This window comes from Dasypus novemcinctus, chromosome 3 (genome assembly GCF_030445035.2).
Source record: "Dasypus novemcinctus isolate mDasNov1 chromosome 3, mDasNov1.1.hap2, whole genome shotgun sequence".
NCBI lineage: Eukaryota > Metazoa > Chordata > Mammalia > Cingulata > Dasypodidae > Dasypus > Dasypus novemcinctus.
In genome coordinates, this window is record NC_080675.1 from 40,155,345 (window position 1) to 40,443,702 (window position 288,358).

Here is a 288,358-nt window from a genome sequence, read left to right on the forward strand (position 1 = left end):
AGTACCATTTCCCAGAGAACCTGATGCAGGAATCTGAGGTTCAAGAATCTGAAATTTTAATTGGCACCCTAATCAGGTGGTTTCTAACTACACTCTCTAACCACTCATCTAGGGCTTCTTAACTTTTTTTGTTCCACAGATCCCTTTGCCAGTCAGCCAGTCAGGTGAAAACCATGGACCCCTTACTAAGTCCACACTATCCTAATTCTGTGTATTATTTAATAAATATATCACACCCACACAAGTACATCCCTACAAGAAAAATGTTGTTGTTTTTTTTTAAATTTCAATTCCAGCTCACCGACTACTGGTGAAAAACCCCTGCACTAAGCAGACCTGTCTTGTCTGGTTCATGCATCCCTTCCTATCTCAGCAGTCATTGCATGCTTTCTCTCCTGTTCTCTAGCTGACATTTCTCCCATGTCTCCTTAACTGTTAACAGGTCTTCTAGTTGTCTATTGCTGTGTAACAAATTATCTCAAAATTTAGCAACTTAAAACAGCAGACTTCTCAGTTTCTGTGGGTCAGGAATTTGGGAGGGGTTCTGCCTCAGAGTGTCTTGAATCTTCAGGTAAGCTGTTAATTGGAGCTACTGTCTTATCTGAAGTCCCCTCTGGGGAAATCCACGTCCAAAGCTCGCCTACATGGCTATTGGCTCAAGACTTTAGTTCCTCTCACTTGGTCCTCTATTGTGGGAGACTGACTTGCCTATTTGTTGTTTCCTGTTATTGTAGATGATGTTGCAATTGCTTCCTGTTATTGTAAATATTACCTTATTGTAGATGTTGCAGTTGCTTCCTGTTATTGTAAATGTTGCAGTTGCTTCCTGCTATTGTAAAAGATGTTGCAAGTTGCTTCCTACTATTGTAGAAGATGTTGCAAGTTGCTTCCTGTAGCAAACAGCTGCTCCTTAGCTTTCAAATAAATATGATGTGGAAACTAGGGTTGAGGCTCTCAGTTTCAAAAGTTGAAGTACCCTGGTCCCATCTTTGTTTCCTCTCTTGTGTCTTTCTGTCCTTTTATTTCTTCAGTTCTGCATTGCCTTCCCTTCATGCAAACCCATTGCTGAGCTGGTCTCAGCAGTCCTCTCCATGGGCTGCCTGAGTGTCCATGGACTCTGGCTATTCCCAGAGGGAATGATCTGAGAGAGAGCACACACCCAAGGTGGAAACTTATCTTGGAAATGATGTACCATACCTTCTGCCATGTACTATTAGTCACACAGGCAATAACGTAGTCCACAGCTCAGCCCTATACAATAGGGGACTGAAGTGTACAAGGCTGTGAGCTCCAGGAAGAGGCCTTCACTGGGGGTCATCTTGGAGGCTAGTTACTACATTGTTTCCTCTTCACACAGAAAATAGAAATCGTCAGGGGACTACTACCTCAATTTCTTGCCCCTCCATCTTCAAATTACCTGTATGTTCACCCATCTTCTCCTATTTCTTGTCTGTCTCAAGAAAAGGAGATCTATTTCTTTTCAAGGCTTTGATTCTCAATGTGTCAGATCCCAGACCTTGTTCCCTCAGTTATCTTCCTTTTTTCTATCTACAGCCCTCTGCTCTTCACTACCCCTTAATCCTTAACTTCCAAACATGCATAGTTTCCCTCTTAAAACTTAAGAAAAAACCCTCTGCTTAATCTCTGCCACTTCTCAACCTGCCCTATCTCTCCTTTCTTAGGATAGCACCTTTCTTAAACAAGGATTCTCTACACTCCCAGTTGCCCCTTTCCCAAGCTCTCATTCACCCATAGCCGTACTTCCACCCACCTCCCTACTGCAATGGCTCTCAGAGTTCATCACCGCAAGATCCAGTGGCCTCTTCACAGTCCTCATCCTACTCATAATAATAAGAGCTGCTGTTCCTCTTTCCTTTTCTCTATGCCAGACACAGTGCTCAAGGATTTACGTTTATTACCCTATTCAGCTTTTATCTAACTCTCTGAAGTCTGTAAATATCCCCCTTCTGAAAAAGATGTTGAAACTGAACACCCAAAATCACACACGAGATGAAAGAGAGAGGCCTTTGTGAAATTTCCTTATAGCACTTTTTAGGTCAGCAGAGAAACATTTCTCATCAGTACTAAGTAACTTTAGGTGCATGTTTGGCTCATTGCTACAAAGGTATGAACTAAAATTTGTAAATGGACTCAACATAAGCCATTGCTGGTAAAGACCAAGGCATCTAGGCTGTTTTACAAATGACATCCACAAGCCAAATCACACAGGAGAGGCAGTTGAGTCTGTCAGCTAAGTGTGCAGGAGTGAGAATCAAATATGTGTTCGAGTCTAAGTTCCAATATTTACCATCTGTAAGCTACAGAGACTGAAATAGGGCCTGGCACATAATAGGCACTCCAACAATACTTGTTATTTTCAGCATGTTGCTGGACCTTTCTAATACTCAGTTTCCTTATGTGAAAAATAAGTCAATAATAGAACTTAATCCATAGGTTTGTTAAGAGTATTCAATGGAGTAATGCATGTCATTTTTTTTCTTCTTTTTGTTTATTTTAGTTTGTCTTTTTCCACTTAATTTATTTAGCCTAGTGTCTGGCTGCTTAGTTTCCTATGTAGTTGTAACAAATTACCACAAACCAACTGGTTTAAAACAATAGCAATTTATTATGCTGTAGTTCTGGAGGTCAGAAATCCAAAATCAAGGTGTCAGCAGCTTCATTCTTGCGGCTCTAGAAGAAAATGACTTTTCCAGCTTCTAGAGCAGGTTTTTTTTCTACAGACCCCTTTGCCAATGAGGTGAAAATCATGAACCCCTTACTAAGCCCACACTGTGCTGTGTATTATTTAATAAATATATCACACCCACACTAATACATCCCCACAAGAATGATTTTTTAATTAAATTCAAGCTCATGGACCCGTGGTTATGAACCCCTGTTCTAGAGGCTGCCTGTATCCCTTAGCTAATGGCCCCTTCTTCCGCCATCAAGACCAGTAGCACAGTATCTTCAAATCTCTCTCTCTCTCTCTTTCCATTGTCACATCACCTATTTCTGCCTCTGACTCTCCTGTGTCCCTCTTGTAAGGACCCTTGTAATTAAATTGGATCCACCCAAATAATTCAGGATAATCTTTATATATCAAAATCCTTAAATTAATCACATCTGCAAATTTCCTATAACATGCATGCAAGGTAACATATTCACAGGATCTAGGGATCAGGACATGGACGTCTTTTCAGGGGAAGCATTATCCAGCCTATCACATTGGCACACTCAACACATTTCAGCTACTATAATTAATACACACTCAATTCCTTAAGGCCTAGACCCAGATGTGGCATCACTTCTATTTATGTTCCACTGTAGAGAATTTAGTTCTGTGTCCACGTGTAACTACAAGGGAGATTGGGAAACGTTATCTAACAACACATGAACCTCTCCACTCTCATTATTTGTGTATTTATTGTCATCTTTGTGAAGTGTCAAAATTATTTTTCTTGGATGAAAAATGAAACATTAACCAACCACTTTAGTACTCAATTCTTGGAATGACTTGTATCAGAGAAATGTACCCAAAAGGATAGGTTGCATAGGCATAATGAAGATCTAGGACGCTTATTTTGGGTGAATGTATATGAGTAGAAAAGACATTTCATCAAACTCATACTGACCAAGCTGTGCTGTGAAGTCCTGGAAATTATGTACTCACAAATCCTTTCTAGGTAAAAATAAAGGATGGAAACATTCCAAAACCCAAGCAATTCAAGGGATTTCTGAGAGAGAGAACTCGATAAGAACCACTTCCAATGCATGCCGCCTACTCTTCCTCTGGGCCCCAAGGTGTCAAACTGGGAACTGACCGATGACTGGGCTCTTTCCACCTTTAACCTCAAGAGGGAAGCCTCAAAAGGATTACCTCACTATTCCAATTCATAACAGGACCATCATGGTGGGGATAACCACCCCCCTGCTCCACCCCCCATCAAGAGATTCCTGGATCAGACCGATCATGGAAATTATTTCTTCCCTGAGACAGCAATTGGGGTCAAGGCCCACCAGACCAAATCAATGAAGAATACTTGGTGTCCTATCTGATAAATCAAACGACCTACAGGTGGGGTGAGTTTAGTAGAGAAGAAATGGCTTACTCTTGAACAAAGAGGTGAGAAAGGGAATGGAAAGCTCTACTACATGTTTCTGACCACATTAACAGAAGCAGCCTTCTGTTTTATGAGCCTGGATATTGAGTTTTTAATTCAAATGGTCCCTGGTTTGGGTTAAGGAGAATTGGACTTTGTCTTACAGATACAGTTAGGCCATCCTGTTGAACTCTGTGGGGGTCTGGTTGAATCCATGGTAATGTATCATTAGGAGTCCAGAAACTCAGAACCCATCGGAGAGCCAGTGACCAGGAAAGACCAAGACTCTCCAGAGATAAGACCGCTATAGCTTCTGGGCCTAGGTCTGGGGCAGGAGGCACATGGAAAACTTCCAGGCTCTCTTGACTAGAATGGCTTTCTTCATTGCTCATGGTTTTTGCCACCCCAATCCCTGATGAGGTCTCATATGCTCCCAGCCAAGAACCCATTCCAGAATGGTGGCATATACGTCAGAAGCTATAAATAGTTGAGTGTTGCTCAAAACAGAAGCAAGGAAAAAGAAACAGAAGCAAAGAAAGAAGATGAGGGTGGGCACTGAGATGTTGCAAGATTTTATGCAAGAAGGTATCATGATTGTTTATGTTTATGTTTATGTTTTTTCAGGGGAGGAAGTCTATGAGGGGGTAGTAGCCGAAAACCAGTTAGGATTCTTTATATGATAAGGAGCGGGATCTCTGGTACAACCATCTTAAGAAAAGAGTTTATTTATTTATTCACTAAGATGACTGAGTGGTTTACAGACAGACCCAGCTTTAGACTTGACTTTACAGAGCTCAAGGGGTGTCCCTTCTTGGCTCCACTTCCCCTGAGAATTAACTTCATTCCAAGGCTGATTCCCCTTGTGTTAGCAATATGCCAGAACCTAGCCCCATAGCCTTACACCAACAAGGCCAGAGGAAGAGATAGTATCTCTTGAAGGAGCTTCTACTGAAGCTTTTGAGAGCTTACCATGAAGTCCTAGCAAACATTTCATAGTGGCTTATTGGCTTTCAACTGGGTTATCTGCTCATCACTGAACCTTTCACTGTGGCCAATGGGTGTGATTCGTTGATTGACTTTTGCTGAAAATGGAGAGAACCCATGCTGGAATTGATTGGGGAAGGAGCAATTCCACTCTTTGTATGACCTTTCTTCAGAGGAAATCAGGGTCATTTTAACAAAAGGATGGAGAAGATGACTCTAAGGATCCTCATCTCCTATAATTCACAATTTGGGTAGTCCATTTTCACATTGTACCAGAGTTGGTCTATGTGACCAGTAGAATATAGTAGAAGTTAAAACATTGGGAGTTAGACTTTTAAAAATTTTGTTTTATTTTTAAAGTAATTAGGTTTTAAAAGACTATGGCTGGGGAGCAGATGTAGCTCAATGCCTGTACGAAGTCCTGGGTTCAATCCTTGGTACCTCCTAAAAAAATAAGACTATGGCTTTCACCTTCAATTCTCTTTCTCTCTGTCTTTCCCTCTCTGTCCTTCTCTCATCACTCATTCTGGGTAAAGCTAGTTGACATATCATGAAGACACCCACTCAGGCAACCTATGGAGAGACTGAGTGAAGTCTTCAGCTAACAACCAGTGAGGAAGGAAGATTTACCAACAACTACATGAGTAGGCTTTTCCAGTAGAGGCTTGAAATGACTGCAGCTGACCAACAGCTTGACTGCAACCTACTGAGGGGCCCTGAGCCAGAACCACCCAACTAAGTGCTCTAAGATTCCCGACCCTCAGAAAACATGCAAGATGATACATTTTAAAATATTTTTTATTAGAGATATTGTAGGCTTAAAGAAAAATCATGAGGAAAATAGAAATCCTGTACATCCCTTCATTATTAATACTTTGCATGAGTGTGGTATCTTTGTTACACATTCAAATATATAATTCAGTGGTGTTAATTGCATTCACAGTGTTCTGCTACCATCACCACCATCCATTACCAAAACTTTCAATCATACCAAACAAAAATTCTGTACCAATTAAACATTTATTCCACATTCCTATATCAACCCCATCCCCTGGCAAACTGTATTCTAGTTTCTGACTCAGTGAATTTGCTTATTCTAATTATTTCATATCCACGAGATCAAAGAATATTTGTCCTTTTGTGTTTGGTTTATTTCACTCAGCATGATTATAGCAGTTTGATATAGTTATGAATTCCCAAAATAGAAACTGGATTGTGTTTATAATCTGGTCTACACCTGGGCATGATTGAGTTATGATTAGGGCTTTGATTGGGCCACATCATTAGGGCATTGAGTCCCACCCCTTGGGGGGTGGGGACTCACAGATAAAAAACATTGCAAAGGATAGATTAGGAGGGTTTTTGATGTTGGAGTTTTGATGTTGAAGTTTGATGCTGAGGCCTTCAGTTGGAGCCCTGGGAAGAGAGGAACCCTACGCCTGGAAAGAAGCAAGCCCTGGGAAGAGAGGAACGCAGGAAGCCTGAATCCTCACGGATGTCAGCAGCCATCTAGCTCCAACACGTGGAAATAGACTTCGACTAATACATGCCCTATATCATGTTGAGGAAGTTTCCTACTATTCCTAGGTTTATAAGTGTTTTTATCAAGAAGGGGTGCTGGATTTTGTAAAATGTCTTTTCTGCCTCAATGGAGATGATGACGTGTTTTTTTCCTTTCATTCTATTAATGTGGTGTATTACATTAATGTGATTTTTTATGATGAAACACTTGCATATCTAAGAAGAATCCTACTTGATTGTGGTGTATAACTCTTTTAATATGGAGTTGGATTTGGTTTGCTAATTTTATTGAGGATTTTTGCATCTATATTCATTAGGAATATTGCTCTGTAATTTTCTTTTCTGTGGTATCTTATCTGGCTTTTCTGGAAGGGTGCTTTGGCCTTATAGAATAATGAATTGGAGGTTTCCCTGGGAAGTAGACTTGGTCCAGTGGATAGGGGGTCCGCCTACCACATGGAAGGTCCGCAGTTCAAACCCCGGGCCTCCTTGACCCATGTGGAGCTGCCTCATGCGCAGTGCTAATGCACGCAAGGAGTGCCATGCCACACAGAGGTGTCCCCCGCATAGGGGAGCCCCATGCACAAAAAGTGCACCCAGGAAGGAGAGCTGCCCAGCGCAAAAGAAAGTGCAGCCTGCCCAAGAATGACACCGCACACAAGGAGAGCTGACACAACAAGATGACGCAACAAAAGGAAACACAGATTCCCAATGCCACTGATAAGGATAGAAGCAGTCACTGAAGAACACACAGCGAAAGGACACAGAGAGCAGACAACTGGGGGAAGGAAGGGGAGAGAAATAAATAAATAAATAAAGGAGGGTTCCCTTCTTTTCCATTTCTATGAAGAGTTTGAGCAGGATTGGTATTAATTCTACTTGGAATGTTTGGTAAAATTCCCCTGTGAAAACATCCTGGGCTTTTCTTTGTTAGAAGGTTTTTGATTATTGTTTCAATCTCTTTACTAGCTATTGGTCTATTTCTTCTTGAATTAGTGTAGGTGGTTTGTGTGATTCTAGGAATTTGTCCACTTCATCTAGGTTATCTAATATTTTGGCATATTACCCTTTTATAATCCTTTTTATTTCTGTGGAGTCAGTAGTAATGTTTCATTTTTTGTTTTAGTTATTTGTATCTTCTCTTGTCTTTGTCATTCAAACTTGATTTGTCCATTTTATTGATCTTTTCAAAGAATCAACTTTTGGTTTTGTTGATTCTCTCTATTGTTTTTATTCTCTATTCATTTATCTTTGCTGAAGAGATGATGATGTGCTTTCCCCCCTTCATTCTATTAATATGCCGTTAGATATGGTTTGCTACTATTTTGTTGAGGATTTTTGCATCCATATCCATAAGAGATATTGGTCTGTATTTTCCTTTTCTTGTAGTATCTTTTTTTTAAGTTTTTAAAAATTTCTCTCCCCTTCCCCCCTCCCCAAGTTGTCTGCTCTCTGTGTCCATTTGCTGTGTGTTCTTCTGTGTCTACTTGTATTCTTGTCAGCAGCACCCAGAATCTGTGTCTCTTTTTATTGCATCATCTTGCTGCATCAGCTCTCCATGTGTGCGGGCCATTCCCGGGCAGACTGCACCTTTTTCACACTGAGCGGCTCTCCTTACAGGGCACACTCCTTGTGCATGGGTCTCCCCTACTCAGAGGACACCCCTGCATGGTATGGCACTCCTTGCAAGCATCAGCACTGCGCGTGGGCCAGCTCATCACACAGGTCAGGGTTTGAACCCTGGACCTCCCATTGGTGGACAAGACGCTCTATCCATTGAGCCAAATCCGCTTCCCTCTTGTCATATCTTTATCTGGCTTTGCTACAAGGGTGATGTTTGCCTTGTAGAATGTAAGCATTTACAACTATAAGATTCTCTCTCCACACTGCCTTTACAGCATCTCAGATGTTTCAGTATGTCATTTTTATTTACCCCAAGATATTTCCTAATTTCCCTTATGATTTCTTCTTTGACCAATTGGTTGTTTGAGAGTACATTAATTTCCACATATTTGTGAATTTTCCAGTTCTTCCTGTGTTGTTGTTTTCTAGCTTCATTCTATTGTGGTTGAAGAAGATACATTGTATAATTTCAATATTTTTTAGTTTATTGAGACTTGTTTGGTGACCTAACATGGAGTCCATCATGGTGAATTGTCCATGTTCACTGGAGAATAAAGTGCAAGCTGCTGCTGTTGAGTCAAGTGTTCTATATATGTCATTCACATCTAATTCATTTATAGAATCATTCAAGTCTTTTATTTCCGTATTGATCTTCTTTCTAGATGTTCTGTTCATTATTGAAAGCAATGCATTGAATCTCCAACTATTAATGTCCAGTTGTTGGTTTCTCCTTTTAAATCTTTGCTTCAAATATTTTGGGGCTCTGCCATTCAGTGCATGTATATTTATTTATAACTATTATGTTGTCTTGTTTAATTTACCCTTTTATCACTGTAGAGTGACCATCTTTGTCCCTTGTAACTGTCTTTTACAAGGTCTATCTTATCTGATATTATTATAGCTAGCCCAGCTCTCTTTTAGTTACTCTTTGCATAGTATATATATTTCCACCTATTCACTTTCAGCCTACTCTTGTCTTTTAATAAGCATGTAGTTGGGTCACATTCTGCCAATTTTTGCCTTTTTACTGGAGAATGTAATCCATTTACACTTAAAGTCACTACAGATAATGCAGAACTTTCTTCTGACATTTTGTCACGTGGTCTTTGTACGTTGTATATAATTTTGTCTCTGAATTTGTCTATTTTTTTTAAAGATTTACTAATTTATTTATTTATTTCTCTCCCCTCCTCCCCCCCGGTTGTCTGTTCTGTGTCTATTTGCTGCATCTTCTTTGTCCACTTCTGTTGTTGTCAGCGGCGTGGGAATCTGTGTTTCTTTTTGTTGCATCATCTTGTTGTGTCAGCTCTCCTTGTGTGTGGCACCATTCTTGGGCAGGCTGCACTCTCTTTCATGCTGGACGGCTCTCCTTATGGGGCGCAATCCTTGCACATGGAGCTCCCCTACATGGGGACACCCCTGCGTGGCACCGCACTCCTTGCGTGCATCAGCACTGTGCGTGGGCCAGCTGCACACAGGTCAAGGAGGTCCGGGGTTTGAACCGCGGACCTCCCATGTAGTAAACGGATGCCCTAACCACTGGACCAAGTCTGCCGCCCTCTGAATTTGTCTATTAATGCCTGGTTTCATATATATTTTATTTTATTTTTGTATCTCTGAGTCCCTTCTCATTTCTTTCTGAGTATATTCTCCATATATTTTCTTTGTGGTAACCATAGGCTAAAATTTAACATCCCATATTTATAACAATCACGTTTGATTTGATACCAACTTACTTCAATAGTTAAGTTATACACTGTTCCTATTCCACCCTGTCCTCCCTACCTTTTTGTTGTACTTGTTACTAATTATATCTTTATTCATTGTATGTCCAAAACCATAGATTTCACATCATTTTAATGCATTTGTATTGTAGAACCTGTAACAAGTAAAAAGTGGAGTTACCGACCAAACAATACACTACAGTAATACTGGCATTTGTTATCACTGATATGGTTACATTTCCCAGAAGACTTTATTTCTCTATGCTGCACTGATACATTGTCTAATGTCCTTTTCATTCAGTTTGAAGAACTCCCTTAAGCATTGTTAGTAGGTCAGGTCTGGTGGTGATAAGTTCCCTCAGCTTTTGCTCATCTGAGAATGTCTTAATCTCTCCCTCATTTTTGAAAGAAAATCTTGCCAGATATATAATTCTTGACTAGAAATTGTTTACTTTCAGCATTTTATTTTGCCCCACTGCCTTCTAGTCTCCATGATTTCTGAAGAGAAATTTGCACTTAATCTTAGAGGAATGCCTTTTACCTAACTCACTGCTTTTCTCTTATAGCTTTCAGAACTCTCTCCTTTTCCTTGGCTTTCGATAGTTTGACTACAGTATGGCTGAGTATGGTTTTCTTTGAATTTATTCTGTTTGGAATTTGTTGGGCTTCTTGAATGAGTATATTTGTGTCTTTCACTAAATTTTGGAAGTTGTATGCCATTACTTCTTTGAATACTCCTTCTACCCCTTTCTCTCTTCTTCTGGGACTCCCATAATGCATATATTGGTATCCTTGATGGTGTCCCACAGGTGTCTTAGGCTCTGTTCACATTTTTAAATTCTTTTTTCTTTCTGATCCTCAGCATAAGTCATATCAACTGTTTTGTTTTGGAGTTCACTCTTTCTTCTGCCAGCTCCAATCTACTATTAAAACTCTATAGGGAATTTTTCATTTCAGTTATTGTGGTCTTCAACTGCAGAAGTTCTGTTTAGTTCCTTTTTAAAACGTGTCTCTTTATTGGAATTCTCATATTGCTCATTGTTTTCCCGATATCTTTAAGTTCTTTCTCTATGTTTTCCTTTATCTCCTTGAGCATACTGAGGATCATTTTTATGATATCCTTGTCCATTATGTCCAAAGTCTGTTTATTCTTTTTTTTTCTTGTTTCTGGATTATTATTTTATTCCTCTGAATGGGCTATGATTTCTTATTTCTTGTTTGTCTTGTAATCTTCTGTTGAATATCATACATTTTAATATGCTTAAGTGTTAACTCTGAGATTTAGTCCCTAAACTGTCTATTCCTTAAATTTGTAACTAGTTTGTGATATGACAGAGATTTCCATAAGTGTCAGGGACTAACTAAAGCAAACAAATGAATGAAAAAAAAATCATCTTAAACAGTCTTTGCAAATTGGCTCTGTATTGACTGGTGCTCTCCTTTAGAGATTAGCCTCTTATCAAGAAGATGAGCCTGAGGTGATTGTGAAGTTTAGTGTCAAATCTATCCTTTTTGAGCTTGAGTCTTATCCTGGGCTTGGAATTTCCCTGTTTTCAGGAATTCAAATGACCCCTCTACACCCTGTGAAATAGATTTTCTCCCCATCCTGGGTGCTCTCTTGTATGAATTAAAGCAGGTAATCTTTTGCCCCAGGCTACTTTGACTTAATTGCTTCTTTCACAGGTTTCCACAAGATGCTTTTGCCTCTAGGGCAATTTCTGGGAGAGCAAGCCAGAGACATTTTCCTAGTTTGGCCTTTCAGACTGGTGCCTGATTTATTTGCACTGACTTCAACCATTCCAGTATGCACATAGGGGTTACTCTGCTCCCTCTGGAACAGAGCCAGGGACCAACAGATGGGAGAGTCAGCTGACTCTACAACACACTCAGAAGGGGCCAGCAAAGTCACCAAGAGCCTCCATTTTTCAGGCTGTGTTTTCTTGATTCGACACATTCCAGTTATTGGTACCCTTTAACTTTCTTCCAGAGTTTTGAGGAAGATGGCTTTGCCAGTTTTTCCTAGTTGTTCAAAGATTCTGTGAGGGAATGGCACTTGGAGTGTCTTAGGCTGCCACCTTGGTACTGCTTATTCATGTTTACTGTTTTAAACTGTTATATTTTGGGGTAATTTGTTTCATAGTGATAGATAATTACTAAGATGGTGAGGTAAAAGCAACAGTTGTGCATAAATCAACCATGAGATGATGGGGAAGTGGTAAAAGGAGGGGAAATTTTGGAGAATTATTGAGAAAGCAAATTGCCACATCTTGGTGACTGGTGCAACCTGGTGCTTAAGGGAGAAAAAAGAATCAAATTTGCTTGGGACTCTAGTATGGGTATGTGCCATATGTGCAATAAAGGAAACAAAATGAAGTGGTGACATTCATGAATACACTCAGGCTCCTGAGTAGGAGGTAACAGAGACTTCTTAGGAGATGCCATTATGCAGTAGGCCACATAGGTTTGAACCATAGGAGACAGATATGGGCCAAGGCAGTGTTTAGATCAATTTGAGAGGAATCTCCATATATGTGATACTTAAGATGATGAAAATAGATGAAGTCGTCCAAGTTTCTCTTGAGGCAAAGATGTGGAAGGAGTATTCTGTGAACAGATTAAGAATATATTTCCCTTGGAAGTAGCATTAAAGACCAGTGGAGAAATGTGCTTGATCTGGGCTAGTATCAAGCATTATAGGGATAGATTAACTTGCCTTAGAATTCAGACAGAATGCTGGTACAACCCGTGTGTGCTTACTTTTTAACTTAATGTATTTCATGTGCCAGTGAGGCATACATGCTATGGATTATTCCTTCAAAATCATCTTGCTTTATTGCATTTTACATTTGTCTTTTAATGTGATCAACTTTTGGTTTTTTACTATAAGGCATGTTAAATGCATTTTCAGTTTTTTTAATTAGTAACTCACTTGCCAACCTTGTCACAGCCTAACATCTGGGCCCTGATCACCACAGTTCAAAGGTGTCTCACCTTTCTCCAAATTCCTGTAGCATTACACCTGCTTATAAATCTCCTCTAGCAGTTATGTCAGGCTACCATGCAGTATAATTATTTGTGGGCAGATTACAAATTCTTTGATCTCTGTCTTGGTTTGCCAGGGCTACTTAAACAAAGTACCATAGACTAGATGACTTAAACAGGAACTTATTGTCTCACAATTTTGAGTGCTGGAAGTCCAAAATCAAGGTATCAGCAGGGCCATGCTTTTTCATAAAGGGGAGAATCCATTCCATACCTCTCCCCTGGATTCTGTTGGGTGCCCAGCAATCTACGGTATTCTTTGGTTTATGACTGCATAACTCAATTTCTGCCTCTGTGCTATGGCACACGCTCTCACTCTCTCTTTCTCTCTGTCTCACACATCTTTGTCTTCTCTACTATGTCCAAGTGTCCTCTCCTTAAAAGGATACCATCACATTGGATTAGGGTCCACCTAAATCCAGTCTGACCTCATTTTAACTAATAACATCTTCAAAGATCCTATTTACAAGTAAGTTCACATTCATAGCACCAGGGATTATGCCGTGAATGTGCCTCTTCAGGGGATACAATGCAATCCATAGCAATGTGAGAGTCCCTGTTTTATAAATCTTGGCATTCCTCTCAGCAAGAAGCTTAGTTCCCTCTACATGGTAAGTTGCAGGCAGCCACAAAAACCAGCTTTTATCAGACATCTCTTGGACCTGGATGATCAGTCCCCATTCCCTGTTTTTGGAGAGCAGCATGTCCTGTTTTCATGATGAAACTTTCCCAACAGCTATGTTTCTGCTGCCTGAAGCTACCCTCTGACCATTAGTAATTGGATGATTATCAATGAGATTTTCTCTACTCTGGGAATGTGGGGTTTCGAACTGAGAGACCCAAAGCTAAGACAACTTAATGGCAGCATGCCAGAAGGAAGTTAGCTTTGCCATCTGTGGCTGAAGTACCCAGAGCTGCCTCAGTACTGGCACCTCCTAAAACTGCATTGTTCAGTCCTCCTAGATTTTATGAGATTCCCCCAACATCTTCCAATATTTTCCTCTTTTTGCCTAAGCTAGCTGACTTTTCCTGAGCTGCCATCACAAATACGATGCAATGGGTTCACTTAAATAATAGGAATTTGTTGTCTCATGTTTTCTGAGATTATTTTTGTGAACCCCCAAAAAAGAAAGATTATATTTGTGGACTCTAATCTGTTCTTCTGGGTGTGATATCCTTTGATTATATTGGATTCAGATGAGGGGTTTAAATTGATTAAAGCACCTGTTAAGATAAGGGCTTTGATTTAACCACTATTTAAATTTATGGTGAAAAATTTTAGATGTCAACTTAAAAATGTGGGAAAGGATAACTTTTTAAAGACCTACAGTTGTGGCATATACATACAATGGAGTATTATTCAACTGTAAAAAGAAATGACATTTTGATACATTTGAGAATATGGATGAACATTGGAGACATCATATTCAGTGAAATAAGCCAGGTACAAAAGGACAAATATTGTATGAGCTCACTTTCGTGAAATAATTAGGGTAAGAAAATCAGAGAGTCAGAAACTAGAATACAGTTTATCAAGGGCTGTGGTAGGTATAAAGAATGGGGAATTAATACTTAATTAGTATAGAATTTCTTTTTCGGGGTGATAAAAATTTTTGGTAATGAATGGTGGTGATGGTGAATGGTGGGTGTAATTAACACCATTGAATTATATATTGGAATGGAATTAAAAGGGAAAATTTTAGGTTGAAGATATGTTACTAGGATTAACTTTTTAAAAACCCATAGGACTGTACAACAATGGCAGTGAATGCTAATAAAAAAATATTGTACTAGTACAATTGTAATATTCTTTCATCAATTATAACAAAATTACCACACTAATACAGGTGTTAATAATGGGGGAGGGAAGCAGATGTGGCTCAGGCAGTTGGGTACCTGCCTCCCACATGGAAGGCCCCAAGTTCAGTTCCTGATGCCTCCTAAAAGAAGAAACAAACAGACAATAAACAAAAACAGTGAGCAGAAAACGGGCAAAACAATGAGCAAACAGATGAGGGAGCCATCTGGGGAGAAGAATAAAAGGGGCATATAGGAACTCTGTATTTTCTTCATGATTTTTCTGTGAACCTACAGCTTCTCTAATAAAATATTATATTCAAAATATATATATTTGAGTAAGATGTTTGTGGCATACTCTTTTTTTTTTTAAGATTTATTTTATTTATTTCGCTCCCCTTCCCCCCATTGTCTGCTCTCCGTGTCCATTTGCTGTGTCTTCTGTGTGTTCTTCTGTGTCCACTCGCATTCTTGTCATGCGGCACCAAGAAACTGTCACTTTTTTTTGTTGCGTCATCCTGCTGCGTCAGCTCTCCCTGTGTGCATCACCACTCCTGGGTGGGCTGCGCTTTTTTCACACAGGGTGGCTCTCCTTGTAGGGCATACTCCTTGCGCGTGGGGCACCCCTACGCGGGGGACACCCCTACATGGGACACCCTGCATGGCACGGCACTTCTTGCGCGTGGCAGCACTGCACGAGGGCCAGCTCCACACGAGTCAGGAGGCCCTGGATCGAAACCTGGACCCTCCTTATGGTAGGCGGATGCTCTATCAGTTGAGCCATAACCGCTTCCTGGCATAGTCTCTTTAAGTGAAAAAAAAAAAAAAAACACTTTATAGTACTGCTCACTAGGTGTCCTAATTTTGAGTTAAGTATATGTACATAGGAAGAGGACCTGGAAAGTAAGATGTCAAAATATTAGCAGTAATGTTATTTGAAAGTGGGCTTCTGATGATGTTTTGATTTATCCTGCTATATGTATTGTCTGGGTTTTTTCCAAGAAGTACACATAGAACAATGAAAGCAGTCCAAAGATTCAAAGTAAATACATTTTTATTTTATTAATTCCAGTATCATTGCATTTGACAGCAAGAGGTGCAACTAGGTGTTAATCGTAAGAGAAAGTTCCCAAGCTGGAAGAACCTGTCTGGCTAACACAGATTCTCGGGGAGGACACTGAAAACTGCTCTTTGTTTTCTCAGGTATAAAAGAGGGTGGAGGTAGAAGGATAGAGGTATGCGATTGTATAAAGGAAATGAAATGCTCAAAAGAACTTGGGGTGGCCTTTGACACTGGGGATCGGAATAAGTATGAAAAAGTGGCACTTCGGCTGGGCTGAAAGGATTGCATGGCTCCTGATCAAACAAGGTCCCCTTCCTAAAAAGGTGTTAGATAACTTGCACTTGAAAATAAATCCAGAAGTGAAGGCCCAGTAGAGTTAAAAAAGAAGTCTTAGGTAAGGACAGCAAGATCACTGATAAAAGGAGTTTTGTTCGCTTGGGCAGTGCTGCTTAGTAAAATAAGCCAGATACAAAATGTCATTTTATCCATTCTACCAACCTCTGCCTTTTTAGTCAAGAATATTTTGACACCATGGCTTAAAGTGGGCACATAGCATTTATGAAGTCAATTTGTATTGTTATAAAAGTCCTGGTAGTTTTTTCTTTATTATTATTCTTTCTTAGAATTTTCCCTTCTCTGCTTACATTACCCATCTGTTCTTGCATGTTGTCTACTTTTTCTACTAGATCTTTTAACATATTAATCATAGTTAATTTTAAGTCTGATTCTGAGAATTCCAAAGTTTCTGCCATTTCTGAATCCGGTTGTAATGATCACTGTGTCTCTTGAAACTGCTATGTTGCCTTTTACCATGTTTTGTAATTTTTTGTTGAAAACCAAGCAGGAGGTATCTGGTAAAAGGAACAGCACTCTATCTTATGCTCCTGGGTTTCTGCTCCTGGTAATATGTGACCCTAGGTATACACCTGCTCTCCAGTTTTCAGGGCAGTGGTTTGCCCTATGACCTCAGTTCTCTGATGGCCTAAGAAGAGCTGTTGATTTTCAGTTTGCTCAGCTTTTTCTTGTCATAAGGATAGGAATGATGACTTCCAAGCTCTTTATCTGTTTGGGCTGAAAGCTGGAAGTCTTCTGGTAACTTTTTGTCATTGTTATTTTTTCAACACCAGAAACACAACACTGAGTGTGTGAATGGTGGTTTGTAGAATGTTTTGAAATAGATGACAGGACAGGACACTGCTACACCCTGCTCCTCCAAACAGAACAAGCTCTTTTTTGAAACAAGCCATCAGGGAAGCGGTTGTGGCTTAACTGATAGAGCATCTGCCTACCATATGGAGGGCCCAGGGTTCAATATAGGGCCTCCTGGCCTGTGTGGTGAGCTGGCCCTTGCGTAGCGCTGCCACAGGCAAGGAGTGCCATGCCACACAGGGGTGTCCCCCGCATAGGGGTGCCCCACGCGCAAGGAGTGCATCCCACAAGGAGAGCTGCCCTGTGCAAAAAAGTGCAGCCCACCCAGGAGTGGCACTGCACACACAGAGAGCTGATGCAGCAAAATGATGCAACAAAAAAAGCAACACAGTTTCCTGGAGCCACATAACAAGAATGTAAGTGGACACAGAAGAACACACAGCAAATGGACACAGAGAACAGACAACGGGGGGGGGGGGGGGGGGGGAGGGGAGAGAAATAAACAATAAAATAAATCTTTAAAAAATAAAAAAAATGAAACAAGCCATGAGACACAAGTCACAGATCCTAAATGTTCAGTAGGAGTCAATTAGACAAATTTATCTTGTGGTTATATTGATTAACCTGCAATTCCAGATGTCTGGAGTTGCATTGTAACATCAGGATCATGCAACATTCACCTTTTCAATGAGTAAGAAATATCTTTTTTCGGTCAGCAAATATAATTTCCACTGCTCATTAAGGAAAAAAAGACATAAAATTGATAGAATGTTGTCAACTCTTGAAGCGCAATGGTAATAAGTACATGGAGATTCATTGAGCTATTGTCTAATTTTGTGTCTGAAATTTGCCATGATTTTTTTGTTTCTTTTTTATTTAAAAAAAATTTTTTTTATGCAATGATTTTTTTTAAAGTAGGTTACAGTTTGCTTTTACATTCCATCTTTAGTTTTCCAAAACTACCCTTCAGCACTGGGGAGATTAAAGAGCACTCAAATTCAATTGTGGTGAGAGGCCAGCTTGGAGCAGAAGATCAAGCAGGGCATCTAGAGTGGATCCTAGCTTGAGAAAAAGCTGTTGGAAGATCAGCAGGGCAGGTAGAGGAGGATGCACCGGTGGAGGGCTGTTCTGCCCAGCCTCCTGCAGCCCTCTCTGAGAGGAGTCATGGTCGCCCAATTCCCCCTGCCCTTTGCAAGGCTTTGGGTACCGTGCCCTGTCATTAGCACCTGGACTCCCTAGGAGCAGCTGCCCATTTGAACCCACCAAAGACAGGGTGTGGGGGCCAAGGATGCTAATCCTCTTGCTTCACAGATAAATTGAGGACAAGAGAATGTGAGTGACTGACCCAAAGTCACACAGCTGCCTAGTAAGAGAGTTAGGAGGAGAACCTGAGGTCCATGACTAAAGGCCACCACCTTGCCTGAGGATCAGGACCACATGAACCACCTATGAATTCAGTGAGGCTCAAGTTAATACTTGCTTTATCAGATAGGAAAAAATGAAGGTCCCCAAAGCACCCTCCACCTGTACCAGAATCATCCAGGATGCTTGTGAAAGATGAAGATTCTAACCTCAGCCACTTACTGTCCTTGGGCAAGTTATCTAACCTCTCTGAACCCCAGTTTCCTAGTTGTAAAATGGGGATAGTAAGAGTACCAGTTTCACAGGAATGCGTGGAGTGTGCTCCCATCCACTTTCTCACATAATGGTTACTATTGCCCATCAATTCCCAACTACAAGCCCGTCATTGCCCTGTACTCAGGGAACAGACAATCCTCAAGGAGCTCACAATCTAGCCACTTACACACTTAATCTTCTCTCACCAAGCCAAGACTCCAGCTCTTCATGATTCAATGAGGTCTGTGCTGTTTCATATTATCCCCGAACAAGAAGGTACTTGCATCAAAGAAAGGAGCCTCTGTTGGTTGAAGTGCTCTGCCATCCTGAAGGTAATGAAGCCCTCTTGAGTTTCCTTATCTGTAAAGAGGGCTTTTTTGGTTGTCAGGGGTGCAAGGACAGGGACACATACATTTGTGCTGTGTTCAGAGCCTGGAGAGTTCTCCAAGAAGGCGGCCCTGTATAGCAGTTTGATATGGTTATGAATTCCAAAAATAGATATTGTTTTATGTTTGTAATCTGATCTGTAGCTGGGCATGATTGAGTTATAATTAGGACATTGAGTCCCCACCCATCAAGGGGTGGGGACTCAGAGATAAAAGGCATGGCAAAGAACAGAGTTAGGGTTTTTGCTGTTGAAGTTTTGCTGCTGAAGTTTGATGCCGAAAGCCTTAAACTGAGGCCCTGGGAAGTAAGCTCACAGAGGAAAGAGAAGACAGCCCAGAGAAGAAGCAAGCCCTGGAAAGGAAGGAACCTTGAACCCAGAGAAAAGCAAGTCCCAGGAATGTAGGAACCCAGGAAGCCTGAATCCTCACAGACGTCTGCAGCCATCTTGCTCCAAATAGACTTTGGTGAGGGAAGTAACTTATGCTTTATGGCCTGGTATCTGTAAGCTCCTACCCCGAATAAATACCCTTTATAAAAACCAAACAATTTCTGGTATTTTGCATCAGCACCCCTTTGGCTGACGAATAGCCCCTGGTAGAGACAAGAAGTTCTAGGAACAGAACCCTGTGCTGACCTCACCAGGAAAAAGCCCAAGGAGCCCTGGACCTGGCCAAGGGGGCACCACAGCCAACGAAACTGACCAGGTGGGAAGCCCCAAGGCTCTCAAAGTCCCAGCCTTGCAGCCCCACCCAGCCCATCTGGCCACCTCCAGGGCTACCGTTTGCCCAGACCTGTCTCTGTCCAGAAGGAAGAGTTAAACCTAGATGACATTCCTCTGACATCTTTCCCTGTCTCCTTTTCCAACTTTGATTCTCAAGCTGAATGAAGACGGGGTCCTCCCATCATTTCCTGGCCCCATGTGGAGGAATCACCAGCTCCTTTGCTGGAGGAGGGCCACAGAGGGAGGCCAGAGGCATCTCCCCCCATCCCATCCCAACCCTGGCTCCAGTGACACTGACCCGTTCGCCACTTCTACAGGTGGCTTCAACTGCAGAATGTCATTCAGAGAAAAGTCTCTGTTTCATGCTTATAAACAGGAGCCTCCCTCCTCTACTTTGGCAGGCTTTCTTCAGTTAATGCACTGAAGTTTGAATGAATATAAAGTGATTTTAACAAGTCAATGCAAATCATTTAGCTTACCCCTCACAACATCCCTGTTACTTTTATCCCCAGTAAGCTGAGAACAGTGACTGACCCAGCATGTTTGGCCCAAGGCAGAGTGTTTTCAACACTACCCTCCTCTCACCAGCAAAATTATTTTCAGGAATGAATGAAACAAATAATGAAAATGCCCAGAAAAGAAACACACAGCGAAGTTTTCTTTCATTAAACTTTATAGAGATAATCGTCCCAGTAAAATTTAAAATAAAACATCAAATACATATTACAGTACCAAAAAAGGAAAGAATTAGTGGATTGAATAGATATTTTATAAGTTACACTGTGAATTCCTTTTATAAAATTGGGAAAAACACATGGAGAGACATTTCCAAAAGAGTAAACTACATGCCTCACCATATGATTGGTACATCTAAGGACGGAAGTAAAGGAACCCAAGATGACATTAAAAACCTGAGTAACTTAGTCTTTGTTATTGTTTTTTAATTCCCTATAGATAGCACACCCTCCTATTGCCTGCACCAGGGCAGATGGCTCCCCGCCCCCACAGTGATCCATGAGCCACATATCTGATTGGGGCACCGCTGGGACAAGTCCTAGACTTGTTGCTTCAAGACAGGTGCCTGCTTTGCCTTACACCAGTGAAGGAACCTAGGGTACAGTTTCATGGTCAGAAAATTGCTCCAGTTGACTTTGCCTGGGCAACCTCAACAGCTTCCACTCCTCACCCTTCCCACCTCAATGTCATTTTTGTCTTCTTTGAGAGCCCTAAGAGGAGACTTTTCCTCCTTGTTAAATGTTCTGCCTTTTGAGAAGGCTGGTCCAACTCACTCTCACCAGCTCCCAACATTTCCCCTGGGCCCTACTCCTCCCTCTTTGTTTCTTTCCCTTCCTCCACAGCTCCATGAGGAATTTTCATGCCATCCTTGGATCCCTTGTTATCTCTTTTGTCTGTAAATCTAGAATAATAAATCCTAGACCACAGGGTTGATGTGAGCATGTGAATGACTATAAAGCATTTACAAAGTGTCTGGCACATAGGGGGAGCTCAACACACATCCACGTATCATCCAGGGGAGAGTTATTGGGTACCTATTGTATACCACCAAGCCCTTCCTGGGTCTCGGTGCTCCCTGCCCACCGTCCTTAGGCCCCCTAATCTTAGGCAGGGATGGGGTTGCACTGGTGGGGAGGCATGCCTGTTCCATTCTGGGACCTTTTTTTTAGGAAACTAATAGGGAGCAAGGTTGGTTGAGGCAGCATTGGCAGGTGGCCAAGCTCCTTCCTCAGGGGCTGTTGGACCAGGTATATCCTCCAGACAGACCACCAGTGTAGTAGAGGAGACCAATAATTAAATGGACGGCCTATTTCCAGTTTTATAACCAAATGGTCAATGCAACACATAAGCCTTATAGACTGATTTGCTGAGCATCGAGGATGTGGAATTATAGACACTCCCAAGACTGCTTTTTGGAACAGGCCTCTTCCACTCCTTTCCTAAGAGATAAACCGTTGCTCTCCCTTCTTATTTACCCAGTGCCCAAAAGGCATCATGGGCAGAGCAAGACTCCAGGAAGGTGCACTGCCTTTCAGACCTGTCTGACGGGAAGAGGGTTGGGGATGCCATCTCTTTCTAGCCTGTGGGGAGTGTCGAGCTTGTCCCCCTCTGCCCTCTGTAAAGACCCAGAGCATGGTTCAACTGGAGCCCCACTCTCCTGGAGAGCTACGCACAACCATCCAACCTTTAGCTATGAAAAATTTCCAAGTCCACCAACAAGTTGTAAGAATATTACAGTATTCTGTAACACCTGTGCTCCCTCTACTTAGAGTCAACAATAGTTAACATTTTTGCCACATTGGTTTTATTGATTGTGTGGTGAGTGTTCAACATTTGAAAATAAGCTGCATAATCCTAATACTTCACCCTTACACAGGTACATTAAAATGTATCTTCCATAATTAAGGACGTTCTCTTGCATAACCACAACATTCTCATCACAAAATTAATAATTTCTTAATACAACCTCATATCCAGGTCATATTCAAATTTCCCCAGTTGTCTGCAAAAATGCCTTCTTGAATTGTACCCCCTACCACCACTCCCTGGCCCCTAATCCAGGAGCCGACCATGTTCACACGTTCCCTGCTTCCTTGGAGGAAGAGCAGGGTCCAAGTGCTCCAAGGCAGCCTCACATACCACATGACCAACACCGTGCCTTCCTTATTTGTTTTACCTGCTGTGAATTTCTAAAATGTTTGACATGTTGATGTTCAAACGGATGCCAAAATCACTTACCAAAAGCAAATACAAGGTTTGGGGTGTTCTAAGAATTTACATTCTCTCTTTTGAGATCTGATTCTCCTCTAAGTTTTGCTACTAACTAACAATGTGACTTTGGCAAGTCCTTGGTAACACTCAGTGCATACTGAATAAATGAATTAATGAATGAACTAACGAAAGTATTCGTCTGTTTTCCCCGCTGTGGGTTGATTATCTCTCTGTAATAAAGGAGATTCAGAAGCTCCAGTCCAGATCTCACTATGCACACACACACACAAATTATTGGATGTGAACATCACATCTTTCATCAACCTCCCCCCCCCCCCCCCCGCGCCCCATTCTTCTTATTGTGATCATTTTTCTTGCCCTTGTGGGTATAGAGATGAGATCTGTACTGTGTGCTTAGGGTGCCACCTGGTGGGAAAGTTTCACTGCACACAGTCCCTATTCACGGGAAATCTGATGGGAAATCTGAGGTCGTAGATGTTAGAAAACTCTTCAGATATTCTGAAACAGGTGCTGTCTTTCATTACCAGATCCATTTTCAGTGACTTGACACTACTTTATATACGTATACCTATTTCAGACCTTTACTAGTGTTTTCAAAGAGGCCCATGGGCCTGGGCAACAAACTACGTAAATTGAGCAAATAAGAACAGAGCATGCTATTAATAATAATGAACACATTGAAAATAACCAGTCTGGTGTATGTTTATGATATTATCAGAAAATATCTCTGCATAGAGCAAGGAACAGCTGACAAAAATGCAGGAAAAATAGGTATGTTGACAATTGTAGTTTGAACTATTACTACAATCTAACATGATCAAGTGGAGATCTTGAGGAGCAGAACAATGTACTTAATAAAATTGAGTTATTAGTTACATAATATGCTCTCTACCCCAACTAAACAGAATACACATCCTTTTTTTTTAAGATTTTTTTTCATTTGTTACTCTCTCCCCCTCCCCTCCCTCTCCCCTCCCATGTGGTAGGCGGACGCCCTATTCACTTGGCCAAGTCTGCGCCCCCAGAATACACATTCTTTTTGAGCTATGAAACATTGAAAACAATATATAATAAGCTGTGAAGGAATCCTGTGCAAATTCCAAAAGGTCTTTATCATTGAGACTTTATTCTTTGATGACAAAGAAATAAAATAATAAATTTATAACAAAAGTAAAGTTTCTTTAAAACTACAAAGACAGGCAGAGATCTGTGAACTGTTTAGGAGGATGATGGAAATGAATAACTTCAGATTTTTTAAGAAAAAGTTGACCTCAAAAAGAATGGAAATGCAATCTTGTGGCTTCCAAACTAGCCAAGGGAAAGAGAGATTATAGAAAATTGATAGCATTTTCAATCCAAAAGAAGATAAAAAATAGTAAAAGAGAAGGACAATAAAGCAATAATAAAAAAAGATGGTAGAATTAAGTTCAAAAGTATTAATTATAAGAAAAACATATTGAACAGATATTAAAAGACAGAATTTATCAGATCAGATCAAAGTCCTACAAATCCAATAAAAGGCTACTTACAAGAGACCTACAACAAAACCACAAAAAAAGTTTGAAAATAAAGGGATGAAAAACTGGCTTAGCAACAAAACATAGTCAAATAAAATGCCCCATATGTTGACAAATATCAATAGGAAGTGAAAAGGAGAATCACTTTATAAAGGAACATTCCATCAGATACTATAACAATCATAAATCTCAATGGATTTAATTACATAGCTGAGTAGTTTTAATATATGTCCACAAATTCTTTAACACTCCTGCCTTCAAAAGGTGGAGCCTGGGGGGTGGATATGGTTCAAGCTGTTGAGTGCCAGCTTCCCACATGGGAGGTCCTGGGCTCAGTCCCAGGGTACCTCAAAAAAAAAAAAAGGTGGCCCCGAATCCCCCTTCCCCAAAGTACTGATTTAGTGTTGCGTGGACTTCTGTTGCTGCTGGAGTACAGCCGGCGGATCGCTGCCGGGGGTCGGGCCTACGCCACGGCCTGACCGGGGCGGCAACGGGCGGCTCAAGGCTTGGAGGGGACGCGCGGTCAGATGGAAGAAACCACGGAGACGAGGTCTATGCGCAAGTCTAATTTATTGAGGAAGTACACTTAGTTATATAGGGTTGGGTAGAGGGAGGGGTTGGAGCTAGGGCGGGCTGGCTAGGGGTGGTAATGGATAGGCGGAACTGGGCAGGCGGCTATGAGGTAAACAGTGGCTAAGGGAGAAGGCAGATTATATGTTGGCAACGTGGGCGGGACTGGCGGGAAGGACAGCAACGGCTGGAAGAAGAAGATAACAAAGGCTGGGGGAAGGGGTGGAGGGAGGCAGAAACAATTTAGCAACTTGCTTCTAATGAATATGGCCAAGTGGCATTATGCCACTTCCAAGGCTAAGTCAATAAAAGACATTACCACTTCTGCCCTCTGCCTTGCAGACTCTTGAATCATTTGGTCTGGGGAAAGCCAACGTATCATGTCATGTGAATGCTCAAGCAACCAGAGAGAAGCCCTCACTGGGAGAAACCGATGCCTCCTATCAACCAGATGAGTGAGCTAGATACAGATCCTCCAGCCCAGCTAAATCTTCAAAAAACTGCAGTCCCAGCTGACATCTAAACTAAAACCTCAAGATGGACTCCAAACCGGAACCACCAAGTTATTACCACTAACTATGGTTTATAGCATACATTTGGTATGTTTTTCCATTTCCCCTATTATTAATGCAATGTATTAGTAGTGTACATTTGTTATAGTTCACGAGAGAATGCTCTCATATTTGTCCTGTTAACCACAGTCCATTTCCACCACATGGTTCACTGTGTTATATAGTCCCATGCTTTGTACATTCCATATGTATACTCAGTGGCTCTCTTTCATCACAGAATTGTGTAGTCATCACCTCAGTAAATTTTTGAACTTTTTCCTAGACCAAAAGAAAATATCCCATACCCTCCCTATTATTAACCCTTACCATTGATATAGTACCTTCTTTGACATTGATACAAGAATGTTACACTACTGCTGTTAACTATAGTCCGTAAGTTATTACATTAGTTGTATTTTCCCCATGCATTACCATATTCTTACTACCTTGTAATAGAGATGTATATTTGTTCTAGTTCATAGAAGAACATTCTTGTATTTGTACTATTAACTGCAATAATCATCCACCTCCAGACTCACTATGTTATTCAGTCCCTAACTTATTCTCTAGCTTTCTTTGACTTAATATTTGAATCCTGAGACTACCCCTTTCAGGCACAATCACATTTATGAACCAGCTATGTTAGTTATACTCATTATAATGTGTTACCATCAACACCATCCATTTCCACAGTCTTACAGTCAAGCTAATTAAAAATTCTACATACATTAAACGTAGTACCCCTGCTCAGCCCTCAACCTATCTCCTAGTAACCTGTACCCTAAGTTTTCACTCTGTGTTTTTATTCTTCATATTTTGTTTCAATTAAGTGAGAACATACGATATTTGTACTTTTGTGTCTTGCTTATTTCACTCAGCATAATGTCTTCTAGGTTCATCCATGCTATTATATATGTCCCAATTTCACTATTTCTTACAACAGCATACTATTCCATCATATGTATATACCATATTTTGTTTATCCATTCATCATTTGATGGACACTTGGTTTGTTTCCATCTTTTGGCAATTGCGAATAATGCTGCTGTGAACATCGGTGTGCCAATGCCTGTTCACATCACTGTTTTCAGTTCTTCTGGATGTACTGAAGAGGGATTGCTGGATCATATGGCAGTTGTATATTTAGCTTCCTGAGGAATGCCAAACTATCTTCCACAAAGGCTGCACCATTCTACATTCCCATCAACAGTGAAGGAGTGTTTATATTTCTCCACATCCTCTCCAGCACTTACTGTTTTCTGTTTTTTAATTAATGGCCGTTCTATAACATGTATGATGATATGTCATTGTAATTTTGATTAGCATTTTCCTAATAGCTAGTAATACTGAACATTTTTTCACGTCTTTTTTGCCATTTGTATTTTCTCTTTGGAGAAATGTCTATTTAAATCTTTTGCCCATTTTTAAATTGGATTGCTTGCTATTTTATTGTTGAGTTTTATGATCTCTTTATATAGAATGGAAATCCAACCCTTATCCAATATGTGGTATCCAAATATTTTCTCCCATTGAGTGGGCTGCCTTTTCACCTTCTTGACAAAGTCCTTTGAATCACAAAAGTGTTTAAATTTGAGGAGGTCCCATTTATCCATTTTTCCTTTTGCTGCTTTTGCTTTTGTGTAAGGTTTAAGAATTCACCACCTACCACCAGGTCTTGAAGATGTTTCCCTACATTTTCTTCTGGGAGTTTTATGGTTCTATCTTTTATATTTAGTTCCTTGAACCATTTTTAATTAATTTTTCATATAAGGTATGAGATAGGGGTCCTCTTTCTTTTTTCTTTTTTCTTTTTTTTAGATATATATATACAGTTCTCCAAGCACCATTTGCTGAATAGATGTTCTGCCCCAGCTGGGTGGGCTTGACAGCCTTGTCAAAATCACTTGACCATAGATGTAAGGGTCTGCTTTCTGAACCATCAATTCAGTTCCTATGGTCAAGATGTCTATCTCTATGCTAGTACCATGATGATTTCACCACTGTGGCTAGGTAATACAAAGTGAGAGTCCTCCAACTTTGTTCTTCCTTTTTAAGATGTTTCTGGCTGTTCAGGGCTCCTTGCATTTGCAAATAAACTTGAAAACTGGGTTTTCCATTTCTTTTGAAAAGGTTGTTGCAGTTTTTTATCAGGATTGCATTGACTCTGTATATCAATATGAGTAGAATTGACATCTTAATGATATTTAGTCTTTCCATCTATAAATATGGAATGTCCTTCTATTTATTTAGGTCTTCTTTGATTTCTTTTAGCAGTGCAGTGTAGATTTCTGAATACGAGTGCTTTACATCCTTGGTTAACTTTATTCCTAAATATTTGATTCTTTTAGTCACTATTGTAAATCAAATTTTTTTCTGACTTCCTCCTCAGATTGCTCATTACTAGTTTACAGAAACACTACTGATTTTTTCTTATTAATCTTGTATCCTGCCACTTTGTTGAATTCATTTATTATTAATAGCTCCAGTAGCTTTGTTGTAGTTTTTTGGGACTTTCTAGATATAGGATCATATCATCTGCAAATAGCAAAACTTCTACTTCTTCCTTTCCAATTTAGATGCCTATAATTTCATTTTCTTGCCAGATTTCTCTAGCTAAAACCTCTAGCACTATATTGAACACCAGTGATAACAGTGGGGATCCTTGTCTTGTTTCTAATCACAACAGGAAAGCTTTCTGTCTTTCACCACTGAGTACAATGTTAGTGGTGTTTTTTTTTTCATATATGCCTTTTATCATGCTAAGAAAGTTTCCTTCATTTCCTATCTTTTGGAATATTTTTATCAAGAAAGGATGCTGTATTTTGTCAAATGTCTTTTCTGCATCAATCAAGATGATCATGTGTTTTTTCTTCTTTGATTTGTTAATGTGGTATATTACTCTCATTGATTTTCTTGTGTTGAATCACCCTTGCATGTCTGGTATAAAACCCACTTGATCATGATGAATAATTCTTTTAATGTGTTGTAGGATTCAATTAGCCAGTATTTTGTTGAGGGTTTTTGCATCCATAGTCATAAGGGAAATGGGTCTGTAATTTTCTTTTTTCCATAATATCTTTGTCTGGCTTTGGTATTAGGGTGATATTGGCTTCATAGAATGAATTTGGTAGTGTTCCTTCTTGTTCAAATTTTTGGAAGAGTTTGATTAAGATTGGTACTAACTCTTCTTTGAATGCTTGGTAGAATTCACCCATGAAGCCATCTGGTCCTGGGGTTTTCATTCTGGGGAGTTGTTTAACAACTGTTTCTATCATAATGGTTTGTTGAGTTCTTCTATTTCTTCTAGGGTCAGTACAGGTTGTTCATATGTTCTTAGGAATTTTTCCATTTCCTCTACATTGTCTAGTTTGTTGGCATCCAGTTGTTCACAGTATCCTCTTAGGATCTGTTTTATTTCTATGGGGTCAGTAGTAATGTCACTATTTTTGTTTCTGATTTATTTGCACCTTCTCTTTGTTCTTTGTCAGTCTCTCTAAGGGATTCTTGATTTTGTTAATCTTGAAGAACCAACTGCCCTTGATACTAATGACTATGCTTGTCAGCCTGTGTTCCTGAAATAAGAACAAGGCCTAGGGTGCCTAAGAGTTCCCTCATGAGAACCTCCATGTTGCTTAAATGTGGCCAGTCTCAAAGCCAAACTCAGCATGTAAATGCATTGCCTTCCCCCCAAGCATGGGACATGACTCCCGGGGATGAGCCTCCCTGGCACTGAGGGATTACTACCAAGTACCAGCTGATGATGTAACTAGAAAATGACCTTGAATAAAAGGGTCAACTCGGACCAGCAGAATATCTCAATCTACATATAATACCAGAAGTTAAAAATGCTTTTTGACCTGAATCAAGGGGGAAATGGAAAGGACAAATGAGTTTATATGGCTATGAGTCTCCAAAAAGAGCTGGGAGGTTATCAGAGGGGTTGCCCTTATGCACACCTCAGCAGAGTCCCAGAGACAGATAAAGTAGATACAATCCCAGGTATTGGTTCTTCTGAGGGCTACAGAGACCCACATGTTCTATGGTCATGGCAGATAGAGTTCAGTGCCATGTCAGTTGGCCCTACTTTGGAGTTTGTGTTTCTGTGTGATGGAGCTGGACTCAGATGCGATCTTTGTTCACAAGCCTCTCCTGTTACTTTTACCAGAACTGTAGTTGGTGCTGGGGCTTAATATATACCCAGGGGACCTGAATCTCTGGACTGACCATGTGATAGCCAGGCCCTGAGCCTCAAGAGACTTCAGCTCCTACACTCTGGTTTATTGGACTTACCCCACTCAGCTACCATGGAGTTGAAGAAGGTCAACCACCACACCATGGAGCCAAGAGTGCCTACAACTGAAAGCAGGAGAATTGCATCCAGCATCCATGTGGAATCTAAGTCCCCTCTTGTTACAGATGTGGAGTGGACACAAGGTCCACAGGATGGAGGTATAGAGTATGGATTAGAGTGGACTTACTGATAATCTATTCCTGAACTATTGTGATTAGTAATTGAAGAAAATGTGGCATTGGTGTGGAGAAAGTGGCCATGGTGGCTGCTGGGGGTAGGGAATGGGAGGAAGCGATGAGATGTGGAGGTGTTTTTGGGACTTGGAGTTGTCCTGGGTGATGCTGTAGGGACAGTTACCGGACACTGTATGTCTTCCCATGGCCCACTGGGTGGAACGTGGTAGAGTGTGGACTATGATGTGGACCATTGACCATGAGGTGCAGCAGTGCTCTAAGATGTATTCACCAAATGCAATGAATGTCTCACGATGATGGAGGAGATTGTTGTTATGGGGGGATGTGGGTGGTGGGTATATGGGGACCTCATATTTTTTTTAATGTAATATTAAAAAAATAAAGACAAAAAAAAAAAAAAAAGAACCAACTATTGGTTTTTCTAATTCTCTTTTTTTTCCCTCAATATCATTTATTTCTGTTCTGATCTTTGTTATTTCATTCCTTCTATTTGCTTTGGGAATTGTTTGCTGTTCTTTTTCTAATTCCTCCAGCTGTGTAGTTAGGTCACTGATTTTAGCTCTTCTTCTTTAAGGTAGGAATTGAGGGTTATAAGTTTCCCTCTCAGCACTGCCTTTGCTGCACCCCACAGGTTTTAATACATTGTGTTCTTGTTTCCATTCACCCCAAAATATTTATTGATTTCTCTCACAATTTCTTCTTTGACCCACTGATTAAGAGTGTGTTGTTTAATCTCCATTTATTTGTGAATTTTCCCTTTTTATGCCTCTTGTTAATTTCCAGCTTTACTCCATTATCAGAGAAAGTGCTTTGTAAATTTGCATCTTGTTAAATTAATTGAGATCTGCTTTGTAACTCAACATATGGTCTATCCTGAAGAAAGAACAATGAGTGGTTGAGAAGAATGTATATTCTGCTGTTTGGGGTGCAATGTTCTGTATCTTTCTACTTGGTTTAGTTCATTTATCATATTTTTCAAGCTTTCTGTTTCTTTATTGATCCTCTGTCCAGACGTTCTATCCAATAATGAGAGTGGTGTATTGAAGCCTCCAACTATTATCATAAAGACATCTATTCTCAAGAGGACATAACGGACAAAGGGTATGGGGAAAGGCAGGAAGAGATGAGAGGTGGAGGCGTCTTCGGGACATGGAGCTGCCCTGGATGGTGCTTCAGAGGTAATCACCGGACATTGTAAATCCTCACAGGGCCTACATGATGGAATAGAGGAGAGTATGGGCCATGATGTGAACCAATGTATATGAGGTGCAGAGGTGCCCAAAGATGTACTTACCAAATCCAATGGATGTGTCATGATGATGGGAACGAGTGTTGTTGGGGGGGGGGAGAGGGCGGGTGGGGGGGTGGGGTTGAATGGGACCTCACATATATATTTTTAATGTAATATTATTACAAAGTCAATAAAAAATAAAAAAATTAAAAAAAAAAAAAAAAGGTAAAAAAAATAAAATAAAATAAAAAAAAAAAAAAAAAAAAAAGACATCTATTCTCCCTTCAGTTTTGCCAATATTTGCCTCATGTAATTTGATGCATTCTGGTTAGGTGATTATTATTTCTTCCTGATGAATTGCCCCTTTTACTAATATATAATGTGCTTCTTTGTCTCTAATAACAGCTTTTCTTTTAAAGTATTTCATCCAATATAAGTATAGCTACTTCATTTTTTGTTGTTGTTACAGCCTTTCATTTTCAATCTATTTGGATCCTTGGGTCTAAGTGAGTTTCTTGTAGACAGCATATAGATGGTTCATATTTTCTTATTCATTCCAGCAGTCTGCATCTTTTGATTGGGGAGTTTAATCCACTAACATTCAATATTATTACTCTAAAGGTACTTCTTCACCCATTTTGACCTTTGGGTTTTATCTGCCACAACTTGTTTTCACAACTCTTTTTACACTTTTAGTTACTTTTAATGATATAACCTTCATTTTTAGACTCTCTTCCAAGCTTCTCTCACCTGTCTTTTCTTTCAGGCTGTAGCACTCCATTTATTATTTCCTACAAACCTGGTCTCCTTGTTAAAAACTCTCTCAGTTTCTGTTTACTTGTGAATATTCTAAACTCACCTTTTATTTTTTTGAGGTACTGGGGGAAGGGGATTGAACCCAGTCCCTTGTATGTGGGAAGATGGCACACAGTCACTGAGCCACTCCCCTGAGTTGTTGTTGTTGTTGTTGTTTTTCATTTCTGTGGCAGTTTGATCTTATTTATGAATTACAAAAACAGACATTGATTATGCTTGTGAACTGGTCTGTTCTTCTGGGTGTGATGCCCCTTTGATTTGTTAAATTCAGAGGTTTCACTTTTACTTTATTAAATCAAAATTAGGGCTTTGATTCAATGACATCATTAGGGCATGCAGGGTTGAGTCCCTGTCCCCCTTAGTGGGCTATATAAATGGACACTTAATCAAGAACACAGAAGAGATACACAGAGAAGAACACAGAGGAAGAAAGACAGCCCCATAGACATGGCAGAGGCCCTGGGAAGACAGATGAGCCTGATAGTTTGCAACTGAAGAGAACAGAGCTGCTGAGAAGCCCTGAGAGACTAGCCTTATGCCAGCCTACAGCTGAGATTGGAAGAAACTGGAACCACAGAGCCTTAAGAGGAAGAAGGAAGGCTGAACCCTCACAGACATCACCCACCATCTTGCTTCAACACGTGGCAAATGACTTTGGGTGAGAAAGTGCCTCTTATGGTAACTTGAGTTGGACTCTTTTTTTTTTTTTTATTGATTCTGTAAAAATATTACATTAAAAAAAAAATGAGGTCCCATTCAACCCCACCACCCCCACCCCACCACTCCCACCACCACCACTCCCCCCCCCACCCCCCAGCAACATTCACTCCCATCATCATGACACATCCATTGCATTTGGTAAGTACATCTCTGGGCATCTCTGGCCCTCATGGTCAATGGTCCACATCATGGCCCATATTCTCCCCCATTCCATCCAGTGGGCTCTGGGAGGATTTACAATGTCTGGTGATTGCCCCTGAAGCACCATCCAGGGCAACCCCAAGTCCCAAAGGCGCCTCCACATCTCATCTCTTCCTGCCATTCCCCATACCCATATCAGCCACCATGTCCACTTTTCCCCCTCCAATGCCACCTTTTCTCTGTGGACCTTGGATTGGTTGTGTCCGTTGCACCTCTATGTCAAGAGGAGGCTCAGATTCCACATGGATACTGGATGCAATCCTCCTGCTTTCAGTTGTAGGCACTCTAGGCTCCATGGTGTGGTGGTTATCCTTCAACTCCATCTTAGCTGAGTGAGGTGAGTCCAATAAATCAGATTGTAGGAGCTGGATTCTGTTGAGGCTCAGGGCCTGGCTATTATATTGTCAGTCCAGAGATTCAAATCCCCTAAATATATCTTAAACCCCAACACCAACTACAATTCCAGTAAAGTAGCATGAAAGTCTTATGAAAAGAAATCCCATCTGAGTTCAGTTTCATCATGCAGAAACACCAGCTCCAAAGAAGGGCCATCTGACATGGCAGTGAACCCCATCTGCCATGACCATAGAACCCGTGGGTCTCTTTAGCCCTCCAAGGAACCAATACCTGGGGATTGTATCTACTTTATCTGTCTCTTAGACTCTGCTCAGTTGTGCATAAGGGCAATCCTTCTGACAGCCTCCAGACTCTTTTTTAGAGACTCGTAGCCATATAAACTCATTTCTCCTTTCCTTTTCCCCCTTACATTAGGTCAAACAGCATTTTAAAGTCATGTTATTATATGTAGACAGGGATATTCTGCTGATCCGCATCAAACCTTCAATTCAAGGTCATTTTCCAGTTGCATCATCAGTTGGTAGTTGATAGTGAATTGCTGTGGTCTAGGGCTCTTGTGAAGAGAAATTCAATAATTAGGGAAAAAAAAAAAAAGAAAAAGATAGGATGTAGAATTTTCCAAGTCAACACGTATTCTATATCTAACCTTTAAACCCATCACTATATGCCATTTTGCTAGTAAGGGATCCTGACATTATATTGGGCTTCAATTTTCAGGAAGTTCTGGATCACAGAGTGGTTCAACAATGGTAGCAGAGGAATACTGGTATAGGATACTATTGACAGGTGATATATGGCTGACAGGGAGTTATACAGGGCATATGTCCAGGGTGCATGGTAATGTTTGGATATACTCATAGTGGCAACAATTAAAAACTACAGCTGGGGGGTACTGGGTTCCTGGCCAGGGGTGCTCTGTCGTGGTCCCTAGGGGAGCAGCGGCAGTACCCCAGGTGCAGCGGCAAGGACCGGGAAGGAATGAGGGTCCAACAGTGAGCCCCTGATACTAATGACTATGCTTGTGAGCCTATATGCCTGAAATAAGAACAAGGCCTAGAGCAGCACTGTGCCTGGGAATTTCCTACTGACAGCCTTCATGTTACTCAAATGTGGCCAGTCTCGAAGCCAAACTCAGCATGTAAATGCAATGCCTTCCCCCCAGCGTGGGACATGACACCCGGGGATGAGCTTCCCTGGCACCGAGGGATCACTATCAACTTGAGTTGGACTCTTTAGGGCCTAGTGACTGTAAGCTTCGACCCCAAATAAATACCCTTTATAAAAGCCAACATGAGAAATGGATGTGGTTCAACCAGTTGGGCTCCCATCTACTATATAGGAGGTCCAGGGTTCTATGCCCAGGGCCATCTTGTGAGGGCAAACTGGCCCACACAGTGAGCTGGTCCATGCAGAGTGCTAGCCCATGTGGAAGTGCCAGCCCACGCAGAAATGCTGCCCTATGCAAGAGTGCCACCCTGTGTGGGAATGCTGCCCAGGATGGGAAAGCCACCTCACGGAGGAGTGCCAGCTAATGCTGAAAGCTGGCACAGAAAGATGATGCAAGAAGAGATACAGAGGAGTGAAAATAAGATGTAGCAGAACAGGGAGTTGAGGTGGTGCAAGAGAGTAATCACCCATCTCCCACTCTGGAAGGTCCCAGGATCAATTCCTGGAGCTGCCTAATGAGAATACGACACAGAAGAACACACAGCAAATGGACACAGAGAGCAAACAAGGGGGGAACTGGGAGGGGGGGAGAAATAAATAAATCTTAAAAAAAAAAAAGACAACAGATTTCTAGTACTTTGCATCAATATTTTGGCTGACTTATACAGTTTGTTCTGCTTGTTTTTTCTAGGAGGCACCAGGAACTGAACCCAGGACCTCCCATGTGGGAAGCAGGTGCTCAACCATTTGAGCCACATCTGCTCCCCAATATCTCATCTTGAAATCACCTTCCTAGAAAACTCAAAACATGTTTCCCATTTTTTTTTTCACTATTCCAAATAAATGCCTCAGTGAATAATCTTGTAAATATATTGCTTCATATTTGTAGAGGTATTCTTAGGAATGAGCTTGCTGAGACAAATAGTAAACACATATGTACAGGAATAGCTTGGAGATAAGGCAGCCTCCATTCCAGACACCACAATAAAGCAAATATCACAATAAAGCAAGTCGCATGAATTTTTTGATTCCCAGTGCATTAAAAAAAGGTGTGTTTACACTATCCTGTAGTTTCTTAAGGGTGCAATAACCTTATGTCAGAGCTCTTGTGTGATCAGATGCATTGCCAATGAGCAATAATATTTTGAAAGGAATTTCTTTTTCTGAGTAGATCTCAACTGTGGGCTTAAAATAGTCAGTAAACCATGTTGTAAGCAGATGTGCTGTCATCCATATTTTGTTGTTCCATTTATAAAGCACAGGCTGAGTAGATTTAGCATAATTGTTAAGGGCCCTAGGATTTTTGGAATGGTAAATGAGCTTTGGCTTCAACTTCAAGTCACCAGCTGCATTAGCCCCTAACAAGAGAGGTAGTCTGTCCTTTGAAGCTTTGAATCCAGACATTGACTTCTTCTCTATACCTATGGAAGTCCTATATGGCACTGTCTTCCCATATGGCTGTTCCATCAACATTGAAAATCTGTTGTTTAGTGTTACCACCTTCATCAGTTATCTTAGCCAGAAGCTAGAGCTTCCAGATAACGTGCTCCAGTTTCTACATCAGCACCTGCCCTTTTATGTTATGGGAACAGATTCTTTCCTTAAGTCTTATGAACCAAACTCTGCTAGCTTCAAACTTTTCTTCCGCAGCTTCCTCATGACTCTCAGTCTTCAGAGAATTGAAGAGAGTTAAGACCTTGCTCTGCATATTGGATTTGAACCCAGGACCTCATACTTGGGAAGCAGGTGCTCAAACATTTGAGCAACATCTGCTCCCCTGCATTAGGCTTTGGCTTAAAGGGATGTTGTGGCTGGTTTCCTCTTCTATCCACACCACTCAAACTTTCTCCATACCAGCAATAAGGCTGTTGTGCTTTATCATTCATATGTTCACTGGAGTAGCACTTTGAATTTCCTTCAAGAACTTTTGCTTGGCATTCATAACTTGGCTAACTATTTGACACAAGAGACCTTAGCTTTTGGGCTATCTCAGCTTTTGATATGCCTTCTTCACTAAGCTTAATCATTTCTAGCTTTTGATTTAAAGTGAGAGATGTGGGATTCTTCCTTTCGCTTGAGGCCAATGTAGGATTATTAATTGGCCTAACTTCAATTTTGTTGTATCTCGAGGAATAGGGAGACCCGAGGAGAGGGAGAGAGACAGGGGAATGGCCAGTCAGTGGAGCAGTCAGAACACACACAGCATTGATTAAGTCTACCATCTTATATGGGTGCAGTCTGTGGTGCCTCAAAACAATTAGAATAATAATATCAAAGATCACTGATCACAGATCAATAACACATATAATAATAATGAAAAAAAATATTGTGAGAATTACCAAAATGTGACAGAGACACAAAGTGCACACATGCTGTTGGAAAAAAAATGGCACCAATATACTAGCTCATCACAGGATTATTACAAACATTCAATCAATGGAGGTATGTCTGTAGTTTTGCTAGATATTTCTTAATTCCCTTTGATAGGGTCTGTCTCTTTTGCATCCTCATCAGCAATCTATGAGAGTGTCTATTTCTCCTCAGCCTTTTTTAAAGTTTCTCAAAAACTTTCAGATTTTTGAGAATCAGATAGGTGAGAAATTTTTCTTATGAGTGAAGTAAAGCATCTTTGCACTTGTTTAAGGGCCATTGCATTTCTTTTTCTGTGAATTTATGTACTGCCAACTTTTCTATCAGGTTTTTAATCTTTTTCTTTTCAACTTTTAAGTACTCTTTAAAAATGGATTCACCTTTAAACTCATAATATTGAGAGGGGGAATGGAAATTTTAGGACGCTATGTACAGTAAAACATTTATATACATCTTGAAAGTATGTACACATGTAGTAGAGAATAAAAACATTCTTGGGTATAATATACACCACATTCAAGAGAATTTTTATATCTGGGGAGGGAAAGGAGGCAAGGAATCAAGACAAGGTATACAGGGGTAATGAACTGTATCTATAATGTTTTTTTAAAAACGCTGAAATAAATATAGAAAATTTTAAGCAGGGTGCTGGGTAGGGAGTGATTATATGTTTCTACACAATTTGCATGCTTGAAATCTTTCAAGAGAAGAAGAAGAAAAAAGATGCCCTTCAAATAAAAGAAGATAACCTTTGGGGCATGAACATAGCTCAAGTGGTTGAGCACCTGCTTCTCATGTACAAGATCCTGGGTTCAATCCTTGGACCTCCTAAAAATAATAAGCTTATTTGAGTCCTACATTACTTTTATTATGTCATCATATATCTTGGAGAAATTCTAGTGCCCTCTATAGACCCCCTTTTCATGGGTGTCTGTGTGTGGCACAGCATCTACCTCTGGCAGACATGTCCTTTCTTCGCTTAAAAACCTTCTAGTATGCCCCTGCAGCTGCCATAAGTATGGCCCCCACAAGCCTCTCGCCATGGAGGCACAGTCACAGGGCCAGGGCTGCTGGGCCCTACACACTCTACTTTCCAACCACACAAACTCTCCTGTCGCACGTTTCCCATCATTGCAGCTCCTTCGGAGCTTCTAGCTTCCAGACTGCTGCTCACGCTGCTAGCTCTGCCTAAAAGGCCTATGCCTGGTGCCCACCTCTTTCCTGCTTGGTAAATTCCTGTTTCAGGACCCAGCTCAAATGTTACTTGCTCTGCAACGCTCTAACCATCTATCCCGCACCACCCCCACCCTCCTTTTTCTTCTGTTTTCTCCCTTCTCCATCATTCCTACAGCCTTTCTTTCCTTTCTGCTCTTCTTTCTTTCTTTCCTAGTTCAATGAAATATTGAAAGCCTCTGGGTCTGCCTCACTGCTAGGCGCTGAGGAGTCAAGGGTGAACGAGGAGCTCATAGATCAGCATCTATTTAATTTTTTTTATTATTTATTTTTAATTGTCAGTGACTATTAAAGTGCCAAATGTGAGCCCCTCGAGGCAGCGCAGTATCTGTTTATTCAGTTCCACCTGGCGGGCCCCCAACCCAGGCATGGCCTCCTGCAGGCGCCCAGAGAACACATGTAGCACGACAGCAGTCCACGACTCCATCCTCAGGCTCCTGGGTCACGCTTTCCGCTCCCCAGGAGGCTCCAGTTTCCCCGAACTCCATTGCAAGCCAGACCTTTTCGTGATCTTAGAAACAGGCAATCGCATCCGGCCTAAGCCTCCCTCCTCCCCCGCCCCCGCCCATGTCCCCACCCAACATTAGATGGCGCTAGTCGGCCGAGCCAACGCGACTCCTGGAGCCCCAGAGGCTGCTAGGGGGAATCTTGGTGGGGCTGAGATCCCAAATTCAAGATGAAGATCAGATATCCAACGTCTAAGCTCTTCCAGAAGAAAATGGCTTATGGTCTATCACTCTGCGAGCTACCCTGCACCTCAGCGCCTGCTTCCCGAGGATGCCTTTCGATCTTGCCAGCTGGGAGGCTGGTCGCTGCGGGTGAGAAGCCGTGCACGCCAGGGCCTCCCAAAGCAGGATTTGTGATTGTGTTTCGGGATATGCTGGACCTGGGGCTTTCTGGGTGTGACGATGGTTACCTCACTCAGCATAAGGAATGACTGTGCCAGGGGAAGACAGGTGGGGATCCATCCCTTTACCTGGGACTATTTTCAGCTCGTAACTTAATTACATCTCCACTTGAATGTGTCACGGACCTCTGCAATTACTAATGTCTAGGTCTGAACTCTGGATCAGACTGTCAGTTCCTTCTTCGGTCTTCTCCATCTCAGAAAACTGCATCCCAGAATCCTGAGAGATATTTTTGATGACTTTATTTTCCCCTACATCCAATCCATTGCCAAGTTCTGAAGATTCTACCTCCAAAGTACCCTTGGGATTTGTTCACTTCTCCCCACCTCCCCATCCACCCTCATCCAGGCCACCATAATTGCTCATCTGGACAAGCCCCCTGCTACTCAGTGTGATCGTGGACCAGAAGCCTCAGAATTCCCTGATTAGTGTTTGATTCTCAGCCCCATCCCAGACCTACAGAACTAAAACATTTTAACAAGCTCTCCAGATGGGCCCATGACACGTCTCAAGGCATGGTATGAATTCACCTCTCTACGCCCAACTTGCCCTCCTCCATCCATTTTCCACCCAGGCAGATGACCTTGCAAAGATATATTGGATTCTTCTGCTCCCCTGCTAACATCTTCAATTGCTTCCCAATCCTTTCAGGATGATGCCCAATTTCTCATCAATGTGAATGTTCTTCCCAACGTGAGCAATTCACTAATTTCTTCCAAGTTAACTCAAACCTACCGTCTGCTCTCATCATCCCAGGGCTGCTCCTCTTCCTCTCTCACCAGGATCGCTGAGGTAATCACCTAGATGAGTGTCTTCTCCAATCCATTGTCCCCAACTTCTTTTCTTATATATTGGTCAGAACATTTCACTTGTCTCTTCAAAATCCTTCAATGGCTCCCCAATGCCTATGGAATCACATCCATATCCTTCACATAATATCCAAAATCCAGCTCCAGCCAGCTACCACCTTACTCTTCTAGCTATTTCCTTCTCTAGCTCCCTCCATCCATTCCCTGGATAAGTCACTGTTGTGGGGAAAAGCCTTAGTCAGACCCCTCCTTTTGAGAGCGAAGATGCCTAGAAATAATTTTTATTTTCTCAGGAACACAGGTGAAAATAACATGCTGTGAATATGTTTATTATACTTAAGTAAGGCACAGCAGGGATCTGTGTGTCTTCTAGAAAACAGAATACTTATTTGTAACAAGAGAAAGACCAGACAAATCTGCAAAATCCCTTGGTAGTATTCTTTTTGTGCCTAAATATCCTTTTTGCCCTTTATATAGGATTTAATTTAACCAACTTACTGAACAGGTAATACAGTCACTTGCTTCAAAATTCAAAAGTATGAAAGGCTATATAGGGGAAGATTCTTTCTGCCATGTCACTCTCCCAAGAGCCACAACCCCTCCCAGAGGTACCCAATACTACCAGTTTCTTGACTGTAGATCATCTGTACATAAAAAAGCATGCACATTGACAATTTCCTTTTATCTTTCTATACACAAATGACAATATTCTATGAACCCTGTTTTTCCCCTTTTTTCATTCAACAATGTATCTTACAGATGGAGAACTATTTTATGTTGCTGTTGTTTTTCTATATCCATTTTATGTTTGGATGTATCATAATTTATTTAACTAGCCCCCGTTGATGATAATTTAGGGTGTTCTCACTTTTGCACTACAAACATTGGAAATGAATAGCTTGGGCACATAAAATGTTTCACATGTGAGTACATAGGAAAAGTCTTTTTTTGTTGTTTTGGTTTTTTTTAGATTATTTATTTCTCTCCCCTTCCCAGTCCCCCCACTCCCCCAGCCAGTTGTCTGTTCTGTGTCCATTTGCTGTGTGTTCTTGTGTGTCTGCTTGTATTCCTGTCAGCGGCACCGGCAATCTGCATCTCTTTTTAGTGCGTCATCTAGTTGCGTCAGCTCTGTGTGTGGTGCCACTCCTCGGCAGGCTGCACATTTTTCATGCAGGGCGGCTCTCCTTAGAGGGCATACTCCTTGCGCATGGGGCTCCCCTGCGCGGGGGACAGCCCTGCGTGGCACAGCACTCCTTGGGCGCATCAGCACTGCATGTGGGCCAGCTGATCACATGGGTCAGGAAGCCCTGGGTTTGAACCTTGGACCTCCCGTGTGGTAGGCAGATGCCCTATCCATTGGGCCAAATCTTCTTCCCCATAGGAAAATTCTGGAGATTGGGATTTCCAGGTCAAAGAGTGCATTGTAATATTTTAAGTAAATAATTTTATTTAGAAACAACCACAAATTTACAGAAAGTTTCTTGAACCATTTGAGAGTAGTTGCCAATTATCTCCAACTACTGTTTTATTTCCTACAAGCAAGAATGCTCTCCTACATAAAAATACAACCATCAAAATCAAGAAATCAACACTGAGGGAAGCAGACTTGGCCCAGTGGTTAGGGCGTTCGCCTACCACATGGGAGGTCTGCGTTCAAACCCGGGCCTCCTTGACCCGTGTGGAGCTGGCCCATGCACAGTGCTGATGCGTGCAAGGAGTGCTGTGCCAGGCTGGGGTGTCCCAGTGTAGGGGAGCCCCATGAGCAAGGAGTACGCCCCGTAAGGAGAGCCGCCCAGCGCAAAAGAAAGTACAGCCGGCCCGGTAATGGTGCTGCACACACGGAGAGCTGACAGCAAAATAACACAACAAAAAGAAACACAGATTCCCGTGCTGCTGACAACAACAGAAGCAGACAAAGAAGAACACGCAGCAAATAGACAAAGAGAACAGACAAGTGCAGCGGGAGGGGGAAAGGGGAGAGAAATAAATAAAATAAATCTTAAAAAAAAAAAAGAAATCAACACTGATAAATTATTATGATCTAATTTCAGATTCCATTCCAGTTTTGCCAGTTGCCCCTTTTCTTTTTTTTTAGGAAGTACCAGAGATTGAACCTGGGACCTCATATATGGAAAGCAGGTGCTCAACTGACATTACCCCTGTAATGTCTTTTTTGAAAAATGATCCAAATCCAAGTCACATGTGAATTTAGTTGCTTGTGTCTCTTCAGGTTCCTTCAGTCTGGGCTGTTCCTTAGTCTTCCCTTGACCTTCATGACCTTAACATTTTGAAGATAAAAGGCCAGCTATTTTGCAAAGTATCCCTCAATTTGGGTTTGTCTCATATTTCTTCATGATTAGATTTAAGATGCATTTTGATAAGAACATCATAGAAGTGAAGCTACATTCTTTCACTGATGTTATCATTCTACTAGATAGTGCACAATTTTGGTTTGTTTCACTTGATGAAAGTAGTATCTGTCAGGCTTCTCAATTATGAACTTTATCTATTGGATTCCTGGTCTTCTATTTTGTTCAATGAATTATAATCCATTGTTATCATTGTTTTGCTTCTTAAATTTTCTCTTATTTGGCCAGTGGGAGTGTCTTCAAGTGAGAGTCCTTTGACATGTCTCCAACATTCTTTGGGTATTCTTGCTTTCTGACACACCAAGATATTCCAGGCTCATCTTGTAGTCTTCCTGCCCTGGTTCTGGGAGCAACCATTTCTCCAAGGAGCCCTGGTTCCTTTCAATGGGGAAAAGTATTTAAAAGCCAAGATCTGAAGGCAAGATGTGCTCACTGCTATTGGGGTGTTGCTGCTCCCGGATACTCGGGAAGAGGTAGGAGGTGTCTATGTGCAGATACACCTTACATCTATATTTATTTCTATATCTATGTACATTGTATATCTATGTATATTAAAAGCCATGAGTTCACACCAATACCAATTCCAATTTCAGTCTGACATTGCAGGGTTCAATCTGTTTTGTTAGCTTTTTCTCTTTTCTGAATTTGTAACTCTCTTCTCTGCCCTCCCTAATGACTTTGGGTGAATTATTCAGGAAAATAAGAGGAAGAGCAACTGCATTGTAATTTTGATGGTTATTGCCAAGTTGTCTTCCAATGCACCAATTTACACTTCCTGTAGATACTTTTAAGCTTTTTCTTTTGCCAGTCTAATAAGTGGAAAATGTTATTCCTGATGTTTTAATATTATTCTGATTTTCAATATTATACTATTGTAAGATTATAAGATAGTTTATTTTTTAATGTGTCTAATGAAAACTTGCCAAGGAAATAGTATTGTAGCTGGGTGTAAATACCGTCCCTTAATTTCTGCTCTTCCTTAGCAATTAAAAAGGATGAAACACCTAACGCTGGAATGGCTGGTTGTTGTTGGCAGAAACTTCACTGAACACAGTGGACATCCCTTCTGTTGCTGGCCTCAAAGATCAAGTAAATTGTCCCTGTACTGGAGACTTGAACCAGTCATGTGATTTCTGAGGACACCTCCTGCAGATGGGACAGGAGCTGGCAGGTTGTGGCCAGGAAGACAGCTATGCTGTGCTTTTTGTTGGGAATAGACTTCATCACAGTAAGATTCTCTATACAGTTGTCTATTGGTGTCCTGAAACTTTCCCAAGCCCTTTGCAGTACCCTGCCAAGTTGAGAATCATCTGCTACTTGGGCTCGGAAACAGTTCAAGCTGCTCCAGACAGGCTACTCAGGACATTCCTATGTTGTGAAATTTCCTTTTCTGGGGCAGTGGAGTATTATGGGAAATATGAAATGCCAAACAGCTGCTCACCTCAGGCATGGGATGAGACGGTCTCCAAACCCTGTAATGCTCCTCTACAACCAGGGGTTTGGGGGAAGGACCCAGACCAGCCTTGGGAATGTGTCTTGTCTACCCCCAGGTTCACGGCAAGATGAAAATCCCTGATTAGTAGCTACAATGGAAGTGTGACAAGACCCCCCAGTTCTAGTTCCTGAGGTGAAGTAGGAAGACCTGAGAATGCAGAGCAGCCTGCAGTACCACTCCTCACCTTTCAAAAGTGAGGCCTAGCGAGTAGACAGACCTGTCTGAGTTCTGAGTCTCATGGCTCTGTCTGAATTTTCCAGGGATCCACAACCCATTCTGATACTGAGACAGAGAAGTCTAAATGGGTTGGTGTCCTGGGGTTGGGCATTCCAGAAAGGGAATCTTGGACAGGTATTTTAGTTTGCTAAAAGCTACCAAGAGCAATATACCAGAAATGGCTTGGCTTTTACAACAGGGGGGTTATTGGCTTGCAAGTTTACAGTTCTAAGACTGAGAAAAGTGTCCAAATCAAGGCATTATCAAGTGCGATCTCACCCTGAAGACTGCCTGCAGGTGGTCCTGGACTCCTCTGTCATGTAGGAAGGCATGTGGTGGTATCTACCTGTTATCTGCCTTCTCCTCTGGGTTCCAATGATTTCGGTTGTGGGCTGCTCCACCTGTGCTTCTGTGGGTTCCTCTCTGAGCTCCTATGTCTCTTCTCTCTATTCATCCTGTTTATAAAGGACTCCAGTGAGGGGATTAAGACTCACCCTGGGTCATGTCCTTCTGAGTAACTTAATTAAAAGGTCCCACCTACAATAGGTTTATACCAATAGGAATGGTCTTTCCTGTGGTCCATAAAAGCCCCAAACTACCCCAGCAGGATATTAGGTGGGATGGGGTCAGGTGCTGAGGAAGACATATCCATATCCAGGAAGAAAGGGCCAGAAACCCAGAGAGAACAATGCAGAGTGGAAATGGTTAAACAGTGAGCAGAGTGGGTCTCAGTTTAGAGATAGCACACCTCTAAATTCAAATCATAGCTCTGCTAAGTGGCCTTGGACTTGAACCTTTTGAGCCTTATTTTCTTCACCTATAAAATGGGGTAATGATGTCTGCCTTGCAAGAATGACTGAGTTGATTGAATAAAATATTTTCAAAGCATCTTACCAGACCCTGGAATCTAGTAGCTGCTCAGGTTCCAGGGAAGGGGAGTTTTCAGCAGATGCACAAATGACATCCCAAGCCACCTTCCTCCAGACCATTGTCCCTACCACCAGTGCCACAACTGCACTTTCCCCTGGCATCTCTCATCCTGAAAACAGACCCTTCTGCATAAGGCTGGGGGCTCCCTGTATAACTGAGTGGATAGGGTCGGGGTAGTATCATTTCCCCCACCTTGGACCATTGCTGCAAAGGCAGGCCCACCAGGCCTTGCCAAGGGGTGAGTCTCTTAGTCTCCCTTTGGCCCCTCATCTCATTCCAAGGCCCAAGGGACCAAAGGAGTCTCCTTTCAACTGGGCTTAGTCATTACCAGAGTAGGGTATCTGCCAATTCCAAGGCTAGGAAGAGAGGCTGCCTGTTACCCGGTAGGATGGAGGCCAATGACAGAGAAGGCACAGTCCCAGCAGGGCCCTCCACTCTCCCTATCAGATTGGCAGGTCAGGCATGGCCTGAGGCCCAGAGACCAGAGACAGAGAGCTGTGGCTCAGCCATCTTGCTGGGAGAGACAGGGAACAAAGACAAAATGTTAAAAAAAAAAAAAAAAAAGTGTTGCCCCGGGGTCTTCAACTCTGAGAAGCATTTAGTACACATCTGGGGCTCTCTCCTCCCCTTCTGCCCAGACCCTGATCTGAAGGAACCAGGAGGGGAATGAAGATCTCCTCAGTCTTAGAGAGACAATTTGTTTCTTGGGAGAGAGGTAGAACTTTCCAGTCACAGGACTGCCTGGGGAATTCACCCTCAGGTCTCACCTTTCCTTCCAGCCTCTCTAAGGGCACCATCCAGGACATGGGAGCCATTGCAGAGGCACTGGCAACTGTGGAATGCCCTGGAGCAAGGAGTGGGGACATAGAGGCAAGCTGGGTTGGAGAGGTGGGATGGTCAAGGAGAGTAAGCCAAGCAGAAGAGAGTAGTCTTGCTGGGGTTGATGGGATGGGTACACACACTGGACCTGTCAAGGGGTCTAGAATTTCAATTCAGCTCTGCCACCAACCAGCTATAGGACCGTGGACAAATTGGTGTGAATATCCATGCACAGCAGCTTCCTCATGTGCAGAACTAGGTGTTTGAAACAAATGACCACTAAGGTTGTTCTTCCCTTTTTTCTTTCCTGAAATAAAGTGAGACTTATGGAGACAGTTTTTAAGAGAGAAAATTAAGTAATTCAAGCCAGGCCTTGGTAGAATTAGCTTGGATAAAGTACACTATTGGGTCAGCAGAGGTCTGTCAGGAGACAAGAAAAGTGATCAGGTGAAGCAATCCAAAGCCATATTAGTCTTAGGTATCAGGAAGTCAATTTGTGGGGCCAGATGGTTTCCTCTCACTTCCCCTAATTCTTAACTAGCTATATTTCTGGCTCCATCTTGGTATCTTTATCTGTCTACCCTTCACTTTTTTCATCTGTAAAAAAAGGACAATTCCAGCAACCAGCAAATGCTACTTGCATAATAAGAAAAAGCAAAGCAAGATGCCTTAGCCCCCAACCAAACCATGATTCAAATCACCCTACTGTTCTTGATACCTTTTCAATCATATTTCCTACCCAGGACAACAAAAGGAACCAGATTCTAGGCCGCCTTCAAAGTGAGGCCTGGAATTCTCTCAACAGCAGGACACAAAACAACTCACCAGAAAGCTTCATGATTTGAAGCCATTCACTTCCTGTCTCACTGGTCTGCAGTCCCCCTTTTCTTACCACCACGACTCTGATTTCCTGTCGGAGGGTATCTCCCTTCTTTCCAGCATGCTCGGGATTGACCCACTCCACCCCCTGCCTAAAGAGCAAGCCGTGATTGGCTTAAGCCAATCAATAGATCCCATTTCCTAGACACAGTGATTAGTTCAGCCACAGGCAGGAGACCCCCAGAACTGAGATGAGGATTTGCCTGCTGGTGCTTCTGGGAAATACCTCTTCTTTTTCCTTGGTAGCTACCACTGGCAGAGATATGCTCTGCTTCCCAGAACTAAATAAGAGAAGAAGGCCTGGGATTTCCTGGCACCACAAAGGGGGCACTTGCCTACAAGTGGAATCAACTCATGGGGAGCAGACCCAAGAAACGGAGTCCTGACCCAATTGTTTGGGCCTTGTTTAAGCCACAACACCACTAACCCTGGGCCGTCTAGTTACATGAGCCTATGAACTCCCATTTGTGGATTAAACCAGGTTGAGTTGGGTTTTCTGTTCTGGCAACAAAGACACCTGAGTGTTATGGGGGGTAGTGTTCTTAATATTGAGAGATTAGACTCTGAGACAGAGCTAAGTTTGAATCCCAATTTCCATAATTCCAGAGCTGTGTGACCCTAAGTTTAACTTCACTTTTTCTTCACTTTTTGAGTCTGTTTCTTTATCTTTAAAGAGGGCTAATTATGATGCCCACCCCATGGTGTGCTTGTGAGACCAGAAGAGTCATAGTGTGCCAAGAACCTAGAAGAACGCCTGGTACACAATAAGCATTCAAAAGATGCTGGGTATTGTCCATGTGAGTCAATTTATGTTGCCAATTATATTTTGCTTTTAGCTTCCCTAAATGCATACCTACCACTTCTCCCTGTGTTCCAGTCCTCCCCATCTCTGCTGCCCACTGGATGCCTGCATTCTCCATGGTTTCTTTCCTGTAAGAATGATTCCCTTCTAACTCAGTCCTCATTGCCTTCTTCCCTAAACTCAAATTTTCACTGCAGTTCCTTATCTCTTTCCTAGTGCTTTACGATATTTACTCCTTCCAGGAATATAATCCAAACCATTACTTCTGTGAGCTCAGCTCAAAGACCCTCTTAACAACCCTGAAGCCCTAGTGCCTTCTTCCCCAATTTGAATCTCCCTTTTTTGCTCACTCCCATGCCCCTGCAACCCCAGCCACCCACACACATTCGCTTAAGCCTCCCAGACAAATGTTTCTTTTTTAAAAAATCCAAATCAATCTCAATTAATTTTGCAAAGGAAATTTTCCAGGACAATATCAAATGCTTTCTTAACATCCAAGTTCAAAACATTTTCCCTTCGGCAAGTAGGAGTGCAAACCTGTGAGTGGAAATTTTGTTAGTAAGGAGGAATTATCTAAAGCCCTACTGGTAACATCTTCATTCTCTGCAACTTACAGGTTTTATTATAAACATATTTATTATAAACATATATAAAATATAAATATATTACATAAATATGTAAATAAATATACATATTTAATTTTAGGGGGAATTACTGTTTTGACTTTCCACCTCAAACTTGAATTGCTCCACTATTTTAAGATAACTTTGTTTAAAAGGTAAGCAAATATATCTTAAAAATTCAGCTCCAGGAATAATCAACAAATGGGAGTTAAGATAATACCATTTTGGGAAACGGACTTTGGCCCAGTGGTTAGGGCGTCCGTCTACCATATGGGAGGTCCGCGGTTCAAACCCCGGGCCTCCTTGACCCGTGTGGAGCTGGCCATGCGCAGCGCTGATGCGCACAAGGAGTGCCCTGCCACGCAGGGGTGTCCCCCGCGTAGGGCAGCCCCACGCGCAAGGAGTGCGCCCGTGAGGAAAGCCGCCCAGCGTGAAAAGAAAGGAGCAGCCTGCCCAGGAATGGCGCCATGCACACTTCCCGTGCCGCTGATGACAACAGAAGTGGACAAAGAAACAAGACGCAGCAAATAGACACCAAGAACAGACAACCAGGGGAGGGGGGGAAATTAAATAAATAAATAAATCTTAAAAAAAAAAAAAAAAAAAAGATAATACCATTTTATAACTTTCAGTTAGCATATTTTAAAAATGTTAATTCCCAGTGCTGGTAAGGTAGTGGAAAAACAAATATTCTGCCAATGGGAGTATAATTTGAAATACTCTTCTTGATGCAGACTTTGGGGTATTTCAAAAGCCATTAAAGCGTGCATTTCTTTTTGACCAAGCAATCCCATTTCTAATAATTTATCTTAAGGAAATAATTAAGAATGCTATCAAAGTATTGGTTATAAGTATTGGTTATAAAAACTGGCAACCTAAAAGTTCAAATTATCAATATGATATAAAGCTATGTATTAAAAATGATGTAGGGGAACAGTGTAGCTCAAGTGGTTGAGTGCCTGCTTCCCATATATGAAGTCCTGCCGGGTTCAATCCCCAGTACCTCCTAAAAACAAACAAGCAAATGAAAAAACCACCTCTCACTGGGGAGCAGATGTAGCTCAGTGGTTGAGTGCCTGCTTCCCATGTACAAAGTTCTGGGTTAAATCTCCACTACCTCCTAAAAAAAAAAATGTAGAATGTTTTATGATATTTCAATAGATTGTAAAGTAAAATAAAGCAGGTAAGTGCTCTTACAAAGTGATCATATTTTAAAGGCAAAAATATATATAGGTATAGAAAAGACTGGAAATATATATATTACCAGTAGGAGGTGGTGTTATGAGCAATTTTTCTAAGTCTTATGAAATGAACATGTATTATTTTTGTGTATTTAAAGATATTTTAAAGTAGCCTGAGAAATGCCCCATTAAGAGATTTTACATTTATCTTCCAGGGACCTCAACTTTCCAAACTGGGGGTTTAGTGGCAGGGCAGGAAATTCCTTCTCTCCTCCCATCCACTTTTCACTACCTGAGGCAACCACTTCAAAGACGGTCCCTTTCCCAAGCAGTTCTGCAGGTTCTAGGGACCATTTGTTACCTTTGTCCCGCCTCACCTGTGATCAAGAGACATAGTGAAACCCCCAGGCTCTCTCCACTCCTACTTGTACTGGGGCCTAGCATTCCTTACCTGATGGGACAAGTTTCTGCACCTCTTTCCTAATGACAGACTTCTCTATCACTGAAACAAGCCGTCCTTCCTTTTTATAGGTTCTCTTGTGAAGGAGCAATTCCTGCTACTTTGCAAACTTATTTTATACCACGTTCTGCACAGCTTAATGTGTTTCCTCCCAGGTTTCCCCACATTGAGTATGTCCCATTTTTTGGGATGAGTTATTATCCTAGCAAAAAGTGTGCCATTTCCCTACCCAGGATATAGGTTTTGTTTTGTTCTTGTTTTTGTTTTAGGCAAGTGAATAAAGAGTTTATTAGGAAAGAAGAAAACGAGAAAAGTACACGGTCCGAGGCATGGACCATTGGTGTACTGCAGGGTGAGTTCTGCGCACTGGGTATCAGGTCAGGCCTTTTTAAAGTCTTTCCTCCTCCCCCTTCATAATGTTGGGGGTGTTTGCTGTTCTGATTGGTTGTCCCACATTTTTTTTTTTTTTTGAGGTACCAGGCTGGGGATTGAACCTGGGACCTTATATGTGGGAAGCTGACACTCAACCACTAAGTCACATCGGCTCCCCCAGAATATAGAATTATGACTCCGCTTGGAGCTCATTGATTAAAACAGAGACTGTGAAAGGTAATGAGGGGGCGGCGGACTTGGCCCAGTGGTTAGGGCATCCGTCTACCACATGGGAGGTCTGCGGTTCAAACCCCGGGCCTCCTTGACCCGTGTGGAGCTGGCCCATGTGTAGTGCTGATGCGTGCAAGGAGTGCCTGCCATGCAGAGGTGTCCCCGCGTGGGAGAGCCCCATGCGCAAGGAGTGCACCCCGTAAGGAGAGCCGCCCAGCATGAAAGAAAGTGCAGCCTGCACACACGGAGATGGTGCTGCACACACGGAGAACTGACACAACAAGATGACGCAACAAAAAGAAACACAGATTCCCATGCCGCTGAGAACAGAAGCGGACAGAAGACGGAGCAAATAGACACAGAGAACAGACAAGTGGGGTGGGGTGGGGGAAGGGGAGAGAAATAAATAAATAAATCTTTGGGGAAAAAAAAGGTAATGAGGGTGGTAATTCTTGCTGAGTGAGGGCTTGTGTGGACAGCCTTGAGAAGCAAGAAGTACCTGATGGGTTAGGCACAGGGGGCAGAGGGTGGTGCTCTAGCTTAACTACCTGGATTTGAATTGAATCCTGGCACCACCACTCATCGGCTTGGATGACTTTGGGCAACCTTATTTTGCCTCTGTATGCCTTGGTTTCATTATCTACGGCATGGGACTTCTGGCAATAACTACCTACCTCATAGCCACCATGTGGATTTCCTGCGTTTATACACACAGTGCTTAAAACTATAGCTGGTACACTGTAAGCACACAGTAAGTATCAGCTATTATTACCATTACGTTTAGAAGTTGAGAAGGTATTCAGTCAATGGTAGGCCTTTCGCCCTCACCCTCCTCACAACTAATCAGTGATGGTTGTGCCGGACCCTACTGAGGACTGAGATTAAGACTGGGTGGTTATCAAAGAGGACCTTAACACGTTTCCACCTGACACTGTGTATTAAAGCAGCACATCCTGCAGGGCAAGGTGAAGAACGCCCTGATTTTTTTTTTATCCCAAATTACCCTACATATACCTCTACTCACACCCTCAACACATTGTTTTAAATGCTTGCTTACTGTCTCTGCTACTGGACAATGACCTCTTCACCTGTAGTTACTCTGCCTTTTCATCTCTGTACCTCCTCACTGAGCACTGCCTGTATGGTGTGAAGATTAAAATGCTGCATTCAGCTCACAATAGATTGGCTCGAAGGGAAGGCAACGCAGAAATAAAAGTAGAGACACAAAAGAGGAGACAAACCTGGGACCAGGGGACTCACAGCTTCTGGAATAGAGAGCCTCAACCCTAGTTTTCCCATCGCATTTTTTGGGAAACTACCAAGCAGCTGTTTGCTATCTGAACTGCAACATCATTTACAATAACAGGGAACAACTGCAACATCTAACAACTGCTACATTTAACAGGTAAGCCAGTTTCCACAACATTAAAGCACTTAGAACAGGGCCCTGAATATAGTAGGCGTTTTATAAGGTATTATTATCCCAATTTTACAGATGAGGAAACTGAGGCCTAGAAGTCAAGAATCTACTAAAGAGCTCACAGTTCATATACAGAGCTGGGCTTCAAACCTAGTAGTGTGATTCCAGAGTCCTAGCTATATAATCCTTGTATGGTATATAGGACAGAATGGGATCTTACTGCCAATTCCCACTCTTCCCCTGCTCCAATCTTCAAACCTCTACCCTCTGTATTGGCATGTATATAAAGTGCCAACTCCCCAACTTGGCTCACGAGTTCTTCCATGATCTAGCTCCTGCCCACCTTTCTAGATTCATCATGAGCCACTCTCCCCTCAGCCCTGTGATACAGCTACCCTACTCCTTTTAGCTTCTTGAATGTGCTTTCTGCAACCTCTACTCGTACACACTTCAGTGTATCCTGCCCCTTAACCTAGCTATAGTGGCACTTCGTGTTTCATTCAAAAGGTGTTCTAACTGTCCTAGGATACCTTACACTTCCCTGATCACAATAATCACTGCACACTATTTTAACTGTCTGCCTTCCTAGCACATTAGAAATTCCATGAAAGCTAAACCACATTTGTGTTGTTCACTGATAAATCTCTGCTTTGAGCACAGCATTTGAAACAGAGAGCACTTTAAGAATGTTTAATGAATGAAAGAATGAAACAGAAAAAATCAGAATAGGCTAGAAGAAACAGAAGAAAAGGCAGGTGGGGAAGTGGATGTGGCTCAAGTGATAAGAGCTTCCACCTACCATATGGGAGGACCTGGGTTTGATCCCTGGGGCCTCCTGGTGAAAAAAGAAGAGAAAGCATGCCCGCAGGGCAAGCCAGTGCCCACACAAGTGCCTGCGTGAGTACCCAGGTGGTGAGCAAGTGCCCAAGCAAATGAGTCACGCAGCAAGATGACGTGCCAAAAGAGAGACAAGAGGAAAAATAAACAAATTAATTATTAATTAATTAAAAATTGAGACGAGAGAATCAAGGTGCAGCACAGCAGAAACCAGGAACTGAGGTGGCACAATTGGCAGGGAACCTCTCTTTCCATCAGAGGTCTCCAGGATAAAATCCCAGTGAATCACAGAGGAGAGAAAATGAGAAGACGACACAGACCGCAAAAACAGTAGGGCGGGAGGAGGGGAAGGGGGGGGATGGATAGATAGATAGATAAATATATATATTTTTTTTTTAAAAAAAGAAAAGGCAGGCAATCTCTTTCCATTTATGTGATCTCCTATCATCAATGATAGATCACCACCTCCATCTCTTGTCAGGCACCCCTCCCCTGACAAGGAGTTAGTGCTTCGTCTTTTTATGAGCTCTTTCTCACATATGCTCTTTTTAATCTATGGTTTCAGCAAAAACTTTCTGCAAGGATCACATCTCCAGAAGCTCCTGTTAGAAGAACTTTTTTATTATAATTATTTAGAAATGCAGTTATATACATAGAACAATTAAATTAAATTTTGTACAAATATTAAAAGACTATCTTCACACCCACTGCAATGTACAGGATACCAAAAAACAAATATATATATATATATATATATATAAAATAAAATAAAGCAAACCCAAACTGAGTGACATCCTGTACAGAGTCAATTATGCTTGTGTTGTTTTAAACTATTATGAGTACCATGCTATAGGGGATTCCATAGTGGTGCAATAACAGTAAGAAACCAAGGCAGGGGGTGGCAGGCTGCCATACCACCCCACCCTCATCTTTCTTCCCTGCTTGGCAATCTGACTGCTTTGCCCTTGTGTCCTCTCCAGTTCTGGTGCTTGGCAGAGAGGATTCAACTTTGAGGTTTTCTTTCAAAATTCTACTAGGTTTTCAACTGGAAATTAAGAGTTGCTTCCCAGTAAAGCTGGGCCTGCTGCATTTCCCCCTCTGGGGAACCAGCCACTGCACCACTTAGCCCAAACATCTGCCAAGCAAAATATTCTCCAAGCCCCACAATGGGACGCAGCAAGGACTGTCCTTATTCTGAGAGTCAGGCCAGCAGGCCCACAGAGAAACTCCCAGTCTCACTGTTCTCAGCAAGCACATCTGGAATCAAGCTGTGAAATGTGTATGCCAGTTTCCTTCTAGGCCCTTTTTCTCCTTCAGGAGAGGAAAAAAAAGGTGGTGGGGGGATGGAGGCAAGGACTTAAAAATGTTTGCAGCATATCCCATTTTCTATGCATGGATGTTCCCAGAAATGGGGGCAAGATTATTATGTAGGAAGCAAGTGATTCTGAGAGCTCAGTTGGGAGCTGGGATTGGAAAGAGGAAGAAAGGCTGAGTGCTATATCTGTCACTGTGCCACCAATACCGAAGCAGGAAAAGTATACCTTTGTCTGTCTTGCCATGTAGCTTCTCCACAGAACTTTTAAGGCTGGGGGTGGGAGGAGAAGAGCAAGACGAATTGGGAAGACAATTTTGTTTACAATGGAGTGTTTGTGGAATGTACATTGAAATGCCTTATAAAACCAAACAAACTCACAAAGTGGCCAGGACTTGGCCCACTTCACAGTTCACACCCAGTGAAATGGGAACACAGTACACAAAAAACAGAAATGGCAAAAGATAGAATCTACCTGCTAAACTAAGGCATTGAAAGGGATGGAAATTTTAAAGTCATTTTCACCATATATTGGCCCTTGAAAGCCACTAGAATGTGACTGTAAGTCACCAGGATATAAAACCTGCATTGAGTCAGCTCAAGTGTATACACAAAAAATAAAAATAAAAAATAAAGTCCTTTGGTGCTGGCCATTTCTCCTGGACAGTCTTCTGCTGTACTCCCCTATAGGTAAGCCTATGAAAATTGGGCTGCGGCCACAGTTTTTTTAACACCTGCACAGGCTCTGTGCGTAGCCACCTTCCTAATAGATCTGCCACCTGACACCTAACCTTGTCTCTCAGCCAGGTCCCACCTCAAAGCAGCTATGGAGTCTAGAATCCCTCTATAGGGACAAAGCCCAGAAGCCCAAGAAACAGTAGCACATAGCTGATGGTTTAGAAATTGCTTTAGGAGCAGAGTACAGGAAGAAATGGTCCAGATGTCAGCAGCAATGAGACTCCAGCTCCCGCACCCACAGACACAGTTGCCTCAGTGAAGTGAGCCCCCTTTATGCCAGAGACAAGACAGAAGGGGAGGGGAGCTATGGCTCTGATTTCTTCTGACTTCTTTCCTACCAGGGAGACAAGTTTGGGCTTGTAATCTCCAGGGTGACAGTAAAAGAAGGCAAGGGGGATATAAGGAGCCTTCAGAAGGAATTTCTTTTTTCTCAAGGGCCAAGTTGGTCACTTATGAGGCTGAATAAACCCAAAAGAAAAAGTGCAATCTCTTAGGGGAAAAAACCCGAGTAACAAGATAAAAGGGGGTGAAATATTCCATTTAAAAAATATTCTAGAACAGAATTCAGATTTTGGAAGATTGCAAAATAAAAGCTAACAGCTCAGCAGTGAGACTTAAGAACCCCCCATTTGCCCCCGTTTTCATTTTTTGGAGGAAGACAAGGGTACCTCTCTGTAGGTGAAGGAGAACCCATGCGTGAGGCAGGTGAGTTTGATCAGATTTTATCTTCCAGATGGACTGGTGCAGCAGCTGCTGGCAGGCACTCTAGAAATGGCCTCTCTGAGGTCAAGGACAGGCTCCCAGCTAAGTTTCACTTCCCCCAGAAGGCTTCTGCATTCTAGCCCATTTGCCAATCTGTTCTATCTATAACCACTCTGACCCTGGCTTTGTGCACAGCAAGTGAAGGCTTCCCCACTGGGAAAGAAAAAAAAGTGTAGGAGTGGCTAATGAGGCTGAGCAGGCACTGCCCTTACCCTGAGAGGAAGGAAGACTGCACGTGGTTTCAAGAAGCTGGCGAAAGGGGAATGGGGACTGTCCGGGCAATAAAGTGCGTTATGTGAGAGAGAAGCAGGAGCATAGCTGGCTGAAAGAAGGCATTCCCCTCTAATTTCTGAGACCATCCATACCTGGAGCTAACCCTGGTAGGTCAGATACTGAAATGAACTGTGGTTTTCCTTGTATTTACCACCCCAAACATAAAGGCTCAGGGGAGGAGTAGAGGTGCAACGCAGGGTCAGCTTTGGTTTCTCAGCCCCAGTGCTTAAAAAAAACCCACAAAATCAAACATTCCTTAATGCCACATCTCTTGAAATGATAGCAGCCTAATTGAGCTCTTCTGCCCCAGTCTTGCAGCCTTGTTAGCATTCAACACATGGGCAAGGGAAAGTCTAAAGGGCTCAATGGCAGCTTTGCCCCTAGCAGAAGTGTCTGGAACACCAACTCCATTCCCTTAACCCCAGCAGCTCCTCCAAGGGCCCTGAGCCCCAACTTTCAGTTTGAGTGTCTCGGGAGCCAGGATGCTTTACAAACCACTCGCCTACCTCACAAAGTAAGGTTCTGGGGGGTATATGTGAACTGTTTCAGCCCTTTCCCCAGGGTGCTAGGAAAAACAAGGTAGTCATGTGTCAGCTATGACTTGTGAAGGGGGTGGGCAAGGAAGGGCAGAAGCAGCAGGGTAGCAAGCAGCAGGATACTTCCCGGGCACAATTACTAAGGCACATGACCGTGGTAAAGAAGATCCTCAGGACGGGGTTTGGAGCTGCCTGCAGCCACCCAGGGACTTGGCCTGTGCCTTCACGCTCCCCTTCCTCACCACGAACCCAGAAAGGGGAGACCCAACCAAACTTCCAATGACCAGACGGGCATTCCATGTCATCTCACCAACTTTCCTGTCCCAGGGATGATTCACCTAAGGCCTCTGTGGGCAAGGAAGCCAGAACACCCTGGGGTAAAACCCAGGAGGTCGCTGGAACCTGCCCTTATACTCCAGGAAACAGAAAAACAAAAAACAAACAAACAAAAAAAGCCAGGAAGGCTAATGCTGGAAGTAGGAAGGGAATATTTGCTTTTAGGAAGACAATCATCATCAGCTACCAACCTTCCTTCCCTCCCTAGGGATCTTCTGGATGCTTCTTCAAAACTCTCAACTCAACAAGGCAAGGAACCTATACCTCTGAGCTGGACAGCCAGGTGCTGGGATAGCTGTGGCATGGTTTTCCAATTCTCCATCCTCAGCCAAGGAGATATGCCACTGGTGTCAATGCACGGCAAGTCCAGGGACCCACATTTCTTGCCCCAACAACTGCCCCAATTAGAGCCCCTCTTTTGACTCCAGAGCTCTCGTACTTGGATCTGCTCAAATTAAACAGGCACGACCAGGCCCAGCCTCCAGTATAGCAAGAATGAGCAGTGCAGCTACTAAGGCTTGTATAACAGCAACAAGCCTGTGTGGCAGGGTAACCGGACAGGGTGGGGTGAAGGCACAAGTAAACTCAGCAGCACTCGGACCCACGTGGGCCGGTGGAACTGCCACCAGAAAGCTTGCTGGAGGGAACCCAGTGGGCTCAAGGAAAGGAAGGGTTCAATCCAGCACATTCAAATATGTCCCCGACATAGATGAGAGGGCTGAGTCAGGCAAAAAGACAGCTCCTTCAGCTGTCCAGCAGGCAGATGATGAGACTCTTCCTTGAATTTTCAGCGAGGAGGAGCTGTAGGCCCTCAGAGATACACAGATACACAGGTGGCAGCTCAGGTATCTGGGCAGGGTGGCTGGAGAGCCCAGGGTGCTCAAACCCACAGGGAGAGGGAGGAAGAACAGAAAGGACCATTGCAGAGAAGAGAGAGGCCAGTGGCAGCCCTCATGCTTCTTTCAACAGTGGAATATCTGTGGGAAGAAAAGAAGGCACAGTGGTTAACCCATGTGGGTCTCTGTGTAGCACAACCAATCCCATTACAGGGGTCGCCATGTAGCCCCTAGTTTAAAAAAATAAAATTTCAAACTCACGTATACTTCTAGATGGCCTAAATCTCCCACCTCTTTTTTAGGCCTTTCTCACTCACCTCTTCCCTTGCCTGTGTGATAAAATCTGAATGTTCAATCTGGTATTCAATTTTTTTTTCAGCTCCACAAACTTGAATCCTTATCTCTGCTCTAGCTCTGCTGGTCTAGTTTCTCCCCCATCTTTCCTGATGCCACCCTACAAGGTTACAAAGCCCTGTTTCTCCTTAAAGCCATCTGCCAGTGGTGTGGTCTTGGATAAATCACCCTCTTGGTCTCGGTCTCCTCTTATGTCAGTGGGGATTAGACTGATGCCTCAAAGTCCTGATTCTGTTGGTCCTGGACAGTTCAAACATGGGTTACAATCAGTACATCATTCTCCAAAATTCCTTGTTTTCTGATGCCCTCATTTTTACATAGATCCTAGAATCCCTGGTTTCATTATTTCCTAAGTGTAGGTCCATGTCCCAACTGACTAATACTCCATGCAGGCAAAGAATGTTTCATGTTTCTCTGTGTCACCCTTGAAGCATAACCAAGTACCAGGTGCCAGATGGGCCTCAAAGATGCTTGTTCAATATATGAAACAAAGCAAGGAGGGGAGGAAGAAAGGGAAGAAGAGCAGAGAACCGTCTTGGCCCCTGAGGTAGGATAAGCTGAGATTTGTGCTTGGACATGTCTCACACTATATATGACTGACTGAGCATGGGAGTCACTGATTTCTAGTTAAACAAAGGTCAGCGATTAAATGGCCCCTTCTTGTCTCTATAACCAATCAAGAATAAAGAAGGCATGCTGTTGATAATCACTAAATTCCACAAATATGATCTACATTGGAGAATTTCTAACTTCTTTGCTTTCAAGTATTCTAAATGTTAGACATTCACTGTGCCCAGGATTCTCAGCAAACATAAAGTTTCCTTATCTAAGGCTCTTTTCAAAGGAGTGCATCATGAATTCAGGAGTCCTCCCTGGTGAAATGGAAACATCTCGGTTTATTCTCCACCATGAACTGCACTGGGATTACTCTTAATATATATTTTTAAAAGAGACAAAGCTGGGGGTGGATGTGGCTCAAGATGTTGAGCATCCACCTCCCACATGGAAGGTCCCATGTTTCCTGGTGCCTCCTAAAGGAAAAACAAAAACAGACAACAAGCAGAAAACAACAAGCAAAAAGACAAAGACACTTCAGGTGAGGTGGGGTGGGGCGGGGAGGTATGAACATTAAAAAAAAAAAGAAAGAGACAAAGCCAATCCCAAAGTTAAACTCTCCAGACTCCAGCTACGGCAGAGATGTTAGCAAGTCACAATTTCTTTCTATGGCCAGATGGCCACAAAGGAGCTGGAGTCACCTGTGAGGCAGCATGGCAACATAGGGTTAAAAATGCAGTCTTTAGAGCCATACCTATCTGGCTTCAAATCCCAGCTCAGCTACTTACCGGTGGACAAGTGACTTACTCTCTTTAAGCCTCAGTTTCCTTATCTATAAAAGGGGGATGATGATACCTACTTCTCAGGGTCACTGTGCAGTTTAATGGAGATAGTGCAAGAAAACCAATCAGCACAGTACCTGGTACATATTCCTACTGAAAATGAAGTAGCTTTCTCCTCTGGAAGAGAGAAGGTGCTCCTGTATTCTCTGTATTATGACCCCAAGCCTCCTGGTCACTCCTGACATTTTGGGAACATAAAAATTACAAGAGGACAGATGACTCAGCCCCCAAACGCTGTCTACTCTTTGATTTAGCACAGCTCTGTGGCCATGAATAGTGCTGGAGACTCCAAACCATCCAAATTCACAGATCATTGTGAAAAGTCTCCCTATAAAGAGGTCAAAGCCCTACTTGGAGTTCTGAGGGTAAAATCTCATTTTGTAGGAATAAGAGAGAGACCATCTCTCCCAACTCAGGTGCTGTCTTTCTTTGCCCCCCAATACACCACAGAATCCAGCAGAAGGTCAGTATTAGAGAGGTTCACTGTCCTTCCTCCATCCCACCAAGGATCCTGAGTAGCTTATAGTTTGTGATTAGCACAGTCTACCTACCATCTGTGTACTCCTCTGAAGTGAGGGATAAAAGGCTTTGTATGTCACTGTTCTCTGAATCTGGGGCTTCTTTGTGTGCTGGTCGGCTGTTTCCTGAGTCAGCGACCCAGGAAGAGGTGGTTGCCTGATGCACCACCACAGTCTCTGAGCCCTGACAGCCCCAGGCTTCACACAGTCCAGAGCGGCCTGGGGCCTCATCTTCTCCACTGGTAATGGAGCAAGCCCCCTGGTCCTGCAGCTGCTGCTCCCTCAGCACACTTCTTCCACTCGACCCAGACCCTTCTGACAGCACAATTTGCACTCTGGGGTCAGCAGGTGGCACACAGTGACCAGAACTGCCATACACAGCCTCTTCATACGATGGTAGTGCAACCTGGACTCCATCCACCATGATGGACACCTGGTCCCTAGACACCCCCTGGTCACGCCTGGATCCGAAAAAGGGAAGACAAAAGAAGAATTATAATAAACACAATAAATAAATAAATAAATATAACACCAGCAATAGCAACCATTTCTGAGCACTTACCATGTGCCAAATACACTAGGGGCTATTACATACTTTTATCACACAGAATCCTCACCTGAGCCCAGTGAAGCAGGGATTCACCAAGAATGCAGACGAACCTCAGAGAAGTCAAGTAAATTGCCCACAGTTAAATAGTTGGTAAGGGATATAGCTGGGATTCTAATGTAGTTTCACCTGTCTGCAGGTGTATTGTATTCTTAACCTCTGGATAGATACAGGCATCTAGCATTCTAGTCCTGTGCAAAAACTAGGTACTAGAGACATGGAAATAAGGCTACTCGTTCAGCACGATAGGATAAGAAAATGAGGAAAGCTCTGTGATTCTGAAATGGGTCACTGGACTGGAAATCAGAAGATTTTTTTTCTCCGGACACAGTCACTTTGTTTGCCTTTTTTAACTTTTTTTAAAAAAACCAAAAAAACAAAAAACCATACAACTATATGGTAATTATATTAATTATATTAATAATACACGTGTAGAGAAGATGACACAAAAATATACAACTGATTGATTTATCACAAGGGTAATACTGATGTATAACCCTACCTAGGTCAAGAAATAGGACATTACCAGTAGCCCAGATACCCCTTGCACCTATCCCAATCACTTCCTGTTTCCTCACCACCAAAATAACCACTATCTTATAGACTTTGATGGATTGAAATGTTCCATAATCTGAATTTGTCTGATTGTGTTTCCTCACGATGAGATTCTGGTCAACTTTTGCTCAGGACATCACATGGGAGGGCATCACACTATTGCCAGACCATTGTTACTAGTTTTCAATGTTCTCATCTGAACTTGGAAGCAAAATCTGTGCTCCCTAAATCAGTGGTATACATACCCTAAGGAAAAGAGGAGTGGCACCCATAATGGTGGTCAGAGATCTCAGGAAAGAAGGGAAACTGATACCAAGGTGATATAGGAAGGTGTATGTATACTGGCATGCACATAACTTGTTATTCAAAATAATTAGTTTTTGTTTAAGAATACATATATACAGTATAAAATTTAAATAGGATACATGATGAATACTAAATCTCTCACTCAAGTCAATCAAAATCAGCCAGTAACTTTTAACAGACTTATTAGAGTTAACTAAGAGGAGGTGGAGGGGACCTCCCTAATTTAGATGAAATGCAAAACAATCAGTTTGGCTTTCACGTAGAATCTCCTTCCTCTTTATTCTATTAATTTGTTTAACAACCTTTAAAAATAACTGTTACCCCTGGAACAAAACAAAATTTAAATAAATTTTATAAAAAGATAAAGCATACATAGTACACAAAGATTAACTTTAGCCTGTTAATTCCATGCCAGCAACTTCTTATTTAATGGGGCTTAGTTTGGTACTTCATACATGTGAGTTACCACAGTGACTGATAAGTGGGTCAAGACTGAATAGAAAATCTGTACTCAAGTGAGAATGAGCAAGTGCCAGGATGACCCAAACAATTACAGAAGCTGTGACAAACTGGGAGAGAAGTCCATCAGAAAAGGGATCTGTTCAGGCCAGGTCCAACCATTTGTACCCTGTCCCTCCCTACCTCACCAACCCTAGTATCAGATGATTTGTAGCTAATGCACTAAATCAGAAAAGAAAAGTGACAAAAGGTTGGCAAGAAAGCCCACCTTCTGTTTTTTTAGCACAGTATTAGAACTACCTGGAAAGGTTTTTAAAAAAATGTTGGTGCCATGGTCATACTCCATATCAATAAATCAGAATACCTGGAGATGGGACCTAGACTGTAGCTCCATAACAGAACAGTCTATTTCCACTGAAGGAAAAATAAAATAAAAGATTCATCAAAGAAGGTGCTAGAATTGTGCTTATTCTATTGGTATTTATTCTCCTACCCCCACTTCCAATGTGCCTCTATATGCAGCCAAGATTACACAGGGTAAAGGAGAGTGACTCTCAAACATGAGCATGCAACAAAATCATCCAAAGAGCTCGTTAAAACATATTGCTGGGTTGATCATAAAGTTCTGGTAATGGATGGTGGTGATGGCAGCACAACATTGTGAATTTAATTAACAGTGCTGAATTACATACTTGAAAGTGGTTAAAAGGGGAAATTTTAGGTTGTATATGTTACTAGAATAAAAATTTTTAAAAACAGCTATCACTACTGTAAATGATAGACAATAGTTAATAATAAAATTATACCAAACTAATGAAGCGATACATGGGAACTCTATTTTATGCATGATTTTTTCCTGTAAACCTACAACTTCTCTAATTTAAAACAAACAAACAAACAAACAAAAAACACAAAAAAACATATTGCTGAGCCTCAGCCACAGAGTTTCTCATTCAAAAGGTCAGGGATGAGGTCTGAGGACGTGCATTTCTAACAAGTTCCCGGGTGATGCTGATTTTGCTGGTCTGGAAATCACAATGCTATGAAATCCACAGAGAGAAGAGAAATGACATGAGCAGATCTGGGTTCAAATCTCAGCTCTACCATCATCTACAGGTATACCTTGCGTGAGTAACTCAATCTCTCAGAGCCTCAGTTACCTTACCTGCAGTGTTTCTGTGAGGACTAACATAATGTATATACAATCAATGAGCATAGCACCAGGCACATCCAGTATTCAAAACATGGCAGAGCCCTCCCCTTTTCCTGGGCACACACAGACCAGCAGAGGTCACAGGTCCGCTGCCACCCAGTGCCCACCAGACTCACCTGCTGTGATGGAAAGACTTGAGCTTAGGCTGCAGCAACACAAACAGCACCACAAGGAGGAGAATGAGCGCAACAGAGCTGGCAGTGGAAGCCACTATGGACAGCGTGGGGACGCCGAGTGATGTGTGGGCATCTTTGTCTAAGGAAATAGGGCATCATCAGAAGCATTCTGTACCCAGAAACATAAAATATAAGCCCCATAGCAGGTCTTGTCAAACACCCCTACAGCCTGGGTATCTCAGGAATGAAAGGGAAGAGTGGCTGATGCATACATGATGCTTCTGGAAAGGGGCCATTTCCCTATCCCATTTCCTGAATATAAAGGTCCCTTCACTTTTGGCCTCTGGGGTCCTTCGGACACTTAACTCACTTAACTTTAGAGATCTTACATCCATAAACCACTTCTGATCCTGTCCTCAAAAGGTTAGCCCCCTCTCAATTTAGAGTGGAGTGAACAGTGCCATCCCAGGGTCCTCAGGATGGAGGAATAAAATATGGATTAGAGTGGATTTATGGTATTCTACTATAGAATTATTGTGACTCTAGCAATGGAAGAAATTATATCATTGATATAGAGACAGTGGCCATGGGAGTTGCTAAAGGCAGGAAGAGGGAAAAAGCAGTATGATATTGGGGCATTTTCAGGACCTGGAGTTGTCCTCAAAGATATTGCAGGGACAGTTGCATGACATTATATATCCTGCCATAACCCACTGAAAGGACTGGGAGAGAGTATAAACTACAACATGAACTATAATCCATGCTGTGTGGCAATGCTCCAAAATGTACTCATCAAACACGATGAATGTACCACACTAATGAAAGAAGTTGTCGATATGGGAGTGGGGGAATGAGGTCTATGGGAGCCTCTTTTTTTTTTTTTTTAACTCCCCCCTTGCAGCTTTTTTTTTTGCTTGCTGTTTGCTTTTTGTGTCCATTTGCTATACATTCTTCTGTGTCTGTATTTATTTTTATTTTTTAATTTATTCTCCCCTCCTCCCTGCAGCTTCCGTGCTGTTTGCTCTCTGTGTCCATTCACTGCATGTTCTTCTGTGTTTTTGCTTTTGTCTCCCTTTTTATTGTGCCACCTTGCTGAGTCAGCTCTCCGTGGCGCTTGCAGGCTGGCAGCACTCTGCGGCGCCTGGGCCAGCAGATCTCTGCAGCATGCGGGCAAGCCTGCCTTCACAAGGAGGCCCTGGGACATGAACCTAGGGCTTTCCATATGGTAGACGGGAGCCCAAGTGACTGAGCCACACCACTTTCCTTATATTTTTTAATATAACATTTTGTGTGATTTATGTATCTTTAAAAGAAAAAAATAATAAGAAAAGGGAAAAAAAAAGTATAAATTGCTAAAACAATACTCTGCACATACTGCCTGAACAAATACAACCTATTGTTTTAACAGTATATTATCTCTTAAAATACCACTTTAGCTAGATGATCTAAGGTTAAAAAAGTATTTTTAGTCAAATAACTTTGGAAGACATTGGAATAAAAGTTAAAGGGCCTCCTTAAAAAAAAAAAGCAGGTTAGTAAATATCAACCATTTATATGGGGACATCATTCTACCATCTTAAGTTCCACCCATCCCCCCTGCCCTGCCAATGGGGCAGAAATATCTACAAGAACTGGCCTGTAATAATCCCCTGATCAAAAGTGCTGTAGCTTTAGTGTACATCTAAGGATGGTTTCCACTCAGGGCTTTGTCTAGGATTCCATGGGTTAAAAATGTTCTGGTCTTGAGGCCTGAGTATAAAGCACAAAGATGACAGCATGACACACACTTCCCTGCAGGCAGCTGGATTTTTCTGTCATGTAAGACAGGAGGAGGCAGAAAGGGGTTGAGGTCTTCTGCACAGCTGGACTGTTGCTCCATAACAAAACAGTTCATTTCCATTGAAGGAAAAATAAAATAAAAGAGATACTAGAGACATTGTTAGCATTGTGCTCATTGTGTTAGCAGAACATGGTCAAGGGTCACCAGCACTTGGCTAGGCAAACAAGAGATTCTGAGCATCAAAGGCACTTCACATAGCTGGGTAGATGTGTCAGTAAAGCTAACCAGCTCCTCAGTAACTCAGCTGAAATGCCACGGGTGCCGCGCCAGCAACCTTGAAAGTCTTTCAAAAAGACACGGTATCCCAAAGGAAGGGAGGATGCAGGGCATCAAAGCTAATTGTGCCACAGCAAAAGTGCTCTGGAGGAAGTGTGTGCCACTTCTCATGGGTTAAAAGAAAGCAGAACCTCAGCAGTATCCCGATCTCATCTGCAAGACTGACCCTCGTTGAGATGACAGCTAATCTCCATGGCCGGCTTCCACTCGCCATTCTTACACGTCAGGTATTTGTAATCACCCTTCAACATATAACCTTCAGCACACAGGTACTCGATGACACTGCCCGCTGTCAGGGGGTCCCTGCAGGGCCGGGGGTGGCAGATGTAACCACCATTCTCTGGCTCAGGGGGCCGAGAGCACACTGCAAAAGCAAAGAGAGAAAAGTGGTATATTCGTGAGGTTTTATGGTGGGAGTCTCCTGTCAGTGATGAAGAAGACGGTTCTTAAAAGTCTCAAGGCCTCTCAAGATCCAACAGGAAACATACGATGAGCAAAGACCCATTCTCATGGAAAGGCTACTGGCCAAACCCTGGAGGTTCAGTTTGCCACTGACTAAGAAGGGAGTACACTAGCAACAGGGAAGTTTGGCAACTTGCAACATTTCCCCTTTTCCTCCCCAGTCTACCTTAAAAGAATTGCACCCATAATGGAACGGAAGATACTGACAATACCTTGAACCTACAAAGTTCTAGACTTTACCATGGTTTTTATAAAGCCACAATGAAAAATCCACAATGAACCAGAGTAAAAGGTAGTAAAAAAAATACCTGTAGGGGGAAATGTTAGCATTGTTCCCAACATTATTGCCAGAAATGGACTCCATAATAGTATAGTAAAAATATGCATTATCAGCCTTAGAATTTCTGATCCATCCCCAGGACACTTCCCAAGCTCTCTGTGTACCTCCCACCCACTGACTAGAGTAGTCACTGGCATCACTAGTCTCAATCCCACATTTTTTGCTCAGGTAGAACTGTCCATTTTTAAAAGCACCTTCACCTTCTACCACATTTATTTGTCCTGACAATTCTACAAGGTAGTCATCACTATTTCCCTCTGAAGATGAGGATACCAAAGCCCACAAAAGTTAAATGACTTTTATACAAGATTAAGGCAAGGTAAATGGCTGACCTGGAATCAGTAAAGTTTTCTCATTCTAAATCCTGTTATTCCCAAAGTGAACACTGCTACTGTCCCATGAACTTCAAGGACCTTTAAATGGGGGTAGGTGGGGGTGGTGGGGAGTGTTTCAAGGTTACCTCCTTTTCAAACAAGTCCATTAGGGAGATGTGGGTAGGGGAAGTGATTAAGTGAGGAGTGAACTCTGGCCTAGATAACTGGCAATAATGAGAAGTTAGAGGCACTGAAGGGACTGACCAGCCCTGGGGAGAAGGATGGCCTCTTCTCCATGGCCTGTCCTTCTGACCCTGGAAAGATACTGTGGAAATAAAGCCCACAAGCCCTGGATTGCAGATGTGCCCAGTCAAAATTGGAGGGGCACAATGGGGGCACTAAGGGATCATTGTTTGGAAAGCTAGCTAGACACCATCGACTTCAACTTTCCAAAACCCCTTCTAATGTAACAAAGACCAAAAGTTTTCCAAAGGAAAGAATTTTGTTGACAAATACCCTCTGAAGGTCTTGCCCCAACTTCAGTATTGCAAGGACACTGTGACGAAGAACTGTCATTTTCTTTTCCCTTCCTGATAGGCAGCGAGTAACGTGAGAGTCACACCAGTGTCCATGACCACCCAAGACAAGAAGCATATGGTACTCTCCATTAACAAGGCCCAGTGTACTGTCACATGGGCATGCCCTTTAACACAGAGCCTCTCTCTCTCATCAATACCACTTCTGTTCAATCTGCAAAGAGCATTCAGCAAGCTGAGTGCCATATAGGATGGGGGTAGGAGGATATGAGCAGGGGGGAGACACCAAGCCAGAAGAGATGATGGTTCCTAGCCCTGAAACTGCTTCTAATTGAGATGATGAGAAAAGACTCCATTAAAAAAAATTGTAAACAAAACAAAGCTGGAATAGGTGCCACAGGACCCAGAGAAGTCTGGGCAGCTTCTCTGAAACCAGAAGAAGGGGCCAAATATGCTCCCTTAGTCCCCTCTGAGAACACACCTTGTACAGACCCTCTCCACATACAGCTCACTTGGCTTAATGGTTTGAACAGGAGAGAGACAGACAGAAACACCCCTCCTGGTGCCTCTTTAAACTTTGGCCAAGTACTTCAAAGAGCTGGCTAGCTATTTTCAAAGAAATCTCAGCAAACTGCTTTGCCCTTTGCACTTTCCTTCTTTTGTTCAGACCAACAAGCCTGCTACAGATCACCTGGGTTTACTCCCAGGTTCCTCTTGGGCTGTGTCTAATTGGCTAATTTCCTCCACATAATTAATGCTGAGCACCCCAGGGCAGGACCCCAAAGGAAGCAGAACCCACATACAGGTCCCAAAGGTTGGGAAAGATGGTCCCAGGTAAACACTACTGATTTTAAAGTCACTCCATGCTTTGCTGGGAAGATTTCTCCCCTAATTTTTTTTGCCTATAAAATAGTCCACAGAATCTCTGAGCAGGACCCTGGAGGTTATCTAACACTCATTTTATAGGTGAATTAAGTGAGGTCTAGAGAAAAGTGACTTTCTATTCAAATTAATTTCAATTCAACTAATATTTATGGGTTACTGTGCAGGGATCATGGTGCTAAGCTCTGAAAAAGAATACAAAGATACTCGTATCCAGATAGGGATATGACAAGGAGCTACGTGTATTTTAAAAGTCGTTTACTTTAGGGCTTCTGTGCTTTATGTCTTGTTTAAGAACACTTTCCCTGCTGCAAGATTATAAATGTACTCTCCAATATTTTCTTTTAACATTTTATAGATTGATTTTGTTATTGAAATAATAATTTTTTGAATGGGAAATACATATACATGGTGTAAAGTTCAAAAGGTTAAGAAGGGTATACAGTGAAAAGTAAAATCCTCTCCTATTCCCTTGTCATTCAGTTCCAAAAGCACTGTGCCAGTTTCTTCTGGATTCTTCCACAGATATTGTTCACACAAATTTATTCTAATACATGTCAAAGAGTGTGATTCACACCGCAAGAAAGGAAGCAGGAACGTTCACCTCTTGTGCAGGAGAGACTAGGAAAGACTACACAGAGGAAGCAGCATTTCAGATGGGGCTTTATTTTATTTCATTAGGAAAGGAGGTGATAGTGGGAAAGTGTAGGTTAAGGCCAGAGAATATAAAAAAACCAGTTTAGCTAGGTTGCATACTACAACGAAGAAAATTTGGCCAAAAGGAAGGGGCTGGGGAAGAGCAATGAAACCATCTTGTAGAGAGCCTTGAATATGACAGGTGATGTTTACTATATTTAAAGAGGAGCTGAATTTGATTTAATAGAGACAGAGAACCTGCTGCATTATATCAATAGTGTAACAATCCCAGTATAAATAAGCTCAATACAAAATATTTTTAATGTTTATCTATGATGGCCACACAAAGGAAACAACCTGGAATATGTCAGGTTCAGCATATTAAAGAGGCAGCCCCAGGTACAAGAAAGGAAATGTTTTAAAAGACAAGGTTAGGGGAGCGGAATGGCTCAAGCAGCTGGGTGCCATCCTCCCACATGGAAGGTGCTAGGTTCAGTTCCCAGTGCCTCCCTAAAGAGGACAGAACAAGCAGACAATGAGAACAAAAACAAAAAGCAGACAGACAAGGAAGCCACTAGGGGGTGGGGAGGGGGATATAATTTTTAAAAATGAATAAAACAAAACAAGAAAAGACAAGGTCATTTTATGACCCTGAGAGCACACACAAAAAAAGACCCTCTTGCCCAAACAAAGAACAGGGTGGAAGGGATTCCAGCAGAGGGCAGGTATTTGAGGTGACCTTCTCAGTGCTATCTGGAGTTAACAAGAAAGGGAAGAAAATCAAAGAAAATCAAAACCTCATGTGGGACTAAACTACCTAACAACTCTGGAAACCACCATTCTGGGAGACAGGTTGACCATCCCAGATCCACAGAGTGAGTTTCAAGCTCTGTCTATAACTCTAGGAAGCCAATGAACTCATCTAGTTTGGCAATGTTGCAGAATTTTTAAAAGAGGAAGCCAAGATGGCAGCAGAGTAAGGAGCTCCTGGAGTCAGCTCCTGCTACAGAGCAGTTAGTAATCACCCAGAGCTATCTAAAGCACCTGTTTGGGGACCCCAGGAGACCAGAAGAGTATCCTGCAACATCCTTGAAAGAGTGGAAGGAGGAGACTGCCCATCTGCAGAGAGGATTCGTGAGTAGAGCCCTCCACACCACGGAGGTTAGTGCCATTCCGTGGCTGGAGTTGGAAGCTCCATTTCCCAAACACTGGGAAGGAAGACACAATGTGGCACTGACTTCAGCTACTGATTAGTAAATAAATTCTGCGGGCTAAAGTATAATCCTAAACAGTTAAACTTTGAGCCTGTCCAGGTCAGGAGGAGGACAGCAGCCACCATTTTGACTCCACCCCTGGCATGAGGGGAAGCAGGGCTGATTGAAAATCACAGTGCTGGAGGACAGGCTTCTTTCCACCAAGATCAGATTGCAGCTCTAGCCTAAACTCCAGCCCCACCTCTGGACGGTGGAAGCTGGGGGGGCCTGCACCACCTCACTGGGAAGCTGCAAGCCATGCTGCAGAGGTTGGTGCCCATTCTACTCTAGTGGGACAAGCCACCTCAGGAGCTACTCTGGGGCTGGAGTTAGAAGTTTCATTTCCCAAAATGGTGAAGGAAGAGACAGCTGTCCACTGACTTCAGCTACTGATTAGGGGACTCAGTTGGCTAAAGCATAATTCCAGAAAGAGCTAAGGTTTAAGCCTGTCAAAGTTGGAAATAGTCCAAGAGCCGCCATTTTGACTCTGCCCCTGGCATTAGGGGAAGCCTGGCTGACTGAAAATCCAGTCAAGTTAGGGACTGGCATCTTTCCACCAAGACCGGGCTGTAGCTGTAGCCTAGGTTCCAGTCCCATCTCCAGCAGAGAAGAAGCTGGCAGGACCTGCATCAGCTTCTCCAAGCAACTGCAGGGCTCTCTGCTGACACAGACTGAATAGTTGAACACCTGGGGCTGAAATAACAATCATAATGTATAGGTACTTAACCAGGATGCAAACAGTGGCAAAAACGAAGGGAGAAACAGACATCTCTACAATAAGAGCTGGAGACTTTAACACACTACTCTCAGCACTGGACAGGACATCTGGGCAGAGGATCAATAAAGAAACAGAGAACTTGAAAAATATGATAAATGAATTAAACCTAATAGGCATATAAAGAACACTGCACTCCAAAACAGCAGGATATACATTCTTTTCAAGTGCTCATAGATCTTTCTCCAGGAGACCATATGTTGGGTGACAAAGCAGATGTCAATAAATTCAACAAAATCGAAATTATACAAAGCACCTTTTCTGATCATAATGGAATGAAGGTGGAAATCAACAAGCAGCAGAAAAAGGGAAAATTCACATATACATGGAGACTGAACATACTCCTAAATAGTCAGTGGGTCAAAGGAAGAAATTTCAAGAGAAATCAATAAATATTTTGAGAAAAATGACAATGAGAACACAAAATATAAGAACCCATGGGATGCAGTGAAGGCAGTATTAGGAGGAAAATTTATAGCCCTCAATGCTTACATTAAAAAAGAAGAGCTAAAATCAATGGCCTCACTACACAGCTGGAGGAACTAGAAAAAGAACAGCAAACTAATCCCAAAGCAAGTAGAAGGAATAACAGAAATCAGAGCAGAAATAAATGAAACTGAGACCAAAAAAAAAAAAAAAAAAAAGAATTAACAAAACCAAAAGTTTATTCTTCGAGAAGATTAACAAAATCCACAAACCCTTAGCTAGACTGACAAGAAAAAAGAGAAGATACAAATAAATGAACTGAAAAATGAAAACAGGAACATTACTATTGACCCCACAGAAATAAGAGAGATCGTAAGGGATACTATAAACAACTTTATGCCCAAAACTAGACAATGTAGATGAAAAACTCCCAGGAATGTACAAACCACCTACGCTGACCACGGAAGAAACAGAAGACCTCAACAAACCAATCACAAGTAAAAAGATTGAAATAGTCATCAAATAGTTCCCCAAAATGAGAAGCCCAGGACCAGATGGTTCATAGGTGACTTCTACCAAGAATTCAAAGATTTAATAACAATCTTACTCAAGCTCTTCCAAAAAACTGAATAAGAAGGAACGTTACCAAACACATTCTATGAAGGCAATATCACCCTAATACCAAAGCCAGATAAAAATATTAAGAAAAAAGAAAATTACAGATCCATTTCTCTAATGAATAAAGATGCAAAAATCCTCAATAAAATACTGGTTAACTGAATCCAACAACATATTAAAAGAATTATTCATCATGATCAAGTGGGTTTTATACCAGGCATGCAAGGGTAGTTCAACACAAGAAAATCAATCAGCATAATACACCACATTAATGAAACAGAGAAGGGAAACAGATATGACTCAACCAATTGGGCTCCCATCTACTATATAAGAGGCCCAGGGTTCAATGCCAGGGCCTCCTGGTGAGGGCAAGCTGGCCCACGTGGAGTGCCGGCCCATGCGAGAATGCCACCCCATGCAGGAGTGCCAGCTGACACAGGGAGCTGGAATGGCAAGGTGACACAAGAGATATAGAGGAGAGAAAAATAAGACAACATAGCAAAACAGGGAATTGAGGTGGCACAAGAGAGTAATCACCTCTCTCCTACTCTGGAAGTTCCCAGGATTGGTTCTTGGAGCTGCCTGAAGAGAATACAAGCAGACAGAGAAGAACACACAGCGAATGGACACAGAGAGCAAACAACAAGGGAATGGGGGGGAGAAATAAATAAAATAAATCTTAAAAAAAAAAAATTAGAAGAAAAACCACATGATCTTATCGATTGATGCAGAAAAGGAATTTAACAAAATACAGTATCCTTTCTTAATAAAAATACTACAAAAGATAGGAATTGAAGGACATTTTCTAAACATGATAAAGGCCATATATGGAAACCCAAAACTAACACTGTACTCAAAGGTGAAAGATTGAAAGTTTTTCTGCTGAGATCAGGGACAATACAAGGATGCTCACTGTCACCACTGGGTTTAGTATAGTGCTAGAGGTTCTAGCCATAGCAATCAGGCAAGAAAAAGAAATAAAAGGCATCCGAATTGGAAAGGAAGAAGCAAAACTTTCACTATTTGCACATGATATGCTCCTATACCTAGAAAGTCCAGAAATAGCTACAACAAAGCTAACAGAGCTAATAAAGGATTTCAGTAGACTGTCAGGATACAAAAGCAATATGCAAAATCAGTAGTGTTTCTACACAATTGTAAAGTGCAATCTGAGGAGGAAGTCAGGAAAAAAATTCCATTTACAATAGTAACTAAAAGAATAAAATATTTAGGAATAAACTTCACCGAGGATGTAAAGAACTTGTACTGCATTGCTAAAAGAAATGAAAAAAGACCTAAACAATTGGAAGAACATTCCACGCTCATGGATTGTAAGACTAAATATCATTAAGATGTCAATTCTACCCAAACTGATATACAGATACAATGTAATTCCAACAAAAATTCCATCAGCATTTTAAAAATAAATGGAAAATAAAATTATCAAATTTATTTGGAAGGGTAAGAGGTCCCGAATAGCCAGAAACATCCTAAAAAGGCACAGCGAATTTGGAGGACTCTCACTTCCAGACTTTAAATCATATCACCTAGCTACAGTGGTAAAACAGTGTGGTATTGGCATGAAGACAGACATACAGACCAATGGAACCGAACTGATGGTTAAGAAATATACCCAGGAAGTGGACTTGGCCCAGTGGTTAGGGCATCCGTCTACCACATGGCAGGTCCGCGGTTCAAACCCCAGGCCTCTTTGGCCCGTGTGGAGCTGGCCCATGCGCGGTGCTAATGGGCACAGGGAGTGCCCTGCCATGCAGGGGTGTCCCTGTGTGGGGGGGCCCCATGCACAGGGAGTGTGCCCCACAGGGAGAGCCGCCCAGCATGAAAGAAAGTGCAGCCTGCCCAGGAGTGGTGCCACACACACAGAGAGCTGACACACAAGATGATGCAACAAAAGGAAACACAGATTTCTGTGCCGCTGACAACAGAAGCAGACAAAGAAGAAGACACAGCAAATGGGCAGAGAGAACAGACAACCAGGGCGGTGGGGAGGAAGGGGAGGAAATAAATAAATAAATAAATCTAAAAAAAAAAAAAAAAAAAGAAAGAAACATACTCTCACATCTTATGGCCAAGTGATTTTTGACAAGCCTGTCAAACCTACCCAGGTGGGACAGAATAGTCTATTTAACAAATTTGTGCTGGGAGAACAGGATATCCATCCAAAAGAAAGAAAGAAGACCCATATCTCACACCTTACACAAAAATTAACTCAAAATGGATCAAACACCTAAATATAAAAGCAAGTACCTTATAGCTCCTAGAAGAAAATGTAGGGAAACATCTTCGAGACCTGCTGGTAAGTGGTGGGCTCTTAAACCTTACACTGAAAGCACAAGCAATGAAAGAAAACATGGATAAATGAGACCCCCTCAAACTTAAACACTTCTGTAATTCAAAGGACTTCATCAAAACGGTGAAAAGGCTGCTCATTCAATGGGAGAAAATATTTCGAAACCACATATCCGAGAAAGGTATGATTTCCGTTTTATTAATATATAAAGAGATCATACAACCCAACAACAAAAGAGCAAGCAACCCAATTTAAAAATGGGCAAAAGATTTAAATAGACATTTCTCCAAAGAGGAAATAAATGGCCAAAAAGCACGTGAAGAAATGTTCTGTATCACTAGCTATTAGGGAAATGTAAATCAAAATAACAATGAGATATCATCTAACACTGCACAGAATGGCCATTATTAGAAAAAACAGATGTGGAGAAATAGGAACACTTCTTCACTTTTGGTGGGACTGTAAAATGGTGTCACCTCTGTGTAAGACAGTTTGGCGGTTCCTCAGCAAGTAAATACAGAACTGCCGTATGATCCAGCAATTCCTGTACTAGGAATATATCCAGTAGAACTAAAAACTATGACAGAAACAGACATCTGCACACCGATGTTCATAGCGGCATTATTAACAACTGCCAAAAGATGGAAACAACCCAAGTGTCCCTCAATCAATGAATGGTTAAACAAAATATGGTATATATATATGATGGAATACTATGCTGCAGTAAGAAGAAATGAAATTGGGACACACATGATAACATGGATTAACCCTGAAGACATTACAGTAAGCAAAGTAAGCCAAACACAAAAGGACAAATATTGCATGGTCTCATTAATATGAACTAAATAAATATGAAGAATAAGTACATGGAGTAAAAACCTAGAGTACAGGTTATTAGGAGATAAGAGGAGAGTTGAGAAGAACTACTGAAGTTCAATGTATGTAGAGGTTTTAATTAACTTGACTGTAAAAGTGTGGAGATGGATAGAGTTGATGGTAACACATTTTAGTGAACAGTAGCTGGTTTATAAATGGGATTGTGGCTGTAAAGGGTAGTCTGGGGAAGTAAATGTCAATTGAAAGAAAGCTAAAGAATAATCTAGGGACTGAATAACAGAGTGAACCCAGAGGTGGATGAGACTTGCGATTGAGGGTACAAATGCAAGAGTGTCCTTCTGTAAGCTAAAGCAGTGTGGTGGGAATGTGGAGAACCATGGGAAAACTACAATTGGTGTGACCTATATCCTGTGATTAACAGCAATACTATAATATTCTTGCATCAATGCCAAATATGTACTGTGCTGAGAACGAAGGTGTATGGAAAAAGTGTGTCAAATGTACCCACGGACCATGGTTGGTGGTAATAGTCTCATAATATTATCTCATAATGTGTAACAAATGTTCAACCACAGTGTGACGTGCTGGTGAAGGGGTGTTGTATAGGAATTCTACACATGTACACAATTGTTTTGTAAGTTCACAAACTCTGTAATAAATATATTTTTTAAAAAATATGGTGTTTGGGGGGAAAAATACACCAAATGTTAAGATAGGGACTATAGTTAGTAGTAATGTTTTGACAATGCTCTTGCATAGTTTGTAACAAATGTTTCACAGCAATGCAAGGTGTTGGGGAAGGGGTGATGTATGTGACCCCTGTATGACGTCACTCATGTTTATTTTGTAAGTTCACAATCTTTACTATACACTTATTGTTTATGAATGCTCAAGTATGAATGATATACTTCAATAAAAATATATATTAAAAAAAGAGGAACAAAGCCGGAAAGACATTTTACAGGGGGGGAAAAATCAATTAATTCTCCTTAACTTCCACCACTTTCCATTCTCTTCCACAGTCACTTAAGACCTCTACTGATCACAAGAGGCAGCAACATAACTCTTCAGTAAAAGTCCATTTCCAATCAGCTGGTGAGGATGCTGAGGGAGGACAAGCAAAGTAATCTGGATGATACTTCTACCTCAGAGTCACCTCAGTCCAAAACCTCAGGAGAAACCAAACAAGGGAGACCAGCCACCCCTTAAAAATGTGTTTTGGGGACTAATTAGAAGGAAGGGGCAAATTAAGACAAAATAAACTTTTATAAATTCAAGTTTCTTTGAACTTGAATCAAAACAAGTTCCAAGAAAGTTCCAGAGTTAAAGCATTCATTTGAACAAACTGAAAAAGTACTTGAGTATCTTTAAAACAAGGTGAGGGGAGCAGGGAGTACGAAAATCAGCAGGGCATGTCCAGGGGCCCTAAATGTATTAGAGTTGAGTAGGGTTAGCAAACATCTAAATATTTAGTGCATTTTAGACTCTTAACAAAAGAGGTTTCTGGTCAATGGACAGCTATCAAGAAAACACTACACTTCAGGAACACGGTGATTGAGAGTTTAAGAAACTTATATCAGTATTCACACACCAGTTTGAAATAACAGCTTTTTAAGAGTAAAATAGATGTGGTAAACACCTAGGACACAACTGGACACAGAGAAGTGCTTAATGAAGGTGTTGTGAGAAAGGATGGCTGGAGTGCAGCTTTCCAGACCAACCATGGCAAATCAGAAGGAAAAAAAAGAAGTTCCTCTAAACTCAACACACCAATTCTCCAGGTGTTATCACCAGGAATGCCACTGATACAATACTGTAAATTCCCGGGAAACAGACTTTGGCCCAGTGGTTAGGGCGTCCGTCTACCACATGGGCGGTCTGCGGTTCAAGCCCCGGGCCTCCTTGACCCGTGTGGAGCTGACCCATGCACAGTGCTGATGCGCGCAAGGAGTGCCCTGCTACACAGGGGTGTCCCCCGCGTAGGGGAGTCCCACGCGCAAGGAGTGCACCCATAAGGAGAGCCGCCCAGCGCGAAGGAGGGAGAGCAGCCTGCCGAGGAATGGCGCTGCCCACACTTCCCGTGCCGCTGACAACAGAAGCGGACAATTAAACAAGACGCAGCAAAAAGACACAGAAAACAGACAACCAGGGGAGGGGAGGGGAATTAAATAAATAAAAATAAATCTTAAAAAAAAAATACTGTAAATTCCCTTATTTGTTTTATTTTTTGGAGCCAGGAATTTAACCTGGGACCTCGTATGTGGGAATCCTGGTGCTCAGCCACTGAGCTACATCAGCTCCCCAGAGTCAGTTTCTTCATTTGTTTGCTTGCTTGCTGTTTGTTTTTAGGAGGCACCAGGGACTGAACCCAGGACCTCCCATGTGGGAAGCAGGCGCTCAACCGCTTGAGCCACACCTACCTGGTTTTTTTTGTTTGTTTGTTTTAATTTATTTCTCTCCTCTTCCCCGCTGCCCCCCTGCCAGTTGTCTACTCGCTGGGTCCATTCGCTGTGTATTCTTCTGTGTCTGCTTGTATTCTGGTCAGTGGCACCTGGAATCTGTGTCTCTTTTTGTTGCGTCATCTTGCTGCATCAGCTCTCCGTGTGTACAGTGCCATTCCTGGGCAGGCCGCACTTTTTTCATGAGGGGTGGCTCTTCTTATGGGGCACACTCCTTGTATGTGGGGCTCCCCTATGCAGGGGACACCTCTGCGTGGCACAGTACTCCTTGTACACATCAGCACTGCACGTAGGCCAGCTTATCATACGGGTCAGGAGGCCCTGGGTTTGAACCTTGGACCTCCCACGTAGTAGGTGGACGCCCTATCTGTTGGTCCAAACCCGCTTCCCCCTATTTGGTTTTAATTCCCTCAAATAGAATGGGCCCTCTCCACACAAGATTCTCTATGAGGGAGAGACAAACAATAAGTCTGACAGAATCATGGTCTCAAAAACATTATAATCTAGAGAGGACACAGACATGCAAATGGCCAATTCTAAAGTAAATCAAAGAAGTAAGTGTTCACTATAATGCAAGCTGCAGAGATGGCCTCGGGTCTTCCACTGGGCAAAGACAATCTTATTCATCTGAACATTGCTGCAGCCAGAGGAGGATAAGAGCTCTGAACAAAGAGGACACACAGGAGAGAAAAAAGAGGGGAAGAAAGAATGAATGGAAATGAAGGCAAGCCGAACACTGTCCAAGAGAAATACAATCCAGGCCACATAAAGAATGTGTCTAGTAGTCTCATTAAAAAAGGAAACAGGTGATATTAATTTTAATATATTTTATTTAACCCATTATATCCAAAATACATTACTGATTACATATTTCAACAAGTAATCCTTATAAAAATTCATTGCGATATTTTTTTGTTCCATACAAATCTTCACACTTTCAGAACATCTCAAATCAGATTAACCACATTTCAAGTTCTCAATAACTACAGGAGGGCAGTGACTACCTATTGGACAGCATAGGTCTTCATGCAAAAAGGAGTCCCTGGTTAAGTGTCAGAGTTATCAATGAGTCTGGGGATCTGAAATCAATGGAAAGGCAGGGTATAGAACCACAACATGGGGCATGAAATAGGAGGTTAAACAGCAGATATGTTAAGAAGATAGGCTTTTAGCACTGATGTTCTTCTTAAGGTTGTTTAGAAAAGAACAATATGGGGAAGCGGACTTGGCTCAATGGATAGAACGTCTGCCTATCACATAGGAGGTCCAGGGTTCAAACCCAGGGCCTCCTGACCCATGTGGTAAGCTGGCCCATGCTCAGTGCTGATGCGTGCAAGGAGTGTCGTGCCATGCAGGGGTGTCCTCCAGTAGGGGAGCCCCACATGCAAGGAGTGCACCCCTCAAGGAGAGCCGCCCTGCGTGAAAGGAAATCCAGCCTATCCAAGAGTGGTGACGCAACAAGATGACACAACAAAGAGACACAGATTCCTGGTGCCACTGACAAGAACAGAGCGGACACAGAAGAGTGTACAGCAAATGGACAGAGAGAGCAGACAACTGCGGGGGGGGGGGGGAAGGAGAGAAATAAATACAAAAATAAATAAATCTTTAAAAGGAAAAAAAAGAACTCTATGCTTGGTCTCAAAACCCTTTCTTGATATATGAAGGTTGGCTGTACAATTTCAACTTCTAGCCCCTCAATAGTTTGTTAGGAGCAAAGAGACAGAAGAGAAATCAAGGTGAACACAGAGGAAAAAGGTGTTTAAACATACATACCCCTTTTTGGACAGAAGACAAAATAATAATCACTGAAAATACATATGGGAAGGAAATGTGGCTCAAGCAGTTGGGCACCCACCTACCACATGGAAGGTCCTGGGTTCGGTTCCTAGTGTTTCCTAAAGATGAGTAAGACAGTGAGCTGACACAATGAAGACATAGTGAGGAAATACAATAAGAGACACAACAAGCAGGGAGAGGAGGTGCCTCAAGTGATTAGGTGCCTCCCTGCCACATCGGAGGTTCTAGCTTTGGTTCCTGGTGCTTCTTAAAAAAAAAAAGATGATGTACAGAGAGCAGACAGAGAGCACAAAACAACAAGGGGGGAGGGAGAGAAATAAATAAAATAAATCTTTAAAGAAAAAAGAAAAAGCACATAGTATATTACATGTGCCAGGTTCCATTCTATGGCTCTTCCCCTCTGAGTTAGGTCTGGAACTTCTGTTTTGTTTTGCTTTTAAAGATTTGTTTTTATTTGTCTGTCCTCCTTGCCCCCTCCCCCCCATTGTCTGCGCTCTATGTCCATTCACTGTGTGTTCTCTGTCCGCTTGCACTCGTCAGTGGCACCAGGAATCTGTGTCTCTTTTTGTTGAGTCATCTTGCTGCGTCAGCTCTCTGTGTGTGCGGCACCACTCCTGGGCAGGCTGCACTTTTTTCATGTGGGGTGGCTTTCCTTGAAGGGCACACTCCTTGTGCATGGGGTTCCCCTACCCGGGGACACCCCTGCGTGGTACAGCACTCCTTGCGCGCATCAGCACTGCACATGGGCCAGCTTCACCACATGGGTCAGGAGGCCGTGAGTTTGAACCCTGGGCCTCCTATGTGGTAGTAGACACTCTATCAGTTGAGCCAAATCCACTTTCCGGTCTTAAACTTTTGGAACATCTAGCTATTTTGTGTGTAAAAGGAATCACACTACAGTATAAAGATGCCAGGCTCATACAGAAGGTGATTCTCCTCAGGGAGGCCTCCCAAGAAAGCTAGAATTAGGGCATTCCAGACAAATGCAAAGAGAAAAAAATGATCACATTTGACTGGATCAAAAGGTTTCTTCTGAGGCTTCCTTTAAGAATCTCAATAGTAACAGCTTGTGTTTATTGACCATCTACTACATGCCTGACTATTCTAAGAACTTCACAAGAATTAACTTTAAGTTTCACAAAAATTCAGTAAGAAACATACTATTACAACATTATACAGGTGAGCAAACTGAGTTAGAGAAGTTAAGAAACTTGCTAAAGATCACCCAGCAGGTAGGCAGTATCAGGATTTAAACTATGGCGGGCTGGCTTCTCTCTCCATGGATAGTAATAGAAGGTCTCCAAGCCAGGCTTTCCCATACCCATATCCTGGAAAATGAGAGATCAAGAGAAGAGCAATCTGGGTGTTACCTGTGGACACTGGTCTCATGGTCTCAGTTTCAAAACATGAAAGCACCGAACCAGATGATCTCGAGGTCTCTTCTGACATTTGTGAATTTGTCTAAAGTTGGGTTGGGTGGATGGCCTCACCACCTATTCAAGGTTCCTTCATAAATGTCTTTGTAGCCCGTGTGGTTCTGAATTGAGTACAAGTGTGAGGGACTTGAGAAGCATCCTATTTGTGCAGCAGCTCTTGCATCAGGCAATTTCTGCCTTGGGCTTATGGCAGAAGCAGGGGAGCTAGGCAGAAGTCCAATTACTCAAGAGCTACCGAGGGGCTACTTCTGCCTCTGACTCTCCCAGGCATTCAACCTTCCTGATTCCCAACTCAAATAGTCAAAAGTCTGAAACTGGCTGTGGCAAGAGAGAAGAGGCAATTTTTCATTTCTCCTATGAGACAAACCTTCCCAGCAGTCAGACTGGAAACCCATTGTCTAGTCAGGATCCTTTTTCTCATGAGAACTTCCCACTTGCTGGGACAGGGCAGGCTTTTGGTAGTTTAAGCCTTTCCCAGGGCATGGCAGTGGAGATGGGTAAGAGAACAGAGGGAGAAACTACCCACGGCTTAGGCTGTCGCCTACAGTTCCTCTTGGCTTCCCACCATCATGTTCCTAAGAGATGCCCAGGGCCAAACCCTGCTCAGTGAGATCAACTACTCATATATAGGTGTGGCTTCAGAGCCTAACCATCTTGTTTCAGTTCAGGCCTGGCCCCTCACTCCCTACACTTCATGGGAAAAGAGAAATGCTAACCAGTTCCCTCCAAGTAATGAGAGGGACAGCATTTTCTTTAACCTACCCTGCCCCAAAAATGAAAACTCTGGTCACAAGGAGGCAGCCACTTAAGTTCTTAGTCATTGAGAAAGAAGAAGCCTGTTTCTACTCCTCCTCCTGACCTGAAAGCACATGCACAGTCAGCTGAACACCACCCATCTTTCAAGGCCAGGTTCCAAGGTCACCTGCTCCAGGAAACCCTGGCATTGCTAGAGAGAAGTAAGCAGAACAGGTTAGTGCTTGTCAGCACCCGCCTAGAACAAAGACTGCCCTGTACTGCTCGAAAAGTTCCCGCTATATGGTCTCAGCCAGACCCTACTATTCTCTCTGTTTTCTTGTTTGTAAAATGGGGATACTAAAGATGTCTACCTCATGGAATTGCTGAGCAGATAAATCATGGTTAGGCAGACAATGTGCCTGGTACTAGGCCTGGCACACACTAAATGTTCAATAAACAGTAGTTATATTATCCCTCCTCTATGCTCTTATAGCATCTTTTTCACTCCTCTCTATAAATTATCACTGTATTACCACATGACTGCAATTCCTTTCTCACAGGTCAGTCTTCTTGTTAACCTTTCCCTTCTCCAATCCAAACACAGGGCAGAAACTTGGTTCTGCTCATTTTTGTATGCCCAGTGTCTGGCATAGAATCTGGCAAATAGATGCTTACTTAAAACTGAGTTTGACTTGCAGAAGTTTGCCCACATTTCAAGGCACTGCCTTGTTTTTAACTGCAATGGGCCACAGTGGTTTCCAATTTGAGCCGATCCTTCTCTGTGGTAAATCTTACATTCTCTAAGTTGATGTCTAACCATGAAAATATCCTCTCCAACTAATAGGACCAGAGTCATGTAGTATCAGAGCACGGTAATGACATGTCCGACAGATGAATGCTGCATTTATTAACTCAGTAGCCCACTCTGCAACACTGTCAACTGCCTTAACTCTTTTAAGTCTTACTCCTTATCAGCCAATACTCAGCTTCATGGGGATTTTGAGGACAAATAAAACTGTGGACCTGGGAAACAGATGTGGCTCAAGTGATTGGGCTCCCATCTACCATACAGGAGGTCCTGGGTTCGATTCCCAGGGCCTCCTGGTGAAGGCAAGCTGGCCTGAGCAGAAAGATGGCCCACATGGAGCGCTGGCCCGCACAGAGAGCTGGTGCAGAAAGATGATGCAACAAAGAGAGACACAGAAGACAGACAATAAGAGATGCAGCAGAGCAAGGAGCTGAGGTGGCACAAGAGATTGAGCACCTCTCTCCCACCTTGGAAGGTCCCAGGATTGGTTCCCAATGTCACCTAAAGAGAAGACAAGCAGACACAGAAAACACACAGTGAATGCACACAGAGAACAGACAACGAGCGCAAAACAACAGGGGTGGTGGTGGTGGGGATAAATAAACATACCCTAAAAAAAACAAAACAACTGTGTACCTGAAAAGCATCTTGTGTCATACCTGGTACATATCATGCACTGAAACATTTTTCAATTAACTTTCATGTAGCAAGCTATCTTTAGTTTTTGGAATGGGATAAGACAAAGGCTTTGGCAAAGAATACAGCAAAATGAACACTGGGGATTGGATCTTTCTTTGCTCTCCCCTTTTTCCAGCTCAGTAGTAAGCAAGTACCTTTCCCATTTCCCTTCTCAGGAGAACATCCTGGGCTGCTCTTGGCTTACAAATGGACTCCATATGGCCTGTCACCCTTTCACCTCCTCACTGTTCTCACAGCTCAGGGACCTGGGGGAACAGGCTGCCAGCTGGGGCTGGACCTCCCCATACTGACTCCCTCTTCCACTGTTAGGACTGCTAAAAGGAGGAAAACACTCCCTCATCCTGCTGCTCCAAGCCTAAGCAACTTAGTGCCCAAAGTTCTCCACTCCCACCCCACCATGCAGTGACCCACAGAGCAGAGCTCACAATCCCTCACCTCTTCTCCCCAGTCCCCCAGGGTGGTAGGATAATAGCAGAGAAGGGAACAAGGCTATTCTGTGTGTATTAAAGAGGGTATGTGTTCCTCTTGAAAGTGGTGGTTAAAGAATTAAGAGAAAGCAGATGATGTTTACTTCTTCCTCATCAGCAACTGCTACTTCTTGGCCTCATCCCCTTCAACCCATTGTCTAACGAAGCTATAGAGGGAATTTTTCTCCTCCCTCAGAAGTTACTACCTCTGGGAGGATGTAGGCTGGTCCTCTCTGGGAAGGCCCCAGTAAGCTACTTAAGGCACTGTCCAGGGAAATAGATGTAGTTCAGTGGTTAAGTGTCTGCTTCCCATGTGTGAGGTCCTGGGTTCAATCCCTGGTACCTCCTTCAAAGAAAAAAAAAAAAAAAAAAGTACTGAGATAACCTTTAGGCACTGTCCAACCTCAGAAGAATAACTAATGAGGGGTATGTTAATAATTTAGGATATTAGAATAATTAAGCTTAGAACAAGGTTGGACTCTTGGGTACAAAGGTCAGCATTGTGGTTCTATTTTCAATTCTACATCTAATGGTAACTCAATGCCAAGCCCAGTGCCAGGCACAAACAGTAGGTCACCAAAAAACACTCGGTCATACACCAAATGTAAGATACGGACGATAGTTAGTAGCAATACTTTGACTATGCTCTTGCATAGTTTGTAGCACATGTTCCACAGCAATGCGAGGTGTTGGTGGAGGGGTGATGTATGGGTCCCCTGTATAATGTTATGCATGTTTATTTTGTAAGTTCACAACTTTTACTATATACTTATTGTTTTATCTATGTTCTAGCACAAATGATATACTTCAATTTTATTATATATATATATAAACAGTTGGTAAATTTATGGAACTGTGTTGTGCAAAAGGGTAAAAGTGGGAGAGGGAGAATGAACATTTATCACAAGGCACTATCCTGGGCACTTTAAAGTTGTTATACTATTTGATTCTTCACCTCCTTTGATGGAAGGTAATATAATTTTTCAGATAAAGAAACTGAGGCTCTGAAAAACTTAATAACTGGCCTAAGGTCACACAGCTATTAAGTACTGAAGTTTGGATTCAAACTCCACCTTGCCCTTCTTCTTGATTACAGCTGCCACTGAAAGACTTTACCCCGAGACCTACAAATAAAGTATAGAATGGGAGTGGGGAGCATACATCTGGACAAAAGTTGCTGTAATTCCTGTTTGGAGAAGAATGTGGACTGGTGAGTTTATGCCCAGAGGACTCAGATTCAGTTTATATCTCAAATGGGGCCACATTTTTCCGGAGAAGTGAGGGCAAAAAGCAAAACAGTTTAATTCCCTGATCTCTGAGCACTACAAACAATGGAGTTATTCAGGACCACAAATATCAAAGCTACAAGAGGGAGAAGGTATGGGGGGCATATCCACTGAGGACACATATCTTCCAAGAGGGATATAAGAAAGAAGGCTGTCACTAAACAAGGACTAGGGATGCAACCTAGAATTAGTTTGAGGGCTTCCTTTCTGCCAGCTGCCCAGAATACGCAGGGCCACTGGTGCGGTTCTGCTAAAGCCTCAAGAAGCCTTGTCATGTACTACTGTGCAGGGAGCCAGGAAGCATTTTGCCTCTCCCAGGTGCTCAGGAAGCCACTGCTACTCTGAGAGGTCCAGACAACTCCAAAGAATGAAAGAAAATACTCAGTAAGGTGTAACTATGGACAGGGGGAAAAATCAGCAGAGGCAATTGCCTTAACCCAGCAAACACTACAGTTCAAGAAACACCAGTAACTGAAGGGTAATGAATGATCTGCATGGTCTTTTCTGAAGACATGTGTTTGAGTCTTCTTGTGACAGACAGGGTCTAACTAAACCAGACCAAGAGTCTAAGGCATGTCATGAAGTGAGCCCTATACCTTCTGTAGAGGCTTGTGTTGGGCCTGGCCCTACACCAAGAGGCAGAGATGAGGGAATATAAAAGTGACATGAAAAGAATTTTGGGGCAGGGGGTATAATGAAGTTGCCAGGGCCATGGGTCTTGCCTTTATCACTTCTGAACCAACATTTATAAGGCACACTGTATTAACTATGCATGGGTACGTGGAGTCAAAAGTTACAAAGCCCACTAATCTAGATTTTCTTCCACCGTGGTCTTGTAAGGTCCCTTCTTTAAACAGTGAACCACACAATCTTAATCTATCCTCTTTCAAGTGGCCACCACAAGAAAAGCAGCTTGGTTTCCTTCACACCTCCTAGAAGGTGAACTTATTACCCTATGCTATCACCAGCTGCTCATGAATGCTGAGGAGTCAAATCCATCTAGGGGTTCAGAGTCCAGAGTACTCCTAGCAGTCCCTTTCCTCCTCCCCAACTAGAAGGGAAGACAGACAAGAACCCCTACTTCCTGTGGCTCTCTCCCACATTTTTCTCTTAAGAACCCATACTTAAGCTTCTTTAAGGATCTTAAAAAATGATAGGAACCAGGAAACGGATGTGGCTCAAACGACTGTGCTCCTGCCTACCACATGGGATGTCCTTGGTTCGGTTCCCAGTACCTCCTTAAGAAAACAGTGAGCTGGCATGACAGGCAGGCATGACAAGCTGACGCAGCAAGAGACACAAGACGAAAAACATAATGAAAGACACAACAAAGCAGGGAACAGAGGTGGTACACACGATTAGGTGCCTCCCTCCCACACTGGAGGTCCCGGGTTTGGTTCCTGGTGCCTCCTAAAGAAACAAGGAACACAGACAGACACAGCAAGTGCAAACAATGAGGGGGGTGGGGAGAAATAAATAAATAAAATAAACCTTAAAAAAAAAAAAAGACAGGAACCCATTCAAACTGGCTCCAAGGTACAAAGTAGAGTACCTGGCCCACAAGGTACTTTCTCACATGTCTGGAGTCTACCTACCCTTTGACTTTAGCCTGTGTACTTAGGCTAAATATTACAGGACTCTGTTCGTTAAATAGAACAATGTCAAAATACAAATTAGTGAAGCTTAGGCCTAGACCAGACATTGGTGGAGAGGTCAGAGTCAGGTTAGAGTCTCAACCAATGTCAGGGTGCCTCCTCTGGCTTCTTTTGGTCTTTGAACCCTTGGCTCTGGGTCCATTTTTAACTGACCAGTGTGAGACTCCTAGTGAAAAGCTGCCTGGTATAGCCACACCCACTCTGTGTGACAAAAATAACTGTGTTTAAATGCCATGTTTGTGAGTAGGAAATAGTCTTTAATCTCTTTTCTTCAAATGGGTTTAATAACTTTCACCTAGAAGAGAGTAAAGAAACATTTACAAGTATTGGTACTTATTCTCTAGGATTTCAGTTTTTTAACAGAAATTCATTCATTAATTTAATGCCTTTTGAGTATCTATTAAATGCCAGATTGGAGCTAGAAAGTCAAGAATGAATAACACATGGCTCTATCCGTGAGGAGACTTTGGGGATATGGATAAGGGAGTCCCAACCAGATTATAACAATAGTACTATCTACTCTGTTTACCTCCCAAAATTCACGTAAGCATTACACTTACCCATTCATTCTTTTAACAAGTTTTTATTAAGTATGAAAGCACTGTGGTAGGAGAGGGAAATAGAGATAAAAGAGAAACACAGGCCTTACTCTCTGGAAGCTTAGTGTCGATTAAGTGACTATAATATACACATTGGAAGTCAATATGGATTACAGGAGGTTTTGAAAAAGGATCAATCTGATGGAGAAGAGATCAGCAGACATGGAATAAATGGTATTGGAGCTCAGACCTAAGAGGGAGGTAGGACTGTTACTAGGATAAAGGAGAGCAGGAAGAACATTCTTGGGAAGGGAAGGGCCCAAGCAAAGGCAGGGAAGAAAGAAGAGGTGGTGTGTTTACGGAAAGAAGAAAATATCTCCACTTAGCATGAGATAATGAGAGATTCAGAAAATCAGGCTGACATCAAAACAAGGGAGGTCCTGAATGCAAAACTAAGGAAAGCGAAGTCTTAGGTTCTTTCAGAAAATGAGATTTGAAGGGTCCTTCCAGTCCTAAAATGTAAAGCCATGGTATTCACAACAAAATAAAAGCCTGCTTGGGGTTCTATAATACTAACCCAGCTGAAGAAGTCAGACATAAAAATCTGCCTGCCACCCTGGAAAATATTTTCCAATGGAGCTGGGTGTACTGGTAAGTGAGGAAAGAGAAAGAGCAGAGAGAAAAACCATGTGAGGTTTCCAGTGCAGATTTACCATGCCTCTCAAGTTCGCCTATGTGAGAGAGTCAGAAAAGAACTGGAGGACTGGAGCAGAGAAAAGGAATACAAAATTATCTTGTGGTTTCTTTCTTTTCCAGGGCTCTCTCACTCCCAGGGTTCTCTCACATGGCAACAGATGGCCTATCCCTGGAGGGCTGGATCCCAGAAAGCAGCTGCTCCCAGGTCCTGCTTCTAACAGCTGGGGTCACAGGACCTCTTTGCACAAGCTGAATGCCAGAAATCAATGAGTTCCATTGTGCCTGCATTCATTAGCTCTCATGTCCAGGCTCATGCCCTATGCCTGCCTGAAACAGAGGACTGGGAAAAAACAGCACTACACACGTTGAAAGGCTGCATTTGCAAATTTATGGAAAGATATAGTATTATAAAATCCAATTTTATTTAAATTACCCTGACTTTCCAAGGAAACTACTGAGTTGGAAATTATTTGGGAGATAAAGGACTTGCCCATAAGAGGGGTCAAAGAGGATAAGGAGTCTGGAGGGGGTCTGGAGAGGAGGAGTGGGGTAGAACATTGGGGAGGATCAAAATCATGAAGAACCTCTGATTTTCCTCTTTTTCCTGCCTAATGCATGGAGGATTCTGGCTTCACCATACAAACAACAGGCTAGATGTTTCGTGAAAAGGGGATTAAAAAATCCATAAAATGATGTGTATGTACACAGGGGAGCATAGCTATATGATTTTATAATTAGGCGTGTTAAAGTATTTATACTAGTCAGAGTAAAAGACCCTACTCAAAGGCGTTTCACCAAAGATGAAAGGGGGAAAAGAAAACAGAAAATAAAGCATCTAATTGCAATCTTCCACAAAGCCAGACATCCCAGCTGGTAGTGCCACAGCTGAATTCTCTTAATTAACATGTTGTAACGGCAAGTATGAAAGACACGACATGCTTATCAACTCCATGCCATGGCCAGCTGGGCATGGGAGAAGCCTGTGATACTGCTATAATTAGATTTTTCTCTCTTCTATTATAATAGTTTCCTGATGTGGGATGCTGGTTAATTTTTCTTAAAAAATTTGTTGTTTAAGGCACATATATAAAACAACTCCTAATCACAAAGTTAGGGACTGAGAAGATAAGAGAAAATGAAAGTTCATAGTGTGGGAGCTGGTTTATTTTTGGTGGCTGTTTTTCCCCTAACTCTCTCAACTTCAGGCTTTACCAGCTAGAGGAGGCTAGCAATGTTTGAACAACCTAGCCTTTTAAATAGAAACCTTTCTGAGAGCTTAAAATCATAGGTTAAATGTATTTAAATGGAATAAAGATGACAGAAATTAGCATACAAATGAGTACAATGCAGGGGCAAAAGGCATTAATACATCAGAGACTAGGTCAATACATAATGTCCTCCAGACTCTCAGTTCTGGAAGAGACTTTTACACTTACAAAGAAAGATTTTGTTTTTGCATGACTCTTAATCACACAAAAACCTGGTCACAGATAATCCCTCCACTTCCTTGATGAGGCCCCCCAAATCAAACAATGGGTTTACATATTATAAGGAAGTCATGTTCTCAGAAAGCCAAAGATGATCATAAAATGCCTAATTATACTGTGCCTTTTAGACATACTATTGGACAATATAATTTGGACATTTTATACATTATTGTTTAGCTGTGTGTTTTTACCTCTTCACAATTGAGCAGGGCTGTTGACTTACAGTCAATGAATGTTCAAATCAAAATCTTTTTCTCAATTACATCAACTTTAGAAAACCTATCCTTCTTAAAGCTATCATCAGCAATTTCATTTTTCCAATTTCAACTCCTCCTTACAAACAAAGTCATGGCTGTTCAGATGGAGCCAGCAATGCTACTCAAAGTGTGCTGCTGGGTGGAAGGTAACCATACTTCACAACTGTTCAAGAGGCTCTTGCTCAGCTGCTGCACAAAAGTCTGAATTTGTTATACAAACACGACTGGAAGGTCGATTTACAAGAGTACAGGTTGTTCCTACTACAAATGTTTAAAAGTTGACTTTTCACCACTGCTTCAGAACCATCTCATGAGGTATAAAATTGGGATTCCTTGCCCACTTACTCACATAGCCCCAAAAACCCAGAATCATTTTGGTGAATCCAGAGATAATATATTCTTAGGTAGGCCAAGATACAAATGAGGAATGTATCCAGGACCAAGGACTAACTGACACTCAGCAATACATAAACACCTGCATTTTACAAAGAACCAGGACTGCATCCAGAGCTCAGAGATTTGCACTGCCCTGACGGAAGCCAAGCAAGTCAGCACCTGCCACAATCCTGTTACTCAGGATGACAGCTCATCCTGAGTCTCCCCAGCCTTTACCCCTTGTTGATGGAAAAGGCTTGTCAAAAGTGTAATCAGGGCCCTTAAGAGTCTTCCCAGATGCTTCCAACCAGGCCTTGCAGTGGAATAATAGTACCACAATAGTTCCTTCCCCAAGTGAGTAACTAAGGCTAATGGAAACAGAATTAATGTGCCTCACATGCTCCATGCAAGCAGGCCATGTCCTTTAAAGTTAAGCCATTGTTACTTGCAGTCTGTCCCCAGCAAAACCAAACAAAACCAACCTGCAATGGCAAAGAAGACGCAGAGCAGTTGATTCTGAACTCTGGGCCTGTTGCTTTCTCTCCCAACCTGTCCCTTAATCATCCCATCTACCCTCACCTCACAGAGGGTCAGAGAAAAACAAACACAAAGACCACTGTGACTTCTGCAAATGTGGACAGAACCACTGAAAGTCAAGCCCTGATTTAGAGGCCACTCTGTTATGCACCTTAACTTTAACCATGACCAAGTGATAACTCAGAATGGTTTTAGCAGTTTTTCAACCAGCAATCCAAAACAGCATCTGGGGCTTTACAGCTTTCAAGAAAAATGGGAGAAGGTTCTGGTCTTCAAAGTCAGTTATTGAAGCAAAAGCTGTTGACTGAAGTCTCCAAGCTAAGCATTCCTCCCTAGCATATCTCTTGTCACAAAGTTCCAAATCTCTCAGTGGAGAGTTAAGGCCAGCAGCAGAGCCTCTGTATGGCCTATAACTCTGGCCTGCCAGCAGACCGTGCTAATACAAAAAAGAGAACTGCTCACTTCCCAGGGCTGCAAACATATGCTTCCACTGGCCACACTGTGGGTTTGTGCCAGGGTACTTGGGTCAGGTTGTCTGGGATTGGCAGGTTTGGGCTCAGGCACAGCACCTGGAACTGAAACCCCCGTTTAATTTTCTGACTAGGAGACTGGGCAGTACTTCCCATGGCAATCATTTACTTTAACCCTTTCTACTGGAAATTAATAGATCTTGCGAAAAGTATAACATGTTTCTGCTTGTTTTTTCCTGCTGACACAATCTCTCTTAACAAAAATTTATTTCCCAAATTTCTATTTTCCAAAAGCAAGTGCTGGTTACTCTTAAGAATAGCATGTTCACACACACACACTTTCTGACTAATCCTCTTCATTTTTACTTATCATGCAAAGTTATTCAATTTTTTAAAAGAATTAAGGGAAAGGTTATTAAATAATACCAGCATTGGCAAGGATTTGGGGAAACAGTATTCCTTTCCTGCTGTTTAGGCATAGGGTAACTACTGTCTCCCTAGCCAATCTCATTCTAAAATGACCAGCAGGAAGCTTGAAACTTGCTATGCATTATGCCTGTCCCCATGGAGCCTACTAAGGAACATCACCTCCTTCTGGAGTAGGGCCTGGTCAAGGCTTTATTCGGGGTGGCACCCAACATGTGGTCTTATGCAACAACCTTCTTAAGACCTTAGATACTGTGCTTTGCCAGGGGGAGCTGCAGAAGGCCATTAGGCCATAGGCATGTAGTGGGACCATACTCACTCAAGAAAAAATAAAAAGCCTTCTGCCAGGTCATCCTCCCCACTCCACCCCCACCGCATGTACCTAATAGTACAACTTCCTTCCAAGAACATGGGCAGAGTTGGGGCTCCCTCCTGCTGCCCTCCTGGAGGCATACCCCAGTTTACCTGCTAGGCCCATCTTCCCCCAAAACACATTTTTCTTCATGATACTCTCCTTTCAGAATCTTCCAAAGGCTGCCAATTTCTTTCCACAAGTTTAAATGTCTGCTGAATACACAAGGCTCTCTATAATTTATCTTGTCCCATTTCCCCAATGTCAAGTCCACCTATGCTACCTCCCACTGGCCTCACTCACCAGGTAGGTCTCCTCATGATCTTCACCTCCCCCCATATCCTTCACTTTTCCTTCCATCCACTCAAACCCAATCCATCATGCAAGGCTTAATCTTAGTGCTCTCTTCTCCAGGAATTTCCTTCCTCTCTGAACTAACACACTTAAATCTACAAATCTAGCATACAGTCACATACCATTTTGCACACATTGCTAAATGTGAGTTGTTCCTGTCTCTTCAGGGTTCTGAACTCCACAAAAGGGCAGAACTGCCATCTTCACCATTCTGGGCAATGAGGCACTAGACAGATACTTGATGGAACCTGTGTCCAAAAGGACTGATACCTTTTACAAGAGGGACAAAAGAACTGCTTTAAAAGGACGGCAATACCCTAACTCTTTTGTCCCAGGACGTTTCTTCTCCTTTCCACACCCCAACCCCAACCAAGTCCTGGCATACTCCAAGACTTCTGCCTGCAGACAGCCAGTATTCCAATTAGCATCAAAGCCCCAAACAAAGGATTTCATAATGTCCCCGCCCCTTGGGCTCCAAAGCTCACCAAGGGCACTCTGTTTAAACAAGAGGTGCGGTATAATTTTGGGAAATGACAAAGCAACTTCCCATAAGAGGAAAGAAAAAAATTCCCCAAGTATTAAAAGGCTTCTTGGAAAACAAATAGAACAGCTTCCCTGCCAGGGCAGAGGGAAAGGATTTGACATCCAGGCTCTTCATCCTTTGGCAAAGGAAACTGTTGTTCAGGGAACAGGAGAAACAGGAGCGGCTGGCGGGGGAACGGTGAGGGGGGTAGAGAAGGAAGGCAATTCCTCATGGCCAAATGTGGAACTAAACATAGTTTTTAGAGTGTGAGGCCCAACCTAACGTTTTATTTATTTGACGCTGCCCAAGACACCTATGGGAGCCTCCTTTGCTTTCTCTTCTCTCTCTCTCCTGTTCCTCCCTACACGCACCCATGCCTTAAACAACAGGTGAATACTAAAAAGCTGGTTGCACATGAAATCCTATTTTAGATACGCTAAGAAAACTTGCTATTGAAAAACAATTGCATAGTGACTCCTTTGGTGGATGGTAAAATTCTTTTGTAATAACCACACTCTTTTTTTTTTTTTTTTTAAATTTTTTTTTTATTTTTTATTGACTTTGTAATAATATTACATTAAAAATATATATGTGAGGTCCCATTCAACCCCACCCCCCCACCCCCCCTCTCCCCCCCCCAACAACACTCGTTCCCATCATCCTGACACATCCATTGGATTTGGTAAGTACATCTTTGGGCACCTCTGCACCTCATATACATTGGTTCACATCATGGCCCATACTCTCCTCTATTCCATCATGTAGGCCCTGTGAGGATTTACAATGTCCGGTGATTACCTCTGAAGCACCATCCAGGGCAGCTCCATGTCCCAAAGACGCCTCCACCTCTCATCTCTTCCTGCCTTTCCCCATACCCTTTGTCCATTATGTCCACTTTTCCCAATCCAATGCCACCTCTTCTATGTGGACACTGGATTGGTTGTGTCCATTGCACCTTTATGTCAAGAGGAGGGTCAGATTCCACCTGGATGCTGGATGCAATCCTCCCATTTTCAGTTGTAATCACTCTAGGCTCCATGGTGTGGTGGTTGTCCTTCTTCACCTCCATCTTAGCTGAGTGTGGTAAGTCCAATAAATCAGATTGTAGGTGCTGGAGTCTGTTGAGGCTCAGGATCTGGCTATCACATTGTCAGTCCAGAGATTCAAATCCCCTAAATATATCTTAAACCCCAACATTAACTGCACCTCCAGCACATTAGCATGAAAGTCTTATGAAGGGAGATCCCATCTGAGTCCAGATTCATCACACATAAACACCATTTCCAAAGAGGGGCCATCTGCCCTGGTAGTTAACCCCATCGGCCATGACCATAACTCCCATGGGTCTCTTTAGCCCTCAAAGGAACCAATATCTGGGATAACCACACTCTTGTGAGATGTTTTTTTTAATCTTTTGGCAGGATTTGTTAATTTTGTATTTAGCACATTTGGTTTGGTTATATAAGGATTATTCACCACATATTCCAAAATGCCTAGGTTTGGGGCAGAGTAATGGGCAAAGTAAACTAGAGGGAGAAATTTCATTATCATTCTGCTTGATCTGTGAGGCTTGCCTAACTACTCATAACACACTTTAAAAATGATTATTGAACAAAGATAGCAGGAACAATAGCAGCACTCTTAAAATAAGAAAGGAGAAAAAGGTCCACCCACAAAGGAAACTTCTCTCTCTACCCATGGCTTCCTTTGGGTCACATCTATGTGCGGATTCGTTTCCATAGCTGGTAACAGCTTCCATGGGTACAAGACCTTCTCCTGAACTCAAGAATTCACATCCATAGCCTGCTTTCTTGGAGTAGGATTCAGAGTACAACAGAGCAATTCCTAGTTTTGCCCTGATCATTAACATGAGCCAAGGAAATAACTTTTACCCATAATGCCTTCTTACTTCCCCACCTATGTAGTGACCAATCTCAAAAATTAACAAAAGGGCCATAAAACAAACTTCTGAAGAAAGTCAGCTCTCTCAGCTCCAAGCAGGATATGAAGAAGGTTCCTGCAATCTTATAGTCTCCCACTTGAGTCCTCCCTGGAGGGTTTCCCCCTCTCTGCCTCCCACCCCAAATCTCCGTATTGTAGGACACTCAGGCCTACAGTCTCCATGCCCCGCCACCCCATGGCTCCCTTGTCTGTTTGCTTGTTGTTTGTGCTTCCTGTCTGCTCAGTTTTTGTTTGTTGTTGTCTTTTTTTTCCCCCTTTAGGAGGCATGGGGACCTCCCATGTGGGAGGCAGGAATTCAATTGCCTGAGCCACATCTGTTCCAGCCTGCAGACGTTTTTCTTTCTTTCTTTTTTTTTTAACTCTATGTTTCCATTTGTTTTATTTTTACGGATTATTTTTGTTTGTTGTCTCTTCTATTTGACATAATTTTGTGCTTTCATTATACAAAACATTTACATCGTTCCAAAGTAAAAACTATAAAACAAGGTATGTTCAGAAAGTCTTAGCTTCAGTCCTCTAGTCCTTGTCTTTCCCTGCATTCCCTTCTCCAGTGGCTAGGTAACCATTTTCAATAGTTGCTTTTTTTTTAAAGGTTTATTTTATTTTATGCCCCCCCCCCCCCGTTGTTTGCACTCACTGTCTGCTCTCTGTGTCTCTCCATTGTGTGCTCGTCCTCTTTTTAGCACTAAGGCACCAGGAACCCTGAAATCTTTTAAACAGATGAAGTCCCCTTTCTCCTCACCCATCAGGATTCATGCTATAAAGCTCCTTTAGAAAATAAAAGTTAATGCCTAATTTGCATCCCTAATAGATTTCCATTTAATTTACTTTTTAGGCTGCTGCAGGGAAGGTAGGAGACTGGGTGTGGCTAAATGAGCAAATCCAAGAGACATCCAGAAACTGAGTAGGACCTTTTTGCAGGAAACATTAAAGCAAACATGCAACTCATGCACCACTTTTAAAATATGCTAGATGCCAATTTACTGTTTTTCAAAATAAGCAATAACTAAATTGGTGGTGGGGAAAGGAACAGACTAGGTGTTTCTATCCATTAGTACATTCACCCCCTGAGGGAAGATATACTGAAAGGCAATTTATTTCAAGATGTCATCATCAGCTCCTTAATCACAAAAAAAGACTTACTCTCTTGAAGCTACTGAAGAAATGGGCTGCAAAATAACAGGGACAATCCTGTAAATAGAATTTATTGGGAAGGAACTTGTGGGGAAGAGGTAGAGATGTATCAGCCTTCCTTAACAAAGTCACAAGTGAAACGAAGACTAATGGAAATTAACTGAGTCTTCATTTTAATTGGCAAGGCTGAGTCAGTGGGAAGACTAAGATAAGAAAAGAACCATCCTCTCAGAATTCATACTTAATGTGTTTTGTAGAGTTGAGATCCAAATAAGATTTCCTCCAACAGACAAAAGGGAGCAAGCAGCACTTGAGGCAGAAGGAAAAGCATAAGCAAAGGCACCGGGGCACATTATATGGGAACAATGAGATGCCTAGTAAGGGTCCAGGACAGTGCATAAGTTAGAAAGTGGTTGAAGAGAAAGCTGAAAACACAGATGGGGGGGCTTGTTGCTAAGAGTATGGACTTTACCATAAGCTTTATAGGCAGCCCTGAAGTTTGTTTTCTTTTGTTTTAAGCAGAGGAGTCTGAGATTTTGAGAAATACTCTGGCAGCATGGTAGAGGGCAGATTTGGGGTCTGGGGGGTGGGAGGTGAGAAGATATACCAGAAGCAGAGAAACTTATAAAAGTCTGGTGTAAGATTATAAGGACTTTAATGCCATCAGTATTTTTGTTTTCTGGGATTTATACACCTACCTAACTGCAGTTATCCCACTGGCATTCTGCCTACCTACTGCCCCCATCTACCTACCGCAGGAAAGATACAACCCAGAAGAAAGGTGCTGGTGCCTCTATGTTAACAGAAACTCAAGTGTCCATTGGTAACTGAAGGCTGTGGAATGGGATGTGCTTCCAGAATCCCTATCTCAAGTGGGTTCTGGGTCTCTGGGCAGCAAGTTGCAAAACTAATAATGAACCCAAGGACCCAAAACAAGAGTATATACTATCCCAAGGAGAGACTGCTATACTCTGCAAAATGCTAGGAGACTCTTGAACAAAAGTGGTCTGAAGAAGGTGACTGAATCCCTGCCTACTTCCTTCATCTATCCCCTCAAAAAAAACTCAAAAACCTCAAAAAGAAAAAAGTTCTATTATAAGGGTGGATATGGAAAATGTTCCATTTAGGCTGCAGAAGTGTTTTTGAGAAGGTGAAACACTAAAAAATGATTTCTAGAGGCTGAAGGGCCTGGGAAATGGCAGATGCCACCCATAAAAATACATTCCAATGGGGAACCAATATAGCTCAGTGGTTGAGTGCCTGCTTCCTACGTACAAGGTCCTGGGTTCAACCCCCAATAACTCCTAGGAAAAAAAAAATTCCAAAACTTCTAGAAGAAAATATAGGACATCATCTTTATGATGTTAGGATAACGAAGAATTTCTTTAAGACAAAGACTACATATTCCATAAAGGAAAAAAATATGAATAAAATTGGTTCTTGAACTCTTTGTTCTCTGGTCTTAAAAATCACTGAGGACCCCCGAAAACAGGTTTTTTCCCAGTGTGTTATATCTATCAATATTTACCATATTTGGGAAACGGACTTGGCCCAGTGGTTAGGGCGTCCGTCTACCATATGGGAGGTCCGCGGTTCAAACCCCGGGCCTCCTTGACCCGTGTGGAGCTGGCCCATGCACAGTGCTGATGCACGCAACGAGTGCCGAGTGCCGTGCCACGCAGAGGTGTCCCCCATGTAGGGGAGCCCCACATGCAGGGAGTGCGTCCCGTAAGGAAAGCCGCCCAGCGCAACAGAAAGTGCAGCCTGCCCAGGAATGGCGCCGCCCACACTTCCTGTGCCACTGACGACAACAGAAGAGGACAAAGAAACAAGACACAGCAAATAGATACAGAGAACAGACAACCGGGGGAGGGGGGGATTTAAATAATAAATAAATCTTAAAAAAAAAAAATTTACCATATTTAAAACTAAAACTGAAAAAAATTAATTTATAAATAACAATAAACTCATTACATGTTGATATTAGAGAAGCATTTCAACACATCATGTAGCCTGCAGAAACTTTCCCACATACCTATGAGAGAATGAGTGGAAAAAGGCAAACAATATCTTAGTATTAATATAAAAACTGTTTCAACCTTATTGACCATCTGAAAGGGCCTCAGGGATCCCAGAGAACCATTGCCATAGGGAAAGTTAAAATAATCTACAAATTGGGAGAAGATAATCAAGAAAATGCAAACAAAGCCACAAAGAGATTATATTTCACATCCATCAGATTGGCAAAAATTTATGTCTAACAAAACCAGCTCTTAGAAAGGATGTGAAGAAATAAGAATTTTCTTATACATCATTAGTGGTGTAAACTGATAGAACTAATTTTGAGAGACTTTTGGCAATATGGAGTAAGTTGAAGATGCTCATGCCCAACAATTTAGTAACTCCACTGCTAGGTATATATATCAGAGAAATCCTGTACACATCTTTGGATACATGTACAAGAATGCTTCTTACAGCACTGCGACAGTCACACTGAAGTCACATATATCCATCAATCAGAGAATGGATAAAATATTTTGGTATGCTAATACAATGGATGCTACACTATAATTAAAACATATTATCAACACCATTAAGTCAAAATCAAGGCTGAGTGAAAAAAATGAGGCAACTATGGAAGGTTACATACATTTTTAAAACAATACTCAATACTACTCAGGAACACTATGTAAGTAGTAAAAACATAAAAACATGGTTGGAAGGATGCACTTCAAGAATATTGGTTACCTATTGGAGGAAAAGATAAAAAACAAATATGGCAAAATATTAAATCTGGGTGGCAAATACCCAGGTATGATTATATTATTCTCTGTATACTTTTTTTTTTTTTAAGGTGGTACAGGGGATTGAACCCAGGACCTCATACATGGGAAGTAGATACTCAACCACTGAGCTACATTAGTTCCCCTTTTTAGTAATTTTTTTTTTTTTTTTTTTTTAAGTACCGGGATCAGGGATTGAACCCGGGATGTATGTGGGAAGGGAAGCTAGTGCTCAACCACTGAACTACATCACCTTCCCCTGTATTTTTTTAATGCATGAAATCTTTCATTGGAAAAAAAAATTAAAAACAAGGCAATAAATTTGAAGTGGTTATTACTTGGAAAATAATACACATTGAAGTGTTAATTACACTCATCTAAGTATTTTATAACACCCCAAAACTAAGTCCTATTATTTCTTAGCAGGGTATTTGGTGACTGTTTTCTAATCTTCACCATTTCTCTAGATCCCATTTGGTCCCAAGACACAGGCAGAAAGTCTAGGGAAGGCATGGGATTACCTTTTCCAGTGTTTCCAATGTGCTCCTATTTCTACCCACCCATCAAGCAAATCCATTCCTTCCTCACATACACACACACACAAAAACCAAAAAACCAAAACACACACACACAAATTAAGCTACCAAACAACATCTATAAACAACACATTCCTCAAGTCAGAGTAACATGCAGTAACCTTGACTTGCCAAGGACTGTTTTAAAGGTACTCAGCCTGAAGGCCCTGACTTCAAGTCAAGGAAGCAGTGAGGCTGACTCAGCTGTTGTCAGGGTCAAGTGAAGTTACATCATGTAATAATAGGCACTCCTCCCATTCCTTCTATGTTTCAAATACTCTTGAGACCTCAGGAGTGGTAACTCTATAATGTTCTTGATCCTTGATGCTTCCTAGAATATGGGGGGACAATACACCAGAATTCCCTCATATTACAGTGTTTCTCAAAATGTGCGCCACCCTCACCGCCCTCATTATACCTATGGGGCCAGCTGGTCAAATACATAGGTTCTGCTTCTGGAAAAGAACAAAGGAAACCTGTACCCTTGGTTTCTTCTTAGGGAAGAGAACGGAGTGGCTGGGAGACTGTTTCACATTATTAAAAACATTTAAAGAATGCAGATTTCTGGGCTGTAATCCAGATCTACTGAAAGGTTCTTTGTGGGCATGAAGTTTGGGAAATGTGGCTTTTAAAAGCACAGTAAATTTGGAGAAGCATCACCCCTGAGGACATGGGTTTTTTCCTAAAGAACCAAACTTCATCACCCTTTCTGTATCCCTGAGTCTCAGACAGCCAAATTCTAACAAAAACACCCCTTTTCAGCTATCCCTTCGTCTGGATCCTTCCTTCCCACCAGGCCCAGGTTAAGTCCCAGCTCTACTAGAAGCCTTCCTGGATAGAACTCAGGTCAGTTCTCTTCTTTCATGCCTTAAAGCACTCAGTATCTGAAGTAATCAAGGGAAACTAAGATGTACTCTGTCTTATCCTTTCCCCCAATTGGACTGTGAGGACTTCAGTTCCTGGCATAGGCCCAGTGCTTAACACTTACAGGGTTGAAGATAATGCTAAAGACAATGTCATGGAGAAGTCAGTGTTTTTTTTTAAAAAGGGCATATATACACACACGTAGTTAAAAGTTTAGTAGAAAGAGTATTAGAGTTGCAATGGGAGGACCTGAGTTCTAATCCTACCTTTATCCTTCACTGGCTGTGACAAGTTTATTTATTATGAGAACAATATGACACGATGTGGGAAAATGCTTTACACCTTGCCAACTGCCAATAGTGGTTAGTTGTTATATCTATTGCTACCTGATATTTCTATGACCTCAAAAGGAGGTTCAAATAATTTACTGCTCTTTAGAGTTGAGAAAAGTCAAGTACAGAAACAGGAGTTGCAACCATAAAAAGAAAGAGAGAAAGAAAATTCCAGAGACTACAGTTCCCAATATCTGCCTATAGTCACTGCCCTGCTGGAATACCACCTACTTAGACCTCTGCACTTCGGGCAAGGATGAGATGCCAAGGGACAATCAGTAACTAGAACAGTGCCTGGCACACCCCAGGAGGTCTATAAATGTTGAGTGATAAAAATGAGTAATGAGAAGCTTGCATATACTACCTGAGACAAGAGTGCATTTTCATGGGACCCTTCCCCCACTGGCACACCAAGAACTAATAAGAGTTTCACAGGAACAAAGTGAGCAAGATTGAGGCCCCCAAGCCGGTGTGAATTTAGCACAATAGCCTCAACCTCTAGAAACTGTCAGTCATTAAAACCAGCAAACTACTCTTCCAGTAAACGAAAAAGCAGAGTGCAGCATCCAGCTGCCTCAGATTAAGGCAGGGCTGAGTTAGAGGAGAGGTAGTGAGAAACAATTTCCAATTAATGCTAACAGAAGAGTGTTCAGAAGGGAGGTAATTAATGGAATCATCAAAAGGCTGGTGATTTTACTTAAAAGTTAAATCAGCCTCAGTCTTCCTCTGTTTTCAATAGAGACCTCAGGCTAGTTGGTGCTGGAGGTCTCTGGAAACCACCCAGGCTGGATCAGAGAAGCTAAGTGAAAATTAAGCAAGGCTGAGAAATCCTCTTTTTGCCCCTTCAGCCTGAGGTTGGAGAGAAGGGCCAGACAATGGTCTGAGGCAGGACATGCTGTTTCTCTCCAAGTCAGAAGTCCTTTAGCTGCCATCACAAACACTGACAGGCTCTGGCAGGAATTAAAGGCTGAAAAAAGGGTGTCAGATTCAGTCTGAAGAAAAGCAAACTCCCCAAGGACCGTGAAAATATTCTGTAACTCTTGGCTACCCTAGACATAGGTAGAAGAGGGAAGGAGAGTGAGAAAAGATTGAGGAGCTCTGGATGTGCCGTCACACAGATGGCTTAGGAAAGGTCTTTTGTGATCTACTCATGCATACCTCCACCCCTAAACACCCTCAACACACAAACACTGGAGGCCAGCTGTGCTGGCGTGCAGAGGAGTTAAAGTGAGTAAAGTGGAAGGAGAGGAAAGGAGGGTGGAAGACAAGGAAGATGGAAGGGAGGAGGGCAGAGGAGGACAATCATACAAAGTTAAGAAGGGAGAGATTGGAGGAAAGCAAAAGAGGTACTTAGATACAACTCCTTATTCCATCCACCCAAAAAAAATTTACACAGGCCTACCATGTGCCAAGCACCATGCCAGGCAGTGAAGAATTAGTTCTGGAAATTAGAACTAATCAGACAGCCTGTGAAACTCTGCAGTAGAATGTAATGATCTGGAGTAAAGGGACCAGGAACCTGCCAAAGATGCTAAATATGTTACAGAAGCAACCTAACTGCAGAGACTTAAAAAATAAGTTACTGTCTCCAATTCCCCAAAATTTTCTTTAATTTCACTGGGGAAGTTTCTGGATGGGCATCCGATTCACCACTGCTTAACAGTAAAAGTCTTCCCACATTTAAAAAAAAAAAAAAGTTTTTAAGTAGCAAGCAAGCAGAAGTTCTTGATCCCGGGGGAGGAAACTGTCAGGAGACATTACAGAATCCAGGTATCAGAGCTCAAAGAGCGTTGGAGAGCTAGACCAACCCTCATTTCACCCTTGAGGATAGTGAGGTGCCTTTAGTTACTGCTCATTATAGGTGGGGCTGGGATTGGGGCTAATGCCCAGGAGTTCAGGGCTCTGCTCTTCATACCACGGAACCCAAGCTGAAGCAAGGATTCCTAAATGCAGACTTTAGAGCTCAATGCTATCTAATAAGGCAGAATGGGAAATGGAGGGAAGAGATGTCCAAGGGGACCCAGTCCAGGGGTTTGCCAGATCTGGTTCCTTTGTCCAGAAGATAGCCTGCCCTTAACCATTTAACCTTTTTCCAGTTTTTAAAATTAGGTTGCTTCACCTGCACATCCTATTTCTAAACCATTTCCCCAGTGGGTTCAAGACTTCTCATCCTCTGTCCTCACCAAAATTTGCTTTAAAATGAGCAAGATGCTGTGTGGCAAGGCACAGGCCCCCACATGGTGAAGCGACACACCAAAAAAACAATGGCGCAACCAGACAGAAAAACAAACAAAAAGAGTCAGATGGACTTGTTTGCCCCAAGTGTAAATCTGTGTTTTCAAAGTGTGGTCTCCAGGCCAACAGGAGCAATAGGATCATGTAGGAACTTGTCAATAATACAAATTCTTAGGCCCCATCTCAGACTACTGCATTAGAAATTTTAGGGCTGGGACCCAGCAATCTGTATTTAACAAGCCCTCCAGGGAATTCTGATAACATGCTCAGGTTCGAGACCCACTGCTGCAAATAACCTATAAGGTTCAGACTGTTCGTTCTCTCACAAGTGCCCCTTAACAGACACACCTGAATGACTTTCTCTAGAATTTCAACCCTGAAGCCCAACTGGCTGCCAGTGGAGGAGGAAGAGCTTCCCAGCTCAGCAATACTTTCCTGTCTCCTGACTTCAGGACCCTGTTCAAGAGAATACACAAAGAGAGGATGGAACTGCCCTTCAATCCTTGACCAGAGGTGAGAAACCATGCCTTGAGGAGAAATTCCTGATGTCCCTGAAGAACCTCACCAAGTAGTACACATAGAACAGACCCTCTCTTCATCAGCTCCAAGCAGTGAGACTGACCTTTGGAAGGGATAAAGGTGGACCAGATCACATTCCACAAAATGTGGATGAGTATTTGTTCTGCAATAAAACTAGCCTGGGCTGGATAATAAGGGAGGTTCCTGATCCCACCCACATGAGATTTTACCACAGGACCAGCAGAACCGCTGCCTTGATCTGCTTTGGCAGAATACAACAAGTACCTGCTGTGGGTACTCCCTGACACTTCCTGGGACACATCAGAGAGGGGAGAGGGTTTACACTGGTGTAGCAGAAGTTGGCACTGTAGTGCAGAATCTGGCAACTTGGGCACTGCCAACCACAGCTTAAAAGAACAGAATTGAGAAATTCGTTCCACAAACCTCCTCTTATTAGCCTTCTGTTCTGCTTTTCCAGGTTATATCGAGGATGTTGGATCAGGCCCATTCCCAGAAGGGGGACATAGATTCTCAGAAGAAATAGGGGTCAGACTTTCAACTCACTAAAAATTTGGATACTCTGCTCCATTTCTTGAAAAAAAAAACAAACACACTTTTTCCCCCCAATGATCCATCCACTTCTCTTCTTGCTTTCTTTACTTCCAGGGACGAGGAATTATCAAGTTTGGATTTAGACCCACAGATTTGGGCTTCAAACTCAAGATGTGGGACACTACTGGAAACTTTAGTTTGATCTTGTATACAAAAGAGGCTATTAAATGCCAGCCTCCCACCAAGAAATGGGAAGAGGACTAAACAGTTAGCATTAACTTTAAGATGCTGACTGAAAAAAATAAAATAAAATAAAAAGCATTATAATAATGCCTCCCTTTTAAAAGACTTTTATTGTTTATCTAGTACTTTTACATACATTATCTTGCTTAATCCTATTATTCACAATCTTAATTATTTCTGCAAGGCCAGAGTTTACCATTTCTGGTAACAGTTTTTCTAAATGCCAGGGAGAAAGGCCAGTTGAACCACAGTCTTTAAACTGCCTGACAACAAGGAACTGAAAACAATGGTGGGAAGAATGTGTTCCTTTGCTGAAAGCCCTCTAAAGAAATCTGAGACACAGCTCTGCTGGAAGTCACAACAGACCTTAAACACATCAAACAGCATACAGTCTTCACCCCAACTTCTTCAATTACCCTGACCTGATCCAAGACGACAAATCCTGGAATACAGCCACATGCTGAAGATGCTTGCTGTTTCTCCACTCTTCTCCCTTTCCCAATCAATTAAGAACCCCACCCGACAGCCTCCAGCCTCCAGCCAGCGCCCCACTCCCACCCCCGCCATGGAATTCCTGACTGAACTAAGACCTATGTGGGACCCAGTGTGTCAGACACGCTGAAATAAGGGGTCTGTCAACACAGGTTACCTGGATTGAGGCAGGGGATGATGGGCAAGAAGCAGGAACTATGATCATCTGTCCTGAGTGACCCTTACCCTGAGGCAGGCTGGAAGGCAGCCTCACTTAATATTCCTGTGGGCAAACAGGATCCCCAACTGCCATTCTTCTCATTCTCAATCTTCTCCCACAGTACCTAAAATTAACACCCTCCTCCAACCCTCTTTATTTCCCTGTTTAAACTCATTTAACCCTAATTCATTAACTTTTTTTTTTAGCCCTTTGATCCTTAGAACACTCTAACACAGCGCTTGTTCCTGTTCCTCCTCCTCCTCCCTTCTCAACAACTCTGACAACTCAGCTATTTTAAAGGCACCTGCCTCTATCAGCACCATCTCACCCCCGTAGGTTCTTCCTCCAAACTGTGCTTTTGAAGATGTCCAGCCCAAATCCCTGAACTCTCAGGCTAAGCCTAGAGCTTTTTTTTTATTTTTTGAAACCTCAGCTTCTGAACACATTCCACCAAAGTGGAGGAAACCACTCACTCATTCATTCACCCACCAGGGTAAGAAACTATTTTGAAGGATATAGCATATTGAACTTCCAAGGTTTAACAGAAATGTCATGGCAAGTTCTAAAGGAAGGTGCCAAGGTGAACAGAACACAACACAGTACAAACTCTCTCCCTCTCCTCACTCCAACTCCAGGCTCCCCCCAACACACTGGCTGTGCCTGCTATTGGTGAGGTGCCACATAGCGATGATGATGATGATGATGATGATGATGATGATGATGATGATGATGATAACAGCAACATTTAATCTTTACCACACTATGTGGTAAAGTTTGTTATCCCAATTTGATAGATGTGAAAACTGAGGGACAGAGAGTTTGAGAAATTTGTCCAAAATTACACAATGTTAGCGATAGAACTAGGATTCAGACCAGCTTGCCTGGTGCAAAAGACTACATTCTTAATCCCACTATGCCATCTTGTCTCCCTACTCCCTAACTCCTACTTCCCCTTCAGGTCTCAACTTAGATTACTCTCCCTCAGAGGAGTCTTCCCTAACCATTCCAGTCTGTGTCAAGAACCCTTCCTGCATATACTCCACTGTAGTGCAATCACTTCCCTGATTGTAGCATGCCTCAAACGGAACTGTTACATTTTCAGAAGTTGGAACAGCCTTGGTACTCAGCAGGAGCTCAGCATGTTCTTGTAGAGTAAATCAGAGTGCTAAACCATAAGCTCTGCATTCCTCCCAGTGCAGAGCACTGTTCCTGGCTGCAGCTGCCATCCTCTTGCAAGCTAACACTGAAGACTGAACTCAATGTGATAACTTTAGTCACAATCCAGTTCAGTGCCTGGTCCCCAGAAGGCCTTCATGGCATTACTTATGTCCTCCTGGCCCCCCTGCCCACACCCTATGTCAATATACACTTGCTGAACAAGTTAATGACACTGACGAAAACACAAAACCCAGTCTTTCCCACATACATTCCCCAGCAACCCTGTATAGGATCATGTAGCAGTTTGGTATTATTTGTGAATCCCAAAAATAGATATTGAACTATGTTTGTAAACTGGTCTGTTCCTCTGGGCATATTATATTGTACTAGATTCAGAGGTTTCACTTTTACTTGATTAAATTATGATTAAGGCTTTGATTGTGTCATATCAGTAGGACATCAAGTCCCTGCCCTCGTGGTGGGCAGGGACTCACAGAGAAAACCACAAGGGCTGGAAGAGATAACTTTGGATGCTGGAACCCCAGGAAGTAAACATACAGAGAAGGAGGCACATGAGGAAAGAGAGACATGGCAGAGGACCCAGAAAGAGAGACAAGCCATTTGCCTAATAGTTCATAGCTGGCCTTGTGGGCAGAGCAGAGCAGAGCAGCTGAGTCCAGAGAGAAACAAGCCCTAGGAGAGATACAAGATTTATCCTAGCCTACAATTGATACTGGAAGAAGCTGGGACCACACAGCCTTAAGAGGAAGAGGAAGCCTAAACCCTTGCAGATGTTGGCAGCCATCTTGCACCAACACGTGGCAAAAGACTTTGGTGAGGGAAGTAACTTACGCTTTATGGCCTGGTAACTATAAGCTTCTACTCCAAATAAATACCCTTTTATAAAAGCCAACAGATTTTGGGTATTTTGCATCAGCACCCCTTTGGCTGACTAATACAAGTTGTCAGAGTTTAGAGGAAGTCTATAGGGTTTGTGTCGCATGGCCTGCTGAGCAAAGGGCTCAGGATCCCCAAAGGTTCAATTCCCAGATATTGAAATGAGTGGTCCAATTCCTTCAAATCACAGGTAGTCAAGATTTTAGGCACTAAAATCCTGCTCACAGGAAAACCTCTCTGATAACCTCCCAAGAGAAGGACTCAAACTAGGAGCTTCTGCTAATTCTATTCAAGAAATACACACAAAGCCTGCCCCCCCACCCCTATAATTTTAGTGCTTCAGGAATGCATGGTATCTCAGAGGAGGTGAATTTGATCTGAATTTTGAAGGATGAAGAGAAGCTGGAGGGGAGAGGGGAGGGAGGATTCTAGCCACAGGGAAAAACAGAATGAGAAAAGGCCTAAAGGCACTAACTTGAGGGAAAGCAGAGTTAGGAGTTCCCTTAGCCCTGACCTTCAGAGGGACAGAAGTAAGGCAGAACTATCTGCAAAGGCAGGTGGTGAGGAAGGGAAGCCAAACCCATTCAAGCCATAGTTCCCCACCCCCTTTCTTGTGTCAGGGTATGTTTAAGAGCCAGCATGGTTTTCACATACATTTTCACATGCCCTTTTCTCACCTAAGGGGACCCACACTGTGTTCAAAGATCCTCACCAGGCTAAAAGCTAGCACACTCCCACTCAACTCTCTAGGCAGCCTGCCCAGTTCCACTCCTTTCCCCTCAGAAGAGCCCTACCACCTGCATCCCCTGAGGCATGAAGAAAGTTTCACATGCTTCCCAACTAGGGACAGAATACCATGGGGAACCACAAATCTGCAGGGAGGCATCACAGGCTATTACTGCTCACAGGGCCCTGGACTTAGTCCTATTTGCCCTCATACACAGAACAGACATGGTCCTTTTGTGGGGTGGCCCCACCCATGGAACACCTTCCCCAGGATGGATCCACCTGGCTGATCACTGGCCTGCTTAGAGCAAATAAAGCATAAAGGACAGGGTCCCTTCCTTCAGGAGGCTTATGAGCAAGTTCATATTATACCAAGAACAAAGGGCCAAAAATGGCTAAGATCGAAAGATACATATGTAAGAAAAGACCTCAAAGCTCAGAGACTGAAGGAGTCTATGGGGTGTGGCGGGGGAGAGAGGCCGGGAATACAGAGCAGAGAGCCACAGTCTACGGAAGTCACCAACTAACTAAATGGGTCACAATCAGCAATTTTGAGAAAGCCTGCATAGTTACCAAGGAGCATTAGAGGGGCTGCATTGACTCACGACACCACTAGGTCCTGTGTGATATGACTTCTAAAGTATGAAATCAACAACTATGCTGGGCTGGCATTCAGCAAAGGGTACTCAGATCTTCTCTCAGCACTAGCCTTCAGGTATTTAGAAACTGTGGTAGCTAATCTCCAAAGGTGGCCCCCAATGAACTGCACCTCCCAGTATTCATGTACTTGTGTGGTACCCAGTCAAGACATTCCAACCAACTTACAACCATTCTAGCCATCCTAAGTGGGGTGTCACACATGAGTTGAGAAGTCACAATTTTGGCAGACATCAGGAGAAGCAAACAAGTTACCTCCACTGCACCCAGTATGAATTCTTGACTCAAGAATCCTGAAAAATTATAAAATGGTTGCCATTTTAAACATTAAATTTAGGGTTGTTTGTCACATAGTCATAGATAACTGAAACAGAAATAAAAGCTTTATACTTCTGTAATTAAAGACAACTATTTGTAAAGAAACTGCAAAGGTTAGAAGCTGAGGGTTAAAACGGAACAGAATGGAGTAGAAACAGTGCTAGATTAGAAACCAACAGCCCCAGTCCTATACCTGGCTCTGCTCTTAGGCTGGGTAACCTTAGGCAAGAGACTTTAACCTACTTCAGACTCCCTCAGTTGAATGCCAAACAGAGTAGATGCTCAAAAGATTCTCTATGTATCTTTGGCAACTGTTGACTCCACAAACTCCTATTCTGCAATCAACCTTGGACATAGTCTTATAAAAAGCCACTCACATTTTGAATGCTTTATCTGTAAAGTGGGAAGAATGATCTCTGACCACCTTCTGGGGGAGACCCTGTAAGGATGCTCCCTTTTTTTTAATTTAGGAAAAGTCATTTTATTTTATTTTATGTTATTTTATTTTATTTTATTTTTGCCTGAGAAATCTTTATTTCTCCTTCATCTTTTTTCTTTCCCCACTCTAATCCATATTTTATTACTCCATCCTGAGGACCCTGGGATGGTTATGTCCACTCCAAAGAATATCCTTCTAAAGGTTATTTTCCCATCCTTATGAAATCAATTGTTGGCCAAAACATCTCCAATCATGGCAGATTTTTTAAAGTACGAACCATAAATTTGTGAGCTCAAAGAATTGCTGGCCCTTTCTAACAGGCAAAGACACTAAAGGAAAAGCTGAATAAAAGAGAGGAAAAAAATATATCTAAGGGGAGCAAGTGTAGTTCAGTGGTTGAGGGCCTGCTTCCCATGTACGAGGTCCCAAGTTTAATCCCTGGTACCACCTAAAAAAATACATATATATATATATGCACGCCACAACAGCATTTGGCAAAGCCCCTACCGTTTCTCTGTGTTTACGTGAAACTAGCCAGATACCTATCCAAGGGGCATTCTGGGAAACTGAGAGATCCAAAGGTTTCTCTCCCATCTGCCTTGGTGTACGTAGGTGTTCAATAAACACTGACAGGCAGATTCTCACGTCCACTTAGTCCTCAGCAGGTATGTAAAAATCCCAACAATATTCTCTTCTGCCTCTCACCATCGCCAGAGTCAACAAGGCCAAACTCTGCCAGGACTGAAGCCACTGACAAAAAACACACAATGACAAGAAACTTGCCCTCTCCCAAGGAAACACGTGTCTACTACATGTGAAGAACTTATAGTCTGGTCCTTTGTATTTCATAAAGTATCACTTATTACTCAGAAAAACAAAGGCTACATACAGCAGAACTATTTTATAACTCTGCTTGTACTTAATGATCAATTCCTGAAGCACATTTTCCCCTGGGAAATTTCTCAATTACCCCCAGCACCAACATTTCAAAGGGACATTACTGCTGTCCCTTTGTCTTAATGTATGAAATGCCAGCAGGTCACATAATTTAGGGACTTATGAATACTTCAAGAACTACCCCTCATGAATATCAGGGACCTAACTCTACTCAGCATCTAATGAACTGGATCAAACAAAATCCAAGAAGATAATGAAAGAAGGAGTGCCTTCTAACCCCAAGTCTGCACTAATTAACTGCAGCTTCATAAAAATCAGCAGTGTAAACTAGTATTAATTGGTGCTAGAATCTGAACTCCCAATCTGGAAGTTAGTTCTTTGTACGTAAGTCCGTGTCCTAAGTATTTCACATATACTGTCTTATTTAACCCTCACAACAATTTTATGAAGTAGGCACCATTATTATTCTTAATGTACGGAAATACCAAAAGCAAGGTAGGACAGCTGTCCAAGGTGACAGGTAGCAAGTAGTGGAGGTGGCATTCAAACCAAGGCAATCATACTCCAGAGTTCAAGCTTTTAATCATGAACATTCTTCTCTAAAATAAAACCCAGGTAAGAAGTTGGAGCATAACAATAGCTACATATAATATTGAGCTACTGATCTTAAAGGCTCCATGAAGCCACAGGTTGCTATTTTAAGATGTGTATAAATTGAACCTTATTCTACCTCTCAAGGGACAGCTATTTGAAGATATTCTAGGGACAATCCACACACATCCCCCTTTTTTTTCCCCAGAGGTACCAGGGCCAGGGATTGAACCCGGAGCATTACGTGGGAAGCGGATGGTCAACTACTGAACTACCCCAGCTCCCACAATCCTTAAAAAAAAAAATGATAATATCACCCTAATCTTTAGTGAATTCAGATTTCTATGCATTGGATTGGCTTAAGGTGTGGTAAGTGAACAGGACTGGAAGAAGTCCGCAGCCAGAGTACCCCTTATTCACACTGTACCACAGAAAGTAGCTTGATATCAAATATACTGCTGTCCCTCTGGACCTCAAAGCTAAATACAAGGCTAGCCAAGGTCACTCCTAATCTGTCCAGGCAGACAGTGGTAGCAGCACACACTACCTGTAATGGGAGGCTGCTCATACCCTCTGCAGGTTCATGCTCATGTGTGATGCAAGAGGAAAGGAAGTTCCCAGCAGGTAAGAAGAAGTAAAAAGAGTTCATCTTCTGGAAACCTACCTAGTTTAATTAAAGACTCTAAGAATGCTAACCCTAATTTATTATTAGCTCCCTGTGAACCCCTTTTGCAGAAAGCACTGGGCAAGTAAGAAGGATAATTTCTAAAATGGCAAGTTAGGTCAAGTAGGTGAATTTTATATTTAATGAGGGCTTTAACAAAATCAAGACCAAGTTTGGGGTTCAGTTTGGTGGACTCCTAGTTTCTTTTATTAGAAAGTTACTGAGGAAGGGCAGTGCCATGTGTTTGCAATGTTCTAAACAAGGCACAATGATTAGTCACAGAGGGTAACTTCTCAATGTCTTTTCAGGACACTAGGGTTCAACAAGCCCTATAATGACCCATCCAGCCTCCCACAATCTGAGTCTTTTTATAGTTACAGGTAATTACACCATGGAGAGATTACATCACTGCAGGGTTTGCAGCTGACAGGAAGATGCTGTGCGGATGTTTTTGGGAACTACATCCTCATTTAGCAAACAATTTGCTAGGGTCTCTATTGTTCATTTCCAAGAATAGAATCACCTTGGCCAATCTTGTGCCTAAACTGGGAACGAAACAACCAAAGGCTATTGTAGACAGAACAGAAACAACCACAGAAGGAAACGTGGTATCCCAGGGGGAAAGAACACAGACGGTTTCTTCCTCTGTCAGGCTAATCCTCTGAAGGTTGGTCTGAGTGATCCAATAGGGAAGCCCAAGAAATGGGTCTGAGAGAAGCCTGCCATTCAGCACACATAGTGTAGTTTCCAGCAAAGACCACAGGCAACAGAATCAGACAGACTGGGTACAAACCCAGATTTACCACCTACAACTGGCTGTGTCTAGGCAAGTTTTCTAACCTCTATCTGCCTCATTTTCAATGGTTACAAGACCACCTAGCGCACAGGAGTTCTGAAGGCTTTAAATGGACTGATAACACAAGACCTAACATTTAGATGACAGTCTACACGTCAGTTTCCTGCTTGTTCTGTTTCTTTCTGTCAGAGTATATTACCTTTGACTCCAGGTGCCTTCAGAGATGGCGAGGTGAACCCAGGGCCACCTGCCAACATCTCTCTGCCATAGCAATGTTAAAGGGCCAAAGCCATGTCATCTCCCAGAGAGCCTGGTTCTCAACATTTTCCATCTCAATGAAAACTAACTGTCTGGCTTTCCCATTCTGCCACATAGACATGCAAATGGCTGTTTTCCCTGCTATTTAAAAATTGCTGTAGGTACTTAAGAGATGCTTAATATGGCCTAAAGTGTCATGGCAACAATTTAAGGGAAAAAGAAATCAAAATAAAATATGAGTTCACTCAGTAACTATGGTCAAGAAAGGGGAAGTATGAGAACTAAAAGCTTTTTACGTGAGTCAACAAGCCAGATGGGCTGAGATCATCAAACTATGCAAACATAAGCTTTCTGGAAGGTAAAGGGGATTCCTGAAGTAACCATTCCCTGAAGTGGTCAAGTGTGACATCTCCTAACTCCTCACCCCAACCCAAACAAGGACTTTGCATCTTCAGTTTTGTTTTTTAAAGACAGGAAGGATGTCATCTGCATAAAGTCTCCTACCCAGCATGACTCAATAGCAGATCACATACCAACTTATTATTATTTGGGAATTACATTGCACATTGTTATGCTAAGTGCTCTCCAATTATTTTTATAGTCTACACAACAATTCCTTAACATTCTTAAGGATGTTGTTTCTGTTTTAAAGGAGCACAAAGAAGTCAAGTGATTTGCCTAAGGTCATAGAGCAAATTTCCAAGATCACTGGTAAAGGGAAAGAGTTGTGAAACCTGGGAGAGGCTTTGGATCCTAATTCCTCACTCTAGCCCAAGAAGGAAGGCAAATTGAGTAGCACTTGTATAGATTGCATTTTAAATTCTGCCTTCAGAACCAGTCTTCTCACTTAATGTTGTGGCTAGGCATGAAGAATAAGAGGTGCTTCTTTTTGCTACTCCTAAAAAGGGAACTTTTTAATAATTCTCTCCAACTGCTCCAGAGGAGAAAAACTGAATCCAAAGTCTCTCTCTAACACCTTCTCTGCTATAACTCCAAATTCCGAGCCGTAAATAAGAGAACCGGTATGTAAAACTAAATTCCAAGCATGACATACCTTCTTTACTCCCAAACTCTCAAGCGCATCTTCATATTTGTTTCTTTACCTCTAAACCTGTACAATTATGTCCAAGACTTAGGGGGTGGCTGTGATATTAATGACCAGAGACAATGCAGACAAACATCCCTCCTCCCCACACCTAGGTCTACACTTAACTATGTCCAGTGGGATTCTCAAAGTCATGAATGTGCATATACACATAAGCATATTCAGGGTTGACTATAGCCCACTAGATTACAAGATTAAGTACATTACAAAGCATCTCATTTTAAAATTGGGTATTGTCTCTGCAACGGGTATTTAGGAATAGGTATAGGAGCAAGTAAGAAATGCAAGGGAAACAGAGTCTTTCCTAAACTGAACTGCCTTTCCTCAGCTTCAGCACATGAATCTAGGCAAACTTCTTTGGCACACTGCTCATGGCCGGCACTGAGGCAGGTTACTATAGTGAAAGGGGGAAGGCAGCTGGTCTAGCAGATAACATGGCTGACAGACAGCATGGCCATGAGACCCCACACAGAAACCTCCTGGCTGCCAGAAACACCCTGCAAGATCCTGGCCATGAGAGTTTCATTTGGAATGAGAATCCTGTTCAGGGTCAAGAGAAAACCCAAGATACCCTCAAAAGGCCTCACCATTGGCCCCTGAGAAACTGACAGGTGGGGCAACCAATCAGAACACCAATCAGCTGGGGCCCCACCCCAACATTATGAAGGAGGATGGGGGAAAGATTTAAAAAGCCCTGACCTGGGGACCATAGAGCACAACTCACCCTGCAGTGCACCCACAGTCCATGCCTCAGATCATCTTCTTTTCTTGTTTTCTTGTTTCTTAACTCTTTACTCCCTTGCCTACCATGTAACATGTCCTTAAATTCTTGTGTTTTTTTGTTTTGCTTTTTTTTCTTAAATTCATTTACATGACATAAGCCAAGAACCTAGAAGCCCAGAAACCAGAGCCACCCCGTAACAGCACAGTTGTGTCCTAAGTTTCAGACCAAGAAGTGGGCACATCCCTCCCCCAGGAGCTACTCCAGAAAGAGGGAAGACATTGGCAGAACTTGGTACACTGGATCTAAGTAATGGTGAAACCCCTTCCCCTGCCTTTACCTGCCCTACCCCATTTTATGTTTTATGGGGAGTAGAAAAGACTTGGCAGGGTGGGGGGCAGGGGAAGAAGGAGTCTTTGCAGATGCGGAAGAGAAAAAAAAATAGGGCCAACTTTCTCATCCTGGTCTGAGCCCACATGACAGACAGACATTCATTTTTCCACATTTGAGAATGATAATCTCTATATAGGCGGTCTGAAACCATCAATCCCTGATAACTCATCTCAAAGCTCGGTGTAAAGTTGGGAAGGTGTGGGTAGCTGAAAATGGGGGTAGGAAATGGGAGGAGGAGGGGGTTGAAGATGACTTAAAGGAGGGTGGGGGAAAGTGGGATGGCTTAATGGAACTAAAGAGACTAAGACATTTTAGACACTGAAGGCAGATGCTCTGCCACTAATACCATTGTGTAACAAGTAAGGGAGCTACCCTGAAGAGCCTTGGAAGCAGCAGGAGGCAGCAGTGTGCCGGGACTGTACCAGGTCCTAGTCTTGCTCCCATCATTAGCCACAGATCATCATTAGCCACAGATCCTGGGCAAGTATACAATCTCTAAAGTTCATCCTGGCTCTGACCAATCTACCCATCTGTCTATCCACCTGTCTTTCCTTCAAGCTCTGTTAGCCATTCCTTTCATGGGCATACTTATTGACCACCTTTTATTCCAGGCTCTACAGCGGGGGTAGGGGAGTCGGGGTAGCAAACCTTTTCTGTAAAGGGCCAAACATTTAAAGCCTAAGTATTTAAGTTTTGTAGGACACACCGTCTCTATTAAAAGTATCCAGCTCTTGCCATTGTATTACAAAAGCAGTATAGACAACAGAATGTTATTTATGTTCCAACAAAACTTTATTTAAGAACATTAAAATTTGATTTTGATATAATTTTCATGTGTCACAAAATAATATTCTTGTCTCAACTATTTAAAAATTAAAAATAAACAACAAACTATTCTCATCTTGAAGGCCAACAAAAGCAGATGGCAGATAGGATTTGGGCTAGGGCCATAGTTTCCATATGTCTGCTCTAGAGATGTAGTGCTGAACAAGACAGAGTCCAGACACTCTTGATTCTGGGACTACCACTTCTGGAGACTTTCCCTGGCTTTGGAATAGCCTATGAAATGTAGGCACTCCTTCATTTTCTTGCACATTGGTGCAGCCAGACCTTCCTTCCCTTTGGAACCTCACATACCATGATGCCCATACTGTGGGATCCCAACCATTAGAGATCCCCTGGGTTGTGTCAGGGGCGCCTTACAGCCAGGAAGCCTCAGGCTTATGGGAAAGGTTTGGGTTAAGTGTCGTAATGGGATGAAGGAGAGGCAGTAAGAGAGAAAATCTATGTGTGGGTGGTAAAGGCTATCATGGAAAGAAAAACAGTAACTTTCTCCCAACAAGTGAGAAGAAAATATAAGATTAGATGAGACTGCACCATTATCTGTATATGAAGGGTTAAGTGGGTAGCGGCAGTTGATAGAGAATGCAAGAGGCAGCACTGAGTAAGTGGACACTACAAGTCACAATATGTGTAATACACATACCCATTTCCTTTGAGACCCTAGCTTTGAGATCCCCATCTACATAACACTGTCCACAGAAATTGCTATATACATGTTTGTAATGAAGTTTGGTAGGGGCACCAATACTGGTGACTCAAAGATGATACTGAGGCTTGCAGGTACAGGGGCAGCTTCCAGCATATCGCCCAGAAGCCTATACTGTACACACCCTTTCTAAAAGGACGTCAGGTCTACAGGACCACATGAAGAGAACCTAGAAGGGTCTTCAGAGCACTGTTGAAAGTGGCAAGGCCCGTATAAACTCAAAAAGGCTCACTGCTATATTTCTAGCTCCTGCTAAGGCTCCTCTTTCTCTTGTTTACTATCTTCAACCAGAAAATTCTTAGAATTATCAAAGTACAGACTGAGGGAGCAAGAAGTTGCCTTAAAGTTTAACCAGGTCAACTCTTCATTTGAAAGATGGAGAAAAAGGCATAGAATCGTTGAATAGCTTAGCCAACATTACAAAGTTTGTAATGTCAATGACCAGGCCCTGCTTTCACTATGTTACAATACTTACAATATTACCTATGTACTCGTTCTGATAAAAAGCACAGAAAGACAAAAATTTTTTAAAAAGCTAACAATTAAGTGCTTATTGTATTATCTCATTTAATCTTCACAACCACCCTATGGGGTTGGTACTATTATTATCCCATTTTGCAGATGAGGAAACCAAGTCTTACAGAAGAAGAGATTTGTTCAGGGTCACAGAGTCAGCAAGTAGTAGGACTGGGTTCTGAACACAGACAGGATGATCTGTAGCCTGCACCCTTACTTGCACATCATGCTCTGAATCCTTTATCTCCATCCTGCCTAATGATGATTACAGCTGGAGGACAAGGGGTGGTAATGTTATCAGCAACAGGCTCCCCACACAACCCTCCATTAGCTGGCTCACTAGCCTGCTAGTGCCAAGCCCCAAAGGACTGGATCCCTGCTGGCATAAAAGCCCCCACCTTTTGCTCTCCCTGCAGGGACTGAAGAGGGAATGAAGAGCAACTGCCTGCCAAAGGAAGAATTTGCTATACCAGTCTTAGATAGAAACTTGGTATTAAGTCTTTTCCCTGCCCATACGCAGAAGGTAGGTCAGGACTCACCTGAGGCAAGTCCGTCTCCAAGCAGGGTGCTAAGGATCACCAGCAGAAGGAACACTCCATGTCCCACAGAGGCAACAGCAAACGGTGAGGTGCTCTTTGGTGCTATCCTGCCATGGCACATCTTTCATCCGTCCAAGTTTTTTTTAAAAGAAAAATTTAAAAGCCAGAAGTAAAAATCCTAAAGTCAGGCAGGGAGTTGATTCACCTATAAAAAAGAACAAGGACATAAGCAGAATGAAAACTTCAGCCAGAACTTGGTTGGAGGCAGGCACTTTGGTAAGGAAGCCATAATCATATACTAACTTGAAAGAATTCTAGCAACCAAACTCATGCCAGGAGAAGAGATAAGCTCATAAACAGCTTTTCAATTCCTCCCTGGAGAAATGCCAAGACAGAAAGAATAAGGAGACAAGCTTGTCTCACCCGGAGATCTGTCAGGAGTCACAAAGCTTTCAGAAACTGCCCTGGCTCTGCCCGGCAGCCTCAGAGGCTCCAAAAGAGCAGGAGAAAAGCAGCTGTTGACGCAGAGCTGCAAACCCAAGTCACACTTTGCCTTTGCCCTTGGACTCATAATAAATCCAACTAATCAAAAGGGAAAAAAAAGAAAATAGAAACACACCCTCTAGGGAAGGAATGCAGCAGGAGGAGCCAATCCCTGCCCCCGTCCCACACTGGCCATCACGCTAAACCTCCAGAGGCTGGATGAGCCCCTGAGGATCTGACTGGACAGCCGTGAACCTCAAAAATGCCCTAATTAACCAGGGCTTCACCCTCACCCAACACACCTGGGCCCTAAAAGGTCACTCTGTTGACTGTCCCAGACACTGACGGAGGGTGGAGGACAAGCTGTAATTGTTAATTGGCCCACACCTTTTCTAGTTCAGACAAATCCTTCAAAAGAATAGGAACCAGTATATTTGAAAAATTTAGGGGTCAAGAAGTTAAGGATTTTTTCCACTACATGTTTTCAGGGAGGTTGCAGGGTTATTAACACACTATGACGCGAGCCTATTATTAACATATTTTAGTTAACTTACTTGATTTTATTTGCCAGTTACTCATTTATCCAAATTTAGAGGTTTCCCAAATAAGATCATCCCTCCTTTTTTTTTCAGTTTCACATATACCCCTTTTCCATTAATAAGGCTTTATGTACACAGATAAGGAAGCTTGCCATCTACAAGCCCTAATAAAAGGTGCCCTAGAGATTCTCCCAGAGATATTAACCAGGCATGATTTTTTTTTTTAAAGATTTATTTATTTCTCTCCCCTTCCTCCACCCCCCACCCCGTTGTCTGCTCTCCTGTGTCCATTCACTGTGTGTTCTTCTGTGTTCGCTTACATTCTCAGCGAACCAGGAATCTGTGTCTCTTTTTGTTGCATCATCTTGCTGGGTCAATTCTCCGTGTGTAAGGTACCACTCCTGGGTAGGCTGCACTTTTTTCGCACAGGGCGGTTCTCCTTGTAGGGTGCACCCCTTGTGCATGCCGCTCCCCTACCTGGAGGACACCTCTGCGTGGCATGGCACTCCTTGTGCGTGGCAGCACTGTGCATGGGCCAGCTCACCACACAAGCCAGGAGGTCTTGGGTTCGAACTCTAGACCTCCTATATGGTAGGCGGATGCTGCATCAGTAGAGCCACATCCACTTCCCAGGCCTGATTTTAATCCATGTCTGAAGTCTTGTTTCCCCTCCTAGAGTCACCGCAAACAGCAACATCAGCTGCCTCAGTTGAAATGAAGGACAGTTATGAAGGTCTTCAACAAGCATTAGCTAGGAGCTAGCCATTAGGGTTTTCCTCTATTAGTTATGACTGCAGCAGTCTTCAGTCCCCAGCTTTTACCCAGCCTCCCATTTGAACCTCTTTAAAGCTGCAGAGCAGGGATGTTTCATGAAAATGCCTGGTGGCATTTCTGTGAGTGATCAGAAAGTTCGTGAGTGATGAGAAATAGTACACAAAATGTGTGTGTCAATGTGTGTGTATTTATGTGGCTAGGAACAGTAGAGTGAGAATGCCTGGATTCATGTTTCCTCCATTATGACTTTGTGGCCAAGTAATATAACCTCTCTAAGCCTTAGTTTCCTGTTCTGTAAAATGGGGACCTAACAAAGCACTTGGTACACTGCAGGGCACTAAGTCCTCAGTAAACATTGGCTGCTGTGCTGTTGTAATTATTAATTAAAACTTAAGCTGACAAAGCCCTTGGAGATCTCAAGCCCCACATCTCATTTGACAGATGCCAAAACCAAGGTCCAAAGAAGTTAAAGGATATATCGAGGACTACCAGCTGGTTAGTAAAAGGATTGACAATGGGCTCTCTGGTGCTGCCACTTCAGATGCGGCCACACCAGGTAGTCTTATCAGACTAGTCATCATCCCTTCAAAGCAACAAGAGTGGATCATCAGAATGACACCCGCCTATACCACACCACATCAAGGCAGGTGCATAACAAATATTTAAGTAGTGAATGGATTAGGCTGGATCAGGGTGGTGCTTTAGTGCTATGTACAAGAGGAGGTGTCTGAGAAGACTCCTAAAGGAGTGATACTAAGCTGAGTCCTAAAGGATGTATCTAGTAAAAAGAAGGAAAAGGAGGTACCAATAGGTACGGCTCAGAGCAATGGGTGTACAGGACTCTGCAGAGGCAGCTTCAGATGAAGCTAGAGGCAAAGGGCTAAGTGAGGAATTTGAACTTTACCCTGAAAACTGCATGAAGCCTTCAAGAATTACAAACTGGGATACTATAGGGCTGAGTTCATTTGAAAGATCACCATAGCAGGGATTTTAGAGGACATGGGGGAGAAGGGAAGGAGAGTTATAGTGTAGAACAAAATCTTGAATTTAGTATTTTTATAATCAATGCAGAGCTCTTCGGAGAACAAAATGGCAATATTTATTTAAAAACCAACCAACAAACAAATGAGCAAACAAACACACATATTCCCTGGCCCACAATTTCTACTTCTGAAATCTGTTCTTGGAAATCATGTGTGCAATAATATAGATGGCAAGAACATTCACTGAATTATCTATAAATGGCAAAAGATTGGCACAACCTAAAAGTTCATCAAAAGGGGACTAGTTAGGGAGCGGACGTGGCTCAACGATAGAGCATCTGCCTACCACACGGAGGGGCCAGGGTTCAAACCCAGGGCCTCCTTGACCCATGTGGAGCTGGCCCACATGCAGTGCTGATACGCACAAGGAGTGCCCTGCCATGCAGGAGTGTTCCCACGCATGGGAGCCCCACGCTCAAGGAGTGCACCCCATAAGGAGAGCTGCCCAGTGCAAAAGAAAGTCCAGTCTGCCCCGGAGTGGCGCTGCACACATAGAGAGCTGATGCAGCAAGATGATGCAACAAAAAAGAGACACAGAGTCCCGGTGCCGCTGACAAGAAGAACACACAGTGAATGGACAGAGAACAGACAATTGGGGGGGTGGGGTTGGGCGGGAGATAAATTAAATAAATAAATACATACATTTTAAAAGGGGACTAGTTAAATAAGTTTCTTTTAAAAGTACACCCTTACAACAGAATATTATGCAGTAGTTTTAAAAGAAAAGGGCAGCTCAATCTGTAGTAATATGGAATGACTTCACAATTAGTGAGTCCATACCAACATTTTTATGTATTTCATTTGTTTTGCTTGCTTGATTTTTTCAGGAGGCACTGTGAACTGAACCTGAGATACCCCCCACAATGTGGGAGGCATGCACTCAATGCTTGAGCCTCATCTGCTCCCATATTTCTGTATTTTTAAAGGCTACACACAGGCGTGCACACCAAATGCACCAAACATCGCTGGAATGATGCATAAGAAATTGGTAACAAAAGATTGCCTTAAGGAAGGAAGAGAATGGCTAACAGAAAGAAAGGAAACTCATCTGTCACTGTATATATTTCCTTACAATCTCCTAGAGTTCTGTACCTTGTGCATGTATTACCTACTCAAATTTTAGAAAAAATTAAATTTATGTAGCAAGGCCTTCCCTATAGACTGCCTTTCTATATTCCTACCTCACAAATTTATGACATTGAAATAACCTTCAAAGATCTGACTGCTCCTCTGCCAGGAACACAGTCACTTTCAGGGCTCAGGGAAAGGGTCATCTCCTTGTAGAATTCTTTTCTAATACTTCCCACTAGCAGCACCCCAAGGAGAAGTGACTGCCTTCTTACCCCAAAAGAGCATTGGGCACCCTATTACTGTGCCTATAATAAGTTATCATATCAATTTATCTCTTTTGTCCTAACAGGCTGAGAGTTCCATGAAGGCAGTGACTTTGAATCTTCAACAGCCTCACAGGGAACAAGTGTTTGCCAAACTCATGAATATTTTAGGGAGGAGAGGATATACATATATAAGCACCTGTTTCTTGTTTGTTTTCCTTTGTTTTTTTTTTTTTTTTTTTAGAATCAGCTGGCTCCTCCTTTACTGCTCAAGCAACTATCTATAGGACAGGGATTCTTAACAAGGTGTTCGTCAGCTTGAACTGAAATTCAAAAAAAACATTATTCTTGTAGGGAGAGTGTGATAATTTATTAAATACTACGTAGCATAGTGTGGACTTAGTAAAGAGTCCATGGTTTTCACCTGACTGGCAAAGGGGTCCTGGAACAAAAAAGGTTAAGAATCTCTGACCTTCGTATGACAAAGGACCAATTCCGCCATGAAGTCTAAGATCTGACCAAGGGCAGAACAGGATGACAGAAATGGTAGCTTTGCAAAGAAAAAGGAAATATGAATGGAGGGTAGTCAATGTAGTATTTACATGCAAGGGTGGGGTGGTAGTTCTTGCTTCAGAAATAATACAGAGGAAAACTAACCCTCCACAATCCCACAGTATTGCCTGGAATGGAGAACCCAGATACCTTGGAGACAGGGTTACATTTCCAATCTAATAATTTTAAGAAAAGATTTGCTTTGAACACAGATTTAAATACACACAAGCTCTTTCTCTCCCAGCAGGCGGCGGCGGAGGAGGCCCGGCGAGTGTAGCGATGGCTAAGATCAAGGCTCGGGACCTTCGTGGCAAGGAGGAGCTGCTGAAAACAGTTGGACGACCTGAAGGTGGAGCTGTCCCAGCTACGCGTCGCCAAAGTGACTGGCGGTGCGGTGTCCAAGCTCTCCAAAATCCGAGTGGTCCAGAAATCCACCGCCCATGTTCTTACTGTCATTAACCAGACTCAGAAAGAGAACCTCAGGAAGTTCTACAAGGGCAAGCAATACAAGCCCCTGGATCTGCAGCCCAAGAAAACACATGCCATGTGCCGTAGGCTCAATAAGCATGAGGAGAACCTGAAGACCAAAAAACAGTAGCAGCAGGAGTGGCTGTACCCCCTGCAGAAGTTTGTGGTCAAGGCCTGAGCAAAAAAATAAATAAATACACACACACAAAAGGTCCTTTAATTGCATACCAAGTGAAAATTTTAAAAAGCTTCAGAACAAATTAAGACCAGGTATTCTTATCCCTAGAGAAACACAGAAGCAGCTAAAACTAAGGAAAAGCTAGATTTCACTTCAGTATTCTTTTGCCAAGCTAGTGACCCTTCCCCTAATTAAAAAAATATACATATATATATATACACCCATACATATACACTATATATGATTAAAGAGGAACCTGGAACAAAACCTCATTTGCAAAGCTGGCACTCACTCATCCTCACAAGAAATATAATATCTAAACTTAGAAGTGAGAAGAAAAGAGAGGACCTAAGGCTATGGCTTAGTCCCATCTATGCTACCAACAAGCTGACCAGACAGGAAAGCTCTCTGGGTTTCTGTTTCCACATTTCAAAAAAGCTCTAAGGTCTCTCTCGGCCACAGAATTCTCCACAGCTTAGCTTCTGAGCTTCTCTTTGCATAATCCATCTCTTCCTCCAGCAGCTAGCTTCCCCTCCAAAACATGGGAGAGAAGGTATGGAAAATCTGCATTCACCTTTCTGATTTTCTTTCTTGGGACTGGTACTGCTGCCTCCCAATAGTATGTGGTAACATGAGGTCCCAGGAGCTAGAATGCCAACCCCTCTAGGGCAGCATCTGGTCCTTCTGGCTCTATGAACCCAGAATATCAAAAGCTGGGTGGCTCTGCTCTACTGAATGTGGCGTCATGGACACTCATTTCCTGCTGCCCAGGATGATCCTCCAAGGAGGAAGAATAGTGCCCTCAAGCCATGGCTCTGACCTTAAGGAAGCCACTTACTTCAACTCTGCCTTTGTTTCCTCATCCTCATGTAAAATGTGGGTTTTGCTTGTTTTGACTATCTCAGTAGGCTCTGGTAAGGCTCAAAGAGACAAACTTACAAGGAAATGCTATGCAAACTAGAAAGACCCAGGGCTTTCTATTTACAGTCTTGGCCCAGAAGCCAAGGAAGCAGAGGGCTATGTGAGAAGTTGTTCATAAAAATGACAGTGGTGGGAGCAGATGTGGCTCAAGCAGTTGAGCACCAGCTTCTCACATGGGAGTTTTCGGTTCCAGTGCCTCTAAAAACAAACAAAACAAAAAAAACAAGCAAAGAGACAAAAAAAAAAAAAAATAAGCAAACAAATGAAAAAACCAACTCAAGGGAGCTGATGTGGCTCAGTGATTGAGTGCCAGCTTCCCACACACAGGGTCCCAGGTTCAATCCCCAGCCTTAGTACAAAAAAAAAAAAAAAAGACACTGACAAGCGTGGGCATGATAGACTTCTGATGTAAGGAGAACTTGCAACGTAAGTCCAAAGTCCAAAGTTCACATGGTTTGCTTACTTGTTGGTGCCATATATGCTTCCAAGTTAATTCAAGAGCCTGCTAAGATGAAAAGTGCCATTCAAAAATGGCTCAGCCTGAGGAGGCAGCAGCAGCAGATAGAGCCAGCCATGAAATGGCCAGAATAGACTGCCTGGGGCCCACATCTCCTCAGCCCACACGTGGTTGCTCTGGAGCCTACCCCTACCGAGAATACCACAGTCCTGCTGGAGGATCAGAGTTGCGTTGACACTCTTTTGAGCCCTCCTCTGTGGAAGCAAAAGAGCCTGTCTCAGTCAAGCTGAGCTCCCAGGTGCTGGGTGGGCTTCAGTTTATATGTAATTTTCAGAACGAATTACTTCCTAAACAATGGCTCATGTACCCATTAATCAGAAGAGGGAGTTGGGTATTTGAAACGAAGAGAAAGGAAGAGTTTAGTCCTCTAATTAACCATCTTCACCAATGCTGATGCTGCCATGTGATTAAGAAGGAGAGAAGCATTATAGGATAAAGGATGGTTCAAGAAGTGTAAACAGAACTCAACCAGCTAGTTACATTTCAGAGTGTCAACTGAAAAGAAGTCCCCACACTTTGAAGTCCAAAGATCTCCAGACTGACATGATAAGAAAAGTGACTAATAGTCCAAAGCTATCAAGCTACGGAGGAACTCCCTTTTCTTGCCTTCTAAGTCTCTCCCCTTTACTCCACTCACTCTGAAACAGCTATGAACACAAAGAAATATCTAATCATTTATTGGATCTTAATGACTCCCACTCCATAAGAAAAGATTAAATTTGATTACTTCTAGATGCCTTCAGTTTTTTCCCCCTATGGATCAACAAACCCTTCCAACCCTGCTAAACTCTGTCTTCTACTTTCCTTTATGCCATTAAGATCTGAGGGCTTCAAGATCCACTATTTTTTTTTTATTGGACTTTGAGATCCTTGAAAGCCAGAATGTTACCGCATCCATTTCCTTTTAGTCTCCAGCTCCTCGCCAACAAGACACAAATAGCAAATTCTTGTTAAAATTTTACCTCCTCCAAATCACCAAAATAACTCTCAGCTTTCCTCTTAAGCCACTCCTAAGTCACTTAGAGACTTTTTTTAAAATTGCTTTGATATTCCTGGAAAAAATGTATCTTGTCTTGCTCCCCCAGAATTAGTCACCACACCTTCTGAGTACTGCACCTTCCACCTACATAATTCCTCAAATTTTCAAATTTCAAGCAACAATAACATCAGCAGACACACTACCACTCCATTCCTAAGCCCCATCTCCAAAATTGATCTTCTAAAACCTAATAGCCTGATGACTGCAGTATGAACTAGAATACAAGAGAGAGCACCAAGTCCTAGCTCCACCACTGAACAGTAATTTGGGCTCCAGCAAGTCAATTATTACTCCTGATTTTCAAGGTGGGACTGGAGGATTCTCAAAGGTCCTTTCAGTTCTAAAGAATCTGGAATGTCTTCTAGGGAATAGGAGGGGCAGAGAAATATTTCCTCTGAAAATATAAATCAACAAAAGTTCTGACTGGGAGGAAGAAACATTAAATCTACCCTCTCTGTTCTGCATGAGCAATCATTTCCCCTAAATCTTTCACAACCTATCCTAGCATCTAACTATCGGCAATACAGCAAACTCAGGAGACTCAGGAGACTCCACTTTCCCATTTAGAGGTTAATCAATCCATCAGCACATTTGTATAGGCCATCCATACACAGCTGTTCCTAAAGGGCTTTCCAAAAATAACAAATGTCTTAAAAGCAATAACGACAACAACAAAGAAAGAAAGAAAAAAAAAGCCTCCATACATACAAGGATCACTGCAGACGAATTACTGGGACCCAGAGAAAAAAGGTGAAAAGATGTGAGAAAGGAGGTAGAATGCCTATTAGCAGGACTCACCTCAGGCTACAAATTTCTGACCCAGAAAGCAAGAAACCATCCCTCTTCTCGTCTCAACTTCACCAATGACTTATGAGCTGGCCCAAAACACTGTCACTTTACATTCCTACACCTCAGTTTCCTCATCAGTAAATGAACAGTTCAACTAAATATCTCTCAGGGAGGCTGCAACTGCGGATTGATTCTGGCAGACTGGACCAGAATCCTTGGTCTGCTTGAATATTTGTTGGGTGGTTATTTATCCACACTAAACCTCAGTTTCCATCTGTAAACTTGATAAATAATACCAACCTCCGTGGAATTGCTTGGGGTAAAAATGAGATGAATGTGAAGAGCCTAGAACAGTGTCTGAAACAGAGATGGTACTCAAAGGAGTGTTGGCAAAGCCCCCTTCCTGCTCTAATAGGCTGTAAATGACCCCGCTAGAGTCCTAAAGTACACTCTTTTTGCTAGTTTGGAAGCATATTCCCCAAGACTAGGCTCAAAACACAAAGGCAGCTATTCAAACAAACAGAAATATACAAACAACAATGAAAAACTCCATAAAAAAAAGTTTAGACATAGAAACAGCCAACAGGTTAATCAAGTGAACCTCCAAGGTCCTATTATCCCATGAAGTTCTAATAATATATTTTATCCTCCCTCAAAATATTAAATAATTATATCTGTGACTCTACTAAAGTAGTATTGTTATCTAGGGCATTCCAGAGAGTTTTCTAGCCTGATTATGTTGTAGAGAAGGATGAGGGCAGGAAGTTTACATGTGTTCATTCCCCATACTCATTACCTCATTAAATAGGTAATACTGCCCAAATTTTATAGATAAATGGAATCCAGGGAGCCTAAAAAATGTCTTTCCTTGCCCTGTTTTCCTACTGAAAAAGGCTCTCTGCTCTTTTATTTTCCAAATACAAGGTAAGCTTAGTTCCACCTCCCCTGGGAAGACTCCTCATCAATTCAGCCCATAGGCATGGAAGGCTCTTTTGAACCCACAGCATCACTACCAGAACCACAAATGGGACAACCAAGTATATCTCTTGCCAAGACCTACTCAGGTACTTAACTTTTGTATGCTACATTTCTTTCATTTCATTAGGTAGTCAATTCCTATAATGCAGGGGCCACCAACTTTGCTTTTCTCTGTCCCCCACATGCTCAACAAAAGCTCTGTTGACTCTTGGAGAAAAAAGATAAACCCAGAAGACATCTGTATAGAAAATAAAAGATGGCATAGTAGCAGCAGATATGAAACAGGAGAGAGAAAGGGTATAAATACTGATGCTTAGGACAGACAGTAAAACAGATGCTGGGCAGAGGCAGTTGAATTTGGTTTCTAAACCCCAGAGATATAATTTAGGTGTAACCACTCCCTTCTACTCTGGTTTCATCAGAGCTAAGTGAAGCAGACTTCAACACTCACTTGGCAAATGAAGCCCTAGAAGCTGATTTGCTAAATCTGACTTCTTAGGGCCCTGTGTTTCCAGTATCTATACTACAATTCAGCAAATATTTACTGTCTTCTACATAAGACTTAGGCAATCACAGACATGAAGTGGGACATATGTCTTACTCTCAAGGAATTCACAATTTATGTGAGAGGAATAATATGGGTTTATCTATAATAATATCAAATTGAGATTAGAATCCAATAAAAAGGTAAGAAAAGGGCTATGGAAATACAGAGGAGGTCGGAACAAGGACTTCTGGCTATGAATAGGAGGGAGGTAAAAGAGAAAGCTTTGAGATGTACCTTAAAGATCATATAAACATTTAGTGTGGTCTCGGGACAGTGTTGCAAGCTTAGTGATATTTAACAGTGAAAGATAAAGAAATGGGAAGAACAATTCACCAAAAGGATGGCAAAGAAAAAGAGTAGAAAACAGTGAAAATTTTGTCTGCCAAGACCCAGTGAATACTGCTTTCTGATAAAAAAAAAAATCTAACAAGAAAGAAATATGTCTACATATTTCACTCAAGAGGATGTTTAGGAGCTACATTTTGATTTTCAAAGTACTCATAACTGTGCAAGAAACACCTCCCCCAGGTCAAAAATAGCAAACCCAAGAGAACTGGCTGATACAGTTATGTTTACTTTTTACCATCTCTGTGGGTTGCTTTCCAAAGATCCCCAAGTGGGATGGTATAAACAGGTCTGTGTCACTTCCTGGTTCTCAGTTCTCAGGCCTTCTGCTACATTCCCAGTCAGTCTGGGAAGTCTGCCTATTTAAAAATAAACTTTAGAAATTCACCAAAAACCCCAACCCTATGCAATGGATGTGTCACGATGATGGGAGAGAGTGTTGCTGTGGGGGGAGTGGGGGGTGGGGGCGGTGGGGTTGATTGGGACCTCATATTTTTTGAATGTAATTTTTAAAAATAAATAAATAATTTTAATTAAAAAAAAAACCCAACCCTAAACCACCCTTCCCTTTACTTCATTCAATTTCACTGAAATTGAAAGGGGTAAAGCAAGAAATAAAGACAAAAATGCCCAAAAAGAATGAGTCCTCAAGTCAAAAAATATGTGCTTACCGAGTTCAAGGTTAAGAGACCTGGATTCTACTGCCCCTCTAGAAAACTTGACCTTGTATGAGCAAAATGCTTCATTTCTGTGCAATAGCTTCCTCAGCATGCTCTCAACCCTGACACACTACTGCATTGTCATTAAGTACAGAGGGCTTTGGAATAAGGCAGCTTGGGTTCAAATTCCAAACTCACCCTTTTTTCTTTAATTATGGGCAAGTTACCCAATCTTTCTGGACCTTAGTTTCTTTATCTATAATATGGCACTAATAATACCTGCCTCAATGGGCTATTCTAAGTATTAGATGAGAAAATGCATATAATATAAAGCACTTAGAATACTGCCTGACACTTAGTGAGTAATCAAAAGTGGTAGCTGTAATTATAAGCAATTCTATCATTATCATCATCATCATGTGGAAACCTACGGGTTGGGCTAGATGATCTCTATTTGAAACACTTCTCTGGCACCAAAATTCTATGATTCTCTTATTGCCTTTTTCTTTTTTCGTAGCTAGGTGGTGAGAGAAGGAGATAAACTTGGCAAAACAGGACAGCTACAAACATGTCTTTAGCCTTTAGGTTACAAACACTAGGAAACAATTAGGAAACCCACCAATGAGTAAAATGGGGACATATACTCTCCCCAGTGGAATAGTCTTGTTTATTTCTTGCATTAAACTCATAACATGTGGGAAGTTCACTGACAACACACTGCCTAAGAGCACCAAGGAAAAGCGCCCTCCTGTTGGAGCATAATCTGACTTTACCTTTGACTATAACTTCCTCAGTTACTTAGAGCACATCTAAATATAGTACAGTGGCCAATCCACTCAATGCTAATAACAACTAATCCTTCCACAAAGCATCCTTATTTAAATAAGAGTCCTCTCCTTGATAGAAATGGAATGTGGCCTAAAATAAAATACCCTTCAGAAAAGTTAGAGCAGGGGTTCTTAACCTTTTTTATTCCATGGACCCCTTTGCCAGTCAGGTGAAAAACATGGACCCCTTACTAAATCCACATTATACTGTGTATTATTTAATAAGTATATCACACCTGCACCAACATGTCCCCACAAGAATGTTTTTTTGAATTTCAACTCAAGCTCACAGACTCCTGATTAAGAACCCCTGAGTTAGAGTGCTTTGCCAAGGTGCTGAACTGTAATTCAGGTGAAACAGGGGAGTAGATTTGGCTCAAAGGATAGAGCATCCCCCTACCACATGGGAAGGTTCAGGGTTTAAATCCAAGTCCTCCTGACCCATGTGGTGATCTGGCCCACACGCAGTGCTGATGCACACAAGGACAGCTGTGCCATGTAGGGGTCTCCCCCGTGTAGGGGAGCTCCACACGCAAAGAGTGCGCCCCAAAAGGAGATCCACCCAGCGCGAAAGAAAAGTGCAGCCTGCCCAAGAATGGCGCGGCACACACGGAGAGCTGACACAGCAAGATGATGCAACAAAAACAAACACAGATTTCTGGTGTTGCTGATAAGGATAGAAGCAGTCACAGAAGAACACACAGCTAATGGAAACAGAGAGCAGACAACTCGGGGGGGGGGGGGCGGGGGGAAGGGGAGAGAAATAAATAGAAAATAAATCTTAAAAAAAAAAAAAAAAAAAAAAGGGAGACACAGATTTCCAGTGCCCCTGACAAGAATATAAGCAGACAAAGAACACACAGTAAATGGACACAGAGAGCAGACAACTGGGGGGGGAGGGCAGGCAGGGAAGGGGAGAGAAATAAATAAAAAAAAATAAAGTAAAATAAAATTAAAAATTCATGTGAAATAAACATTTCCATTCATTCTTTTTTCCTTTCAGTATCCATGGTATGCCAAATGCTGCAGAAGATGCCAAAAACAATAGCACGGGGTAAGTGAGAATAAAGGATGACAACTTAGTTTCTAGTCTAAGTATCTGTGCGTACGGTACAAGCTACTGTAGAAAAAGTAAAAAAAACACAGGTAGACAAGTGTATTTTGGTGAGGAATGTAAAACATTTAGTTGAGATTATTTTTGGATATGTTAGGTTGGAAGTACCTGAAAGACATCAGGTAGAAAGATCTAGCAAGCAAATTAGAAATGAGTGAAACCCTCCAGAATGCTTTGAGCTAGGGATATAGCCCTTGAGTTATCCAGCTATGAATGATGGTTGAAATCTTGCAAAATAGACAAGACCACCTAAGGAGGGCTGAATACAAAGAAAGACAAGGACAGAATCCCGGGAAGAATACCAACTTTATTAAGGTGTACATTAAGGAAGGAAAGCTCATGAAGGACTCCAAAAAGTACAAGGAAAACCAAGAAACCAAGAGTCAGTATATCACAAATGTCAAGAGAAGGGCAGAGACTCAAGGAGGATGTAAGAGATGGGAAATTCAGCTAAGGTCCAGTGAAATGACTTAAAAATACCCACTGAATCTGGCCACAAGGAGGTCATGGTGACCTTGTCAAAAAGAGTTTCATTAAAAGTGGTGAGGGCAGGAGTCAGATCATTTTGATTTTCAATTTAAATGTGAATTCAAAGTGAGAAAGTGGAAACAATAAGGGTAAATCCAAATGGGAGGAGAAGATTCAGAAAAGACTGGAAAAGAAAGACTGGACAATAACTAGAGGGGTTTCTGCCTATGAAACGTATCTTATCCATGAACTCAATGGTTTCAGTTAAGGTTTCATGAACTGTCCAGACTAGCTTGGAGATCCCCTTAGAATAGCTCTCCATTGACAGTTCTATAAACTATTGTTAGCAAAAGCTGGGAAGAAACAGATGGACAAAACAAAAAAGCCTCTCCATACTATCATTCCCTCCCCCAAGACTGCTACCTCTGCTGTAGGATTCATGAGTGGGAAGAAACAGTCAACCTAATGGCAGAACCAGAGAAGTGTCCTTTCCCAATGATGTTTTAGGTTTTAGGACCTTAAGGTTTTCCATAAATATGTTTCCAGTTTCTGCCATTTCCCTCCTTCCTACTCAAATGTCATCTAAGCATTTTGCCCTGGGATTCAGGTTCAGGATTTTAGGATCACATTTTTTCACCATCACCTAATGAAGTTTAATAGCCTCAATGAGGTGTGCACTTAAGCCAAACAAGATACCATCTTCTGGCTCCACATATCTCTCCATTCTGTGCAAATTCCAAGGTTGGCTATAAATTTGATTAATTTTAGAGCCAAACCATGCCTTTTCCTGTCCTCTTCCTCACATATTACCCAAACTTCCTATAAGCTGTCAAAGTTGGACTACAAGGCCTCATGAAAAAATAAAAAGCAGGAACTTACCCATTATTCTTCCCCTTTGATCAATTCCACAACCCTATCCCTACCTATGCCCCTATACCCTCTAAACGTACAAAGTCTCTCCACCAAGGTCTGCATTCTCCGTCCGGCCCCAATCAAGTTCCCTAGAAACTAGAAGAAAAGAACTTGATTAAATGATTCACATCAAGGGATATTTCCTTAAATCTCTAAAAAGAGACTTACAAAGTAAGCTCAAATTAGTGAAAGTGGGAAGCAGACTTGGCCCAATGGATAGGGTGTCCGTCTACCACATGGGAGGTCCTCATTTCAAACCGCGGGCCTCCTTGACCAGTGTGGAGCTGGTCCATGTGCAGTACGCAAGGAGTGCCCTGCCACACAGGGGTGTCCCCCATGTAGGGGAGCCCCACGCACAAGGAGTGCACCCCATAAGGAGAGCCTCCCAGTATGAAAGAAAGTCCAGCCTGCCCAAGAATGGCGCCGCGTACATGGAGAGCTGATACAGCAAGTTGACACAAAAAAGAAACAGATTCCCAGTGCCGCTGTTAAGGATAGAAGCGGTCACAGAAGAACACACAGCGAATGGACAGAGAGCAGACAATGGGGGGGGGGGGCGGAGGAGAGAAATAAATAAAAAATAAATCTTAAAAAAAAATAATTAGTGCAAGTTCAGGCAGAGGTACCAAATGAAGAAGTCCATAAAGCCCATTCCAGAAGATGTTAACAGGGATTATGATAAACACAGAGCAGACAAGACAGAAATGTAAAAATTAACAAGGGAATCTGATATTTCCCTCCAGACAGGGCTACTAGACTAATTCCTAACACATATCTTTCTTAAGGAACTCAATGATTTCATTCAATACATTTATTGGGCACCTACATATACTAGGCTCTATGAGAGTTATAATACAAAAAGGGACAAAGTAAGAGCCCTTAAAGAGTTTACAATCCAGGAGAGATGAGACACATACACAAATAACTATAATGTGAGGTAGAAAGTGAAAAGACATGGGAAATATATAGCTAAAGTGTCAAAGATAAAACAAGGAAATAAGCTGGAGCCCAGAGGAGGGAAATGAAACAGAAAATTATAGGGTAAATGTGGTCTAGTAAACACTACATGGGTTTCAGAGTCACACAAAAGGGAATTCATATCCCGATTCTAATGGGTGCTTCTCACAAGGGCTGGGTGTGCTATTTTACTGATGTGAGCCTCTGTTTTATCACATATAAAACAATATCTACTTCATAAGCTTGTGAAGCGTAAATGACTCCCACTTTTTTTTTTAGGGAGTACTGGAGATTGAATCCAGAACCTCGCACATGTGAAAAAGGCGCTCAACCAACTGTCACACAACACACATTTCTGAAGAGTTTAATATAGTATCTGGCACAGAGTAAGCTCTTAATAAATAATAGCAATTATTAAGAGTGATCAGCTACACTACTTCTCTAATAAAAAATATATATTGAAAAAAACAATATTGCCATGCCATCCCCCTCATATGGGGCAGAAGACCATACACAGAGGCGTTTAGTAGCTTGCCCAAAGAAACACTTCTAAATAGCAAAATGGGGATTCAAATACAGGATGTTTGACTCCAAAATCTATGCTTAACCATGAAACTAGACCAAAAAGATGAAGTCCAAGGAAATCAAGATAACTACTAATAAAATAATAAAAGTTCATCGAGTGACAGACATTTGCACACCAATCTTCACAGACTTGTTATTTACAATTGCCAAAAGATGGAAACAACCCAAGTGTCCATCAATCAATGAATGGATAAACAAAATGTGGTAGGGAAGCAGATCTGCTCAACAGATAGAGCATCCGCCTACCATATGGGAGCTCCAGGGTTCAAACCCAGGGCCTCCTGACCCATGTGATGAGCTGGCCCACGTGCAGTGCTGATGTGTGCAAGGAGTGCCATGCCATGCATGGGTATCCCCCCCATGTAGGGGAGCCCCACACGCAAGGAGGGCACCCCAAAAAGAGAGCTGCCCTGCGTGGAAAAAAAAAGTGCAGCCTGCCCAGGAGGTGCGCCGCACACACGTAGAGCTCACACAGCAAGATGACGCAACAAAGAGAGACACAGATTCCCGGCGATGCTGACAAGAATACAAGTGATCACAGAAGAACACACAGCAAATGGACACAGAGAGCACACAACTGGGGGGTGGGGAGGGAAGGAGAGAGAAATAAATTTTAAAAATTAAAAAATAAAAAGAAAGAAAATGTGGTATAAACATATGAAGGAATACTATGCTGCAGGAAGAAGAAATGAACTTGAGACACACACAATAACATGGATGAACCTTGAAGACATTATGCTAAGTGAAATAAGCAAGACACAAAAGGACAAATATTGCATGATCTCACTAAAAAAACTAAATAAGAATAATAAATGCATGGAGTTAAAACCTAGAATATAAGTTATCAGGGGATAAGAGGAGGGCTATGAAGGAGTACAGATGTATAAGTTTTAATTAACTTGACTGTAGAAGTATGGAAATGGATAGAGTTGATGGTAATCCATTATTGTGAGTAGTAGCTGGTTTATAAATGGATTGTGGCTGAAAAGGGTAGTCTAGGGATGTAAATGTCAACTGAAAGAAAGCTAGAGAATAATCTAAGGAATGGTTAACACAGTGAGTCCAGACATGAAAGAGAATTGTAGTTATAGTACAAATGCAAAAGGGTCCTCCTGTGAACTAGAACAGATGTACATCACTACTGCAGGATGGTGGGAATGTAGAGAAGCATGAGAAAAATACAACTAAGGTAACCAATGTACTATAGTTAACAGTAACATTCTTGCATCAATGCCAAAGATACACTGTGTTAATAATGGGGGGGCGGGTGTATGAAAAAAATATGCCAAATGTATGCCATGAACCATAGTTAGTGGTTAAAGTCTGACGTTACCTCACAATCTGTAACAAATGTTCCACAACACTGTGGTATGCCGGTGAAGGGGTGTTGCATGGGAATTCGACACATGTGCACGATTAAGTTCACAACTTCTGTAATAAAAATATATTAAAAAAAAAATTTTCATCAAGTGTGATTTGGCCACTGGAAGATTTTGCCTGGTCCTTTCAAGGCATTGTGAGTAGAACGCTACCATCCCCACAGCTTTCTGGGCAGTGACAAAATAACAGAAACAGCCCAAATGTCCACCCATCTGTTTCAGTGCAGTCATAAAATGAAGGCCCTTTGTATTTTGAAGGAGAGCAAGGCTGGAGGATCTAGGGAGTATGCCACCTTTTATAAAATCACTCTTATCTTAGTCTTAGACTGAAGTCTCTTCTGGACTTGGCCTTACCAGAGTTTAAAAGCAAGACTTGAAAATTCAGAGTCAAACTTAGAATAAAAATTACCGGGGGCAGGGTTGGGGGTACGAAATGAGGAGTTAATACTTAATTGGTTCAGAGTTTCTGTTTAGGGTGGTGGAAAAGTTTTGGTCATGGGTGGTGATGATTGTAGCACAACATTGTAAATATAATTACCACTACCGAATAGTGCACTTGAAAGTGGTTAAAATGGAAATGTTACATTGTATCACAATAAAAAAAATGTTTAAACCTGCACACACACACACAAAAGGGGAACCGATTCCACATAATTAACTTGCTTGAGAACAAAGCCCAAAACAAAAGGAATTTAAAAAAAACAAAAAAACTAGCACCTAGCAACATAAAATTCAATATATCTGCCTTCCAATAAATATAATTAACAGAAATACAAAAAGCAGGAAAATATGACCCATAACTGGGAGAATAATCAAACAACAGAAGCGGACCCAGTGGGCAAGGATGTTAAAATGCTATTATAAATATACTCTGTGCATTTGAGAGAGTAAAGGCAGGCATGAGTACAATGAGGCAAAAAGACAATACATAAAGACCCAAACTGAACTTCTAGAGGGAAAAATATAAACATCTTTTTTTTAAAAAAAAGATTTATATTATTTATTCTTCTCCCCTTCTCCCCTGCTGTCTCTGCTATGTCCATTCGCTGTGTGTTCTTCTGCGTCAGCTTGCACTATCCTGCAGCACTGGGAAACTGTGTATCTTTTTTTGTTGTGTCATCTTGCTGCATCAACTCTCCGTGTGTGGCGTCACTCTTGTGCTTTTTTCATACGGGGCAGCTCTCCTTGAGGGGCACACTCCTTGCGCGTGGGGGACCCATACGCAGGGGTGCCCCTGCATGGCACGGCACCCCTTGCACGCGGCAGCAACACTGTGCGTGGGCCAGCTTACCACACGGGTCAGGAGGCCCTGGGGATTGAACCCTGGACCCTCCATATGGTAGACGGATGCTCTATCAGTTGAGCCACGTCCACTACCCATAAACATCTTAAATGAAGAATATCCAGATGGATTAACAGCAGATAAGACATTGCAAAAGGAAAAAAACAGTGAACTCGAAAACAAAGCAATAGAAATATCCAAAAAGATATACAGAGAAAAAAAGACTGAAAAGCAAATATACAGAGCATCAATGAGCTGTGAGCCAATACCAAGGAATCTAAAATACATATAATTGGGAAGCAGACTTGGCCCAATGGATAGGGCGTCCGCCTACCATATGGGAGGTCCACGGTTCAAACCCTGGGCCTCCTTGACCTGTGTGGAGAGGGCCCATGTGTAGTGCCGATGCATGCAAGGAGTGCCCTGCCATGCAGGGGTGTTCCCTGAGTAGGAGAGCCCCAAGCGCAAGGAGTGCGCCCCATAAGGAGAACCACCCAGCGCGAAAGAAAATGCAGCCTGCCCAAGAATGGCGCAGCACACACGGAGAGCTGATACAGCAAGATGACACAACAGAAAAAACCCACAGATTCCTGGTTCCACTGACAGGGATAGAAGTGGTCACAGAAGAACACACAGTGAATGGACACAGAGAGCAGACAACTGGGGGGGAGGAAGGGGAGAGAAATAAATAAAAAATCTTAAATAAAATAAAATAAAATACATATAATTGGAGCCCCAGGATTTGGAAAAAAGGCAGAGGGAGGCACAGAAAAAAATATTTTAAGAAATAATGGGGGAGCAGATGTGGCTCAAGCACTTAAGCACCTGCCTCCCACATGGGAGGTCCCAGGTTCAGTTCCCCACACCTCCTGAAAACAAACAAACAAACAAACAACAAGTAAAATAAATGAAAAAACCAACTCAGGGAAGTCAATGTAACTCAGTGGTTGAGCACCGGCTTCCCACATACAAGGTCCCAGGTTCAATAACAGTACCTAAAAAAAAAATGGCCAAAAAAAATTTCTAAACTTCATGAAAACTATAAGCCAATAGTTCCCAGAAGCTCATCAACCCCAAATAGAAGAAACATGAAACACACATACCCCAAAACACATTATAATCAAAATGCTGAAAACTAATGATAAAGAGGAAATCTTAAAAGCAGCTATAGGAGGAGAAAGGCAAATTATATATAGGGGAACGAAAATAGGAATTACAGCAGACTTACTGTCAGAAACAATGAAAGCCAGGAGTTACTGAAGGTCCTTTTTAAAAGTACTGAAAAAATTAGTATGACACTGGATAAGGAAAAATTGTCAAAAACTATCAAGTTCCCATCATTAATGCTCTCTGTACTCTGGGTTAATACTTGTTAGGGATGTCTAGTGCTGAGCTCAGAGGCCTTACGAACATTTCCAAGTACAGTATCCTCTAAAGAGCAGAAATGATAAAGACCCTCTCACCCTCTCAGGCCTATACAAGGAAACACACAACCCACTTACCCATGTTTTATACCTATGTACTGGAGCTTGGTTTCTAGTCTTATGTCAGTATTGTTTAACATATTGGAAAAGAGACAGGATAGGTCTATCAGAGGATTCATGGCACAGCAGGAAAAAAGGTCAAGTTAAACATTTAAAAATTCTTTAAAAAAATTAAAGAATGAGCTAATCTACCAGCGTCAAACCAGAATAGGCCTCACTCCCTTCAAGTGTACGTCTGTCTGTTGGTTAATGTATCTGATTGGCTTCTACAGTTTCAGATAAAATGTGTTTTTTTCAGAAAGGAAGAATGCTCCTTGAGCAGCAGTAGGTAAGAGTAAGTTAAGATGTGAATGAGAGTTACTCAACTTAGTTATGACATCTAGCCCAGAGCACCAAAATCTCCTCCTCACTAAATACCCTGAGCTGGCATCTCATTCTTCTCTCTCCAGCCATGGGCTATACATCCTACAGGGGCCACTAAGATGGCAATTCAGGTATTCCATGTGTGTTGCTCTGGTTCCCTACAAAACTGTAAATTAAACTGTAACCACTGTGTAGGCTCAGGTCCTATGAGTTTTATGTTTCCTTTATAGTCCTGAGACCAATACACATTCAAAACACCCCAGTGTAAATGGACAAAAGGGGCCCTCCTCCCCCAGATACTTTGTGCCTGAAACAGCTCTCAATCCAGAGCAATTTTGTCATCCAGAGGATCTTTGGCAATGTCTGGAGACATTTTTTGGTTGTCATACCTTGTGAGGACACTCAGTAGTGGCATTAAGTGGGTTGAGACCAAGGATGCTGCTAAACAGCCTACAATGTACAAGCCAATGCCCCACAACAAAGAATTATCTGTCCCAGAATGTCAACAGTGTTGAGATTGAGAACCCTTGGTCTAAATTAAAAAATATTAGGCCGTAGCAGATGCCAGTAGCTACTTTAGTTGTACATGTAGTGCAAAATTCCCTTACAACACTGGAAAAGTGCCCCACCATTAAGGTCTCAAACCAACGTTCTGATCCTACTGTTACGTCTGATCAGACTTATAGTCCCTCTGCGACAGAAGCGGCATAGGGGTTAAAACTTCTGGTTTTTCCCTCCAGCTTTTACACTAGCTGCATGATTTTAAATGCGTCACAAAAATTTTTCTAGGCCCATTTCCAATTCAGTAAAATAGAGGGGCTGGGAAAGATGATCTAAGAGTGCTTCTAGCTCTAAAATTCTATTTTAAATGCTTAGGTTTGGCCTTATCTCTTTACAATGAGCCAAGAGAAAGGAGTAGGATCTGATCCTGTGAGTATGCACAGCTCCCAGAGTGTACTGGGATGTGTAGCACAGGAGGCATCATTCAGTCATTCAATATTTATTGTGTGTGGTGGTTTGAAGGTATATTTACCCTTTGAAAAACATGTTCGTAAATGTAATCCATTCCTTTGAGTGTTAACTATTTAAGTAGGACCTTTTGATGAGGCTACTTCACCTCAGGTGTAGGCTAGCCCAATTAGGATGGGCCTTAATCCTATTACTGTCGTCTTTTATATGTGGAATAAAATTCAGACATAGAAAAAAGAAACAAAAACAACAAACAAAAACAAAAACCACGAATGCAAGAAGGTGAAATTCAAGGGAACCCAGAAGAGAAGGAAGAGGCCACCATGTGCACTGTATGGACCAAGCATCACCAGCAGCCAGCCCCAGACCACCACCATCTTTGAGCAGAAAGCATTGCCTTGATTTGGACTTTCTTTTAGCCTCAAAACTGTAAGCAAATAAATTCCCATTGTTTAAGATGAACCACTGCATTGGTATTTGCTTGAGCAGCCAAAGGAAACTAAAATACTGGGTACATTTTATTTTGTGGAAACCAAGCTGGACCAAGGCGAACTCCAGAAAAGCCAAGAGCTCAGGTGTGAGAGACCCAGGAAAAGATGCTCGCTGAAATGCCAGCCTAGTCACTCAGGTTTAAATTATGAAACTCCTTATTACTCTCCCTCCTGCCTTCCCCAGATCCATCTTTTTAATCAAATGTTAAGAAGTGGAGGAGAGAGACTAGGGCCTTGCTAGTCACAGTAAGGTCCATGAAACAGCAGCACTGGCATCACCTGGGAGTCTGTTAGAAATGCTGAATCTCAGTCTTCCCCCTAGATATACTTAATCAGAATGCAGATTTAAAATCGGCATTTTAACCAGATTCCTCAGGTGATTCAGATGAATGTTAAAGGTTGAGAAGCCCTGGCTGTGGGTATACTACCCTCCATTCCTCTCTTCCACCTCTTCATTCAGCAAAAGTGATTTTTAAAACTCTCTCCAGGGAAGCACATGTGCCTCAAGCGATTGGGCTCCCGTCTACCATATGGGAGGTCCTGGGTTCAATTTTCGGGGCCTCCCAGGGAAGGCAAGCTGGCCTGTGCTGCAGAGAACCGGCGGCCAAAACCACAGAGAGCTGGCGCAGCAAGGTGAAGCAACAAAGGCAGACGCAGAAGAGAGACAGTGAAAGACACAGCAGACCCAGGAGATGAGGTGGTTCAAGCAATTGAGAGTCTCTTTCCCACACTGTAGGTGGGATCAGTTCCCGGTGCCTCTTAAAGAGAAAGAGAAGAAAAAGACAAGCAGATACAGAAGAACACAAAATGAATGGACACAGAAAGCAGAGAGTGAGCACAAACAACAAAGGGGGCGGGGAATAAAATTAAAAAACAAAACAGCTCTGTCCACATACTCTTTCCTAATCCCATCTTCTTGCACAAGCTCTTATACACATACATACATACATGTACATACACACACACACACCAGTTCAGAATCTCCAAACCCAGAGTCACCAGTCACCAAAAGTGACAGGGTAGGTTACTACTCCTTTTATCTGTCCTAGATCCACCCCAGGACAGGAAGAGACAAGGCTTGAAGCCCAAGCAAAATTTGTGCTCTTCTGAGTGAGTAATTCAGTCCACCCCTGCTGTTCAAAGATTTCCCAAGAGGAGGGATGGAAAAAGGGGTGTTGAACTCAAAGGTACAAACTTTGATGGGAAGAGACTCATTTGCATCTCAACAGAGATCAACAGTGGTCCAAAGTCTCATTTTTAAAGACTTTATTTTCTACTGTCTTACATTGCATAAAGATTCTTCGGGACATAGTAAAAAGGTCAAAGCACACGCAGAGTAAACAGGTTTCTCTTAGCAGAAAGGTTGGGGGCAGCAGCTGAAACAAAAACAAGGTATCAATGAAGTATAGCATAACAGAGGAATTTAATAGAAGACAAAACATGGGGAGAAGGAGGGCTGAACTATGCCATGTAGTCAGTGCAGTGAAGGAGATTAAGTTGCTGTTCATCCTATCCCCCCTCCCCTGCACAGGTTGATCACCCCCTCACTCCACCTGCTGTCACAAGCAACAGATGGCCCAGCCACAGGCAGCTGGCACAGGGCAGCAATCTGCACATGCCTGCCTGCCCTTCCCCTAGGGCTAGAGATAGGGGACAAGGAGGGGAAAGGGGAAAGTCAAGGCTCACCCCTGGTGGAAGCAACACTGCATGAGTGCCCTGGGTAGGGAGGGTGGGGGCAAAATCATGTAATGCTTTACCAGACACCCAGCTTAAAAACAACTCTTAGCATTATCCAAGCATTATCTTCAGCATCCACAGCTCCTCAGAAAGAGTGCTGGGGATGGGATGGGGGTTGGGGGGGTAGCCAGACCCAGAACTGCTCACAGAGTGCACTGACGCCTACTGGTCCAAGAGGCATCATTCAATCATTCAACATTAACTGTGTATTGTGGATATACTACATTCCAGGCACTATGCCAGCACCTGGGGATACAGTGGTGATAACAGATAGTATCTGCCCTCAGGAACCTCACTGTAGGGTCAGGAAGAACAAGGAAACAGATGGTAATACAGTGGGGAAGTGCTGACTACAGGGTAATGTGGCAGCACAGATGAGGGGCATGCACACTAGCAAGAGGACAAGCAGGACTCTAGGCTAAGACCTGACTTCAGGAAGGGGCAAGGCAAAGCTGAAAGAGGTGGGTAACAGGAGGGAGGGGCATTCCAAGGGAAGGAATAGCATGTGCAAAAGCCTGAAGGCAAAAGAGAATGGAGACTGCAACTTAGCCTGTCAGGGTGGTGCTGCCTCTGGTCACTTTCACCAGGAACAGACTGTTTTAGTTCCCTGGCTGCTAAAACAGATACCACAAAATGGGCTGGCTTAACAAAAACAATTTATTGACTCTCAGTTTGAGAGGCTAAAATAGAAGTCTTGCTTCCTTCTGGGGTGGGTATCTTCTGGGTGGCCATCAATCTTTGGGGTTCCTTGGCTCTCCTGTCACATGGCAATGCACATGGTGGCATCTTCTCTTTTTCTCTTCCTGGTTCCACTGACTTCCTGCTACTGGCTGCTTTGCATGGCGTTCTTTTCCTGTGTCCAATTTCCTTTGCTTATAAGGACTTCAGTCATATTCGATTAATGCCCACCCTCATTCAGTATGGGCACACCTTAACTAATAACATCTTCAAAGGTCCTATTTACAAATGTGTTCACACACAAAGGACCAGGGGTTGGGACCTAAACATGCCTTTTGTGAGGGGCATGATTCAATCCCCAACAGACTGATGGCTTGTCACAGAATCCTAACACAAAGTGCCTAAAGGAACTTTGGGATCATCTTGTAAACTACAATCTGCCCTTTTAGAGGAGAGAAACTGAGGCCTAGAAAGAGAAACATGCTATGCCCAGGGACACAGGGCTTGTTAATGGTTGAACCAGAACCCAGTTCTTCCAAGTGTTCACTAAGCAAAGTTATGTCATATATATCCCACTCAGAATCTGACCACTGAGACTTCTCAATGAATACCAGATCTAGCACTGTTATCACTGAGCTCTGTCAGTTCTGAGAACCCAGACAATAGCTCATGTTCAGACCCCTGTCAGATTAGGAAGCCCAAGAACATTTGTCTCCAGGGTGACTGGCTCTAATGTGGCAGGAGCAGCTCATGAGGGAAAAAAAAGAGTGCACACCTGTCTACTTGAGGTAAGTGATGTGTGTGGCACACCTGCGTGCATGTTAACAAAAATGGATGCCTTTTGGAAACGAAGAAGGGTTGTTCTGATGACTGAAGGAAATTATTAGCCAGCTCAGAAAAAGAGACTAGTGTGAGATATTGCCAAACAAGGCAGGCTTCATTAAGACTCTCCCACCTCTTTCTCAGGAAGCCCACCCCCTCCTCTGGTGGGTCACACTAACCTAATGGTAAGAAGTATTCATTTAGAGAAGCTGAAGGTTGCCATCTTGGCATAGCCTTGGGGGATAAATCATGCATCAGCTAGGTGGCTGAGCCGCTGGAGCAGCTTCAGAGCTCAGCTGCTCTTTTTTAAAAAAAAATAAATGAACATACTGTGCTGTTTTATTTTTTTATTTCATGGGTGCATTCTGTTTTCGTTTTGTTCTGTTTTTTTAATGAGGTACCAAGATTGAACCCAGGACCTCGTACACGGGAAGCAGGTGCTCAACCACTTGAGCTACATCCACTCCCCCCTCGGATGCTTTTATTGTCACCTTCATCTCCACCCTTAATAACACTTGCTCTCTTGTAGTTCCCCTACCCTCAGCCTGTGGCACTGAGGAGCAGTGTGTGCAGCTGAAGAAAAGTGCTCATTAGCTTTATGAGTGGAACCTTCTATAGAATCTAAATAAAATGTAGAGTTATACAAATGTCAAAGCAGAATTCCTCTTCTCATAGCAACAACTAAAAGGAGATGCATGTGAACACCCAGCTAGCCAGTTATAACTATGCAGAAAGAGACAAGGAGCACCAGAGCTAATTAAACCCCCTTCACTAACTTCACCTTGATGCCTGGTGATCCTCAGTTCCAAGGCCTTGGAAGCACTGGTGTGATGAAAACATCCTAAAGTTCAAAAATCTTCCCTATCCAATTGTCCTCAGACATTGCCTTTCTGACCCCACTCTCAAGTACAATCAGCACTGGCTGGCCCTAGTCTTAGGCCCAGTACCTGAGACATGGGTATTCACGGCAAGAAAGCGGTCTGCCTGAAAAAAAAAACCCAACTTAGATGGGCTGAAAAGCAATGACAGATCTAGTACAACAAAGGGGCCATATAGGGACCCTTGTGTCCTAAACTCCTTCACATCTGCCACAAGGAACCTTCATTTCTGGATGGAGGTGTGTATTTTTGTATGTATTTGTGTGGGGGGAGTACATGGTATGCGTGGGGTTTTTTGGGGGATGGGAGTGATGAGAGGGATGGAACAGGCACTGTAGCCAGACTTTCTTCTCTTCCACCCAAACAACACCCTTTAAGAACTTGCCCTCCTGGAAGACACATGAAGTTCTGATTTCCAAACCTCACTCTTGGAGAGATCTTGTTTTCTCTCTTGCTTTTTAAAACAGATGAATGCTCCCCCAGGGGGAAAGCAGCTGCAAACACAAGAAATGGTGAAAAAAGAATCCTGCTATGAGTTCCAGAGAACCCATCATACTATTGGTAAAAGGCCTTCTCAAAAGAAACAACACAACCCCCATTTCCAATAGAGAACACACAACTTTATTCAAAGTACTCCTCTAAAAATGTAAATTTTGGGCAGAGATTTTCCTACATTCAGCAGTTGGCTTCCTCCTCTACACCACACTAAGATCTTTATACATAAAGTGAGTTAGCAATCTTCTTCCTGGGAGCCACAGAAAGAACTAGCTCAAAACCCAATCAGTATACCTGCTTTTGAGTGTTATTGCTGGGCTAAACTTCATTAACAAACTTCTACAAACATTTAGACAAATTTAAGCAATTATCTTTTTTTCTTTAAAGATTCATTTTCTTAATTTATTTCTCTCCCCTTTCCTGCCCGCCACTGTTGTCTGCTTCTCTGTGTCCATTTGCTGTGTATTCTATGTCCGCCTGCATTCTTGTCAGCAGCACCAGGAATCTGTGTCTCTTTTCGTTGTGTCATCTTGCTGCGCCAACTCTCTGTGTGGCACCACTCTTGGGCAGGCTGTGCTGTTTTTCGTGCAGGGTGGCTCTCCTTGAGGGGCGCACTCCTTGCACGTGGGGCTCCCCTAAAGCGGAGGACACCCCTGAGTGGCACAGCCTCCTTGTGTGCATCAGAACTGAGCATGGGCCAGCTTACCACATGGTCCAGGAGACCCTGGGTTTGAATCCTGGACTTCCTATGTGGTAGGGCCAAACGTACTTCCCCAATTATCTTTTTAAGACAAACTGATGCCACAGTATTTACTGGGAAAAAGATATAAATCTGGGACAGACTACCTGGCTTCTGTACTTTTTACTTTCCAAAAGGCATAGCATTTTTCAAAGGCTCAGCATTCTGGGAAGTCACCCACTGGCTACTGTACTCCTCCATCACAACAGTACTGGGGCTGTCACCTGGCATTTGCCAAAAACAAAAAGTCTAAAGAGGTATTTTGGAGAAAGGTTTAGAGGAAAAAATTCAAGCTGATTTTATTTTCACACAAGCCAAAATTAAAAGGACTTTGCCTTTATAACCCCACCTCCTACCTAGAATTCCAGTAAGTTTAGGCGAGCCCCAGACTTAAAACTGTATTACAGGGAAGTTAGCTGGCTGAAATTTGTTCCAGCCCACAGATGTTACCAACCTATTTCACAGTCCCAGGTGGACCAGAGAAATGAAGAGGGATGAGAGAGAAAGCATGATGCTTAAAACTGCTTAAAAGAGTGCACTGCTTTTAATTTTATGCAAGATTCTACTGTTAGACAGAAAAATGCAACATAAGCTTATAAGCCCATGGGTGATAAAGCAAAGAAAGAAAGATTTTATTTACAGAATATAGTCAAATCTCCAAACTTCCCAGAAGAATCAATATAAATGCTGTTAATACAAATAAATACACCCTCAATCTGACAGGTCAGCTCACTGTCACCTCTATTTGTCTGGTCCCTTAAGCTACATGCTTCCCTATGGCCAGGAACTTTTTACACTCTCATTTTGGGGGGACTCACCACATGGAGATCCTGGATCAGCCAGAACCTGAATCAGAAATCATACTCCCAAAGCACTGTCAGGTGTCCTTTCACCTTCAATGGTTCATCTTTGTCCTCCCAAGTATCCCTGAGTATTTCCTGACAGTCCTCTATATACAGCTTTAATTGGAGTTGGGAAGGCTGCACACCCAGAGAGCAAACAATGAAGGCACACAATTTAAGGCAGGAATATCTATTTCAGTATTCCATGTGGGTGCAATAAAATGCTCAATCATGAGGTATGACTAAGTAGAAAATAAGGAAGAATGAGTAGCAGCTAGTTTTGAGTTATGCACAAAATAATGGAAAAAAGAGAAGAAATTAATTTGAACCAAGCTGGTCTGAAAATGCCCTAAAATGGATGGGAGACTTGACATGAAAGTCTTGAGTGCTAAATAGGTATGAAGAAGAAAAGAGGAAATTTCTAATGCAGGAATGCTGGAGTGACTGTCAGAGATGGAAGTGTGGGGGCAGAGAGGCCAAAGATTAGGGAAGAACAGAAAATAAATTATATTTTGAGATCCTTCAGGACAAGAAACAATTCTTACTCATTTTCCTAATACCTATCCACATAGCAGACTCTGGTCACTCCACAAATGTTTGTTCAACTGAATACTTAGGTAGAGCCAGTTTGCACAGTAATGAAATGATCAGTAGGTAGTGGGGAAGACAATGAATGTTCCTGAACAGGAAAATGATCTAATCTAATTCAACAAACATTTATTAAAGGACTACTATGTGAAAGATACCCTGATACTCGGTCCTAACCCTCAAAGAGCACCCCCACCATGGGAAGGAATGGTAATATGCCCTTCCCATTCACACAGGGCTTTATTCTCACCTAGTCTCACTTGAGATAAAAACAGTGTCCATGGGCAATGAGCTTGGCAAGAGAAGCCAAAGAGGCCAGTGAGGGAATGATGGAGTCTAGTCAGGGTGGTAATGTGACAGGAACCTGGAGAAGGAAGAACTAGCTAGGGCCCAGAAGACTGAAATCTTTAAGACAGAAGTCAGAGCAGGAAGACTCAGGTTTCAATTCCCAGATGGTGCCATTATCTGCAAGCAATGCTTTAGCTCTGAGAACACGAAATGCTAAGGTCAGTCTGTTCAGCCATTCTGCCTTTTTCTGGGAAAGGGAGTTATACATTCCTTCCCATCTGCCCATGGTTTTTTATGTTAGCTGTGATTTCCTGTAGTTCCTATTTGTAAGAGGGTGAGGGGAGTAGATGAGAAGATAGAAAGGAGGAGCTAACAATTTCTTTGCCCATCACAATGTGTTAAATACATCTAGACAGCCCTGGACTAATTTTTACCAGCAGCTCTTATTCTAGGTAGAGGAGAAAGAGAGAAGGAAGCACCACATTTTAAAACCCATGACACAGTGTTCTCGTTACCCAATCAGTCTTCCTCTTCCGGGCAGAGTGACCCAATTGAATTTTGTGAGTGGGGAGGGATGAGATTGAGAAGTATTAATCCTGAAAGCCTACAGTTTCTCTAGAGACGAAAGACCTCTCACCACCTACGTCAAAAATGAACACAAAATCAGAAAGCAAAATCAATGTGAACTAGGCCAAAAATGCTTCAGAGTATTCAGCAACATTGGAAACAAGTAGGTAGCCTTGTTTGAAGGAAGAGGGCACACAGCAGGAATGCACGGGTATTGCCAAGTTCTATCTCCAAAAGAGGCTACTCATTATATGTTTAAGAGCCACAGAGGGCCAGTATGGCTCCTCCCTCTGAAACCCAATACCCTCGCGGCCACTATCATCCTTAACCATCCTAGACACTGTATAAGCAGCAAAATAGGGTGAACAACAGTACCTCTGTAAGGGAAATTATAGGTGATCACCCCTTCTTTTATTGCTATTAATCTGTATATTTCTTCATCTTTCTTCAAGAAACTGTGATTTCATTTTTTAAAATAAGTCAGTGAATGGGAGAATGGGAGAAATGAATTTAAGATGTACATCTTTAAAAAGGAAAAGTGCAATTTAGCACACTTTCCTCACCATAAAAAAAGAAGGAAAATTAAGAGTCCAGACTGAATGAGGAACAGTTGTTGGTTACAACAACTTTGGTGGATTCTCTGACATTTTCTAAATAAATATTTCCCTCCACTTGTAACAGATTATAGTTACCCACGGACAGGGCCTCAGAGAACTAAAACTACAAGACATGACCTAAGAATATCTATCATCAAGCATTCTCCCCGGTGCTTTGTGTTTAGGATTCCTATGGATGGCAAAGTCTTTTTACAACCCTGTGGCCTGTTTGCGTCAACGGAGAGCAGGATGTTTTGTCATCCTGCAGGACACCATTCTGTAACCGGGTAGCCATACTCTCAGTAACATGCAATCTCATGATAATAATAGTAGCAGTATACACACACACACACACACACACACACACAAACATATATATATATATTTTTTTTTTCTTTCTTTCTTTTTTTGAGGTACTGGGGCTGGGAATTGAACCCCGGACCTTGTATGTGGGAAGTCAGTGCCAACCACTACCACTGAGCCACATCAGCTCCCCTGAGTTAGTTTTATCATTTGTTTGTTGTTTTTTGTCTTTAGGAGCCACTGGAACAGAACCCAGGACCTCCCATGTGGGAAGCAGGCACTCAACCTCTTGAGCCACATCCGTTCCCCAATATTATTAACTAGCATTTGAGTGCTCATTCACTGTGCATGAGTCTAAGCATTTTACATCTGCTATTTGATTAAATATAACAACTGTTAAAGGTAGGTACCATTACTATCTCCATTTTTAGATGAAGAAACTAAAACATAGAAAGGTTAAATAATCTGCCCAAGGTTACCCAGATACTAAATGATAAGGCCAAGATTTCAAACTAAGCAACCTGACTCCAAAGCCTGAACCTTTGGTAGTTTATAATACATTATATAATATAATTCATTTTAAATATTAAAATCATCCTGGATTATTATGGAATAGGAGGTAAAATTCCTATTTATAACAAAAGGAAACTTGGAAGCTTTGAAGACTTTTCATATTGCTATCTGTCTCCCCTTGGGACTTGGCTTCTCAACTCCACTTCAGAATCAGAATAGAGGTAAGCAACCTTGTTTAAAACGCAGATGCCAGGGCCCTACCACAAGGGAATATATTTTGCAGGTCTGAGTGGGGGCAGGGTGATTCTAAAGCACATTTTGAGAAACACTGCTTTAGGGCATTCTAGGAGGCTTCTGACTGCCACTGCAAAGTTTGAGAACAGAGATCACTAGATGGTGATGGCTAAATTCCCCAGAACGGCTAATGAGACAGATAATCAATCACATTCAGTTATAGGCACCACATGTTAAGACGGCTTGTGACAGAATAAACTGAAACAGGAATTCAGAGACATTAACTCTGAGAGCTCTTATTACAGACATCCACCTGACTAACGGATTGCTTTTTCCATTGTTTCCATTTATGTTTACACCAGTTGTCTATATCTGAAACAATAACCTGACTAGAATTTGCCTAAAAAAGTTAGCTTGATTTCTTCAGAAAATAACTGCCAAAGACAGATGCACTGCACATTAAGGATCACATTTAGATATCCTATTAATAAAAACTTCTTCAATGGAAAACTGAGAGGGATGAGTTATTTTTAAATAAGGTGTGTTCTTTAACAGTCCCAACAAAAAGCATGTTTCCTGGGCCTCTGCCCTCAGCTATAAATTGAATTCACTTTTAGCTTCTCTATATTTCACTCAGACTCAATAGGTGTCTGTCCACATCTGTGAGCTCACCAATTCTGCCCTTCCTCCTTGGCTTAAATTATCTATTTCAACTGTATTCTTATGCAAAAAAGATGGCTCCAAGCTCGGAAATGGTTTCAGTGATTTAATTAAGTTGTACAGAAATACTGATGATTTCTTGGGCACCAATCTGACCTTTCCCTGCTCCTTTCCCATCTCTGAGAGTTAAGTCCTGGCTGCTGCCTCCCCTTAAGGCGAGACCATCTCTAGTCCCTGACTTCCACAGGGTCTTTAACACAGGACGTGGTCGAGCTCAGACCGCCTGGTTCTGCTACTTAACAGCTGTGCCACCCTAGGCAAGTTTTTAATCCTTTTGGCATTAACTTCCACAACTGTAAAATGGGTATAAGATAAGCATCCTACTTCAAAGTTGCTGCAAGGAGTAAATAAGTTAATACATATAAAGCTCTTAGGACAGTGCCTGGCAGAAAGAAAGCACTCAAGTAATGGTTATTATTCTACCTTGTAACATTAAGAAAGTTTTGCATAAAGAGAGCTTCACATTTCTCTGAGCAGTCTTAATTCATTACTATCTTCAATCCTCACAATAGGATGCAAATTAGCAGTTTTAGCAGTCTAAGCAGTCTTAATTCATCACTGCCTTCAATCCTCATAATAGGATATAAATCCTGACAAGACAGGATTTATTACTACATTTTAAGAGATCCCTGAAAGTTTATGGACTCTTCCTACTATAAGGAAAATGAGGGAAAATGGACTTGGCACAGTAGTTAGGGCATTCGTCTACCACATTGGAGGTCCGCGGTTCAAACCCCGGGCCTCCTTGACCCGTGTGGAGCTGGCCCATGCGCAGTGCTGATGCGCGCAAGGAGTGCCCTGCTACGCAGGGGTGTCCCCCGCGTAGGGGAGCCCCATGCGCAAGGAGCGCACCGGGTAAGGAGAGCCGCCCAGCGCGAAAGAAAGTGCAGCCTGCCCAGGAATGGCGCCGCCCACACTTCCCGGTGCTGCTGACAGACAACAGAAGCAGACAAAGAAAAAAAAACAAGACGCAGCAAACAGACACAGAGAACAGACAACGGGCGGGGCGGGGGGGATTTAAATAAATAAATAAATCTTAAAAATATATATATAAGGAAAATGAACCAGCCTTACCACTGGAATTGTCTCTCATCAGTCTCTCATTAGAGGAAAGTCAGAGACCTCGTTCAGTTGATCTTTGTATCCCTCTGCCATCCCCAACCCCATAAACTACTAAGTGCTCAGTAAATTAAGGTTGAATTGGACTAACAGGACTGTCTGACCTTGCTGAAAACAGAACACACCCAGCCTCATGGTGAGGGGCTAGGGAACAAATCCCAACCATCATACCAAGGCCTTCCTGGCCACCTTAAATGCACAAAATGGCTAACTTCCTAGTCCTGACTCCCAACTTATTCTTATTCTTAAGAGGAAAAGGAACACCTATGGGAAAGGGAACAGCCAGAGGTCACTTAGAGGGAAAAGAGAGAACTTTCCCGGCACAAACCTCTGAAGCACCCAGGGAATCAGGATAATATAACATGGCATACCCAGGACCTGTCACTGATCCAAATGGGGATCCATAAATACCTTGTTTCAGAAACAGATAATGCTACCTTCACTAACTGAAACTGAGTTGCCTTTCAGCAGCCTGCATGCCAGTCTATAAATATCAGGGATTTAAAGGCTTCCTGCTGTGCCTAACTGCCACCTACAGAGGCTATCTGGTCCTCCAGGCCCCAGACAAACCTCAGGGAGCTTCCCCTCTGTCATCCAATAGTACTCCCAACCAGGGTGGTACCCCAATATCTCTTTTTCTGATCCACTTCAGTTAATCTTTGCTAATCAACCTGCCCTTTCCACCCAGGGCCATGCCACTGCCAAGCAAGCACCCCTTTACTGCAGCCACTGGCCCTGTGTCCTCTCTCTCATGGTATTTGCTCTCTATTTTCCTCACTACCCCACCCCCCAACTTCCTAATCTATATATATTTTACCTGCCATGGAAAACACAAGCCTTGGAATTGATCAACCTTGGTTCTAGCTCTAACACAATTAAATACAGTATTAACTTTATTTCTTAATTTTTTTCTTTATTAGAGAAGTTGTAAGTTTACAAAACAATCATTCATAAAATACAGGATCCCCATACACCATCCCAGCACCACCACCTCATGTTGGTGTAGAACATGTTGCAACTGATGATAGCACATTTTTATAATTGTACTATTAAAGTTCATGGTTTCACTTAGGGTTCACTGTGTGGTGTAGTTCTGTGACAGTATGAAGTTTTTTTTTTTAATTTTTTACTTTTTTAAAGATTTATTTTAAATTTATTTCTCTACCTTTTCCCCACCCCCAGTTGTCTGTTCTCTGTGTCCATTTGCTCTATGTTCTTCTGTGTCTGCTTGTATTCTTGTCAGTGGCACTGGGAATCTGTGTCTCTTTTGGTTGCATCATCTTGCTACGTCAGCTCTCTGTGTGCGGTTCCACTCCTGGGCAGGCTGCACATTTTTCACGCAGGGCGGCTCTCCTTACGGGGCGTACTCCTTGTGTGTGGGGCTCCCCTACGAAGGGGACACCCCTGCGTGGCACAGCTGTCCTTGTGTGCATCAGCACTGCATGTGGGCCAGCTCACCACACAGGTCAGGAGGCCCTGGATTTGAACCCTGGTCCTCCCATGTGGTAGGTGGACACTCTATCCATTGAGCCAAGTCTGCTTCCTTGAAGTTCTTTTATGAATCCCAAAAGATTATGTTCTTAAATCTATTCCTGTGGGTGTAGGGCCCTTTGGCTGCATTAAACTTAGTTAAGGGGTCTTTGATTAGATTACTTGAGATCGATTTAGGGTTTTGATTATGTCACTGAAGTGTGAGTAAGCTTTGGGTCTCTGCCCTCTTGCTGGATCTGATATAAACGTAGACACAGAGAGACACACACAGGAAAAGGGAGCTCTGCCGTTTTTTATTCTGCCACGTGAGAGAGGACTCAAGGATTGCTGGCAGTCAAAGCTTAAGCATGAAGCCCCCAAGAGTCTGGGCCCAGGGAGCAGATCAAGGTTGAATAGATAAGCCATATGCCTGATAGCCCACAGCTGAACTTGGGAAGAATATCTGGTTGCCCACAGCTGAGCTCTGGGAGATTGTGGAGGGAAGGCAGAGACCTCGGCAGAGATCAGCCGCCATCTTGCTTCACCATGTAGCAGTCCCCCAGGATCGCCAGTAGCTTACTTTGGTGAGAAAGCATGTCCAATAATGCCTTGGATTTGAATATTTCACAACCTTGAAACTGTAGATTTTACCCAAATGAAATTTCCATTACAAAAGTCAAGCCATTTCTGATACTTTGCAGACCCAGCCCTTTGGCACTAAAACAAGTTCCATGAATTTTTCTTTTAAATGTTAACTGTTACCATATATACCACCTAACATCTCCCCTTTTAATCATATTCAGATTTATAGCTCAGTGCTGTTAACTGTGCTCACAATGCTGTGCTACCATAACCACCATCCATTACCAAAACATTTCCATCATTCCAAATAGGAACCCTGTACATTTTGAACCTTATCTTCCCACTCCCTACCCCCACCACTGTCGCCTGGTAACCTATATTCTAGATTATGACTCTGTGAGTCTGCTTATTCTAATCATTTCAAATTAACGAGATCATCTATATTTGTTCTTTTGTGTCTGGCTTACTTCACTCAACACAATGTCTTCAAGGTTCATCCATGTTGTCAGACGTATCAAGACTTCATTCTTGGGAATTAGACTTGGCTCAACTGATAGAGCGTCCGCCTACCACATGGGAGGCCCAGGGTTCAAACCCAGGGCCTCCTTGACCTGTGTGGAGCTGGCCCACAAGCAGTGCTGATGCGTGCAAGGAATGCCCTGCCATGCAGGGGTGCCCCTGTGTAGGGGAGCCCCATGTGCAAGGAGTGTGCCCCATAAGGAGAGCTGCCCAGTGTGAAAGAAAGTTCAGTCTGCCCAGGAGTAGTGGTGCCACACACACGGAGAGCTGACACAGCAAGGTGACTCAACAAAAAGAGACACAGATTCCCAGTGCCACTGACAAGAATAGAAGCAGACTCAGAAGAACACACAGCGAATGGACACAGAGAGCAGACAACTGGCGGGGAGGGGAGAGGAAGGGGAGAGAAATAAATAAGAAATAAATAAACAAATCTTTTTTAAAAAGACCATTCTTTTTTTACGGCTGAAAATTCCATTTTATGTATATACCACCTTTTATTTATCCATTCATCAATTGATGGACACTTAGGTTGCTTGAATCTTTTGGCAAGTGTGTAGAATAATGTCGTTATGAACCATCAGTGTGCAAATATCTGTTTGAGTCCTGGCACTCAATTATTTTGGGTATATACCTAGTAGTGGGATTGCTGAGTCATATGATAGTTCTATACATAGCTCTCTGATAACCTGCCCAAACTGTCTTTCACAGCAGCTCCACCATTTTACATTGCCACCTGCAATGAATGTTGGTTCCTATTTCTCTGCACTCCCTCCAACATTCATTATTTTCCTTTTTTTTAAGTAGCAGCCATTCTAATGGGTGTGAAATAGTATGTCATCGTGGTTTTGATTTACATTTCCCTGATGCTAATGATGTTGAGCATCTTTTCATGTGCTTTCTGGCCATTTGTATGTCTTCTTTGGAGATGTTTATTCAATTCTTTTGCCCCATTTTTTAATTGAGTTGTCTTTTTGTTGTTAAGTTGAAGGATTTCTTTATATATCCTGGGTATTAAACCTTTACCAGATATGCGGTTTCCAAATATTTTCTCACAGCATGTAGGTTGTCATTTTATTTTCATGACAAAGTCTTTGAAGTACAAAAGTTTTTCATTTTGATAAGGTCCCATCTATTTATATTTTCTTTTGTTGCTTGTGCTTTGGGTGCGAAGTCTAAGAAACAAATACATGACACAAGATTGTAAAGATGCTTCCCTATATTTTCTTCTAAGTGATAGTTCTAGCTCTTATCGTAAAGTCCATTTTGAGTTGACTTTTTGTATATGGTGTAGGTAAGAGTCCTCTTTCTCTTTTTGCAAATGGAGATTCCGTTTTCCCAGCATCATTTGTTGAAGAAACTATTCTTTCACAACTGACTGGTCTTTGCCAATTTGTCAAAAATCAGTTGGCCATAAATGTAAGGACTGATTTCTGAGCTCCCAATTCCACTCCATTGGTCTATATGTCTGTACTTATGCCAGTACCATGCTGTTTTGATTACCATGGCTTTGTAATAAATTTTAAAATTGAAGCCTTTGAGTCTTCCAACTTCATTCTTATTTTTCAAGATGGCTATTTACAGCCCCTTACTCTTCCATATAAATTTGATGACTGATTTTTCCATTTCTGCAAAGAAGGCTGTTGGAATTTTCACTGAGATTGCATTGACTCTATAAATTGCTTTGGGTAGTATTGACATTTTAATGATATCCAGTATTCTAACCTGTGAACACAGAATGTCCTTCCATTTATCTAGGACTTCTTTTAGCAATGTTTCGTAGTTTTCTGTGTACAAGTCCTTTACTTCCTTGATTAGATCTGTTCCAAGATATTTAGTTCTTTTAGTTCCTACTGGGAATGGACTTATTTTCTCAATTTCCTTTTCAGCTTGTTCATTGCTTATATACAGAAACACTACTGATTCTTAGGGGATGATCTTGTACCCCATTACTTTGCTGAATTTATTAGCTCTACAAGTTTTGTGTGGATTTTTCAGGATTTTCTGTATATAGAATCATATCATCTGCAAAAGAGGTAAGTTTTATTTTTCCTTTCCAGTTTAGATGCCTTTTATTTCTTTGCCTTGCCTAACTGCTCTGGCAAGAACTCCGAGCACAACATTAAACAACAGTGGTGATAACAGGCTTCTTTGTCTTTGTTCTTGATTTCAGAGGAAAGCTTTCAGTCTTTCACCATTAAGTAGGATGACAGGTGTGGGCTTTTCAAATCTGCCTTTGTCATGTTGAGGAAGTTTCCTTCTCTTCCTAGTGTTCTAAGTATTTTTATCAAGAAAGGTGCTGTGTTTTGTTAAATGCCTTTTATGCATCAATTGAGATGATTATGTGGCTTTTTTCCCCCTGCATTCTGTTAATGTAGTCTATTAAATTAATTGATTTTCTCATGTTGAACCAACCTTGCATCCCAGGGATAAATCCCACTTGACCATGGTGTTTAATTCTTCTTATATGCTACTGGAGAGTGGGTGTGGCTCCGTGGTTGAGCACCGGCTTCACACGTATGAAGTCCCAGGTTCAATCCCTGGTACCTCTTCCTAAAAAAAAAAAGTGCTGCTTGGCTTGGTATTTTGCTAGCATTCTGACAAGGATTTTTGCATCTATATTCATAACAGATAGTGGTCAGTATGTTTTATTTTCTTGTGGTACCTTTATCAGCTTGAGCATGAGGGTGATGTTGGCCTTATAGAATGAGTCAGAGAGTGTTCCTTCCTTTTCATTTTTTTGAAGAATTTGAGCATAAGTGGATTTGTCGTCTTGGAATGTTTGGTAGAATTCCTCTGTGATGCCGTCTATCTGGTCCTCGACTATCCTTTGTTGGTAGGTTTTTGAATATTGATTCAATCTCTTTATTGGTAATTGGTTTGCTGAGATCTATTTCTTCTTGAGTCAGTGTAGGTAGTTTGTGTGTTTCTAAAAATTTATCCATTTCAACTAGATTAATTTATTGGCATAGAGTTGTTCATAGTATCCCTTATAATCTTTTTTATTTTACCAGAGTCAGTAATTATGTCCCCCTTTTCTTTTCTGATTTTCATTATTTGTATCCTCTCTCCTTTAGTTTTCTTTGTCAGTGTTTAGATTTGTCGATTTTAATGATCTTTTCAAAGAAACACTTTTCGTTTTGTTGATTCTATTGTTTTTTTTGTTTTCCATTTCATTTATCTCTGCTCTAATCTTTGTTATTTCCTTCCTTCTGCTTGCTTTGGGTTTAGTTTGTTCTGCTTTTCTAGTTCTTCCAGTTTTGAAGTTAGGTCTCCGATATGAAGTTTTATTCTTTTTTTAATATAAGCATTTAGAGCTATAAATTGCCCTCTCAGCACTGCCTTTTTGCTGCATCCCATAAGTTTTGATATGTCGTATTTTCATTTTCTTTAGGATCAAGATACTTCCTAATTTCGCTCCAAATTTTCTCTCTAACCATTGACTGTTTAAAAGAATGTTGTTTCATTTCCACATAATTGTGAATTTTCCATTTCTCCCTCTGTTATTGATTTCCAGCTCCTTTCTGTGAGCTCAGAACCAAGCCCCCAGAGATTCAAACTCACTAATCAAAAGCCATGATGGGAGTGGATGTAACTCAAGTGATTAAGCACCTGCTTCCCACACGGGAGGTCCAGGGTTTGGTTCTCGGTGCCTTCTAAAAACAAAAAACAAACAACAAGCAAACAAATGAAAAAACCAACTCAGGAAAGCTGACGTGGCTCAGGAGTTGAGTGCTGACTTCCCACATACGAGGTCCAGGGTTCCATCCCCAGCCCCTCAAAAAAAAGCCATGACCAGTGATGAGCTGTGCCCACCCTTTTCTTAGCAAAGAGGCTTTTTATGTCCTTTTCTCTCACCAGCAAGCTAGCCCAGGGACCCCACAGTGGCTGCTGTGAGAATGGAGTATGGGCACCAGTAACCACCTTGTGCAGAGAGAGCAATTTACTGTTCTTCACCATAATTTATCAACCTTTTCCTCCCATTCTTCCCTGGTGCTGTACAGTGTTATCTGGCCTCTGGAGTTTCAGAATAGTTGTTTCTTATAATTCCTGCCTGTTTAATAGCTGAGTCCTGGAGCTCCCTACTCTGTCATCTTCCCTGGAAGTCAAAGACTTTTATAGCATGTTATTCTGATCTACGAACTGAAGATAAGCCCACCTAAGTTAAGTAGCTAGCACAGTTCCTGGAAGAGAGTCTACACTTAATGCTTCTCTCCTTGTCCCACTCTTCAGAAGATTTTCTTCTTCTTTTTCTTTTGGGTTACCCTGATAATATTTACTTTTTCTAGGTATTATATCTGCTAAATCCAAAAGTCTTAACCCAAAGCAGTAACTCAACTGATGAACATTTTAGTCAGTAATGTATCTCTGTAACGGGCACATTCTGGTCATATCGCCCTATCAGTAACCTTCAAGTTACACTAGAAAGAGGACTAGTTGCCTTATACCTTCCTACCACAAACCACCCATTTGGTGAGAGAAAGTGACTAGAGGGGATGTGAAGGCAAAGACTTAAGATTCACTTATGGCCAGAAGCAAGGGATAAATAAAGGTCTCTGCAAGGTAAAGGCAGCTTTTCCACATGCAACTAAATCCTCAAAAGAAAGATTCCCATAATTCCATATTTACCTGTTTAAAAAATTGCGATTAATTCTGACAGTAAGAACATCATCTGTCAATTTTACCAGAAACACCATCTGGATCATTTCTGATCAGGCCCAGGCATGCCTTTACATGGTTCTGAAAGGCGGTTAGATGACAGCTTCAAAGCAGCTTTCCAGTCCTCTCTCTGTGGCTCCTTGAAGCTGCTTTTGCAAACTGGCCTGAAATAAACCTAGAGCTTGGTTCTTTTGCAGTTACCTTCCCCCACCCCATTCCCAACCACCACCAACCCCTAGAATTAGTTTAAGCAAGTCTAGCTTCAAAAACCAGATAAACACTAGCGAAACAAGATAAAAGATCCTAGATAACTTGTGTATTAGAGGGATTTTCACAAAGGGTGGGGTGGGGCTTCTCTGAAGATTCTTATTGTGCAATTAGCAAAGCAAAGGAGGGTCCTCTGCATAAGACCTTTAAGATGCTCTCAGAATGACAGATAACTTCCAAGCCAACACAGGAAGCACTTTGATGCATGTAACTGAAGGCCTTCTCGGCTACCATCAATAAGGGGATAAAAGAAAAAAAAACTAGGGTGGGAATCAGGGCGGGCTTCCATAAAGAGGCACCATGACTAGACTGGTATTGAGTATGCAAAAGCGGGTGCTTTGCGGGTAGGCCTCTCATTAGCTTCAGATTCTGATAAGGAATCATTAGATTACCCACAGCAAGGAGGTATTCCAAAGAAAATTAGACTACATGGATTGCCACTAAATGCAAATTTAGAAAAGGGTATATTTGAAACACATGAAAACAATACAGGAGCTATCAAATATAAAAGTCTGTCTATGGTGATGGTAGCACATATTGTGAACATAATTAACAGCACTGAATGATATCTTTGAATGTGGTTAAAAGAGAACTATCCAAAAAGAAATCAAGAAAACAAGTCCATTTATAATAGCAACTAAAAAAATAAAATTATCTAGGAACAAATTTAACTAGGGATGTAAAGGATTATACATGGAAAACTTCAAGACATTGCTGAAAGAAATTATAGATGACCTAAATTCAGTAAATGGAAAGATCCTGTGTTCATGGATTGGAAAATTAAATATTGTTAAAATATCAATACTACCCAAAGCAATTTACAGATTCAACACAATCCAAATCAAAATTTCAAGAGACTTCTTCCAGAAATGCAAGAGCCAATCATCAAATTCATATTGAAGGGCAATGCGCCCTGAAGAGCCAAAACCATCTTGAAAACGAAGAACAAATTTGGAGGACTCACACTTTCAAAACTTACCGCAAAGCTCAAGTAATCAGATTAGTGTGGTGCTGGCACAAGGACAGATATATGGGCCAATGGAATAGATCAAGAAGTTAAGAAAAAACCCGCCAAATGATTTTTGACAAGGGTGTCAAGTCCACTTGCTGGGGAAAGAAGAGTTTCAACAAATGGTGCTGGGAAAACTGAATAGCCACAAAAGAAGGGGCAGATGTAGCTGAAGCAGTTGGGTGCCCACCTCCCACATGAGAAGTCCCAGGTTCGGTTTCAGGTGCCTACTTAAGACGAGCAGATGTCACAACAAGCAGACACCACAACAAGCAGACGCTGCAACCAGCACATGCCGCAACCAGCACACACAGAAAGCAGCACATGCCAATATCAGCAGACATCGCAACCACCGCAACAAGCAGTCGCTGCAACAAGCAGATGCCATAACCAGGACAAGTGATTGGGCACTCACCCCCCCCATGGAGGTCCTGGGTTCAGTTTCCAGTGCTCCTAAAGAAGATGAGCAGACACAGTGAGCAAACAACAAGCAGACAAACAAGGGAGACATCTCAGGGTGGGGATGGGGGGAGCAGGAATTAAAGAAAAAAAAGGAAGTCGATTCTCACACCATATACAAACATTAATTCAAAATGGATCAAATTTCTAAATATAAGAACTAAAACTTAAAGTCCTAGAAGAAAACATAGGGTTATATCTTCAGGATCTTGCACTGGATGCTGAATGGATTCTGAGACCTTACATCAAAAGCATGAGTAGCAAGAGAAAAAATAGGTAAATTGAATTTTCTTGAAATTTAAAACTTTTGTACATCAAATGGCATTATCACAAGTGACAAGTCAAAAAAAAAAAAAAAGGACTGACAACCTACAGAATGGGGGAAAATATTTTGAAACATACATGTGATATGGGTTTAATAGCCAGAATATATAAAGAAATTCTAGAACTCAACAACAAAAAAGATGAACAACCCAATTTAAAAATGGGCTAAGGACTTGAATAGACATTTCTCCAAAGAAAATACAAATGGACACAATCACATGAAAAGATACTCAACAGCATTAGCTGTTAGAGAGATGCAAATCAAAACCACAATGAGCTATCATGTCACACCTACTAGAATGGCTATTTTAAAAACAAAAAACAAAAACAAAAAACAGGAAATAGCAAGTATTAGGAAAGATATGATTAAAAAGGAAACCTCAATACATTGTTGGTGGGAATGTAAAATGGTACAGTTGCAGTGGAAACAGTTTGGCAATTCCTCAAAAAATTAAACATAAAACTACCATATGACCCAGCAATCCCATTTCTAGGTATATACCCAAAAGAAATTAAAACAGGGATTTGAACAGATATCTGTACACCAATGTTCATAGCAGTATTATTCACCACTGCCGAAAGGTGGAAACAACCCAAGTGTCCATCAATAGATGAACAAATAAAATGTGGGTGGTATAAACTTAATGGAATATTATTCAGCCATAAAGAGGAATGAATTTCTGATATATGCTACAATATGGATGAACCTTGAAAACATCATGTTGAGTGAAATAAGCCAGACCCAAAAGGAAAAATACTGTATCATCTCACTTATACGAAATAACTAGAATACACAAATTCAGAGACAAAAGTAGATTACAGGGTATCAGTGGCAGAGGGTAGAGGCGGATACAGAGTTTCTGTTTGGGTGACAGAAAAATGTTGGTAATGGATGGTGGTGATGGTAGCACAACATTAAGAATGTAATTAACTCCACTGAATTGTATACTTGCAAGTGGTTAAAATGGGAAATGTTATGTTGTCTGCATGTTACAACAACAACAAAAAATGTTTAAGTCTGTTTAATAATACACAATTTTTCTTCCAGGCCACTATGCAAACTTACAAAACTTGATATTCCATTACTTGTAATCGCCATCAATTGGTAAGTATCTCATGATCCCTGAGAAGAAGTGAGTAGGGCAAATGTGGTAAAGTCTAATAAAAAGGGATCTGAGGTGGAAGCTGAGCCACAGACAGCTCTGGCCCCACAATTCAGTCAGGGCACAAGAGTCTCTTATTCTTTGGAAAATATACTGGGTAGAAATCACTCAGTTGTCTGAGATTTTACCCTCTCAAAATGTGAATATACATCACAATAATCCACACTGAAACTCAACCTATTTCCCACCAAGACTGGCTTTAACTCAATCCAAGGAACAGGACAGATAGTTATTAGGGCACTTGGGGAACCATGGACAGTACCAAAGCAGTGGAGAGAGACCTTCCCCTAATGTGGGCCTCCCAAGATGAAAGGAGGGAGAGAATGAGCACACTCAGACTATATCACTGTCAGTAATGGACTCCTGCAGCTTATAAGAGAAGACCATGCCTGAATTTTCTGGACCTGTTAAGAGTTCAACAAACTGAACCCACAATATGGGCAGTGGCAAAAAGTCTATGCCACTTGCTAGTACCAAGAGGATGTGGAAGCAAAAGGAGAGAGGAAGCAAGAACTTCCCTTTTGTGACTCTGGATGGCTCCATTTGCTTTGGGAAGTGAGAAAAGGATGTGGTCCTAAGCTGGCCTTCCCTCATCCTCATTATCCACCCACCCCAAACATACCCTGATTAACTTCTGTGCACAGACCGCTGCTGCTCTGCTGTGTTTCATAACCCCAGCCCTGGCCAGTGCTTCATGTCTGCCTGCCTGCCAAGACCTCCATGGTTTGCTACCCAGGCTGACAGAGCAAGCACTGAAACATGAGTGAGATCACCCAGGCATCATTCTCCATTTTAGTGGATAACCCAACATTTGGCCTAAAGACAAGTCACCTAATTACTCTGTGCCTTACTTTCTTTTAACTTTATTTTTATTTTTTTAAAGATTTATTTTATTTCTCTCCCCTCCCCCCCTTTGTCTGCTCTCTGTGTCCATTCCCTGTGTGTTCTTCTGCGTCCGTTTGTATTATCTGGTGGCACCAAGAATCTGTCTCTCTCTTTGTTGTGTCATCTTGCTGCGACAGCTCTCCGTGTGTGCGGTGCCACTCCTGGGCGGGCAGAGCTTTTTTCACGTAGGGCGGATCACTTTGCAGGGTGCACTCCTTGCACATGGGGCATCCCTACACAGGGGCGCCCCTACATGGCACGGCACTGCTTGCGCAGGAGCACTGCTTATGGGCCAGCTTACCACATGGGTCAGGAGGCCCTGGGTATCAAACCCTGGACCCCCCATATGGTAGGTGGACGCTCTATCAGTTGAGCCACGTCCACTTCCCTCTTTAACTGTAAAATGGGCTAAACTCCCACTTCATTTCAAGCCAACTGTGAGTATAACAGCTGATAAAAGCCAAAACTTTCTGAGCATTTACTATGTGCCACATACCATACCATACTATAACTACTGTAACTTATAATATTTAATCCTCACATATACATGCCCCATATGTAGTAGACACTATTATTAACTCCCATTTGCAGTTGATGAAGCCTAGGTTTAACAGTTAAGAGACTTACCCAAAGCCACACAGCCAGATGGAAAATCTAGCACTACATAAGCAATAGTTAACTATTAATATTACTTCTTTCCCAAACTGTCATTGAGTATCCTTTGGTTGTTAGGCACAATATTTACTGTTTTAAATATCAGATTTCATATAAAGCTCATAACAATCTTACAGGGGCAAGGGGTATACTTTTAAATGTAATTTTAATCAATTATTCAAGACATACACGCCAATAGTGAAAATTTCAAGTGATAAAAGTTTGTTATAGTTTCTCTTTACTCCTTATTACCCCAGAATCATTCACCCCAAGTACTCTTGAATATTTTGGTAGCTACCCTTCTGAAGATAGATACTATTAATATTATTGTCTCTATTTCCTAAAACTGAGGATCACAAAGATTACATTTTCTCAAGGTCAAATAGCTGACAAGTGGCAGAACTGAGATTCAAAGCAGGGTCAATCTGATTCCAAAGCCTGCTACATTCCACTGCTTCCCAGGCAATACCAACTTCTTAAACATTGTCTGTTTTCATTCACCATAGTAAAAAAAAGAGAAAACTGCCTGGCCCACAGCCTGTCCTACTTCTCCACTCTCCCAACTAGATGGAAAAAAGAGACAGAGTTGTCCAAGCACATCCCTGCTCCAAGAACATCAACACTGCCTTATATTCCCCCACCCCCCGTGGCTCTCTTGACTGTTTGCTCGTTGTTGTTTTTTTGCTTGTTGTCTGTCTGGTTTTCTTATTTGGGAGACATGGGTAACCAAACCCAGGATCTCCCATGAGGGAGGCAGGTGCTCAACTACTTGAGCCACATGTGCTCCCTGCTCATTTGTGTTTTTTCTTGTCTGCTCATGGTTTTTGCTCCATGTCTGCTCATTGTTTGTTTGTCTTCTTTAGGAGGCACCAGGAACCAAACCCAGGACCTCCCGTGTGGAAGGCGGGTGCTCAACTGTTTGAGCTACATCTGCTCCCCTTATATTCATTTTACTTTTTTTTCTTTTCTTTTTGGGGGCCTTATAGTCTTTTAAATTGAAGCTGCCACAGGTAAGGGAGGATGTTCATTTCTAACCTCCTCATTGCCCAGACAGGCTCATCTTCCACCTCTGAAAACAAGGGCAGGGCAATGGGAAGAGGAAGCGTCTTGCCTACAAGAGATGCTGGGCTCCTTGCGTCAGCAGCAAAAGGAAGGAAGCTCCATCAGGAGGAGCACTCATAAGTTCTGAGGCAAACACAGTCCCCCTTTGGAAACAGTGGGGTAGGAAGCATCTTAAGAAGACCCTGGACCCATCATTGCTGACTAGTGTCAGACTGCATCTTCAAAAGAACAGAATGAAAACTCAAACAATGCCCTGATATAGGGCAGGTTTATAGAGCTGCTCAAAAATCCCATCAAGGGAAGCAGATTTGGCTCAATGGATAGAGCATCTGCCTACCACATGGAAGGTCCAGGGTTCAAACCCAGGGTCTCCTGACTCATGTGGTGAGCTGGCTCATGCGCAGTGCTGATACGTGCAAGGAGTGCCGTGCCACGCAAGGGTGTCCCCCACGTAGGGGAGCCCCACGCGCAAGGAGTGAACCCTGAAAGGACAGCAGCCCCATGCAAAAAAAGCGCAGCCTGCCCAGGAGTGGCACCGCACACACAGAGAGCTGGCGTAGCAAGATGACACAACAAAGAGAGACAAAGATTCCCGGTGCCACTTACAGAACACAAGCAGACACAGAAGAACACACAGCAAATGGACAGAGAGAGCCGACAATGGGGGGTGGGGGAGGGAGAAGGGAGAGAAACAAGTCTTTAAAAAAAAAACCAGCAAAGAATCTTTAGATCCCAAGGGTCTTATAATTTCTGCTTTGGCTCACTCCCATCCAGACCTTCTAAAAACCCATCAACTACATGAAATAGAGATACGAGGGTTTTATGTCTGTGGCACAATATAAAAGTCCCTCAAACTGCATGGGAATGCTTTTTACTTAGGAGATAAAGGCTGCCCTTTAAAATTATGTACACCTTCACATTTTTGTCCCATCAGTACACAAAAACATATTGACATACTGAGCCTGAGAGTGGGTACCTGTGCTTCGGTGGGGGCGGTGGAGGCACAGGAAAGGAACTGTAATGTTGGGTTTCATTGGCAAATTGAAGTTTATTGAGTTCACAAATTTGGGTGGTTTCTTATTTCCTAGGATGAGCTACCAATGCTTGATCTAGCATTTGAACCCTAAATGCCTTTGTCACTATTGTACAAGTAAGTATAGTCCCTACAAAATGCCTATTGGTTACCAAAGGGTTTGGCTTTCCCACTTTTAAAATGGCACTAAAATCTTCCTCACAGTATTATATGAAATGTCTCAGAGGAAAGCACTTTGTAAGATAAAAAAATATTTACTGCTATTAATATGGATGCCCAGTCTGCATAGTAAACACAAAGGAAGCTTAATCCAGCCCCTCCATCCTCAAGGGGATTGAAATCTACAAGGAAAAAAAGAATAACCAAAAAATTAGAGAACAAGTTTTAAAATGCATACTTATGCATTAAACTGTGTTGCAAAGAATCCATGTGGGGAGAAAATTACGCTAAAGGGCCTGGTACCCTATCTTTATTCAATGCTTGCTCAGTTAATGAATGAGTTCAGATGTGTTTCTTGAAAAATACCCCACCTCGCTGCCCTAGTGCAGGGGTTCTTAACAAGAATTGAAATTCAAAAAAACATTATTTTTGTGGGGACGTGTTGGTGTGGGTATGATATATTTATTACATAGTACACAGTATAGTGCACTTAGTAAGGGGTCCATGGTTTTCACCTAACTGGCAAAGGGGTTCGTGTAACAAAAAAAAGGTTAAGAAACCCTGCCCTAGTGATACCCTACTAATATCTTCACCATTCACAGAAATTTATACCAACACCAAAGGCTCTGATAGCTGTTCATTCTACCACTGCCCACACGTACACCACGGAAAGCACTTTAGCATTTATACAGAGCATCTTTTCAAAGATGTGCTTTTTAAAAAGCATGCACAGATCTTTGAATGAAATGACCCAAAAAATTATATTTTATGATTCTGGAGATAAAAGAACAGTTCCCAAAAGAAATCATTTTTGGAGAAAAACCAGAAATAAGCCACTCTGTGTTAACTACTTCCTTGCCTGCAACCCGATCCATAGTAGATACTAAAAACAAATAATTAAGCCAGACCACAGAAGCACATATGTCAGTTGGTTTGGGGGCGTGACTCATGCCTCCTGAGGCCTTTGAGAGAATGACAGAGTTCTCAGAAACAAAGATCTACACTGGAAAATAAGCAGGGATGACTGACTCTCTGGTCTTCAACCATAATTCTGAAGGGGCCCAGGAGTTTGTTTTTGACTGGCCTTGCTAAAACATTTTGGATATACCTCCCATGCCTCCTCCTTCCTCCACAGTTTGTGCACTGACTACTTTTCCTGCCACCAGTCAGAGTGAGTTTTTATCACCTTGTTCATATTTGTTTTTTACTCAAACCAGTCCTCCCTCCAAATGACTGCTTTAAGAATTTCATGAAGAAACACTCTTTCATTCCCTGTGATAACGACTCAGGCCCTCAAAATCACCCTGCCCTTCCATCCTTTTTATTTTCATCCTCTATTCCTGGTCAATCATTTACCACCCAGCCAATTAACCTAGGAATTAGGTACAAAGAAGTGGAAGACATGGTCACCGACCTCAGGGAACTTCCAATCAGCCACAGCCTGGGCTCTACATAGAGATGGCTATTCAGAAATAAAATTTAACCAATATATTTATTAAGGGTCTCATTTGTACCAGTATTGTACTAGGTCCTTTACTGCCCCCAGCAGGTTATAAAACCATATATTTATCAGGAAACAAAGCATCAAAAATCAACATTTATTTCTAAAGCTTCGAGTTGAGGGAGATGGAGAGAAAAAAGGTTCCCCAAGGAATTCGCTCCACTGATCCTATTTCTTCTCTCAACTTCCTAATGGTGATCCCATGCTTACTTTCCTAAATTTAAAAAAGGACCTTTCAGGGTCAGAAAACATTCCCACATTAAAGAAAGGCAGGATAAGAAAAACTGGAAAAGGAGAATCTTTTTCACACCAGACCAAACTCATAGTCCTAGCTCACACTGGAGAGAAAGGCAATTTGCCCTCTTGCCAGGAGGCCAGGGGAATCCACCAATGATATTTTTTTAAAGTCCTCTTCTTGGGAAACAAGTGTGGCTCAGTGGTTGAGTGTCTGTTATACCTCAATGAGGTCCCAGATTCAATCTCATACTTCCTTAAAAAAAAAAAAGCCCTCCTTAGATTCAGGCTGTTAGTTTGGAGCACATATGTCACCAAAAAAGCCAGAGTGACTTCTTCAAAGCAGTATGGATTCCTCAAATACTACTCTTTTTTTTTTTTTAAAGAAGTCCTGGGGGGGGGATTGAACTCAGACTTCATATGTGGGAAGCAGGCACTCAACCACGTGGACTACATCCACTCCCTCAAATACTACTCTTAAATACCTCACAGGTATTCTCCTGGACTGTTAACTCCATGAGGGCAAGTACTGTGTCTATTTGTTCTTTTTTCACAACTGTATATCGAGCCTAGCGCAGGCATTCAATAAATATTTGTCAAACACATGACTAGATTTACTTCCTTTTGGTTCATTCTGCAACCACCCACCTACCTCCCATCAGCCTGACATCATAGCCCAACCAGATTACCACCTCACAAATTATTATGACTTGAGGGTGGGTGTAAAGGGAGAGAAAGATGGACCAATGAGTGCTTACGAAACCCAGAGCCTGTTTTTCTTGCCATTCTGCTGTATAACAAACAAATTCCCATACAACTAAAACAAGGAGGTAAATAAATGGCCTTCCCACAGCAGTTTCTATCTGGAGGCAGATGAGAAACCAAGGATTGACTGGAGTGTGAACCAACTAAGAGACCAATCATTAACTCTCTAGAAATGTACTGAGCATGCCAAACACAACAGCAGCATCTACTGAACACAAAACTGCTCAGGAAAGAGAGTGTTTCTATCCTGTCTGATTCGAAATATCCAATTAGAGATGAATGTTCATGCTGCATTTGGATGGGTGGACTGACCTCAAATAAAATAAGCCCAAGGAAATCAGAACCACTGTTGTAAAGGGTTTGGGTCTTCTAAGGGATTGGGGGTGGGGAGCTGAGTAGCATGCTCCTAATCATCAGGAAGTCTTACTATACCTAGAATGCTACCAGCACCTGTCCCTGGACCTATCTGAGGCTAAGGCAGGCCCAAAGGCCTGAATTGCAAAGAACAGCACAGAGATGAAATAGTTAAGTTAAGGTCAGCCAAAGCACAACCAAACCTACTTTAAGAATAGTTCTTACTCAGAAGAACTGGACTGAAAGACTGAGACCTGTTTGTAATTTCACTATTAAAGTTAAAACAACAATCATATCAGGAAAAAAATTGAAAGAGAATACAACAAAATAAAATGTTCCCAAAATATCCTTGAACAAACATGAGCTTGTTCCTAACAACATGAACCACACACTTTGCTTAGCTCCATTTAGAACCCCATCCTTTCCTGGGGCAGGCCCAGATGAAAAGAGAAATTGACCACACCAGGGTACATCAGAGCCCTTTCACTCCCTGGGCATTCATTTCCAATTTTTCCTTTTCTATAAATGAGGGAATAGAAGGAGCCTATCTCCAAAGTCCCATCCTTCCAACTCTACAATTTCACGATCTACCAAGTCTCTCTCTTTGCATACTTGGCTTGTCATGCAAGGAGTTTGGTAACACTTGGAAACCTACAATCAAAAATTCAAATCTTCAGATAAGAGTCTTGCCTCACCTCAGCTTTTGAGACTCCTAGGACTTGAAAACAGATTCTGCATTAATAGACAGGACCTGCTCCAAATTCAAAACTCTGGGCAATGAATTTTGGCAGGAAGTTATGGCTCCAATCACACATATTTACACACAGACATACACAGGAGGAAACTTTCTAGAAGACCTGATTGCTGGACTTGGCCAAAGTCGTAGGACCTTGGAGAAGATAATTCAAATTCTCACTTTTATCCATCTTGTTAGGCAAAGGACATGTGCTCTATCCGTATGTTTCTCTGGCATAGATCCACCTTGACCCTCTGACAGGTGGGCCTGCATATGTCGGAGCCTGTGGTCGAATCTAGAGGTAGGGAAATCAAGACCAGCTAGGGAAAGGGCAAAAGGAGACATGCTGTTGCATTATTTCAGTAATATGACGGGCATGATGTCAAACCACCCAGGGGTAGTTCCTGAAGAGGAAATGATACTCCCAGCAGCACCATCTGTTCCTTTTTGTGTCTGGCATGATCTATATTTTTAACCTCGAGTGTAACCTAAGTCCACCTGTTAGCTGTTCTTATGAGCTTTCTTTCTCAGACCTACATTTTAACTGTACTCAGCCCCTCTCCCTTCTCCCTATCTTTCTGGATGTCCCTGTTCAGTAAACATTCTACTCCCCAGCGTAGCAGAAGCTTCTAAGCAGGTGCACAGAACCCTGGCATGGAATTTGTCACAAGGAAAGCGAAAGTATCGAGAACTATAAATTACATTTGATAAGGAAGGTTCTGTTGGGCTCATGATAAAGTTCTCTCCATAAAACACAACTCACTTTAGAACTGAGGCTTCATACTGAAAATCTTTTTTTATAAAGCAGCAGTAAATGTGCAATGAATTTAGGCACTACTGCATCTGTCAACTAACCACAGTTTAAAGGTCTGCACATTTGGAAACAATGCTATTAGAAAGTTCAAACTTCATGAATACAGGATTTTTTTTTTTCAGGGCTATCCTTAATACCATATGACCAAGAGATTATGCTATAATCTTTTCCTTCCTCAAACTGCATAACCAAGTAGAATATTAGTTCCAAAGAGAAATATGGATACAGCTTTTTAAAATACCTCAAGAAATTAGGAAAGTGGATGTGGTTCAAGCAGTTGGTTTCCTGCCTACTACTTGGGGGAGGCCCCAAGTTCAGTTCCCGGTGTCCCCTAAGAAGCAGCAAGCAAGACAGCTAGCTAGCACAAAAGGCTGGAGTGGTGAGCTGACACACCCAGGAAACACAGCCAAAGGCAAAAACAAACAGGGAGCAGCAGTGGCGGCAAGCAATTGGGAACTTCCCTCCCACATAGGGAGGTCCTAGGTTCAGTCCTAGCGCCTTCTAAAAAGAAGACGAGCAGACACGGAGAGGAGACAGCAAGTACAAACAATGAGGGGGAGGGAGATGCTGTGTGTGAAGAAATAAAATAAATCTGTAAAAAAAAACAAAACAAAAACATATTTCCACACAAAAACTTGTGCAGGGATCTTTATGGCAGCACTATTCACAAAAACCCAAAAGTGGAAACCATCCAAATGTCCATTAACTGATGAATGAACAAACAAAATGTGATATATCCATTTAATGGAATATTATTTGACAATAAAATGGAATATGGATAAACCTCAAAAAAACATGCCAAGTAAAAGGAACCAGTTATTAAAGTCCATATATTATATGACTCCATTTATATAAAAAGCCCAAATAGGTAAATCTATAGAGACAGAAAGTAGATCAGTGGTTGTCAAGGGTTGAGGAACTGCACCAGAATGGCGAATGACTGTTAATGGGATTTCTTTTAGGGTGATGAAAATGTTCTAAAATTATATCATAGTGATAGCTGTGTAATTCCACTAACATATTAAAATCCACTGAATTTTACACTTTAAATGAGTAAATTTTATGATCTATAAATTGTCTCAGTAAACCTATTCAAATAAATCAATAAATACAACAAAATAAAACGTCCCCAAAAATATTCTTGAGCAAAACTGGAAATCCACGTGTATAAAGGAGGATATTTGAATCACCGTACATTTAATCCACAGAATAGTATAAAGCTGTTAAAAAAATAATTATAAAGCCTATGTGTCATCACGGAAAAATGTTTATGGTATAATCCAAAGTGAAAAAACGCAGAATACAAAATAGAATGAATAGGGACTGCCAACTAAAAGATCCAAGAAAATGGAATATATGGAAATGATTGTGTTAAGGTAGTAAAATCATGTTGATTCCCATCCCACCCCCATATTTTCTAAGCTTTTTGCAGTCTTGTCCCAGTAAATTGACAAAAAATTCCCCTCAGACTTCCCTTAGACAGTTTGCCTAAACTATTACAATTTAAAATGCAAAATAAGCAGAACCACCATGTTCCCTTTTTCAAGTGAGGGGAAATATCCACCCACTTCTTGAGTTCAAGTAAGAAAAACCTAAAGAAGGGTTAGATAAACAGGCTCCTATCCCATTCCCAGAAGCCAGTTTCATTTTACTGGCTTTGTCAGCAACTGAAGCCTAGTCTGGCCAAAGGAAATTTCAGCAAGGACAGTCTATATAAAGTACAATTCCACGCTCTGATCTTAAACTTCTGTGGGTGAAGGCAAGTTGGATTTTAAAAGATTCGACATTCCCCTGCCTTAAGAAAGGATGGTAAAAAAGGGGAGGCTGAGAAAGAATCCTATTTACATCTCTTCTCTGAAAGCTTGTGCCCAATCTCCAGCAGCAGCAGAATTCTAAACCAATTAATTTTTCACCATCAACAATCCTATAAGTAATAACTGTCAGTCGCCAACTTTGCCATCTGCAAACCCGCTGAGAACCCTATCACTCTCATCAGGAATACCAGGCTAACTTCCCCCAAGCAATGGGTAGGTCCTTGTCCATAAATAAATAAATAAATACACACATGTAAAGTGTATGTGTCTGGAGGGGTACATTTCTACTGGGTAATTTTAAGGATCTACTAACACTGGCTACAGTAACAGGAACTACATCTGTTTCTGCTTGAGAAAAATGCTTCAGTAATATCCTGTTTCTGAAGTACTGCATGAATTCTTGGCATGCAACCTTCAGATGTTTCAAGGGTGGCTATTTTCCTTTCTGAGATGTAAAAGCCGGAGAAGAAGAGTACATCACAGGCAACACCGAAGTCTGTGAAATCCATTTCTGTTCTCACTGCAGTTGCTGCATTTCCTGCTGTTGCTATACCCAATACCTGCACAGAGATTCAACTGTCCCCAGCCCTGACAGAAGCACAGGTGGCTCTTCACGGCTGAAGAGACCCAGCTAAGAATCACTATGAGGTCTACCAGCAGAGTGGAGACTTCCACACTTGCTTAAGAACCAAAGGATGAGACAGCAAACGGAGAAACCCTGCTGGTTTCTGGGCCGAAGAACTAAGAGAGAAAGAAATAAGACACAGCCACAGACACATAAGAGCACAAGAAGAAAGCACCCACAGGTGCCTGACAGATTCTGCTGCTAAAACCTAAGCCTTTTAAGGCATAAACCTCTCTTTCCCCAGCACCTCATTTTTTTTCAGAGAAAAGGTGAATACAAAGAGACAGGCATCCAAAAGAACAAAAGCCGCTGCCCCCAGCAGGGTGGGAGTGAACAGATCTTAAGGTTCAAGGGCGGTTACCACCAGCTCACCTGAAATTAGTTTAGTACCGTTAATAGCTTCAAACCTCCATCACAAAGCCCCCATTCCCAACCTCCTACTCTACCACTAGCATGGAAAGAGCCCTCCTCCCACGTTATAGGTGATACAGTCTCACTGGTCTAGTTTTCAAATTTCCGGCGAGTGGCCACAAACTTAAGAAAATTACTTTTTAAAAAATCAATCCAATTACTGAAATATCACTAAGATGAACTATGTGGATGACCCCTAGATTGAAGCCATCTTGAGGAAAACCCAGGAGAAAAAGTCTCTATTATCATATATGCATTTGTTCCAATGCTCACCCTTAAACTAAATGCCCTAAGCCTCAGTACTAAGTCTGGGACAAAGCAACATTTTTCTAGCACATTAATTTCTGACCCTAAATGGTAAGCAAGGTCTTTCAAAATTAAAATACAAAGAAAGACACAGGGCTCCTCTGTCTATTTGCTCCTTCTCATCTTTTCCTACTGCTATAACATTAGACCACTGCCAAGAAAATGTCCCCCAAAAACAAGACTCCCTGGTACAGAGGAGGAAAATTGAATTCTGCTTTTTCAGCTTCAACCTGACCACATGTCTATTCAGGTCAGCAGCATGCTTCATGCATGGGAATTATACAATTTGGTTTGGTGGGTCAGCTGACATTCAGGAGTCAAAATGGGCATTGCAGGCCTACAAGTGAGCCCTATGGCCCTACCACTGCCTCTTGGTGAATTCTCCCTTGGTAACTGGGAAACCAGAGAGGAAACACAAATGCCTATGCTTTCTGGCCCTCCCTCACTGCCAGCAAATAATTCTGCTTTAGACATTCTCCCCAGTTCACTTCTACTCTGGTACTGAAATAAGGAAGATTATGTGGCTAACTAATTCTTTTTAAAGATACTCTAATTATCCTAGCTAAGAGATGATACCAGTAGCAACCTGGCTGTCAGAATAAGCTAAAGAAACTAGAAAAAAAAAAGAAGAAAGAAAAGAAAAGGTTTGAAACAAAAAAGCAAGTTTTAATCTGGGGGGTAGAAAGGCAGGAAGGGAGTGAAACAACATTAGTAGTTATAAACTTGAAAGATCTTACTTTTAAGAAGCCAGGTTCTTCTGGAGGGTACATGTGCATGGTGCATGTGTGTGGACAGGCACACATGTTGTAGTTGTAGAAACTGCTGCCCCAGGAGGAGCAAAGAAGGAAATCCCCTGTCCGGAGATGCACCATTACATAAGAGTACAAGTTCTGTCACCACACAATGAAGGGCCAGGAAACAAGACAAAATGCTGAGGTCTCTTCATCCACTAGCTTGAATCTGTAATACCTCATTCTACCTTCCTTCCTCTTCTCTCTATCTGGCCAAATTCTGGGCTTTGAGAAGATAGGCCGCAGCAAATAGTCGAATTCTGTCATCTAACAGTGGGCTTGCTCTAGGATTTAAACTGAGCACCCAGGAACCTGCCCCTGCCTAGGTGTGGGTAAGGACTTGTTTTCATATGCCATTTCAACAATGGTATCTAAAAAGTCACTTGTGGACAGAAGTTCTACCTGTTAGAACTCACACCAGTACTGTCATCTGTTGAATGCATTGGGTATAAGTTCCTTAAACTACAAGTGACTGTCAATGAAAGCTAACAACATAAACCCAAATAAACTGAGTATCTGCTCATGAATTATAACAAATGTACAATACTCACACATGGTGTTAATAATGGGGGGTATGGAAAAAAAAACATACCAAATGTATGTTATTGGTAATAGTTTGATGATGTTCTTTCAAATCTGTAATGAATGTTCCACAACAATGTAAGGTGTTGGTGGAGGGGTGTTGTATGGGAATTCTGCACATTAAGCATTGTAAATTCACAACTTCTCTAATAAAAAATACATATATGTTTATTAAAGGAGATCAAGAAAGTAAAGTTCTTTGCAAAAAGCTTGATATTTAGTACCAAGAACATTTCCTTCTTACAGCTATTACTATTACTCTATTAACATCTTTACTGAAATGTTCCCATCCTCTCCCCCTTCCTACCCATCCCCTTCCCCTTGCCACTGTGAAAATTTTCATTTCTGGGTAACATGCATCTAGCTAAAAATGCAAGGCCCACCAAATTCAGAACTCAATGCCAAGCACATGTCTCTACTAAACTCTATTAGATGATGAAAATTTTGGTGTGGAATTCCCAAAACAGAAAAGGTGGATGTGTGTGCATCTGCGAGCATACATCATTCAATTATTCATGTTTGTGTGTATGTATGCATATGTATATATGTATGTATGTATAATATATGTTTCAACCAGAAGAATGAAAAAAGCAAGAAATGAACCGATCACTGTGAAGGGTAAAAAGACACATTCCCACGTCTGTACATCTACAAAGGATTAAATACCTCGCGTTTACCTGAAGTGGGTTATTTTACTCACTGCATATCCGTGCAGGACACACACAAGCCCAGTTAGCAAGAACAACAAAGCCAGGCATGACGCCTGCCACCGAAACTTCTGTGGCCACAAGAGTATTAGGTCTCTTTGCTGAAACATGAACTTCCCTCTAACGAGTCAATGACTTGATTTAGACGCTTCTTTTCTCCTGGTCCTCCTAACTACCTCCCCTTCCATATCTCCATACAGGTAACTTTTTCCACTTCAGCAGACTCACAATCACAACCCTGCTGGAAGATAAGACATACACTAATATCTGAAATCTCTACAAACAAGGAATACAAAAGGAAATGTGTATATGCGTGTATACACACACACACACACAAACAGGAAGCGGTTTCGGTAAGTCTCAGCACAGATAATAAGAAGTTTTTGGACCTAAAGACCTGCCGAGGCGCGTAGGCTCCAGAAAGTTCGGGCGCACACACACGGGCTCCAGGATTTCCTCAGCAAATCCACCATCGCTATACCAACTCTTTCCCAGAGCAGGACCTAGAAGCTTTACGCGGTTTGTGGGTTAAAAATAATAGTAATAAAAAAGACAGGCCTCTGCCCACCTCCTCTCCACCTCCATTCAAAGTGTAGTTTCCACTCTTAACTTCCAGGATGGAACCGCGACCCCGCACGCCCCATAAGGCCGGTCTCGGCTCTGCTTCGGCAGCGACGCGGAACGGCCACCACGTTTCCGGGTGGAAATCTGCCGTCCGTTTCTCCTCTGGCCTCTGCACAGCCCACGCCGCCACCCCGCAGTCCTGACCCGACCGCCCTCCCGAACCCGCATCGGGCCCGGCCACACCAGAGCGGAGCTCCAGGCTGCGCAGCTCGCGGCCGGGCGGCCGATGACAGCGGGGCCAGCGTGCGGAGACGCGGGATGCAGCCGACACCGGCCCCGCGCCCCGTTAGCGGGCCCGGCGCGCAGGGTACACAATGCCCGACCCCGGCCGACCCCGGCCGCCCCTAGCCGCGGTGACAACTCACCCAGGGAACCGCGCAGCAACCTCCGCGAGGGGGGCGCTCTCAGCTTCCGCGACGCCGGGTTCCGTCCGGCCGCCTGCGCGCGTCCGCAGCCCTCTCGGGTCTAGGCCAGGCCCTGCGTATCCCTGTCTGGCTCGCGTCGCTCGGCGCTACCAGAGGAGAGGCAGGCGACGAAGCTGTCGCCGGCTTCGGAGAATGGAATCCTGTGGCGGCAGCTGCTGCTGTGGCGCCCGCGTCACTGGCCCAGCTGTACCGCGAGGGCGGGGGAGGTACCTCCGAGGCGGGGGAGGGGAAGGGGCGGGGAAGGGGCGGAGCCAGGCACGCACACAACAAGCGCCGGCGTCGCGGTGCCCGGACCGCTCCGCAGCAGCCTCCACGCAGGCGCCGGCGGCCGCACGCATGCCCTCTGGAAGGCGGGACTGGGGGCGCCTTAAAGGGGCAGTGTTACCGATTGCGCTGTCGGGAACCCGGCCGTAGTGCCAACTGGGAAGGCGTTTGCGGTGCGCTCCCCAATTCTTTTCCTATTATTATTTGCACTTTCAGGGCAAAGAATTGGATTGCTATCAGGTTGCCTTATTAGCTCCAGAATTAGCGCCTGACTTATCCATGCGGCAGGCCATTATCTCCCTGTTAAGCAGGACTTCTCAAACTTGGTGCCTGGTCTACCAACCTCAAAATATCCCAGGGGCGGGTGTAAAAATGCAGATCCGGGTCCCCACGCCCAACCGCCCAACCTTGGTGATTCAGGAAGGCTGAGGTAGCCTCTGGCATCTCTACTCTAACACGCGTACTTAAGTGATTCTTCAGCACATCGAAAGCACACATCTTAAGGTTGAGAAAAATGGAAGTTCAGAGGAAGGACCGGCAGAGCCGGGGCTAGAACCTCGTCAAACTGCTAACTTTATTTCCCTCCTGGGGCTATTTTCCTGCACGTACTAGGGGCAGTTTGGACACTGAATAGCTAACTTGTTTATGGTGATCTCTCTGCTGCCCTAAGAAAGAAGTCCTTGGTGTATGTATTTACAAGGCCTGTGGCACCTTGAGGGCGATGATTGTGCCTTTTTATCTTTGTGCCCAGAGCCTTGCACACTGCCTGACGCAGAGGTGGTCAATAAATGTTGAGAAGCTCCTACTAGAAAATCAGGCAGAGCTCGCGTTTCGATCCACAGGCTGCTTAAGTCAGGCAGGCCCCTCGTCCCTTCTGCACTGTGGACAAGATACACCCTTAGGGCCTCACACCAGGCCTAGTTCGAGTAGTTTCTCTGGAAAAGCTCAGTGCATTCACAGGTCCTGTCCTTGAGGTAGCTCTAACTGGCCGGCAGAGTGCCCTCCCCTTCCCCCAGGCTCACACACCCTCCCCCAGAAAACCTTCCCCTTCCGGCCCCCCGCCCCCCAGAACCCCGGACGGGCTGCTACCTTTTCTGAAAGACTTTCCTTTCTCTGCGGTCTTCCTACTTGCCTTCTGGGTCGAGGCTCCCTCGAGAAGACGAAACCCCCTTCCCCCAACTCTTCTCGTTTCCCCCCTCTACTCGGGCTACGGGTTGAAAAGTAAACATCAGCACTGCCTAGATGTGCAGTGAAGCTCAGCGACAGCCTGTGTGGGCGGCAGGAACACCCGGAGCGGGCCCAAGGCTCAAAGGGGACGAGCGGCGAGGAAGCAAGCGAGAGGGTGGGGAAGGAACTGGAGAGAATAAGAGAGGAAAGGGAAGAAAGCAGGCATGGAAGCTCGGGTCAGGTCGTCACTGTGGGCAGCTTGGTGTAATGGGAGATGAGGTAGATGGGGCATCAGAACACCTGGCTTTGCATCCACGCCACTTGACCACTAACCCCAGCTTGGTGACCTCATGCAATAGCCGCATGAGGTACAATACTCGTACATCAGGAAAATGGTTTCCGAGAGCCTCTACAGATCTGTTACTCACTGATGTGTTACTGATGTGCTAGTTACTACCTAAAAATCCTTTCCCAAAACCCCAGTGTCCACAGAATGAAATCCAAACTCCCCAGTGTGCTCCCCCAGTCTAGCCCAAAGCCTCTTCACTCCTCCACACGGCCCACACTCCAGCCTCCCCATACTTCCTGCCAGTCTCTAACAAACTTGCTACATTGACCTCTCAGCCTGTGCCCATACTGTTCTCGCCATAGGGGAATGCGCTCCCCACTTACCTGTCACAACCTTATCGGAGAGGTCGGTATTATCAGCTCCCCTTCTACCCTTCTGAGGCACTTTGGTTGAGCCTCAGTTTAGCATTCATTTCCTTTCTGCAGTGTACTGCCAGTGTCAGGAGTTTCTTTTTCTCCCTTGGTAAATGCTGGCTTTCCCACCCCTCCTCTCCCAACCACTCTTTTGCCTGCCTGAGGTTCCACTGGCTTCCGCATAAAGGAGAAAAAGCCCCTGTTAGGTTCTGCTTATGGGCCTTGTTCTTCTCACCTGCAAAATGGGGATGGTACTCTCTGGCCTAGGTTAAATATTATTTTCATGCCATTAAAGAGATAATTCCTAAGTTGAGGGTCAAAATTTTAGATTTAGAGTCACTCAAATAGAGGAACCATTGGATTTTTTAATTATTTTTTTTTGTTTTAGCAGCTTTAATGAGATGTAATTCACATACTATATGAATCACTCATGTATTTACTTATTTATTTTTATGAATCACTCATTTAAAGTATACAGGTCAATGGTTTTTAGCATATTTACAGACTTGGGCAATCATAACCAGAATCAATTCTAGAACATGTTCATCAGCCCCAAAAGAAACCTCATACCCATCAGCAATCACTCCTCATTTCCCCCAAAACCCCTCCTGCCCTAGGCAACCACTAATCTACATTCTGTTATTCTGTCTTTATAGTTTGCCTATTCTGGACATTTCATATAAATGAAGTCATACAAATTAATTGTTTGTATCATGCACTAGTATAATGAATTTTAAAACCAGAGCTAATTTTTAATTTTCACTTATTTCTTTAGTTTCTGTCTTGTTCTAAAAGAACTTTAGATGGCTTGTGAAACTAATATACCTGTATCCTTCCAGATTTCCAGTACACATTTTAATACTCTAAATCTAGGAAAATGCCTTGGGGGTTAGACTAGCACAGGTTGTTGATGAGCAGAGCAACCAACTACCCCAGTTTGTCTGGGAATAAGGAAGTTCCGGGACATGGAACTTTTGTAATAAAACCAGGATAGTCCCTGGCAGACTGCCATGGTTGGTCGCCCAAGTGGTGAGAGTCAGAGGGCATGGTATTCCTTCTTGCTCTCCCAGACATCTGACAAGGAGCTTGTGCCATTACCACTTACAGGGTAGGACGGAGGAGCTGGGATCCCTGAAAAAGAGGTAAGTTTAAACTATATGGTATCTCTGTTGCTATCAATTTTACTTATAATAACAGTAATGACAGCCACTCTTTATTGAGCACCTATTATGTGCAGGTATTGGGTAGGAAATTTATACACATAACCTCTAATTTTGATGACAATACTGCAAGTTAAGTACCATTACACACCATTTAATACGTGAGGAAACTGAGGCTCAGGGAGATTTTTATGACATTAAAATCCACTTAGCATTATGTTGCAAACCAGAATTCATTCTTGTTTGTCCCTTCCAAAGGTCACACTTTCCAAATAAACCATAGGACCCCTCCTACCTCCAATAATAATAAATTGCTTTTACCTATCTCTTGATCTTTTTAAAAATGCTTTTTTGCGCACCAGCTCATTTTATCCTCACAATATCCCCATCAAATAAAGAGACATTATAATCCTCCATTTTACCTATAAAGAAGTTGAGGCTTTCTACCCGTATGGGAAAGCCAATGACTGGTTTGTCTGACAGCATACAGAAATTAGCATGGGATTTCTTGTTTCGATTCAGGATTCCTTGGGCCGCCTTCAAAGCCCTGTGAAAGTAAACCAGCTTGACCCCAGGGGAGGCAGAAGTAGTATTCAGACCACTGTCACCACAGAAAGTCAGAGTCCAAAATGAGTGGGCCAGTCAGGGCTGGGTCAGCAGGAGCTGAGGGGCAGCTCCCACTCTAAGGCAGAAAGATCCGGAGCTCAGGTGGTTGTCTGAATACATGAGGTGAGCCTGTGCCATCACCTAGGGAGCCCTCCTTGGAACCTGTCAGGAACCCTGTGAGACCCAGGCCTGGTGACCTGGGTCATGATTGGCCACAGGTTTTGCAGATGTCAGAGCTCAAGGCAGGGCTGTCCAGAACAGCTATGATTCCCTGCACACCTGACTCTTGGCTCCAGCCCTAAAAGTTGTGCACCTGAAGCTGCCTGGCTAGCAAGTATATGAGAGAGGAAGATCCAGCCTCTCCTGCTTTTCTAAAGCGTTCGTGAGTCATTCACAATATTTTTATCCGTGACACAGACCTGGATAAAAGTTTGGCACCATTTTATACAGGAGGAAAAACCAAGGCAGAAAAGGGAGCAACCTGCTCTTGTCCCCAGATGGTAACCCAGTGGGAGAAGAATGCCCAGATCCCCCTCCTCCACATGTGCCAGCCAGTGAGATTACCTCCTTCTCCCCCCTGCTCTTTGCCCAAGGACTGGGCAGTGACCCTGGGAGGCAGCCAACAGGGAAGGAGGAAGGTGGTGGGGACAGGTGATGCTGAAAACAGACCTGAGACTCTGCTAGATACAACCAGCCCACGAGTTCCACCCGCCCTGCTCCCCATCATTTAACACTGCATTCCCTGGCAGACTTTCGTCTTCTGGGTTGCCCTGATGGTTCATTTTCCTGTGACTTACCAGTTGGAGAAGAGTACTGTGCGATTGGTCCTGCAAGCTCTGAGCTGTGGTTGGAGGGAGGGATAGAGTGCTCCTTCCTTCAGTCTGTCTGGGGAGGGTAGGGCTGGGCTGTGACACCGCAGCAGCCCCTGGCCCTCAGAAGGGCTCCAGGACCTGTTGGCTACCCAGTAGGGTCAGGTCTCCTTCTGGTGTCATACTCGGGGGCCAGATACTCCTATCATACTCCAAGTATTTTAAAGGTGTTAAGACAGAACCCAAGGTGCAGCTTTATGCCCTAGGCATGTTAATCCATAAAACCTCCAATTTATTAAGTATTTGCTGTCTGCCAGGCTCTGTACTAATGGCATTACAGATATGGTCTCATTTAAACCTTGCAGTAACCTGTGGAATAAGTATTAATGCTATTATTTCCATCTTGCAGGAGGAAATTGAGGTGCACAGAGGTTAAGAATAAGGCCAAGGCCACAGTTACCAAGTAGCCCTTAGGGACTACAACTGCAGTTTGCACTGCAAAAGGCAAATATGATTTTTAAAATGGGACCACAGTGAGTTACAGACAATGTTGTACTGGAGTCTGCTCGTACTGTCTCTCAAGAGCCAATTATTAAATTTTCAGGATTTTCGCAAGTTGTTTGTTAAAGAGCCATATTTATAAATTAAATTATCTACATAGAAAATTAAAAAGTAGGAAATATGCAAAACTCAGCACTTCTTAATTATCTTACTACATTTCACTTTTATCTATGTTCTTGAGGTTCCATATGTCTATTGTGTGTGTATGGTGAAAATCCTATGCAATATTGTGCTTCTGTTTCTACTTTACATCCAGTGACATCACATTGGTAGCTTGAAATCAGCTATGGTGGAAGTATTTTACATCACCGAAATGAGCAAATGCTACAGATCAGTCCCCACCTCCAGAACGAGTTGATAAACATTTACCAGCAAGGGGGAGTTGAATCCAGCATGGGTGACCCAGGCTAGATAAGCCCAGCAGCAAAGCCAGTGACGGAGTAGGGAACACTCGTGGCACCCCTAGGAGGCAGCCAGACCCCAGAGATTCTCAGGGACTCTATCAGGGAAGGGGGGTCCACAGGCCAGATGAGCCATGTTTGATGCCCAAAAGATGTGTTGGTTCTGTCTGCCTCCACTGAAGTGCACCATGAGATTTTTTCCTTTTTTGTAATTTCCCCCAGTAGAATTGGGTCCCTCATACCAAGGGAAAAGAAGGGACAAAATCCTGAGAGGAGAAAAGAGCCTGCCTGGAAGAAGGCGCTACTCGTCCCCAGGCCCTTGTGCATGCCTGACCTCTGGTGGTGGGAGTGAGAATGCAGGCCTCTGCCCTGTAGCCTTTCAGGAAGTCTCAACTCCTTTCCCTCTGCAGTGCACAGCCACTGTGCTCCTGGCATGGGACGCAGGATAACAGGGGAAATCCTTGTGGGTCAGACAGATGGACCATGGGCATATGGACCTAGGCCCCTGTGGATTGCAAGGATTTTTTTTAATGCCCTCTTGACTACCATGAAACGAAAATCATAGATAACATAATCTGCCTGCACACATAACTGTAAAAAATAAATGTCTATACATGTTGCCAAAAGACAGCTGCAAAATCTGCAGCACCATTATTCACAATAGTCAAAAAGTGGAAACAACCCAAATGTCCATCTATAGTAAGAGAGATGGACAGGCGTTATGCTATGTCCATAGGTGGAAAACTATGCAACAGTGAGAATGAACAAACTTCCGATTCACACGGGAACACAGATGAATCTTACAACTATAATGTTTACTGAAAAGAAAAAGCCAGTCATAAAAGCATGTACACTGTATGAATCCATTTATATAAAATTCAAAGACAGGCAAAATTAATGTAGGGTGTTAGAGGTCAGGATAGTAGTTCCCTTTAGGAGGTTTTGTGACTGGAAGTGGGCAGGAGAGGTTCCCAGGAGGACAGTAATTTTCCATTTCTTGATTTGGGTGCCAGTAACACAGATGTGTTCAATTTTTTAAAAGTTCATCAAGCTGTACACTTTCGATATGTTCACTTATTTATTAATTTTTTTAGGAGGTGCCAGGAATTGAACCAGGACCTCATACTTGGGAAGCAGGCACTCAACCACCTGAGCTACATCCGCTCTCCCAGATTATTTCCTTTTGAGTGAGCTTTGATTTCAGTAGTCCAAGGACCATACTTTGAGGAGTCAGGCTCTAGAGCAGACTTGCAATTCTGGGCCTGATAATTCCTTGTTGTGGAGGCTGCCCTGTGCATTGTAGGATGTTTAGGAGCACCCTTGACTTCTACTCACTAGGTACCAGTAACACTGCCCCTTTCCCCCTCACAGTTATGACAACCAAAAATGTCTCTAGAAATTGCCGCATGTCTCCTGGGGGTGCAAAATCACCCTCAGTTGAAAACAACAACCCAGTTGTTCTGGAGTCTAGAGGAGCTCTTAAAATATGTGTCCACTGGAATCTAAGAGAGCCTTCAAGGCACTCAGGTAGGGCAGGCCACGTAATATGTGGGCCCAGTGCAAAATGAAAATGTGGGGCCTTTGTTCAAAATGCTGGTGGAGGGAAGCGGACTTGGCCCAATGGATAGGGCGTCCACCTACCACATGGGAGGTCCAGGAGGCCTCCTTGACTCGTGTGGAGCTGGCCCATGCGCAGTGCTGATGTGCGCAAGGAGTGCCCTGCCGCGCAGGGGTGTCCCTCCTGTAGGGGAGCCCCACGCGCAAGGAGTGCTCTCCATAAGGAGAGCCGCCCAGTGTGAAAGAAAGTGCAGCCTGCCCAAGAATGGCACCACACACACAGAGAGCTGACGCAGCAAGATGATGCAACAAAAAGAGACACAGATTCCCGGTGCCGCTGATAAGGATAGACGTGGTCACAGAAGAACACATGGCGAATGGACAGAGAGCAGACAACTGGGGCGGGTGGAGAAGGGGAGAGAAATAAATAAAAAATAAATCTTAAAAAAAAAAATGCAGGTGGAAATGCCACTAAAGGTACCAGAATATAAAGCTTTTGCTTTTAAAAATATTTTATCCCAAATAAAACATAAAGGGGTAATGATATATGAATAAGTTTAATATCATAAACTTAAAAATTGCAAAAAATAGTTTTGGTGTTATCATTTTATATAATACAATGAATGTTAATGTTTTACTAATGTAATATCTTGATTGAGCACAAGATTTTTCTGAAAATTCACTTATTAGGTCATCAAAAATGTATATTTTAACAGCTTTGTAACCAAGAGTTAAGAATTAACAAATAATTATGGTTACTAAATCATTATATAGATGCCTTTATATTGCTTTATAAAATAGCAAAAGTTAAATACCTGTAATTAGTGAAGCTGGCTAAAGTGGCCCCACCCCCGTTATGGTTACTCTAGAGGGTTCTTAACCTTTTTTGTTCCATGGATCCCTTGCCAGTCAGGTGAAAATCACAGACCTCTTACTAAGTCCACGCTATACTGTATATTATTTAATAAACATATCACACCTGCACCAACACATCCCCACAAGAATAATTTTTTAAAATTTCAATTCAAGCTCATGAACCCCTTGTTAACAACCCCTGCTCTAGTCTTAACCTCACCCTTGTGTATGTTTATGGTTGGAATAGTAACCACAACCCTCTTATTTAATATCCATATGGAAAACCTTGTGACTGACCTCTAGTCTGTACTTTCCTATCTCAGAACCTTGATCTCTGAAAATAATTGTAACTTTGTAACCTCCCCTGGTCTGGGGTCCACCCCAGTTTGTTCAACCCCTTAATATTCATTAAAGAAGGAATCTGTATCCAGAGCCATCCCAATTATTCATTGGCACCCTGATGTTATAAAATGTTAGAATTTCTGCAGATCAGGGAGGCAGTTTTTGAGCCATCTATGGCAAAAGATCTCCTTTGCTTGTGCAACCAAATAAACTTTTTCTCTCTTTGAAATCCCGGTGTCTCAGGAATTGGTGTTAAAGACACATCGGGAGAAAAGAACCAAATTTTGCTCAGAGTCAACTCTATTTTGAATTAATATAATTGAAAGTGATATTAATTGGTCATTCTTGGCAAATGCAAGATCACTAGTGATTTTTGATAATTTTTAATTTTCAGAAGGAGCTTTTTGCTGATGCACCTGTTACTGGAGCTTAAGAGTATATTTCAGGTAGCAAAATGGCTCAAGCAGTTGAGCTCCCATCTCCCACATAGGAGGTTCCAGATATGGTTCCTGTTGCCGTCTGAAAAAAAACAGAAACCAACAAAAGCAAAACAAACAAAAAACCAACTCAGGGAAGCCGATGTGACTCAGTGGTTGAGCACTGGCTTCCCACATACGAGGTCCTAGGTTCAATCCCCAGGCCCTGGTACCTTGAAAACAACCCAAAAAAGAACATATTTCATGGATTATGACAACGTTACACTTAATTTCTGATAAATTATTTCAAAACTTTATTAGTGCATCCAGAGCTGATGATTCTTGTGGAACAATTTTACTAAGCAGATTAAATTCTTCATACAAATCAGTTTCATGCAAGTCTGAATTTAATATTAAATGTAAGTTTACACAATGGAATTTTAAAGTTTCCTCTGACATTTCCTGTAACTTATAGAGGTCATACAAGAAACAAAAAGTGGTTTCATGATATTTATGGACTCTAAAACACCTGTTTATATATATTTTTGTTATATTATAAATGTCTCCTTGCTTATAATTCATTTATCTGAAGCTTCATATGAAAAATGGTATTCTTCTTCATGGATTGCAACAACCTTTCAATTTAATTTTTATTTCTTAGCCTGTGGATATTTGCATTACAATGTTGCAACAGCTTTCAAAACCAAAGATTGTAAACACTTTGAAGAACTCTAATAAAGTCCCTGATTTGCTTTATTGCAATGTCCATGTATACCCTTTATTTTGTAATAATTTAGTGACAGAATAGCTGCCTGAGGGCTAGCAGTTTCTATCCTAAGGTTCAGACCTGAGAGTTAATATTTGTACAGACGCTGCACAGGTGGGTCATGGGTTCTGGGGACAGACTAACAAGCCAGCCTCCCACTGGGGGTCCCAGCACTATGCTCTGTGAGCCCCTTCTTTTTCCTGTAATAGCTGCTGCTAAGGCCTCTGCCGCCGCTATCGCTACCCCCAGTCTGGGCCCAGGTTTCAGCCCAAATATCTTGGTAGCCAGCACTCACTGTCCCCGACTGTCCCAGGCATGCATGGGTGTCCTGAACACCAGACCCCTTGCTTTGCGCTCCTGCTGCCTGCTCTTGTTGTGTGTGTGCTGTCACCAGGCAGCATATTACCTCTGCTCTCAGTACATGATCCATTAATCCATCGCACTTCACTTACAAAACACAAGTTCAAAGAAAAAATTATTAAGAATTCAAGATGGCGGCTGCAGAGTGTTAACCCAAGGCGGGGTCCTTTGGAGCCTGGGGCCCCTGGACAACTGACTGTCCTGGTCCTATGCTGCCTGGTGATAGGCGATACAGATATTAAGGACAGCTACCTTGAGAGACTTTGCCTCTAGGAGCAGTGGAAGGGTATATGGAAAGGGAGCCAGAATACTGAGGGCAAACGTGGTGTCAATTTTAGAATGTGCATGTAGGCATCCCCTGCCCAGCTCCATGGGTGCTGGCTGCTCAGCATCATGGTGGGGGCGGGGTCCCGGGGTGGTGGCCAAGAGCATGTCCACGATGACAGCTGGTCCCCACAGTTACTGCAGAGAGTGGCCTGACAGCTTCAAGTTCCCTTACCTACCCCCAATAACTCCCTGCACTTCCTCTAGTTACTCTCTCACACCTATGCCTTTCCTTGACTTCACTCCAGCTTTCCCCTTCTCTTCCATCTTTTGGGCTGCTGCCCCGCCCCTCTTTGCCGACTGGCCTGGGGGCAGGCCCAGATCTTCCTTGGTGGTCAGAAGCACTTTCAGAGAAAAATTATTTGCAAGGGAGCTGGAAAGATGAAAACCCTGGTCCCAAAGGCCAAGAATAAATGGAAAAAACATGGGGAAGGGAAACCGGCCTCAAAATGCAAATACCTTTTTAAGCCTTCAGTGAAACCCAAGCCTCCAGCCTCTCAGCAGCAGGCAGAGAATGTTGCAGCAGCTTTTGAAGTAACCGGTCAAGAACAAGCTAGGGTCTTCAGCTGAGAGTACAGTGACAGAAGAGAGAATTTGCTCAGCGTAGAGAACGAAGAGGACGGCCCCACCCCAGGCCCACATTGTCAGTGATGACACCGGGACCCTGGCTTATAATAACGTACACATGTGCGCAAAGTCTCACCTAAAGGGGTTTGTTCACGTTCACAGCTACTCTGTGAGGCAGGAATTATTAGCTCAACTCCAGTGACAGAAACGGCTTCAAAAAAGTCAAGGAACTAGTTCAAGATCACTCTGCTAGTAAGTGTCAGAGTCAGGATTCAAACGCAGGTCTGCCTGACTCCAAATCCAGTGCTCCTTTCTCTGCACTGTGGGTCATGTGTCTATGTCCCAAAGCTGTTGTTAAGCAGATCACTGAAGTCTACAAAGTGTATCCTTTATCACATCTTTTTAAGGTCTCTCAACCTCTCCTTTTTGCTCCCTTCTTCTCTGCCTTAACTCAGCTACCCAGTGCTTCAGCCTGGGAGTGGTGAAATTTTATGGGTTGAATTGGAGCCCCCCAAAAGACATGTTCAAGTCCTAACCCCCAGTCCTATGAATGTGAACCTACTTGGAAACAGGATTGTTGAAACTGTGCTTAGTTAAGATGGGGCCAGACAGAATTAGGGTGGGCCACCATCCAATATGCCTGCTGTCCTTCTAAGAAGGACAGAATTGGATACAGAGACAGACATGGGAAAAGGCCACATGACAACAGAAGGAAACATTGAGTTATGCCACAAGGCAAATGTGGCAGTTTGATATGGTTATGAATTCCAAAAATAGACATTGGATTATGTTTGTAATCTGGTCTGTACCTGGGTGTGATTAAGTTATGAGTAGGGCTTTGATTGGGCCAAGTTATTAGGGCATTGATTCCCAAACTCTTGGTGGGTGAGGACTCACAGATAAAAGGCATGGCAAGGGACAGAGTTGAGGGTTTTTTATATTGAAGTTTTGATGTTTAAGTTTGATGCTGAAGCCTTAAATTGGAGCCCTGGGAAGTAAGCTCACAGAGGAAAGAGAAACCAGCCCCAGTAAGAGAGGAAACCTGGGCCCAGGAAGAAGCAGCCCTGGGAAGCAGGGAACCCTGAACCCAGAGAGAAGCAAGACCCTGGAGGGGAGGAACCCAGGAAGCCTGAACCCTCGCAGACGTCGGCAGTCATCTTGCTCCAACACTTGAAAATAGACTTTGGTGAGGGAAGTAATTTATGCTTTATGGCCTGGTATCTGTAAGCTCCTACCCCAAATAAATACCCTTTATAAAAACCAACCAATTTCTGGTATTTTGCATCAGCACCCCTTTGGCTGACTAATACACCAAGGAATACCAAGGATTGCTGACCACTGCCAGAAGCCAGGAGTGAGCCTCCAGAAAGGGCCTGGCCCTGCTGACACCTTGATTTTGGACTTCTAGGCTCCAGAACTGGGAGAGAATAAATGACTGTTGTTTTAAGCCATTCAGTTGGCGGTATTTTGTTACAGCAGCCCTAGCAAACTAAAACGTGGAATTTCAGGCATCATAACACGCCCGCAGGGAGAGATGTCTTCTGGTTGGCATATCTCTCTGTTTCCTCAAATCACCTTTTCCAACAGGCAGTGAAAGCAGCTCTGTCTGAGCAACTGAGCTTTGGGTATGAAAACATGATTTAGGGATACGGTGCCTACATTATTTCTGCCATTTCTCAAATCCTGACTTCTTTGCAAATTGTTCTCATTTTAAACATGGGGAGGCTGAGCCCAAAGCTGGAGGACTATCCATTAACCACTCTGTGGGGGAGGTGCCAGGTCAGTGCTCATAGCAATGCTTGTTCTGTGCTCTTTCTTTCACATCTGAAATGACTCACTGTGAGTACAGGCTCTTGGGCAGGGCTGAATGGTCCCCCCTGGGGCACCCTGACAGCTGACCCTTCCTCAGTCTCTCCCTCTCTGCGGTGCCTCTGAGACTTTGTTCAATAGACTTTTGGGCCATCCAAATCCCTGTCCACGCCTGCTGCCCACCCAGCTCTCTGAATACAGTCGATCCACAGGCAACATCTGCTCCGGAGGCTTAATCCAGCACTTGGAAGGTTTCCCTTCTGAAATCTCTGGCCTGGCGTCATTCCCAGCCCCCGTCAGCAAAGAGCAGTAGCATTTATGTGGCTTTTCCAGCAATGGCTTTGTATGGTCTGGAGAGTGGCTTTGATCTCCAAGGAGCAGGGAAGGGCCGAGGATAGAGTGGGACGGCACAATGATGAGAAGAAAGGAAGGCCTGCACACACTTGTTCCGGCTTGAGTCCTTCCCCACGGCACCTGCAGGCTCTGTGCAACCTCGAGGTGTTGACAGATGTGGCTTACCCAACTTTGATACCAACCCTCAGGCAGAAATAGTTGTCGGTTCTATCTATTGTGGAATTTGGAGTAAAGAGCGGTATTTATGAGTGCACCTTTTCATGTAGTTATAGGGCATTTATATATTTTGTGATCATACTGACAGACACTTTTTCTACAGTACTGCTCACTGGGGTCCCTAGTTTCATAGACTATTCTAAAGAGGACAAGGCTTGTGTGACAAGTGAATACATGTATGCTTAAAAACGAAGTAATTTGACAGAGGTCGCAATAATTCTTCAGAGAAAACCACCTAATTGGCCATCTTGTGACTTCCAGGCCCCAGTGAAAGATCCCAAGTTCCCCATGAGTCACTCTAGCCTAGGAGCCCTGCAGCAAGCCCCCCACCCTTCTACCCTGCCCCAGCTCCCAGAGCCCTCATACTATCTCCCAGTGGGTTCCTCTGCAGCCTGCCTGGAAGTGTTCCCTTTGGGAAGAGATCCTAGGATCTCTCAGTTTCCCCCCACCACACATGGCATCCCCAATCTAGCCCTTCCCTGTGTCCAGTTCTCCACAGAGCCCCTCAGAACCAAGCTTTTTAGCACCCTTCCTCTTCCAACCCTTGTAGGATCTCTCTCTCAGAGCCTTTTGGGTTCAGAAGCAGGCAAAGCCTATCACCACTGACTGTTTTCTGCATACCCTTTAGGGCTTCTTACAAGCTCTTATACCTATACCCTAAAAGCATCATTCTTCTTTCCCTGAAACCAGTATCATTGGCTGGAACTGAGTACCAATCGTACTCTTCAGTCTTCTTTCTCATGGCAAGGACTCAAGCTCTTCTGGAGGCCAAGGAGTTTTTGGCTCACTCCTGTATGTTGAGTATGTCCTTACCATCTTCAGAACATCCCCAGTGTACCACACCTCTATGGGTGCTCTTCTGAATGTTCACGATACCTCTAAGTCCTCAGGCACAGAGTTGGGCCATTGCTTCAGTTGGAATAACCTTTAACAGAGATCAGACTTCCTTGGTTTAAACACACAAGACAGCTGCCAGAGTTCCAGCCATCACATCCACATTCAGGCACTAAGAAGAAGGGTCAGGAGAAAAGGGGTTGCTTTTCTGGAAGTCCCACCCAACTATTTCCAACTACATTTCATTGGCTAATCCCATTTGCAAGGAATGCTGGAAAATGGAGTCTTTTTAGCTGGGAACATTTCCATTCCCAATAAAACCAATCAGGGTTCTGTATTAAGCAAGTTGATGTTAAGATGGATATTGGGCAAGCAACTAGCAATCTCTGCCCAAGTGCTTTATATACTTTATCTTCCTTGTCACTTTTGAGGCCTGATGTGTTTTGGAATTCAGAATTTCTTGGATTTTATAAAAGTAATTTGGAGCTTAAAACTACGTATTATGCAACACCCCCTTGTAGCCAAGCACATTAAATTTCTGCAGCGAAATGTCTGAATAGTCACACTAAGTGCAATAAATAAAAACTATAAATGACCTCAGTTCAGGTCAAATTTCATCACCTAATCGGTTTTGATGCCAAACTTAGGGGAAAACTTTCAGTTTGTAGAACTTTTGAGCTTTTATCACCATGGGTAAGGAATTGTAAACCTGTACCCTCATTTTACTTAGGAAGAAAGCAAAGCATGGAGAAGTTAAGTAACTGTCTCGAGGTCAGACAGCTAGTAAGTGGTGGAGCCAGAATTAGAATGTGGATTTCCTGACTCCAAAGTGAGGGCAACAGAATAGAGGCAGATGGGAAGTCAACTTCTGAGACGATGCCCAGAGCCACGTCAAAGCAACCCAGGAGTGCTGCCTAGTTAGAGGCAGACTTCAGGGGAGCTATATTTAAAGCAAAATCTTATAAATACATTTTAAATGCCCTATGGATAAGCTTAATTTGTAAGGAAACCATATGCTATGTACTCCAATGGCCCAAATGACTAGAGTACTAAGTTATTTCTTCCATGATCAAAAGAGTCTACCCTTTACTATTATTTATATAAAATTAATGATGTGTTTTTCTATGTTAGATATGCATAGTATAAAATTCAAAAAGTACCACAGTAAAAAGTAAAGTCAGTATCCCACCTCTCCTTCCCAAATGCAATTATGGTGACTTTCTTTGTGTATATTTTTCCAGTGATAGCTCTTAATTATTAAATTGCCAAAAGTTATTAGTGGTTGCCTCTGGATAAGGGGATTAAAAGTGATTCCTGGGAAGCAGACTTGGCCCAATGGATAGGGCGTCCACCTACCACATGGGAGGTCCAGGGTTCAAACCCAGGGCCTCCCGACCCGTGTGATGAGCTGGCCCACACACAGTGCTGATGTGCGTAAGGAGTGCCATGCCACGCAGGGGTGTCCCCCGCGTAGGGGAGCACCATGCGCAAGGAGTGCGCCCTGTGAGGAGAGCCGCCCAGCATGAAAAAGTGCAGCCTGCCCAAGAATGGCACCGCACACACGGAGAGCTGATGCAGCAAGATGGCGCAACAAAAAGAGACATGGATTCCGGGTGCCACTGAAAAGAATATAGACAGACATAGAAGAACACCAGCAAATGAACACAAAGAGCAGACAATGGGGGGGGGGGGGGGCGGGGCAGGGGAAGGGGAGAGAAATAAATAAAAAATAAATCTTAAAAAAAAAAAGTGAATCCTTTTTTTTTTTTTTTTGAGGTACCAGGTTCGGGGATTGAACCCAGGACTTTGTATGTGGGAAGCTTAACCACTGAGCCACATTGGCTCCCCTGAGTTGTTTTTTTCATGTGTTCGCTTGCTGTTTGTCTTTTTATTTTTTTTAGGAGGCACTGGAAACCAAACCTAGAACTTCCCATGTAGGAAGCAGGTGCTCAACCGCTTGAGTCACATCCACTCCCCTTCTTCTTTTTTGTACTTTTATACTTTAAACATTTTATGCTCATTACTCAGCCCCACTGTAATAGGTTGATTTGCATTTCCCAAAAAAGATATACTCAAGTCCTAACCCTCAGTACCTGGGAATGTGACTTTATTTGGAAATAGGGTCTTTGCAGATGGAATTAAGTTAAGATGGGGTCATACTGGAGCAGAGGGGGGCCTAAATCTAATGATTTATCGGAGAAAGGAGAGGGGGTTGGACACAAACATGCAGACACACAGAGGGACAACAGCCACGTGAAAATGGAGAGATGTAGCAACAAGCCAAGGAATGCCAAGAAGTGCTGGCAACCACCAGAAGTTAAGGGGCAAGGAAGAATTCTTCCCTAGAGCATGGCTCTGCCAACACCTTGATTCCAGACTTCTAGCCTCCAGAACTGTGAGAGAATACATTTCTATTGTTTTAAGCCACCCAGTTTGTGGCAATTTGTTCTGGCAGTCACAGAAATAAGATACCCATTAAGTCTCAGGTTCCTTCTTGGCAAAAGGGGGAGTACATGTATATAGTGTGCTTATCGCAGAGTCTAGTCCAGAACAGACACCCAATATTCCTTTGCCATCAAATTTGGGATCAGAGGAGGGCCCAGGCTTTCTGAGTACCACGGTGTCCTGGCTGCAGGTTTTCCCTGGGGATCTCATCTTTGACTAGGGGCGACGTAGGTGAGCTGCCAGGGCAAGGAGACCTCAAAATCTTTCCAGAATTCTCGTCTACCTCCTCCCACCTTCTTCCCCCTTCTCTACCAAGTGTCCACATGGTCACTTCAAGTCTGGAGCCCCAGGAGGCTTCCAGGCAGATGCAGGGTCTTGTCTTTGCTGGGCCAAGGCAGCAAAATCATCTCACCATGCTCCCATAAAGGATAAGATCAGAACTGGCCATATAATTTGTAGGGCCCATGGCAAAATGAAAATCCAAGTCCCTTGGTCAAAAACTATTAAGACTTTCAAGACGACAACAGCACAGCATTAAACATGGGACCCCGTGAGGCTGCACAGGCCGCACACCTATGGAGCTGACTCTGGATAGGATCGAGACATCCTCTGCCCCCACAGGAAGACCCTCTGCCAGCCACTCTCCTCTCTCCCCGCCACTTTGGTAAGGGGTTCATGGTGCTGATTCCTCTCTATCCCATACCCGAGAGGATTCACAAGAAGAACCAAGCCTTGGAAGAGGTTCGGGTAGAGGCTATGTCAGCCAGTCAGCCACATGCATGCAAAAAAATTTGCTCTCTAGATGACCTCTTTGCTATAGGGAAGGTCTCATACTGGTGTTCATGCAACACAGCATGTAAACATGTTTGAATGTGAATGTGTGTAGGTAGAGCATGCCCATTCTCAGGCAGCCATGGTTCCCTCCACTTGCATGTTTTCAAGAAACTGCTGTAGGGCATACAATTATCTGCCTGGTCCCCAAACATATCTCCTTTTGAAAGTAAGGCCAGGTTAAATTTAATGTAATCAATTATAAGAAATTGATAGAGTAGCAACAAACATTTATAAGTGTAAATAATAACTCTAATATAATAGAAATTAATTATAACAATTCTAATTTTTATATTACAGCTCTATCTATTAGACATAATAATCGCTAAGAAGAAAATAAATTATTGGTTTAGTTATTTAATTTCCATTTAGGCTGTAATTCTTTCTGGATAATCAAATTCCTATTTGGGAATCCTCCACATCTTATTGGAATGAATTACTGCAGATAACAATATGCCAAGTCATTTATGAGGCAGGGAAGTGGCCGTGGCTCAGCAGTTGGGCTCCCGTCTCCCATATGGGAGGCCCTGGGTTCACGTCCTGGGGCCTCCTCATGAAGGTAAGCTGGGCCGTATGCCACGGAGAGCTGACTCAGCAAGATGATGCAACAAAGGGAGACAAGCAGACCCAGAAGAACGCACAGCGATTGGACACAGAGAATAGACAGCAAAAAACAAGCTGCAAGGGGGGGGAATAAATAAATAAATAAATCTTTTTAAAAAATTGTATGAGGCAATAAAAGTCAAAATCTTTTTCAACAGTAGTCATGCTAAATCATCATTGATCCAGATTATTTTAATTAACACATATGCATAAGAAAGGGTTAAAGAAAAATGAAGTATCCAAAAATATATCTCTTCTCCAGTTCTCCTCAATTAAAAGCAAGTGTTTATTGAAGAAGTATGAAGAAACATACAGAATACTGTCACAGGAATAATTTGCTAGCTGCACTGAGTAATTATTGTTCATATACTATAATATTGCTATTTTACATTTATCTGGTCTACTCTAGCTCTTTTTTGGTTATTATTTGCACAGAATACCTTTTTCTAACCTGTCACTTTTAACCTGGTTGTGTCCTTATGTCTGAGGTGGGTCTCTTGTAGACAACATATAGACGGCTTATATTTTTTAATCCATTCTATCAGTCTATGTCTTTTGATTGGGGAGTTCAATATATTAACATTCAGTATTACTATTGTAAAGACATTACTTGCTTCATTTTGTCCTTCAGTTCTCTGTTGTCATACCATTCTATTGTCTGTCTTCTTACCCTTTAGTTTACCCTTCTTAATAATCTTCGTTTCTAAATTCTTCTCCAAATCTCTCACCCTTGTTTTTTCCTTTCAGTATCTCTTGTAAATCTGGTCTTTTGGTAACATATTCTATCAGTTTTTGTTTATCTGTGAAGACTCTGAACTCACTCTCGTTTCTGAAGGACAGCTTTGCCAGATGCAGAATTCTTCGCTGCCGTTTTTCTCTTCCAGTATCTTAAATATCATACCACTTTCTTCTCTCCTCCATGATTTCTGATAAGAGGTCAGCACTTAAGCTAACCAAGTTTCCCTTGCTTTATCTTGCTGCTTTCTTTATCTTTGATATTTGTCATTCTGCATAGTACGTGTATCAAGGAAGGTCTACTTGGATTTATTCTGTTTGGGGTGTGTTGTCATTCTTGGGTATTGATATCCATGTCCTTCATAAGGGTTGGGAAGTTTTCAGTCATTATTTCCTCAAATATTCTTTCTGCCCCTTTTCCATTCTCTTCTCCTTCTGGGACACCAATAATGTGAATGTTTGTGTGTTTTCATGTTGTCATTTGATTCCTTGAGACTCCATTCCATTTTTTCCAGTCTCATCTCTTTCTATTCTCCTGTCTTTTCCAGTTCAGATGTTCTACCTTCGAAGGCACTAATTTTGTCTTCAAGCAATTCAAACCTGCTCCTATGTGCTGCTAATGTATTTTTTAATCTCATCCATGGGATCTTTCATTCCTGTGAGGTCTGTTACTTTTATTTGCAGGCTTTCAAATTGTTCTTTATGGGAAGTGGATGTGGCTCAACTCATAGAACATCAGCCTATCATATAGGAGGTCCAGGGTTCAATACTCAGGGCCTCCTGGCCAGCGTGATAAGCTGGCCCATGCACAGTGTTGCTATGCTCAAGGAGTGCTGTGCCATTCAGGGAGTGTCCCCCACGTGGGGGAGCCCCACACGCAAGGAGTGCACCCCACCAGGAGAGCCACCCCATGTGAAAAAAATGCAGGCTGCCCAGGAATAGCACCACACACACAGAGAGCTGACGCAGCAAGATGACACAACAAAAAAGAGACACAGTTTCCCAGTGCCACTGGGTAATGCAAGTGAACTCAGAAGAACACACAGCGAATGGACACAGAGAGCAGACACGGGGGGGGAGGGGGTGAAGGGGGGAGGGGGAGGAGAGAGAAATAAATAAAATAAATCTTTAAAAAAAACACAAAAAAACAAATTGCTCTCTATGCTCTACCAGTGTCTTCTTAATATCCTTTACCTCTTTAGCCATGTTTTCTATAAATTCTTTGAAGTGATTTAGTAGATTTGCATGATGATCATTGATTAATTGTCTTAAATCCTGTATCTCTTCAGGATATTTGGTTTGTTCTTTTGGCTGGGCCATATCTTCATGTTTCCTAGTATAGCTTGTAATTTTTTGCTGATGTCTAAGCTTCTGGATATATTGGTGAATTTATTCTGATGGGCAATTTCTCTCTCTTGCCTATTGTTTTCTTTTTCCTCACAGCTTTTCTTTGATATTTGATTCAACTTATTCTCAGTCTTTAAAATTGCCCAGCTTAAGTTTTCAAAATCAGGCCAACATCACTAGTGGGGTGTAGGTTTTCTTTCAGGAGTTGGATATAGTGTGAAGTTTTTGCCCATGCAATTTCGAGATTGACCAGCAGATGGCACTAGTTAACACACCTTTCCACTGAGGTGTTTCAGTCTCAGCTTTCCTGTGTTCCCAGATTTTGCTTGCTGAATTCACTGAAGAAAGGCACCCTGACCTCCCCTCCGTTTTCCCTTGAAGCAGCTGACAGGGAAAAGGATGTCTATTCCCCTCTTAGTCAGCTGCAGTGAGCCAGGGGTTTTACCCCAGCTTAGTATCTTGGGAGTGGGGGAGGGGGCTTGGTAACTCACATTTGTCGTTTCAGCATCTTCTCTCTGTCCCTAACCCTCCTCGGAGTTGTATAGCACTGTCCTGGTCTGCTGACCCCCAAAACAGGTCCTCCAACAACTTTTGGTTCTTTCTTTGTTGTTTTTGTGAGAGCATTCAGCTCTGCCTGTTAGTCATCATCTTCCCACAATCCTCCCCAAACATTTTAAAAACTAAACGAGTCCACCAGATCACCTCTGGGAGGCATGAGGAAGGTTTTATTCTCCACCTACTGGGTCTCCTCCTCCCTGGGGGCAAGCTCTGTTAACTCATCCTTGTGCATCTTTGCAGAGATAGTGCAGCTTTGAGCTGAGGTCATCTGGATTTTAATCCTGGACTACCTAATTGGCTGGGGTAGTAGGTGGTAGGTATAAATCAGAGCTCACTTCTGCTAAAACAATTCCTAAATCTGATTCCTAGTAACTCCTTCCCACTGACTCTAGATTTTTCTGGAGGTAGCTCTCATGCCTCTCCAACTCTTTTACTTGGGATAAAGAGTTTTTCTAACCCATACCATTCACCACATGATGGTGATCCTCTGAATGAGACAATCTGATTTGCCTGTTGATATTTTAAAATGCCTTGCCCAGAATATGCACAGATCCCAAGGTGGGGACTGATTGGCACAGAAAAGAAGGGGATCCATCTTCTTCTCCACTTCTGAGTCTACTTCTATCGGAGAAATTTAAGATTATGCTAACTTTACCAGATCACCTGAAACTCCACTTTCTTCTATGACCAGCTTAGGCAAGTTCACTGTGTCCCAAGTTTTCTTACACTGATGCTGTTCGAGTTGACATTTATCCCACTCGAATTTCTTGAAACACAGTTTAGAATCACAGCTCATTTAAAGCCAATTAAAGTCTGATAATCTGTTCCTCAAAGGTGCCAAACCCATTCCTAAGGGTCTTCCCCCACAACCTCCCAAGAGAGCCTGCATTTTGCCAATGAGGTCTTAATTCAGATATCACTTCCTGAGAGACACCCTCCTTGACAACTCAGTCAATATGGCTCCTGTCTTATTACCTCACTCTATTTTTTATGGCACTCTATGAAATTTTTTTTTACGTTTACACCTTTATTTCCTTTTTGCTCACTAGGATGTAAACCACATGAGAGCATGGGCCTTGTCTGCCTTACCCAAAACATTGCCCAGCACGTGGAAGGAGCGCAATCAGTATTTGTTGAATGAATGAACAGCATTCATTGGCACTGGTGAAGAGCTTTAGAGCCAGATGTGCTGGGTTTTCCAAGCCCATTTCTCCACTTGCTAGCTCTGTGACCTTGGGCATGATACTTAACCCTTCTAAGTCTGTTTCCTTAGCTGTCAACTGGAAACCATAATAGTTCCCACTTCTCAGGGTCCCTATGAGCATGAAATGAAAAGTAATGAGTGCTTGGCACAGTGAAAAGTGACTGGCATATAAACGGTTGCTATAATTATTATTATTTTTTAGAAGGAATGAACCTAGGGCCTCATACATGGGAAGCAGGTGCTCAACCAGTGAGCTACATCCACTCCTCAATGAGAGTTGTTTTTTTCATTTGTTTTGTTTGTTTGTTTTTAGGAGGTACCAAGGGACTGAACCTGAGATCTCATACATGGGAGGCAGGTGCTCCGACAATTGAGCTACATCTGCTCCTCTGTAATTATTTTTATTATTATCTGTGCCCAGTTTAGTTGCCATCTTTGTTCATCATGTCTACGTCCGAGCTGTTCATAAAACCTATGAACCGTGCAGCATTCGGCACACTGCACAGCCACACACCATCTGGCTATGTTCTAACAAAGCACACATTTCCTCATCCTGTCCACAAGGGTATCCTGGGAGATTTTGTCAAGTTTGGCGGGATACACTCTCTCCAGCGCTGCTCTGTTCTGCCAGCCTAGTGGTGAAAAGGAAACGAAGGTGGTCTGGGCTGGGTTCTTGGTGCTCCTGTCTCTTCCTTCTGAGGCTCACCAGTCAACTGTTGGCTAAACTTGCCCAGGACTGACATCAAGCTTGCTTCTTGCCCTTGCCTGGGCTGGGGCCCATTGCCTGGCAACAGAACACCTGCGTGCCCTACTGCATCCCCTGAGCTGCCTGTGGCCCTGGCCTCTGGCTGTGCCAAAGCAAGAAGGACAGGCTTAGTCTGTTGCCTAGTTGCTCTGGTGGGGAGAAGTTAAGGGGTACAGGCAGAGAAGAAGAGCTGCACGGGACAGAAAGTTGCACTCAGGGTTGATTCAGCAGCCATTTGTGATTCCACAAAGCACTGACCAAAAATGGCCTGAGATTCTGTTTTTGGAACTTGCTCTTTAAAGCCAATTCCTTTGTAGGCATCCTTGAGTAAAAGGCAAGTGCCCCTTGAGGCTATCACCTTAAGGCAACTTCCTTGATGAGAAGAGCCTCTAGTTCCTACAACCAGTTGAGAACAGGGCCAGAGGGGCTGGGCTAGGAAGCATCGGTGGAGATTAGAGAGATAAGGTCCAGGTAGAATTTTGGCAGGGAGCTTGACGGGGCACTCACATGGGGCATCCCACAAGTTGATGAGGAAAGAAGGCAAGCCAGGTTTAGGAGGGTGGAAGGATTCTCTTTCCCCCTGCCCTTGGCCTGGCTAATTCTCATTGGTCCTTTAAGTCTCAGCTTTAGTGTCACTTCTTCCTGGTCCCCGACTAGGTTAGATTCCCGTTAATGTCCTTTCCTTATTCATAGCTCTTAATTGCAATTAGGACTATCGCAATTTTTAAAGTACTTATTATTTTTATTTATTTATCTGCCCCCCCCACCATTGTTTGTGCTCACTGTCTGCTCTCCGTGTCCATTTGCTATGTGCTCTCTGTGACTGCTCATCTTCTCTTTAGAAGGTACCGGGAACCGAATTTGGGACCTCCCATATGGGAGAGAGGTGCTCAATCACTTAAGCCACCTCAGCTCCCTGATTTGTTGTGTCTCTCACTGTCTTTCTGCTTTGTGTCTCTTTGTTGCATCATTTTGTTGCATCAGCTTGCCATGCCTGCCCATCACGCCAGCTTGCCTTCTCCAGGAGGCACCAGGAACTGAATCTGGGACCTCTTATGTGGTAGGCAGGAGCCCAATCGCTTGAGCCACAGCAGCTTCAGCACTATTGCAATCTGAGCCTATCTCTCCCTCCACCCCCAGACACATATATCACAAGCTCTGTGGCCAAGTCTGCCTGTTCACCACTATGTCCCAGCACCTAGCCCTGTGCCTCCAAACAGTAGGCCCTCATTTATGGAGTGTCAAATGAATGAATGAACTAATTAATTAATTAATTAATGGAAGAATGGACGAATAGAAAAGGGAAGGAACAGTGTAGGGGCACTGCAGCCCCTATTCATTTTGTCTTGGCCATTCTGGCTTCCCTCGTTGGATACAGAGGCTGAGATTCCATTTCCTAAGCCAGGACAAGGAAAGCCAGTGTTTCCCAAAGATCCATATTGTCATTTTTCCAGCTGAATAATGAATAACAGTCATTCTTCCTCAAAAAGGAAGTATTCTCCGTGGAATCAGCATAAAACCCACAGGAAAGAAAACTAACATTTATTGCACTCCTACCATGTGGCAATCAATTATGTATCTTATTTGATTCTCACAACAGCTCTTAAGGCAAATTTAATTCCAGTTATTATAGGGTGTCAGAGAGATTAACCAACTTGACACAGTCATTGGGAAAAAAAAAAAAAAGAGCTGAAACTTGAACCCAGGGATGTGTGGTTCCAAAATCCATGCTGTTTTTAACATACCAAGATTTGGTGGTAGGGAGAGTCATGCGAGCCACCCTTAGTCCAGAGTGTTGCTGGAAGTGTCCATGGCTATCTCCTTTCTTGCCTCTCAAAGACCAAAGAAATAGTTGGGGGACATCTCCCCAAATAGGAGGAAAGAGAGAGAAGAGTATGAACAAGAAAATGGGACCAAGTGTACTTTCACTTAATCCTCAAACCTTAATTGTGCACCTCTGTCAGGTACAAGGGCTGGGGGCAAAATGTCATAAACTATGTGGAGGTCACTATCTTGAACCAGATAAGAAAATCAGAAATTACAGCTCAATGAGATCAGTCATGACTTAATAATTATTGAGGTTGGGATGCTGGTACACGGGAGTTTATTAGGGCACTTGTATTTTTTATGTTTGACATTCTCTACAATAAAAGATTAAAATGTGCATACACACACACACACACACACACATATATCCACTCAAGTGCTATGCACAGGGTTTGGAAGCACAATAGAGAGGCATCCAACACAGACAGACTACAAGGCCGGTCAGGGAAGGCTCCACTGTAAAGTTGACACTTGAGCTGAGTTTTGATAAAGGAGAGTTAGGGAGGCAAAACAGCATGGACCAAGTATTGCCAAAAAATGGTGCATGCAAAGACAAAGAAGCATTAAATAGCATGGTCTGTTTAGAGAAATGTAGATACAAGCCAATACCTATGATCAAAATAAGAGAGAAATTATCACTCAGGTGCATGCAACACTCCTCTGGGATTTAGGGGTCTCGTTTGTTTTGAGGCTTGATTTTTCTTTTTGGAGAGTTCACACCAGAACCACTAGTAGATGCACAGAGGAGGGGTGCCACCTGGAGGTAAGAACGTGGAGTGAGCAAATGGAGTTCCCTTCTCAAAATGTGCCTTCTGTATACGTAATAATCCTACCCAGCTGTATTAAAGAGCTGAGCATCAAGGAACCACTCTAATCTCCAGGAACAAAAGCCAAAAGAGAGGGCAATGTTTCCAAATAGAGCAGAGGACTGAAATTCAATCTAGAGGCATGTTCTATAAATAAAAAAGGAAATCAACCAAAAGCAAGCTTACGTTATTTGTTCATCATTTGGAGTTGCTCATAATTTCATCTAAATTTTCTAACAATAATGAGCTTCTATTTATTGAGTGTTCACTATATGCCTGATACACAGGCACCGTGTGCTATGTGCCGAACATATTTCATCTCACTTAAACCTCAGTAAAAACCTTATAAGTGAGATAATACTATCCCTATTTTATGGGTGAACAAAATGGCAGTTCAGAGCAGTTAAGGAACTCTCCCAGGATCACACAACCAGGACATGGACAAGCTGGGATTTGAACCCAGGGTTGTGGATGCTGAAGTTCTTACCATTAACCATTAGGTTAGCCACCTGATGTGTATGGCCACTTAGCAAGGTCCACAATTGAACTCATCGTCTTTGCCCAAAACTTGCTCCTCTTCACTCCCCAGCTCAGCATGACCCTACCTCCCACCCTGTTGCCCAAGGCAGAAACCTAGGAGTTTTTACCCCATAACTGACTACTCTCCACGTTTGAGTGATTCTCTCTCATAAATTTGTCTATTCTCTGTCCTTAGTTCAGGCCATGACCGTCTCTTGCCTAATTACTCCCTCCCAGCAGCCCCTTTCCTTCTCAGCACTTGTGTGCTTGTTTGATTTACCACTGTCTCCCCGTAAGGGATTCGAGGATGATAGGGCTCCACCCTAGAACCCCACTGCTTGGACACAGTAGGCATTCGATCACTTTTTGAATGACCTAAAGGTATGAGAGGCAGAAATCATTTCACCCAGAAAGGAAATCAGACCCAGAAAGGCTGAAGCCATACTCAATGTCGTGTAGCTAATTAGTAATGCATTCACGTTTTGCCTTGTGATTGCTCTTTTATTTAAAAAATAATTTCTACCAAAAATGCTTTATTTAAAAATATGATCTTTGTAAAAAGAGACAACTTTTATATATAGTTAATTTAGAAATAGTAAAACAACACAATAAAATAAATGAAGATTTAGAAGTTTTGATTACTAACATATACAATACTGGTGCTGAACAAGACAGTTTAAATCTATGATCAGTTCTTTTTGCTCCATCACATTTCAATAATTCACATGTGTTAAAACCAGTGTTCAGGACTTAAGAAAAGGTTTTATGTGAATCCCACCTTTCAGAAATCCACCACCCTTCCTAGCAGATACAAAAACACATGGCAGCTAGGCAGTGTGTACTTACTTCTTTGAATGTTTGCATGCTCAAAAAATGTCTCTCCACTTGTATTCCGTTTTTTTTTTTTTCCTTCTTTGAAATTCAGGTAAATGTGGCTATGTGGTCAGGTCACATATACCAGGCCTTTTATATTTAAATTTAATTTTTAAAAATTGTAGCTAAAAACACAGAATTTGGTGCTTAATGTCCTTTTTTTAAAAGACTTTTTATTTATTTCTCCCCCTCTCCCCCAATTGTCTGCTCTCTGTGTCCATTTGTTGTGTGTTCTTCCATGACTGCTTCTATCCTTATCAGCCGCACTGGGAATCTGTGTCTCTTTTTGTTGCATCATCTTGTTGCATCAGCTCTCCATGTGTGCGGCGCCATTCCTGGGCAGGCTGCACTTTCCTTCGCGCTGGGCGGCTCTCCTTACGGGGCGCACTCCTTGAGCGTGGGGCTCCCCTACGTGAGGGTCACCCCTGCATGGCAGGGCACTCCTTGTGCGCATCAGCACTGCGCAAAGCCCAGCTCCACATGGGTCAAGGAGGCCCTGTGTTTGAACCGTGGATCTCCTATGTGGTAGGCAGACACCCTATCCATTGGGCCAAGTCCGCTTCCTTTAATGTCCTTATGATATCAACAATATCAACACTCATGATTTTGGTTTCCAAGTCAGCACTTTGAGCAGTTATCAACCAATCATTTCCAGCCTTGTAATGAAATGTTTCAAACCACATTCAAACATCTAATATAGATTTGTAATAAAACAGGAGAAATGACTGTCAAACCAAAGTGCCAATATTGAAGAGGTTACCTGAAAAGTATTTTGAAGTTTTAAAACTTTTTTTTAAAAAGATTTATTTATTTATTTATCTGCCCCCCAACCCCAGTTGTCTGTTCTCTGTGTCTGTTTGCTGCATCTTCTTTGTCTGCTTCTGTTGTTGTCAGCGGCATGGGAATCTGTGTTTCTTTTTGTTGCGTCATCTTGCTGCATCAGCTCTCCGTGTGTGCGGCACCATTCTTGGGCAGGTTGCACTTTCTTTCGCACTGGGCAGCTCTCCTTTCAGGGTGCACTCCTTGTGCGTGGGGCTCCCCTACACGGGGACCACCCCTGCGTGGCTCGGCACTCCTTGCGCGCATCAGCACTGCGCATGGGCCAGCTCCACACGGGTGAAGGAGGCCCGGGGTTTGAACCGCGGACCTCCCATGTGGTAGACTGACGCCCTAACCACTGGGCCAAGTCCGTTTCCCGTTACTGCCCTTTTTGTTGAAGAGGTTAAGTATATGGTCCCCTTCTGACACTACCTCCTCTAGAACACCATCTCCTTTACGGATATTTCCTTTCACTATCATGGGGGTAAACTCAAACTGCCCCCAATAATAATTACCTGCTTTTAAATAGAAAGCCAATGGCAATTCCCTTTATAGATGACATCTAAAAAGAACAAAATGAAGTTGCCAATGAAATGAATCAAATTTACGAAGTATTTTTTAAAAATAACGGGTCAATTTCATAAGGCCGTGTCAGGAAAACATTATCTGTCCAACACGTTTTAATAACTAAATACAGTTAAATATGACAATGGATCAAAAAACGATCCTAGATAGTTTCAGGATGAATTCTATTAATCCCACAATTTAATGAGACCATCCCACCCACGTTATGACCTTAGATGTTTCATGAGGATGCCATACTGCACCTACACACACTGTATCATGAGCTTTAAATCGACTGTGCAGTTTTGTGATCTTCCATTCCCATCTCCTGAAATCATGTAGCGCATTTCTGGTGAAAAGTCCACCTGACAAGTGTATCCTGCTACCATATGACCTTAAAAAAATTTTTTTTTCTTATCTAATCTAAATCTGTTTATGCTCCAAATATTAAGATGTGGTTGTTCATTAACTGTCATGCTAGCCATTTCCCATTTGGAGATAAGGTCACTGCAGGCATTGAGTGCATACTGGGTTCTGCCAAATAACTGAAATCCACAGGGATAGCCCATTCCCAAACCCTTAAGCTTTTATCCTCAGATGTGCTCACAAATTGCCTCGTCTCATCAACAAAAAGAATGGTATTGACAGCTCCCAAATGCCAATTGTATTCCTTCACAATTTCTCTACTTTGAATGTCCCATCGCACAATCTTTTTATCAGACATCCCAGCCACGAAGAGATTTTCCTTATCTTCATCAGGATTAAATTTGACACAGTAGGATACTTCTCGGTTTGTAAATCTTGATATCCTGTCTCAGTGTCCCAGAGTTTAAAATACCTGCCATAGGCTGCAATGAGGAACTGTGTTCCTGCAGTATTGAAGCAGATGTCCCCTACAGCTTTACTGTGACCAATAAATGTCCACAGACAGTGTCAGTCACCATAAACCTCCCACAGCTTAAATTTACAATCCATGGAACAAGACAGCAATAAATGGCCAGAGAGAGGAAACAATCTGACTGCACTGACACCGTTTGTGTGTCCAGACCACACATGAATTTGCTTTTTGGGAAGATAGCCCTTCTCAGGTGGCACAGTTGACTGTAGATTAACACCAACATCCTGAGGTATGTAAAGCTGGGACTTGCCTTGGTGATCGCACATTTCTTTGACACGTAAGCTGGTCTTTTCCTCCCCAGGTTTCTCATCTTCCTGTTTGCCTTTTTTCTGCCTCTTTGCTGTGGATTGGAATTTTAAACAATTCTTTTTGCTCTTCTTCTGAAGGTTTGGCTACACCTTTCTCATCCACATATTTTGCCCATGGTCCCAAGAAACCATCAACATTAGAGCATTGTTTTCTTTGAACTTTTTCCTCTTTTCTATTTTTCTCTGACCAGTTTCAAACACAGGTAAACCTTGATTCTTTTCAGCTTCTTCCAGAGAACCAATATAGTTAGTGGACATTTGATGATTATCTAACAAAGGATCCAATGCATAACCAAATGTGGCAAAAGTTCTCCTTTACTGTTCAAGCATAAAATCATTGATATGAGCTGGCTCAGCATATCCAGAAAGCATATTTCTAGGGACAGCCATCTGCTGTGTCCTAAAGGGATTTTCTGGTCCAAACTCAGGAGCAAACATGGTCTCATAGGTTGGTTTATACTGAACTTATCACAGCAGAATCAAAGTGAACTCCAGTCTCCAAATATTCCTTAACTGCCACCTCCAGAGCCAAGCCCACTGCCATGGCCGGAGAGGGCTTGACTGAAGGTGATTTAGTCAAGTGTGTGAGGGAGCTGGCACGGTCAGCAGCTGGCAGTGGATATCGTCCACCTTCGCCGTCTGGGTCTGATTCAGACCCTGAACCCAAACCATAGGAAGCAGCCAGAGCTGCAATCGCAGCCGACGAGACAGCAGCAAATCTTCTGTGATTGCTCTTTTATATTGCTTACCAACTCATTTCATCGGCTAAAACTGATTTAACGCTTTTATTATTTAACTTCTTGAGTGTCTGGGTCTTGTTACTTCAACTGGCACACAGTGCAAGGACCCTGTCCTACCCTTCTTAGTGTTCCCACACTTCCTAGCTAAGCTCGATGCTTTTAAACAATGTCTTCAAAGCATTTTGTTATTGTTGTTGTGTGACTGGTTGACAAAATTGGGTGAGTAAAAAGAGCCTGATGGCAAATTTCTGACCCCCAAGAGGAACATGCAAAGGGCACCATCTCCAGAAATGCAATGTGACTCTTCTCTGAATCTCCAAATCTCAACATTGGGATGATTGGTCTAAGACACTATGGAGGGCAGTGGGATACAATGTTTGAAGCTGAGACTGTCCATAAAAAAGAAAAGAGGAAACGGACTTTGGCCCAGTGGTTAGGGCGTCCGTCTACCATATGGGAGGTCCGCGGTTCAAACCCCGGGCCTCCTTGACCATATGGAGCTGGCCATGCGCAGTGCTGATGCACGCAAGGAGTGCCGTGCCACGCAAGGGTGTCCCCCGCGTGGGGGAGCCCCACGCACAAGGAGTGCGCCCGTGAGGAGAGCCGCCCAGCGTGAAAAGAAAGAGCAGCCTGCCCAGGAATGGCGCCGCCCACACTTCCCGTGCTGCTGACGACAACAGAAGCGGACAAAGAAACAAGACGCAGCAAATAGACACCAAGAACAGACAACCAGGGGAGGGGGGAAATTAAATAAATAAATAAATCTTTAAAAAAAAAAAAAAAGAAAAGAAATATGGTAGTATGTGTGTGCTGGTGGATGAGAAGGTGCAGGGGAAGGGGCTCTGAAGGAACAGTAGCTGCAACTTCAGAGTACCCCTTTTGAAACGGAAGGGACCAAAGCACAGAGCAGAGAGGTGGCGCCACACCAGAGGCAGTCAACACACCAAGAGAGGCAGACGGACTGGAAACAAGCTTGGCTCTGAACAAGCAGGGTCTTCCGAGCAGACCTGTATTAGTCAGCCAGAAGGGGTGCGGATGCAAAGTACCAGAAATCTGTTGGCTTTTATAAAGGGTATTTATTTGGGATAGAAGCTTACAGTTACAAGGCCCTAAAGAGTCCAACTCCAGTTACTGTAAGAGGTACTTTCTTACCCAAAGTCTGTTGCCACGTGTTAATGCAAGATGGCGGGCAATGTCTGCGAGGGTTCAGCCTTCTTCTTTCCTCTTAAGGCTCCATGGTCCCAGCTTCTTTTACTCTCAGCTGTAGGCTGGCATAAGGCTCATCTCTCTTCCTCTGGGGCTCATTTCTTTCCGGGCTCATTTCTTTCTGGGTTCAGCTGCTCTGTTCTCTTCACAAGGTCAGCAGGAAACTATCAGGCTCATCTCTCTTCCCAGGGCCACATGATCCTCTGTGTAATTTCTCTGTGTATCTACATCCATGTAAGAGTCTGTTTTATCAGCCCACCAAGGGGGTAGGGACGCAGCCCTGCATGCCCTAATGATGTGGTCGAATCAAAGCCCTAATCTTAACATAATTTAATCAAAGCCATCTCAGTTCAATCTAATACAATCAAAGGGTATCACGCCCAGAGGAACAGACCAGTTTACAAACATAATCAAATATCTTTTTTGGAATTCATGGATAATATCAAACTGCAACAGACCCAAAAGCAGTTCACAGATGGAATGGCCACAGGGCAGCACCCGCAATGTACTGTCATACTCATCAGTATCATCCCGAAAGGCAGTGGGTAGAATGAGGTGTGGTGCTGTTAGGAGTCAGGGGAACCCCATCAGATTAATTCTAAGTTTCCCTCTATATTTTCTTGCTGATGTGCCTCCATGGTTTAGCGCAGGCAGCCTCTCCTGTCCAGTTCTCAAACATGAATATCACATACAGAAGATACTTAACACTAAAGATTTGTCAAAGCAGCTTAATGGCTCAAAATATTTTGACAAGGCCAGTCTCTTGCTACATAAGGTGGACAAAGTAGCACTTAACCCCGTTTCCCCTGGTTGATGCTTTCAGAGCAGGGCCTACTGTGTGCCAGGCCCTAAGCAGTCATGAACAGAAACACACCAACCTGTCCTCCCGCAGCTTATAAAACTCTGCCACCAACACACCAAGAGGTAACAGTGATTGCCTTTCAGTGGTCATTTTTCTACAGGTGTTTTTTTCTTTCCTTTTTTCTGCATTTTCCAATTTCCTATTTTGACGAAAATGCGTTTACTTCAATAAAGTACAACATATAAAACATTTTATGTTTAACAAATAGTACCTTTTACCAGATGACTTGTATCCTAATTTTCTTCTTGAGGTTTCAGTCTTTTTTTTTTTTAGGGAGGTACTAGAGAGCAAACCCAGGACCTCATACATGGGAAGCAGGCGCTCAACTACCTAAGCTACAGCCGAACCTGAGGTTTCAGTTTTAAGAAGTGAAAACGGTTACACTTTAAGCCACATATCATCTGGGTCCAATCAGAAGACAAACCACACAGTAATTTAGGCAGACAAGGTTTAATAAAAGAAGTATTAAGCTATGAAAGGAGAGTAAATATAAGATATAAAGAGAGCTCAAAATGATTCTCTAAGGCTTAGGGAAAGTGCCCAAGGAAGGAAACTTGGAAGGGCAGCCCGCTCCTCAAGGCTGGGGTTCAGATATCAGTGGAGAAGTTGTGGTTGTAGCTCACTGGGTGATGGAAAAGTTTGCTGGGTAGCCTGTGCCAGAGCTGCCACACAGTTGTTAGGCAAGCAGGAAACACTCCAGGGTGCAGGCGAGCTGAGGCTGGTCCGCAGGAGTCAGAGCAGCACTGCAGACGGGAGGCTTGGAGCATGGGGTATCTGCCTCTGGGAGGCGGCAGGAGGTGGCCAGGGCTGCGAGGTCGCCAAGGGACTGCGTGCTCTGGGCATGCGGCTCGGGCAGAGCACCACTGGATGTTCTCTCACGGCTAATTAACTGTGCAGCAGGAGCAAGGAAGAGCAAAAAGCAGGGCACAAAGGACCAGGGAAGAGAAGCCCCCTTTCTCCAGCAACGTCTCTCCAGTTCCCTCTATTGGCAAAGTTTAGCATTGTGGACTCTGTCAAGTAGAAAATGCTCATTGGTTCATTATCCCAGAGGAGATACTGAAGAGTTAAACTGGAGTTGCGAGGCAATAAATGATATCTGCCCAAGCTGTTATCAGTCATTACAACCAGTGTCGGCCAACTTTTTCTGTAATGGGCTGGATAATAAATATTTGAAGCTTTGTGAGCCATACAGCCTCTGCCCAAAACTACTAAACTCTTCGTTGGACACACCAAAGCAGCAGAGACAATATGTAAATAAATTAGCATGACTATGTCCCAGTAAAAAAATAGGTGGTGGAGGGAGCAGATGTAGCTCAAGTGGTTGAGAGCCTGCTTCCCACATACAGGGTCCTGGGTTTGATGCCCAGTACCTCTGAACAACAAACAAATGAAAAAACCAACTCTCACTGGGGAATGGATGTAGCTTGAAGGTTGTGCACCTGCTTTCCATGTCAATCACTGGTACGTCCTTTAAAAAAAAAAACAAAAAAAACAGAAAACAGGTGGTAGGTCAGATTTGGCCACAGGCTGTAGTTTTCTAACTCCTGACTTAAAATCTTAGAGTGAATAACCTTACTTTTATGAACAGGATTAAGTAGGACCCTTTTGTTTCTCTATGAGGTTCCAGAGATTGAACCCAGGACCTCGTACATGGGAAGCAGGCATTCAACCACTGAGCTACATCTGCTCCCTTATGAATAGGATTATAGCACAAGGACAGGGGTGGTGAGCACAGGTGCAGAGGGCTGAGGTGGGTGATGGGGGCTGAGCAAATGGAATTTAAATGAAGATAATAATGCCTACACTATCTTTTTGTCCAAATTAAGTGAGCTACTACATCAAAGCATCTAAAGTGGACTCAATAAAGTATTATCATTAAGGGTCAATGCAAGGCAAAATCACAGTCCAAGTTGCGTCTTCCCCTTTTGCAGACTGAAAGTTGAGGGAAGAGGATATGGCTCAAGCAATTGAGCTCCCACCTACCACATGGGAGGTCCTGGGTTCGGTTCACAGTGCCTCCTAGAGAAGATGGGCAAGACAGTGAGCTGGTGTGACGTGGCAAGCGGATGCAACGAGGAGTCACAAAGAAGAAACAAAATGAAAAACACAATGAAGCAGGCAGCAGAGGTGGCTTAGGCAATTGAGGGCCTCTCTCCCACATGGGAGGTCCCAGGTTCTGTCCCTGGTGCCTCCAAAAAGAGAAGTCGAGCAGACATAGAGAGTATACAACAAATGGACACAGAGAGAAGACAGCAAGCAGAAACAATGTGGGACGTAAGTAAATTTAAAAAAAATTTTTCAAAGAAAGTTGAGGCTTAGGTTAAAAGACTTGCCTCAAATAACACAGTGTGACTGAGCTGGAATTTAAACAATCAGTTAGACTCTTCAACCACAGTTCTCACTACTCCACTCACAGGGGGGTAGGTGTGCGCTCCCAAACTGGGAAGCTTTTTTTGCTGGGTACCATTAAAAAATTGAATTTCACATGCTTGATCTTTGGCAGCTTAGGAAGCCAAAACGGAAGGAAACCAGCTCTTAACCTATATGAAACCCATCTCCTGAAATGTCCAAAGCACTTAAAGAGGACAGGGGAGACACATTCGTCAGCATGGTGGCAACCCATTGATTACCAAGCCGACTTTGCTGAACTGCCTAGATAGGTTGGTGTTCCATTTCAGAGCCCCTCCCCATGCCTTTGCCTTCCACCACCTTCCCAGATGAAATGTCACTCCTTAATCAAGGGTGGAAGATTTGTTGGGTTTCTCCTTAAGAAATTGCAAATTCCACAGATGTTTCCTTATTGAGTCTATGTCCATAAGAAGAGGTTTAATCAAAACAAATGGTCATTATTTTATCACTGCTTATCTCCAATGTGCTGATCTAGGCATTCTGCATATATATATGCATATATATCTATTTCTGTGAACAACAGTGGAAGATAGGTATTATTGTCTCTATTTAACGAATGTGAAAACTGAAAGACAGAGAATATTTACATAGCCCTTTCAGAGTATCCTAGTTTGGCAAGCTGCTATGACAAATACCACACAATGGGTTGGCTTAAACAACAGGAATTCATTGGCTCATGGTTTTGAGGGTAGAAATCCAAAATCAAAATAACAGCAAGGCTTCTTTCTCCCCAAAGACCAGCATTCTGGAGCTGACTTCTGGCAATCCTTAGGGTTTCTTGGCTAGTATTTCTGCCTTCTGTCACATGGCAATGTCCTCTTCTACCTCCTAAAAATCTGTAGCATTGTGACTTTTGGATCTTCTTTATAAAGCTCCCAGTAATCCAGATTAAGGCCCATCCTGATTCAGTTGACCACATCTTAACTAAAAACATCTTCAAAAGGCCCTATTTACAATGGGTTCAAACCCACAGAATGCAGATTAAGAACATGTGTTTGTTGAGATATGTAATCCAACCTACTAAACTCAGGGTTCCTCAGCTGTGACACGAACACATTATATATGCAGCATTTACCTGAGTCCATCTTCTCTCACCCCCTGGAATCTGGGGGGCAAGGGAAACCAACAAAAATTTGAATCTCATGTTGTCCTTTGTTTCTGACCCAGGAGTCTTGTATCTTCTGCCAGGTTATGCACCTATGGCAAGCTAACCTGTTAGTAGGCAAGTAGGGTAAGGTCTCAAACCCTGCATAATTCTTAACAAAGTCAGTAACTGTCTTTCTCATCCCCCATTATACCTTTTCTTTTTTTTAATTTATCTCTTTCCTCCGCCTCCCCCCCCCCACCCCGGTTGTCTGTTCTCTGTGTCTATTTGCTTTGTCGTCTTTGTGAGCTTCTGTTGTAGTCAGTGGCACGGGAATCTGTGTTTCTTTTTGTTGCGTCAGCTCTCCGTGTGTGCGGCACCATTCCTGGGCAGGCTGCACTTCTTTCGCCCTGGGCGGCTTTCCTTACGGGGCGCACTCCTTGCGTGTGGGGCTCCCCTATGCAGGGGACACCCCTGTGTGGCAGGGCACTCCTTGCACGCATCAGCACTGCGCATGGGCCAGCTCCACACAGGTCAAGGAGGCCCGGGGTTTGAACCGCGGACCTCCCATGTGGTAGGCGGGTGCCCTAACCACTGGGCCAAGTCCACTGCCTCCCCCCATTATACCTTAACCTTCTATAGTTTGTCGTCTGCCCCCCAGTACAGTACTAAAGTGGTTTTTGCTAGTGTCACCAAAGGCCTGCTAACGGCCAGTTTCTGTGGGTGTTTGACTTTCTGGACCTCTACTGCCTTTGACCCTAGTGACATGCCCTCCTTCTGATATGCACTGCTGTTACCTTCCACAAGACCACACTTTCCTGCCTGTCCATCTTGGTCCCTTCACGGACCACAAGTGCCCTGCCTGCCTCTCATTTATTGACCTGCCCTCCCTGGGTGATCGCACTCACACTGGTGGTTTTAGGAGCCTCTTATATAGTGATGACTCCCTAAACTCAAGACTACAGTCCAGACCTCTGATACAACTTATCAGCAACCAGCAGTTCCATCCTCAAACTCAAGGGGCCACAAAATGAACCCATCCTCCCCTGGTCCTGCATACCGGCTAATCCTCTCTCCTGGATCCACTGTCTAAGTTTGTAGAGGCCCAGCCACCCCTTTGCTCACCTTTCCCTGTCCCCGCCTTCCCCGAAGAGCCATGCTAACTCTGAATATTGCTTCTTTGACTCCCTATTTCAGGAATTTGTACCCCCATCAGGCCCATTCCTTCTACCCATGTTCCCCCTCAGGTCCTAACCCTTCCTGGGTTGGGTGACTGGTGTTCAGCTAACTCCGCTTCCTGCCTCTAATCGGCCCTCTTAAAGCGCCCCCTACGCTGGTGCTGCATTTATGTTCCTAAAATATAAACCTAACCATGCCACTTTCCTGCTTAAAACACTTCACTTGCCCCTCATAGCCTACTTGAAAAAGCCAAGTAATTTAACCACACAGCTCTACTGTTATATCCAACCCCTACCGACCCCATCCCCCCGAAGCGTTCCACCCCTCTCCTACGGCCACTATCACTCAACATGCAAAAGAGGTGGAGAGGGGGTGTCTCAAAATAAGGCACCCATTAAATGACACTAACTGATTTTCATTTTTATTGTCTGCAGCCAGTAAGTCCTAAGATGTTGCATTAAACACTAGTTATCTTCTGGTACTTCCAACCCATCTGAAGGTTCTTGGTTGATCTTTAAGAAAAAACACAGTTTGCATCAGGTGCCGTATTTCTACCCAATCATTAGCCATCAAGTTTGTTTGCTTCTTACCCAATTATTCGCTATTAAGTTTGTGTGCTTCTCAGAGTCCCCTTGAGAAACAATCTGAGCGACTCCTTCTTTCCAGCCAGTTATGGTGCTGAAAGACTAAGGTTTCTCGGTGATTTATATATACTAAATAAAACTTCTCTTCTTCGCTAAGCAAACAAACCAATACCCTTGAGTGTCCACCAGGAGGCGCCGGGGGCGGCGAGCGACCTGCGGTACCTTCACAGCTAGAAAGGCGGAGATGGATGCAGCAGCGATGGAGCGGGGCTTCTTTTTTTAAGAATCAGTGCGATGGAAGAGAGCAGAACCGCGTTATTTTAGGGAGGCCTTATCGCACTCCCCCTCCCGCGGGTAGGTAGCGTCTTGGCTGTGTGCGCCCGGCTCCCGGGGCCCATGGAGAGGCGCTGGCGGCGGCGGCGGCGGCAGCTGGGGCTCCTATCGAGGCTGCAGCCGGCAGTAACCCGACTCCGGCCGCACGGGGACTGAAGAGGCGCGAGGGAGAGCGGCGAGCTGCGAACAAAAGCCCTTGGCGCGGGGCCGGAGCCCGCGACTTGCTGTAAGTGAGCTGGCTCGGGGACTCGGGAGCTACCCGCCCTGGCGCGGCCCGGCTCGCTGCGTCCTAGGAGCCCACCCAGCTGGGATGCGGTGGAGGGATGCAGAGGGCGTGTGGGGGCGGGTATCCGAGCCCACACTGGGGTGGATGGTGCCATTAGTACAGTCGGACGTGGAGGGTATCGGGTGCATGGAGGAGGATCCGAGCGCCTTCATCATCCCCCAAAGACCCTGGGGTGGGGGTGGGGGTGGGGGTACGGCCCAGCTTCTCGCTAGCCCTGCTCTAGAAGCAGGAGCACAAATCGATCATCCCTCCCTGAGGGGCCTTTGGGGACTGGGCCCCCCCACCCCCGGGCCCCATGCCAGGGTCTCCTTTAGCAGTGGGAAATCACCCATAAACTTCCTTAGGCAAATGAAGTCCTCGGAGCAATGCTCTTTGGGGGTGAAGAGGGCTCTTCCTTTTTTGTTCTTGCCAAGCTGGGTCCACGGTTTGCCCGCCTAAACTACAGACAAATGCGCTTATTCCTCTAGGGAATCCCCCCGGCACCTGCCTCGCGGGCTGTTGCCTGCACCTCGATCTTTGCATCCTAACTTGCAGCATCCAGTGGGTCGGACGCCCAGGGAAGCCTCGCTACAGGCCTGGGCCCGCATTCCGGGGCTGAGGGAGATCGAGGCTGATCTTGGCGCATCAGCCCCTCCCCCCGCGGTTTCAGGGCATCGGTATAATGATCTACGTTCCCCCAGGCCGCTGAGCCTAATCCGCAAGCGGATAAAGTTGGGGGAACGGCGGTGGGGAGTCTGTGAGTGGAGAAGGGATGTGCTCTCAAATATATTTCTGGACGTCTCTCCCTTGTCATGTGCAGAGACGCCTCAAAAGGGCGGGAGCCCAGCCATGGTGGACCCGGTGCCTGAAGAGGAGAAGGCGGGAGCCGAGCCCGTCGGCTCCGAAGGGGACGGGGCTTCGGCGTCGGTGCCCCCCGACGCCCAGGGCGCCCAGGAGCCGGCGACCTCCGCGGCCTCGGCCTCGGCGGCTCTGCCCCGCAAGGCGGAAGTCCCGTGTGCAGCAGGAGAAAGCGCGCGACGGGAGCAGTCCCCACTGCTGCACCTCGACCTCTTCAACTTCGACTGTCCCGAGGCTGAGGGCAGCCGCTATGTGCTAACGAGCCCCCGCTCGCTAGAGGCTTGCGCCCGCTGCGCCATCAAACCCGTGGAGCTGCTGCCGCGTCCGCTGGCGGACCTGGTGCGCGAGGCCCCGGGCCGCTCCATGCGGGTGGCCACTGGCCTGTACGAGGCGTACGAGGCCGAGCGGCGCGCCAAGCTGCAGCAGTGCCGGGACGAGCGCGAGCGGATCGTGCGCGAGGAGAAGCGGCGCCTCTTCACGCCGCTGGGCCCCGCGGCCGTCGTGGCCCCCGCGGCCTCGGCCCCGAGCGCGGGCAGCAGCAGCAGCTGCAGCAGCGCCAGCCTCCCAGCCTCGCCTGCCCCGCGCGCGGCCCGCAAAGCCTCCTCCAGCCCCTCCCCAGCCCGGACCCGACCTCCGCCCGCGGGCTCGCGGGCAAGTAGGAAGAGCCACTCCCTGGACTCCCTATCCCGCCGGCGCGAGGGCGCGCTCAGCTCCGAGTCCGGCGCGTCGTCGTCGTCCTTCAGCGGAGAGAGCCTGCGGGAGCTGCGCTGGCCGCAGCGGGCCTCGGCCAGAAACAGCTGCCCCGCGGGGTCCACGTCCTCCGCCTCCAACCCTCTGGGCCGCCCGTCCGCCCTGGCCCTGGCTCCGCTCACCGGCCGCAGCTTCAGCCTCAGCGACCTGAGCCACTCGCCGCAGACGGCCCAGCACGTGGAGCGCATCGTGCGCCAAGTGCGCACGGAGCGGGGCCTGCGCGGGGTGCCGCAGCGCGACCGGAAGATCGCCGCGCTCATGCTCGCGCGGCACCAGGAGGAGCGCCTGTTGCTGGAGCAGCGCGCCGCGGCCCACGGCCAGTGGGAGCAGCAGCGCGTGCGCGCCGAGCAGCGCCGCGAGCGCGAGGAGCGCGAGAAGCAGCATGCCTTGGAGCAGGGCCGCCGGGCCTGGGCCGCGCAGGTGGAGGAGCGGCGCGGCCGTCGGGGCCGCGAGGAGCGGGAGGCTGCGCGGCGGCGGCAGCGGCAGTGCGAGCGCAGCGAGGAGCGGAGGCGCGACCTGGCGGAGCGTCAAGGCCTGCTTCGGCGGGAGCGCGCCGAGCGCGCGGCCATGGAGGACCGGCTGCGTAAGCTGCAGCAGGAGCAGAACCTGAAGCAGCGCGAGGAAGGCCTGCAGGAAGGACGTGAGCGGGCGGAGCAGGTCCGCAGGGAGCGCGCCCAGCGCGCGGCCCGCGCCAAGCAGCGGCAGGAGGGCCAGCTGCAGCGGGAGAAGCGAGAGCTGAGCCGGGCTGAGCGGGCCCGCCACGAGGCGCTGCTGCAGGGCAGGGCCCGGCAGGAGCGCGAGGAGCGGGAGGGCCTGCGGAGCTCCCTGCAGGCCAGCTTGGGCCGAGCGCAGGAGAACTACGAGCAGTTGTTGGAGCAGCGCACCAGGGAGCTGCGGGAGCGAGCCCGGCGGGAGGAGCTGCAGGGCCGGCGGGCCAAGGAGGCGGCCGAGCGCAAAGGGCGCGAGCACCAGGCGCATCTGGAGGCGCTGGCCCGGGCCGGGGAGCGGCGGCTGCAGCACGCGGCGCAGTCGGCCGAGGAGGCGGTGCAGCAGAAGGCGCGTCGCGTGGGCCAGAGCCGGCTGGAGAAGGAGCGGACCCAGCGCGCCAACAAGGAGAAGGTGGAGAGGGACGAAGCCTGCCGCCGGCGAGAGCTGCTCCAGGCCATCGGGCGCAAGCTGGAGCGCAGCGAGCAACTGTCGCGGGAGCGGCGCAGCGCGCTGGAGAGCTCTCGCTCCACCGCCCGGGCCTCTTTCCACGTTCGCGAGAAGGTGCGCGAGGAGACCAACACCCGCTCCTTCGACCGTATGGTGCGGGACGCCCAGTTACACGCCAACCTAGACCGCAAATGACGGCCGCTCTGCGCCGGGCAGACTGCCTCGTACGGCCCGCAGAGGCCTCCCTCGTCTCTTTTGACCAAACCGTAGAATACCAAGTCAGGGCGCAACATCGTGGCCTCACCAGGCTTCTGACCAGTGAGGCAATGAAAGGATGTCCCCTTGGTTTTTAAACACTTCGTTTGGCGATGACCGTACAATCCTTGACGACGTCCCACCCGTGGTAGCTCCTGCTCCCGGCCCTGGCTGAGCCTCCTTGTGCGCCTTTTGGGTTGGAGCAGAGAGGAGCTAGGGAGAAAAGGGTTCAGGTCAGACTGGGGAGAGAGCACCTCTAGGAGAGAGCATGGAGGTGATTGACCCCGCCAGTTCTGCTGCGGTCACCCCAGGCACTTTTCAGATATTGGTGTCGGGAGAGGACTTGTGTTGCTGCAGATGAGGGACAACTCCCTGGCTCGCCTCCATTTTAACAATCTGGCAAGTTGCACAAAGGCCTCCCAGAAAAGCACATCTCTTCCAAGGTGTCAGGCCACACTCAAGTGACCCAAAAAGCTGTTGGTTTTTGTATGCTTGACTTTTAATTGGCCACCTGAGCAAATTCCCCTCCTCTGATAGTTTTTCGGTTGATTCCCCTAGGTTTTCTAGACAATCATCTGCAAATAATGATCAATTTGTGTCCCTTGTTCTCACTCCTTGTTCTCCCAGGTGGTTTGCTGGTGCTGTTTAGCTTTAATGGCAGCGTCCCTGGGGAGGCAGGGGTCCTTAAGCAGCCGCATGCCGCCCCGTTAAGCGTTCTTGCAGGTAGTTTCAGGAAGGGTGTGTCTATATGCCCCCTCCCAGTGTGGGGACACAGGAGCCGCAGTACTCCTGGGCAGATGGTGCCACGCCTTAAGAAGCCAGCTGCCTTGTTTCTGCCCAGGCCATTCCTGTCTAAAGCTCCAGCCCTGGCATTAGCCCCCCAAGGGTGGGCTGCAGAGAGTTTGGGGTATGGGATTTCCTCTGTGAAGAGATGGTCACAACTGTTCATTCGGAGGGCAGTTAGGGAATCCATCCTTGGCTGCTTAACAGTGGCGGCTGAGCTGGAATTGCCTCTTTGCTGTTGAGAGCTGTGCTGCTCTTGTTAGCTGTGTACCGCCTCTGCTGTCCCTCACCCTCGCGTGAGGAACGAGAATCTGCCCTTCAATTCCTGGTTCCCTCTCACCTGTGGCTGGAAGTACTTAATCAGTCTCTTGGTGCCTCACCTTTCCCATCCACCTGATGGGGCCATCACTGGTCCTCTCCTGGTACCTCAGAGTCTCCTGAATCCAAAGTGCCCTCTCAGTATTATTTGTTGGTCGTCTTTGTGCCTTTCTTGACCTGGAGTTGGGAGGCAGGAGGGTTTCTGTAAGCCTAGTTTGTTTCTGGGAATAGGGATGTCTGATGTTGGAATGGGCAGTGCATCATGGGCAGATGGTCATTTACCCCCTGGGTGAAAATACTAGCAAGATCAGGTCACCCTGATCCAAAAGGCCATATTCCATTGTCGTCAGACAACTTTAACCCTTAGAGGGCTTCCCTTCCACAAAGCTGAAATGCACTCCCCCTCCCCCCAGCCATCTCCATCCTATCATTGACTCTGCCTTCTTCAGGGGAGGTGGGATGTAAAGAATCATTTTTTACATTAAAAGAGGAATGTAAATTAAAAGTTACCAAAAAAAAAAAGGAATCAGGGTAGAGAGCTACTACATTTGACATATTTCATATATATATTCTGCAGGCAGAATTGTCCCAAAATGGCTGTTTGTTCTGCATAATCACTTTCTCTCCCTCTCCCCCCTCTTTCCCGCTCCCTTTCCCTCTCTCCCTCTCTTTCTCTCTCTCTCTCTCTCACACACACACACACACACACAACATCCCCCATCCCCCCATCAAATGCCAACAGATACAGGAAGAGAATTGTGTAGAAGAAAGCAGTACTTAGTTGATAGGCTTAAGATACTGTGAAACCAGGAAACGAGCTGTGCCAAGGTTTATTTCCTGGATGGGTGGATTTTCTTCCTCAAATTGCTTCTTGTCGGTAACCAAGTTGTCCTTGAGATGTAATGACTGGCATTGTCTGTGGGTCAAGTGCATTTACCTAAAAGGTTTATGTGATTCTTCTTACTTTGTGGTCCCTGATTTGCCAAATGGCTTTTGAAACCCTAATAGAAAGTTCCACCCTGAAAGTACTTACTTCCAAAGAGTGTGCATTTGTTTGAGAAGGAGACAATCTGGCGTTTTGGTTTTGTTTTTTTGATAAGGCACTGGCAGGTATGTACCTGGCACTTTCCCCAGTCTCTCTTCTGACTTACTGAGTGATCTTGGGTAGATTGCCTCTCTGTGCCTTGGTTTCCCCACTTGCAGAAGGGGGGTTGTGATTTCTGTTCTCCAGGGGTCTTGCACAAACACTATGAAGTCGAATCAGAATCCTGTCAGTGCTCCCAGTTTCATGACTCTGGAACCATAGGTACAAGTGCTGTAAACAGGGCATGTGACTGTACTGTGCCTAGAGAGTGTAATGTACCGCCATGACCTAGTGCAGAGAGGGGCAGACTTGAAAAGCATGTTGAAGGCCATGTGGAATGCGAAGGCTCAGGACCTGCATGCCAGTGCTGTAGAGGTTTGCACTCAGAAGCACTGTGTAAAGGCAAAACTTCTGGATTCTAAAAAAAAATAATAATGTCCAGAATAGCCAAGTAGAAGTTAAGCCAAAACAAAAGCCAAACCTAATAACAGTGAAGACTGATTCCTCCAAATTTCAGACTGTCCTACTCTCTATTCTAGGATAAGTGGCTTTGTGAAGGAGCAATTTCCAGAATCCTTCTTGGGGCTCTTTATGTTCTTCTCTTAATGTGATGTCAGAGAGGAGAGGTGATTTATTGTTCTGAAACATAGCAAGAGAAAATTGGGGTGGGGTGAAGGGATGATGGGTGGAGAACAGCTTACTTCTCATAATATGAAAATTCTAACTGTCCAGAATTTGTCTCAGGACATCGTGATGTTTTCTTGTCATCCAAGGGATTGCAGCCCCAAAAGGGCCAGAAAATAGAGAATGTGAAGTGGAGGGAGGAGACGAGGGTTGGAAGAAGGTTTGGTTTTGTCCTTTACCAAGGAAACAAGCAGGACAAAATGGTTTCAGATGGAAAAATCGGTGGAGCTAGCCCAGTGTCAAGCCCAGGCAGCACCTGGTGCCTATGCCATATTTGGACAAGAAGATGGAAATTTCCTTTCAGAAGCACATGGACCATGAGTCTTCAATAGGAGCAGCAATCAGGATTTGCCAAAGACAGAGCGTCTGTGGGGTAGTAAAGATAGATGAGAATGTGGTTTGTGTTCCCACCACTTTGTAAAGCCCACCACCTACCATTCCCTCCCCTTCAAACAGCCAGTTGGAATAGAGAGGTGATTCTCCATAAGGGGCTGTATCTTGTTTCCCATTGAATCTCTCATAGCCCATGGTTCAGTGCCTCATGTTTGGCAAGAATATAAAAACTGGATGGAGAGAGGGATGGATTGTGGACAAATGAATGGTGACTAGAGGAGATCTGTACCAAATAGATGGGGTGGCAGGCCTCCATCCAGTCGACACCTGTTTATTCAGGACCTGCTATGTGCCCAGGCATTGTTCTGCTCATTGACCCTGGGTATCACTGTGCTGCAACATCGTGAGCAGATGCCCTTATTTCTCCACTGGGTTTTACCTTTCCATGCTGGTATCCATCCATAGGCAGACCAGGCTAACTGCAGGCCTTTTCAGTTTTCTGGGGACAACTCAACCTCCCAGGCAACCATCCTCTAGTCAGTTGCTCCCCTTCCCTCTGAGGAGCCTTGATTAATCAGTTCAAATCATAAGGTCGTGCAGCTGATCAGCTTCAAATTACAGTTAAAAAACAGAGAGAGACATTAAATCACCTTCAAGGGCGCTTTCTGCCATCCCTTTTACAGAAGCAGCATAAATAATGATCGTGGACTTGGAGAACTAAGCCCTAGGCCTTGCACAGTCCCAGATGCCCAAACAGGGAACCAGTCCATCAATCTGCTCTTCTTGCTGAGGAAAAACAAAACAAAACAACCTTTTAGAAGCATTTCCAGTTTAAAAGTCCTGACAAAAAGGTATCTGGTCAATACTAAATTGATGGAAAAATTTAGTGAACCAGAATGTCCCACTTCTTTGACTTTCCTGGCTTTGGGGTTACCCATATGTTGATATGTCTACTTGCCCTTTGCCACGTGTCCACATCTCCACCCTGCACGGCCTAGGTAAACTTTGGGCAGAGGAACATAAGGAAACCTGACACTTCTTGACTCAGCCTGGAGAGGAGAGTTCAGGGACCCGAACTCTCACATCTAAAAATCTTGTTTAGGCCTTCTAGGTGGCGTATTTGGCTTTGGAGATCTGATGTGTCAGCACTGATGGTATCACACCTGATCATGTGCTTTGGTTACATGTCTGTACAGAGGACACATCATCTGCTCACAGATGTGCTCTATTGACATGGAGCTTTGGCTCTCTCTCTACCTGCCCCCCACCCCCAGGTCCATGCATCCCCTCTTCCCCTGAAAAAACACCCCAACCCTTCACTACTATCCCTGCCACTTTGGCTTCACACAGGTCAGGCCTCGACAGGTGTTAGAATATGGAATGGCAGTGGTTTATTTCTGAGGACCACTGGTAACGTCATCATTTGCAGTATTGTTAACTTTCTGATTCATCAAATAGTCATATCCCAATATGAGCACAAAACCTAGTTCAAAGTGATCTTTAATTTAGCTGCAGTTTGGAAGTGTTTATGCATTCTTCTCCACGAGCACAGTGTTGATGGCATGTTTCTGTGTCAGACACTTTGCACATTTCACCAAAGTATCAGAAAGATGCTACATACCTCCACCTGGGTTCACCGCACAAGCTTGCGTGTGCACACACCCTTCTGATGCCAGCATCAGTGTTCTTGCAGGGGGAGGGCCTCTGTAGCCATCTTAGGCTTCCAGGGAAAAGTAAGCTCTGGGAAAATTGAGCTGCCCCTCAGTGGGGATCCATTGTTTCCACTACCTCCAGCCCCAAGGCTGCTTTAGGCTTTGGCACAGTGTCCATATTTCCCAAATCCACCATTCAGTCATTTGCATAATGAAAGATTTTCATGCTGCCATTACTCTTCTTCCCCCTACCCAGTGTGAGAGACTGAGTGGGAAATGAAATTCGGATACCAAAATGTTCAGGGACATCTCAGTGGGACACAATGACTGATACCCATGTCGTTCTAGAAATTCAGTCCATGAGGTTTCCACAATTGCAAGGTAAAGAGTTTAGCAAAGGAGCAAGTGTCTTGACTTATTCTTATCCGAACTATTACATACTCTTCCATACCCTCTCCTTGATCGTCTGTAAAATGAGGACAGTAGTTCCTGCTCAGTAGGAAGTTGTTAAATGCACTTGGCACAGTCCCTGGCAAACAGCATCCTGTTGTGGATACTGATACTCTGGACTGCAGGGTGGTGAAGGAAGGCATGGGGTAGACAGGGCTCAAGCCAGGTATGGTGATGCCCCGGCTGGAATGGTGAACACCAGGCTTAGGTGGTGCCCTTTGAGGTTGTCTGGGCCCCTTGCTGTGTGTCAGTCTCCCGGCCAGTCTAAAGGAAAGGGCTCTGGAATAATGGTTCCCCACGAATGTGCAGTAGTCTGGGTTTGGATGGGGGAGGAATTACATTGTTTACCAATTTTTTTGCAATAAAATTGACACCCGATGATAATTCTAGAAATTTTATTTTAAGGCTTTCTAAATACTGACTAAAACAACAAAATGCCTTACATTACATATGTCTTTCTTGAGGAAAACAGGGTGTATTTCTGTCCTGGTGAGATACAAATTCTGTGATAGCATCCTTTGCAGAGCCAAGTAGGAGAGGTGGCAGGAGAACTGATATTCTGGGGACTCTGGTACTGCAGGGTATGGTGGAATCTGGCGGAGATTCCCAGACATGCAGCCTTCTCTGCTACAGCCACGTGGAAAAGAGAAAGGAGGTCTGGGACAAGCCTAACATGGGAGAGCACACTGATGAGTTCACAGTAGGAGCAGATATGGGAGCAAGGAGGAGAGTAGTGGGTGTATATTATCATGGCTTCAGGAAATGAAAGCTCTGGTGCTGCTCTGGTGCAGCCTCAACAGATGGCTTTCCCAGAAAAGCCTCAGCAAATGCCCTGATCTCCTCTCTTTGACACCCTGGCCCCGCAGACAGCTGCATGGATGTTAGATGCGGGGCTGGGTTTGCAAAAGTCCGTTCCCCACTCTGGATGTATCTCAGTGCACAGAGGCACTGAGCAGGCCAGCTGGCCTACGCTGGCTCTCACTGCACATGAGGAAGGGAGGACCAAGAGATGACAGAAAGCTGCCAGGGGCTCTGCTGCTTCATCACCTTCCTTCTGCCCAGGGATGCTCTAGAGCAGGGCTTCTTAACCAGGGGTCATGGACCCCCAAGGGGTCCGAGGAAAGATTTTAGGGGGTCCATGAGCTTGAAAAAAAAAAATCAACTTATTATCTTTATTTTCTCTGACTTCCGATGTTGAATGTCATAAAACTAACTGCCGCTACATTCTCAGAAGGGGCCCGTGGTTTTCACCTGACTGGCAAAGGCGTCTGTGGAACAAAAAAGGTTAAGAACTGTGGCTGTAGAGGGAGGTCCCAGTGGACCTCTGAGTCCTCCTGAGCCCTCAGCAAATAGTGGTGTAAGCAGAGTGTGCCTCCGGGAGCATCTGCTTGTTGAGAGAATAAGCAAAATGCGTAGCAGAAGGGAAGAATTGACTAAGGCTGGGTTTGCAGGGTCATGATAGCTAACATGCACTCAGCACATGCGCTCTGCTGGTGACTGTTTTAAGCACTTCATCCTCACAAGATCCCTATGAGGTAGGTACTATTATCACCCCCCTTTTATAGATGAGAAAACAGAGGTGCCAAATTTAAGTGATTTGCCCAAGGCCATATAATAATGGGCAGAGCTGGGCTCATTGGACCTGGTTAGCTGGGCTGTGCAGAAAATGCTTTTAACTAATATGTTCTGTTGCCTCTTGGGAATATTGGGTAAGGTAATTTTTAAGAAAGGAGACCTCCTGGAGCCTCCCAGCACCAACCATTTCAGTCACTACCTGCTCTGTCCTTGCGAAAGCCTTGGGGGAGGAAGATCAGACCTCATGAGGACTGAGTCCTCCTGGCACCGACGGTGGCCTTGAGGGCCACTGCCCAGAGAAAATAGGAGGGACTCTTGTGCTGACCCTAAAGCCCATTATGTCTGGGATTGTACATGACCTGGAGGAGAGGTTCTCACACTAGCCACATTTCAAGTTCCCAGTGGCCACCATATTGGGAAGCACAGATATAGAACATTTCTATTATCACAATAATGTCTATAGGGCAGCACTGCTCTAGAACTTTGCTACTCCAGAGTATGATCCACAGATCAGCAGCCTTAGCATCAGCTGGGAGTTTGTTAAAAATGCAGAATCTCAGTCTCCACTCCAGACCTTCTGAGTCAGAGTCTGCCATTTTACAAGATCTTCAGATGAATTGTATTGCACATTCAAGTTTGAGAAGCCCTGCTCTAGCAGACAAGTCCCATTCAAGTTCATTTGCATGTGTGATTAACTCCTGTTTGAGAATTTTTTTCTACCTTCTCTACCTCCTTGTTCTTTTTTTTAAAGATTTATTTATTTATTTTTAAATTTATTTCTCTCCCCTTCCCCCCCCCCACCCCCTCTAGTTGTCTGCTCTCTGTGTCCATTTGCTCTGTGTTCTTCTGTGACCACTTCTATCCTTATCAGAGACACTGAGAATCTGTGTTTCTTTTTGTTGCATCATCTTGTGTGTCAGTTCTCTGTGTGGGCGGCGCCATTCCTGGGCAGACTGCAGTTTCTTTCGCGCTGGGCGGCTCTCCTTACAGGGCGCGCTCCTTGCATGTGGGGCTCCCCTACGCAGGGACACCCCTGCATGGCACGGCACTCCTTACAGGCATCAGCACTGTGCATGGGCCAGCTCCACACGGGTCAAGGAGGCCTGGGGTTTGAACCGCGGACCTCCCATGTGGTAGGTGGATACCCTATCCATTGAGCCAAGTTCACTTCCCCTCCTTGTTCTTTGGCAACCCTTTCCTTCCTGACAAATTTGTGTCATTTGGGGATAGGCTTCAAGTTCATGGGCTACCAGATGTTATTTTAGAGTTCGAAGGGAGCTTAGACGCCATCCCATCCATCTTGCTATCTGACTGAGAAATATAAGGACCTTCCCCGGCCGGTCGTTGTGCTGGGAGTTCCCTCTCTAAGCACTGCCCTCAGTCTGATTTTATTGGGGTGGTTGCAGGAGGCAAGCACTTGGTCTCCCGACTCTCCCTAAGTGTGTGGTTTCCTGGAAGACTTTATCCTGCTTAAGGCAGAAAACAAAACAAAATACTCATCTATTTAAGTGCTTAATCCATTAAAGCAATTTAATAAAAATCTGCCCTTGGCCCTCTCTATCTCTGGGCTGCCAGCTGCCTGTTTCATTTACTGGGTGTTACTTTTCGTCAGTACTCCCTGTTGTAACTGGCTCCCCTTCTTCATACATAGAAAAGTTTTGTTTTCATTACCGGGTGAAACCAGGGATTGCTGTGAGAAAGTCTGGGGGTTCATCTGCTTTCTTCCTGCAAAGAGGAATCCCCTGGAATGGAATTTGTCTCACCTGATACCCTCTTGTTACCAGCCCAGCCCTTCCTGCCTCTTGCTTGAGAGTCACAACAATGGGATATTCATTTTCGAAGACTGCCTCTGTTCCCATAGGTGGGTTGAGAGTTCCCACTTCCCACAGCCACTAAAAGAAGAGACAAATGTGAGGGTGGGAGGGACGTGAGCACAAGCCTTTCTGGGAAGGGAAAGGGGTAATTTTTGAAGAATTGTTAAGACAAGTAAAAACATCTTTGTGTTTTAGGAAAGAGGAAAATTCAGTGAGAACATAGAAATACAGGAAGGGAATCAAAAGGGGGAAAGGCTGGGGACTATAGGACGAAGCCATAGACAGAAAAATTCAGGCAAGATATACAGCTTTGAGTATGAGGAGGGCTAAATAAGTAAATGCCTCAACAGAGGAGTAAAGTGGCCCATCAGGGGAGCCATTTTAAGGCAGCTGAAGCCAGATCCACGGAGGAGAAAGGAGAGGGCAAGTACCATAGAACCTGCTAGTTGTTATTTATTTCCTGACCCAGAATGTGTTCATAGACTGTAGGTGTCAATTCCTATATGGATAAAGGTAGGCAAACAGACTGGCAATAAAGGGCTTTTCAAAAGTCGCCGAAACGCCTAGAAAAAGAATGTACAAATAATGGAAACATACAGTTTTTTGAGCTTTAACTAAAAAAAACAATTAACAAATCCTTAACCAATGAACAAGTCCTTAAAACCCATCAGAAGGCACTTGTGAGATCTTTTCTACTTGGGCATCTGGATAGATTTAGTCCCAATCTCAAGCAGCAGAAAAAGCATACAAACTTCTCTAGGAAAAGGCAGTGTGCTTTGTAACTTTGAGGGCATTAATTAGTAGCATGCACATTATTTGGAAGGCAAATCTTTCAAAGGTACACAGAATGCTAGAATTGAGAATGATTTAAAAGGTGGTAGTTATAGTCATGGGGCAAAGGAAAATCTATTTCTGATTTTTAAAAAATTGTCATCATCTAATCTGGAGGAAAGCTGCCAGATTATCCTGAAGCTTTCAATTGGGTTGAGCATTATAAAATTGTTGATATCCAACTGTTTTTGATCTATGAAGCAACAGACAAGGGAGTGGCAGATGCGCCAAATGTACTATGTGAAGTCCCTGCAGGAACTGGTGGGAAGGTGCCCAGATGGCTGGGGCATCCAGTCCCATAAGGAAAGAGATGTCCTGAAAGGAGCTGGCACAGATGGGTCAAGGGCAGGCTGCTGGCATGCGTGGGCAAAAGGCAGCTTTTCTGCCAGTGTGAAGCTTACATTTACATCATTGCATATAAATGGCCAGGAGCCCACTTGGTCTCTCCCCACAGACTGGGCTGCCCGAAACAGCTCATTTCCCTAGAATCTGCAAACTTTTCTGTCTGGCGCATGCTCCTAGGAGTCCTGGGGGAACCAGGGAGATCAGCACACTGTTGCCTGCCTAGAATACCAAACAGCAAAACAGCACTGCAGGTTCCCATCCCTCTGCCTCATCTGGCTTCCTAGCAGCAGCCCTGCCTCCAAGAGCCCTTTTTCTCCCTCCACCCTGGCTGTTCTTCAAGCCCACTTGTTACCAGGTGGCAGAAAAACCCTGCAGCCCAACAATATGTTTCTAAAACCTTCTCCATGACAACACAGGGTGGAGAGCAAGCTGCCAGCTCGGAGACAGCCAGAGAGAGGCCCTGGGGCAGATGGTATAGAGCCAGCATGGGACAGCCATGGATGACAAAATTCTGCCTTAGCACTAACGCAGTCGTGGGGGGATGTGTTCTGGGTAAGCAATCTGGGGACTGAGCAGAACAAGGAAGCAGTTAACCTACGTCTGGAGGTGCCCAGCAAGAACACATTACAAACTTTTATTTTAGCACAGAAACCAAATAGTCCAGGACAGCTTGGTCTACCTTTCTCATTGAAAGATCTTTTGTAGGGGTACAAAAGGAGAGAAATTATGAGAATCCAGTAAAAGAGGACTGGAGCTTCTGAGTGGGCTGCTGGTGCTTTGTGATTGGACAAATTCTTCATAAATCTGAAGTGATTGTCCAGATGGTGTGTCTCACAGACGTTCCCCCCTCCCCCCCATATACACATTGTAGCCCCAGATGATCTCACAATGGCAGGGCTCAAAACCCAGGACCCCTACGTTCCCTCCTCTAATATTTCATGCCAACACTGATCCTTAGGTCAGAATGCTCAGGCTCAGCAGTGACAGCTGTTTGAGACGCAGGTTCCACAGAGACACTTGTTAGAAGGCTTGTTGGGTGAAGGCAATCAAGAAAAATGAACAAGAGAGAAAGCCAAAGGAGCAAGGTGGGAGCATATCTGAATTGGAAAAGGGGTGAAGACACGAGCCCAACTAGATGACACCAATTCCCTTCCCCCACAACTTAGCTTCTTTATGGCTAACCCAGACCCAGGTCCTCCAGCCTCCCCGGTAGGCTGTTATTTGGAGCAGGTACTTCCTCTGACTGCTTCCCCTGCCTTTTTCGCATGGCACCCCACTCCACACTGGCTTTCACCCCAACTGCTAGAGCAGAGCCCTCTTCAATGGTTTGCTGACCTCCCCTTTCAAAACAAGAGGTCCCAAAAGCAACGAGGTGGGACCAGAAGGGCATATTCGTGTCAGAGCCGTCTTGTGGAATCAGACCATTTGCCACAAGACAGGGCATTACCCAAACCCAAACTCGGGGAACCTCAAATCCCCTATCCCTGTTCTTCTGGGATTTTCAAATAGGACCAGGCCTCCCTCCATCTCCATTCCCTGCCACCTTTCTGGTGGATTCAATGCTGAGCTCCAGCTCTCACTTCCCAGCAAGTGGACAACTCCCCTGATTGCTTCCTGCAGTTCCTTAACTGTCTGCACAAAGAGGAGGGAACTGACAAGGAGGGAAGGGCACAGGCATGCCAGCTTTGGCTCTGGAGTAGTTTGTGGCTGTAGTGACTCTCTGTTGTAGCTCATTTTTATGTCCTAAATTGCAGGATCAGCTACAAAACTTGTGGAACCCAGAGCAAATAACGAAAACGCAAGGACCTTTGTTCAAAACTTATAAACAATTTCACGAGGGTGACAGCAGAGCATCAACCCAAGCTCAGGGCCCGCCTGAGCCTAGCATGCTGTGTGACTGCACAGGTTGCATCCCCAATGAGGCTGACCCTGTCAGATTGCTGTACCTGGTACAAGAGGCTATAGCCAAGTCACCAAGAGAGGGACTTTCTGGAGTTTTTAACTTTGAGCAACTAGGATTTTTACAATTGCAAAATCAGACTCTCATTGGACAAAAGAAATTCAGACACCCCTATTATATATATATATATATTTTTTCTTTTTCTTTATCTAATTCCATTAGAGCCTTCCCTACACAGGAATGTAAAGACTAAATAATGTTTTTCTGTGATTATTAGGAAAGTGGTAGAGCCCACCCATTTCCAAAGTACAGAACCTGGTTTCTGTCCATGTCTTTGAGAACTGGTCTTCTTGAAGAATGATGTATTGGTTAAAATTGTAGGATCAGGGTGGCAGACTTGGCCCAGTGGTTAGGGAGTCCGTTTACTGCATGGGAAGTCCGTGGTTCAAACCCCGGGCCTCCATGACCCGTGTGGAGCTGGCCCATGAGCAGTGCTGATGTGCACAAGGAGTGCTGTGCCACTCAGGGGTGTCCCCACGTAGGGGCATCCCACGTGCAAGGAGTGCACCCCGTAAGAAGAGCCGCCCAGCGTGAAAGAAAGTACAGCCTGCCCAGGAATGGCGCTGCACACATGGAGAGCTGGCACACAAGATGATGCAAGAAAAAGAAACACAGATTCCCGTGCTGCTGACAACAATAGAAGTGGACAAAGAAGGCACAGCAAATAGACACAGAGAACAGACAACTGGGGTGGGGATGGGGAAAGGGGAGAGAAGTAAATAAATAAATCATAAAAAAAAAATTGTAGATCAGACACACCTGACCCTTGAAGCATCTTGGGCACATTACATAATTTCTCTAAGCCTCAGTTTGCTCATCTGCAATAATGGTGCCTTCCACACAGGCTGTTGTGATGATTAAAGGAGACAAAGTATGCAGAATGAGGAGCACAGAACCTGGCACATAATATGTACTTTAAATAGCTTTTACTATTAATCTCTTCATTATTATTTTTAAACATAATTGGATCTAAAAGCCAAGCTCTATTGAAGTAGAGGCAACCACAAGTGAAACTACCTCTCTTAGCTTCACTCTCAGAGTGAATATGCTGGAAGGAGTACAGAGAGACTGGCTGGGAGTATCCACCCACCCCAGATCATTGACCCTACCAGTCCATGAGGGTGATATAACTGACGTGCAGTTAAACTCCCATAGACCAGCTAACCTGAGGTGTCCCCCATTCCCCAAGCTGAATAAAGACAGTTTTCTTCCCAATGCACAAAAAAAATTAAGTCAAAGCAGAGAACTGATTTAATTTTAGATTTTCTCCAGTGATAATTTTTCTCAAGACTTTGGTGTATGCTTCTGCAGAGATCTACTAGAATGTCGTATAAAATGGTGACCATTTAGAACCAACATATATTGAATTTTTTTAAGTTTAAGACCACAGAAATTGTGTGATTTCCACATGCTTTGTCACCTGAACAAGTGTAAGATGAACAAGAACTTTGGAACAGTAGCCTTGCAACAACATTAGCTACTGTGAGCCCATGAGAAGTCAACAGAGGGAATTAGCTACCCCAGAAGACACCCCTATTTGTTGAGCACCCTGTGCTCCCAGGAGGAAATCTGAGAAATGACCCATTAAGGGCAGGAGTGCAGGGTCTGTGCCCTAGGAAGCTCAGCCCTTTACAAGAAGAACAGGGCCAGTAAAAAAGGCGATTGGTGTGCCCACAGATTTGTAGGATTCTAACATCAGGGGTCATTAAGCCACCATAATCTCCCAGTCACAGTAGAACACATGCCTGAAACGAATATAGCATCTAAATCTCCCTTACTGAGGGGGCACTCTCCTTCTCAAAAGCACCAATCTCTTTTTTCTTAGGCAGAGGAATACATCCCCCTGCTCTGGGGAAAACTCGAGCCCAAAAGCACTGCTGTAGCTTCCATGGGTACCGTGGGCCCCCCAGGCTGAGGGGACCTGGCCCCCCTGAGCCACTTGGCACGGCTGGCAGGGTTTTTAAATCCTCCTGGGCTGTGGGAACAAACTGCATGTGTTTGGAAGGCGGGTTCTCCTCAGGTCAGTGTTGGAGTGTGGATGATGCTGTGCTTTCGGTCACCAAAGCAGAGACAGATGCGGGGTGAGGCAGGCAAACTGTGCTCTTCTGACCCTCAGGCCATACCAAGAGCTGCTGCCTGCAGGAAGAACTCCAAAGAAGGCTCTGGCAGAAGAGAAGGAAACACCGATGAAAGCAGCAGTGCCTAGCTGTTGCCAAGGCCAATGCTCCTGGGCAGTGTCTTCAAGGAAAGCCTGGTCTCGGGCCAGGGCCCTGGCTTTCAGAATTGGCTGCTGAGACCTTGGTCCATTGGACGGGGCCTGGTTCCCGCTACAGTGTCCAGAGAATCCACCAGGTCTGCCCCGCCCCAGATTTGCAAGCAGACTTCCATGGCTGCACATGATTTGAAAACCAACTATAAAATAGTTTGTACAAATTTTCCAATTATATTTGACTACGGATTTTCCCCCTTTTTATCAAGAGACTATGTTTTTATCCAGGTTTTCAAGGCAAAAATAACCTAGTGAAAGTAACTCCTACTACACCACAGAGACCTAATCTAAACACCACCCATTCTCCCATTGGGGTAGAGCTTTCCCGAAAACAGGGGTCTTAGGGGAATTGACTCATATGGAACTAGTGTACAGTCCCAGGCTGGGCTTTGGCCCTCGTCCACTGCCTTCTTGGGACACCACTTCTTTTCAGAGCCTGACCTGACATGGGAAGAAAGCTTGGGGGTGCTTGGAGTAAGGGAGAAAATAATGGGACTTGCTTTTCAGTTTTCGCTTGAGAAAGATTTTTTAGGCAAAAACTAAGGCGTTTTATAAGTACGTGGCATTATTATTAATTTATTCAACATTTACTAAGTCCCCAAGAGCACCTGAGCTTATGGTCCCCTGCCCACCACACTCCCAGTCTGGTGGGGGTTGTAGACACACAAACAAGTCTTTCTAAGACACTGTGATGTGTTCTCTGGTGAGGAAGGGCTGGTCTTGGGAGACTCCGGGACAGCTTCTTAGGGGAAGTGATGTCTGAGTTGAGGCCTGAGGGATGAGCAGAAGGCTGAGAAAAGGTTAATTTCTCTCTTGCATAATCATCCCTAGGTAGGCGGATGGTCCAGGCTGGGTAGGTGATCCCGTGCCATGAAGTAATCCAGGACTCAGCTTCCTTCTTTCTTGCTTTGCCATCTTCTAGGGTGCTTTCCTCATTTGCATGATCAAAGCTAACTCACCAGCACCACGTCCACATTCCAGGAAAAAAGAGGCTGTGGAAAGCAGACAAGTTCCTCTTGCAGAAGCAATGCTGAAGTTGCATACATCACTTCTGTATACGTTCCACTGGGCAGAGCTTAGTCCCATGGCAACTCCTAGCTTTAAGAGAAGCTGGGAAGAATAGTCTCTAGCTAGGCAGCCATGTGTCAAGCTAAAACTACAAGGAAATAGGGGGAAATGGATACAAGTAGACGAGACAAGATTCTGCCACAGCAGAAGAAAAATGGTACGTGGAATAGCATAGTCAAAGGCTGGGCAGCAAAAGAGTATGGTGGGTGGCAACCCGATGGTCAGGGTGACAGCAGAGGCAGAGTGAGCTGTGTGGCACTACCATAGGAGCCCAGTCAAGCACATTGGGCCACAAGGTGCTCTCTCTAGTCTGCGTCCTCTACATTGGCTCCAGTACTCCAGCCCAGCCATCACCCTCGAGAGCTCAGACAGGTACCCACTATGGCTTACTGACAAGGTCATCAGCCATGACACCTGGTGGTTCCACTTTGCCTTGACATCACTCAGCATACCCTGAGCCTCCCCATCAGCCAGCACATCCGCCTCTTGGTTCAAATCAGTGGCAACCCAGTCATCCAGTCCTACATGCCCATCTTTGGGGATGATGACAAGGACTTCATCATCTGGTAATTAGTGTTTACTTCAGAGGCACGCATCCCAAGTTTCCTGCTGGAGGAAAGTGTCCCAGTACGTGGGGAGCAAGAATATTGGAAATACCACTGAGTGCCAGAGCAGCAGAGGCTGCTGGTCTACCAGGCACAAAGGAATATTTGCCATTCATCCAAACAAGTCCAGTCCCGTTTTCAAGAGAGTCAAATCTGTTAGCACGGTGGTGGGAGGAGCAGGCAAAACCCCCCTGTTGCAGATAACCTGTGCCATCATGAAGGATCCAACTGACTGCACCCTGTGTCACCTGTTCTTCACCAACCAGACCAAGAAGCACATCCTTCTGTGGCCTGAACTGGAGGAACTGAGGATTGAGTCTACAAGCTCTGGAACTTGGTGGATGAAGCCACTGATGCCTGGGACCACGGCCAGTGCTTTGTGAATGAGGAGATGATCTGGAACCACCTTCTGCCCCTGGAGGAGAAGCCACTGGTGCTGATGTGCAGCCTCCAGCCTATGATCCAATAACCCTGCCTGCTCAACCTCGACTGCGTGGGTCATCCCAAAGAGCACTGCTGTGCCTTCTGGAGAGCCAGGTACTGGCCACGTGCCTGTCCACACACTCAGAGCATCTGTCCACACCCTCTCCCCCTTGTTTCTTAACTTCTTCTCCCCCAGATCTGCCTGCAGGACTAGGCACACAACTGAGGGGCCCCCCTGGGAGGAGGGTCCTAATTTCAGTGGAACACTCGGCCACCTTCAGGCCAGTTCTGGTCTGGCCTTTACCAGAGATGCCCGGCTCTCTCCTATCCTTGTGACCATCACTGTCTGCACTCTACAGAGCCCATGACTCTCCCCACTCCATGCCCAGTGGTGGGCCACAATCTGGAGACAAACATAAACATGGGCTGCCCCAGCCACTGACCTGCTGACACTTGCTGCCGCCCCTCACTGCCAGCCTCAGGGCCCCAGGGGACAGGGCCACACCAGACCACAGCCAAGTCATGATGATTAGGTGTGTTCATTAGTCCTTTCACCTGTAGCCTCACAAGCCCAACCTTGAAGAAAAATCACACTAAAATTTGCAATAGATTTGACCTATGAATAATTCAGCATGGCTCCAGACTCAGGGGAAGTATTTGGTTTCTGATGCCTCTTAACCTAGAGGAGATAGGAGACAGCATGCCACAGGGAAGCATCTGCTTAGATCTGAGTGAATGGACAGGAAGGAGGGGGAGAAGGAAGGATATTAAGAAGGAAGAAATGATGAGAGAGAAAGGAGGAAGGAAAATACGACACAGAATAAATTTCCTCCTTCAGGCCAACTGAAGACTTGAGCTCATGCTAGGTGACAGGCTCTGGGGAAAGAGCCATGGTCAGGTTGTAGGAGCTGCTGGGGGTGATGGGCCACCCTCCACACCAGGGCAGCTGCAGGAATGTAATGGTTGAGGATGGAGCTCATCCAGCCACATCATAGAATCGTGAGCCAGACCCAGTGTGCAAGGCCTTCCCACCTCACCTCCATTTCCACTCAGCCTTTTTCCAGTAGAGGTAGAAGGAAAGAGATAGGGACCTGGACCACAAAGCCTGAGCAAAGTACACTTGTGTGACCCCCGAAGGAACAATGTGTGATGGTAGACAGTCGCACACTGGCTCACTGCTGTGGACAGGAGCATGTGGTTAGTATGACTGTTTTAGAAAGAGTTGTGTAGCCTCTTCCAATCAGATACCCTCCACATTTCGGTGGGGTCACCTGGACTCCCAGCTGGTCCCTGACTCTGCAATTCCAAAAACATTTCAGAGAATGATCCACCTTGAGAAGAGGTTAACACCAGCCAGGCCCCTAGCCCAGGCAACACAGTGTTTTTTTTTTTTTAAGGAGGAACTGGGGTGTGAACCTGGGACCTCATACATGGGAAGCAGGTGCTCACCTACGTGAGCTACGTCCACTCCCCTACCACATTCTTTACAATGGAAGACTGACCCCCTGCATTTGCAAAGAGCATGTGTCCTCCTGAGATGGCAAAAATTCAGGGAAGGGACAGAGACCAGAAGGTTTCTGGGTAAAAGGAATAAACCCAGAGGGTGCAGGTGAGCTTCTCAGGGTGTCATCTAGGGCTCCTTTACGACTGCGTGGTGATAGCCTCCCGTACTGTTCTCCAGCCTTGAGGACACTGAATCCTCACGTGGGCTGGAACAGTTGCTCTCCAAACAGTCACTTGACTCTCGTTTTCTGTCCTCCATGAAACTTCCTGTCAAGAAAACAATCCAGTGAGTTGGATCGAAGTTTATTCAGTGCTGTCATGCCTTGGACATTGGCCTCTTTAAAAAGATTTCCAAGCAAACCAACTCCCCAAAAACCACCCCCACCTCCACCCCAGGCTTCCAGCCCCAGGGGTAGCATTTCCTTCTGAGAGTGTCTGGACTGAGGTCACTGTCCCAAGGACCAGCTTTATTCTTCAGGGGACACTCCACTCCTAACACCCAGGTTGCTTTCCAGCAAACCATCTCTGGACCCTGATTCTCAACATTATTTTTTTTATATGTAATGACTGTAGTAATCAGTTTATTACACAGATTAATCACTCTTGAACGTACAAGCTCCAGAGGAGCAATTGGGTCTTTAAATATACACAAGTATTTCCATCAAACGAATTCTCACCCTTATCCTTAGGTCCGGATAGATCTAAGCGGTTAAAAATGTAAGAAAAATAAGAGCTTTTAGCTATGTATTAACTGAGAAACCACATACAAACCAAAGAATATGGAAAAGAGTGATTCTCAACATTTTTAAACCCATATCACGCTCACAGAGTTTCCATCAAGCTTTACTACCAGTCATTTAAATAACAAAAACACTGGTTATTGCTATTGTTTTTAAATACATTAGAATACTGAACAGACATTTCGGGCTCTGCTGACATGCCATCCCCTCGCAGGAGAAGTTCCCTCCCACTCCACCTTGTCATGAATCACTGTTTGGGGTGACCTCTGCATATGGACCGCCTCAACTGCCCTGCAGCGAATCATTTCCCCCAGCCCGGGTGCCAGGCTCTGTGCTCATATCCCCCAGCCTGGCTGTGGGTGGACAGGCATGGGGGAAGGCAGAGACTCAGAAGAAAGAATTCACACAGAATTCGGTAGTGAAACAGTGATTTTCTTTCTCTGTTCTCGAATTCCGAGGGTGGATCTGCGGTTGAGGGGTGGCACCTCACTGAATTTGGGAAGACCTCTACAGCTACAGAAGGAAAGATAATTCTGAGACCCAGCTGGACCCTGGCAGGGCGCCTGGCGCCCACTGTGGTGGGACCTTGCGAGGCTCCCGGAGGAGAGCAGAGGGGTATGTGAGGCTGCAGCCCAGGCTCTCAAGGACTCTGCCTCTATAGTCTAAACAAAGAGCGGCTTTTTTCCAGCATGCATTTGTCCAGAGGACTCTTCTCCCCCACTCACCAGTCAGACGAGAGCCTTGAATGGGGTCTCTTCCCAGCGACGTAAAAGGACAGGCAGCGTGTCCCTGAGGGTTTTCTCATGATTAATTATCCTGTGAGGCCCCTGAGGCTCCATCTCTGCTTCCAGAGAGAAAATGTCTTCTGAGCATCCCCAAGAGGGTGTGATTCTTGTGGGAGTGAGGCTGTTTTCCTGTGGGTTGTTTTCCCACGGACCCTGACAAAGCCTCATTCGTGTCCTGGCGTGAGGTACTGGGAGCTGGGGAGTTTGGCACCTTTTGGCCAGGGCTGGCGAGGAGGTAAGATCCTCAGGCAGCAGCCACTGTGTGGAGACAAGCCAGGAGGAGGGGTGGGGGGAGAGCTGCCAAGCAAGGGGCCGTGAAGAGGGGCCTCCTCAGTGAATGCCCCTCCTGGAGTGGATCAACACCTGAAGGTGGAGAGGAAAACCTCCCTGAGTTTGCCCTAACCCTGCGAACTGGCATCAGAGGATGATCAAAGTAAGACCTTTTAGCTCTGATCTAAGATTTTTATGCTTATGCAAAACAGTCAAGGATTTGAAACATGGAGAAACTTTCTGCCAGTGTATAATAATCTCAGGGGAAAGGGTGAAAAATGGGACCTTGTCAACGGGTTAACGGTGATGAGATCTGGGGAAGGATGGTGTATGGCCTCTAGCTACCCAGCTCCCTTTTGTTGCCCCTTGGAAAGCTGGTTTGGGGCTGATCTGCCTTGTTCTCTTCTTCTTCAGGCTTCTCCTCTTGTTGGAGTGACCCCAGCTTAGACCTTCACCCTGTCTCTTCTCTCACTCCTTTGCTGATCTCATCTGGTCCTGTGACTTTAAACACCATCAGGACGGAGGACTCCCATGTTTATGCCTCCATCCCACATCATTGATGTCCAATTGCCTACCTGATAATGGATATCTAACAGACAAACTCAGCATGTCCAAAGTTCAAATGCTTGATCTTCCCTAAACCTGCTTTACCCTTCTCAGCCGATGGCACCTCCATCCTTCCCATTGCCCCAGCCAAAATCTTAGAGCCATCTTCAACTCCTCTCTTCCTCTCACACCCCGTATCCAATTTGTTAGGAAATCCTGTGGCTTCCACCTTTCAAATATGTATCTGATCACTTCTCCCTGCCTCCAGTCTTGGCACCCTAGTTTAAGCCACATTTGTCCCTCACCTGCATTTTGCCAGCGTTTCCTAACAGGGCTTCCCACTTCTACCTTTTCTCCCATGGTCTATTCCCAGCACTATCTGTCTCTTCTGCTAGAACATAAGCTCCATGAGGGCAGGGATTTTTGTCTGTTTTTCGCACTTGCATACAAGTGCCTAGAATAGTGCCGAGTACGTAATGAACATCCTTTAAATTTTTGTCATATGAAGGAATGACTTAGCCCTTTCAGAGGTGCAAAAGGAACCAAGGAGTGGTTTCTGTTTATCCTAAGTCTGCTCATCTCTGAGAGGGAAGCAGCCCAGCCAGGGAGAGGGTGGGCCGACACCAAGCAGGCCTGGCAGTGGCCTCAGGCACTTAGAGGGCAAGTGTGACTCAGGAGGCTTGAGGCAAGGTCATTTGGTGGTGCCCTCCTCAAATGAAGAGGCATCAGTACTGGGGAGGTATGCAGTTTGTTAAAGAAGGAGCCAGAGTTCTCCAGTGGAAACCGGAAGGCTTTCTAGGCACACAGCCTCTCCAAGGCACAGGGGCGTGAACAATCCAGGAATTACAGATTTGCAAGGAGTGGGAGTGGAGAAAAGCGACAGCGAAGCAGAGAGGCCAGAGGTGAGGCCATGAGGACAACGAAGGTCAGGCTAAGGCATCTGAACTTCATTCTGCCCAGAATGGGAAACCACTGAAGGCTTTAGGCCGATAAACAACCTCTTGAGATTTGCTTGTTAGGTCACGTGGGCAGCAGCTGAAAGAGGACAGGCTGAAAGCAGGGGGACCACTTGGGAGGGTATTTTGCGAGGCCCCCGGGTGCCTCATGGCCGTGCGCTTTCCATCTTGTGTATGCCCTGGGGAACACGGGCGTCTGTTAACCCATAATGGCCACACAGGCAGAGTGAGCGCCAGCCTTCTGCCACCTCAGGGAGGGAAGCCCCAGTTCGACACCACACACCGCAGCGTGCCTGTACCAATCCTCTTCCTTAGTGGAAGACCGATCTGGCTGGCTGGGCTTTGTTTTCCTCTGCTGCTTAATGAGAGGGACTCCTCTATCAGCAAGTGCCATTCAAAACACCCCAGCCTCAGTCTTTTCCTTAAGACCCTTCCAGCAGGCTGTTGCCATGACAACCGCTGCTGGCCCCAGTGCCTCAGGAAGCAGCGACGGGCGTCCAGAAAGAACGTGGCCCTGCTGCTGCCGCTGCTCCTCAGCACTGCTCATCCCACGAGGCAAGAGTCAGTCCTGGCAGGTTGCAGATCCCACACACACATGCTCACACACACACACACCTCCGCCTCTATTTGGAGTCGTTCTTCCCACTCCCCTTCTATACTGGTGGATTGTCTGGACAATTATAGAATCCCACTCTCCCCACTCCCAACAGCGATTCAGCCAAGCCGTGCCCACATGACCTGAGCTGCAGGGCCGATTGGTTCCCTGGGATGAATACAGAGAACCATGAGAAGCAGTTTTCTTTTTCCTCAAGGGTTGCCAAGCTGTAGCTACCAATGGCTATGCTCTCTCCAGGTGTTTGCAATGGGAGAGAGAAAGTACACCACACATTGAGAAGCAGAGCAAGAGTAAGCCGGCACTGGGTGGCAGCAAGTCCACCATTCTAGGCCCTGAGACCCTGGTTTCTGTGGCTAATACTTTGATTCAGATCCTTTCCAGCTCTGTCAGCCAATACGTTCTGTCATCGCAACCAGAGGGTCCTGCCCAGCCCCTCCTCCTCCTACTGAATTCTCCTCCGTTAGCTCCCATCCACTCTTTGTTCCCATCTGAAGAAATCACTTCTCTTCTCTGTGCCTTAATTTTCATACCTCTAGAATGGGGAGGATACACATTGTTCCCAACCTCTCTTCATGCTAGCAACTGTTAGGGGAGCATGAGGAGACAGCGAAAGACTTTAAAAGGCAGGAATATACCACAGGATTCAGGGAAAAAGGGGTTCAGGCTGAAGAGAGGCAGGGTGTCAGAGGGGAACCAAGACATGAAGCTGGCTGAAGAGTGGGGGACAAAGCGGGGGGCTGCAGGACTCCTCCTGGGACTCCTAGTCGCTGCCAGGACGCTGCCAAGGAGAAATGCATTCAGCTGCCATCGAGTGAGAAGGTAGCCACGGCGCTCAGAGTTCCTGCCCTTCCGTAGGATTTTCCAGTCATTTTAGGGCTCATTTTCTCAGCTCTGATTTACAGCCTTGTTTTAAACCCCAAAAGGAACAGGCTCTGCTGTGATATCGGTGAGATTGTGTGTGTATATGTATGTGCACGGCATAAATACATGTGTGTGCACACCCCCAAAAGGGCTGGGGTGGAGGGAAAGGCTTTCAAACGAGTGGCTTTAAAATGTCATCAGGTGTAGTGAGCAGAGAAGGACCATCATTCATTCGCTCATTCGCGTATCGGTGGTCCCCTCCTCAGGGCAGACACGGTGTCCTCATGATTAACATAACGTAATGTTTAGATAAAGCTTTACAATTCACAAAAGTCTCCATAACTTCAGTTCTCTGGGTCCTCTCAGAAACCCTTTGAGGGAGGAAGGGCAAGTATTACAGCCATATTTTACAAATGAGGAATCCAAAGCTCAGAAAGATTTAGTCATTTGTCCAAGTCAACAAAACTTTTCACTGGTGGAAGCCAAAACTTGTCGTCAGGGCTTCCCGTCGCCTCTGCACCCTTGCTCTGTTCTACATCCTGGAGGCCTGGAGCTCTGCCCTCGGTCACTGCACGTACTGGACGGAGCAAGCAAAGCAGCTGCCCCTCTCCCCCTTCCCTGCCCAGATCCCCACCCTCAGCAGGCAGTGGGCAGAGCCAACAGTGCTAAGGGATGAGGTTTGCGGGGCACTCCTTACGAATCTCTTCTGCCCCACATATCCCAAAGTAGAGAATCATGGTTTAGGATAAGCACCCAGGCTCCAGATTTGGTCCTTTAAAACCTGAGTACTCATGTGGCTAATAGTTTGCGTCATGGACATCTTCCTATTCGATGGTGTGCCTTATTTTAGGGACTGCGTCCCCTGAGAGTCTGTGGCAGGACGAGCAGATTGGTGTTTTGTTTTCTTTTCTTTAGGCAGGCCCTGGGCTGCTGGCACTCTCCCCGTCTCCACAGTGCTGCTCTCAGTGACTTCCAGCCACTGCCTGCTCATCAGCGTCCATATTATATTTCCCTCCTCTTCCTGGGTGCTTAGCCAGACTACATTTCCCAGAATCCCTTGCAGGTGGGCTTGACCTTGTGACTGAGTTCCAGTCAATGGAATGCAAACAGAGCTCTCGGCCTATTCCAAGCACAAAGAAAAGGGTAAATCCTTAAGGCTGGCTGGGGTCTATGACCCCAGGGCAACCTCGGAAGTCTCAGCTTGATCATGGCAAAGTGTCCTAAGGCCCCTGAATGATGTGTAAAGGACTCTGAAAGATCAACCTGTTCACCTCTCTAGTACTGTTCTTTGAGCAAGAAAAACACAGTCTTTGAGCCATTATAGATTTGGGGTTTTATTTTGGTGTAGCAGTTAATATCACCCTTCCGAATAAACAGTGGTCCACCCATCTCAACATTCAGATCTCATCTGTTAGAATAGTTTGGATAAAAACTCACCTCATTCAGACCTGAAATCCTCTCCTCCGTTACATGAGATGCAAACCGCCATCTATCACAATGCACTGAATGTGATGGACAAGTGAGGGTGGCATTGTCACCTCCTCCTCCATTTTGTGGGACTTAAAATCTCTCATATGATCACTGTGACATGACACCCTGACATCCAGACTAAGTGAGGGTGCCAGTATCAATCCATATATTGAAATAAGGATAACTTAATTTACCTTTTTATTTTTTTAAAGATTTATTTATTTCTCTCCCCTTCCCCCCACCCCCCCCACCCCCAGTTTTCTGCTCTCTGTGTCCATTCACTGTGTGTTCTTCTGTGTCCATTTGTATTCTTGTCAGCAGCACAGGGGATCTGTGTCTCTTTTTTGTTTTGTCATCTTGCTGTGTCAGCTCTCCACGTGTGCGGTGCCACTCCTGGCAGGCTGCGCTTTTTTTGTGCTGGGCAGCTCTCCTTATGGGACATACTCCTTGTGCGTGGGGCTCCCCTACACGGGGGACACTCCTTGTGTGCATCAGCACTGTGTGTGGGCCATCATCACATAGGTCAGGAGGCCCTGGGTTTGAGCCCTGGACCTCCTATGTGGTAGGCAGACACTCTATCCGTTGAGCCAAACCTGCTTCCCAACTTACTTCTTTTTTAGAGAACAAAACAAACTCAAGAATAAGTTCTAAAAGTTTCTTGCCTATGATCCCAATGAGTCACCATGTGTGCCCCTCTTGGAGGGCTTGAGGTTGCCACTCACAGCACCTGCCCCAGGTACCTAGCCAGGCAGCTTCCCTGCTCTAAATGGCCACGTGCAGGAAGCTGCCTTCAAGGAGGGCAAAGCCATGTGATTATAGAGGTGAAATGGGAGAGACGTTTAGTGATGTATCAAGGTATTAGTGTTGTTAATTCTAAAAAGCAATGCTGTTGAAAAAGTGCTACCATTCATTACCTAGGAAGGTGACATTTTCCCCAGAAAGCCTATCCAGGATGAAACGTCCTATAATTTATACCACAGTTGGAGGAGCATTTTGGGACCCCTAATTTCCTTAACTTAGGATTCATCCAGACCTCCAGATTCTCACTCCTTTCTAGCCTGAGACTCCAGAGCTTTGTGTTCATAGACCACTCATCCACCTGGCAAGTGGATCATCCCTGTAAATTTCTCTCCTGAGAGGATAGAGAATGCTGGAAGTGAGGAGCATGGGGAAGGGGGTAAGGAGGGAGAGAGTCACGGGAGCTCCAGCCTGGAAGCAACTGCAGGCAGTAAAAAAAGGCCTGGCTGCTTTGCAAAGTTCTCAGGATGAGAAGCTCCAACCTTCTGGTCCTGCTACACTGGACCAGGCAGACTTCCAAAAAGGAAGATTCTCGGGAGGTTTTCACACAGATGAGTCAATTTTTTCAAGAATCTGTGATAGAAGAGATTTGAGTGGGGGTTCTTGGTGCCGAGAACATAGAGGACCTCAATATATGTTGCAGACAGGCTGGTAGGGCTCACTAGGAAAAAAAAAATTAGAGGATGCTAGAAAGAACACTGGCCTTGAACTCAAATACTTGAACTGACAATTACAAGCTTTGTGACCTTGGGCAAGTCCCTTAACTTCTGTGGTTTTACGTTTCTGTAAATCAAGGACAGGGATGTTGTGAAGTCATAAAATAGAAAATTGATGTGAAAGTGCTAGCATATGATACTTTTAATAAATGATGGTAGAAGCAGAATCTTTTGTTTCATATCTTAAAGGGAAGAACAACTGGTAGATTTCAGCATCAACAATGCAGAACCTCTGCAGTGACACAAAGCCCTCCCTTCCTCCAGGAGCCTCATCTCACTTGCCTACCAGAATTTGCTGGCCTAGCTCAGAGCATGCTGCCATCTGCTGGGAAGAAAGAAGAAGTGAACACCAAGACATCCCTTAACAACAGGCAATTGTAGGGGGAAAAAAGAAGGGTAGGGACTCCACTTAGCCTTAGCCATGACTCTCTTGTCCCTTAAGGCAGGCAGGATCCTCCCCTTTGGCCCATAATTTGACAAAAGAGTACGGTTTCAATCAGCATTTCTTTGTAAAAGTAAGTGATAGTTATAAATACATGATTGGTACTTGACTTCATGCAATATAATCATAATATTTGTTGAATGAAGATGGAAAGAAGTGATACTTATAGATAGTCTAAGACACCAGAGTGAACAGGAGAATAGACATCTTTCCCTGAAATGTTTTGAAGCTGTGTGGACCCCCAATAAAGTGTATTTTTAAAGCTAATTCATTCCTGTTGGTGTAACCCATTGTAAGTAGGACTTTTGATTAGGTTACTTTTGCTAAGGTGTGGCCAAGGGTGGGTCTTAATTCTCTTACTGGAATCCTTCATAAGAGAATGAAATCCAGACAAAGAGAGAAAGCCATGGAAGCAAGAAGCTGGAAGCAACAAAACCTGGAAGAGGAGGGAGAGATGAGCCGATACCGCCATGTGCCTTGCCATGTGACAGAGGAGTCCAGGATTGCCAGCAATTAGTCTTTAGTGAGAAAGCATTGCCCAATGATGCCTGATCTGGACATTTTTCTCAACCTCGAAATGGTAAGCTTGTAAGCTAATAAATTCCCATTGGTAAAGCCAACACGTTTCATGGTATCTGCTTGAGCAGCTTAGCAAACTAGAACATTCCCTTACCAGGAAAGCCTTCCAATCAACTGTAATTAGCTGCAATGACCTTTTCCTTGTGGTAATAAATCAATCATTCTCTTTCCTATTCTGATCTCAAAACCAAATTTGCTCATTTTCCTCCCTTCTGACCATGGCCTGGCACTAAGCTCAATGCAAGCAGAACGTCCTTCCTGAGAACTGCAGCTTCTTGAGCAGTGACGGTGGTGGTGGCCACGTTTCTGGGCTGGAAGCTCGCAGATGGTAGAACTTCAGAACGGCAAGGGCTCCAAACGCCTCGTGAGACTGGAGACTAATCTCCCACCTAATAAACATATGCAGATATGTAAAACTTTTAAAATAGTGGTGATTTGTCAAAGAGCAAGTAAGTGGCAAAGTAGGGGGCTGATTTTCACCCTCAGAGCCTTTCCCAGCCTCCAAAGCAGCAGGCAAAGTGTGTCTCCCCTCCATGTCTTGTCAATGGAGTCACCGTTCTGCAAGGGGAGTGGTTCTCCTGGTGGTCACTGGCACTCTAGCACTCCTCGGCCAAAGTTCCTGCCAGGATAATGGGCAGGGTGTGTGGAGCGAGTTGCTACAGGGTGCGTTGTGTGAAGACAGGCTCCAGCACAACAGAAGTTTCAGCAAATGGCCACTTTATTACGTACATAGCACAGAGGGGCCAAAAGATAAGGGGAAGTGATCCCATTGTGGCCAGCCTCCAGGGAGGCCAACTGCTCCGGTCAGGTCTATGGATGGCAGCTCTGCATGCTCCGCTTTACTTCGGAGGGGCAAGGCCCTGTGCTGTTTGAATATGAAATATTTACCCACCGTAGGGGAGAGAACCCTGCCACTGGGAATTCCTGCCTTGGTTAAGCATCAGGGGCTGCTTATTCCCGGTTTTCAGATGTAAAGCCTAGTTAGGCTTTTTCACTAGATCTAACATCTCCCGGGTTATGGAATGGAAACAGACTGAAACACAGTTGCACAATAGAAAAGGAAAGGAGGCAGGGGTGGGCAAGGGCTGGGAAATGGCCCCTGAGCATGTCTGTGACTTCCCCTGCAGGTGGAGTCTCTTCAGAGCAGGGTCCTCTGCCCAGAAGCAGGCATCAGCTCTTCCAGGGGAAGCGAGGCAGAGTTCAAAGAGGACAAGAGCCCCAAAATGCACTTTTGGCTGGAGGACAAGAACCCCAAAAGGCACAAAGGCCTTTTACCTTTGTGCACCCTATCTTCCCTGCTTGATTTCAAGTCTTACCCGGAGACAAGGCCAGAGTGAATGTTAGGCTGCATTTAAACATTTGGTGACACTTGCAGGTAGAGTTCTCCACGGGGAGTTTAGTTTATTTGGCCCAATCCCTAGGATTCTTGGGTTTGGAATGCATTTTAAACTTCCCCCGGATACCTTTAACCCAGCAGGAAGGAGCAGAGAGGCTCATTTCTGAATCCGCAGACTTGGCAGCCATTAAGTGGAAGTTCAAGTTCAGGGACAGAAAGAAGAGGTGGGGTGTGCAGTCAGGAGAACTGAACCTGAGTGTTTACACAGCACCCATCCACACCCACCTGGAAGTTTGAATATCTACTTTCTTTCAGTTGCTTTGGATGTCTGGGAGTGGTTCTCTTTCTAGAAGTCAAGAACCACCACCTTATCTCTACCAAAGCCTTGCAAAGGACACCTCTTCACCCTTGCTCACCCAGGGATGGGTGAGTTAAGAGAAGTCAGCATCATTTTCCCCCAGAAGTCAAAGCCACAGGATTTCTGGCATCAGGGAGCATTTGGGGAGCCATTGCAGTGACCAGAGGGTCTAAGCAGCAGCATCCTGGCACATTGCAGGAAAAGCACAAGGCTCCCATGGGCTGCTGGCCTTTACCTGAGGGTTCCAGGGCAACTTCTTTGTCTGGCGGGTTTACCAGTTAGACCAAACCTGATACTACCTTAGGCTGGCTCCCTGAGACTTGAGCACATGTTTCTGTTTCACCATCATCATTCATTGCAGGCTTCAAATGCTCTAGTGATGGGTTTTCCTCAGGTGGCACTTCAGTACCTACAGGCCACCCACATCCTGCTGAGCTGGCTGGAAAGGGTGGGGCTGGGAGACACAACTAGCTCTCTCCAGACACAAAACAGAGGCAGCAGATCCTTCCCAAAGGCCGGGGTCAGAACCTGAGGGTTTTACAGATCTCTTTCTCATCCATCAACACCTCTTTTGGGGAAAGCGTTACAATCAGGATGACCACAGAATTGTTATCCCAACTGGTATCACTTGTGATGGTGAAAGGAGGGGCAATTAATAATTATGTAAACCAGGTTGGTCAACCAAACAATGATCCTTAGCAAAGAAACAGACAAAGCAGGAAGAGAATTCTGCCATTACTGTTTCTCACAAATTTCTGGCCCTCCCTTATCTGAAGGCAAAAGCATAAACCTCTCCTCATCAGAGCAGGGAAAACTGTCAGCTTCCAGTGGGGATAATGAAAGTAGCAGGCCAGAAAACTAGGCACTCGTGGTCTCCCCCAAGGCAATCCCTACTGGGGGAGTCAGCTCTGTCCTTAGGTTTGTACTCAACTAGAAGAAAACCCAGCTGACAGTCTTTGTAACATGAGGACAGTCAGGACCTCAGAGTGAGAACGCAGATTTTTCAGTTAATTATTAATGGGTAGCTACTCAAAGGAGGTACAGCAGTGGGAGGTCTTCATGTGTAGAAAAACGTGAGTGTGTGCTTGGGCACACACGTGCTTGCACATACACGTGCTTGCGAGAGAGGCAGAGGAAAGCGATACAAGCAGGCCACGCTATAATCTCCATTTGGCCTACAGGGGGCAATATCTCTCTAGCAATGACCATGCCATGTACCAAAAATACTGCAGGAAGCACATTTAATTGGCCAAGAAAGAAGGGTTTTGTGTAAAAAACAAACAAAAAAACCCAGATCAGTATATTTCCAGTAAGCAATTTTCATTCCTATGTGTTATACCGAAATTTAATCTTTTTCTATTTACAGTGCTAGGTACATTGGTTTTTGTTGTTTTTTCTCCATCCCCTGACCTCCCGGTATTCAAGGTACTATATTTGGAGAAGCATATCAGTGAGTGGGGGGCGGGGGGAACAATATTTCATCTCTGCTCATCAGCTTCCCCAGTGAAATCTGTACCTCATTGGAAATGAGTGTATGTGTGTATACACTTAGCTATCAGGTTTTCTATGTATGTATTAATACATGGTGAGTTTTTTTCTTTTTTAACAAATACTTATTGACTGATCAGTTGGTTGAGGATAACCCAGACTTGCCTGAGATAGAAGGCACAAGGGAAGATAAGGGGAAAGGAACTAGGTGTTGGTGAATGTGCATAGAAAAGCACTTTCCTTTCTGGTTCACAGCTTGCTGGGGGGGTGGGGGGTGGGATGCATTTGAACATTTCTCAAAGATCTTTCCACCAAAGCAAGCCATCGATTTAATTCCTTAAAAACCCCAAAGAAACAACAACAAAACACCCAGTTATCTTGGTTTTATAAATTTTCCCTCTCATTTTAAAGTCCATCAGGCATTCCTATGAGATAGACTAGCTCCAGCTTTAGGCAGGTTTATAGGTGTTTAAAGCTTTTACACTAAGGCTCAGCCCTTTGACATGCATTATTTCCCAAGCGCCCTCAACCCCACCCCCAACCTCACCCCCACCCATCAAAGTCCACGCATCACCGAGAAGGAACTTTGGAGGTTAGTGGCCCTGAGCACAGAGCAGGGCAGCCCGGCCTGGCCGTGGTTGCCTAGCAGCACGCCGGCCGGGCTCCTGCCAGGCAGAAGCTCCTCTTCCCACGGAATGGGATGCAGGCTCCCAGGGACTGCAGCTGCCGCTGGGGCTTGCCTGCAGCCACCCGTCCGTCCCCAGACCCGATCCTCCATCCTCAGCACCTTTGATACACCCGTGTCCCTGAGCACCCTGATCCCAGGTAGACCCCCTTCCTGGAGAGACCCACTGACACGGGCAGCTTAGAGGGCTGGGCAGGAAGAGACAAACAGGCAGACTGCTCTGTCCACGGTGACATCCACACCCTCGGCCCCCTGGAGGGTGGCCCTCTTCCACAGAGGCTGCAGATGGGTGTTTCGGTCTCGCCCCTAATGACTCTGAGCCCACCATCAGCTACCGGCCTTGTCACAGGCCCAGGCTCCTCAGCTGCCGGGGCTCATGGTCACTTCTCTTCACTGGGAGAGGCAGCTGCAAGGCCAGTGAGCAGGGGCAGCTGAGAGGCATCCCAAGGCCCAGTGGCTGCTGTGCCCCCAGCAGACCAGGAGTGTGTAACGCAGAAGCCTGCTTCCCCTCCTGAGCTGGCTAGTGTCCCCTGGGGCTCTGAGCCCTCGGTGCCTCTGCAGGCCCCAGGTGCACAGACAGGACCTGGTGGGGCACTGAGGCCGCCTGTGGGAGAGCTCACTAGGGGGCAGGGGAGTCAGACGGCAGTCCCACACCAGCACCCACCCTCAGGAAAGGTCCTAGGCCCTTTCTTCCCTGCTCCAGGGTGTGCTGTGAGTGAGAGTCCTCGGCGAAGGGAGGTCAGGTGTCAGAAGCAAAGAGAGGGCCAGGAAACGCCAAGGGCAGAGGGGGTATCTGGGCTGGAGGTGGGAGGGTTGAGGCCTTTATATATGGGAACCAGTGGCTGGGCAGCCGAGTCATACAGAGAGGGGCAGAGAGGTACAGTGGGCACGCGAGAGGGCTGCTGCTTTTACCCATCCCTCCCCTCTCCCCACGCTACTCTTCCAGCAAAAAAAAAAAAAAGCGCTCCATATAGAAGCAGGCCCCCTCCTCACCTCACCATGGCGATCAGGCACCACCCAGCTCAGAGCCTGCTAGGGTAGGCTCTGGGTGGGGGTGAGGAGGATAGCATCCCTGTCCTTTGAGGGCAAAGTGGCCCCCAGGTGGCCCCCTGGCCCAGAGGAGAGGCAGTCTCCGGAGCCAGTGGAGGGGACCCAGGTCCAGCAGGCCTCCCTCTGCTGCCCTTCCCTCTTCTGACCCATGGAGAGAGACCCGGGAGGCAGGGAGGCACGCCCGTCACTTTCCACCCCGGGGAAGTGCCAAGGAGGGTCCAGGCTGGGTCGCCATGATGTGGTAGATGGATTCCCGGAAGCGCTGGTCTCGGCTGAGCCGCTTGGCCACTTCCTTGAGCTCCTCCATGTTGTTGGCTTCCAGCTGGGATGTCATGAAGGACTGGGACGGCTTCACTAGGGAGACAGGCGCCCCCACCAGCCTCGTGAACAAGCCCTGCCTTCACCAAGGCTTGGCCCTGTCCTCAACCCCTTCTCTTCCCAGCCCCTCAGGTCCAAGGGCACCCATTATCTGGGGAGACACCTGGGGTTCTGAGAACTCATCCATTTGCCCAAGCCTGGTGGAGGCAGGTTCCAGGGAGCCCTCACTGCTCCCCGCCCTGCCCTCTTCCTGACTTTTTGCTGTTGACCTGTGACTGCCCCACCCACCAGGTCAGCAGGCAGACCCCCGGCTCACCGTCGTTCCAAGAGGAGCTAGATCGGCGCCGGTGGAAGCGGCAGCTCTTGATGCGGCGAGTGGCTGCCTTGTGGATGTACACGGAGTTCTTCATGATGACAGGCATCTTGGCCTCCAGCTCCGCGTTGCGGATGCACTCCTCGAAGAACCCTGCGCAGCGGGCCAGGAAGGGTGCAGTTCAACAGCTCTGCCCCGCTCCCTCCCCTCCCGAGGAACCTGGTGGAGTGGGAAATCTTTGACCCTCATGCCTGGGAGACCAGAGCCACGGCTGAAGGGAGAGCATCTTTTGCCCTCAAAACACCATCTGCAGCCATCTCGGCTGCCGGGCTGCTGCGGACAAGAGGAAAGAGACTCCAGGCTCGCACCCGCACTCCAGATCCAACAGCCAAAAGGAAGCAGGGCCTAGGAGAGGCCTGCGGGCAAGTGTCTAGGGAAGAAACTGCAGAGATACTTTCCGCATACCAAATGCACAGCAGGCTCAGTGCGGGACCCCAGGCCCTGTTCCCGGCTGTCCATGGCCTGGGGCTGAGTTCTCGAGGCAGGGCTTACTTTTCAGATGGCTCACGTCGGCCCGCATCCTCTCCTCCTTCTCTTTATTCCGCACCTTGGAATTGAGCCCTTGTTCCAGGCTCCGCAAGGCCCCCTCTGCCTCCCGCAGTCGCCTCTCCAGGTCCATTCGCACCTTCACCTCGGCCTGAAGGGAGAGGGAAGGGAGGGAGGTGGGTTCCCCAGGGGAGCAGCTGCCATCTCCTTGAGAAGCCTTCCCTGACCACCCCTGGCCCGGGTGGGCTGATCGCCTCTGGACTTGGAAGTTACCGTATCCTACGCCCAAGTCTTACCCACTCCACCAAATGGCCTGTGCTCAGCCCCTGCACCCAGCACCTGTCTATCAATGAGGCCCACTGAAGGAGCAAGCTCCCTGCTTTCCTTCATGGTGGCTCCATCGCCTGCACCTGCCCTCTGGACAGAGGGGCAGAATCCTGGCAGAGTGGGGGGATGGAAGGATCTGTGCAGAGGGAAGGGTCCCTGAGCCCAAGATGGTCCCCAGGAGGCCCAGGCCAACACCTTGAGCTCCTGCTCAGCCTGCTGCTTCTCTGCCGTCAGCTCCTGCAGTGAGTTCTGCAGGGCCTGGGACTGGCTCGAGTAGAACTCTCGCTCTTCCTCCAGGGCCCGCGAGCGCTCCTCGTTCTCTTTCATCCTGTCAGAGGCAGAGGAAGCACTCAGTCAGGGGCAGTCAGGGGGGCTATCAAGGGGAGGATGGTGCCTCTTAGGTACCTGAGGAAACCTGAGGCCAGGCCTTGTGAGCCCCAGAATTTTCTGGGTCCTGTCACCCAGGTGATGAGAGGAACTGTGTCATCAGTGATGGAGCCCGAGGCAAAGAGTCAGAAGGCTGGGGTCCTGGCTCTAGGGCTGGCTTGTTCTGTGACCTCAGGAAGGTCACATAACCACTCTGAGCCTCAGTTTCCTCATCTGTAAAAAGGGACTAAGAGTACCTGCCCAGCCTAACAATTGCTTTGTTCTAAGGACCTAATGCCAATCTGTAAGGCTCACACCACTGCGAGAGATTATCAGCAAGTCAGCTCTCTTCCAGGGGGAACTGAGTCCCCGGCAAAAGGAAGTGAGTAACCTATTCAGTCAGTAGCAACTAGGACCCAAGAGTTCAAGTGTCCAGTTTGGGGAATGTTCCCATACCCCAAAGCCGATTATGGACTCAGGGGTCTTGGGCTCCCTCACCGCTTCTCCGCTAGGAGCTTCTCCTCCAAGAGTTGCTGCATCTTCTCCTCAATCTGCCTTAGGTTACTATGGAGACCCCTACTGGGAGGGGGCTGCTCACTCTGATTGGCCAGTGTCTGCAGCTGGTTCTCATTCTCCTCCAGCATTTCCAGGGTTTTCTTCTTCTCTATGGAGAGTTCCTGGAGTGGGCAGAGGAGAGGAAAGGTGGAGAAAGAGCCTACCGGAGGCTCTACTACATGGCTGCCCTCACTTGCCCTCCAGTTCCCGGGAGTGATGCCCTCCTCTCTGTCCTCTTGAGGGACACCTGAAATGTTCTCACTTTTCCCCTGAGGTAAACGGCCAAGATCTCCTTGCTCATAATGAGGTAAGGTCACTCCTCCATTTAGGGAGTCAGGGAGGAGCTCAATGTGGCTTCCAGTAGGAGATGGCTCCTATTAGAACTGGGTCACCTTGACCTTCTGAGGTCCTTGTTCCTCAGGATTAGTGGGAGGGTGTATCAGGCTAATGTGAAAAACACCCAACAAGAGCCAGTCCAAGCCCATTTATCCGGACCAGGATATCAGGTTACACGGGAATTCTAGCTTTGAAAATATCTATGTGAACCATGTACCAGGCTGTGAAAAAGGGAAGGATAAACAGACAAAGGTGCCACAAAGCTCCAGCCAGTCGAGGGAGAAAGGAAACCCTTGCAGCCTTCAAGGGAGTATGGATTTGGTCAACATTTATGGCTCACCCACAATGTGCCAGTCTCACTCTAGGTGCAGGGCTTGGAGAGAGCATTAAAAACACAGTCAATGGAAGCTCACGGTTTGGAAAACAACCTAGTGTGTGTTAAGTCCTATAACAGATGTACAAAGTGCTGTGGGAGCCAAGGTTGAGCAATTAACTGCCTAGAAGAGTGAAGAAGTTTCACTGAGGTAATTTTTGACCTGGGTCATTGAAGGATAAATAGGAGCTCTCCAGGCAGAGAACAGGTGGAAAGGACATTTTGTGAAGGAATAGTATGGGCAAAGGCATGGAGGAATGAAAGATCTTGGCTTCCTCGGGGAAGAGAGGTTTGGAGTAGGGGTTGGGTGTCTTTGGGAAGAGTGTGGAGGGGCAGCAGAGGGAGAATGGGGCAGGAGGAGAGGAGAGGTTGGTGCCAGAATTTGCACCTACGTGCCATGCTAAGGAGTATGCACTTTGTCCTTGGCACCTGCCACCCACCCCCTCCCCCTCACACCTTCTGTGTTATCAAATGGAGGTGACTTAGCAATTAGTTTCCCTTTGTGCTCGACTGTGTCTGGGAGTAGCTAAGTGAATAAGCCGCAAGAAGGAAATGGTGGGTGCCCCCACTGCCCATCCCAATCAATCCCCTATCTCATATAAAAATACAAACACGAAAGGTGGATTTCCCGAGGCCATGGTTATATCAAGGGCAAGCTTGATTTTGCTTTTCTGGGTCCAGGAACAACTGGTTCCTGCTTTGGGCCTCATGCATTGACAGAAGTTCCCAGAGGCCCACGGAGAAGATCAACCTTCATTGTACCCCATTCTCAATGTTGATAATCCCCTGAGGAAACACTGTTGGAAAAACCAGTATCATGTGGCCTAACAGACAGGACTCCTGGTCAACCAGCCCACCGGTAGCCCCTCACCTCCAGTGTCTGCTGCAACGTCTCTGTGAGGTGCCTCAGCTCCTTTTTCTCTTGCTCCACGCCCTTGAGGCATCTTGCTGTCAGTTCTAGCTCCCTGTGGGAACAGAGGGCTGGCCATGGAAGTACCCACCCTTCTCACGCCCCTCTGCACATTGAAAGGCCAGACCCTCTGCAACGCTGGGCCCCACAGCAGATCTAGGAGATGCCAGCAAAGTGGGGTTGGCGTTGCTTGCTCCAGGTGCATCCGCACCCATCAGTCGGGACACCCCACAGTAGAGGGAAGCAGTGGAGGAGAATAAAAAGGGTCCTGGCCTCACCCCTATCTTCTCAGACAGCCCTGTCTAGAATCCATACTCATTCTGACACTGGGGCAAGGCTGAGGCCCCAGTCGGGGGGTGACAAACTCCTTCCTACCTTCTTAACAAGTGTTGGCCACCTCAAGTCCTTCTTGTCTTTCCCTTTCTGCTGCTTGGAAAGCCTTTCCCTCCTCCAATTTTCCAAATCCTACCCATCCTTTAAGGCCCAGCACAATCTAACCTCAATTCAGGCCCACAAAGTCATGACCATTTCTTAATTCCTATAAGAGGAAATCTGGACTATGCCTTCTAGCACATGGAAATATATTATTGTATTGATGTTTCCTGGATATGAGTCTGGTTTTCCCAACGAGATTCTAAGGTCCTCAAGGAAGGAAACTTGTCTTCTACGCCAGTGTCTGGCACAATTCTGGAGACTGAGGAGGTGCTTGGCTATCTGCTTGGTAAGAGTCTCTGAACTGCTCCCTCCCCAAAACACAAGTCTAATTGACTTCCTTTCATAAGGTTGTTGCTAGAAAAATCTATCTGGGTATCATCAAATCTTTCTGATGGTCAATAGTGATGTTGATGATGACAACGTTGATGGTGACATTGACAGTGATTGCCAATGCTGCCCAAAGCAGTAGTCACCGAATTCCTGAATGGGATGCATCAGAAACACCTGGGGAGCTTTTTCAAAAGTGTAGATTTCTGGGCACTACTTTCAAAAGATTCTAATTCAGTAGATGGTATTAATATGCACTAGATTTACAAATCATACATTGCACTAAAGAGCCCAAGTGTCTTATTAGCCAAGAATGTGAATGATCTATGTGGGAAAGACTGAGAATGTTGGGGGTCTTGGCTAATGGCACCTCTAGGCCAGCGTGGTACTGACTAGCCCTGGATAAGAAAGGCTTTCCTGGAGGCAGGAGGGGCTTGCTGCTTGGAAGGATGGCTGTCTACACCTGCTCATGTCTCACACTCTAGTGGGCAGAGAAGACCCATGTGAGAGAGGTCTCTAGCTCCTCTGGACACACCCCAAAATCTAGAGAGCTGGGAACACAGACTGAAACCAAGTCATTAGGTAGTGAGCATCTCCTGGGTGGAGACCTCTCCAGGCCTGACTGTGGGCTCTGCTCCCCCAACCTAGCTGCACCCTCTCCTCCCTGCTCCCCTCCCGGGATACCACCACCACCTCTTGATCTGCTCCTGCTCCATTCTCAGCTCCTGTACCACCTCCTCAAACTGCTGCTTCTCAGCCTCCAGCACCTGATTAAGGCGCTCGAGCTCCTGAAGAGAACCAGAGAGGGAGATAAGAGTCATGAGCAGCAAAGGAGCCTGAGACCAAGACCCCACCCCACGCCCTCTAATCCAGGGCATCCTCTGGGATTCAGTATACACTGGACTTGATTTGGGATTCAGTCTTGAGAACTCTGGCTCTACCCAGTGACACACAACTCAGCAAAACCAAACTGATGAACAGGACCCATTTAAAATACACTGAGCATGTGAAGGCAGGGTTTAGGAATGATCCCAACAGTCTCTTCCTGTAGCTGGATGTGATTGTAATTCTAGAATGTTAGTGGCAGACTTGGCCCAGTGGTTAGGGCGTCCGTCTACCACATGGGAGGTCCGCGGTTCAAACCCCGGGCCTCCTTGACCCTTGTGGAGGTGGCCCACATGCAGCGCTGATGCGCGCAAGGAGTGCCCTGCTACACAGGGGTGTCCCTGCGTGGGGGAGCCCCACGGGCAAGGAGTGCGCCCCATAAGGAGAGCCGCCCAGCGTGAAAGAAAGTGCCGCCTGCCCAAGAATGGTGCCGCACACACGGAGAGCTGACACAACAAGGTGACGCAACAAAAAGAAACACAGATTCCCGGTGCCGCTGACAACAAAGCGGACAAAGAAGACACAGTAAATAGACACAGAGAACAGACAACTGAGGGGGGGGGGTGGGGAATAAATAAATAAATCTTTAAAAAAAAAAAAAAGAATGTTGACTCCACTGGGCAATCCCAGTCACCAACGACCAGGAGGGAAATAGAGCCCTGGACAGCTGTGTCTGCTGGAAGTGGCAAAGACAAGCCATTCCCAACCCAAAAGTCTGGAAATATGGACGTTTTTTGCTTCAGGCATCTAAGAAACCCAGGTACTGGCCCCAAGGGTGTAGGAGAGCCAGGAAGCCCAAGACAGGTGGTGGGGAGGTCAGCAAGTCAAGTGTGCTTCCAGCAAGTCTGTGCCTTCAGGGGTCCCGTTTCCCTGGAGTTCAGGAAAGGTGGTTTTGGTGAGTACACTTGCAAACGATGTTCAGTTTTAGGCATTTTAGTGACAATTGCTTTGTCCCTCCACAATTTTGATTGTAGGAGGATATTATCTTTAGATCCACTTTCTTTCTCATCTTCTAGCTCCAAATTACACTCTCATTTTCACCTGGGGGCCTTCGTTCTCAAATATAATAGAAACCCTGCCAGGGAAATGGAAAGGGAAAAGTCGGACTTCACCCTTCATGACTTCCATCCCTAAACTTCTTACCCAAAGTTACTATTGCTTTCTCTTCTGGTCATTATTAGCCCTTTTAGCATGGCTCGCTGGTGACATATCGACTTTCGCTTTCCAAATGTGGTCATCCTTCCTCTGGGCACCCTGCCCTGCCACGTTGCACCTGCTGTGGCTGTGCCCGGGGGGCTGGCTAAGGCCAGCGGGATGTGAGCAGAAATGTGTCACTTCTGCCCAGGAGCCTTTCAGAGACAGTGCATAAGGCACTACATTCCCTCCCAGCTGCCCTGGCAACCAGTGTCACTGCAAACGGTAGAGGCTCCGTGTGCCTGGGTCCCTGAGTGAGGAGACCAGAGGCCCCAGCTGACCCATTAGGCTGAGTAAGAAAGACACCTTTGCTGTTTAAGCCACTAAGATTCTGGGGCCATGTGATAGCACAGCATCACCCAGCCTATCCTGATGGATACACCATACATAGATGTAATATAAATATAACTAAAATTTCATTCCTGTAGATCCCCCCTCCTTTTCAAATGAACGAGTAGTTCAGAGCTGCAAAAAGTTTGAAAACCCCTATGTTGTTATATTCTCAGTGGGTGACACATGACACAATGATGATAAACCCCCCAGTGGCCTTAGATGTGACAAACCTGGGGTAATCCCTGTCAGCTGAGGCATGGCTGTTCAAGGGCCTGGGGAAATTACAGGCTGCAAGCATCCCCGGGCTTAGACCCGACAATTCACAAGGGTCCCTGCCTCTTACAGGCCCCGAGGCCTCTGCTGCTTCAGAGCAGGCCCCTCAGGACCAGCTGGAGGACCCCGCCCCACACCCTCTTCCTTTTCCCTCCTGATAGTCCTCTCCTCCACTTGCAAGTATTCCCCTTTACTTGATATCACGCTGGGATTTTTTCTGTGTGTGATTGAAAAATGGGGAAAAGGAAACATTTAAAACCCCATTTCTTCCTTCCCTAGCATTTAAGCACCTCATGATGCCAGCAGGCTCCAGCTATGTCTCCAAGAAATGAAATGGATCAACCTGAAAATCATATGGCAGGGGGAAGTGGCTGTGGCTCAATCAGTTGGGCTCCCGTCTACCATGTAGAAGGCCCTGAGTTCATGTCCCAGGACCTCCTTGTGAAGGCAGGCTTGCCTGCACGCTGTGAGAGCAGCTGGCCTGGGCGCATGGAGTGCCGTCTGGCCTGCCAGCACTGCGGAGTGCCTACTCAGCAAGGTGATGCAACAAAAAGGGAGATAAGCAAAAACACAGAAGAGCACGCAATGAACGGACACAGAGAGCAGACAGGGAGCAAAAAGCCACGGGGGCGGGGGGGATAAAAAAAACCATATGGCAGGGAAGCAGACGTGGTTCAACTGATGGAGTGTCTGTCTACCATATGGAGGGTCCAGGGTTCAAACCCAGGGCCTCCTGATCCATGTGGTGAGCTGGCCCATGCACAGTGCTGTTGTGCACAAGGAGTGCGGTGTCACGCAGAGGCACCCCCATGTAGGGGTGCCCCATGCGCAAGGAGTGCACCCCACGTGAAAAAAGTGCAGCCTGCCAGGAGTGGCACTGCACACATGGAGAACTGATGCACCAAGATGACACAACAAAAAAGAGACACAATTTCCCAGTGCCACTGAATAATGCAAGAGGATGCAGAAGAACACATAGCAAATGGACACAGAGATCAGACAACGGGGGGAAGGGGAAATAAATAAATAAAATAAATCTTAAAAAAAAATCATATGGCAAAACAATCATCGGGCTTTTCTTATTCCCACTTCACCCCCCCACCTCTAGTTGGTCCCAGGTCCAAAGCCATTTTCTACCTAACTCAATTACTAAATGTGTGTTTATTGCTATGTGAAAGGATCAGAGAAGTGAGCACCCACAAACACAAACCACAGCCTTCTAGGGTCAAAGAAACTTTAAAGGTAATATGGTCGTCATCCGACGCCGAATCCCCTGCTCAGATTCTGTCAAGGGATGGTCCAGGCTCTACTTGGATGGCTCTTGGGACAGGGAATTCACTGCCTCTTAAGACAGCCCATTTTATGCCTGAAAGCTCAATAAAAGAAAAAAAAAATTCTCCCTTGCAAGCTCACATCCCTGCCAGGCTCAGCACTGTCCCTCTCTGAAAGCTACAAGTACAAAAGCATTGCTAAATGACGCCGATTTTCTGAAAGTTTTGTGGGGCTCAGATGGGAGAGCTAAATCTCATTCAAACTTCCCTCCAAAAGTCCTTGAGCCATCTCTGTCCTTGGCCCAAACTTTCTCATTTGGCAGCTGCCTCACTCCCTGCCTTTCTCTCTCAGCTGCCTCCTCTTCCCCAGCCCCTCTCCTCAGCCATAAAGCATATATAGCCCCGCCAGCCAAATGGGAGCTGATGAACAGTTCTTAACAAAACAGACCAGCTAAGCCTAGAACAGCAGCCGACTCCTGGCCACTCAAGTCCCTCAGGCACATCTACGGGGGAGGCAGCCCATTTCATCCCACCATTTCCACCTGAGCCAAAACTGGCCTCCACTTCACTTCCATCAATAGGTCTGACTTCTCCCCTTGGGGTCACAGAACAAGACTAATCCCTTTCCCTTCAAGTATTTGACAGCGCTCTTATGTTTCCAAGTCTCTGCTCCCCAAGCCAAACCATCTCTGTTCGCCATGCTTCACAGAACATGATTTCTAGTTCTCCATAAAGCAATTATTCTCTTAGAAAAAAATGCAGAGACTTAAGCTTCTGACTGGGATTTTTTCCAATTAATTTACATACCCAATGCAATTCCCATAAAAACCCCAATGAGATCTTCTTAAAATTCCATTCATACATGCCACATGTATTTATGGAGTGCTTAAAATATATGCCAAGCACCTGTTTGGCCATGCACTGAGGATATGAAGATGAATAAAAACAGACATGTCCCTGATCCCTTGGAACTTAGAGGCTAGTGTGGTAATTAGATATCAATAAAACATTCACACACGTGAGTATCATTGCAAACTGAGATAAGTGAAATGCAGGACAAAGTTGCCCTGGATTGTGGTATTTGTGTGTGTGTGGGGGTGTCAAGAGATTCTTGAGCTGAAAGATGAAGGATGAAGTGGAGGAATAGAGAGGACAGGAAAGAGCACTCCAGGAAGAAGGAGCAGTATGTGCAGGCCCTGTGGAAACCTGGCTCCCTGAAAGGACTGAGATGGGCCATTGTGGCTGGGCCCAGAGCAAGCGTGAGTGTGTTGTGAGAGAGGTTGTGTGTGTGTGTGGCCATACTAAGGAATTTGGCCTTTATCCCTGAGCAGGAGGGAGCAATGAAGGTTTTAAGCAGAAAGTAGGGAAAGAGGGTGGGTTATTTGATATGATTTCCTTTTTTTGAGGTACTGGGGCTGGGGATTGAACCTGGGACCTTGAATGTGGGAAGCAGGCGCTCAACCATGGAGCCACATCGGCTCCCCTGAGTTAGTTTTTCCATTTGTTTGCTTCTTGTTTGTTTTTTTGTTTTTCAGAGGTACCGGGAGCTAAACCTGGGACCTCCCATGTGGGAAGCAGGTGCTCAACTTCTTGAGCCACATCCACTCCGTGATTTCCATTTTAAACAGTGACTGGCTGCAATGTGGAGTAAATGGATGAAAATGACATGCAAATTCATAAAGTGTTCCATATTTTTAAATAATAAAAAAAAAGTCAAACACGCACACACACACACAAAAGGCATGAGAAGGAGTGCAGGGAGGCCAGGTGGGAAGCCACCTAATGGCAGTGTGAACCACAGCAGGGCAGTGAGATGGAGAGAGGGAGCCAGGCAGGTTCTATAGCTCTAGGGGAGAATCTTAACAAGACCTGGGGATGGGGTAGAAATGAAGGGAGAGGGGAGGACAGAGAGAGCAGGATGAGGCATGACTCCCAGGTTTCTGACCTGCACAAACAGTGGACAGTGTTGCATTCCCTGAGACTGGGAGCACTAGAAGAGGACAACTGGCTCTGCTGGAGAAGATCATGAGTTTGATCTTAGACTCACTGAGTTTCAAGTATCTCTGAGTCATCCAACTGGAGATGTAAAGTCAACAATTGGATATAAGGAGCTAGAGCTTGGAGAAGAAGGGTCTAGAGGTGTCAGCTTGGGGGTCATTTGCATATGTGGAGGGATGGTCTGCATTGGCTTTGGAGCAATCACCTTTGGAGTGCAGAGAGAGAAGAGAGGCTGTGGGCAATGTTCTCTAAAATGAGGCAGTATTATCTCCTAGGATTATTGGGAGAATTATTCAGAGTGTGCTAACTGCCTGCAACCTACTAAATGCTTTGTATTATAAATTAAAACTGTGTAGTATCTATTCAAGATTGGCCAGCAACTCAGTAGAATGGAAAAGAGAATTCTGAAACAGATCTTGGTATATAATAATAATGATTACATTACCCAACATTTACTGTGAGCTTACTGTTCTAAGCACTTTTCACACATAATTCATGTAATCCTCATAACAGCTCTAAGAGATAGGTACTATTTTTCTCTTCATTTTACAGATGAGAAAAGCAGACACAGAAAGGGTCAAATAACTTGCTCAAACTCACATAGCTAATAAATAATGAAGCAGGAACTCAAACACAGACAGTGGGATAAAGCAAGATGAACAAGCCTGATATGGGCTATGGGTGGGGACTGTGTTTCTCTTCATGAATAACCTGGGCTATGTATATCAAACAATAAAAACTTCAGTCCCACCTTTCATAATCATGCCAACCGCTCTAGTCCCGGAAAGCCAATTAAGTGATATAGGCTCTAGAGACTTTAAATATTCAGGAAGGATGCAAACGAAATATATTAATTCAAGCTTACCTGGAATGTGGGAAATATGTGTTAACTCAAGCTTATCTAGCACTCAAACAAAGCACCATTTAACTCTTTTCTCCTATATCCTCTGTATAAAAAGAACCCAAAAATCTTAATCGGGGCTCAGGTTTTCAACAAGAGTTCCCGGCCCAGTCAGTCATTAATAAATTTTCCTTCCCAAAATTATTACTGAGTCCTGGCCTTCCACACGTGATCATTGAATCTCTCTGCTTCCACATTTCTGGGGGCTCCTCCAGGATCGCAACAAAGGCCAGAGATGGTGGCACTTTGCTGCCCCTTTTGAATATCTCTAAGGAAGTCGGGAGGGCTCAGGTGAACCCCAAATCTGGGTGCTCCCGGACTCCTTTCAGCCCAGAAAGAGGATGTGGGCTCCACTGGAGTCCTCCCAGAACAAGCAGATGGAATGGAAGGTCTAAAGAAAATTCTGGGAACAAAAAATTCTGAACACAAAAAGGTAAGACTCCCCTGGGGGGGCCACAGTGTCAGGAAAACCTAACTTTAAATGTTAGAAGGGGAGCCTGATCAACTCCCAAGAGAACCCCAGTACCTCCAAAATTTGGGGGAAGCCATCTTTTCCAGGTCTGAAAGGAAAGAGAAAAAAAGCCTGATGTTTAGGTTTAGCTAACTGCAAGATGGCATCTGGTTCCACCTTCACTAAGATAGTGAAGGTCTGATTACAATGGAAAAGGACATTGATGGGTTTAAGTCCTAATGCATCCTGAAAAATTGGTTGTGATTTGGAAAATCTTGGTTACAGAAAAATGGATTGGTTTTTGTAATAAAAGCTTGATCTGGATATAAGTTAAACAGTGAAAAGTTTTAGCCAGAAATAAGTCTTTGTTTTGGTGCTAGGTTGCAAATCAGCTTGCTTAAGTTTAAGCAAAAAGTCCTGTTCAGAGTTTGGTGTTGGAAGTTCCCTCTTCCTAAGGTTGCAATAGTTGCTCAGGGCAGGCTGTGCTGGAAGGATAAGAATTATGAGTCAGATTGATGGGCTTTGTGCTTCTATCTGTGCTTATTCAATGCTGGTGTGTGTTTTCATGCCTCCAGATAGTAATGTTAAATTGTGTGAAATAGTGAACTTCGGTTAAGCTGGAGCCCTTCCTTGCCATTGACAAAGGAGTGGAATGATTGTAGTTTATAAAGTAGACCCGAGAGTCTGAACATGTGCATGCTTGGGAATCTCCACATCCGTGTCCATATCGCACACCCAGGTTTATTAAATCTGGCCCCAGTCAGGATGACTGATAGAACAGTAGCTTGGATCATGGCCCTACCAGGACAGAGGTCCATTGGGAGGGTGCCGAGCCCTGGGGAGCTTCTTTGGGCTGTGTTGGCAACCTGGGGCTTGCCTGCCATTACCTTCTCCTGCCTCCTCCCCTAAGAGGCAATGGTGGAGAGCCGAGGGCTTACCCCTCCCAGCCGGTCCATGCCTTCATAAACCTCATTCCTGTCTAACCACACCCAGCTACCTGAGAAGAAGAAAAAGGTAAAAAAAAAAAGTGCTGGGCAGAGCCAAAATGAATGCAATGGAAATTCCTTCCCAGGGAGGTCAGCAGGTCTGTGTTAAAATGCTTTGAAATGTTTTAAAAACTGTAAAACTGATGAAGTGCCTTTGTCTAGCAAAAAAAAACCACTATTGCCTAGAACAATGAACCTCTAATCACTTAATGATCCTTTTGACAGTTGGTTTAATTGGGAAACTGTCAGACAATAAAGTCATAAAAAAAACTGCAGAGAAAAAAAAACAGTTCAGCTTGGCAACTTCATGCTAAATTTAGTTAGCCTCTCTCCCAATGCCCCAGAAATGCAAAGAAATACAATTCTTTTGTTTTAATCTGTGCTTAAATTTTGTGCTCAACTCTGAATCTACTTAACTTTATCAGTTTGCTTGTGCCTAGAAAATCAAATTCGAAAGTCCACCTGTTACAAGTTGGATAACGGTAAAAGGTAACCTGAAAATAAATCTTTAAATGCTAATACTGTCTTGCTGGTAAATTTAATACATAACTCATGAGTAAAATTTATTTAGTTACTGAAAAAAGCAGAAAAACTGCACAGAATTTTTACTAATAAAATTATTTTAATTGTATAATTGATAAATAAAGGTACCCAAATCAATTTTAAGTAAATACTTTCTAGAAACGATGAGTTTAAATCATTGTATAAGTACCATATATATATATATATATATATATATATATATAAACTAATAACTGAAATTATTACACCGGAGTAAATGTAGCCTAAATTTCAGCTATTGTACAAGTAATCTTAAACTAATTTACCTGTTCATAGCTACTTCAAGTTTATCTAGTGCTTACTATAATAATAGTAATTATAACTAAAACTTATCTTATAGTTATTTTGTAACTAATTTTACCCCTAGACTTCAACTACTGTAATGGTAATTATAAACTGAATTTGCCTTTGCTTACGGTTACTGCGGGTATAGCCCACCCCTTGCCTCTGCTTATGATTCTAAAGCAGAGAAAAAAAAGGATCATAGCATTAGAAACATTTTGGTTATAAGCCATTAATTAAAAAGAGCCACAGAGCGGGGAAACTGAGAACCCCTAATCTGGAAAAGCCAGCAAAAGAAAGCCTTCAGAAAAATCTTTCAAATATTGTTTCACAGTTAAACTTGTTTTATAAAAAAAAGAAAAAAGAAAAAAAGTTTTAAATAACTAAGTGGTGTTTCTGTATCAAACTATTCATGTCTGCCTATTTGTTAAAATTAAATACACAGTTGTATAAGTAATAAATATTCCTAAAACCCAAATTAAACTAAGTGGCATAAAAAAATCATATAGAAATCTGAATATAAAAACTATGGAAAGAGCTAAAAAAAATCCTTATTAAATTAAATTGGAACAAATTAAGTGATTGCTTTATATTCCAAAGCCTAGAAGTCAGTATGCCTTTAAAATTATTCACAGTTTTAAAATTTTATCAAAGACAAAAGGTTTTAAGCCCCTGTAAAAGAAAAGAAAGCAACATTCTTTGTTTAAACAATAACAATTTCAACTTATTTAGCTTAAGTGTTATCTCTTTGGTTTATAAGATACCAGGTTAATAGGTTAACATTATATGTATTGAATCTTTAAAATGATAGAAGCTGTAAGTTCGTGTTTAATGAAATTAAGTTAAATGTAGGGCTGCCCTCTCTTAAATGCATAAAGTAAATTCCATTAGTTGCTAATTTAATCTAAAGTAAATTTGCCCATCTGTGGTTGTGGTCAATTATGAAGAGTTTGTAAAAGCATATTCCAAACTGAAGCATTTAAATGGCTAATTCTAAAAAGCCCATTATTAATTTAAAATCTAAATTGGTATTAATGAAAGTAAACAACTTTGTAACAATAAAACCTGTCTAATGGTCATCTCAATGTGAACATTCAAGTAGTAGTAATGAAAAATTACCTTGATTCCATTGGGAATCTTCAGTTTTCATTTTTAAAAATAGGAAAAGTTATTTTTCCCTCTACTGCTAAAGTAAAATACTTGCTCATTAACATCTTCATGGTAAAATGTAAAAATAAAAGGCAAAGTACTAAAAAGTTAAGTTCTAAAAAGCAAAGTACTAAAAAGTTAATGTAACACATTGCATTGAAAATGTTTAAAAAGTATATAAAAATCAAGAGATAAATTTCAGCATTGTCAAATTCGCTTGTGCATTCAAACCAGGCCTTGAATACATTGCAAGTTGCCTCTCCATACAAGTTATTGGCTAGTTTGGTCACTGACCCTAAAATAATGAAAGTATCTGCTACATCTCTGGTCGTGCTCCTGAAGTGGATGGAAACTACTCTGCAGTTTCCAGCTCCTACAGCAGCCAGCAGTGGTTAAGTACAACCACATGTACAATGAATATTGTCTCCAAACTGGCACTGTTACATAATGCCAGAGAGCACTGTGCACCAGGTTGGTAAAATCTACTCCCTAGTTTCTCTCTAGCGCCAACTGTGCTGCAGCTTCTGTGAAGAACATATCAAGTAGAGCCATAATCACCAGAGAACTGTAAGTAGAACTTAAATACAAATTGGCATTATGGCCACTCCCATGGAGAGATAACATGTAAAGTATTGCAAACCTGAAACTTAAATCTATTAATTACAGCTCAAAAAAACAAAAAACAAAAATGCTTATGTATTGAGTAATACATTAATTAGTATTAAGTACTGTACCTTTATCCTGTTCTAAATATATGCCTGATAATTATAGTGTTATCTTTTCTATTCTAAATCATGTGCAAAATACATTAAACATGTCAAAAGTCCTGGTAAACTTCATTTTCTGAGTAGTTAATAAACATGTCTATGAGATAAATATAGTCATCTTGCCTGAGAGCAGTGGGGCCAATGGCCCTTTTGATCTAAAAAGCCACCAAACTGGCTTGGGGGCAACCTTTCACAGTCTTCACCTCATACCAGGTGAAGGATGTGCTTGAGGCCAGGGGCCTCCAGTGGCTTACAGGTAACCAGTTACTTAATACCAGGCTCAATTACTAAAAACCCCCGAAGTGCAAATGAGGGTGTGTCAAACTCTCAACCCAGCCTCCCTACCACCAGTAAAGGGCCCAAAGTCAGATCCTGAGGAACCCCTTCTCTACTCCTGCTTGGAAACTCTTAACCGAAACTACTCGAGCAGGCCAGATTTAAAAGATAAGCCTCTTGTGAACCCAACATTCAATGGTTCACAAATAAAAGCAGTTTTTTATATATATATATACATAAAAAGTAAAAAGGCAAGCCATGTGGTGGTTTCTCAATTTGAAACCATAGAGGCCAAAGCTCTTCCCCCTGGAACTTCAGCCCAGAAAGCTAATTGCCCTTACCCGAAGTTTAAAGCTAGCAGCTGGGAAACGGGCTGATACCTACACAGACTCTAAGTGTGCTTTCCTTGTCCTTCACACTCACTCTGCTGTGTGGCAAGAACAAGGCTTGCTTACTAACAGTGGGTCACCTATTAAGCATAAACAAGAAATCCTAGGTTTAGTAAAAGCTGTACCGTTACTTCAAAAAATAGCAATTATGCATTGTCCAGGGCATCAGAAAACAAACACTGTCATAACAAAGGAAAATGCTCGAGCTGATGCAGCTGCTAAAGTGGCAGCACAAGCCCAGGCCTCCCTCCTACCCCTTATTCCAACACCTATACCAATACCTAAAGTTCCACAGTATACCCAGGATAAACAAAACCAGGGCAGCTAGCCTGGGATTCACCCTGAAAACTGATGAGTGGCTTGTTAAGAATACTCAGGTCTACCTGCCAGGAGCAGTGCAATGGAAAGTCCTTCATGGACTTCATCAAGCCACTCATCTGGAAAAGGATGCCCTATCCAGCTTAGCCAATGGGTTTTCCAAAAAAAAACAAAGCCTAGTAAAAACAGTAAAAAAATTACCAGGAGTTGTTCAATTAAAGCCAAAATGTAAAAAAACTTTATATTACTCTGTAGTTCTGATCAACCCACAGCTATTAAAGCTAAAAAAACTTCCAACTTGATGCACTAATCCTGAATGAAACCAGCTGCCCAAGAAAGTGCCATTCACCAGAAGCACCTGACGAAACACATGAGTGCCAATCATTAAACAGCCTGGAATGCATCTTCAAAAACAAAGCTAAATACCTAATACCATTATCTATTACAATTTCTCTCTGGGGGTTAACCAAAAACATAAAATAACTTAAAAAAATATATATATATATATTTGTACTGTTCCCCACCAACTTTAAAAAGGTGCTGTCTTTGCAGGCCCCTAACCTTTTCTACCTCTGTGATCCAGGGTATTCCAAAATTCTAATTAAATTTGTTTCTTACAGAATGGGCATCTTATTAACCACATGAAAACTTCATCAGCTTCATACAGAATGCCAGATCCATCTTCCTTCAGTCAAAATAAAATAAAGTTTTTACACCTTGTCAGGTAGGGATTACAGCCCATGGCAAGCAGGAAGTAGCTACAGAAAAAAGATCATCTCCCTTCAGCACCTCTTTAAGATTAAAGGTGTAAACTCTCTAAAGGAAAGATAAAAACTAATAAATAGATCTGAAGCCTGGCAAGAAATCCACATAAGCACCGGTAAGCCCCAGGATGGCTGCTGGGGGGCTCCTACCCCCAGGAGTCTGCTGTCCAGAACGAGGACTTCTACTGGGAACAGGAGAAAGCCCCAGATGTTGCCAGCAGCCTTGTCTTTGAGCCCTCGCTGGGAAATTGATAAGTGGGATAATCAATCAAAGCAACAAACAGCGGCCCACCTTGTAACTCTAACAATAGTAATGCCAAAGCTTAGCAAGTTAAGCTGGCATAAAGGGGGGCATGATATGGGCTATGGGTGGGGCTGTGCCTCTCTTCATGAATAACCTGGGATGTGTGTATCAAACAAGAACTTCAGCCCCACCTTTCATAACCATGCCAACCACTCCAGTCCTGGAAAGCCAATCAAGTGACATAGGCTCTAGAGACTTTAAATATTCAGGAAGGATGCAAACTAAATATGTTAATTCAAGCTTACCTGGAATGTGGGAAATATGTGTTAACTCAGTCTTATCTAGCACTCAAACAAAGCATCATTTAACTCTTTTCTCCTATATCCTCTGTATAAAAAGAACCCAAAAATCTTACTTGGAGCTTGGGTTTTCAACAAGAGTTCCTGAGCCTGGCCGGTCATTAATAAATTTTCTTTCCCCAAATTATTACTGAGTCCTGGCCTTCCATAAGCGATCACTGAATCTCTCTGCTTCTACGACATGCCCAGATACTGCTGATGGGAGTGCACATTGGTGCACATTTTCTAGAAAGCAATCTGGTAATATGCATTAGGAGTCTTAAAAGTTCTTGCCCTTTACCTGAGTAATTCCACCTATAGGAATTTATCCTAAAGAAATAATTAGAAGAGTAGACAAAGGTTTATGTACAAGGATATTCACCGTGGTTAGTTTATGATAGTGAAAAACTGGAAACAATCCAGATATGCAAAAATTGAAGGTTAGTTAAATGAACATTGCATATGCTGAATCAATTACAGCTATTACTGATTACATCAAGCCATGAAAACTGATGTTTTCAAAGAATATTGAATGAAATGGACACCTGCCACAGATATGCTGTTAATGAAGGTATAATGAAAAAGCAAGCCATAAAATGGAATATCTGATATGATCCTAATTCAATCCTATTAAAATATTTAATATGTAAGGACAATACATGGAAGAAAAAAAGACTGAAAAAAACACCTATAAGTTGACAATAGTTATCTGTCAATTGTGGAAATGGAATAAATTTTGTTTACATCTTCATGTTTTCCAACTTTTCTAGAAAGACCATAATCTCCACCATTAGGGGAAAAAATTAGGTTTGAAAGGGGAATGAAATAAAAACCCCTTCCTGGTTGCGCATTTCCGTTCTGCTCTTCACTTCACCTGTGTGACCTGGAAAAGAAGTCGATGTCTAGGGGTAGCTTGAGAATGTGGAATAGAGTGGAACCTACAGCTTATAAACCTGGAGCAGCCAGAACCTCCTGTTTGTGCAGCCCAAGAGACTACAAGTGTTTGCAGTAACTAAAGCACAGACTGAGTTGCCAGCCAACAACGGCTGCCACTAAAGCCTTTTCCCACCATACTGAACTTATTCTGTTGACTCTTAGACCTGCCATCAGGGTAGGTGTATAGGGATGGAAGGAGTCACTGGGGGGCAGATTTCAGCTCAAAGAAAGGAAGAGCTTTCAAGCAACCGAGCACTCATGCAAAGGACACCTCCGTTGTTTATGAGATGCCCAATCACAGATCAGGATCAATACCCATCAGGGAAGCTGGCAGGCAAAGAGCCTCACACTGAAGTGGGAAATTCTTTGCAACTCAAAGAGCGGCTTCTGACTGGGAGCAGCCTGGGTGGCAAGAACCCTGAGGGATTGGCTCTGGGCATTTCTGATTTCTCCCTGTGTGCCCACATGCACAGCTCAGCCAGAAGAGGAAATGGGGCAGGAGGTGGCCTTCCTCAGGGGCTGATGAAGATGAGACCACAAGGAGCCAGGGTTTCCTGGGGCATGTGTGTCCCAGGCAAATGGGTCCTGATAATGCTCCCTGCTCTGCTGGGTCTGATTTTCCAGCAAGTTCTCTGGGTGCCCAGTTCCCCTATATCATTCCCTAATGCTGGAAACCAAGCCAGTACACCTTGGCTGTTAACGGCCCCCCCAGGGCAGAAGGTGGGTGGGGAGGGGATGACACAGGCAGTGAGACAGGTGCAACTCTCTAGGAGTCTACTGACTCCAGACCTCGAGCCTTCTTTAGGCCAGGCTGCCCCTCAGAGACCACTTGAATGATCAGGGGACTCGTCCTCTTATCACTGAGCCATGTGCCAAATGCCTGTGTGTGGCTCAAGGCACAATCTCTGGGGCCAAGAGGGCTTGGCAGACACATATTTTGGATGCACGGGTAAGGAAGGAAAAGCCTCGGCAGGGTGACTCAGTGGCAAAGCCAGGAACGGACCCTGAGGAAGCATCTGACCTAGAGCCTGCAGCCAACAAAGGAACGTGGAGCGGGCATGGCTCTCTGCCTCCTGCCTGCAAAGAGCAGCCTCCCTGCAGGTACCAGCTGCACTCACGTTTTATACCCCAAACCCAGGAGTTCACGCTGACAGAACGCCTCCTTCAATGTACTGTGGCTTTAAACGAGCTGCTGTGCAGTGGGTCTCCACTGTCCTCATTTCGCGGCTAAAGACCTAGATAGAATGTCTAAATTTTCCTCCAGCCGCCTGCTGCCCCAGATTTAGCCTCTCTGATGGATATGCCTGTCTCTCTCCCCGCTGGTGACCGGTTCTGTCACTCCATCCCATTCCCAGGCTGCCTGAATCGCCAGTCTTTAAGTTGTTGACAACCCAGCAGAAGTCTTGCTCCTTGAAACATAGAGAACTCTATGAAGAAAATGCCAGAATTCTAACGCGGGTCTTAGATGAGGGAGGGCCTGGAGACCCAAAGCCGCTGGGCTGGAGGAAGGCTCGGTGCTGTCCAGAGGCCAACGCCCTCAGAGCTGTTCAGTTCCAATGCAAACCCAACGATTATTTCCCCCCAGTAACTGACAAAATGATTCTCAAGTCCAGCAAGGAGAATAAATGGGCAAGAATAGCTGGTAAAAGTTTTGGAAGAAGAAAAATGAGAGAGGATTGTCCTGGATAAAAGTCAAAATGTAAAGTTGCAAGAATCAAAGCTTCCTTGATTCATTCCACAAACATGTATACCGAGCACTCTTCCTGCACCACGTGCTGTGCCAGGCACTGGGGACGTTTGGATGCAGAGGGGACCTGAGGATGACCTGGGAGGGGTGAGGAGTTATCGAGAGACAAATCAGAGAGTCAGGCACTGAGCTGAGGCTGAGCCAAGGATAGCCTTTTGACTTGCCTGGGAGAGGACAAGGAAAAGCCACCAGGCAAAGAGATTTGGAATGTACCAGGCTTCCCCCTCTGTAGGCTCCTGTGGGTGAGCCACCCTGCAGCTTCAGTCCCCAGGTCCATAATTAATAGTAAGTAATACTGATATGATTGTAACACTAACAGGAACAGATATCTGTTAAGCACATACTGTGTGCCAAGCCCTTTATAATTAACATCTCACTTAACCCTGACAACATCCCTAATAAGATAAGTTCTGTTATCATCCCCAATTTTCGGCTGATAATATTGATGCTCAGAGAGGTGAAGTAACTTGCCCAAGGTCACACAGCTGGAAGTGATGATGGTCTGGCTCCAGAGTTCTTCCTGCTAACCACTACCTTCCTCTGCCCTCCGGGGCTGCGGAATGGCTCCTCAGAACAGGTGGGGTGCAATGCTGTGTGGCATTTCCAAATGAAGTGCCTTTCAGTGGCTCCCCACCTTCAGGGGGGCAAGGGTCTCCTTTACCCCACAGGTGACCTCAGGCCAGTGCTCAGCCCCCTCGGCACCTGTATTGTCCACATTTAGGGAATGAAGGAATGTCTTTGATTGATCATGAAATCCAGTCACTCTTACGGTGCCAGGGCCCCTCGACCAGATCACGGAAGCCCTCCCTATGAATGCCACCACGGACAAGCAGCTCATTACCTATTGACACCGCTTACAAAAATTGTGGGTGACTTCCACTCTAGAAGTTTGTCCCCCGCCCTTTTTAGTTTCCTCCTGCAGGTGGGGGGAGAGTGAGGAGAAACATGCTTCTCACCCAGAAGCTGGAGCAAGTTCCAAGCACTGTCATCTCCCTTGGCCTCCCTGCACTGGCCTGCAGGTTCTCTGGGTGTCCAGCTCCCCTATACCACTCCCTAATGCTGGACACCTGAGGACAGCCCTGGGCTGCGAAGGGCCCACCAGGGCAGAAGGTGAGCGGGAAGGGGCAGCAATTCTGCCTGGCCTCAAGGGGCACCTACCTCTCTCTGCTCCCTCTGCAGGCAGAGTTCTTCCGTCTCTTCCATCAGTTTGTCTGCCAAAGCAAGCACACACGCACTCTCAGGGGAAGCTCGCTCCAAAGCCGAGGTCCTGCGGGAGCCTGCAGTGACCTCCAGTCCCCCAGCATCTCCCGAGGAAGAGGTCGGCACTGTCGCACCCTTGCCAGGCAAAGGGCAGGACTAGCTCCTGGGGACAAGCTGCTGCGCTGGCCTGAGCCGCTACCTTCCTTTCCCGCCACCTTCCCTGCTTTGTGCCTTCAGGGGGCAATGGCTGGGCCTCGTCCTTGCAAGCTCCTGCCTGCACAGATGTCTGGCTAGTGAAAGAGGGAAGGGCATGGAGGATAAGAGGTATCTACAGGGGCCCCAAGTGTCTGAGAAGGGGGAGGGGAGATGTCTAAAGACACACAGAGCTGACAAATCAGTGACAAGCTGGGTCCAGAACCCAGTCTCTAACCACCAGACTCTCCTGCCTCTGGTCCTGCAATTGCTTCATAAAGCCCTCCAGGCTGCAAGCTGGTCTCTGGCTCCTCATAACCTGAGCCACTCCCCTTCCTCCACCAAGCCTCGAGGTGCTATCGTTGGGGAACTTCAGCTCCCTGTCCATCCCTCCAGCCAACCTAAATACTCCTGCTTTTCCTTGGCCAACTGCAGGCCCTGGGCCTCCAGGCTTTTGATCATGGCTTCTCCCAACTGGGCGTTCTTCCAGGTCCTAGGGAGGGAGGGCAGATGGGGAAGAAACACAAAATCGTTACAGCAGAAGGGTCGGGGAGAAAGGAAATGAAAGGGGCATGCTTTGCGCTCATTCATCCTGTGTCCTGCAGAATCCCAGCTCGTCTTCCTTCTGGCACCCAGGGCTCTGGGCTTGCCACCAGTATGGATCAGTTACAGTCGCCCGAGGCTGCCCAGGCTGCTAAGTGGGCCACGGCCAGCTGAGCCAACAGCGTTTCAGAGCAGGGGAGAGATTGAGTCTCGGGCGGCTCTCTACACCACGGAATGTCCATCACGCTGCCCAAGGCATGACCCTGCTGAACAGGCAGGTCCTGGGGCAGGGGCTTATGTGCTGGGCTGGGGGTGTCTGTGATCTGAACCCTACCTTACAAAGCACCTGGCTCCCGTCCTCGCAGGGATTATTTATGGGACTGGGGAGGTGAGGTGGATGTAGGGAGGCAGCCAAACCCCATTAGGAGAGGTAGAAGGAGGGAAAGAAGACACAAGATGCTAGATTTGCTCCCACCAGTTGGAGAAAAAAGGTGCCCACGTGTACCACCCGGGACTGTGACTTCAAAGCTCGCTTAGGAAACTTCTCGCAGATGCTCTGCAACCCGGCCTGTCTCCTCTCACGCACCCTAGCCCCCTCCCACCAGCCCTGTCTGCAAGGCGGCCCAGAAATCACCCTTTCCACCTTGCCCTCTCCTGGCGCCCTCAGTGCCTCCCAGGACCCCGGCCCCCCAGAGGGGCAGGAGCGCCGGCCTGCCCAGCCGGGACCCCGCCCCCTTCCGGCCCGCAGGTGGACCCCTCCTGCCCATGCGCACTTACACCTTCCCGGACTCGTGCAGCATCTCCAGCCACTGCGTCTGCTCAAACTCGGACTCGGCAGCCAGCAGGATGTTTCCCTACCAGGAAGGGAGCCAGGGGTGCCTGAGAGGCAGGGCCACTCTGAGGGTGGGGGCACGCCCCTGCCTCTGCAGACCCGGCTGTGCTTTCCCACCCCCCCACTACCCCCATTCCACGTCCCTACGGAGGACACCCTTCCGAGGCTAGGCCCCTGGAGGCGTTGCCCCCGTGAACTTGGGGGTCCCGGGAGCCAGTGTGCCCCTGCTGAGCCCCGGCTGAGCGGAGAGCCCTACTCACGTGGAAATCCTGGTGGGAGATCTTCATGGCGTAGGGCATGCTGGGCTCTTCCCTGGCCTCCACCAGGCAGCCCCCCAGAGGGATGACACCCTGAGGAAGAACCGGGGCAGGCAGTCCCCCCCCCCCCCAAATCCAGGTCACTCAAGGCCATTGCCAAAGCCAGGTCCAGCCAAGGGCTCCAAGCTGGAAGTCAGTCCCTGGGCCGATGGGCACAGACCAGAGCTGACTCCCAGAGGAGGGCAGTGGGGCTGGGCCAGGCTTTGGGGCACAGAGGGTGGGGGCCCAACCCAGATGGGGGGCGGGAGAGCTGCTCGCCCCCTGAAGAATTTGCTCTCCAGGCCCAGTTAACCCAAAGCAAGGCACCGCACCATCCCCCACCCTCACGAGGCACCTCCCTCGCTGCTGGGCCCACCCCGCCGCGGGCCTGGAGGGAGGCCGCCTCACCTTAGGGTGGATATTGAAGTACTTATTGGTTTCAAAGCTCTTCTTCTCACTCTCAGAATAGTAAAGCAGAAAGCTCTCTTTGATGATGAAAAACCTACAACGGGGAGAAAAGGGGTGAGGTTTCTCGAGTCCACAACCACCCTTCGGTGCCCTGGACTCACACGGGAACCATAGGGACAGCAGCTGAGACTCGTCCTCACCCTCCCTGGGTGAAGGCCCGGCTGTGCAGCTCCTCCCCTGCCCAGGTAGCCTGACCCTCCAGCCAGTGGGTGGCTCGAGTGGGCAACCCACAGCTGGTTTCCAGGTCTGGCGGCTTCCATGCCCCACGAGCACCTCTCAGGCACCATCAGCCCCTTGAGGCGTCACCTCCAGTCACTTAGGGTCTGCCCCAGGAGAGGTGGAACGGGGGAAAGGAGACACAAGATCCCAAGGTGGGTCTAGTGGCCAGTAGCCATGAAGGCTGACAGTGCCGTGGAATTGGGGTACTAGCGGGTGAGGCCAGGCCTGCAGCCCCCACACGCCCCACACTGTGACACCTGCATCTCCGTTGGTCCCACACTGCCACAGACTCCCTCTGGATCTCAGGTCTAAGTCAGGATTTCTGTGGCCTCAGTGCTTTCTGGCTGTTGGGGAGGGGACCTTCTTGATGCTGTCATGTAGAGCACTTGGACGCAGCCTGGGGACTCTCTCAGGACTGGAGTGGGACGGGCAGTGACAAGACACTAGAAGAAGATCCAGTTGGTCCTCAGAGCCCCGTGGCTGAGGGACAAGGGGCGGCTGGTCCTCCCTCCGGGGCTCCTGTCACCCTCCCCCCGCACTGTAGTGATGGGATACGAGCAGAACGTGGTGGAGATTCTGAAGCTGGTGACTGTGTGTGAGCGTGTATACGAGGGGAGTTGAAAACGGTGATGTGTTGGAGCCAGCTGGGATGGGCTCACGATAGCCAACGTCTTGCCTGCTCTGTATTCAGTGATATTGGCCGTGGTGCGAGTATTTATACCATGAAAGTCACCAACTGCTACAAAACAGCGTTTCCTTCCGCCCTCCCTCTGCAAGTTGAACGTTTACCAGCACACGACTGATTGACAGCGCCCTCTTGCCATGGTCTTAACCAACATCTCTGGTGGGCATCATGAAGTCAGTGAAGCTCCGGATGGTTCTACCAGCCACGTGATCGCTGCTGAGGTCACAGCTGCTGCGGCGAGGATCCCCAGGGCTGCCGACAGCGGCCACCGCGCCTCCCCCAGGGCTGCCGACAGCAGCCACCGCGCCTCCCCCAGGACAGTCAAGCTCAGCTCTGGTCTAAGCCTCCCACCAACTACCTTTGTTTATTCCCACTGAGCCTCCATGCCCAGCCAGGCAGGGGATGCAGCCCCGTGGACCCTGCTCAGAGGTGACACCCTGCTACGGCTGACTCCACCCACGGCAGCTGTGACGTTCTCCAGCGCCAGGCCCTTGTCCACCTTCTTAGCGTTCCCACCAGTTGTGCCCTGGGGCGTCACCTCTGCGCTGCAGGCAAGCCACAGAGCTTGCAGCTCCACACTTGGCTGGGTTTTGCAGGATCCCACAAGCATAGATGGTGTTTTTCTCGCTGAGATGCCTTCCCCCTTAGTCTTCACTTGGCTGAACTCTTCTCCCCTCGGTGACCAGCGCAGCCCCCAAGGATAACGGAGCCCCTCTTGCTCTTGCCAACTGGGCACTTAGCACCCACCGCCACACCCCCTGGGCTCATCTTGTCCCTAGGGAACACGTGGCTCCTGGGCGGGGGACAACGCCCCCTCGGTCCCGTGGGCCGCTGTAGATGTTCCCTGCCTTTTCCAGGGGACTTCACAGGATAGATGAGAGCCTGGGCTTTGGTGTCAGACAAACCTGCCATTTCCTAGCTGGGAGGCCTTGGGCAGGGGGCCGCACCTTGCTGGGCCTTTGTCTCTTTACCTGTGGAATGGGCGTAACGACACCTACCTTCCCTGGCTGGTGTGAGCATCCAAAGAGATTATGAATCACAGCCCATCACTCTGCCATTTCTCAGAGGACCCAGGAGAGAGCTGAGTGATGCACGCTCACAGCAAGAACAGCTCGCACCGGAAGAGGGCAAGAGACAAGCCGTACAGGGCTGCCTCCTGGGGCCCGCTCTCCCCCTTCAGTGCCTTCTGAAATACCTTCTTGTCCTCTTACCCCTCACCACTGTGCCTGGGACTTAGGGGAGGGGGCACCTGGCCAGTGGGCCAGTGAGCAGGGCAAGAACAGGGGCTCCGGAGCCCGCCAGCCCTCCCTGACGCTACAGCCTTGAGCAAGCTCCCAGCCTCGCAGTTTCCCTCTCCTCTGTAAAATGGGGATGCAGATTATCTGTCCCTTGGGATGATCGCTGGCAGGATTCACTCACTGATTCGACAGTTCCCGAGCTCCCATTCTGGTCCCGGCACTATTCTAGGCATGGGAGACACAGTCGTGAACAAGAGATGAAAGTCCCTGTCCCCTGAGGGCTGGCATCCAGCGAGTGTGTGTACGGTGGGAGGAGGCAGTGAGTAAATAAACAGGAGAGAGAAGTGCGCCAGACGCTGATAAATGCTAAGCGGGAAACTACAGCAGGGTAAGCGGGACTGGAGTGACAGCGTGAGGGAGAGGGCGGTCAAGGAGGGCCTCATTAGGAGGTTGACCTTTGAGAGGGGAGGGGTTCCAGGCAGAGGAACCGCAGGCACAAAGGCCCGGAGGTGGGGAGGGTACCTGGCTGAGGCAGGAGGATGCCCGTGGCTACCGTGAGCCGGGCAGGGACAGCCCTGGGGGCTATCGCGGTAACAATGACAAAGCCAGTGCTTATCTAGCACTGATCAGGAACCACCTCTGGAAAGGCCCTGAGCACCCACCAGGGCCCTCTGAGGCAGGTGCTCCCAGCGTTTCACAAGGGCAGAAGCAGAGCAGAGAGGCGAAGCCGCACCGCTAGTGGATGTGCTGGACTGGGCAGGAGCGACCCGATCTGACTTACAGGCTCGTCCCGATGGCTGAGGTGACAAGGCCGTCAGGGCAAAGGCAGGGGCACTGGCAGGGGCTATCGCCACAACGGGGGCCAGAGAGGCGCAGGCGGATGAAGGCACCTAAAGTCCTTAGCACCTGCTTGGCACTTGGGAGGGGTCCCCACGCATCCCGTCCCTCCTTCTCCTCTTACGCTCTGAAGGAAAGCACAGAGAGAGGCGGGGCAGGGGGCCACTCAGGGCAGCCTCTGCTCTGTTCTGGCCAAGCCTCAGGGCCTGAGAAGCCCCGGGGGACGCAGGGTCAGGAAAGGCCCACGGGCCATGGATGCCAAGCCTGACCCCTTCCAGCTGTTCTTGACTTGGTGTGGGTGGGTGTGGGGGGTGGGAGAGGGCAGCTGGGATGACCCTGGGGGCGGGGGGTGGCCACGCCCTGGCTGGATACCACCCCACAAAGGGCGCGCTCGGCACTTCTAGGCCCCGGGTCGTAGGCTTCGCTTCTGACCTGTCTCAGTGATGGCCCACTGCTCCCACCTGGCAATTCTCTGCCTCCCTCTCAGCAGGTGGGGGTCCAGGAGCCCTGCGCAGAAGGACACTCCCTCTTCCCTCCTTGTCCCCCAAAGTCCTCTTGTCCCCAGACTCCCTCATTCTGCCAGCGAGATACCACCTTCTTCCGGGCCCTGCAGGGTCTGGTTGGCCGGCAGGGCTGGAGAGAGCTTTTCCCAAGTGTCAGTCACTGTGCCTGGTGCTCTAATGCATCAGAGCGTTCACTCTGTGAACAACTCCGGGAGTGAGGGGTAGGGCTCTGTGGTCCCACTTTACAGATGAGAACACTGAGGCTTAAGAGGTTAAGTAATGTGCGTGAGGCCATACAGGTAGGATAGAGGTGGAGGTGGGACTGGAATCACAGCTGACAGTCCCTGTTCCTACTCACCGTACCACACTGCCCAAGAAGCTGCTTCCTCCTTCTTGCCAGAGCCAGGGCAGGAAACAGATGGGCAGAGCAGGAGGTGGAACGGCCAGGGTAGCCACGGGTTAGCGTGCTGCCCTTCCCAGCCCCGTGACCTGGGCAAGTCACCTAATCCCCCTAAGCCTGGGGTCCCTCACATGTAACTTGAGGATAATAATAGTACCTGGATCTCACAGGGCTATTGGGATAATTAAGTGAATTGGTTCACAGAAGACTTAGAATGTTGCCTGCCACACGATGAATATTCAGTATGTTTACGCTCTTATGGTTGTTTATTAGGCTCCCTGTCTGCTGCAGCCTCCCCTGACCTCCTTTCCTCTCTGCTCACACAGCTCCTGCAGGAGGGAGCGGTGGCTCCAGCCCAGCTGGTCCAGCTCCCTGTCCTCCAAACATGATGTGTTCCCGCGCCTGCCCCTCCCTCCGGTCTGAAGCCCACCCCTCCTTCCGGGCTCAGCTTCAGTCCCCAGAGCATCATAGTCCAGGTGCCCTAGCCCTAAAAACACTCCCTGGCTGCCCCAGTGGCCAGGGAGTGCATGTGTAAGGGAAGGGGTCTCTGCCTCCGCTCTTGACCTTGAAGAACAGTGTTTGCACCTCCAGATTAAGGAGCATTTACCAAGGGCCTAGATGTTCACTTTGCTAAGTGTTTAATGGCATTACTTATCTGCATCTCTCATGGCAATTTTAAGAGGTGGAAGTTGGACTGTTTTTTTCTGTTTCACTGGTGAGGAAATGAGGCACAGAGAGGTTAAACGACTGCTAAGTGCAGAGCTGGAGCTCATCCCTCTGCTGACAATTCCCATGTTCTCGACCGCTGTGCCCCGCAACGCCTGGTCCTCTATGACCCATAACTGTTGTTTGTCTTCCTAGAGCCTTGCTCTGCAAAGCGACCGAAAGTTCCTGGTAAATGCAGGCAGGAGTGCTCAGGTATGATGCTGGGCCCTAGAAATCGATGATTTCCTGGCCTCAAGGAGCTTTTAGTTGAAGGCAGGAGACAGAATGTAGAAATCAATAATTTAAAAATAAGTAATGTTTATTGAGCTCCTTCTTTGTGCCAGGTATGTTCTAAAAACGTATTGTATGTTAACTCATTCACCCCTCACATGTGGTAGGTGATAAAACTGGAGCACAGAGAGGTTTAGCAATATGCCCCAGATAACACAGCTGGTAAGTGGGGCAGCTGGCATAAGTGCCAAGCCCCAGGACACTCTGCAACACTGTTTGTATGAGGTCCAGGAAGAGTGCAGAGGAGGGAGGAAAGAACGGTGTGGGGGTCTGGCCAAGGGAGTTCTTGGAAAGAGGGTAATAAATGAGCAGGGTTTTGAAGAATCCATCTTCAAGTACCTCAGGAATAGGGGAGGAAGGGGAAGATGCGTTTCAGGCAGAGGGAACAGTAAATGCAAAGAACAGTGAGTTCAAGGTTATCGAAATGTTTGGTATCCTGGCGGATAAGTGCAAGGGGGGTGGGCAGAGGTGGTGGGGAAGGGGGAGGATTGAGGTCAGAAGGAGGCATCCGCCAGAGCAGGGAGGTCCTTGTGGGGGGCGGGGCTCCTTCCTGCAGACTAGGGGTGCTGCCACTGCTTTCACCAGGGTCCCTGTGAGGCCACACAGACTTGGGGAGGGAGCCTTGAGTGGGGCCACAGCTAAGCAAGGGGGCTAATTAGAGTTATCGAGAGGTGTAGCATCTCGGATGACATGATGATCTGGGCTCCAGCCTGGGTGCCAGGGTGGGCACAGTTTCCACTAGTCAAGCTAGGGAATCCGGGAGGGGATTTCCTGAGCTTTGTGCCTGCCTTTTCTCCCCTCTTCAATACTCTGAAGGCAACAGGAGCTCAACCAGAGCTTGACTGTCCACACTGGCCTTAGAGTGGATCCAGCTAGAGCAGAGGACAAATGCTACTTAGACCCACAGTTACTGTCTAATTTGGGTGGGTCCACTCTACTGAGCTCCTTCAGTGTCTGGAGATGTAAAGTCCAAGGGGCTAGAAAGGGCTTTGCATAACAGAGGAAGAGATTTGGAGTGCTGAGGAAATCCTGGAGGGCAGCAGGGAGGGGAGTAATGGAAGAGGGCAGAGGAGAGGGGCTCCAGGTTGGATGCAAGCGGCTGGGCTCTACAGGGTCAGAAGGCAGCATCCAGGGGGATGGGGGCTGCCTGGAGGGCTTTAGAAACCAGGAGCTAACCTGCAACGTGAAATCGTTTGCACTTCTGTGATCGAAATGCCTCCTGCACCCTCCTCCCAACCAAACCTTCCGCAGTCTACTGCGCCCACAAACAACTTGTGTGAGTGGTTGTGGCGGTGAGGAGGAGAGGTGGGGGGAAACTGAGGAAAGAACTGAGTTCCACATCTCAACGAGGACCGTATACATGAACAGCAAATTAATCCATAAACCAAGGAAATAAGAGTTTAGAGCCTCTTGAGGGTAGCAGAAACCCTGGCATAGGTTTTCTACTTCTTTGGAAGCAGGATCTTGGAGCCAGTCTTATCCTTCTGAAGGGGGCGGGAGTTACACAGGGGTTCTATTTTGCAGGAAGGCGGAACATCCAGCCGGGCAGATGCACTTCCCCAGGCATGAGCGGCCAGGTAGGAGGAGCACCCAGTAGCCTCGCGCAGACTTGGCACCCAGTCTCCCTCGCGCCTGAGCGCCTCAGAAATTGAGGAGCGGGTGGGTGGAGGGACAGAGGGTTGGGGCAGGTAAATTCTAGAACTGGAGAACAACTTTTCAGAAGTGGCAGAAGGAAGATCAAAATGACACAGCCTCCAGGGTCTCATCCATTTCAGGTAGCCTGTGAGTGTCCATCTCTACTCCCTGCCTGGCACCAGGTTTGAGGAGGTAGGACAGCAGACTCCCCCCTGGGCAGTGCATGAGGTCGTGGAGAATTCTCCACACACTGCCGTGAGGGCAAGCTTAATATGTATTATGCATGCAATCAGGTCCCACAAATGTGTAAGCCCTACCCTGGGTCCTGTGAAGGAACTCAGTTGTTAATAAGATCTTCAAAAATGGGTTAGTAGTTAAGATGAGGCCAAACTGCAACAGTGTGGGTCTTACTCCAGAATGACTGGAGTACATAAACGCAGAGGAAATCTGGACACAGTCAGTAGGAGGCGAGACAGATGGCCACGTGACAGAGGCAGTTGGCCACGTGACAGAGGCAGTGACAGTTATGCCTCGCTGGCAAGACACCACGAGTCTGCGGACTACAGGGAAAGCATGGCCTGCTGACACCTTCACTTTGGACTTCTAGCCTCCCAAACTGTAAGCCAACAAATTCCTGTTGTTTAAGCCAACCAATGAGTGGCATTTGTCACGGCAGCCCTGGCAAACCAAGACCACGTCTAAACAGGTTGAAACTTGCGTCCTCCCCTTGTAGATTCATGGGATGCAGTTTTAAAACCACAGCTTTGACCCTCCCTCCGCCACCTTTCGCAGATGAGACACTGTGGGCCAGTGAGGGCGCAGGCCTCAGTCTGGGTCATGCAGCTGGATACGAGCAGAGCGGGGACTGGAACTCAGAGCCCCTGCCTCTAAGCCCAAGTTTGTTTTCTACATCCACAGCCGGTCTCAAAAGAAACTGCTTTATTACTTTCAAGTCCTGGACACAAGAAAGCTGAACTGCTACAAGTGATCCTGCTTTGAGGTTGTAGGGGAGTTGGGACGTCGAAAGGTGAGGCTCATATTCAAACATGGATTCAAAGTCTGCTCAGGGCAGCTTATTCACCGATGAGAAGTGAGGCTTGTTTGCAATATTAATATACTTAACTTCCACGGGTCTGGCCCAGGTGAGTCATGACATGGGCCCAGGGAAGTCTGAAGTAATGCTCTTTATTTCATTTACTTTATTATATTTTTTTAGTTTATATTTTTATTTTACATGTTCTGCTTGTTTTAATTTTGTATTTTATGGTGGTGTGATTCAGAGATTGTGCACTGCAATCTCAGTGCCACCACATCGGGAGGGGGCAGGGGTGCTGGTCAGAGCAATGACTGGGGAGATTCAGATAGGACACCTTCACCCCGCCTCTGGGCCCAGGTTTCCTATCAGTGGGCTCGGGAGGACAACAGCTTTGGAACGAGGCGACAGAGCCAGTATGTGAAAGACACTATGAAATCTTCAGAATAAATTAAGGTGGTCAATCCTTTCTTGTCTCTGCCCCCCAAACCTGCCCCTTCCTCAATGCTGAAAAGGGCCCCCGCTTTGCTACCACCCCCACCCTCCCACACACATTAGTAGGTGACCCCTGCCCCTTGACTCCCACCTGGCCGCTGCTCCCTTGCCCATGCTGCCATACGCACAGGAGTCTGAAGAAAGCAGCTGGATTCGTTTTTAAAGAGGACTTCCAGCACCCTCCACCAATACAAAACAAGCAGAGATGCCACAGCTCTGCTCATGGGACGCCTCGCACAGCTGGCTATGAGGAACGCTATCCGAACCAGAAATTGAGACTAAAACCCGGAGTGTGTCACCACAGGGAGGCCGCGTCTGGGGCCGTGGCGGTGACATGCTGGCTCTGCCCCTCCACCCTCTGGAAAGGCTCAGCGTTGCAGGGTTACCGCTGGGAGGCAGTGCTCAGGGCTGAGGACAAAACTGCCAGCCGCCAAGCCTCCTGGGAGGGAGGCCTCCCTGACTCCCTTTGGAAGGGTGACAAGCTGCACAGACCATCTGTCCACATCTGTAAGGCACCTATCAGATCAGGCGGCTTGAGACTTGGGAAATGGGGCCACTGTCTCTGTAGTGCCCCCGGCACCCAGTGGATGCCACAACCAGTTCACCAAGGCAGAAGGCTGCCCCTCCTCTAGCCTCAGTGTCTCGCAAGAGTAAACTGCTTCTGGGCTGGTCTTTCGCAGGGCTCAGAACCCACCGGTCCCCTTGCATCTGGGAGGAGGAGAGTCAGGAAGGAACAGGGATGCCCTTGCCTCAAGGAGGCATTGGCCGGGCCATTCTCATCAGGGGCTCTGCTGGGGGAGCAGATGTTCAGAAGAGGCTGGAGGGGGAGGGCTAGGGAGCTGGAGAAAGGGTTAAACACTGGGAAAGAGTTGGCCTGGAGGATTGACCAGACCTGCTGACCGGGGTTAGGGCTGAGACTTCTGCTCCCGCCCCCTATCCTTTCCTCCTTTTGTCAGGGATGTTTGGCTCTTCACCTACAGCTCCCGCATTTCCACTGTGCCTGGACTAAGGCAGAGTCATAAACCTTCCATTCCGGACACCTCTCCCAGGTCCTCTTACCTCTGCTAGTTAATGTTTTGGACAGATGCCCTCCCCTTTCTGTCATCTTTGGGAAAACGAGCTGATTCTCTAGTTCAAGGGCATCTTCTTGTTCCAGAAAGGCAGGGCTGCTGGGGCAGTCGCGGAAGAACCCTTGTGCCAGGCATGCTTCGGGGCGGGAGGCACATTTGTGCTGATCGGAAGAGGTTTTACAGTACCCAGCTGGCCACAGCCGCTTCCATCCTGCCCATTCGTTATTTATGCAGTGTGGAGCCAGAGCCTTTCCAGGCCCCCTCCCCTTAGCTGCCCCAGCCAGGGCATCGATTGCCCTAATGGCAAGGCTCCTGTGGCTGATAATTAGCTGAGGTCAGAGACTCCACTTCACAAATGGGGAACTGGGACCCAGGGGGCCCTATCGGGAAGTGAGAGGGGCTGAGCTTAGCATCTTGCCTTCCCCACCCCCAGATCCTCTCTGGTTGGCTCTGTCACTGATCAAAGGCCAAATCATGTGTGTGCATGTGTGTGCGCACGCACGCATGTGTGTGTTGTGTGTCCCTAGATCTGCAAACATGGACAGAGGCCTACAGTGGGTGGGTGGGGTGTTAGTCCCTGAGCCCTAAGGAAGGAAGAGTCTGCACAGCAGCAGCAACAGAATTCCTACAAAGGAAGGGGAGCAGAGGGGACGGTGGAAGGAGGCTTGAAGCTGTATGTGCAGAGCATGCACACTGTTTTGACTTAGGCTGGATGATTATTTGGGCAGCTGTGGGGATGCTGATGGAGATTTGGGGGGTGGGGGTGCTAAAGTTCTCCAAGCCTCCCTTGGCCCCGCCACTGTGCTCCTAGCTGGTAGTTTCCAGCCTAGATGCTTCCCAGCCCTAGACTCAACTGTGGGAGGAGAGGCCAGCCCCACCCCCCTGTACCTGTGGTGGTGAGGGGCTGGGGGGTATACCTAGGGGTCATAGACCCCTGACATTTACTAGGGAAACAATCAGGTGGAAAGGCCTGGTCGGAGAAATCCTGCATGACAGGAACCAGAGGCAACAGCAGTTACAGCCACCGGACTCGACGGAGGCGCACTGGCTGCCTGGAGCAGCTAGGGAAGAAGGGAAGGGGGTGGGGGCCGCTGGGGAACACGCCTGGCCTGCGGATGGCACTTGAATCCAAGAGCTGCCTCCCCACCCCCACTCAAGGGCCTGGTAGGGACAAGGCAGCTGCTGGCACTCAGGGCTGCATTTAGGGGATCAAAATTAAGCTTAGTGTTGAAGGAACTCAGGGAGCCTGTGTCTCATCAAATCCCAAAGAGAAACCTTGTAGACGGAAAAGAGTACACGAAACGAGCTATGTAAAATGGGAAACACAGTCTGTGGCTCCATTTGAGTCGCGATCTGGTAGAAATATTAAATTATTAATCAGAATAGGACATCAGAACCAACCACGACCACGTCCACAGGACCTGTGGTCCTGGGAACATTTGAGGCCCCCCGCTGTCAAGTGGAAGAAGCCTCAGGGTGCGGGAAGGGGCCCACCCTTTGTTCTCTGGCAGGGGTGCACCTCCAGAGAGGGGCCTCGCTATGGTCTTCTTTTCAAGGCCACCCCAGGAGGCAAACCTCAGAATTGAGATAGGGCTGGGGAGAAAACCGACAGAAGGCCTACACCACCTGAAGCCAGCACTGGGGGCTTCCTGCAGCCGTGAGGCTGAGACCCCCGGCCCCTCCTTAGTACCTCCCTGGCCCACGGAGAAGGGCAAAGTGGCTACAGAAATCTGCGGAGCCTTCTCTGAATCGGAAGCCAGGAAGCTGGGGCTGAAAGACTGCTGGCGGCTGCTCTGGCACTCCTCACCACCGCCTCCAAACGATCCGTCCTTCCCGGCAGGACCAATCCATCCCCTCCGTCCTGCCCCTCAGTCCCTGCTCTCAGGCCTAGAATTTTTTTTTTTTTTTCATTTCAGGAGACATTCGGAGAGCTCACAAACATCGCTCTCCCAGGCACAGACACTCACCCTTCCAGTGCAGCCTTTTGCTGCCCTGGCCAGCTCCTTCGGTATGTGCTGGGGAAGGCGAAGGGGGGTAAGGTAAGGAACCCGCACCCTAGCAAAGTATGTCCTCCAGTGACCCCACTGCCGGGGTGGGGTAGGGAAGGGGGTCTCGAGAAGATGAAATTGGCAGCGGAGGTTCCAAGAGGAGAATCTGGCTGAAGATGGGGCTTCTCCCTCCCTGGCAGAGTCCTGACCCGACTGTGCTATTCCGTGGCCACATCTCTTCGGCCAGCCCCAGCCTTCCCACTCGAGAGTTAGGGCCATTCCACAGAGAATTCACACGCGCGCACACACCCCATCCCTCCCAGGCCGGGGCTCCCACCCCAGGTCTCCCAGCCTTCGGGACAAAGATGACCCCGGTCAAGGCTAGGATCCATCTTCAGGGGGGAGCCAGCAGTAGAGTGAAACGTGGAGAGGCCAAGGTCAAGGAAGGCAGAGGCAGAACAGAGACTGTAAGATGTAGGAGGGGGTCCTGAAGTCCGGGGCTCCCTCCCCCGGCGGTCCTGTGGGGGTGCAGGGGGTGCACTCACCGCCGGGACCACTTGGCCGATGGCTTCCCGAAAGGCCGCTTCCACAGCACCCCGTAGAGCTGCACTTTGGTGCTGATGTCCAGCGCGTCCGAGTCGGCCTGCTCCATGGACGGCGAGGGCGACACTGAGTTGGACTTGGACGTGAACATCCTGCCGCAGCCGGGCTGCCCCCGGGCCGACGCACACACTCCAGCGGCGGGACGCTGGACCGAAGGCGAGGGCTGGCTCGCGGCGCGCAGGCTGCGGGGAGGCCGCGTCCCCCGGCGGCTGCGGCGCCGTCGAGGCTTGTTCTCCGCGAGTGGAGACGAGGAGCGGCCCCCGCCGGGAAGCGCCGCATTAAAGCGCGCGGAGCACCGGCGCGGCGCGAAGGGGGCGCGCACCCCGCGGCTCCCACCCGTGGCTCCCGGCTCCGGCCGGCGGCAGGGCTCCGCGGGAACTGGGCGGGGAGGGCCGCTCGGCCTCGGGCGGGTCGCACGCAGCCCCCCTCCCGCGGCAGCCCCAATTCTGGTGGCCCCGATTGGCTGGGAGGGGCCGGGGAGCCGGGCTGCAGGCCGGCCGGGAGCGCCAATCAGCGCGGGCGCCGACTGCAGGGCAGGGCCGGGGATACGACCGCAGCCTCTGCCGGCTCCCAGCCCACGCGCCCAGTCCTCTCGGTTTCCCCTCCCGAGCGCGGGGCCTCCACCGAGACTGCGAACACACCGGCTTTGTAACGTGCGTTTAGTCACTCCCGCAGGTGCCTGCCCGCCTCTGGGTGGGGGAGAGGCAGGAGCAGCGGAGGGCTGACAACCAGTCCTCACGCAGCTCGGTGAAACTTCGATGAGCCTCTTGGCTTGCTCATCTGGAGGATGGAGAAGCTCGTGCCTCATCGGGCAGCGCGGTTGCGAAGTAAGAATTAGGTGTCTGCAGCGCCTGCCCAGGGAGGCTCGAACTCTGGGTGGCCGCTCCCTGCCCCTCCCCGTCCCTCAGGTGGTTTTCACTTTCCACCTCGCGCCTTTCTCCCGGCTCGGATTGCTTTTCCTGTCACCTGCCTGTCAGCGCCAATCCAGAGCGGTCAGTGAAGATTGCGCCTGTGATTTATCTGCGCGCCAGGCACTTCCGCCCGCGCTCCGGGTCGGCGCTCGGGAACTGTCTCACTTTCACGCCGGGGCAGTCGTCTGCGCCCCCGGGGGACTTCTCCACTCTCCAACGGCGAAAATGTTAAATTAGCGCGGCTGCCGGCACCACGTCAAAGGCCAGGAATTAAGTTTGCGCCGTTAGCAGCGCAGGCCACTAGACGGCTCTCTGTCATCCCTTCCCGGCTTGGAGAGCGGCGGGCGCACCGCTGGGGGTTCCTAATTCACCGGTGCCCCTCCCTGGGAAAACTCCTTCCTCAGGGTCTCGGTTGCTCCCATCTACAGTAAGAAAGTCAGACTGGCACAGAAGCTTGCAAATGAGTGCTTGAGAGCCAAATCAGTTTACAGATATATTTTATTTAACTTGCCCAAGTTTTTTAAAAAAGTGAGCTCTAACACTTAAATGTACAGATCGTATTTAATGAAGTTTATTTGATGAATTCCTACACCGCATAACCACCACCCAAAGCAAGATACAGAACATTTTCCATTGCTCCCAGAAAGTTCCCTCATTGCCCTTCCTAGTCAATTGCACACCCCTACCCCACTGGTAGGCAACCATTTTCTAACTTTTATCACCCTTTAAAAATTTTGAATTCTAATGCTTAAAGTAGCATTCCCCACAGCCCTCACCATCCCCTATTAACCTTTGCTCAGCCTGCTTTGCTCATTTATTACCTGCCTGGCTTCTCCATATAAGCCAGGGGTTCTTAACACGGAGTTCATGAGCTTGAATTGAAATTCAAAAAGCATTCTTGTGGGGATGTGCTGGTGTGGGTGTGATATATTTATTAAATAATACAGAGTATGGTATGGACTTAATAAGGGGTCCATGGAACAAATAAGGTGAAGAACCCCTGCTACAGGCTTTTGAATCTGTGACCCTGGCTAGATGCTGCCCCAAGGTCTTCCCAGTTCTAACATTTTATGCCTCTCAGGGGCATCCCTTTTCTCCACCCTGGCACCCTTCCCCTAACCAGCTCTGGGGTTCCTGAGCCCTGGCAGCATCACCTTTTTGCTCGTTCTCTGGAGGGCTGTCTGCAGGTCCTTGTGCCTCTCTCGTGGCTCACGTGCCCCTGCAGGACAGCTCAGCCTTGTCCCTAACACAGGGCCCAGAGCCCGGCCTTGCCAAGGGCCTGGGTCCTCCAGGTGGAGACAGGCTTGGGGAGATGATGAGCTGGATGGATGCAAAGTGGACATTTCACATGTGTTTTAGTTATTTTCAAACTCATTTCTAATGCTTGGAAAATTTCCCACTTTCTGAGTACTGCTTTTCCAAGATGGAAACTAGAAAACTTGCTTTAGAGTTAAGACACAGGTCTTTGGTGTGGACTTCACCAGTCAGAGGCACTGGAACATGATTGATTTTTCCTTTTTTTAAAGATTTGGTTTTTTTTATTTCTCTCCCCTTACTCCCCCCGCCCCCCTGCCATTGTCTGCTCTCTGTGTCCATTCGCTGTATGTTCTGTGTCTGCTTGCATTGTCAATGGCACCAGGAATCTGTCTCTTTGTTGCATCATCATGCTGCGTCAGCTCTTCGTGTATGTGGCGCCACTCCTGGGCAGGCTGCCCTTTTTTCACATAGGGCGGCTGTCCTTACGGGGCGCACTCCTTGCATGTGGGACTCTCCTACGCGGGGGACACCCCTGCGTGGCATGGCACTCCTTGCACGCATCAGCAATGCGCATGGGCCAGCTCACCACACGGGTCAGGAGGCCCGGGGTTTGAACCCTGGACCTCCCATGTGGTAGGCGGATGCTTTATCCGTTGAGCCAAATCCACTTCCCTGGAACAGGGTTTTGAGTTGCAAGTGACTAACATGAGGAAAAGAAATGCATGCACGTGTGTTTTTCCGGGGAAGGTGGTGACAAAGGAATTTGGCTTGCTTTTGGGTCAGTGGTGGCTGCAAGGTTGAGTTCCTGATGTAGCAGCAGCACCAGTGCTGGCTGCAGTGGCAGTTACAGGGAGGGGCGCTCCTGGCAGCAGCACAAATAGCATCACATGCTCTGTGGCAGCAGCAGCTTCCTCATCAGGTCACTTCTGCAGCATGGTTTTGGGTATCATTCCTGGAAGCTTTACCTCAGGCTTGACTCTCCAATCCTTCTAGTAAGTTAATGAATTAATTCCTTTTCTGCCTAATCAGGTCGGCACCAGCTTTGGATGCTTGCAATGAAGGACTAGTGATGAGATCATGAGCCATAGGAGAAAAGAGAGCAGGCTACCTGGAACCATTCCTAAGTAAGTCCTTCCCGAGGAGCAGGGCTGAGAGCCCAGATGGTTTCTGGGAAAGCTTTGGTTCCAAGTTTCTCTAGAGCAGGGGCTCTTAAGGGGTCCAGACGCCTTTGCTAGTCTGGTGAAAACATGGACCCCTCACTTAAGTCCACACTATACTGTGTATTATTTAATAAATATATCACACCCACACCAACACGTCCCATGAGAATTTTTAAAATTACAATTCAAGCTCATGGACCCCTTGTTAAGAACTACTGCTCTAGATCAAGTTTCTTCCCTGCTTCTCTCCTTTAGAAGATCCCAATGGAAAAGAGAAAAACAATCTTTGCCTATATCTTCTGCATACAAGACACATTCAGATGAGATCGGGTGCGTTCAGGGTGGTATGGCTGTAGACACAAGACACATTCAGACCTTAGCCTAACAGTGCTTAAGGCTGGTAGAAAGGCTGCCCTGAAGCAGATGTTAGACTTTAGTGGCTTCCTCTCCCCTCCACAAACCAGCCCAGATCCTGCCAAGTCATCCTTGAGATAAGCTATTTCTGCTTCCTTTGTGTTCTCTGCCCCTGCTGGTGGGAGTGCTGAGTGCCTGGCTGAGGGTTCTGTGGAAGACAAAACAAGGTGGGTGCCAATCCAGTTCCCCAGACCAAGTGTGGGTTAGGGCTGCCCAGACTTATCAGAAACCCGTGTGCCCAAATCAGAGAGAGAGCTGACATTCTAAAGATGCTATTTACAACTAGTCCATGTCATTTAATTTTTACAGCATCATCTTGAAGAACATATTATTTTTGCAGTTTTCCAGATGAGAAAAACAAGGTTCAAGAAAGTAGTCTACCCAAGGCCACACAGCTAGTAATTTCCTGGAACATGATAGGTCCTCAAATGTGTGTTGAATGAGGGAAAGCGGCAGGGTCAAGATACTGAGTCTTTCTGAATCCTAAACCCACACTCTTCACACGGGCACACACCGCACGTGAAGTGCAGTCTAGAAAAATGCTCGACCTCTCTTTCAGTCTTCCCCCCTTTCCAGTAATTTCTCTCAATTGCCAACTCACCTACCTTACGACTCAAAGTTCCTGGGGAATTGAAGGGGCAAAGATCAACATCTACGTGCACTATAAAATTCCAGCTCTCAGCTGTGCTTAAGGACGGACTCATCATAGTGAGCACACACTTTCATGATGTCACTTTTATCCATTGCATTTGGGCCAATCTCACAGTCACCATTGCTCCAGGAAACATATTAGCATGGCCATTTTACTTGACCGGCCCATGGTAAGGAAATGTGTACTAACTAGGATCAGTTCTCTGATCTTGCACCTCAGCCAGGGTGAGCCAGGCTTACTTAACACTCAATCCAGGAATAGGTGGGAAAACATTCCCTGAGGGGAAACAGTGACAAGGGTCTCCCTGGAGTCATATCCTGAGTGGGCCACAAAAGCAACCTGGACTTCCTACAGTGCTATGATCACCTCCTCAGCTCCTTCCCCTCTGCCCCTGACTATTCCCTAAGTGAAGGACCCCAGCAAGCTGCTACTTGAGCTTCTCTGCACTATCCCAGCACCTGGGTCAGTCTAATGGCTGGACCCACTCATGGCCCCCCATAGACCCCCAGGGAGCCAAGCAGCAGAAAGATCTGGGCTCTAGGCCCTGCCATAGCATCATGTCTCCTCCATGGAACCTCTTTTCCCCTTCTTGCCCTAATTCCATTACTTGGGTGGAATTAGGCACCGGGCACCAGTTTCAGCTGAAACTACATCCTCCTCTTGGTGCCTGCAGACCTTTGCCCACCATCCCACTCTACCCTGTCAGCCTTATTTGCAGTTTTTCTCTTTATGTTTGCTTCCTCTCCATACGGTAAGTTCTCTGAGGACAGAGTCCAGGGCACATAACAGGTGCTCAACTGTGGGAAAAAGTTTCACCTGTTTTCTATTGTAGCTTTTGCCTTATTGTAGATGATGCAGTTTTTCTCCTCTCAATTTCTTTCTTAATCTCTTTCTGTCCCCAAGTCATACTTGCTTTATGATGCCATATTTGAACAAGTTCTGTAGTTTAGATACTTTGACGTAAAGCCATTCTAGTCTTCAGAATGAGACCCAGCCGTGCAGTTTCCAGCGTTTATATCTCCATCTGCATGACCGGAGGTTCTGGGTTCCACATGAACTTTTTTTTTTTTAAAGATTTACTTTTTTTTCTCTTCCTTCCTTCCTTCCTCCCTCCCTCCCTCCCTCCCTCCCTTCCTTCCTTCCTTCCTCTTTCTTTTCTTTCTTTCTTTCTTTTCTTTCTTTTCTTTCTCTCCCCTTCCCTCCACCCTGGTTGTCTGTTCTCTGTGTCTATTTGCTGCGTCTTCTTTGTCTGCTTCTGTTGTTGTCAGTGGCAAGGGAATCTGTTTCTCTTTGTTGCGTTATCTTGTTGTTGTCAGCTCTCTGTGTGTGCAGCACCATTCCTGGGCAGGCTGCACTTTCTTTCGCACTGGGTGGCTCTCCTTACAGGGCGCACTCCTTGATTGTGGGGCTTCCCTACGCAGGGAACATCCCTGCGTGGCAGGGCACTCCTTGCGTGCATCAGCACTGTGCGTGGGCCAGTTCCACACAGGTCAAGGAGGCCCGTTTGAACCGCGGACCTTCGGGGTTTGAACCGCGGACCTTCCATGTTGTAGATGGATGCCCTAACCACTGGGCCAAGTCCGCCGCCCCACAGGAACTTTTGTCATCTCTTGGTGTCCATGGCACGGCTCCATCTGTTGAGCTGGTACCCACAGAGGACCTTCTCCGTCTCCTGGGGAAATACAAGCAAACCCTTGAGGACTTTGAAGGCTTCCAAACCACTCGGGCTGTGCACGGTTATACCAACTTTAGTTTCACTCAAGGCGATCCTTCTTCAAGTCCCTGTTCAGGTGCCAGTTGATGCGAGCCTTCTTCCCTTCATACCCCACATTGGGCCTCATTTGCTGAGATCAGCTCAGTGATAGGTTGGCTTAAAGGGAAGGCAACACAGAACTTTACAAAATAAAGGGACAGGGAGAAAGACACAAGAGAGGAGATAAAGATGGGACCAGGGGACTCACAGCTTCTGGAACTGAAAGCCTCGACCCTAGTATCTGCATCATATTTATTAGGAACTCCAAAGCTGCTGTTCCTCATCAGCACAGCAACGTTTATAATAACTGGGGACAAGTGCAACAAAGAGGGAACAGGTAAGCCAGTTTCCCACAACACTCAACCGATGCTTACTGAATTGATTTGTCTTCAGCTGGCTCCTGTTCAGGTGCTGCAGGGCCTGTTCTGGTTAGCCAATTAAATGGACACTGACCTCTCAGGCCCTCATAAACGCGATAAAATGTTCA

The 288,358-nt window shown here is 44.9% G+C and overlaps 3 protein-coding genes and 3 pseudogenes across 5 annotated transcripts; 3 read left to right on the forward strand and 3 right to left on the reverse strand.

The window, feature by feature from the left end:
- Positions 1 to 52,648: 52,648 nt before the first annotated feature.
- SUSD6 (sushi domain containing 6) lies at positions 52,649 to 174,841 on the reverse strand. Of its 3 annotated transcripts, none has more exons than XM_058293211.1 (6): positions 174,751 to 174,841; positions 115,348 to 115,552; positions 64,649 to 64,846; positions 62,367 to 62,505; positions 59,144 to 59,571; positions 52,649 to 56,982 (listed from the first exon to the last, which is right to left on the reverse strand). In XM_058293211.1, the coding sequence occupies exons 2-6, from the start codon at positions 115,466 to 115,468 to the stop codon at positions 56,957 to 56,959; spliced, it is 912 nt and encodes a 303-aa protein (XP_058149194.1). In that variant the 5' UTR covers positions 115,469 to 115,552; positions 174,751 to 174,841; the 3' UTR covers positions 52,649 to 56,956. The 3 variants fall into 3 exon arrangements, with proteins under 3 accessions (XP_058149194.1, XP_058149192.1, XP_058149193.1); XM_058293209.1 differs by lacking the exon at positions 174,751 to 174,841 and adding an exon at positions 173,338 to 173,628; XM_058293210.1 differs by lacking the exon at positions 174,751 to 174,841 and adding an exon at positions 115,771 to 115,921.
- Positions 120,352 to 120,733, forward strand: LOC131277911 (large ribosomal subunit protein uL29 pseudogene; annotated as a pseudogene).
- Positions 174,842 to 201,531: 26,690 nt separating the features above from the next.
- LOC101425216 (pre-mRNA-processing factor 17-like) lies at positions 201,532 to 211,384 on the reverse strand (annotated as a pseudogene).
- Positions 210,859 to 222,668, forward strand: CCDC177 (coiled-coil domain containing 177). The gene is made up of 2 exons (XM_004477330.4): positions 210,859 to 211,172; positions 212,032 to 222,668. Exon 2 carries the CDS (start codon positions 212,061 to 212,063, stop codon positions 214,167 to 214,169), a length of 2,109 nt encoding a protein of 702 aa, XP_004477387.2. The 5' UTR covers positions 210,859 to 211,172; positions 212,032 to 212,060; the 3' UTR covers positions 214,170 to 222,668.
- Positions 222,669 to 229,503: 6,835 nt separating this feature from the next.
- Positions 229,504 to 230,604, forward strand: LOC101424326 (NADH-cytochrome b5 reductase 3-like; annotated as a pseudogene).
- A 13,588-nt stretch (positions 230,605 to 244,192) lies between these two features.
- Positions 244,193 to 282,098, reverse strand: PLEKHD1 (pleckstrin homology and coiled-coil domain containing D1). Its single transcript, XM_004477328.4, has 13 exons — positions 281,667 to 282,098; positions 269,963 to 270,056; positions 269,519 to 269,608; positions 269,204 to 269,280; positions 268,285 to 268,376; positions 267,650 to 267,702; positions 251,122 to 251,216; positions 249,628 to 249,721; positions 247,991 to 248,169; positions 247,322 to 247,454; positions 246,806 to 246,950; positions 246,257 to 246,406; positions 244,193 to 245,976 (listed from the first exon to the last, which is right to left on the reverse strand). Exons 1-13 carry the CDS (start codon positions 281,813 to 281,815, stop codon positions 245,807 to 245,809), a joined length of 1,521 nt encoding a protein of 506 aa, XP_004477385.1. The 5' UTR covers positions 281,816 to 282,098; the 3' UTR covers positions 244,193 to 245,806.
- Between the last annotated feature and the right edge of the window lie 6,260 nt (positions 282,099 to 288,358).

What these genes read in the sequence shown, in the direction of transcription:
- PLEKHD1 (XM_004477328.4), bottom strand. Translation starts at nt 281,815, where the DNA reads ATGTTCACGTCCAAGTCCAACTCAGTGTCGCCCTCGCCGTCCATGGAG. An exon ending in CTGCACGAGTCCGGGAAGGT is followed by an intron (nt 268,377 to 269,203) that starts GTAAGTGCGCAT and finishes CTCCCTCCCTAG; the next exon opens with GACCTGGAAGAACGCCCAGT. An exon ending in GAGCAGGAGCAGATCAAGAG is followed by an intron (nt 249,722 to 251,121) that starts GTGGTGGTGGTA and finishes CTGTTCCCACAG; the next exon opens with GGAGCTAGAACTGACAGCAA.
- SUSD6 (XM_058293211.1), bottom strand. Translation starts at nt 115,468, where the DNA reads ATGTGCCATGGCAGGATAGCACCAAAGAGCACCTCACCGTTTGCTGTT. An exon ending in TAGCTGTCATCTCAACGAGG is followed by an intron (nt 62,506 to 64,648) that starts GTCAGTCTTGCA and finishes CTATTTCCTTAG; the next exon opens with ACAAAGATGCCCACACATCA. An exon ending in TTCAGAGGAGTACACAGATG is followed by an intron (nt 56,983 to 59,143) that starts GTAGGTAGACTG and finishes TTCTTCCCACAG; the next exon opens with ATATTCCACTGTTGAAAGAA.
- CCDC177 (XM_004477330.4), top strand. Translation starts at nt 212,061, where the DNA reads ATGGTGGACCCGGTGCCTGAAGAGGAGAAGGCGGGAGCCGAGCCCGTC.